Below are 288,358 nucleotides of genomic sequence, written 5' to 3'. Positions count from 1 at the left end.
TTGAGCACGAGCTACCTGTTCTCTTTGCTTGACCCTGTAATAAACCTTTTTCTGTTCCAAAATCTGACATTTCAGTTTGTTTAGTCTTACAGTGTGTTGGGCACATGGACTTGGTATCAACAAAAAGAATCAGTCAATCTAAGGGAGAAATGGAAAATTTTAGTTGTACCACACTGAAGATTGTAACCCAGGAACAGCCTCTCAGGAAGCTCTGAGAACTGCTTGCCCATTGGAGGTCAAAGCACAGTTATATACATTTTTGAGCCAGAGGGCTGTACATTACATGGCATATTACTCACAGTGTACACAATCCAAGTCTACATGTACAAAGCAAGTAGAACTGGGTTATGGGTCTCTGTGGGCCCTTACAAGATTAAGAAGGAGGGTTATCTCCTAAGGAGGTCTTGCCAGTGCAGACGCACCATGTGGGGCCAACTGGTGTCCTTCAAAGTCCAGCATCCCCACTCCTGGGCTGTCAGATGTCTGCCTGTGATCCCTCAACAGATAAAGTACACTCTTGACTGGGCATGTCTACCCTAACAAACAAATAGCCCTACATAATGCCTAATCTCACAATAGTTCAGGCTGGCTTGTTTCAGCCCACCTTACCAGAGTCATAAACCCCATCACCCTTCACAGACTCTAAACCTCTTACTTCACCTACAACCAATCAGACTTGTGCAGAAGCCAATCAGGCACCTTGTGACCGACCTTATAAAAGACCCCAACTACTGGCCTTCAGTGCTCGCACAGGCACCTGTTGTCTGTGACAGCGGACCCTAATGCACTCCTTTCTGTTCCCATATTTCATCTCTAGTAAATCCTTTTATAGCCAATGACACCAGTGTCCTCCAACACACAACACACACTAAAGGGGAGGGAGGAGGCTTGAATGGACAGAGGAAAATTTTATGTTTAAATTTTTCTTGTTTTTCCATAACATACAAATTTTATTTCATCATTGGGTTGGACAACATGGGGAGAAAGGCCCACCAGAGTGATGTTATGGGTGAACTATGGTGACTGCAGGGGAGAGACACACATAGTAGGGTGGGACATTTATCTATTCCTATTAGAACTATTCACCAAGGACATCCTATCTGCGAGACACTGTGCTGGAAGCTTTGGGTATAATCATGAGCACAGTAAGCATAATCCACTGTGAGGGAATTTGCAGCATAACTGAAGGAGTACAGAGCAAACTAACAAACTGACTTCCCCATGCAAAATCTGCTGATTCATTCTTTGCTGAGGATAACTTTAACCCTGAGGCTGTGCTACAGGAAGGAGATAATAGGCTGATAATCTCTGAAGAATGGACAGACCCTCTGGAGTTCCTCCTGAAGATTCACTGAGGTTAAGAGGAATGTAGCCTGTTGTAAAATGCCCTGATTGTTGTCACCTTTTCTATAAAACCTCAAGACCTCAACCCCAAGATGGGCTCACAGTCCTAAAGGCGTGAGCCTGCTGTGACTCCTTCTGCCTGGCAAAGCAATAAAGCTGTTCTTTCCTGTCCTCCCAAAACTCTGCCTCCGACTCTCATTTTGGCTCTTGGGGTACAGAGACCAGATCTTTGGCAACACAACGAGAGGCAGAAAAGAAGGAAAATGAGTGGGGCAGAGTTGGAGAGGAGCGGCTGGGGGAGAGAAGACTGCTCTGAGGCTCTAGGAGGGCTAACTGATTCAGATTTGGCAGGGGGTGGGGGCAGGGGAGTGAAAGAACACAGATCTGGAGGAAGTGACATCTGGGCTATGCCTTAAGGGAAGAGTGAGAGGTAAGGTGATTTGGAGTGTATTGTATGTGTAATGAGTGCCATTAAAGGATGTGCTAAAAGATCCAATTTGCATTTAAACAGATCACTCTTCCTGGCTGCTTTGTGCAAAATGGATTGAAGAAGGGGAGGGGTACACGCATGAACCCACTGAAGGAAGCATTGCCCTGGAAGGTGGTGGCAATAGTGAGTAGGAAGAAAACTGGACAGATTCTAGATGTATTTTGAGGAAGAAATGACGGGATTGGCTAATGGATTGGACCAAGGAGGAAGAAACAAGATGAAGCAAAATGTCCCTTTGGCTTGAGCATCTGGGCAGAGGGTGGTTCCATTTTCTGAACTGTGGAAGACTGGGAGGCAGACGATTTCAAGGGGTGGGGAATGCTTTGAATAAGCCAACTTTTGGATGCACACTAGACATTGAAGTAGAAGGAACGGTGGAGGCAAAAGCTGGACTGAAATCATTTGAAGAGAAAATGGGGATGAAGAAGTGAAAGCAGTAAGTGTAGAACCTGTTTGGGGGTATTTTGCAGTGAAAAGCAAAAGACAAATAAGGAGAAATCTGGAGGGAAATGATGGGAAAAGGAAGCTGGTCGTTTTACACAGGCTGCACTGGAGCGTGTCTACTGTGCTGAGGGGAATAAGCCAGAAAAAAGGGAGAGCCTGACAGTACTGCAGGGAGAGGAAATCACCAGAGGAATGAAGTCCTGGAGAAAGAGGGATGGTAACTGAGCCACAAGAGGAAGGTCGTAAGAGGAAGAGGCAACATAGGAAGGCAGGGAACGTGAGAATTATGTGAGGTTTTCTACTTGGTAGAAGGAAGAAGAGAGAGTTCTGTTTTATCCATGAAGAATGAGGCAATGTCATCAGCTGGAGTGAGGGCGTAAGAAAGTGTGGGCAGAGAAGGTAAGATGTCAAAAAAGAGGTTTCAGATACCTGGACAGCAAACTCACTGGGGAAACGTAGTGGGATTGTTGGGTAGAGTTAGATGCTCATTTAGGGTGTTAAAAATGATTAAAAAGACAATTTAGATGATGCAAACCAACTATTTAACACTTCATGATTTGTACAGCTTCCTTTGGAGAACTGCAAAGTAGGATGGAAGGCAGGAAGTTTGTACAGAATAAAGAACAAGGAAGAGACAAACAAGTGTCTGATTGACTGGGGCCATGTAGTCAGCTCTGTAGTGAGAGTTGGCTTCGTGTCTGGACATTGCTGACTGAACATACTGTGTTTCTGACCAGGGGGAGCATTTCCAGGGATATGAAAGTTATCTAAGTTTTGGTTTGCTGATGTAACATGCCAGGCAGAAGCTGCTCCATCTTGGGCCTAGAAAGTCTTTCACCAGGGGTTTGTAATCATGATTTAGATGCAGCCAGTCACTGCATAAGTCCTCTGCATCATTTTCTTAGCAATGATTAGCAACTGTGGTTCTAACATGTATTTAAGCATATTGGGGGTTTTGACAGGTGAATGTGATGGAAAGAGAGAGGGGCAAGCTTGTGTAGGGTTATTGCTGGGAGTGATGGACCATGAAATCTAATTTGGGAATCAGGGACATGGAAACAGAAGAGGAAGGATGAATAGTAAACAGTGGTCACTTAAATATGTTAAGGCGGGGGAGTGTATAGCTCAATATGCACAAGGTCCTGGGTTCAATCCCCAGTACCTCCATTAAAAAATAAATAAATAAACCTAATTCCCTCCCCTGCACAAAAAACAAAAACAAAAATATGTTAAGGAGGTCAAAGTATTATTACAGTGTATGGGATGGGACAGAGAGCTGGAAAGATAAGAGGTGTTATTTAAAAAGTAGCATATTCAAGTGTGATTTCAGAGGGGTGCCATTACTGTGATGACAAGGACTAGACTATGACCTTGGGTGAGGGTCTCTGAGGTGGGTTAAAGGAAACACTTACTGGAGTTGGGGGTGCTATGGCCAGAAAGGCCAGGATGTGTCATCCTTGTGAATGTCAAGTGTCATTGAGAATGGTGACAACTGTAGGGATGGAGAAGACAGCAAGCAAGAATCTCCAAAGAGAGGCACCTGGGAAGGGGGTCATGTGATGACAGCCAAACGGGGGAAGACCATGTGGTAAACAGGAAGGCAGGAGAACTGAAGGATCTGGGTTTGGAAGGCTTGGGTGTGGAAACGAGGACCATTTTACGCTTTACTTCCAGCCCTGCGATAAAAGGAGCATGAAGTTGGCCAGAAGAGCTGTCCTCAGGGAACAGCCAGGTCTCCATTAGACCACAGGTTCGAGGTACAATCAAGAAGTCAGAGGCAGAAGGGAGTTTGCTGAGCATGGATCAAGAATTCTGCAAGGCACGGGGAGGGCTGGAGAGAACAGGAGAGGGTGAGGGTGTGGGTATGATCAGCACCATTTGAGGGAGGGAGTCTGGAAAATGGACCAAGAACAAGACCAGGGAATGAGGGACAAAAGTGGGGGCAGATAGTCTCGTGACTGCAGATGGAATTTGGGCCCCTGGGAACTGTGAATCCTGAGCTGAAGGGAAAGGACTGTTTCTTCTGAGGTCTCCAAACTAAATGTCCCCCTCCCTCATTGCTCTGAAATTGATGTTGGCTCTCTTTTGAGAGAAGAGGTAAAAGGGGAGAAATACAGAAGAGAAGAGAAAAAATATTTCTTTAGGTCATTTGCAAAACAGTTTTTCCCCAGCTAAATTATTACTGTTTTTCTTGACAATTTGCAAAGGATGGAAATTTTAAGAAGCAAGTAGCAATCCCTTATAATTTCCCCATTAGAGAATTCTTGCCTGCCTCCCCCAGCACGCATACATTTTAATCTTCATTGAGACAATACAGATATTGAGACTCACAGAGGAAAGGAGGAAAGTTGAGAAAGCTCACTTTCTAGAGACCCGATTGTCTCAAAAAAAAAGAGATGATATTAGCAGCAGAGAGTGAAGAGAGTAGGAGGGCTTGGGAGTGTTAAGGAGAGTGGTTAATGTCCACAGTGGCTGCAATGGTGAGATTGACAGGAAATCAACAAGGATGGATACTTGCTGACCAACACTGAGCCCATAGGTAACTGAATTCCACCAGATCCCCCTTGGAGTCTCAAAGTGGGCATTCTGCCAACTTCCACAATTCATTTGCACACAAATCAGGAAAAACGTCATTGAGAGCATCACTTAGTCTAGAAAATTCCTAGCAATATTTGAAAGATCACATTAGCCAAACTGAGTTTCAAGTTCTCCCCTGTAATTGCTGACAAATGTCACTGGTTGATACTATAGGATGAGTCTCTGTTTCCCCCTAATCACTGATTTAAGAAATCAAAGAAAGAAAAGAAGAAATTGAAAGAAATCAAAAGCCTTTAATTCAGATCTTAACACATATCAAAAAAAAAAGAGAAAGTGACTTTTGAAGGAATGGGGTGGTCAGATAGCGCATGGTGAGGTGAGAGGAAGCCTGACTCCCTGTGAGAAGCAAAGACACCCTGCGTTCACCCTGAATTAGGTAACGTAATCGAGGCTGATGTAAAAGTTTTTGTTTTTTCTGAGAGTGCATTCTTTCAAATACACTCTGAAATAATTCTAAAAGAACTCCTTAGAATTCTTTTCCTAAACAAATTGCTACATTTTAAGAAACTGATATGCTGTTAAGGAAAAAAAGGTTTACCTTTTGTACTTGTCTGTAACACAGTTCCCAATAATTCTGCTACTGCTAACAGTCTTTGTTTCCAAGGTCATGATTCTTGCTATTGCTCTCTCTTGACAGCACCAAGGCCTGAGGTGGCGGCAGGTGCACACAACTGCTGACCCAAAGAGCAGAGAGGTGGACAGCGCCAGGCCAGGAGGGCTACGGGGCTGAGTGGGCAGGCAAGGGGACAGGCAGGCAGCAGAAGACTAGGACAGGAGGACCCACACCAGGGGATCTGAGGTCCCTACCAGACGGGGAAGTTGGGGAGAATTACTGGGCAGGGACAGGACTGGGCAGCTGCAGATGGAGACGAGAGACACTCGCCACATCAGTGTAGCTTTATCCTTGGAAAACACTTCCTGCCTGCTCTGCTGCTAGGTCTTTCCCAAGCCCTGGTGGCTCTGAGGTAAATAAGCAACACAGACATGTGACTGAGGTGAGGGACTTGTACCTCAGGCGCAGTCTGAAAAGAAATGCGTATCAAATTCTCAGGAATCTTCTTTCCTAAGGTTTTGAATTTGAGATAAAAATTCTCCCGGGTTTGTTCTTACAGAATGGTTAAGGGAGCCCAGTGAATAGTTTTTCTTCTTCTTCTTCTTCTTTTTTTTTTTTTTTTAAAACCAGGCAATTGTGTTCCTATCCATTATAAAGAGGACCCTCAAAGGACATCTTCTGCCCATGGAGTCATGTCCTTCAAAACCAAAGCTGTCCTCTTATCTTTCCTTCATTGTATAAAAAGATAGGGATAAAGGAGGAAAATACAGTCAAACCAGCACCCATGATTTTATTTTCTTTTCCCTCCTTCTGATTCTTTGTTGCCCGTCCTTTTTCAGTCCAACTCTAGAGTTTCTGTAAATTTCTCCTCTCCTTCAGTGCTCCTGTCTATTTATAGCTGACAGCTAAGTCTGAGAATAGTAACATCTACCTTTTTAGAACAGTGCCCCACATAGAGTAAGTACTCAATAAATAACCCATTGAATTAATTTGTACATGATTGTTATTAGCTGAATAACACTATTACATGCCAAGCTCTGCATTTAACATTGGTTATTATATTGTATATTCAAAATAATTTTAAATTGGTATTTTTCTCCTCACTTTACAGAAAAGGAAACTGAGTCACAGAAAGAGTATGCTGCCTCTTTAGCATACTAGTAAGTATGTACTGGACCAGATCATACTCTCTATCACTGGGGTTTTAAGTCCAGTCTGATGAGTGTTGTGACCTAAGAAGGGGCTGAAAAAAGGAAAGCAGGCATCTAGAATCTAGGAGCTTTTAATGATATTTTGTAAGAATTATTTTTAATAATTTTTATTATTAAATACTTCAAATGAATAAAAATAAAGAGAGTGGCATAATGAACATCCACTTGTCATCACCCACCTTCAAAAACTGTCAGTCTTGTTTCATGTCAGCTTGCAGCCGCCACCAATGCCGTAAATCACTTGAAGCAATTCCCAGACATTATATCACTTGATCTGTAACTATTGTATACACCTGTAAGAGATCTGACTCTATTAAAAAGAATTTTCAGTGTTTTTATTTCAGCTAAAAAATAAAATATAAAATACAATAAAAATGAAGCTATTCTGATTCTTTAAGTACTTTTCAAAAATATCAAGTATTATACTATAAAGTGGAATGAAATGGGAGAAAGCTATTCTGTAATGCATATAGATATTCCTGAAACAAAGAAAATCTAGGCTCCTCCTTTCATAGGGGATAGAATGCCAAAGGTAGGGTGAGGTGTTACGGATAAAGGGAGAAGTTTAGTATTAGGATAGACACTTGCAATTCAAGTATTGAGATTTTGTCCTTTTGTGCTTGAATAGCAAGCTGGGGAAAATGAGCCTTACTATGCATCTTATCAGCACCGGATTTGGGATCTGCCATCTTTCAGTGCTACTGGTTTCCAAGGATGCTACCCACGTTCTCCACAAATTGCTACCTATTGAAGCAATATTTATGTTTGCTCTATATGTCCAGAGAACCATTGGCCCACATCTCTGCTATTTTTAATTAGCTGTATATTCCATGGCACATAAGCAATCTGAAAATGGTAGGCTTTTCTGAACTACATCTTTCTTTTAAATTTGTGTATTTACATGGAGAGGTTCATTTTTAGAGGGTTGTTTATAAAAATTGGAAGTGATTTTTGAATATCTTCAGTTTCCCAAAAGGACATTGGATTCTCCATTTGACAAGACACCATCATTGTTTAACATTGTACACTTACTTGTGTACTTAAGTGTCTCTCAAAATAAATAGAACTAATGTCCAAAAAAAAAAAAAAAAAAAAAAAAAAAGCCCAACCACCTACTATGAGTCAGGTACTGTGTTAGGCTTGAACATAAAACATAGTCTCAATCCTCTTAGAAGAGACACATTAAACACGTACTCCTCCTAAATAAGAAACTGCAAAGGAAAAAAAGAGCAGGATGCTATAAGAAATAATAGTGGAAGAGCCCCATTTGAATTGGAAAAGGAAGGTGACAGAAGTGCATAGTGAGAAAGTAACATGTGCTGTGACCTGAAGTGTGAGCAGAGGCAGTGAGATGACATGTTTGAGGAAGAGAAAACAGTATGTGCAAAGCCCCTGAGGCATACAAGAACTCGAGAAATTCAAGGACTCAAGCTGAGTATAAAGGACAAAATGAAGTGGGAGAAGATGAGGTTGGAAAGATAGACGGTTAGGGTTAGGGTTAGGATTAGGGTCAGGCAGAGCCTGGTAGGTCATACTAAAATACATGAACTTCACGTAAAAGGAGAAGCCATCAGAATGTGTTAAAGCTGGAGAGTGATTTCATTTTTTAAAGTATTTTAAAGACCACCTTCATTGCTGTATGGAAGCTTCAGGAAGGACCTTAAAGAGAGGAATAGGGGAGACCAATTCGGGGGATATCACTGTCATCCAGGCAAGAGAAAGTGTCTGAGAAGAGAGGAGAAAACCAATAGATAAAGGTATATTTTTGGGAGTAGAGTCCACAGGACCTAATGATGGGCTGTGGATCCAACTGCCAACATAGCTCTATTGAGACCATCAATATCATCCCAGCTCTTGGGTTTTTCACCCATAAATCCTTTCTAAGTGTTGACGGTCTTGTCACTTGTATGGTCTAATATTATACCAATAATTATAATTTCTAACTTAATTGAGCACCCACCATGTGCCAAATAATGTGCTAAGTGCTCTAATTTGATGTTTCATTTAATCCTCTCATGAAGTAGGTATGATTTTTAGAGATTAGGAAATGAAAATTTATAGAGGTCATGTGACATGTCGAGTCACATGGCTGATAAATAACAGATCTAGAACATAATTTCTTCTCTCCAACTTCAAATGCTGTGCTCTTTTTCTGAATTCAGGTTCAGTTGTTTGCTGCTTGAAAGCCAATACTCAAGAGACAAGTGTTGGTTAGAAAGGAAAGGTTACTTTACTCAGGAGAGCAGCAACCTGGGGAGAAGGTCATCTCATGTCCAAAAACCAACTCTGAAGATTCTGCTAGACCATGAAAGTTTTTAAAGGGAGAATCATTTGAGGAGAGGGTCAGAGTCTTCATTATCCTCCAGTGCATGCAGACTTTCTTCTGATTGCTTGGTGGTGGGGTAACAGGGTGGTGTTCCAGGAATCATATGCTCAGCTTGAAGTCACCGTCCTCCACCTGGGTGGGGGCTTTAGTTCTTACAGAAGGAGTCAAAGGTATTTTGTTGTCTATATTCCTTGAAGAGGAACCAAGACCCTGCCCCAAGGCTGCACTATAGTTTCTTAACTGCTCCTCCTTTATTTTTGCATTCCCTCCCTTCCTTGATTAGCAAATGTTTGAATCTTCCCTTTGGAACTCAGGGAAGGCCAAGGAAGCTGAATGAAGCCTATTTCCAATAAACAAGAAATGGAGGACACAGAGAATTTGTATCTAGGAGGTCCCCACAAATCCGGCTCCCTTTTACTCTTACGTGGAATATGACATTGCCTCAGCATACTTGAAGCAATAAAGATAGGTAGACTGCTTCTAAAACCGCCCCAACATTCCCTGCCACCTGGTGCTCACTCCTGTATGTGACACCCTCTCCTTGTGTGTAGGATGACCCTAGCAACTTGCTTCTAACAAATAAGATATGGCAAAAGTGATGGGATGCCACTGTGACATTAGATTATGAAAGACTGTGACTTCAGTCTTAATAGCACTCTTGCTTGCTGGCACTCTTTCCTACACCTTCGCTCACTTGCTCTGATGGAGCAAGCTGCCGTGTTGTGTTGTGAGCTCCGCTATGGGAAGCGCCACAGTGCAGGGAAATGAAGGTGGCCTTCAACCACAAGCTCACATGGAGCTGAATCCCACCAACAACTACATGAGTGAGCAAGGAAGTGATCCTTCCCCATGTGAGCCTTGAGATTCCTGCAAACCAGTTGATCCCTTGATTGTAGCCTGTGAGAGACTGAGCAGAAGAACTAGTTAAGCTGTGCCCAGATTCCTGCCCTACAGAGACTATGTGATCATAAATATTGTTGTTTTAAGCTACCAAGTTTTGGAAGTAATTTGTCACACAGCAATTGATAACTAATACAAATGATAATGTCACTGTTAATAACACAAAAAACTATCATAACATCTTGCATTTGTATAACATTCCAGTATTTCTTTCCCAAAGAAAAATCAAGTTTCAAAATAGTAAAATTAGCAAAATATGTTACTGTTAGCTTCCCATAAATCATAGCAGCTGCACTTGAAATTACCACCTGCATTTTTAACAACAACAAAAAGTTGGTTTATTCACCTGGTTTTCATTACCTTAATTCCCATCTCTAAAACCATTTGAAACATGCTGTCTAGCTAGGGAGTTATTTTCTTCTTTGTACTAAGTTATTAGTAAAGAGGCACGTTTAAACCATCTGGCCTGGTTGTTCTGTTGGACTTTAAATTTGTAGCAGCCAGTGGATTTCCTACGCTGTGCAGGGGTTTTGTAATCCCTGTATCGATTCTTCTTCAAGAGAGGGACACGGATTTTAAGCTGTCAATCAGCATTTGTGCTAGTTGAGAAGAAATATAAGGGGCAAAATAAAAAAATTAACATAAGACCAGTGCTCAAATTGGGCGAGACCACAAAGAATCTTTCTAAAAATTTTTCCCAGAAGGAGCTAATTACTGTGGGAGAAAGTAATCTTCATGTTTGGCTTGAATAACCACAGCAACAACAAAAGGCAAATATTTTTTAAATGCTGGGAAAATTAATGAAGAAAAACTTTTGGATGCATTCTCACGGAGGCTTACTTTTTTTTTTTTAAGCAGTGAGTATATGTGTAAATGTATGTATCCACATATACACATTAAGAGAAAGAGAAATTTAGGACATATACTAAAAATTGATTCATTTCACAAATAGTTACTATCAGTTACATCTAGTATTTGCCAGGCAAGTTCTGAATGTAAGAGATACACTTCAGAATAAGACAAACAGTCTCTGCACTGATGAAGCCTAAATTCTCAAGGGAGAGACAGATAAGTAAAAGCTAAAGCAATAAATCAATAAATAATTATGAGAGATTGTGAAAGTGATTGAAAGTACAAAGGAGGAATTGTTAACATTGGATGTTCAGAAAAGGCTTGTCTGAGAATTGAAGGAAGGGTGGGGTCAATCATGTTGGGAGTCAGGGGAGAGCTTGCTAGACAAAGGGAACAGCAAATACAAAAACCCAGAAATAAGGAAGTGTGGAATGTTCTAGAAACCGTTAAAGGTCTGTGAGCTTGGTGGGTAGTCATGGGCAAGATCATTTAGGGCTTTGCAGGAGCTGGAAAGGAGAAGAATCTTACTCTAAGTTCAAAGGGAAGCCACTGAAGGCTTTTAGGGTCCAAGTGACACGATCTGATCTATGGTTTCAGAAGATCACTCTCATGGCTGTGTGAAGGATAGACTGTAAGTAAGCAGGACTGGATGTCAACAGCTGAGTAGAAGCTTATTGCAGGCTTCCTGGTTAGAGATGGTACTGGCTAGGAGCAGAGACGTGGCAACAGATGTGAGGAATAATGGACAGATTTTGGAGGTAAGATGAATACGGCTTGAAGGAGAGTTGGATGTGGGGACTGAGGAAAGGATGACTCAAGGAAACCTCTTGAGTTTGGTGTCTGAATCAAGGGAACATGATGTCATGCAGCCTTCTGAGAAATCCCTAGGGAGATCTGTGTGTTGAGAGACTCAGGGGATTGGTTTTGAACATGCAAAGTTGGAGATTCCTATGAGATATTCAAGCAAAGCTGTAATTTGGGAGCGAAGACATATAAGTCTGAAGTTAGATATAATAAGTACAGAACCAACCGTAGTCAGAGATTAGCCTAACTGTACCAATATATACAGCATGGAGGATTAAACTTGGTAATTTAATTCTTTGACTTGACTTTTTAAGGAGCTGAAATAAATCTCAGACCACTTTCAGTTGTTTTCCACTTTTAATTGCAGTCCAAACACAAACCAATACCATTAAAGACTTTTTTTTTTTCAGTTTCATGCTTTCTAATTTTTAGTAGTCTCATTTTCCATTATTTTCCAAATCTTTTTTGATTTCTTACTTAGGAGGAGAGTTCTATAATTTAGACAGCACTTACTGTAAAACAGACAGGGACAATGTAACATTATTTCACTCAAATTTGTAACAATCCTTTAATATTATTTTCTTTTTGCAGGTGAGGAGACTGAGGTTCAGAGTAAATTTAAGTAATTTGCCCAGTGACACGGTCAGGATTCAAAGTCAAGTTCAAGTGTTATTTTGGCACCAAAAGCCATATCTCATCTTTAGAGAGGTTGTAAAGCACAGAACGTCTTCTGTTTCTCCTTTGGTTTCTATGTTTCTTTGCACTGTTCTTACATCTCTTTTATTGTTTAACTCAATTGAAGTCAAGAAACACAGCATTCTTCACATTTGTATTGCTGTTGACTGCATTTCTGCTGAGTTTTGGACATGCTCTGTTCCTTCACCTCTACCATTTGATGGTATCTTGCAATGGCATCTGCTTAATAAACAGAAATTCTCAATATCCTTTCTTCTCAGAGTGTCATAAATAGCTGCTATTGCCTTGGTAATTTTCTGGACCTCTGCATCCAGTGAGGATTGGCTGTTACCTGAACTGTTCATTTCCTCCTGGCCATAATCCACAGGAAACTAGATTCATTAACTCTGAGGCTCACTTAGTGAAACAAGCAACTTGATTTTCTTCTCCTTTTCTCTTTGTTCTTCCATAATGTTTTCTTACTATTTTTCCCATTCTGTTGTTTCACTTTTAATTTCATTATTTTCTTTTTATGTTGTTTTTAAAAATAATCCAGTGACTCTTTCCAGTCCCAAATTTTCCCCCTGCATTTCTATTGTTTGGAATAGTACTGTTAGAACCTTAGTACTTATTTATTCATTTCTTTAAGCAAAGTAGTAGCTGTACCTCAGGACTTGACCATTCTATTTCGGAAAAAAAGTTAGTATTTCTCATTGGAAGAGATACCTATCTTAATTAGATACACACGCTGCTCAAAGGAGCTCACACATTATGTTTTTAAAACAAACTCCTCTGTAGCAATTGCTATGTGCTAGTCACTATTATGAGCTGTAAGATACCACTTAATCCTCCCAGCCACTCTGTGAGATGGATACTAGTTACAGGTGAAGAAACCATCAGAAAAGTAAACAGTTACTCAGAATAGAAAGACTATATAATACTCTCATCCGTGGAAATGGAGTCTAACCCATATCTTCTGACTGAAGTGAACATCTGGAATATTGCATGATGGGAAGAGGGAAAGCTCCAGGATATGGGGTCTCTTATTATGCAGAGATGGGGTGTGTTCTTAGGAGAAGAGAGTGGAGTTTCAGGTGGAGAGAACTGAAGAAGGGGGCACGACATATCCTGTAGCAGAAGAAGCAGGCTATGGAGGAAGATAGACTTCCCTGTGTAGGTCAAATTTCCTGATGCCCTTCCTTTTGGTACCAAAATTAAAAGTTTTATGTTAGCTAGAAATTTATTCTTTCCCTGCTAGTTTCCCAGTAGAGAAATTTGCAAATACTTGTACAGTGTGATGTACTTGTCTGGTAAGACCAAAATAACATAATGGCCTCAGGGAAGATGGTATCAGCCTATTGAGTGGACCATGGGTCAGAGTTCCATGTAATGATTAGCAGTGCTGTTGGGCAGTCCCAGTGGGAGCAATCTTAGAGAAGCTATCTATAGAAATGTAAGCCCACATATTTGTCTTTCACAACTTATATGAATTTCTTATACTTTAGAAGAATACAAGTATGATTTCATATTTAAGCTTATGTAATTGTATGTAATTTTATGACACCCTGGCAATATTTGCAAATTTTTAAAAATCACAAGCCCCAGTAGTAGCTCATGACCAATAAAGTGCCCTTATATGAACAACTTCTTGGTCAGAGTCACTGCTTTTCAGTAGCAACATGGTTGGGTTCTATTTGAACCACAATGCACACTTGAACTAAAGTCTAGTGTTTGGCAAATTATAGGTCAAGTAAGCCCACACTGTAAGCATAACCAAAGAATGAAAAACAAACTAAATTGGTAACGATGAAGCCATTAGTTCTGATAGGCATACCTCATTTTATTGTACTTTGTAGATACTGATTTTTTTTTAAAAACAAATTGAAGGTTTGTGGCAACCCTGTGTAGAGCACAACTATTGGTGTCATTTTTCCAACAGCATTTGCTCACTTCATGCCTCTGTGTCACATGTTGGTAATTCTTGAAATATTTCAAACTTTTAAATTATCATTATATTTGTTACAGTGATCTGTGATCAGTGATTTTTGATATTACTATTGTAATTGTTTTGGGGTGCCATGAACCATGTCCCTATAAGATGGTGAACTTAACTGATAAATGTTATGCGGAATCTGACTGCTCCACCAACCAGCAGATCCCCCATCTCTCTCCATCTCCTGGGGCCTCCCTATTCCTGAGATACAGCAATATTGAAATCAGGCTAAATAATAACTCCACAATAGCCTCTAAGTGACTGTTCAAGTGAAAGGAAGAGTCACACATTTCTCACTTTAAGTCCAAAGTTAGAAATGATTAAGCTTAGTGAAGAAGGCATGTTGAAAACTGAAATAGGCTGAAATTTAAGCCTCTTGCACCAAACAGTTAACCAAGCTGTGAATGCCAAGGAAAATAAATCTTAAAGGAAATTAAGAGTGCTACTCCAGTGAACACATGAATGATAAGAAAGTGAAACAGCCTTCTTGCTGATATGGAGAAAGTTTTAGTGATCTGGATAGAAGATCAAACTTGCAGCAACATTCCCTTAATCCAGAGCAAGGCCCTAACTCTCTTGAAAGCTGATAAAGGTGAGGAAGTTGCAAAAAAAAAAAAAAAAAAAAAAAAAAAGTTTGAAGCAAGTAAAGGTGATTTAGGAGGTTGAAGTACAGAATCATCTCCATAACATTTAAGTGCAAGGTGAAGCAGCAAGTGCTGATATAGAAGCTGGAGCGAGTTATCCAGAAGATCTAGCTCAGATCATTAATGAAGCTGGCTATACTGCACAACTGATGTACAATGTAGATAAAATGGCTTTACATTAGAATAAGATCCCATCTAGGACTTTCATTGCTAGGGAGGAGAAGTCTGGCTTCAAAGTTTCAAAGGAAAGGTTCACTCTTTTTATTTTTTTTAACTTTTTTTAATTGAGTTATAGTCATTTTACAATGTTGTGTCAAATTCCAATGTAGAGCACAATTTTTCAATTATACATGAACATACATATATTCATTGTCATATTTTTTTTCGCTGTGAGCTACTACAAGATCTTGTATATACTTCCCTGTGCTATATAGTATAATCTTGTTTATCTATTCTACATATGCCTATCAGTATCTACAAATTTTGAAATCCCAGTCTATCCCTTCCCACCCCCCACCCCCTTGGCAACCACAACTTTGTATTCTATAAGTGTTTCTGTTTTGTATTTATGTTTTTGTTTTTGTTTTTTTTTAGATTCCACATATGAGCGATCTCATATGGTATTTTTCTTTCTCTTTCTGGCTTACTTCACTTAGAATGACATTCTCCGGGGACATCCATGTTGCTGCAAATGGCTTCATGTTGTCAGTTTTTATGGCTGAATAGTGTTTCATTGTATAAATATACCACATCTTCTTTATCCAGTCATCTGTTGATGGACATTTAGGCTGTTTCCATGTCTTGGCTTTTGTAAATAGTGCTGCTATGAACATTGGGGTGCAGGTGTTTTTTTTAGGAAAGGCTCACTCTTGTTAGGGGCTAATGCAGCTGATGACTTTAAGTAGAAGCCAGTGTTCATTTACTATTTTAAAAATCCTAGGGCCCTTAAGAATTATGCTAAATCCACTCTGCCTATGCTCTCTAAATGGAACAAGAAAGCCTGGATGACAGTACATATGTTTACAACATGGTTTACTGAATATTTTGAGCCCACTGATGAGACCTACTGCGCAGGAATAAAAGATTCCTTTCAAAATATTACTGCTCATTGACAAGTCACCTGGTCATCCAAGAGCAGTGATGGAGATAGACAAAATTAATGTTGTCTTCATGCCGGCTGTTACAACATCCATTCTGCAGCACATAGATCAAGGAATTATTTTGACTTTCAAGTCTTATTATTTAATGTAGTAATTACTTTGATGAATCTGGACAAAGTTAATTGAAAACTTTCTGGAAAGGATTCACCTTTAAGATGGCATTAAGAACAGTCATGATTCATGGGAAGAGGTCAAAACATCAAGATTAATAGGAGTTTGGAAGAAGCTGATTCCAACCCTCATGGATGAATTTGAGGGTTTTAAGACTTTAGTGGACCAAGTAACTGAAGATGTGGTGGAAATATTAAGAGAATTAGAGTCAGAAGTGGAGTTTGAAGGTGTGACTGAATTGCCGAAAACTCATGATTAACAGATGAGGGGTAGCTGCTTATGGATGAGCAAAGAAAGCAGTTTCTTGAGTTGGAATCTACTGCTGGTAAAGATGCTGTAAAGACTGTTGAAATGACAGCAATGATTTAGAATATTATAAAAACTTAGTTGATAAAGCAGTGACAGGGTTTGAGAGGACTCTAATTTGGAAAGAAGTTCTCCTGTGGGTTAAGCTCTATCAAACAGCACTGCATGCTACAGAGAAATCATTCATGAAAGGAAGAGTCAATTGCTGAAGCCAACTTCACTGCTGTCTATTTCAAGAAATTACCACAGCCATTCCAACCTTCAGTAGCCATCACCCTGGTCAGTTAGCAGCCATCAACATCAATAGTCAAGACCCTCCACCAGCAAAAAATGACTTGCTGAGAGCTTAGATTATGGTTAGCATATTTTGGCAATGAAGTATTTTTTAACTATGGTATGTATACTGTTTTGGAATAATGCTATTGCTCACTTAATAGATTAAAGCAGAATGTAAACATAAAGTTTATATGTACTGGGAAACCAGAAAATTCATGTGACTCACTTTATTGAGATATTAACTTCATTGGGTGATCTGGAACCCAACCTGCAATATCCTTGAGGTATGCTTGTAACTAAAGAGTAAAAACAGTAGTGAATGAGAACTGTTACCAACCTAACATCACACTGTTGGTACAGTGCTAATAAAGGGTGCTTCCATAAAGTAGGAGAAATTTCAAGTATCTCCAACAAGGAAGTAGTAAATAATTTGCAAAGTTTTTTAAGAGCCAGGAGGATGCTGATTTAGAGTCCTCTGAACTCTAGAATAAGTGTAATTTAGCCTATGACTACTACATTTCAGCAATTCTTAATAACTAACTCTCTGTAACAGAAATGCTTTGGGCTGCAGGTTGCAGAAAACTCCAGCTGAGAGTGACTTAAGCATAAGAATATCATTTATGTAATAAAAACCCAATGTGTGTGGTTTGGGGATTAAATCAGCAGCTTCAAATTTTAGGGCATTTAGTTGATGTTTTGATGATTTTCTAGGTCTTGTCTGCAGGACCAGACCTCAGAATTAAGAAGCAAATGTGTGATCATGGTGATGAGAGCTTCTCACACATGCCTGTCTGATTCGGTCAGGGAGGAAAAATGTCTCCTAGAAGCCTATTCATGAGACCCCCGTTTAGGTCATGTTGACCAGAATGGGGTCTTATGGCCATGTAAGCTGCAAGGGAGACCAGGGAAATGGGTATATAGTCTCTTTCAGCTTCTAGAGAAGACATGGGACTGGCTATGCATTACTAAGTGTTGGCCTTACTTTCCATGTTTGAAATCCTTTACTTTCTCTGGATTTCCTACAACATAAAGTCTAGATTCCTTATCACGACACAGGTCTTTCATGAACAGTCCTCTGCCCACCTATCTAGCTTCACCCCCTACTTTGTTTCACAGGCAATTTGGGTTCTGGTCATCATGTACCAACTGCATTTCCTACGATGCACCTCAGCATTGTGTTTAGCTTTTCTATCCACCCTTTAAAGACAGTCTTGAAGTATTTTCCAGCTTTCCTTATGACCCCAGGAAAGAGTCACTCTCTCCTCTAAATTCCCACAGCATCCTGACTTCTGCCAGAGCACTTCATCATGGTGTTTTATGCTGCCTGTTTATTTGTCACTAACCCCTGAAGGACAGGGATTTTACTTTGCTCATCTTTGTGCAGCACCTGCTCAGTGCCAGGCGTGTAATAATAGCTCTGTCAAAACTTGTTGAAGGCATAGAAAACAAACTTATGGTTACCAGGAGGGAAAAAAGGGTGGGAAGGGATAAATTCGGAGTTTGAGATTTGCAGATACTAACTACTATACATAAAATATACAACAGTTTTCTTCTGTATAGCCCAGGGAACTATATTCAATATCTTATAGTAACCGATGAAGAAAAAGAATAGGAAAATGAATATATGTGTGTATATGCATGACTGAAACATTATGCTGTACACCAGAAATTGATGCTTTGTAACTGACTATACTTCTATTTAAAAAATTAAAAATAAACTTTTTGAAGGAATACGTGTATGGTTGGGTGAAAGAATGAATCATTGGCTATTACTCAGTCCTTGATGTCCTAGGTGTAAACGTCCCGGATGTAGGCACAATTTTCTTTCCCCGTCTTTTTCCTTCAGTAGTTTTTTCTTCTGCATGTTCTTTCCTGGATCCTCGCCTTACTTGCACAGCACGGAACTGAGGGGCTGCTGCTTCTCGTGGCGGCTGTTTATCTGCCTTCATCCCCATTCGGGCTCCCTCCTGTGCTCCACTCAGGGCTCAGCCCGACACCTCGCTGTGTTTCCTCTCCCTGTATTTACATAGGATCCCTGTGTTGCCTGCCTCCGATACCTGGGCAGTGCAATCTCCACAGCCCTCGAAAAGACCCTGTCTGCTGAAGTCAGCCAGCCCCATCACTTTGTGCCTGACTGCTTTCACCAACGGCGTTTTTCTCACTCTATTCTTTAATGGGAGAGAATGCTCATCTCACCAGAAAAATTCTGTTATAAAGGGATAGACTGGTTTTCCATCTGAAGATCTTTACCACATCCTTACTTGCCTAGCTCAGTGATGCCTGGAATGAGGGGTGGGTCAGCAGGAAGTGTTTTATTCCTTTCTGCCTGTTATTTATTTATGGTTTTGAAAATGCTCTGACTCTGGGAGGAAAGTAATGCTACTCTTCCCAGACGTTCTCACTGACTTTCAGGTGGCTTAAACACTGATCTCCCCAGACTTCTGATCTAATATATTCTACACAATATGAATCTGAGGCTGAATTTCTAGTTGCAAACAAGGTGTAAGAGGTTGAGGGGCTTTATACTCAGGGCTCAGAACTAAGGCAAGCTATAAGATCTGATGTCAATGGACAGGGGAACAGAAACAGTACAGAGGTGACCAGGGTGCAAACCTCTCAGCTACAACATGAGTTTTCATACCTTGACTTGACTTCAGTATGGTTGATTACTTAGGGGACCTTATTTATATTTATAGATTGCACTGGCTATAATTGGGCTGAGATTGGGAATTAGCATCCATCAGAACAAAACTGCTGCTCTGGCTTCAGCCAGCACTATTTAGGTGCCTAGGTGATAAGACATTGGATAATGAAGGCGATGAGAGTTTATCTTTGGATAAGCACTGTTCTGATGGAAACTCTGGTGATGACTGGAAAAGAAAAGCAATTAATCCTGTGGTGAAGTGGAAAAATATAGAGTCTGCAAAAATATGGGGGAAATTTTGATTGTCAAAACAACTGGCTTGGTGTGAGAGATTTCCTGACAGTTAGTGGCTGGAGACCAAGGATGCTAATCTCCCTGCAATGCACAGCACAGACCTACACAAAGAAGAATTGGTTTGTTTCAAATTTAAAATGACACAAGTTACATTTCCCCATCCTACTCCTGCCCCAAGGATAGACATGACAGCTGGAGAAAACGCAATGCATTGGGTTTGTAGCCATACACAAAATTCGTCAGAGAAAACCTTTATTGCTGACATTTTAAAGTCAAAGTCTATGGCCCTCTAACCCTTTTTCTCTGAAACAAAAGGTTTTCTTTCTTTTTTTTTTTTAATTAATTTTTTTGTAACCTCACGTAACAGGGGGTTTCTTAGGAAGGCAATTAACAACTTCTTTTAGCAGGACAGACGATAAAAGAGCAAACACTTTCCTGTATTTGATTGTTACACAGTCCTTTAGCCACGTGGCTTTACTGTACTTGTCAGTTATCTCCACTTTGGGAAAGTTTTCTATTTAAAAGAAAACTGTAGTGGGGGTGGGTATAGCTCTGTGCATGCTTAGCATGCATGAGGTCCTTGGTTCAATCCTCAGTAATTCCATTAAACAAAAAACTTATGGTTCTTTTAGATGTTATAAAGAAATCTGGAGGTGTTTTTACCCCAAAAGTGTTTTTTAGCCTGATAGAGATTACGTATGCAAGAAATGGTTGTTGAATTGTTCTATAATTAAAGTATACACCATATTCTAGCCAGTTTAAACCTTGTATAAAGGGACTTCAAGTCAACATTATGAAAAACACATAGAGCAAATATCCAATGCTGCTTTTGGTGCTGTCAATTTACTTACTCATTTTATAGTGGAATTTCCTTTCTCTCATCCACCACTTAGTTGCCTGTTAGGCTTATCTGAGAAATTGATTCTTTGTAGTTCTGTAATTAAATGAAGGAGTCTTGGGTTTTTGGTCTCAGTAGATTCTAACTGTGCCATGTTCAAATGTTCAAGTCACATAGTAGGCACTCAATTATCTCTTGTTGAGAGAAGAAGTGAATGAAGGTATGATCTGAGTATCAGTTTCTCCCAAGTGAAATATGGATAATAAAAATAACTACCTCATAGGGCTTTGAGAATTAAGTGAGCTCATCCAGGTAAAGAATCCAGCACAGTGTTTAGCACAGAATAAGGGCTCAATAAATGTTCACTATTATTATTCCATAGAGTTACATGAAATGCACACCTCAAGGTAACGACATAGAAGAATTTAAATAATTATGCATTCTTTTCTTTTTCTTTTATTTCCCCTATCAATTCTATTATCCATATCTTCTTTTGAAAATTGTCTACTTTTTATAGAGTGGTGTTCATTGATGCTAATAAGATCTCAATTTTTTGAAAAAAATTTGGGGGGGAGGTAATTAGGTTTATTTATTTATTGTTTTAATGGAGGCACTGGGGGTTGAACCCAGGAACTCATGCATGCTAAGTGTGCACGCTACCATTCAGCTATACCCACCTCCAGTAAGATCCCTATGTGAATTCATACTTCTGATTTCCCCCCAGCCTAATTCTGACATTTTAATGTATTAATGACAATGGAACTCCAGGTAAGAATTTATTATATTATTAGGAAAATTGAATCAAGAAAGTAGAAACTAGTGGTCTAGCACCTCTGCACCAATGGAAATACCATATCGTGTTATTCAAAAAGAAAAAAAGCTTTCCTGATTTAATAGACATTAAAAACAAGTGAGAAATTTTAAAAATTTTTTCCTGGAGTTTGTTCTGATTTTCACTGATTACTTTTTTAAAGGGAGTTAAAATATCTTAAAGAAAATTAGATCATCATATAGTTCTGTGCTATTTTATTCTCTTTAATATTCAACTACAATTTATGTAATTTAAACTCTAAATTTTAGAATTCTGTTGTATTTTCCTGGTTGATAATACAGAAAGTTATAGTGCCATCTAGTGAAAAACATGCAGAACTGCACCGTGTTACCTTTGAATAAATTCAAATGAACAGTAGGCAGAGAAAGGGCTACAGAGCTAAAGAGTACAGTAAAGTTTAATCAACACATTTCTGTTAACTTAGCTAGACTTAGTGTTAATAAAAATAGAATCTGGGTGGGTTTCCCATCCTCCCAGATTTTTCTGCAGCATGGATAACAGCCAAAAATGAAAGGTTAGCATACTGAATTAAACCACACAAGAGGAATTACTAAATCTTAGAACTTTTTTTTCACCCTGCACTTATTTATTTATTTATTTTTATTGAAATATAATCAGTTACAGTGTGTCAACTTCTGGTGTACAAGGGAGAAAGAAGAATAGAACTAAATTCTGCCTGATGCTCTGAAGTGCAGAGCTGTGTATGTGATTGAACCAAAGATGCTGCTGAACACAATTGAGAGGAGAGAGAATTGTTCCCAACACTGAATAGACACCTGCACTGTGCACTCACCAGAGCTTATAGAAGGCAACGACATCCTTTAGTTGTCAGAGAAGAAGAATCGAGGTAGCTGACAGAGGTTACTGTAACTTACAGAAAAGAGTTATCCTGTAGGAATGAAAGTGACTCCAGAATATTTACTTCACTTTGTTATGGGAAGAGCCAGGAAATATTTGGTTTTAGGCTCAGTATGAAGCACATTATAGCTGAGTTCCAGGCCCTTTGAATGATTTGATGCAACAGACAAAAGCTGCCACTTGCCTGCTGATTCTGGAGCACTGTCCTTGCCTGCTTGCATCAGAGAGCCCACATGCACGCATCTTGAAACAGCTGGACTTGGCCCTCAGGATGGTGCAGAGAGCTGGTGAAGGATTTGAACTTGAGGTTCAATAGGGGGCCAAATGGAAAGAACAGGAAAGATTGTTCTTGTTAGGACGGGCCAATAGAGAGGAAGAAAATGAAGATGAGGAGACAGAATCTGGGAAGCAGTGATGGTCAGGGGAAGGGGTGGTAATAGCACTTGAAATGGAATCTCATGGTTTGTGGTATTGTTTTCATGGCCAAAAGATAGCTTCTGAGAAATATGCAGTAGAAAACACCAAGGGCAAAGAAAAGATGAGGGAAGAATAAAAATGACAGGCTTCATATGGGAAAAAAAAAAAAAGAAATTGGATCATTCCCTTCTGATCCTGCTCCTATTACCAATATTTTGAATTCCTTCACTGATTTAAATGTCCATGGGAGTTGTCAGCTAAATAATTTCACTGCCTCTACTCCCCACTATATGTTTAAGGAAGTCGTCTTACACATGCAGTGAGGCATGAAACCGAAGGAATTTTATTCTTGAAACCTTGCTTTGAATTTTCTTGCCTTCATGGATTTAACTTAGATCCTTTAATGCTATAATAATTTGGTTTCATATTGAATGTCCTTTGGGCTTTCTTTTGTCATTTATTTTTTTTTAAGAAGTTTTCCATGAGTTCAAAATAATCCTTTTGGAGAAAAGGCAATTCAATTATAGAGATATCATAAAAGGAACCCAACATGACACAATTCTCTAGTGATATCAGATTTTCTGCTAAACCTAAATGGTTTTTATAAAACCAAGATTTGTATTTGCATTTTGAGACACTTAACTGAAAGGCTTGATCTGAACCTAAAGCATCAAATAAAAGTGAGTCGCTCATCTATATAAGGCAGAGCTGAATTAAGAGTTTAATCGACTCATCTAGAGCCATAAGTTGCCACAACACAGGTAACCAGTTTTGAAAGTACATTTGTTAGATACCAGATTCCCTTCCACTCATAGGCAGAGGAGAAAACGTCCAATTCCTTCCATATCAGGGAGGAGATTTCCCATGCCGCAGGAATGGCTAACACACATCCCCAAACTTACCACAATAATGAGTAGATTTACCTGGAACTAATTTCACTTCATACAGCACCATTCTCTGAAGACTTAACTGCTGATATAATTAATACACAAATTACTGGTTCCACCAGTTAATGGCAATGTGACTTTAATCTCTCTGTCTCAGGTCTATTCAATCCACAAAAATGGGATCATATGAGTACCTATCTCATAGGCTTTTACGAGTTTTCACAGTGCTTGGCATATTTTAAGCTCTCCATCCATGTTAGCTATTATTATGATTATATATAAAGAATCAATATATAAATGTTACATGTTTATACATGACTATATTCATAAGGATGAGATCGTAGAATCTGGCACTGTATGTCTGGAAAATTGAATTTCCTGAGGGGTAACGGATAACCATGGATGAGAAATTTGAAACCAGAATGAGGGAATTCTGCAAAGGTTTAAGTGGAACAAAGGAGTTCCATATAATCATGGTTATTACAGCATCTATTAAATCTTTACTGTTGTTTATATTCCCATCTTCCTCTCTGGCTATTCAAAATCCATCTCCCCCGGGAGCCTTTTAGAAATGCAGACTCTCAACCCACCCCTCAGCTGTCACATCTGCAGTCTTAATAAATGCCCGGGTGTTTCCTGCGCAGTCAGCATTTGAGAAACACCGCTTTCCTAGACTTTAAGTTTCTTGCATGATGCTTGGCACTTAGTCAATGCTTAAGGGAAGTTTATTGAATGAATTAAGTTGAATTCCTGGAGGCCACCATATAGAGCTTCAGGTGGAGATGAAAAAAGTTATTTTAATCCCAAACCAAAGATAAACTTCTGCAGTGACTACAGAAACTAAGAAAAATCACCTGCCTTGTCCGAGGGGTAGAAATAAGGTTCTGTAAGAGGAAAAAGAGTGTTGGAGCCAGTGTGCAGGTGGGCCCTGGGAAGGAGGCCCAGGAAATAGCCTACAGAGACCCTGTGAATACAGTTGCCATCATGAGACTCCTTCCACAGCAATGTGTGTACTGTGTTCTTAACACAAATGATTCCTTGTGGTCCACACTGAAGGAAAACATGTGTGGCAGTGACAGAGGCCTGAGTAGGGGGCGTGGGCAGGCAATCCACAGAACTTCCAGAGGAGGAGGGTTTTTTCGAGCTTTGTTTAGAGAATTGCCTCAAGGAAGGAGCTTAAATTGAAAAATGATTAAGTGGAAGAGGCCCCTACCCATTCCTCCTGGACCATGTATATGTATTTTTTGAAGTGTAGATACTGGGAATTGAACCCAGGACATCATGCATGCTAAGCATGCACTTTACCACTGAGCTCTATCCTCTCCCTTCCTCCTGACCACATTTTTAGATACATATAGAAACTGCCATTTAAACAAGTAATAGTTCATCTTACTATCTGCTTTTGGAATTGACCCTAACTCATTGGATGTGTTGACAAGGATTTTGAAGTGTTGCCTCAAAATATACATTTGAAATACTCACTTTTCAGACTTCCTTTTTGAAAATAGTATCCCCATGTTTTAACTTAGCTTTGAAAAAACAGAATCAGCTTTCATCCTCTCCCCTTACATAAAATCTACCTGTAATTCTTGTCTAACCTCTGTCTTGCATACGTTTTTCCCTTAGTGTTTCTAAAGCCACTCTTCTGATTCAGAAGTCTGGACAGTCTCCTTGCTGGAAATTTGGCACCAAGGTTGTATCTCGGGAATCAGTGGAGCTGGACTTGACTTTCTGCTTCACTCCTTGTTCTATGCATGACATTAAATTACTTAACCTCTCTGCTTCATTTTCCTCATTTGAAAAATGGTGGTAATGGTGGCATTTTCCTCATAGAATTGTCACATAGAAGTAGGATGGTGCTTGTGCGTAAACTAAATGTACCCTAGCGGTTAGGCAGGAGCACACACAGATTCTGGGGCTGGACCCCTGGGATAAATGCTCTGCTTCCTGCTAGCTCTGTGTCCTTGGGCAAATTGTCCAACTGAGTCATGTGACTCAGTTTTTCCATTTGAAGAATGGGGATAATGATATTATTTACCTCATAGAAGTTTAATGAGATTAAATGAACAAAGTGCTTGTTAGTGTCTGAGGCCTTGTAAGTACTATATACATGTTTCTTAATTTAAAAAATTCACACATGATGTGCTCAATAATTGCTTTTCTACCGTCTGTCCTTATTTTCATCACTGCATCAATTCATCCCCATTGATCCCTTATGAATCTTCCTAAAATACTCCTGTCAGCATTGCTTAGAAGGGTGAGACCACAGATAACAAAACTGACCAACAGAGGCTTCAACCATGATGCATGGCTTATGTATGTGGTTATCTGGGAGTAAGCAGTGTCGGAGTGGATTCAACAGTTCAATAATGTCATCAAAGACCCCGGCTGCTTGAATCGTTCCACTTAACCATCCTCAGTGTGTGAGAGGTCTCTTTCTTCACGAACCCAAGATTGCTGCGGACGCTCTATGCACTGTATCTGCACACCACAGAATTCACAGGGATGAGTCCAGCAAGGGGAACCAGAGGGGGAAGGAGAGGGCAAAATGATTTTCCCCTTGTGTATCTTTCTCTGCAAAAAGTTTTGTTTTCCAGAAGCACTCAGTAGATTTCCTTTATGACTCACTGCTCAGAGTTGGGTTACATTGTCCCAGCTGGTGGTCTTCATACATTCGAGCTGGGCCAACCAAAAGGAAGGATGGCTGCGGGGAGGCAATAACAGTGTCTGCCACACTTTAATCGTGTTACTTTCTTGCGCTGCTTTAAAAGCTTTCAATGGCACCTCACTGCCTGCCAGCAAAGCTCTAGCCTTCCTGGTTAGGTCTGGAGACTCCTCCCTGAGATGTAGCCTTTCCATTTTCTCCATGGGCTAGTCTCACTAACCTTTTAAAAATGTGACTATTTCCTTTTCAAAGAGGAGTGAACTGAAGTTCAGTGAGATTTAGTGACTTATCTCGAGATCATCAGATTTTAGGTGGCTGTATTTAAGTGTTAGGTGGCCTGTATTTTCAAACAGTAAGCCATGTGCCTCCTTGATGGAACGCTTTTCAAAGTCGTTAAGTCCTCATTACATTCGTGTTTAAATGAATGTAAGAATATTTGTGTAAGTTGGTCAATAAAGGTAGTCAGTCTGTGTGATACGTACCTTGCATCTGCTTCTCCTCTCCCTAAATTTAACCTTAAGAAACAAAGCTTTTTTTTTTTTTTAACATAGATTAAATTATCTGGATATCTGCCCTGACCTTTCTCCTTTTGCCTTAGCTATGTAGTCTTTTATTAATTCAACAACAACAAATACCCATATTAACTAAACCCATATTGCTCGGGTGTTTGCTGAGTGTGTGTAGAAGCTTAATGATGTTGGGTTTCAGGATTGGTATCTGCAAGTTGCTAGTTCCCTCCCTGGCTGTTGCAACTCCAGATATCACATCCTCACACAACTTGCAGAAGATTTTCCAAATTTCTTGTTGTATCTCAATGGTTAGAATTGGATTACATGCCTTCTCCTAGACCACTAGTCCCATCTTCCTTGAGATCAAGAATCTCCTGATCTCTGAGCAAAGCTGGGATTCTGCTATTAGAAAGGAGGGAAAGGAAATGATTTTCAGTCACCACCAAAAATTGTTTCCCCAAATGAAGACTACAGAGATGAGTAAAAGGGGCAGAGTTCCTGTCCTGTTGAAGCTGTCTCCTGGCAAGGGAGGCAGAGAGTGAATTTAAAAAAATAAATAAAATTATACATTGTTCTGAGTGATGAGAAGGAAATAAACAGGGATTTGTGAAGTAGATGATGTCTATTTAAAACAAAGTGTTTCTGGAAAGACCCCCACTATGGAGGTGACATTTAGACTGTGACCAAAGATGAGAATGAATCAGCCATTTGCAGAGCACAGAGGGATGTGTGTGTCTATTAATCATGTTTTGTATTTTCTGCATCTTAGGAGGTTGTAACATTCTGGGGGCCTTACAGACATAGAGAAACACTGCCCCTCCCAAGGCTAGCCAATTCTTAGAGACAGCAAAGGACTGGCTGGGAGCAAGACATTCATATGCAAACCAGCCAACCAACTTGCTTCTACACTCCCAAACACCCCTTTATCTAGTTCTCACACAACAACCCAATATTTCCCCTACCCTAAATCATCCCAGGGTCAGGTGCCAGGCAACTGGAGACGACCCTTCTAGTCCAAAGCCTGCCAGAATGATTCAAACTAATGAGTCCTCAGCTGTTTACCCTGCCTTGCCTCGTCTTTCCTGGAGAAACCTCAATAAAGTCTGTGGTCTAGGCTTTTCCCTGGTTCACATCTTCCCCTTTGCCCTGAGTGCCGTGATGTGTTTGCCCCTTTCTCTTGGGAAATGTAAGTAATAAAAATCTTCCTTCAATGACATTAACTCCACCATGTTGTCACTCAGTCACCTTCATAAATTAATACCTGTGCACAGCTCAGTGTGGAAGCCACTTGATGAACCCTGGAGAAAATGAAAAAAGCAAGTGTGGCTATTGACTAACTGGTATTATAAGACTGGAGAGGGCGAAGACTTACAGCTGTCCACCAGGATGCATTCTCCTCTTCTTTTACGGCACTAGGATGTCACTGGGTAAATGACTGCCAGCTGCACTGCCTTTCCCAGGGCCCTTTCACTTAGGTGGGGCCAGCAGAACATAAGTAGGAGTGATGGAGAATCTTTCAGAGCCAATGCCTTAGACAATGGATGTGCCTCCCTTTTCCTCTCTTTTCCTCCCTTCCCACTGTCTGTGCACCCTCCCTCCTTGTGACAGGGACTCAGGTATGGACATTCATATGAGGACAACACTCTAGGACACTTGTTTGCAAAGTGTTGTTCCAGCATCAGCATTGCTTAGAAACGTGTTAGAAGTGCACACATCCTAGCCCCAGCAGAGGCCTCCTGAATCAGTGAATCAGAAACTCTGAGGGTGGGTGCAAGCAATCTGTGTTCTGATAAGCCCTCCAAGTGATTCTGATGCACACTCAAGTTTGAAAACTGCTGTTCTGGAGAAAGACGAAGAAACACCAAGGACCTGAAGGTCCACATGGAATAAAGCTGGATTTGTGAATCCAGAGCTGAGGAGAGAGTTTTGGGTGGGAGATGACCAACTTAGGGTGATATTCAAAGCCACAGGAATGAGTGAGACAACCCAGGGAGAGAGTCAGAAAGAGAAGGAGAAGACCGAGGGTTGAAGCATTGAGAGAAAGGGAAGGGGAAAAGAGCCTGAGACTTGAGGATGGGAGAGCTAGAAGGCACGCTATGAGTGTGATGTCGTGGAAGTTAAGAGGGTAGAGTGTTTCAGAGGGGAAGCTGGGCTCCCTCTGCTCAGTGCAGAATCTCTCCCCTCCCCACTGAGGAGCGGCAGTGCCTTGTTGGAGAACTGACCCTCACTCAAGCATGGATCTGAGTTAAATGAATCCCTCTGTCCCCACTGCCAATGTTTGGTACAAGAATGAATATGAGGCCCAATTCTGGCCACAAAGACCCAAGAAGAAGTGTCCCAGTGACTTGTGTGAAAATCCTTCCTTTTCTTTGATAGAGGACAACATTGGATGCTGTCTCCCATCAGATGGAAGTAACATAGCCCTGGTTGTTACTAGTGGTCCTATCATGACCACAGAGGACCACGGCGGCATCATCTTAAGGACATAAATTTCCTCATTTGTAAAATGGGGATAATGCTAGGACCTACCTCACAGAGGGTGAAGCTGGCACTTTGGACACTCATGCAAAGAGATTAAAGGAACTAAAGCCCTGGATGACACGGCTGAGCTGAGCTGCTGAATCAACCAAAGAAAACTTTGTTTGGTGAGCTAATACATTTCCCTGTTTCGTCAGTTGAATTTAGGGTTTCTGTTGCTTGTGGCTGGAAGCAGCTTATCTGATACAGTGATATATGAAGGCTATTTCTATTTTTAATTGTCAGAGACTCACTGATTTATTACAAACTTTCAAGAAGGATTATTTGCATGAAGTATTGTTCAATGAGTGTTGTAAAGCACTTTTCTAATAAAATGGAAGGAGTAACCTAATCTTATAAAACAACAAAAAAATCAGCTTAGAAATAATGGATTAAGCATTTCACTTACCTTAGAATGAATATATATTTCCTATTAATGTATTCTTCTACAATTCAAGTCATATTTTAATATTGAAACCTCACTGGAACTAATTTTTTGAACTCTCATTTGGCATAATAGATGGAAATATTGAAAGTCTACGTCTTATCCTTCCCTCAACCTTGAGTAACTATAAGGACTGAAAATTAGGTCTATGAAAAGAATATCTTGAATTTTAAAATATGCAAAATACTATAAACAAGAAAATAGATCCACACCACAGTCAACAGTTTGACTGGTTGAAATATCGATATCTTAATTTCATTTAGAAAATTGATCTATTAAAATACAATGAAGCTTAATAGTTCAAATAAATTTTATTTGCTACTGGAACACTGAGGTTGTAGAAAGAATGTTAATCTAGACATCAGTTTTTTTGTGTTAGTCTCACCAGATGTGTAGTTTCAGGTATGTAATTAACCTCTCATTACCTTATCTAGAAGAGTGAGGAGAGGGTGATCTTGGGTAAACCATAAAGTTCCCCCACTTCTATCATTCTTTAATTTAAATTGTTATCTTAAACCTCTAAAGTAAAAATAACTAAAGTAACCTTTTTTATAAACATGTTCCATGTAATCTACACTTTTTCAAATTCCAAATTGGTCATTGTTTCGATTCATAACTTAGTCTCTTGCAAATATTTCTATTTTGAATCATTTTACTAGGAGCAGGTAGGGAGCTTCCATATGGATGAGTTTAATTAAAATACCTGTATACCATGCACTGGAAAGACATATTTTAAAGAAAGGTACAAATAAACTGTCACAATGAAAAAAGAAAATTTCCTCTTTTTGGTGGCTAGAAATAGGATTAAAATTAGGCATGATTCTTGAACCAGCAATGTATTTCATAAATCATGTGATTATTCTTATGAAAAATGCCACCATCAACATTCTCACTTACAGTGTGATACTTGCTAGCAGGACTATTTTTGTGCTGTGAAGAGTTTAGTGTTTGGTCTGTACTTCAGTGTCTTCTATGACAAACGTGCTTCATTCAACCAGTGACCAAAGTCAGTCCTTCACAGATGTGAGCAACAATGATGATTTCCCATGTATGTTCCCCAATATTAATAGACAGAGGTTGTACTTATTTCCTTTGATCTACTGTTAATTCCTCTTAGCTCTCATTTCACTCCCTTCCTCCACAAAAAAGACATGCACATTATGCATGACCACTAATTTGGGGCAATTTCTTAGTAAATTCTCTGTCTTCCCTAATTGTAAAAGGCAGCAGTACTTAACCTTTGGCTTGATAAATATGATTCAATCAAGTTAAAACGCTGTTCTTCTGGAACTTAAAAAGTAAATTACTAATATAAATGTGTGGTAATTATCACCAGAACTGTTCATTTTTAACTATTAAATTTGAACAAAGAGCAATTGCTGTTTGTTCATGCAAAACAAACAGTGCCTGCTTAAGATCTTTTTGATTAATCTATTTCTCTGCGTGCAGATCCAGGAGAAAATGCCACCTCTGGCTCAGCACACACATCTATGAAATGGAAAAAGCTTTGCTGTCCCAGTCAATTGCTAGAGTTTTCCCAAAGCAGAGGCTTAGTGGTAAACAATGCAGGATCAGCGGTGGGGGGGAGGGAAGGGAGACCAGATCTCTGGGGATAGGCCAACACATCCAAGGCATGGCAAATGCAGCCTAGTTCTAGAACCAGCAACAGGAAAAAGGGGGGTGCTCTGCTTTTGCGGGGAGAGTGGTTGAATAGGTAGGAAGTGGAGGTATTTATAGAAAAGAAACCATTATCCAACACAGTGCCAGTTAATACTAGAAATTGTATGCCAGGAGACGGAGAAGATGGCGGAGTAGAAGGACGCTCGCAGGTCACCCTCTCCCACAAATACACCAAGACCCACATCTACAGACCCACTCAGCCAACCAGAGCACCTGCGGAACTCCGACAGAACATCACCCTCTTCAAAAGATAAAGACGCCAAAAATCTGGTAGGAGAAAAGGAAAAAAGAAAGAACAAAAGGCAAAGCAGCACGGGACAGGTCCCGCGGGGAGGGAGCGGCAAATGAGGACTGGCACTCACTCACTGGGTCTCCCTTCTGCAACTGAGAGGCCAGCGGGATGGAGGGGGAGCCTCCGAGGCTTGGATCTGTACAGAGCAGCCCTTGACTGACAATTAAGTTAAACGGGCACAGAGCGTCCCCCCGACACCCAGCCTGAGATGCTGGCCAGCAGTGGCGGGCAGGGCCAGGCTGCACAAGCCGGGCCGAGGACGGGGGCGGCTGCACGGAGGCAGCCCGGGTGGAACGCAAGGGGCTGCGCGCCGTGGCTGTGGGTGCACAGGGCAGAACAACCTGGGCCCTCCGTAAAACAGCAAGGTTGATGTGCTCTCGAGGGAAGGGTGCACACCCCCATCTCTAAAAAACCGCGGAAAGTTTTTGGGGAAAGAGAGGCGGGGCTCAGGCACAGCCGCCATATCCTCCGCGCTGAGCACCCAGGCGGGGGCGGGGGCGAAACCTGCATCCGCACCGAAGGGCTTAGCAGCCTCAAAGGCCAGACTGAGACTGGCCTGCAGCCCGGGTCAGATAGGATCCTTCCATCCTGGTCCCTCAGAGAACTTGCTCCACAAAGACAAACAAGGAGCTGGGTTCTGGCTCGGAGCAGGGACAAGGCTGTCCCTTGGTCTTCCCCGAGCCCACCCGCGGAGCGCCGACCAGGGCGGAGCGCCAAGCCGCACAGAGAGCGGAACTACCGGCGGCGCAGGTAGAAGGAGAGCGCCCCCCCCCCCCCTTTCGGGCAGGAACACAGCCCCGACCGAGGTGCTGGGAGGGGGCACGACCCGCCCTCCTACCTGGCCAGTCTGCAACATCTGACTGCGGCATACGGAGGGGCAGTGACCCGCCCGCCCACAGCAGAGGAGAGCTGCACCTGACCCAGTGTTGGGGTGGGGGTGTGATCTGCTTGCTGACAGGCACTGGGAGCAGCACAGATGAGGGCGCCAACGGAGAGCCTCTGGAAACAACAAGCTGAGCTTCCAAAACAGGACGAAGACAGAAAGACTTCACATTAAAAGCACACAGACTCCAGGAGAACACCGACAACCCCCCCCCCTTTTTTTTATATCTGTTTTTACCTGTTCTATTTTCTATTACTCTCTTAATTTTTACTTCTTAATTCATTTCTATTTCTCTTGGGTTTTGATGTCCTGTTATTTAGGCACAGGTTTCAAATACATCTATTCATCTCCCCCCCCCCCATTTTTTTTTAAAGGTTTTAAAAGGACGTCTCAACCCGATTAATACTCTGCTTCAACTCGCTCTTCTATTATTCATTATACATTGTTTTCAAACCATCTTTCTCCATTCTTTTAAAATTCTCTCTCTCTCTCTCTTATTTTTTTTTCTTTTTTTCCTAAGTTCTATTCCTAAATAGGCATTAGATAGATAAAATCCTTAAGGACCAAAATAAACAACTGATACTCCATAAACCACAGTGCCAAAGAGGTATGATCAAGATGAAGAAACAGAAAAACCTTTCCCAATTAAAACAACAAGAGAAATCCCCTGAAAGAAAGATCAATGAAATAGATATCGATAGCCTACTAGATCAAGATTTCAAAAAAGGAGTGATCAAATTGCTGAAGGAATTAAAAGAGATAGTGTTTAGAGATATAAAATATGTCAAAAATGAAATTGAAGCTATAAAGAAGAGCCAAGTAGAATGGGTAAACTCATTGACAGAGATGAGGAATGATCTAATAGCTGTGCAAAGCCGACTAGATAATGCAGAGGAACGAATTAGTGATCTAGAAGACAGGGCAATAGAAAGCACCCATTCAGAAGAACTACAAGATAAGCAAATAAAAAATAATGAAAATAGCATAAGGGACCTATGGGATAATATAAAGCATCCCAATCTTCGCATAATAGGGGTCCCAGAAGGGGAAGAAAGATCAAAGGGGATTGAAAAGGTTTTTGAAGAAATCATGACTGAAAACTTCCCAAACTTAAAGAAGGAATCAGCTATCCAAGTACAGGAAGCTCAGAGGGTCCCAAACAGGAAGAAACCAAATAGACCCACACCAAGACATATCATAATCATGATGGCCAATGTCAAGGATAAAGAAATGATTCTAAAGGCAGCAAGAGAAAAGCAAAGAGTAAGTTACAAGGGAACCCCCATAAGGCTCTCAGCTGATTTCTCTACACAAACACTACAGGCCAGAAGGGAGTGGCAAGATATATTCAAAGCCCTGAATGAAAAAAAGATGCAGCCTAGGATACTTTATCCAGCAAGGCTATCCTTTAGGATAGAAGGAGAAATAAAGAGTTTCACAGATAAAAAAAAAAAGCTGCAGGAGTTTAGCAACACTAAACCCATGCTAAAAGAAATATTGAAAGGGCTATTCTAAATAGAAAAGCAGCAGGATGCTATAGAAATGAGAAACTCACAACTGGAAAGGTGATAACTCATGAATTACAGATAAAGTAAACACGAAATTATAACAGAAAACATACAAGTCACTGAGAGTGGGAGAGGGAGGCAGGGAAATATAGAATATTTTTTTCTTTCTTTTTTAAATTTTGTTAACAGTAGGATGGGTTTGAGATCATATTACTATCAGTTTAATAAAAACAGTTATAGTAATAGGTTAATAGATTTACAAAAAAGGGTAACCACAAGCCAAAAATTTACAAAGGAGTCACAAAAATTAAATAAAATCCATGATAATACAAAGGAAAATTACCAAAGCACAAAAGGAAGAAGAAAGGAACAAGGAGGATATACCAATTCAACTGCAAAGATAAGTTCAAAATGGCAATAAACACACATCTATCATTAATTACTGTAAATGTTAATGGACTAAATGCTCCAGTCAAAAGACATAGAGCGGCAGACTGGATAATAAAGCAAGAACCTTCAATATGCTGCATACAAGAGACCCACTTTAGGGAGAAGGACACATATAGATTGAGAGTGAAAGGATGGAAAAGGATATTCCATGCAAATGGAAAAGCCAAAAAAGCAGGTGTTGCAGTACTGATTTCAGACAAAATAGACTTTAAAACAAAGGCCATAAAGAAAGATAAAGAAGGACATTTTATAATGATTAAAGGAGTGATACAAGATGAGGATATTACACTTGTTAATATATATGCACCCAATATAGGAGCACCTAAGTACATACAAGAATTACTACTACACTGCATTAACATCACTAGACAGATCTTCCAGACAGAAAATAAACAAGGCAACAGAGAAATTAAATACTACAATAGAAAAACTAGATTTGGTGGATATTTTCAGAGCATTACACCCCCAAAAAATAGGATATACATTCTTTTCAAGTGCACATGGAACATTTTCCAGGATAGATCATGTACTTGGGCACAAAAGAAACCTCAACAATTTTAAGAAGATAGAAATTATCTCAAGCATCTTTACTGACCACAATGCCATGAAACTGGAAATCAACAACAGAGAAACAAAGGAGAAAAAAAGGAAAGTATGGAGATTAAACAATATGTTATTGAAAAAACAATGGATCAATGAGGAAATCAAAGCTGAAATTAAAAAATACCTTGAGACAAATGATAATGAAAGCACAACCACTCAAAACCTATGGGACACAGCAAAGGCAGTGCTAAGAGGGAAGTTTATAGCGATACAGGCCTTCCTCAAAAAAGAAGAACAATCTCAAATAAACAATTTAACCCACCACCTGAATGAATTAGAAAAAGAAGAACAAAAAGCCCCAAAAAGCATCAGAAGGAAGGAAATAATAAAGATCAGAGAGGAATTAAATACAATAGAGATTCACAAGACCATAGAAAAAATCAACCAAACCAAAAGCTGGCTTTTTGAAAAAGTAAATAAAATCGACAAACCTCTGGCCAAACTCACAAAGAAGAAAAAAGAGAGCACAAATTAGCAAAATAAGAAAGGAAAATGGAGAAATTACAACAAACAAAATAGAAATACAGAATATCATACGAGAATATTATGAAAAACTATATGGAACCAAACTGGATAACCTAGAGGAGATGGACAAGTTTCTGGAAACATACTGTCCACCAAGACTGAATCAAGAAGAATCTGAACACTTGAACAATCCGATCACTAGAAAGGAAATAGAAATAGCAATTAAAAACCTCCCTACAAATAAAAGTCCAGGACCGGATGGCTTCACCAGGGAATTCTACCAAACATACAAAGAAGAACTCATACCAGTCCTTCTCAAACTCTTCCAGATGATTAAAAAGGAGGGAATACTCCCAAACTCATTCTATGAAGCCACCATCACCCTGATACCAAAACCAGGCAAAGATACTACAAGAAAAGAGAATTATAGGCCAATATCACTGATGAACATAGACGCCAAAATCCTCACCAAAATTTTAGCAAATAGAATCCAACAACACATAAAAAAGATTATACATCATGACCAAGTGGGGTTCATCCCAGGGACACAAGGCTGGTTCAACATATGCAAATCAATCAATGTAATACATCACATCAACAAGAGAAAGGACAAAAACCACATGATCATCTCAATCGATGCAGAAAAAGCATTTGATAAAATTCAACACCCATTTATGATAAAAACTCTCGCCAAAGTGGGTATAGAGGGAACATATCTCAACATAATAAAAGCTATATATGACAAACCTACAGCCAGCATAGTACTCAATGGTGAAAAACTCAAAAGCTTCCCACTAAAATCTGGGACAAGACAAGGATGCCCACTATCACCACTCCAATTCAACATAGTCCTGGAAGTCCTAGCCACAGCAGTCAGGCAAGAGAAAGAAATAAAAGGGATCCAAATTGGAAAAGAAGAGGTAAAAGTGTCATTATATGCTGATGACATGTTACTATATATAGAAAACCCTAAAAAGTCCACACAAAAGCTACTAGAGCTGATTGAAGAATTCAGCAAGGTAGCAGGTTACAAAATTAACGTTCAAAAATCAGTTGCATTTCTTTACACTAACAATAAATCAACAGAAAAAGAAAGTAAAGAAACAATCCCCTTTAAAATAGCACCCAAAGTAATAAAATATCTGGGAATAAATCTAACCAAGGAGGTGAAAGAATTATACACAGAAAACTATAAACCATTGATGAAGGAAATTAAAGAAGACTTTAAAAAATGGAAAGATATTCCATGCTCTTGGATTGGAAGAATCAATATTGTTAAAATGGTCACACTGCCCAAGGCAATCTACAGATTGAATGCAATCCCTATCCAATTACCCAGGACATATTTCACAGAACTGGAACAAATCATAATAAAATTCATATGGAACCATCAAAGACCTAGAATTGCCAAAGCATTACTGAAGAGAAAGAAAGAGGCTGGAGGAATAACTCTCCCAGACTTCAGACAATACTATAGAGCTACAGTCATCAAGACAGCATGGTATTGGTACCAAAACAGACATATAGACCAATGGAACAGAATAGAGAGCCCAGAAATGAACCCACAAACTTTCGGTCAACTCATCTTTGACAAAGGAGGCAAGAATATACATTGGAATAAAGACAGTCTCTTCAGCAAATGGTGTTGGGAAAAGTGGACAGCAGCATGTAAAACAATGAAGCTAGAACACTCCCTTACACCATACACAAAAATCAACTCAAAATGGATTAAAGACTTAAACATAAGACAAGATACATAAACCTCCTAGAGGAAAACATAGGCAAAACATTATCTGACATACATTTCAAAAATTTTCTCCTAGAAGAAATAAAAGCAAGAATAAACAAATGGGACCTAATGAAACTTACAAGCTTCTGCACAGCAAAGGAAACCAGAAGTAAAACAAGAAGAAAACCTACAGAATGGGAGAAAATTTTTGCAAGTGAAACCGACAAAGGCTTGATCTCCAGAATATATAAGCAGCTCATACGACTCAATAAGAAAAAAATAAACAACCCAATCCAAAAATGGGCAGAAGACCTAAACAAGCAATTCTCCAAGGAAGACATACAAATGATCAAAAGGCACATGAAAAAATGCTCAATATCACTAATTATCAGAGAAATGCAAATCAAAACTACAATGAGGTATCACCTCACACCAGTCAGAATGGCTGTCATTCAAAAATCCACAAATGACAAATGCTGGAGAGGCTGTGGAGAAAGGGGAACCCTCCTACACTGCTGGTGGGAATGCAGTTTGGTGCAGCCACTATGGAAAACAGTGTGGAGATTCCTCAAAAGACTAGGAATAGACTTACCATATGACCCAGGAATCCCACTCCTGGACTTGTATCCAGAAGGAACCCTACTTCAGGATGACACCTGCACCCCAATGTTCATAGCAGCACTATTTACAATAGCCAAAACATGGAAACAGCCTAAATGTCCATCAACAGATGACTGGATAAAGAAGAGGTGGTATATTTATACAATGGAATACTACTCAGCCATAAAAACTGACAACATAATGCCATTTGCAGCAACATGGATGCTCCTGGAGAATGTCATTCTAAGTGAAGTAAGCCAGAAAGAGAAAGAAAAATACCATATGAGATTGCTCATAGGTGGAATCTAAAAAACAAAAACAAAAACAAACGAACAAAAACAAAGCGTAAATAAAGGACTGAAATAGACTCACAGACAGAGAACACAGACTTGTGGTTACCAGGGTGGTGGAGGGTGGGAAGGGTTAGACTGGGATTTCAAAATTGTAGAATAGATAAACAAGATTACACTGTATAGCACAGGGAAATATACACAAAATGTTATGATAACTCACAGAGAAAAAAATGTGACAATGAGTGTGTATATGTCCATGAATGACTGAAAAATTGTGCTGAACACTGGAATTAGACACAACATTGTAAAATGATTATAAATCAATAAAAAATGTTAAAAAAAAAAAAAAAGAAATTGCACGCCAAACAAGTATAATGAGAAGGAGGAATCTTCTTAAACCAAAACTCCTGGTGGAGGCAACTGCTGTGAGTAAGAGTGCCAGACACATGTCCCTGGGGCGGTACCCAGCACATTCTGTCACTGGGAGGATGCCGCGGGGTGAAATAGGCAGACAGATCCAGACAGCAGAGGCTGGTCAGAGGCCCCCCTCCTCCTAGAGCCCCCCCACTTGGGTAAAAATCCACAGAAAATCACAATGTATTTCGTTTGGTTGGCTTTCTTGGAGAAACTGGTCTAAAGGTAGAGAAGGATGTTCAGCACTGTGAGAGGAGTTGAGGGAAGGAGGTTGTGGGAAATCACAGGCAAGTTCCTGGCCTGTGGACAGGAACCTCTACCATCTGAGGGCGAAGGGAGCCCCAGGTGAGAACTTGGTTACATGACGGAAGGGAAACGATGACTGTCAACTATACTTGAGACACTGGCCAGATCTTTTATGTCACCAGTGTCACCAAATCAAGAGAGGGCAGGTTGCCCACCCCATGCCCTGGGAGTAGGTCTAGCAGGCGCAAGGCAGTGGGCGGATCCCAGCTGCTGGCAGGAGACACTGGCTAAGCTTCCACGGGTCCCCAGGGCTCTGACCAGTGTGGCTACGTTGAGTGTGTGAATGCATAGCTGTGTGTGGTAGGTGTTGCTCAGGACAGAAGAATCCCAGAAACCCAAGCAGAAGCAGCCAGTTAGACAGCCTAGCTACTCACAGGGTTCTCCTAGGTGGACTCATAGGCTTATGTACCAACTCTGTCTCAGGCTTGAATATTTCACACTCCATTGATTCCTTGGATGAAAAAATTGATATGCAGATTCCACACTGTTTCATTTAATTTTGAAGCAGCACAGAGGAGACTGCAGATGTGAGGAGCCATTAAGACCATCTGGAAAGGGGCTAAGACAGGGACAGGAGCTGACATCAGTATGGAAATGGACAGAGTTTGATTTCTGAATGCAGGGATGAGACTTGTAAGTGCTAACTTATTACTGAACAAGTCAAGATACTATAATGATCAATTGCTATCATGTGACACGGATGGGATAAGAACTAAGGCATCATATAGCATTGATTCATATATTAAATATCTTCACATATATTTATACTTGTATATTTCAAATTTATGTATGTATAATACATACATTTCACATAGTAAATATTTTAGTGTTAAGAAAATACCATGGGACAAGAACGCTACTGAGGACACAAAGTTGAATGACATGATCACTCCTCTCAAGAAGCTCCCCATCTGGTGGAGAAACACAAGAGTTAAAGATAATCAAAGTCTAATGTGCTTGAATCAGATGTAAACACAAAGTCTTAGAGGAGCCTGGTGGACAAACCTAACTCAGTCCGGGAGACGTGGACAGTCTCCCAGAGGAAGAAAGTCACATCAGGTGGGATGTCAATATATGGATGGACGTTTATATTGGAGATACAGATGGCTGGGTCAGGGTCCTGGATTATCCATCTTTTTTTTTTTTAAACTAGTAGTTTCAAAGTTCCACAGAGAAATGCATGCACAAAAACTGATGATCAGCTTTGGCCCTAAATCAGTTGAAATGAGATAGGACAGACCATGAGGATTATTCAAACCAAGCTGTCTAGAACAAAAGTGTTCTCAAAGTCCTTCTTTGTCCCCTTCTGTCATGTCCTTCACCCTGGCTCCTGCCTGCCTCAGGCCAGCACAGGCTGAGGCTGCAAGAGCAGGTCCTGAGCTCTCTGCACCTCCTCACAGCACACCAAGAGACCACAAGACTGCCTTACATGGATTCAGCTTTTGACACCTTTGCTCAGCCCAAGGAAGAACTCCTTTCCTTTCATGATGATCAGTAAAATGCCTTTAAAATGACCGATCTTCACAATATTTCTGTACCTTGGGGGAGAGTTTGTGGAGGAGGGGCAGGGTGGAGAGGAGCTCTGACCTCCCTGGAGAGTCTGAGAGTGCCACATAAGCTAAATTTTGAAAGATAGGTTAATCTACAAATGAGTACTTCTGGTAGAGGAAACCATATGCCAAAGACACCAGACCTGAGAGGTCCTACCAAGTCTCGGGATTGCCAAGGAACACAGCATGGTTAGACGGCAGGATGAGAGGAAGTATGATGGGGGACCGCATGACAGGGAGAATGCTAAGTAGCTGGGACATCACTCTGTAGAGATTGATGGGCCACCAGAGGACTGGCATTAGCAGTGACATAATCAGATGTTTACTGTAGAACCAACACTTGCTAATATAAAAAAGCCTACTTAAGCCTCTTCTGTATTTTACTACCATCCTGATTCTCATCCAGTCCCTGAACTTATTATAATAAGAGTCCTACAGTGGATTATTAACTAACTACATGCTTACTGCAAATTGGAGCATTTTGGAGAGTGTCCAGGAGGAATGAGTCTCCAACAGTGTGAAAGCAGTACTGTAGCATTTAGAAAAAGAAACCATTGGACACATTGGGCTGAAATTTGGGGTTAGGACCACCAAGCAAACAAGGAGGCATGAACCCCATTTTAACCTACCCAGGCAGTATACTGAGGTGGAGAAGCAGTTCACTCAAAGGAAGAGAAGCAGGGTAAATCTGCTTGGTTCAGGGCCTTGAATAAGGAGTCAGTAAGAATGGATAATTTTTGAGAGTTTAGAACAAAGTTATACATAATGACTCTCACCCTTGACCTAAAGAGAGCTTGTGTCAAGATTTTGATTATCTATTGCTACACAAAAAATCACCCCAGAACTTAGTGATTAAAACAATATTTATTACCTCAAAGTTTATATGTGTTGGAAACTTGGATGTGGCTGAGTTGGGTCCTCTGTTTCAAGGTCTCTCACAGGTATCAGCTGGGCTGCAGAAATCTGAGGGCTCAACTAGGGGATATCCACCTCCGTACTCACTCAAGTGATGTTGACAGGATTTAGTTTCTTATGGATTGTTGGCTAGAGGCAGCCCTCAGTTCCTTGCAATGTGGGCCTCTCCGTAGGGAAATTGACAACATGGTGTCTGGTATCTCTCAGAGTGAGCAAGTGAGAGAGTAAATAAGAGAGAGCAAGCAAATCAGAAATTAGAGTCTTTTTATAATCTAGTTTTGGAAGTGACATTATACCACTTGTACTGTGTTCTGTTTGCTAGCATCAGGTCACTACATCCAGGCTACTCTCAAGTGTCCAGCCCACTCTCTCACATACACACATCTGCGAAGAGTTTGGGATCACTGGGAGTCATTTTAGAAGCTGTTTGGCACAGGCAGAAAAACACAGAAAGAATAAGCCCCATTAAAAATCTTTCAGTCTGGGGCAACATCAAGGTAGACTCTGAGGTTGTTGAAAATGGGGAGCCTGAGAGACTGGGTAGGAGAATCTTTCCCTTCAGGCATTGGAAACAATGAGAGGAAGAGAGCAGCTCCCAGAAAGGAGCAAAAAGAAACACTGCCAAGATTTCTCAGGAAATTCGTGAGACATCTGTTGGGCAAAGAATTACAAGATTAGAATCCCATTTTAATGTTAATGACTAATTCATCAGAATTTTTCTGCACCTTGAAAATCCTGGAGTTGAAAAGTCACAGGATGCAGGCTCTCTCCACAAAGCTGATATCTTATACCTGGCTTCTGATAGTCCCCGACTCCCATCCTCCTGTTTAGTAATCCCCAAATTTCTCTGTCTGTAACATATATTCACGTCATAAAAGGACTGACTGTTACATGCTCTCTACTGGACCAATCCAGGAGGGTGTAATATCATGATTGGCCTACTTTGAGACTCATGCTTACCTGTATAACTAAAAGCTAAGGGCATTTTTTGTTTGTTTGTTTGTTTGTCTGTTTGTTTTTGAGGGGGGAAGGGGGTAAGAAATAGTGTCTTTATTTGGAAAGTCAGGAGACTGAGAAGATGGTGGAATGGTGGACTAGTGTCTCAAAGAAACATCCCTAAAGGTTCATGTTGGATTTTTTTTTAACACTTTACTGTGGTATGATTCCTATACAGTAAACTACACATATTTAAAATGTACAATTTTATGAATTTTGATAGGTGTATATACCAATGAAACCACTACCACAACCAAGATAGCTAACATTTCCATCACTCCCCAAGAGGTACGGTTTTCAAATTCTTTAAGGGTATCTTTTGTGGTCATTAATACTATTCACCAAATATTTCCACTTTTGTTCCAAGCACATGGTAGGATTGTACTTTCCTGTCTCCTTGGGGTAACTTATGGCCATGTGACTTTATTTGACCAATGAAAGTAAGCAGAAGTGATGGATGTAACTTGAAAAAATTCAGCCTTGTTGAAATACAATAACCCATGAAATCCATCCTCTTCAATTGTACAATCCAGTGGTTTTCAGTATATTCAGAGTTGTGCACCTATCATCTCTCTCTAACTCTAGGAAGTTTTTATCACTCCAAAATGAAACCTCATATCCTTTAGCAGTTACTCCCCATTTTCATCCCTCACCGTCTCCTAATCTACTTTCTGTCTCTACAGATTTTCCTATTCTGAATGTTTCATACAGTGTGTGGCATTTTGTGATGAGCTTCTTTCCTTTAGCACAATGTGTTCAAGGTTCATCCAAGTTGTAGCATGAATCAGTATTTCATTCCTTTTTATGGCCGAGTAATATTTCATTGTGTAGATTTACTACATTTCATTTATCCATTCTTCCACTGATAGACATTTTGGTTGTCTCCACCTTTAGTCTATTATAAGTAACACTGCTACAAACATTTGTTTACAGGTTTTTGTTTCTTTCATTTCTTTTGCATATATACTTAGGAGTGAGATTGCTAAGTCATGTGGTAACTATCTTTTTGAGGAACTGCTTCACTGTTTTATAAAGCAGCTGAACTATTTTACATTTCCCACCAGCAATGTATAAGGGCTTCAATATCTCTACCATGACTTCCTGTTTTCTGTCTTTAAAGTGCAACTATCCTTGTGGGTACTTTGTTGTGATTTTTGCATTTCTTTTTTTTAAATTTTATTTTATTTAGTTGATTTTTGCATTTCTATAATGACTAATGATGTTGAGTATCTTTTCATGTGCTTATTCGTCATTTGTACATCTTCTATGGAAAATGTCTATTCAAATCTTTTGCCCATTTTTAACCGGATTGTCTCTTTATCATTGGGTTGTAAGAGTTCTTTATATATATTTTGGTACAGGTCCCTTGTCAGATATGGTTTGCAAATATGTTCTCCTATCCCTTGGATTGTTTTTTCACTTTCTTGATAGAGTTCTCTGAAGCTCAAAAATTTTCATTTTAATGAAAGCCCAATTTATCTATTTTTTCTTTTGTTGTTTGTGTCATATGTAAGAAAACATTTTTGTTTATGTCATATATAAGAAGTCTGAAGTCATGAAGATTTAGTTCTATTTTAAGAGTTTAATTTAGCTTTTACATTTAACTTTACATTTTGCATTTACATTTTATTTCATATTTTACAGTTAGCTTTTATATTTAGGTCTATAATCCATTTTGAATTTTTTTTATATGGTGTGAGGTAGCGGGTCAACTTCATTCTTTTTTATGTGGATGTCTCATGGTTCCAGCACCGTCTGTTAGAAGGACTATATTTCCCCCATTGAATTTTCTCTGCATCCTTGTCAAAAATCAATTGACCACACATGTAAAGATTTAATTCTGGGTTCTCAATTCTATTTTATTGATGTTTAGCCTTCTGCCAATTCATGTGTGTCACTTCTGTGGGCAAGTTTTAAGAGCTAGTGCACAATTTGCCACATTTTTTCCCTCTGCTTCTTCATTGGCAATCTTCCAGATAGGGGCTAGGATCTTAGCTTGGGTTCCAGAGTGAGGATGATGTGGAGAAAAGCTCTGAACCAGAGCACTCCAGACACAGTGTGAGTGAGGATCCAACTTTTGTTTGAATTTACTAATATTCTATGGTCATTTGCTAGCCTGATCTGAAAAATTCAACACAGAGTGAGGGTGGAGTCCCCCCCAAAACCAGAAGAAAGGACATGAGAAGGCATGTTGGGCAAGCAAAACTCTAGTTATAATTTTAAACTCCAAGGGCTGTGAGCTTGCAGTAAGAGTGTTTTATATTTTTGATGTAGCCCGGGGAAATCTTAGTTACATTACCAATGTCAATACATATCACTGATTACTTTGTCCTGGGTACGGGTTGCTGGGAATTCAGTGTGTAAAATGGCATCTCTACCCTCAGGATCTTACTTTCTAACTGGGGAGATAGAATGTACGTATGGAAAATAGAGAACCACACAAGCTACCATGTAATAAGTGATGGTAGAAAGGTCTAAAGAAGAAAGAGGGTGATCTACAGTGGTTAAGGAGGGTTTCACTTTGCCGTGATTTAAGTTGTGCCTGCAGGGAGAAGAAGGATTTGGACAATCAAAGAGGTGAGCAGAGGGGTTGGCAAAGTAACACCAAGTGGCTTGGGAGACAATGAGTAAACAGATTAGTTTACCTGCAACAGGAAGATGTTTTGAGAAGTAGCTGTAGAAAGAATTTGGGGCAAAACTGAAGAATCTGTGGATGATGAATCTAAGCTTTATTCTGTGGGTAGTGGGAAGACATGGAAAACTATTTTGGAGGAGAAATGATGCTTTTGTGAAATTAATCTTATGGTGCTGACTTTAGAAGCAGTAAAGGCAGGTCTATTCCATCACCTCTGAAATGACTGCAAAAAGTAGCTCTTCCATGTATCTAATTTACTGTAGTTCATCAGTACAGCCCTGCAGAGACTTGGAAGTGCCAATACTTCACTGTTGTTCTCTAAGCTAGAAGCAGTTCAGGCTACTATAATACAATACCATAAATTGGTTAGCTAATAAACAGTTCCAGAGGCTGGGCTCGGAAGATTCAGTGTCTGGCGAGAGTTCAGATCCTGGCTTACGGATGATGCCTTGTCACTGTGCCCTCACATGGCAGAGGAGAGAGAAGGCTCTCTGGAGTCTCGCTTATAAGGGCACTAATCCCATTCATCTGGGCTCCATCCTCATGACCTAATCACTTCCCAAAGGACCCAACTCCAAACACCATCACACTGGGGACTAGGACTCAACATATGAATTTTGTAGGGACACAAACATTCAGTCTGTAGCAATTACTGATATTGGAATTTTCTGTATTGAATAGTACAGTGCCAGTGTCTGAATGATAATGTATATTGAAGTGATCAAAAAACACACTGAATGTGGGCTTTAAATTTTTGGACCCATCAGGGCCTTGCAACAGATTCCAGAGACAAATAGTAGACTCTAACAGTGAAGGAAATCAAAGACTCAACCATCTGAATGTGGCATTTGTGAGCCATTTTGAGTGAGAGTTGGCAAATATTTTTCCAACTGTCAATTCTAAGAAACATGCAAACAGATTCTGTGTAAGTGAATACAGCAGTGAACCCGTGTCTCTGTTAAACCACAGATAAATGAAATAAGCTGATTTTAAATTTCTAAGGGGAACTTAAAACACCTGCTAAGTTGTAGAATTTAATTTGCGAGATGAATACTTGGCAATGTGACACTTCTTTCATAGCTTCATTTGCTGTTTTAATAAAAATGTTCACAATGCTTTGGTTCCATCTGTTAGAGAGAGTGAAAACAGCTAACTGCTATTCAAACAACCAAAAAATGTAGCTTCCTAGAAAACTATATCTAATGCCACCAAAATGTAAAGAGGTATTTATAAATTTTAAACTTCTGCCTCACTTTTAAAAAATGTTGTCGTAATTGCACTGCATCTTGGACTCAACATATAAATAATTTATGCAAAAATTTAAAATTTAAATGATTCCCCCACACTCCAAATGCAAACAAATGCTTTCAAAGTTATTGTGACCATGAATCTTACGGCAGCAGGCTACAGATTTTCATTATAACAATTTGTAAGCAAATATTTGGTTATTTTTATAAGCCACAAATCTGGCTGAAGGAGAAAATGATATGTAATAAATAAAAACCACACATACCACAAAGTATGTTTGTTGCTGCGTTTCCAGATTGGAGATAATAAGGTACAGTGCAGCAGCCTCCCTACTTTGTTGATTATATTCCCATAGATTTTTCCCTGGAACAGATCAAAGCTTTGTAACTTTCAATGAGAGTAATTTCTCCATCACAAACCCCAGTGCTTAATGCCGTGCTGGCATGTGGCAGGCACAAACCACATGTTTGTTGAGTCAAAGAGCAGTCAATGTTACATCAAAAAAAGGCATTGAGAGGAGAGACATAGAGATGAGAACAACACATAGAAAACAGAAAGCAAGAAGAGGAGCTCCAATCCTCTGTCCCATGGAATTACCTTGGACATTCATGTCAGTTTGCCTTACCTTGAAATGCTAGGTAAGACTGAACTGCTGTGCAGGGAGGAGAACTAAGGCTGAGAATGACACCTTAGGGGAATCCATAGGAAGTCTTGTTATACCTGCAGAAAGGTGGGGTTATGAGAGTCTCATCTGGTGATTTAATCTTGTATTTGATTCAAGAGGTTATGTTCTTATCTCAGTTCAGTACAAATTGAAAGTTAGTCTCTTTGAATATTAGTTTTAGATATTTGGGTTTAAGCCTAGGCACTATAAAGGTGAAGAAACTGAGATCCAAGAAGTTGTATAGCCAGCTAATTACCCATTGAACAAGAAATAGATAACTTTTAATGTAAATTAAGGAAGTATTTCCTTTTAGGTCATTCCAAATTCTCTCTACTTAAGGAACTATTCTATCTAAATAAGGAGTAAGTTTCAAATAAGAAGGAAATGAACAATAAATAAATTTTATCCAGTCATTTCACAACAATAACAAAACATATATCTTATTGCCAATTTTAAGATGGGCTAAAAGCACCTAAAAGAAAGATACCTATGCTAAGTACAAAGAGAGGTATTAGTTTCCATATATTTGGTAGTGAAGTGTAGAATTGGAGATCAAGTTCTAATCACTTACTACTTGGGAAAGTTTTACAATCTGTTTGATCTCAAATCTCCTCATTAGAAAAATGGGTATAATAATTATCCTATCTAGTTTACATAGTTTTGATAGTATGAAAATAAAAATAAGAGCACTTGTCAAAATGCTTTGCTAACTGCATGGTGTTAAAGTATGGTATTCTTGGCAGTTGTGGTGGTTTTAATAGCAATGTTCTGAACCCTTCTATAGGAAACAACTGCAAATAGCCAGTACAGGGAAATCTTACTCAGTAAAAACCATTGATCAGACAAAGAAACTGACACAGCATTAATAAAAAGATACTGTATAAAAAAAGTATAAGTGAGTAGCAATATCAGGGCAGAATGCTTTCCAAAAATGATGCCATGGAATAGTTGATATTTGGTATTAAGCACTTCATAATGAATATTTTTTAAATGGTAAAATAAATAATGTTTTCTGTGAAAAGAAACCACAAAGAAGTGAGCTTGGACAAGATGGTGAGTATGAAGACCCTGAGCTCACCACCTCCCATGAGCACATCCAAATTACAACTATTCACAGAACAACTATTGATGAGAAAGACTGGAATCCAGCAGAAAAGATCTACAACTAAAAATGTAGGAACCACAATGAGACAGGTAGGAAGGGTGGAACCACGGTATAGTCAAGACCTATATTCCCAGGTGGGCAATCCACAAACAAGAGGATAATTACAACAGCAGAGAGTCTCCCAAAGGAGCAATGGGTCTGAGCCCTACATTGGGGTCCTCAGCCTGAGGGGTCCTGCACCAGGAAGATGAACCCCCAGAAAGTTTGGCTTTGAAGGCCAGCAGGGCATAATTTTAGGAGGGTCATAGGGTGTGGAAAATAGAGACTCCATTCTTAAAGGGTGCACAAAAAATCTCAAATAGGCTGGGAGTCAAGGTAGAAGCAGTATTATGAAAGAAGCCAGATCCAGACCCAGCTGCTGATTCTTACAAAGCCTCCAAGAGAGGCAGGAGGCAACTGGAGCTCAGCCTGGGGATGTAGACACTGGTGTCAGCCATTTCAGGAGCTTGTTCAACCATGTGGGCATGCATGATGACAGGAGCCATTTTGGGATCCTCCTTCTAGCTTTTTATCCCTGGGACCTCACTCTGCCCACCCAGCTTGTTGGCATCAGTACTGGAATGCCTCAGGCCAAGCAACTAGTGAGGCAGGGACACAGTGCTGCCCACCAGCCTTAAGACCTCCTAAGCCCACAGGTGCCCCAGGAGATGGTGCTGTCCACCAGAGGGTCCAGGACCTGGTTCCACATCTGACAACAGGGATAGACCTGTAGGATATTATGCTTAGTGAGATAATTCAGCCAGAGAAGGACAAATACTGTATGTTAGCACTTATATGTGGAATCTAAAAAATAAAATAAAGGAATTAGTATGACAAAATAGAAACAGACTTACAGATATAAAGAACAAAATAGTGGTTATCATTGGGGATAGGAAAGGGAGAGGGGCAAGATGAGAGAAGGAGGAATTAAGAGGTACAGACTTCTATGTATAAAATAAATAAGCTACAAGGATATATTGCACAGCACAGGGAATATAGCCAATATTTTATAATGACTTTAAATGGAGTATATCTATAAAAGTTTTGAATCACTACATTGTACAATTAAAACTAATATAATATTGTGAATCAACAACACTTCAATTAAAAAGACAGAAAAAAAGCACTATATATTAGTATTATGAAGTAACAAAAAATGCAAGATGGGGTGGCAGAACTCAAAAAAATAAAAAGGTAACACCATTATAGTAATAAAGATAAACTGTAAGAGAACAAAAGATAATAGACACTGTGGAAAATTCATAGGGATATAAGGGATAGATGGAATCGAAATTGGAAAAGTTCAAAATTTTAAAGAATTGAAAAGAATCACAAAACAACAGAGAAATCAGGAAAGAAGATCCAAATATGCGTAGAGTCCTAAAGAAGACCAGATCTGTGGAAAATAATACAAAAAATTCCCAAGGTTAAAAAAAAATTGGATCAGTTTTTTGAAAGGCTATACACTGGTTCATGGAAAATTGACCTAAAATAGTTGATACCAAGACATATTCTACTAAAATTACTAAGCTAACAATTTTATATTCACTCAAATTGTCCCACAAGCTCTTGGAAAACATTTTGAACACATAAGAACTCAGGCAATAAGAATGTCCATGGACCCTTACTGAGGATAAATTTCATCAATTAAGAATGACTTGGGAGAGATGGATCAGCCAATATGGTGGAGTAGAAGGAAGCTCATAGCTCACCCTCTCCCACAAATATACCAAGACTCACATCCGCGGACACACGCAGCCAACCAGAGCACCAGTGGAATTTTGAAAGAACATCATTTTCTTCAAAAGACAAAGAAGCCATGAATCTGGTAGGAGAAAAGGAAAAAAGAAAGAAGAAAAAGGAAAAGAGTGCCAGTCCCACGGAGGGGAGCGAAAAAGGAGGAATAGCACTCATTCACTGGGTCTCCCCCTCTCCAATGGAGAGGTCAGCAGGACAGAGGGGGAACCTCTGAGGCTTGGATCTGTACAGAATAGCCCTTGATCGACAGAACTAAGATAAACGGGCACAGTGTATCTCCACAACCCCCATCCCTAGAGGCAAAGTGGCAGGTGGGGGATGGGACAGGCTGCCTGAGCCGGGTGGAGGACTGGGGCAGGCTGTACAGAGGCAACCTCAGGGGACTGCAGGGTGCTGCATACTGTAGCTGGGAGGGAATACAGAACAGAACAACCTGGGTTCTCCATAAAATATGGGGAAAAAAAAAGCAACATGGCTGTGTGTCCTGAGGGAAGGGTGCCATAGCCCCTATCTCCGAAAACACACCAAACCAGTTCTTGGGAGAAGAGATGCAGGGCTCAACCACAGCCACCATATCCTACAGTGCTTAGCACCCAGGCAGGGGTGGGGTCAAAACCTGAATCAGTACCTAGGGGCTTAGCAGCCTTATAGGTGAGATGGAGACTTGTTTAAAGCCTGAGGCAGATAGGTTCCTTCTGCCCTGGTGCCTCTGAGAACACTTGCCTCCAAAACAAACAAACAAGGAGCTGAGTTCTGGCACAGAGCGGAGTGAGTGTGTCTTCCTCGAGCCCACTTATGGAGCTCAGACCCAAGGAGGAGCTGGAAGCTGCACAGAGCAGGGGAGTGACCAGTGCTGGGAAAGGGTATGACCCACCCACCTACTGTGCAGGAGCACAGCACTTGATCGCAGGGTTGGGAGGGGGCACGATCTGCTTGCCAACTGGCATTGGGAGCTGCATAGAGCAGGGGTGCAAACAGAAGGCCCCTGGAAGCAGTGAGCTGAGTTCACGCAGCAGGTCAAGGACAGGAGCAGCAAGAACCACAAAACAAAAAGGAGGCCCCATTCAGTAACAAGGGTGGGCTCTGACGATCAGGTCAACAGCCACACCCATAACCAAAGTGGAATAAGACTTGACAACCACCCATACTTAAGAAAGACCTCTTGACAAAAATCATTAAGAGTGCACAGTTTCCACAGGAACACATTCACTTTTTTCTTTCCTTCTTTTTATCTCTGTTCTATTTTCTTTTACTTTTTTAATTTTTTACTTTTTGAACAATTGTATATGTCTCTATTTTTAATCCCTTTAAAATTTATCTTTTAAAATATTTTTATTATTATTTTAAAAAAATTTGCCTTAATTTCTCTTGGTTTTGTTCTCTTGTTATTGATTATATTCACTTTTCAAATATTTCTTCTTTTTTCCTCTTTTAAGGTTTTTAAATATGTCTCAATTTGATTTTTATTTTGCTCCAACTTGTTCTTCTGTTATTGAATATACTCTGTTTTCAAACCTTTTTGTTCTCTTCTTTTAAAATTCTCTTTTTTAAAGTTTTATTTCTGCATATGATTTAGATAGATAAATAAATAAACTCCTTAAGGACGACAGTAGATAACTGATACTCCATAAGCCACAGTGCCAAAGAGATATAAGAAAGATGAAGAGGAACCACTCCCAATTAAAAGAATAAGATATATCCCCTGAAAGAACAACCAATGAAATAGACATTGATATCTTACTAGATCAAGATTTCAAAAAAGGAGTGATCAAAGTACTGAAGGAACTAAGAGATTGTGTTTAGAGATATACACTATGTCAAAAATGAAATTGAAGCTATAAAGAAAAGCCAAGTAGAATTGGTAAACTCATTTGCTGAGATGAGAGCTGATCTAAAAAGTCTGTACAAAGCAGGCTAGACAATGCAGAGGAACGAATAAGTGACCTAGAGGACAGGACAACAGAATCCACCCAATCAGAACAGCTGAGAGAAAAACAAATAAAAACCAATGAAAACAATATAATGGACCTATGGGATAATATAAAGCATACCAATTTACATATAATAGGGATTCCAGACCCACTTTAGGGAGAAGGACACATATAGATTGAGAGTGAAAGGATGGAAAAGGATATTCCATGCAAATTGAAAAGCCAAAAAAGCAGGTGTAGCAGTACTGATTTCAGACAAAATAGATTTTAAAACAAAGGCCATTAAAAACAGGTAAAGAAGGACATTTTATAATGATTAAAGGAGTAATACAAGATGAGGCTATTACACTCTTTAATATATATGCACCCAATATAGGAGCACCTAAGTACAGAAATCAAATACTAACAGAGATAAAGCGGGATATTGATGGGAATACAATCATTGTTGGAGACTTTAACACTGCATTAACATCACTGGACAGATCTTCCAGACAGAAAATAAATAGGGCAACAGAGAAATTAAATGATACAATAGAAAAATTAGACTTGGTGGATGTTCTCAGAACATTACACCCCTGAAAAATAGCATATACATTCTTTTCAAGTGCATATGGAATATTTTCTAGGATTGATCATGTACTTGGGCACAAAAGAAGCCTCAACAATTATAAGAAGATAGAAATTATCTCAATCATCTTTTCTGACCACAATGCCAGGAAACTAGAAATCAACTAAAGAAAAACAAAGGAGAAAGAAATGACAGCATGGAGATTAAACAATATGCTACTAAAAAAACAATGGGTCAAAGATGAAATCAAAGTTGGAATTCAAAAATACTTTGAGACAAATGAAAATGAAAGAACAACCACTGAAAATTTATGGGATGCAGCAAAGGCAGTGCTAAGAGGGAAGTTTATAGTGTTCTTCCTTAAAAAAAAAAAAACAATCTCAAATAAACAATCTAACCTACCAGCTAAAAGGATTAGAAAAAGCAGAGCAATAAACCACTAAAGTCAGCAGAAGGAAGGAAATAATAAAGATCAGGGAGGAAATATAAGAAGTAGAGATTAAAAAACAAAAGAAAAAAATCAATCTAACCAAGAGCTGTTTTTTTTTTTTTGAAAGAGTAAGTGAAATTGACAAACCTCGGGCAAGCTCACAAAGAAGAGAAAAGACAGAGCACCAATAAGCAAAATAAGAAAGGAAAATGGAGAAATTACAACAAATAACACAGAAATACAGAATATCACATGAGAATATTATGAACAACTATATGGAACCAAAATGGATAACCTGGAGGAGATGGACAAGTTTCTGGAAACATACAGTCCACCAAGATTGAATCAAGAAGAAACTGACCACTTGAACTAACTGATCACTAGAAATGAAATTGAATAAGCAATAAAAAAACCTCCCTACAAATAAAAGTCCAGGACCGGACACTTCAACAGGGAATTCTACCAAACATACAAAGAAGAACTCATACCAATCCTTAAACCCTTCCAGAAGATTGAAAAGGAGGGAATACTCCCAAATTCATTCTATGAAGCCACCATCACCCTGATACCAAAACCAGGAAAAGACACAACCAAAAAAGAGAATTATAGGCCAATATCACTGATGAACATAGATGCAAAAATCCTTACCAAAATATTAGCAAGTAGAATCCAACAGCACATAAAAAAGATCATACACCATGATCTAGTGGGGTTCACCCCAGAGACACAAAGGTGGTTCAACATATGCAAATCAATCAATGTAATACATCACATCAACCAGAGAAAGGACAAAGACCACATGATCATCTCAATAGAAGCAGCAAAAGCATTTGATCAAATTCAACACTCATTTATGATAAAAACTCTCACCAAAGTGGGTGTAGAGGGAAGATATTTCAACATAATGAAAGCTATGTATGACAAACCTACAGCCAGCATAGTACTCAATGGTGAAAAACTCAAAAGCTTCCCACTAAAATCTGGGACAAGACAAGGATGTCCACTCTCACCACTCCTTTTCCACATAGTCTTGGAAGTCCTAGCCACAGCAATCAGGCAAGAGAGAGAAATAAAAGGGAACTGAATTGGAAAAGAAGAGGTAAAATTGTCCCTATATGTAGATGACATGATACTATATATATATATATAGTATATATATATATATATATATATATATATAGAAAATCCCAAAAGTTCCACACAAAAATTACTAGAACTAATAAAAGTATTCAGCAAGTTAGCAGGTTACAAGATTAATGTACCAAAAAATCAGTTACATTTATTTACACGAATGATGAATCAACAGAAAAAGAAAGTAAAGAAACAATCCCCTTTAAAATAGCACCAAATGTAATAAAATACCTAGGAATAAATCTAACCAAGGAGGTCAAAGACTTATACATGGAGAACTGTAAACCATTGATGAAGGAAATTAAAGAAGACTTAAAAAAATGGAAAGATATCCCATGCTCCTGAATTGGAAGAATCAATACTGTTAAAATGGTCATACTGCCCAAGGAAATCTACAGATTTAATGCAATCCCTATCCAATTACCCAGGACATATTTCACAGAACTAGAACAAATCATATTACAATTTATAAGGAATCACACAAGACCTAGAATTGCCAAAGCATTACTGAAGAAAAAGAAAGAGGCTGGAGGAATAACCCTCCCAGTCTTCAGAGAATACTGCAGAGCTACAGTAATCAAAACAGCTTGGTATTGGTACAAAGACTGACATATGGACCAATGGAACAGAATAGAGAGCCCAGAAATGAACCCACAAATTTTGAATCAATTCATCTTTGACAAAGGAGGCAAGAACATACAATAGAATAAAGACAGTCTCTTCAGCAAATGGTGTTGGGAAAACTGGACAGCAGCATGTAAATCAATGAAGCTAGAACACTCCCTTACACCATACACAAAAATAAACTCAAAATGGACCAAAGGCTTAAAAATAAGACAAGATACAATAAACCTCCTAGAAGAAAACATAGGCAAAACATTATCTCACATACATCTCAGCAATGTTCTCCTAGGGCAGTCTACCTAAGCAATAGAAATAAAAGCAAGAGTAAACAAATAGGACCTAATGAAACTTACAAGCTTCTGCACAGCAAAGGAAACCATAAGTAAAACAAAATGACAACTTACGTAATGGGAAAAAATTTTTGCAAAAGATGAAACTGACAAAGGCTTGATCTCCAGAATATATAAGCAGCTCATATGACATAATAAGAAAAAAACAAAGAACCCAATCCAAAAATGGGCAAAAGATCTAAACAAGAAATTCTCCAAGGAAGACATACAAATGATCAATAGGCACATGAAAAAATACTCAATACCACTAATTATCAGAGAAATGCAAATCAAAACTACAATGAGGTATCATCTAACATCAGTCAGAATGGCCGTCATTCAAAAGTCCACAAATGATAAATGCTGGAGAGTCTGTGGAAAAGAGGGAACACTCCTACACTGCTGGTGTGAATGCAGTTTGGTGCAGCCACTATGGAAAACAGTATGGAGATTCCTCAAAAGACTAGGAATAGACCTAACATATGACCCAGGAATCCCACTCCTGGGCATATATCCAGAAGGAACCCTACTTCAAAAAGGCACCTGCACTCCAACGTTCATAGCAGCACTATTTACAATAGCCAAGACATGGAAACAGCCTAAATGTCCATCAACACATGACTGGATAAAGAAGAGGTGGTATATTTCTACAATGGAATACTATTCAGCCATAAAACCAACGACATAAAGCCATTTGCAGCAACATGGATGCTCCTGGAGAATGTCATTCTAAGTGAAGTAAGCCAGAAAGAGAAATAAAAATACCATATGAGATTGCTCATATGTGGAATCTAAAAAGAAAAGAAAAAAGAGACAAATGAACATAAATACAAAAGAGAAACAGATTCATAGACATAGAATGCAAACTTGTGGTTGCTGGGGTGAGGTGGGTGCGAAGGGACAGACTGGGAGTTCGAAATTTGTAGGTACTCACAGGTATATGTAGAATAGGTAAACAAGATTATACTGTATAAAACAGGGAAATATATACAAGACCCTGTGGTAGCTCTCAGTGAAAAAGAATGCAACAATGAATATATGTATGTTCATATATAACTGAAAAATTGTGCTCTACACTGGAAATTGACACAACATTGTAAACTGACTATAACTCAATAATAATAAAAAAGAATGACTTGGGAAACACCAGGATAAGAATTTGCAGTAAGAATTAAATATATTTAACTATGGAACTAAGACTGAAACAAATAAGGAGACTAGCATAACAGAAAGTAAACCTTGTAGGTCCTCACAATTTAGAAATTAAGTAGCTAAACAAATTGGGAGAGTCAGGGTGAGAAAGAGGAAGATATCCCCATCCATAATATCTCTAAGTCAAAGGATACTATTTCAAGTTGACCGTCAAATACGGGAAGTAGAAGAAAATTTAACATTAAGAGATATAATTTTATTGACTTACAGTAGGGGAAAAAGGGACAAAGGGACAAAGGGAAATGAGGTGATGAAAAAATATTCTAATATTATCATTGATCCTCATGGGGAACTACCAGTGTCTTTCTGAAAAAGGGAAATAGAGAAATAAAAAATAAGTCTTAAATATCAAAAAAATAAAACCAAAACTTACATACACACCAAAGTGAACAAATTACATTGAAAAGATTTGAGAACAACTGTCATCAGATAACATGACATAGAACAATATAATTGAAAGCAAATCTATTATATGAATATATGTATGAGTTTAATTCAAATATTAAAAGAAAAAATATTTTCAGATAAGAGATGAAAGCAAAACTTAACTTTCTTCTGTATGCAAAGTACTCATATAAAACTTACAAAAGAGTTGAAATTAAAGTAGGTCTTGAGATGTCAATATTAAATAAAATGAAATTCACGATAAAAGGCATTATATAGCAAATATCCTTTTCAATGCCATAGAGGACAACTGACAATAAAAATATACAAGCTATGAAAAATCTATGCACCAATCAAAATAGCAGTAAGATTCAAAAGGCACAAATGATAGAAATTACAAAAAGAAATGGACAAAAATACACTAATATAGGAAATTAAGCTCATAAAAGACCTGAACAACATTATTTTAAAAATTCCAATTCATACATGTTGAACTGTTTATGAAAATGTAAACTACACCTTGTTTTCAAATGCCTATGGAACAGTTGTGAATATTGTTTATAATTAATCCATAGAGTATTTCTCAATGTATTTGATCACAATAAAATAAAACTAGAAATAAATAAAAAAAGTAAGAGTCCTTTCATCTGATAATTAAAAAATGTTTAAATAACCTGAGTCATGCATCAAATAAGAGCTATAAACTGAAGCTGCATAATTTCTAAACTGCAGTGATAATGATTATGAAAACTACATACCAGTGCTCAAAAAAATCTCTAAATATCTTTTTTTGACAAGTGTAATTTTAAAGTTTATTTCATATTATAGTGTAATATTATATTGGTTGGGGGAGGGCAGTGTGAAAGAATACACAATTTGTTTTCTTTTTTTTTTGACTGCACATATACATTATATTTCATGTAAATACACATATACAATATATTTCACATTTTTTTAGTTTACATATGTGTACCAATCATTGTTTCTAAGAACAGATTAGAGAAAAAGCTCTAAATATTTACATTACTTTAAAAAGAAGAAATGAAAATAAATGCATTGAGCTATTAACTTTAAAAAGTTTGAAAAGGAAAAACAAAATAAACTTAAGAAAAAATAGAAGTATTAGTAAAGATAAAAGCAGAATTAATGAATTTAAAAAATACAAAATTAAAATGATAAACAAATCCAAAACCTGTCTTTGAGGAAAATAGCAGAGTACATAAATGAACTAACTTAAGGAAAAATACAAAGTGTAACTACATAGATTGATAAATGATAGTAGCAAAGTAACCACAGAAAGGAGGACATTCAAGAATTCTGAGATTACTCTGCTTAACTTTATGCAAACAAATTGAAAAATCTGGATGAAATGAATAAATTACCATAAAAGAATGAATATATAAACAGACCAATTTTCAAAAAGAAATAGCAGTTGTCAAAGCGTGATCTTCTAAAAACATTACCAGACCCAGACAATTTTACAGGAATTTCATAAAACCTTAAAAAGAGAAGATAACTCTAATGCTATTGGAACTGTTCCAAGAATGGAAGAAGTTAAAACCCCAAACCTATACTTTTCATGAATAAAACATTTAAATGCAAAGAAAAGACATGTATAGAACACTTGAATTAGTGGAACAATATATCATATGCTTGATTAAGATTCAAATTTGTTTCCTCTAAGTTAATTTGCTAATTTAATGTGGTCCCAATAAAAACATAACAAATTAATTTTTTTCCTAGACAAGTTGTTCCTGCATTTTACATAGAAAATTAAAAGGCAAAAATAAATCACTAAAATTCTAAAAAAAAAAAGAAAAACTAGTGAGGCAGAACTAGCCCTACCAGATGTTAAAATATTACAGGGCCTTCAGACCCAATTAATCAGAATCAAAATTCCTGAAATAGAGCCAAATACATACTAAAATGCATACTGTAAACTAGTTTATGATTAATGTGGCATCTGAAACCTGTTGAAAAAAAGAATTATTCAATCAGTGTTGTTGAAAAAGAATGGAGTGTTTCTGGAAAAAAAAGTGAGATACTTCACTTAATATCAAGCAGAATTAGGCAGAATTCTAAGATGACCCCCAAGATTCTTGCCCTTCAGTGTACACTCCCTGCTTAATCTCCTACACTTGACTATGGACAAGACCATGAGTATGATGGGTGTCACTGCTGTGATTAGATTAGATGGACAATAGATTTTGTAGATGTGATTAAAGTCTCTAATCAAATTTGAAATTAACCAAAAGGAGATTGTCCTTAGTGGGTCTGACCTAATCAGTCAAGCCCTTTAATAGAGGGTTTGTCAAATCAGAGTCTTCTGCTGGCCTTGAAAGGAGCAAACCTCCCTGTTGTTAGAGATTCTGTAAGGAGGCCACACAGCAGGGAACTTCAGGGGCCTCAGAGTTGAGAGTGACCTTTGACTGACACCCAGGAAGAAAGATAGTCCACAGTCCTACAACTACAAGGAAATGAATTCTACTAACAGCCAAGTAAGCTTGGAAGGGAATCCTAAACTCCAGAAGGAATCATAGCCCAGCTGACACCTAATTTCAGCCTTGAAAGACCCTGAGTAAGGGACCAACTAAGCCTGGCCTCCTGACCCATGGAAACTGAAATAATAAATGTATGTTGTATCAAGCCACTGAGTTGTGGTAGTTTACTACACAGCAAGAGACAACAAATACACACCTAAAATCCTAAATTCCAGGAGGATGAGAGAATTAAATGCAGAAGAACTGAAACTATTAAGCAGGGCAGGATATGAGCATATGTGGATGCCAGTAATCTAATCAATAACATTTTAAGGAGGCTGTTTTTAAGTTATTTTCTATGAGGATGTTGAATTTTCTAGCCTAGAGTTGTCAGAAACGAAAGTCCCTGACAAATTAGAAATTAACAATGAGAATATCCCAGGGGGCAAATTGTATGTGATATAGCCAAAGCTATATTTTAAATAAATAATGCTTACAACTAAAAAGTTGGGGAAAAAAAACAAACGAAAAAAATGCAAAAAGAAATCAAGAAGAATTAAATAATAAATTAATAAGAAAAATAAAACAGGAACAATAAAATAGACAAAACAGAAATAGAATTGATATGAAAAATCTTTAAAAGGCCACTAAGATAAACATCATTCAGGTCTGACTGATGAAAAAAGAGAGAAAAGAGAAATATACATCATCAGTAAAGAAGGGCAATGGCCCCATATTCAGAGAACAATCTTTATTTATTTATTTATTTTTCTACTTCAACCATCTTTATTGAGGTATAATTGACATAAAATGATAGCACTTGTTGACAATGCACAATTTGATAAGCATATTTGAATGTACACATCTATGAAGTCATCACCGCAGTCAAGACAATGAACATATTAACTGCCATCCCAGTTTCCTCTCGACCCCCAGGCAACCACTGATTTGCTCTCTGTCATTAGAGATCAGTTTGCCTTTTCTAAAATTTTAAATAAACGTAGTCATGTATTATGTGTGCTTTTGAGGGGAGATGTTCTGGCTTTTTCCACTCAGTATATTTATTTTGAGATGCATCCATGTTGAGTGCATCAGTAGCTCATTTCTTTTGATTGCCAAGTGGTATCTCATTGTATTAACAGATCACAATTTATTTACTTATTGATAGACAGTTGAATTGTTTCCAGGTTTTGGTTTTTACAGATAAAGCTGTTATGAACATTCATGTGCAAGTTGTTGAGTGGACCTAGTTTTTCATTTTTCTTGGGTTAACATTTAGGAGTGAAGTGGCTGGGCCACACAGTAGGTGTATATTTAACTTTTAGTGAAACTGCCCAACTGTTTTCTAAAGCAGTTCTATCAGTTATATTCCCACCAGCAATGGATCAGAAAATTCCAGTTGCTCAGCATCCATGTCAACAACATGATTTGATCGTTTGTTCATTTAAATTTTAGACATTCTACTAACTGTGTAGTGGTATCTCATTGTGGTTGAGAACAATCTTTAAATAGTGATAGAATCCTAGATGCAACTAATGAAATAGACAACACAATGAGAAAAGAGATCCCATTCAAAATAACAGCAAAATACATATAAATTACCTAGGAATAAGATGAGTAAGAAAGGAAAAAAAGAAAGCATGGCTTTTTAAAATAGACATGAAAAATGAGAGATTTTCCACACCCCTGAATGGGAAGACTATATTATAAAAGTGGCTATTCTACAATATAATTTATAAATTCAGTACAATTTCAACCATAACTCCATTTGAAGTTGAAAGGCTAGATTAAGAAATACCGAAGTTTTGGGGAAACAATGGTCATGAGGAGTTACCCTACCAGATATTAAGTAGATAAAAATAAGAATATTAATACTAATACTAATATTAACAAGAAGAGTGATGAAGTGTACCATGTTCCATGAATCATGTTGAGTATTTCACAATATTCCCATTTTATTTCTGCCACGACTCTTTGAGGTAGATATTACTATTATTCCATTTTTGCAGATGAAGGAATTGAGCTTTAGAAACATCAGACAATATGTAAAAATGAGGACCAGCCTGGTTTTAATCCAAGCTGTCTGAACTCAAGGCCATCCTTTTCACCACCACACATACTGCCTCAAGTTTTGCCATCATTGCTGGCAAAAGGATGGACTTATGAATAACTGGTGTTGGGACAACTGGTTTATCATTTGGAAAAGAAAAAAGTTGAATCTTTACCTCCCAACTGAGAGTGAAACAAGTTCCATGGGAATTTAAATGCAACAATTTACAAAAAGTATACCAGAGAACAATAAATCAATATTCATACAATCTTTGGGAAGGACAAATATTTCTAAGTATGACACTAAGGACAGTAACATAAAACTTACACTTCTATACAGTAATAAACAAATGAAAAACAGTGAAACTCATTAACAAATTTAAAATATCAATAACAAAATAGGAAAAAAATTGCCATTTGACTGATAAAAGATAATATCTTAATATATAAAGAGCCTTTCAAATCAACAAGTAAACAATAAAGACCTCAGTGTTGTAAACTTGGATGCTTCTTAGAAATAGTTCAGTTATGATGGGGGCAGGGTTAATGACTTGATGGAAATACAGAGTAGTTGTGAAATACATAGAGTTATGGGTTGGCAGGAGATTTAAGCCTAGAGAAGCTCCAGGGAGCACAGTTACCTCTTGAATTCATCATTAAATAGACTTTTACCAAGTCTGTACTCTGTACTGGGTGCTACAGGTACAGTGGTGAGCAAGACATGGAGCACAGGGTCACTAAATTAAGGAGAGAGAGAGACAGACAAGGAGACAGACAGAGAGAGGGAGAGAGAAAAGCTATGCCAAAAATTAAAACTGGATGGGTTGACTGGTCATGGAAAATTCCTCTGAGGAGGTAAAATTTAAACTGAATCTGAATGACAAGCAGTCAGATGATGCTGTGGCAAGAAATGATTGTACATAGAAAGCAGAAAAGGAGAGACCAGTTGGGAAGGTATTGCAGTGGCCTTGATAAGAGATGCTGGTGTCTTGGACTAGGGTGGTAATAATGGAGACAGAAGGGAGTGGACTTGGAGTATGTTTTGGAGGTAGATTGACAAGTCTTACTGATTTGGAAGCTGAGGGAATAAGAGGCATTAGGGATAATGCTTATATTTTCGATGCTATCAACTAGGTCTGGGTTAATGGTGGTATTTCTTCAGGTGGAAGGAACTGAAAGGGAAGCAGATAGTTTAGGTTGGGGGATGGGTACAATGTGAGAATCACAAATTATGCTCCATCGTGGTAGGTCTGAGATTCCAAAGACATCTAAAAGGAGTATCAAATAGGCAAAAATGAGAGGATAGACTTGAACACAGAGATTTGGGTTCTGTTATCATATAGGTGGTATTTAACTCAAGGGTCTAGGTAAGAACCTCTACGGCAAGAGTGTAGATAGGGAAAAAAAGGTGCCAGGGAAGTAATTAGAGTACTCAAATTCAGAGCAGACAAGAAGCCTTAGAATAAGTGGCCAGTGTAGGAGGGACAAATCTAGAGCGTGGTATCCTAGAAGCGAAGAGAAAATTTACAATGAGGACAAAATTGTTAACTGGTAGACAGGTGTTCAACTGCTTTGAAGCTTCTGGGAGGTCAAGTAAGAGAAGAGGAAAGTGACAATTAGCTCTGACAGCATGAAGTTATTGGAGCTTTTGGGGAGGGCAATTTCAGGGCAGTGGAGGAAGTAGAAGCTGAAGTCGACTTCCTCTCAATTTCATCATCACTGAAGAAGGAAATCTCAGATCCTGGGGAAATTTTGACGGGTTCATCTTGAGTCACTTGTCCATCTTCTGGCATAAGGTGGCATAAATAGCCAAACTTAGGCTGCGTGCTCTTGCCTGGATCCACCACTATGCCAGGGAAATCAATTCACAGGGCAGAAGAAACGTACCATTGATTGCTTTATGTTTTTATTAGTGTTTTTAAATTAAAAAATTATTTTTAGATAGTTGTAGATTCATATACAGGTGTCAGAAATAATATACGGGGATTCCAGGTATCCTTTACCCAGTTTCCTCAATGGTAACGTCTTGCAAAACAATAGTATATCACAACCAGGATATTAACATGTTAACATTGACCAATCCATCAATTTATTCAGATTTCCCATTTCATTGGTACTAGTGTGGTATGTGTGTATGTTTGTGTGTTTCTATACATCGTTGAGATATTAATACAAGGTTAGCCTTGGCTGTTTTTTTCTCACATAATTTTATTCTCATCTGATCTTCCTAGCCTAGAGCAATCTTTATATTTTTAAAGAAATGCTCTATCCCTTTCTGTAATAGAGGCTTTGACATTGCATTATTTCAGACATTGCCATCAACCATGAAGAATTTTTTTTTTCTTCCAGAAATCTGGTCTTTTTAATTCATATCACATATTTTCTTGAGCTTCCAGTGAGTTATTTTTAAATTATCTGTAGAGAGCCTGTGGCTTATTTCCTTTAAATTAATCCATATTTTACCCTAATAAATGTCCTTATTTTTTAATTATATTTGTAAAATGAAGTAAAGGTGCTATTGTTTTCTGGGGTTTCCCCTGAGTTGAATCATATTATGATAACTCATATAATAGTGGTACATTTTTAGATTTTCTATAGCTAGAATTTCCTATTTTTACCTCCATATCTAATATAATTTTTTTCTGGGTTCTAGCATTAACTATTCTAAAAATCAGAGTATTGAGTAACTTATCTTACAAAAATACTTATCCTCAAAATCTCATCCACACTAAAGTATTGTCAACCTAAGTGTTTTATAGCACTCCATTGTTTTTTCTCTTTCTACTCAGCTTTTGAGATGAAAATGAAAACAAAATTATCACCTTTAATTCCGATTCAATGCAATATAGTCATATTACTTGGAATTTTAATCTGTCCATTTTGTTTTTAGAATCTATTGTTACCAGTAGGACAATATTATTTCTACCATCTCATACAAAGAGATAGGAACCCGAGGTCTCCTCATTCTTCAAAAAGCAGCTTACTGCCACACAGAGTCACAGGGATGTCAAGATCCCATAACATATGGTCAACACCTGGCAGAGGCTACAAATCAGTGGCCCATAAACCACATCCAGCTTGCAGCTATTTTTTGCTTGACCTGCCTGGTAAAAAGTTTCAATTAATTGATGAAAATTGACAAAACTTTAAAAATCAGGAGATTTCACATAAAGAACCAGACTTCCAATTTCTCTGGAAAAATTAGGATGCCTGGCAGCCATCCGCTGGAGTAGAGGGGCAGCTGTGGACTTCCAACAGGGCAGGCTCTCTAGTTTCCACAGCTCCACCTCTTAAAGCTGGTCCCCCAACCTTGAAGGTGGGGCAGCACTGATCATTCGTGTATCTTGGCACTCATGCTGTTTGTCTTCCCTAGGTCTGGCATGCCTGGCTCAGTTGTGTTACCTGCCTGATGCCCACAGTCACTGTAATATGCAAGCCTGATGCCTGAACTTTGGTCAAAACCCCTGTCTGACCATCTGCTTGGTGCAGTAGTTGGACATGAGATTTCCTTCAGATTACACCGGAAGCAGGTTGCAGTCCTACACCTTGGTCTTTTTGTTTGGCTTAAGCAACTGACTCTAGCCACCTGAAATTTCCCCTGGGAGGCGTGACACAGAAAATGAGAGCCCTGTCTTTAAGGACTGGAGAGGAGCTTGCCTGTTTCCTATCCCTGGCCCCACCCTGCCATTCACTAGACCTTCCAAAGTGAAGGCATCCTCAATAAAGATTCCGCTGGTTAACAGCCCTCTGTTTGCTCTCAGATATCCCAGTACTCATAAAGGACTACACTGTTTAAATTGAGGGTTGGGGAGGATTCCCACAGGAAATACCCTCAGACTCTTCCTTGACTTGTTACAGTGAGGGGAAGAGAATGAAGAAAGCCAGCCCAGTGGCTTAGGAAGGGAGGATGATGGTCTCATTTGAATTCCATTGACTATATCTTTGCAATTTCCACTAAATTGTCCTCTCCTGATATCAAGACCTAAATTGTGTGTACTTGGGGCTCCGTTTTGCCCTTGACACTTTTCAGTGGTTGGCGTGAATGCGGTTAGGGAGGAGCTCTGGTTTCCCATAGAAGTTAGTAACACTTGGGGCTATTAAAATTTCCATGTGTCAATTACTGTGCTTTACTTCACATTGCTTGTGTATGCATGGCTTTAAAACCTTAGGGTTCTGGCCCATTAAGTACTGCAAACTTTGATTTTTGAACTGTCCTTAGGGTTTTGAGAACCATTTGTTAGTCTCACTGTTTTGAACCCACCAGGGAAAATATCCAACCTGTTACAGAAGGATCGTTAACTGAAGCATCCACTATAAGAAGGGAAGTACATAATGTTATAAATGAAGTCACTGCCATGAAATAATACAGATGTATTCTTTTCCGTGAATTCTGTGCAAACACCCAGTCAAGCTGAGACTTCCCTGATTATGTACAGGGAATGTATTTCAGAAAATCACCAGCTGGGTTTTTCAGTGGTTTAAAAACTGCTGTGCTATAGCATTCCGGAATCAAATAAGTAAATACCACCTACTAACCAGTCAAGTTTTTTGATGCAACATCCCTTTACTTCAAACCTTATAATGAAATTGATTTTCAGTGCTTTTTCATTTCAACTTGCAAGCCCCATGAATAACTATTCTAAAATAATTTCAATTTAGGGATGTTCAGGAACTGGTGAGAAATTGATAGTGACTTTTTTATGCTCAGTCAAAAGATATTGAATAAAAATGTAAAGGAAGAACTTGCTGTGTTTAGATGAGAAGGACCATATGATAAGGAGGCAAAGAGCCAGAACATGATTTTCCATTATAACCAGAGTAATTTAAAATTTTCTTTAATTTTTAGTGGAGTTGAACCCTCAAAGAAATGCTATTTCATTGCTTGGAGACTCAGCAAAGGCTGCCAATCAGATTCTAATGTGTGTGTTCCTGAAACGTCATTTATTGATTACGACTATCTGAGGAAATAGTCATTTTGATGAGAGATTTTTAAGAAGTTCAGCAAATCGTCCAGATATATGGAAACTCCTGGATAACAGAATTTTTTACTTTGCTTTCAAATAGATACAATGGTATTAATAATTATTTTGAAGGTGTGTGTGAATCCAGGTGTTGTGTGTCTTAAAGCTTATACAATTTGGGGAAGGGATTTCTTTAAGAAAAAGCCTACAAAGTGGTGAATATAAAATTTGATAATAAAGTGAATATTTATTTAGAAAGATAGCAGAAATTGCAACAAATAAATTTCAAAAGCTGAAAATACCACAAAAAATCACAAAATCCAGAAAATTAACAAAATTCTTTTAATTGAGACATCTCTATAATACTTTTTTCCCCTAGACTTTTAGCTGCATACTCATTGTCTCTTCATATGACAGTAGCTTCAGAATATAGTTTTTTATCCAGAGAATAGAAAGAATAAGTCAACCTTTCCTCTAGCATAGTTAACTTAAACTTGTTTATTCATTCTTATTAAAAGTTTAGAAGTTTCAGCTTTTCACAACTCCTTGTTGATAAAGCCCATATACAATGTTAATATTGTTGCTAAATTTGGGAAAACATCTATCAAGTTTCTTTCATCCATGAGCTATTGGGTTTCAGGACACTTCAGGATCTCTTAGGCAGTGACTGATCTGATAGCACTCATTAACCAATTTGTCATTGATGTACTTACATCATGATGCTGGGTGAGTCTGCACAGTGGGATGAAGGAGGATTCCTGGAAGTCATTCCCACACTGGGACAGTTAGCAAAAACAGCTCTCCAGGGAAGTGCCTATAGACTACATAAATACATGTCACCAATCCTAAACTAAATGTACTCCCAACTCAGTTCCCCTTAGGCAAATCTCCAAAGTGCCTGTAGAGTAGAATTCCAGTGCAGAATAGAAAGAGAGAGTGGTTTTAACTGATTCTGATTAAACTGTTCTTCTTTGGAAAATTTTACAAAATAGGTGTGATAAATCCACTTCTATCTCAAGGAGAGGGGATCTGAAGCCAGGGGACTAGATGTAGCATTTTACTTAATTTTATCTATTCTCTGAGAAATACACTCTGAGCTCTGGAGAAGTATTGGTCTAGCCCTATCACAGCAGATTAAGAACAAATGTTCCCTGGATTTCTATACCACATTCAGTGCCTTTCTGAGACTACCAACTGAGTCCTGAGAGTTCAAGAAACAACCTGGGAATTTATCTGACCCTCACATAGTAGAAAGAACAAAGCATTCCTTATGAATATGAGAACTAGAAGATGAAATGTTAAAGAAACACCTTGTTTAAGAAAAAGAAAATGTAACATCTTTGTTCAATGAACGATCAAATACATTCTTTTATATTATAGATCATTAACTGTAAGAAATAGATACATAAATTTATGTATAGATTAAAATTTACCTGTACCAGCTGATGCTCAGTTAACTTATGCAAGTAAAACTTTTTCATAATTGAAATTCCATGTTCTTTCAAGACACATTTAGTTTAACTAATGTTGTAAAAAAGAAGTTGCTAGGATTGTTGCAATAATTTGGCAAAGCGGAATTTTCCAAAACAATTTCGATTTGAAGGACACCAAAAGGTCAACTTGCTTCAAAACATCTCTATATGCCATGGCAAAAAGGGATCTTTTACTAGAGCATGTTCTTCTCCTATTACAATAAGATAAATTCTTAAATTATTTAAGCTATTTATTATCTTGATTTCTGTAGAGACAAGAAATCTGACAGATCTGAGGGTCAACAAAATTGAATGCAACATGGCAGAGACAAGTTCTTGGTGGCAACAGAATTTTGATCATAGACGACAGGGCTGGGGCGATGTCACAGAAACTGGCTGCTGTGGAAATCTCAATTTTTCAATTTAATTTGGTAAACATAAATATGGAAGTGTTTTTTATGCATTAATTTTCTGGAGTTTTTGCAAAGGTAGCAGATAGGGAATAAAGTAATCAGGATTCTGTCTTTCCTAAATGTGATTTGATTTTTTTTAATGGTAGTATTCCATTTAATTAAAGAGGTTGATTGTGGCTAGGGAAATCTAAGGAAGCCTAAGTATTAAAAGATAAAACTTCTATAATTTAGTGTGAGTTTTTCTCTTTAATTTGAAATAAGCTAAGAGAAATATGTATTTGAAATGGCTTTAAGAGGTAGAAAATTCAATCCAAACTGGTTAAATAACTTATTGGTCCATATAACTTAATTTCTTCAAGTTTGGCTTGATCTAGGGGCTAAAATAAATCAATATACCTCTTTCAACCATGCCATCTATTGTGGGGTATGATTTTAAAGCTCTGAATGGTAGCTTCTGGATCTCTAGGCTTTTATCTTCCAAGATTCAAGTCCAGGGGAAAAGAGAAAATATCTCTTGCTAGTAACTCAGCAAAAGTCCTAGATATCATTCTTACTGGACTGACCGGAATCACATTCCCATTCTAGATCAAATTATTCTCTAGAGGAAAGCAGAGGTCTGATGGGAAGGGCCTGATCACACACTTTTCCCTGGAACAAAAGATAAAATTGCATGGAGGAGAATGGGAGAGAAATGGGCACCCAAAAGAAATCCAAATCCAACACTGTTAGCAAAAGAGGGAGAATGACTGCTAAATGGAGAAAATCAACTGGAATCTGTCCTTAGATAACTCAGCTGCAATACGTATCTTTTTCCACATATATAAACTTCCAAACATGCCTTAGCTTGGCACATAACGACACACACTTCCTTGCGCACTCTTGCCCTTCTCAAAGGGAGACAACTGAGAGTTTGGTCCAGTTACTGCATTGCATTCTCAATTTAAGATGCCTGGATGATGCGTGTTTTCAGGTAGGTTTGGATATGATTCTCATGGTCTCAGAACTTGAGGATGAAATTAAAACCTAATCACTTCCAATTAACTCAAAATGCAATTGTAGATTAAAATAGGCTAACTGCAATTTAGAATTCACATAGAGAAGGGGATGGCATAGGAAACAACTGAGGGTGGTCACTGATTCGATAGTATATATCATATCCTGCAGATGAGGAATAATATGGAATTTGCCTGGGAAGTAAAGGAAAAATCCTTGGCCATTTACAACCTGGCTGCCTCTGGTCCTCTCTCTGGACAGATGTCCCTAGTCTAGTATCCGCCATAGATAATGAGTGTTAAGGACAAGCCCCTTCTGGTGAATACATATCTATAATGGCCCACATCCTGTTGGTGCAAAGAAGGCAGGGGTGTGAGAGCCAATTGTACGTATTTCTTGTGAACTCTGTATTCAGTGACATACATTGGCAGGTTGAAATGGCCATGAAGGGGGGTAATTATATCACAGAAATCTGCAAATACTGTGATTCAAGGTCCCCCTCCCTGCCGCCAGTGTTATCATGTATCAGGACATCATTGAGAGAAAGTCTAAGGATTACTTAGGACTAAGGGCTTGAGCAATCAGCAACTGTTGTTTACTCAATTTCAGACTTCTCTAGCAATGCATTCTAAGAATTTAGTTGACTCGAGTCTGCAGTTCCATGGGTTAATCACCAAATCTGTTTATCTTGTTCAATTAGAGTCTTTCAAAGGAGAATCTGGGCAGGGATTTGTACTTCTTTGCAACCACGTTCAGTTTCTTCTTTGTTTGCCCAGATCTCAGTGTCAGGACCTTTATCTTGTCCTTTGTCTCACAGCACAGTGAACATATGGTCTGCAAGTGAATAGGCAATAACCAAGCAGCTTTTCTCCCTCAAGCTGCAAGCCCACTGAATATTTGCAGTTAGAATTATTATTTCCTTTTGCAAGAAGAGAATTCATAACAAGAGATGCCAGATAGGAACCTGAACATCAGACCTTTTTAAGTGCCAATTTCATCTCCTGCTACGTTTTCCACCTCCTGCTTTGTTTGCATTTCTCTAGTTTGGTGCCGAGAATTTTGTTTTAATAATATCGCAAGCCTTCAGATCACTAGACCCTCAGGCATTTTAGATTATAGGACACTGGCAAAGGCTGCCTCTCTGAGCATAGATACATTTTTTAAAAAGTCTTTCAAATGGTTCAATTTCTATGAAGTATTTTTTGTCTTTCTTGAAGGAGAAAAGTCAAGAGCCGAGTATCCTGAAAGCCGTGTGAAGAATGTGCATCAGGGAGGAATTGGTGCTCAACTGTGTTCAGTGTCAAGGCTGATAAATCAGTGTGCTGAATGTCAATGCTGATAGGTCAGAAAGAGTGAGGAAAGAAGATTGAGCACTGGATTTGGCAATATGGAGGTCTGTGATAACCTTGACAAGAGCAATTTTAATGGACTAATGGGGGCAAAATGGAGTGGCTTTAAGTGAGAATGAGATGAGAGGAACTGGAGAAAGTAAGTCTCTGTCAGGGTGTTGCTGTGAAGGAAAAGCTTTGATGATTATTTCTACCCCTGTGAAGTTTCGGACTGCATGTCCCTGAATGTATTTTCTTCAGTGAGAAACGCATGGGACTGTTGCATTCCTGTAACAACTCTAGTGAGTCCTAACTTATTACCCACTGATGACTCCTGTAGATATTACAAGGATGGATTTTTTTTTTTTAATCTACTTTTTTTCAGTTAGTCAACAGTATAACAAGGTTCTTAGCTAGGGTTATTGGTTAAGAATTTGTGATAGCTAATGTACTTATTGACTTGAATTTCTCAGGGTCCCTGAGTTCTCCATTTAACTCATTTACCATCAAAATTACCAAGAGACAGTTGCCTAGCTTCCTACATATATAATATTTACCCACACACATCTATATGTATGAAATCTTTTCATTACTAAAATGAAGATTCAAAGATTACTTACCAAATGCTGCAACCAGAACAAAAATATACTTAATAGTTTGAAGTGTAATTAACAAAAATGATATCAGTTCAAAGCACTACTAATATGTTTACATTTTTATTCATTACATTTAATTCTGCTTACTAATACTTACTATAAAATCTCATTTTACTTTGTTAAAGTCAGAATAGTCATTTTTAAGCTGTCACCTGCTGGAAGGTCTAAATTTGAGAATGAATTAATTTACTTAGGCTTTTCTAAGAGACTTGAATTTTAAAAGCCTTACACTTCATATATAAATAAGGATCAAACCCCTCCACTATCTACAGATAAAGCACACATCTCGAAGTAATACCATACTGGTTATTTGCTTGACATTTCTGAAAAGAGCTTAAGTACAAGAAGAAGTGAAGAGCAGTGACAATGGAGGGAAATGCTGAGCAGAATTATTATTCAGCTTAGTTCTTACCTCCTGCCTCCTCCGTGCTGGTTTTAAGTAGTAGGATCTGTCCTTGATGTTACTTTGCATTTTCTCTTGGAGGGACGGAAAGTGTCTTCAGATCTTACACAACAAAGAGGCTGGCATGGATGGGAGAGACAAGGTTCATTTTTGGCCCATCTTGTAACACTCTCCAGTTCCCCTGAAAAAGACTTTTGATTTCTCTGCTCTACACAGACATTTCCACTTCATTCAGCCATTCTCCCGTATTCAGGATTATGGCTTGAGCAGTTGACAGCACACTGTCATTACTGTCCAGGGCCAAGAATAATGTTAACTTCCATCCCATCAGTTATCCAGATTAAATTCATCCTAGGATGAGTTTGATACTGAAAAATGCAAAATGTTTCAAGCTCCTGGCCCTTCAGATTCCAGGTGGAGTTCACTTGCTCTTTTGCACTGAACAGGTCACAAACTTGATTGTGGCCTTTGCTGTGTGATCATGTTTCACATGTGCCTGCAGATGCATATTTTGGAATATTGACTTTCACCTTTTTTAGTATAGCCTAAGCCTAATGCCAATGCTATTATATAAGAAAACACAATAGAAAACTGTTCCTTCATGATTCCGACTTCTTTACAACTAGTCACTATTTCTAAAGATATTAAACTGTTGATGTATTTTAAATATTTCCCATATAATATTTTCTATAATAGTAAAAATATATTAATTTTCATATTTAAATTTTAACAAATTAATTTAAATGTAGCCCCATATTAGTAGAGAAGGATTGTGGGGAGTGAATTTGGTATAAGTTGATAACTATGATGATGATGATGATCGTCATTTTGTGGTTTTGAGGGTGTTTGGAGGAGGTGAAGGTATTGAGTCAAATGAGGTCTCTATGAATCCTTTTCATTATTGCCTATGATGTGTTGGAGATTTGCGGGGTAACATTCATAACTGTGTAAAGTTCTTTTAATCCCGAAAGGACAAATGGTACTTGTACACTAATTTTGGTCTATTTATCAGTCTGATGTAACCTAGAGTAAACATTTCAAGTCAGTCGGATGACAGCAGACATTTATTACATTCAATAACCAATGTTTATTGAGTACTCTGTGTAACAGGTGTAAAATGTGTATTTTATCTCATTTAATCTTCCAAGCAATCCTGTTAGCATGGGCAATTAGGAGATAATGAGGGTCTGAAGCTAAGGAGCTCTTCCCGTATCACACTGCTAAGAAAAGGTGGAGCTGGAATTCAAACCTGGATGTCTACCTTCCAAGTCCATACTGTCGCCCACCAAACTCTGTGACCAGGCTGGGTAGGAAAAGTTGGAACAGGGTCCCCGCCTTTAAGCACCTCACAACATGAATGGAGAAATTGGTGGATATATAAATGAATGATACCAGTGTGGTACAGTGAGAACTGTAGAAAATGGATATACAAAATGGCATGTGAGCATAGAGGCGGGAGGCAGCAGTTGTGTATGGGTAAATCAGGTGAGGGTCCACAGAAGTGAAATCTGAGGCACAAAGGAAAAGATGGGTATTCAGGGATAAGAGCACAGTAAGTAAAGGGCAACTTTAAGAGGAAAAGATGTTAGCACATTATGGAAATCATGCAAAGTCTGGTATTGGGGTAGAGGTGCTTGTGGCAGGAGCATTGGAATTAAATACAGCAATGCTCTGAATTTACTCTATTGAATAACTGAATGTTAAAATAGTCTGTAAGGATCAGGGAGCATAAGTTAAAGGTTAAGTGACTAAGACAGGACTTATGACTTGCTCAGTTTTAAGCTCGGTCTGTTTCTCTAGTTACTTTAATTACTTTGTCAGCATCCTTCAGAGCACATCCTTTCTGTAGATTTTTTGTTTCAGGTCAACAACTTTGTGTGCATTTCAGCTAATGCCTCATTATTATGCTAACTGTATTTTCTTTGTTGAAACTCTATATTACAGTATGTTACTATATATGGCAGGGTATGATTTGGCCTTACCGAACCTTGGGCCATTACCAGTAGCTTCAGATTGAACAGGGTTATTTTGAGGTCATACACTGACGCTACAAAGGATTGAATTATTTATGACTTTAATATTCACAGTGTTTCTAGTGCAAGATCCAATATACCACTGAATATTATCTGTCAACAAAACACTGCATCTGTTCCATTTGTTGATGACCGATAAAACAAAGCAGTTTCATTGCTGCTTTGAACTCCATATGGGTTGAATTTCTGCCCTAAATATTACAATAATAATAATGATAATATTTGTAATAAATATTTAAAATACTTATAATAAATAATAATAATAGTGTCTGATACTAATTAGCACCAATAATTATGAATGCATAAAATTAAATAATATATATCAATATCCATGTTTAGATATATAATTTTACTCTATTGCTATACTTACTATTTTTATTTTTGCATAATAGAGATTAAGGGAAATAGGTAACTTCCTCAGACACTAGCTATAAGCCCAGCTACATTTCTGTAAAACAATCAATGTTTGTTGTAAAACATTTTTTAAAAATTATAAATAAGAATATTTCTATCTCATTTGATGACTTTTCCCCTTATATGTCTTAGCTTCAGCAAAACTGAAGAAAAACAGACATTAGTTATTATGAAAAAAGTGACAGAAGAAATGTTTTCTAATAATAACTAAAATTCCTCTTTTTAAATGGCACCCCCAAAATAAATATATTGACAATTTTATAGAATTAAACCTTAGAGAGGGAAGGCAGTTTTGAGTTCAATTTTAATCATTTTAAAAACATTTTTTTCAAAACTACGAACATCAAAACATTTCTCTCTGAGTATCAACTCTGGAATGGGTTTTCATTACCTCACAGTAGTTTTTCTTTTGTACAAATCAGGCAGCACAGGGCATTTCTGGGAAGAGCACTAGGAAATGGAACATTTTAAAGTGTTATTTTTCCCAAGGTCCAATGTTATATCTGGGAGTTGCGTTATTGACAAAAACTTAAATCACAGATATGTCCAATAAAATAGTATAAAAGCAAATATTGAGACAGAGGGCAGGCTAAAGGAAATGATGGAAATCAGGGGCTGAGCACAGTGCCTGGCACAGAGTAGGCGGTCCACATGTGTTAGTGTCTCATATCTGTACTTTGGCTGCATCACAGATTACTCCAAAATTTAATGGCTTAAAATAATAATAATCACTTATTCTTTGTTATAGTTCCTGTGCGTCAGGAAGCAGAAACCAGACATGGCACCACAGGCTCAGCTGTGCTCTGCTCCAGGATGTCTGAGGCTCAGCTGGAAGAGCCAAAGGCTTAAGGCTGAATCACGTGAATGCTCATTCATGCATATGTCTGGTGATTGCTGGGGATTACCGGTTGAAGGTCTAAGTAAGGCTGTTGGCCAGAACACCTACACATGGCCTCTCTGTGTGGCCTGAGCTTCTTCACAATGTGGTGGTTGGGTTGGGGTGTAAGGGCACGTAAGATAGATAGGGAGAGACTGAGAGGGAGACTACACTGAATTTATTTTGCTTTTTATGGTTTAGTCTCAGAAATCAAGGAGCCTTACTTTTGCCACATTGGAATGGTCGAGGAAGTTACAGTGATCCAAAAGGGGGAAATATCAACTCCACCTGTCAGTGGAGGCATGTGAATGTCACACTTTAAGAAGAACATATGGGATGGGTATATACTGGTGCAGACATCTTTGAAAAAATAATTTTACAACCTATCAATAATTTGAAATAATATAATTACACTTGAAATCATAGAAGCTAGGAGGCTCTAGAGGACTTTATAATCCAGTTATTCAAAATCAAACCCTCTAAAGGAAAGACAGAATCCCAGAGAAGTAAATGATCTGAGTGAGGCCATTCAACTGGTTATTCAAGTGTTAGGAGTTAAACCCATGATTGCTGAATCTAAGTTCTATAATAGTTTACCATATAAATATCCCATAAAACATGTCTAGGTTTCTCTATTGACTAGCAAATGGGCTTAATGTATTTAAAACTATCCATCTGTACAAAAAAATACAATTCTTATATATAAGAAATCCGGATTATTGAAACTAATATTGGAGAAGGATGTTTCCCAGCTTGGACTGGTTATTGCAGAGGTAGGGGAGGGGAAATTCAAGTAATGCTTGAGTCCTGTAGTTATGTTGTAAAGAGTGACAGTAAAATTGAAATGGAGCAGGACCTTGTGGGAACCTCCTGGGTACAAATCCTTTCTGTGTCCCTCATTTCTTGTTTGTAGGAAATAGGCTTCATTCAGCCTCCTAAATCTTCCCTGAGTTCTGAAAGGCAGATTCAAACAGTAGATACTCAGAATACTGAGGGAATGCAGAAACAAGGAGGGGCAGGCAAGAAACAATAGTGCAGCAAGAAAGCAGGGTTTTGGTTCTTCCTCAAGGAATATATACAACAATACCTTTGAGTTCTTCTGCAGGAACTAAGGCCCCCACCCAGGTGGAGGATGGTAACTTCAGGCTGAGCACAAGATTCCTGGAACACTGCCCTGTTCCCTCACCACCAACCAATCAGAAGAAAGTCTGCATACAGTGTAAGATAACAAAGTCTCGGATTCCTTTCTCAAATAATTCTCCCTTTAAAAACTTTCATGGTACAGCAGAATCATTGGAGTTGGTTTTTGGACACGAGTCCTCCTTCTCCCCAGGTTGCTGGCCTCCTGAATAAAGCAATTTTTCCTTTCCAACCAACACTTGCTTCTTAAGTATTGGCTTTCAAGCAGTGAGCAGCCAAACCTGAGTTCAGTAACAATATTGATGTAGAAATGCTAATGTAGTCTAATTTGACCCCACTGAAAGATAAGATCCTTAAAATTTGGATCACTCTAATAAAATATCTGTAATTAATACTTAATTATAATGTTAATTTTATTTGACTTCTTAGAATTTTGAAGGATATTTGGAGGAATAATTTGGATAATTTATGTCTAAAAAAAAAGTGAACCATTCTTCTCTTCCCTTCATTCGGAGTCAAGCAGAAGCTTTATGGGGAGGTTTGTTTGTTTATTTTTTGGTGGAGGTGCTGGGGATTGAACCCAGGACCTCCCATATGGTAGGCATGCACTTTACCACTAGAGCTATACCATCCCTCAGAAACATTTTAAATTATTCCATTTATTATCCCTTTCAAAAACATTCACTGAAGCATCTACCTAAAAATATCATTATAGGTTTCTTTGTTGTTGAAATTCAGACATTGAACACCTTTTCAATCTGGTTGCCCTGTTTATTGTTTTATTCTTCACTATTTCCAGAACCTAACCTCTCTTTCCTCACTTCCAGGTTTTCTCATGTCATCCCAAATCCAAGGTAAATTTGGGAGTTTACAAAAATCACAAAAATGCAGTTGGAGTAGCGTGTGTAAGTGGGGTGGGGTTGAGCAGGTAGTAGAAGATGGGTAATGTGTTATCACAAATTTAGGTTCAAATCCCAGCTCTGCCATTGACCAAATATGTAAATTTGGGCCTTAGTTTTCTCATCTGCAAAATGGGGATTTTACACACACACACACACACTCTAGCCCTAATAGCTTTGTTGTAAAGATTAAATGAGATAATACATAAAAAGGTGCATAAGCACATTGTAAAAACTCCCATTACCTAAGCCATAGGGAATTATGAACGAAGTTTTTTTTTTTTTAAAGCACTAACTGGATGGTACCTGTCTGCCCAACACCCCCCTTAACCCCAGCTCACATGACCCTCTTCTGCATAAGCCAACCTGTGTCTAAAGGTCTTTCTGAAGAAGTGGAGCACAGACGTTAATTGGATAATTTTAAAAGAGCAGAGAGGTAACAAAGCTTTGAAAAGTAATAACCAACTTCTTATTTATAACTGAGACATTTTAGGCTAAAGGTTAATGTGAATTAGCTTTATTTCCCCTTTATTCCACTTCCAAATCCTTTATAGAAAAATTATCAGAGGTAACTCTCGGCTGGTAATTCAAAGCTCTCACTTTTTTCAGCCCTGGAGAGCCAATGAAGAGATTTGGACTGTGAGAGCAAAGTTTCACAGCCCAACTCAACTTTTTTGGCCCACTAACATTCTGCTGAAGTGCCATATTCCAGTTAGCACTTCTATAGCTAGTGAGCAAGGATTAGGGGGAAAAAAGTAAAAGAAAAGTAAAAAGAAAAAAAAAGACTACCACATGAACAGGATAATCACATGGAAGGCATTGCTTGGATCACTGCTAGAGAAAGAGTGACAGGAATGGAGGGAGGAAAGGAAGTAACTGATCCCTGGTGTCAAAGATTAATGATTTCACAGTGGAGGGTAGGGGGAAGGATGTTTAACACAATGCAGTTTTTCCTGATTTTAGTCATTTGCAAGCCACCCTCACAATTCTGCCATATCCACATACTTTCAGTATCATTGCTTAATATCTTTGAATAGAGCCACTTTAAAAAAAGACCTTACATGTATTTAGACAGGAAACTTTATCCACTACTGTAAATGGAAAACCAAAATAAATAGAAAGTAACTATAAAAAATAAATACGATGAAAACTAAACAAAGTTATTAATTTACAGTTAGATATTATTGTCTACAGAATATTTGGACTTTAAGGTCTGCTCTTTTTTGTTAAAACGGAGGTTGACAAGGAGCGTTTTTAGAAACATTTGCTCCAAACTGATACCTCCTCTCAAAGGCCATGAGACAAAAGTGAAAGAGAATTGGAAAGGGGAATAAGTTCCCACTCTGATTCAATAAATATTTATTAAGTTAATGTTACTTAATATCATGTCCTCTAACATGATAGGAGTGTTTATGACAGAAATAACAGAAATTTCATGATAGAAATCTAGAGATGTTCTCCATCTCCTCTTGTCCCATATTTGGGGAATGGTGTGTTGGTTAACAGGATGGTCTGAGTACTGGACAGACATAGTTTTAAATCCCAGCTTTGTCATTTAGTAGCACAGCTATCATGGAAAGTTAATTCTACTATTATGATACTGTGTCCTCATTTGTATTTACGAAAATATTTGGCACATTCAATAAATGTTGTTATAATGATAATAAAGCTAATCATAATGTAGACATGTACAGGAATGTGCTAAGGAAGGGGACTAATATTTTTATTGTTTTATTAAGGCATTGCCTATAGATTGGTTGTTAAACACATTCTGACTTTAGTTTATTTAAGAGTCCATCCATATTATTTGTCTTTCAAGAGTCATAGTCCTTCTAGCAATCTGACTATAGCTTCTCAATTCCTTTGCTGGTTCCTCTTTCTCCTACTGTTTACTGTGGTTTTCCCTTAGGTTCAATCTTTGAGCCTCTTCTCAGCTTTTACATTATTCCTCAGAAGACTGTTCATTTAAAAGCTTTAACAATCTCTTGTAAGAGGATGACTCCAAAAATCAGTATCTCTAAATCTGTCTTTCACCTGTTTACAGCTGAAATTACTAATTGATATTTGGCATATTTCGTCACTTTAGATTTGACATGACTAAAGTCAGCACATCCATTTCATCCTCTTCTCCTTGCCAAGGATCCCACCACTTCCCAACTTCTTATGAGTGTGAGGGCTAAATGCATGTGCTTTGGAGTCAGAATACTCTGAAATCTTGGCTCTACCATTTATTAATTTAACTGAAGATTACTTATTACCAAGATCCCACGAAATATGTATGTATGTATATAAATTGATCAAAACTTCCCAATACTTCAAGAAAAGTTAATGCTGGAAGAAATAGCCTATAAAGACATGTAACTAAAATACTTTTCAGCATCGAATTTCATTACTGAACTGACCATTCTAAATGTCTAACATCAGACACCAAAAGTTTACGAAGACTTTTTAGGACAATTTTCACTTCTCTTTAAAAACATATCATCCTGTGCACTGTATCAGATCATATTGTGAACATAAAACACATATGGTCTCTATCCTAAATAGTTTAAAAAGTAAGTTAAATGGCTCTAAGGAATATGGCAAAATTTAGTACTTGAAGTGCATTAAATGAAATAACTAAAATATGTGCAGCCTAATTTTGTGATGTGAAAGCAAAACAGGCTAATTCCTCTTGGACATACTTATGAAAGTTGTTCATGTTCTAGAGTTGTTGGAAAGTGACTGCCAATGATTTTTTATTTAAATAAGAGTGATTATTAGAAAATTGAATGTTATCCAGAAGATACGTTAAAATTGTGATGATTTATTTTATAAGTGGGTACACCTAACATTCCTTTAACTTGAAGCTTCTTTGGGTAATTTAAAATAAAATACATGACAAAATATTGATTTATATACAGTTAGAAGGAATACAACTGTGGTAGATACCTTTTGGAGAGTCTGCTTGGGTAAATATTCCCTTGACTGCCCACTTCTCTCAAATGGTGGTCCTCTAACAGGCTCTGTGTAAAATGTGACCCCATCCTCTGACCATGTTGACTGAAGTCATGGTGGGCAACTTACTCATGCCAGTCCATGTCATGCCAGAGTGCCTTCCCTGAAATTTCCCTTTGGGGTCAAGAGTGAGAGTTAGTTTCTGTGGGGCCTGGAACTATAACATGTCAACTCAGGAGTTAAGGACGTATACTGTCATGTGATTTAGGAAGTAAAGAAAAAGAAAGAAGATGTACAAGGAGCAGCAGAGATGTAGACACAGAACTTTGCCTGATAGTCCAGTGGCTTTCAGCCATTGCTTTCAGTCCTTCTTAAACTCCACTACTGCTCTGCTCTTGAGTTCTACAGAATCCCTTGTATCTGTATACATACATTCTACTTTCCCTTAGGTGTTATTGAAACCAGGAGGTCCTAAGACAATTTCTACTGCATCTTCTGCACTTTCAGTGGTATATCAAAACTACATTGGTGGGGAGGGTAGAGCTCAAGTGGTAGAGCACATGCTTATCATGTACGAGGTCCTGGGTTCAAACCCCAGTACCTCCTCTAAAAATAAATAAATAAACAAACCTAATTATCTCCCCCCACCAAAAATAATAAAATAAATAAAATTTTAAAAACTACATTAACATAGATATGGAAATGTTTAGAGACCATAAGATATTTGAAGTACTTAGTGATTTATATATAGGAAATGATTAAGTAAAAAGAATATATAGAAAACTTAGGGCGAGTAAAGTATTAAACTAGAAAAATAATATTACAAATATATAAATATAATTCATGAGACCCATAACAAATCACAAAGAGAAATAACATAAAGAGAAATATAAAATATATATCATAAGAAATGATGCAATATATTAGACCATAAAATCCTTAACAAGGGTAGAAGAATCTTCAAATTGATACAGTTATCAACCATATTGCATATACATGTGAAAATCAAAGACTTCATAGTGTGAAAGATGCCATACATATTCACTCTGTCATATTCTTACCAGTTCTTAATAAGTTTTTATAAGAGTGATACTACAATGCTAATCTTGGAAAATACACATGTATTTAAAGAAGGACATAAAAAATCATCCTCCTATGACTACCCAGAGAGCGACACTAGTAACATTTATGCTTATGTCCTCTCAATCTTCTTCTTCATTTATAACTCATTTTGTTGTCTTTGTTCAACAATGCTCATATTATTGTATTATTTTATAATAATTGACAAAAACCACAGTGATCACGTATAACATTAAAAGCTTTTGGGGGGGAGGGGCATAGTAATTAGGTTTATTTATTTATTTATTTAATGGCAGTACTAGGGATTGAACCCAGCTATAACTTCCCCTTCTAACATTTTAATTTACTAGATAAAACTCATACTTTTGTCTGCTAGACAATTAGGATGAAAACTCTGAGGACAGAGATTCCATTGGTCTTAATCATTGCTTTCTCTCCATGACTAGTCCCTAAGTAAATGCATTTTTTTAAAGACTATTTGCATAAATAGACAACCAACAGTCACGTTCAAGGACACATAAAATACATAGCACAAAATCAAGTTAGTTACAAATTAGTCATTTTAAAAAAACATGGATTCATAGTATCATACAGAAGAATCTCAGGTTTGGTTGGATGTCGTCATAGCACCACAGCTGCAACTAATTAACTGTTTAAGTCGTTTAATGTCTTTATCTCCAGATAGACTATATGACTCTAGGGCAGGGCTCGTGACTGCTGACCTCACCTGCAGTGCCAGGCACAATGGTTGGCTCACAGTGTAGGCTCAGTAAATCCTTGTTGAATGGCTTATTCCTCTAGCCTCATGAGTCCTAAACCTTGTTTTTATTTGTTGAAGCCTTTATTCAAATTAAAAGTTCTGCTTTGAGTAGGCTTGGGGACCTAGATTCCAGCTTGCTGTCCCTTCTCCTTGCCACCTACTGTGAGTCTTCAGAGACCCAGTGGAGCCACCAGGGCTCCTTAGAAAATCCTTTGTGAACCACAGAATCAGTCTAACTGCTTGAATTCCTTTCTATAACATTTGCATCAATTAATCATCTAACAGAGGCTAGAATCATCTAATGCTGGGGAACTCACTCTGTTCTGAGACTGCCTGTTTCCCTGTTAGACTATCTCTAGGTTATGATTCTGTACTAAATTAAGCTGGTATCTTCTTTTTAGTCCTTAGGACTATTTTCTGGGATAGACAGGATCAAGTCTAAATTTTCTCCCACATTTTAAATTTCTAAGTTCACTATTACAGCCCTTTCCATTGTCCTCCTTTCTCTTTTCTTTTCTTTTTTTTCTTTTCATACTGATTATATGTTCATTATATTAACAACATAGAACAATAAACTGTAGAAAATAAAAGTATATTATTATTATAAAGTATCATGTAATACAACAGTGTTAAAACTTGCTTGAGATATTTAAAATGTAACCAAAAATATAAATCATATAAAAACATCCATATTCTTTAAAAATTTTTTTAAAAATTTAAAAACTTAATTAGCAAATTTATTTTGTTTTTTATTTAAAGGGGGGAGGTAATTAGGTTTATTTATTTATATTTTAATGGAGGTACTGGGGATTGAACCCAGGACCTTGTGCATGTGACCCAGGACCTTGAGCATGCTAAGCATGCAATCGACCACTGAGCTATACCGTCCTCCTTAAAACAACCATAGTCTTACTACTTAAGCAACAGTAACTAATATATTGTCATAATTGCTCCCATTCCTTCTAAAGAAATAAACTTTATCAACAAAGCAAAATTCCTCTATGAAAATACCCTCTCTTCCCCACTTCAGTCAGTGTTCTGAGTTTGTTGTGCAGTCCTCAAATCTGTTTTCATACTTCCACATCCATATGTAGGCATCAGTACATCCAGGCATAAATATATCTGTGCTGTCTAGCATGTAGCCACCAGCCAGTGTGGTTATTTAAGTAAGTTAAAATACATTAAAAAAAAATCAGTTTTTCTACTTTACTCACCATATTCCAAGTGCTTAGTAGCTACATGTGACTAGTGACTACTATATTGGACAGTGCAGATATAGAACATTTCCATCATTGCAGAGAACTCTGTTATAGTATATACATATATTTTAGTATGTGCTTTTAAAATTCCATATAATGCAGTACTCTCTGTATGTTTATCAAGCTGCTTTTTGTTGTTGTTAAACTTGGTATCATGTTGTTGAGATCCACCCATGCTGATATGTAGAAAGGTCTAGTGTATTCCTTTAAACTGACATAGATCATTCTATTTTTTGATAGAAAAAAATATATATATATACCACTTAAAAAAAACCCATTTCCCCCACATTGGACATTGAAGTTGTTTTCATTCTTCTGTTTTAAATAATGCATCAATGAACATTCTTCACTGGAATATATATCTAAAAATGAAAACGCTCAGTCATAAGGTATGCATCTTTTAGTTTTGCTAGATATTGCCAAAATACTCTCCCAAGTGTGTCGACTTCATTTCTATGAACAGTGCAGTAAAGAATTTCCCCATATCCTTGCCAACACTGATTATTATCCACTAATTTTTGCCATTGAGTTAGGTGAAAATGAAATTTAACTGATATCCTATTGTTTTAATTTTAATTTTTGTGTTTATTGATGTGGTTAAAGTTTTCCCATATTTATTGAACACATAGATTTTATTTTTGTGTATTGGCTATTCATATACCTTGCCAACTTCTCTATAGGAATTGTGCCTTTTTCTTAATGATTTATAGTAATTCAACACATTAAAACTTACTTTAATTCTTTTATTCCACAGATATATCTGACTAGTATATCTTAGTACATAGTGATTTTTCTTTCTTTCTTTCTTTCTTCTTTTCTTTCTTTCTTTTCTTTCTTTTTCTTTCTTTCTTTCTTTCTTTCTTTCTTTCTTTCTTTCTTTCTTTCTTTCTTTCATTTCTCTTTCTTCCTTCCTTCCTTCCTTCCTTCCTTCCTTCCTTCCTTTCTTTCTTTTCTTTCTTTCTTTCTTTCTTTCTTTCTTTCTTTCTTTCTTTCTTTCTTTCTTTCTTTCTTTCTTTCTTTCTTTCTTTCTTTCTTTCTTTCTTTCTTTCTTTCTTTCTTTCTTTCTTTCCTTTCTTTCCTTTCTTTCTTTTCTTCCTTCCTTCCTTCCTTCCTTCCTTCCTTCCTTCCTTCCTTCCTTCCTTCCATCTTTCCTCCCTTCCTTCCTTCCTTTCTTTCTTCTTGGTAATGTCTACATGGTACCCATTATAACTTATTTAAATATTCCCCTATTGATAGACACTTTATCTTCAGGATTTTACTACTACAAATAATATTGGCACCATTTGACTACCACAGCCATTAATTCTGCTCATTGAACATTTCTGGCTCCACTCCTGGCTCCTATGTTATCATATCTCTAGTCTTGGCAGAGCACTTAATTTCCAGTGTGAGGTCCTGCAGAGTCTTCTTTCCTTCTACCGCTGCAATCAGCAATGTTCCAGGTAGTTAGAGCTCTGTCAGGGTGCTAGGGTGAGAATGAGCTCTGTGATCAAGGCCTGTCTCTCCACCCTCCAGGCATCCACATTGGACATAAAACATGAAAGAAAAATAAATATGTTTTGATTTCAAGTCACAAATTTTTTGTGTTTGTTTATTGTCATGGCATAACCTAGTCTCTCCTGATGACTATCAATTTCTTGAACTTAGTAGTTAACAAACTTTTAAAAATTTTTTTTTAAGAAAATGTGATTCATTTGACATGATTTAGAATCATAGAATTCTGGGAGTCAAACAATTTTTAGAGGTCAGCTATTTCATTTCCTCTTCCTACTAAGTCATTTCCTAAATTATGAATTCTAGAATCATGACTAATGGGTTAACAGCAAATTCCCTGGTCTATAGTTTGTGGAACTCTTTTTAGTTACCTTTTCATCAGTTGAACAGTTTCATCAGTTTGGACTGTTTCCATTTACTGGCTATCATGAATAATGCTGCTATGAACATCCACGTACAAGTTTTTGTGTGGATATATGTTTCCATTTCTCTTGGGTATATATTCCTAGGAGTAGAATTTATGAGTCATATGAAAAATCTATGTTTAACTTTTTGAGGAACTGCCAACTGTTTTCCAAACTGTTGCATGATTCCCACTGGCAATATATGAAGGTTTCAATTTCTCCACATCTTCATCAACACTTGTTATTTTCCATCTTTTTAACCACAGCCATTCTAGTGGGTGTGAAATATCCACGTGTTTTGGATTTGTATTTTCCTAATGGCTAATGATGTTGAGCAGCTTTTCATTTACTTATTGGCCATTTGTATATCTTTGGAGAAATATCAGTTAAAATGCTTTGCTCATTTTTAACTGAGTTTTCTTTTATTATTCAGTTGTAAGAGTTCTTTATATGTTCTTGATACAAACCCCTATTTTCTCTCATTCTGTAAATTGTCTTCTCATTGTCTTGATGATCTCCTTTGAATCACAAATATTTCCTTTTCTGATTGTGCTTTGGATGTCATTTTTATTGCCTAACCCACGGTCATGAAGATTTGCATCTACATTTTCTTTTATGAACATTTAAAAATTTTTAGGCCTTGCATTTATATCTATAATCAAGTTCAAGTTATTTTTTGTATATGATGTGAAAAAGGGATCCAACTTTATACTTTTGCATGTGGTTACCCTACTATTGTCCCAACACAACTTTTTTCTTTGTTCCTCTTTCCTCCTTCTTAAAACAAAATATTTTTGCTTATTTCCACACTTTTAGCACATTTCCTGATAAGCTCAGCAATTCTTTGTGTGCCTGGCATTGGCACATATGAGTCATTCTCAGGTTATACCAGTATTCTCTGGGATGTACGTGGTTTAAGGTCAGAAAATTTAATGTACCTCAGAAGGGTCAGGTATTCTTATAATCTCACTTATTATTGTAATTTCTATTCCTACTGATCCACAGTCTTCTCTCATTTTCAGTCTGAGAATCTTTCCCTTCATTGAAATGATAGGGGCAAAACATTGTTGAATGGATTCTCAATCTCTCTTAATTTATACCATTGACTCCAAATAAATTTAACTCTCCTTTTCTGTCCTCTTGTATCTAGCAAAGTTCTTCTGTCATCCTTAGGCTCACCCCTAACTTTTCAGCTCATTTTAGCCTTTATATTTTCTGCAAATCAATTATTTATCTTATTAACAATGGAAATCTTTTTTCTTTTTGGTCTGGTCAGCTGCTACCATTTCCCATGGCACTAACTTATCTATATATAATGTAATTCCAATTTAAAATTTTTGATGTGAAAGAAATTAGTATAAGCCATATTTTTTCCTTCTTTTTATATTGAAAAGCTTCAACTCTAGATAAAAAATTTAAATTTATATAATGAGCACCCAAACCTCCAATTAGATTCACCTATTTTAAACATTTTGCCATATTTACTTTCTCTCCTTTTTTCACATATATGTATATATAGGTAGATATGTGTATATTCATAGAAAATAAATTGTAGATACCACAACTCTTCAGCCATAAATGTCTGACATAAAATTTCTAAGATTAAGGACAATATTATTATATCTTAGAAAATTATAATTCCATTATACTATCCAATATCTAGCTCATATTTAAATTTGTACATTTGGCCACAAAAATCTCTCTTCCTTTTCCTTTCTGTTACTCTTTTTAAAATCCAGGATTGCATGCTGTTGTCATGTCTCTTGACTCTCTTTAATCTGAAGGGATTCTCCTTAAAAAAAAAAAATTACATTGGCTCATTTGAACAGTACGCCAGATTTCTTATAGAAGATGCCACATTCTGGATTTATCTGCTTGTTTCCTATGAGTCACTTGTTCCAGTATCTCCTACATATCTCAGTCTTGGCACTATTAACATCTTGGATCATGTGGCTATCTTGTGTATTACATGATTTTTAATAGTATCCCCATCCCTATCACGTTGTAACAACCAAAATATCTTCATACATGTCAAATGTGCCCAGTGGTTGGGGTGGAGGGTAGGGTAGGGATCTACCCCTGATTGGGAACTACTGTCTAGAAGCTTGATTAAATTCAGGTTAAGTAACTTTGGCGAGAATATTTCTTAGATGATTTGTATTTCTAACTGCATTACATCAGGAAGCACACAATAACAGATTTTCCCATTAGTGATTCTAGCTTTGATCATTTATTTAAGGCAGTGATTCTTTTAGGGCAAAGGTGTGTTTTTCCCTTCTGTAGTAAGTATATTATGGTTTGATACTTCGAGACCTTGTGAAGATCCTGTACTCCTAGAATCTGTCACTCAGTGGCTTTCAACATCCTGATGGACTTTGCCTGAATCAACTGTGATTAATTTGGAAATGGTGATTTTCTAATTCTATTATTTGTTCTACATTTATTCTCTGGTATTCCTTTGAGAGAAAAGTTTTCATCCTCCCTCCTTTTATTTATTTTTACTGGCACTCTGAATTTGTTTTCTTTATTCAATTTTTAAATTACTATTGTTAATTATTCTTTTTGATGCTCATATTATCCCAAATTCCTCCAGTGGGAATCTTCAAGCCATTCTTTGAAGCATTTCTTAAAGTGAGGGGATTTGGTGTTTTGGGGAACACTTTATTAAGTTTATTGTAAGCACCATGCCATGGCAAATTCTTCTTTTATACACTGCAAATGAGACCAAATGTATGAAGGCTTCACATTTAACCAGTGAAGAAGTCTGATGATTAGGACAGCATATTATTTTCATAGTTAACAAGTTACATTGATTACAAAATGTAAGTGGTAACACAAGATTCTAGTAAACAACCAATAAAAAATTTAAACAATTTGATTCTGAGTAATCTATTTACCTTCAGAAGGCAAATCTTTTCCTGACTTATGGAAATACACTTGTAGCATTTGTATGGCCTAAATATTGTATATTACTGCAAAATGTATGGACAAGGATGTAGTTATTTCTGGTTCTAAAAGTGCCTGGACACAAGGTTAATTAAAATCAGTATCTAAGCAACGTGCTTGGACATACATTTCAACAGCATCACAGCTAAGCAAAGCATCATGATTTTAAAATTATGACATTTGGGAAGCCCTAACGGAATGCCCCAGTTAAAATGAGAAAACATTTGTATTAAGGAATTTTAGCTCCACCCAGGGTAATTATCCCCTTCCTTCTGTAACTGTCAATTTCCTCCCCAGCCCAGGAGCGGCTCTGCCCAATTCCACAGTCTCGGCTCCAAGTCCCCGTTTGTGATGATGAAACAGATGAGGCAGTCGCGGTGACGGGGTTTAAAGTTTTAACAGTCTCTCCGCTGGAGTCGGCAGCTGGCACCAGAGCCACTCAGAAGCGTCCTTCTCCGCCGGCAGCCACAGAAATGAAAAACCATAGAGGGTGGAGCAAACTTTCAGGGAGTGTCTCCTCAGCCCACCGCCCCTTCATCTGGCTCCTCCGATTGGCTGGTGTAGGTGTTGACCGCCCAATCGCATTGGAGCGTCCCTCGCGCCGCTCGGCGATGCCGCCGCCGCGCATGCCCATTCGGGACCTGTCTCTACGCCTCAGTCCTCCAGACAGCCAGAAGGGCGCCTGCAGGCGGCCAGTGGGTGCTAGGCCTCGTAGTGCCCGTGGCAGCGTCAGAGGGCCGCGCCGGGACCTGGACGGGCCCAGTGGGAGAGCGACAGGAGAAACAAGCACCGACACAACTGCCCGATTTTCCCATGGCCCTTAAGCGCAGCTTTTCTCGGGTTGACTCATTTACTTGCATTGTGGCGTGGGACCTGGACAGTCAGATTTGGCAGTGGGGAGTCGAGGAAACCTGGTTATGCATTTTTTTCCCCTTTGCATCCGGGCAGATCGAAACGGGGAGTGAGTGGAGCGAGTCTTTCTAAGAAAGTAAACTTCCCTCCTTTGTAGAGTGGGCTGGGAACACCCTTCCTCTGAGTTTCCCAGTAGGAAAGAGGGCCTTAGCGCCGAGCTGGAAGCGCTTTCCCGCCGCCTCCCGTCCGCATCGGCTCTAGCTCTGTGCTGCCCTCTCTGAGGTGACCGCCTGTCGGCGCTGGAAACGCGGACTTACTTTATGCTCTACAAAGAACCGCCCCACTAGTTTCCGAGGTGTGCAACTCGGAGAAGTGACCCCAAACAAAACGTAACCGGCCTTGGGCGGAGAGGGCGACTCGGGGTCCTTGCCGACGGTCTGGCCCAGACCTGCAGGCCCCGGCCGACCCCGGCGGATCGCCGCCTCCGGCGCGCCGCAGCCTCGCAGCCCCACGCCAGGCCGGCCCCTGCGGCCGCTCGGAAAACGCGGCGAGCGGAACCTGCACGCGGAAGCGCCGGGCGCACTGAGCATGCCCAGTTGTAGAGCCGACCAGAGGAGTTTTTTTCTTTTCTTTTCTTTCTTTTTTCTTTTTCTTTTTTTGGGGGTCTCAAGTAGCAGGCCTCCCCCCACCCCCACCCGAGCCCCCCACCACCCCCGGCCTAAGCAGCTACCATGGCCGAGGTCTCCAGAGCGGCGTTGTCCCAGGCGGGTTGGTAAGTGGCGAGTCCCGCCGGCCGCGGGCGCGGGCCGGGGCCCGGAGGAGGGTTGGGGGTTGGGGGCGGTGGGGTGCGTGTCGGGGTAGGCGGAGGCCGCCGCCCGCCCCCGGCCTCTCCCTGGGCTCTCCGGGCCGGCTCCGCCCCCGGCGCCACGCGGAGCCGAGCGAGTCCCCCAGCTCCCCTCCCGGCGGCGGCGGCGCGGCCTGGGCCGTGGGTGCGGGCGGCGGGCTGAGGAGAGGCCGGGGGCCGCGGGCCGGGCAGCGGCCCAGGCCCGAGCCGCGCCGCCCCGGGGAATTAGTAGCGCGGTCGCGCCGCCCCTGGGAGGTACTGCTGCGGCGGGACGAGGGGACGCGAGGGCGAGAGAACCAGGTGCAGCGGAGAGGGACGAGCGCGGCCGGAGCCCGCGGGCCCGCGGGAAGTCGAGGGCAGAGCGGAGCGGAGCTCAGCCCGTGCTGCCGCTGGGCCGCCTCTCCCTTCTCCTTATTCCAAAGTGCAGCACGGAGCAGGGGGAAGCTGCCCTCCAGCTGCCCTCCGCGGCACACACACAACTTCTGAAGCTCAGAATGACCGCACTGTCAACTCCTGTGGGTGCTCCGGAGAACTTTTCTCGAAAGGATAGCCGTGTTCTGATTTTTAAAGACGTTTCGTGTCATGATTTTAGGATCTGAAAACAATAAAAAAAATTATGCAGCATTAAGCTGTTTCTGGAACTTCGGCCATTTGGATTGAAAACATCCAGTTTAATTCAGTAACGCTTTTCCAGGCCTGCATAGGCACAGGCTGGGCTGAGAAGTGGGAAGAAGGTTGAAGATTTGCCTCTGCTCTCTGAAAGTTCACTATCTTAGTGAAAAGAGGAGAGAGGGAGGCCTTAAAACAACAAATACACAAACAGGGGAGACAGTGGCAAATTGTACAAAGGAGCAGGCAAATGTGGAATTGAAGAGGAAGGAGAGTTAGTTTCCTAGAGAAGTGGGTTTTCAAAGATGATGAGGAAAAGACAGTTTCTAAATACAGAGCCCCTGGACATGAGGCACAGAAGTAGGAAAGGGCTTATTGGTTTGCAGCGCTGACATTAGATCCCTGTGGTTCCTGGATGTGGAACGGTGTCCAGTGAGAATTAAGACCTTAAAAGTTTGGGGCCAGATTATGGACTGCAAGTATCTAAAGGATGGATTGGACTTTGTGAATACAGTTTTTGATTAAAGTGCTGTTATAGCACCTGTGCGTTGAAGACTGCTTCTGGCTCTACAGGCACCCCATTTTACAGGCAAAGAGATAGAGGCATAGAACTGTTAAAGTAACTTAAAAAATGACACAGCTGGAAAGTGATGGAGCTGAATGGTGAGCCAGAGGTCTGGTTCCACATCTAGTGCTTTTAAATGTTATTTTTCTTAACAGTTTTTTTGCATAGAACACAACATGACAAATTAGAGTTAAAAGCTCACCTTTTTCAGTTTTTTTGAACATTTTTTATTGATTTATAATCATTTTACAATGTTGTGTCGAATTCCAGTGTTCAGCACAATTTTTCAGTCATACATGGACATATACACACTCATTGTCACATTTTTTTCTCTGTGAGCTACCATAACGTTTTGTATATATTTGCCTGTCACCTTTTTCAGTTTTATTTTTGTTCTTTTAACTGGAATTTCTACATACAGTTTCTTTACCTCACAGGGTTGTCTTGAATAATCTTGGATCACTCTTCTATTTGAGTTTTTCCCCATTCTTCTTTAGGTTGAGCCTTAGTTCTTCAAACTAGTTGTATGAGTTCATTTACAAGCTTATTCATTTACTGCTTTCCAACATGATTCCCCTGACTCCTACCCCCCATTAGAAAGGCTAATCTTGTTATTTTGGTTCCAGACTCATACTAAATTGTTCTTCCTTGGACTCTAAAATCCTTAAGGGTGGGAAACTGCATCTTTTGTTTTTCTGTACCACCAGGGAGCTCACTACATTGTAGGTTCTTATTAAAGTCTGATATGGTTGACCTTGGATGCAAATACCCCTGCCAATAAGAATTCCCTAAACAGGGTCTCTCCCCAAGTTCCTTCTGTCTTTGTTACTTTTTTATAAATTCCCCTCAATGTTATATTGTAACATTTGCCACTTTGTGTTGCAAATTACACATTTACATGTTTCTTTCATGAGACTGTTGCTTTTGTACAGCAGGGACTCCCAAAGGTAGGAGTAGTCTGTGGGGCTCATAACACTGTCTTTCTAGAAATTTGGGAATTTCACGAAATTCCTGATGGGTCTTGAACAGGCTAGATTGGTGCTGAAGAAGACAAGATGTCTTAGTCTTACAGGTGGCTTATTAGACTTATCTTTAAGTAGAGATTTTTTTTATATTAACATGCAGAGAAGAGCACTGGAAGGAGAATTTCTCAACATAGAACAGCTTTGACCAACTCATTCTAATTCTGACATCCTGAGTTTCCTCTGACTTTTGGGATTCTCTGTTGTTACCAACAAAATCATTGTTCTTAGTAACTTGGTCTATTCATTTAATTACTTGTAGGACTTCAAAAGAAATAGATGTTAAAACACCTAAACAATTATTATATATTCAGTCAGCTTCACCTAGTAGGTTAGGGAAATATTTAGTGCTGAAATGTGATCTTCACGGGGTTCAGGTAATTTATATTGATTGATCTATTATTACAGTTTATGTTTTTCTTTGAGCATTTTTTTCTTTTATGTCTTTAATCTTTATTAGAACTCCCACAAAAATCAGTATTTTAAAATATAACTCCTAACAGTAGCCACTCTGATAGCCTTTACAGTAATTTTTTTTCCTTAGTGGTCAGTAGCACAGAAAGTGTTAGGTTTTCTTGATTTGAACTTAAAAGTTTCAGATTCTTCTGCAGTATGGGAAATACAGTAACTGTGTTTAAATATTACATGAAATGGTATATTGGTCCTTTGTAATGCTTCCTTATATACATGGAATAGCAACTGAGCAAAGATACTTGACTCTACATTTGTCTGGATAACAGATTTATGTAACTCTTTGCTTTTTGTTTTTTTCTCTTTGGAGAAAATTTCCTCAAGGGGGAATTGTATATTTCTACTAACCTTTTGGATTTTTTTAAAAAAAGAAATACCAGCTTTTCAAAAATTTTTTTTTAAAATAAAAAGCATGTTATGGGAACATAATCATCTGTTTATTTTTGAAAAGGCATTTTCCATAGAATTAGTGAATGTATAGCTTAACTCCCTCAGTGTGCAGATAAGGAAACTTAAACACTGGTATCAACAATTTGCTCAGAGTTGTAAGTGGCAGAACCAAGAATAGAGCCCCAGTGTCTGGAATGAAGATCCAGTACTTATTTCCACAAGCCCTGGTGATAACTTCTAATTTAAATTGTTGGTCAAGTATAACACATTTTACAGTTTGAAATTGGATTAAAGCACTTTGCGATACGTAAATTTACTCTCTTCTTCGGGAAAGATAAGGTGCTTATTCTGAAGAGTGATGATATTGGAATCAAAGAAACTTTTACCATTTCACCTAATTGCTGATCAGGCTTTTCTGAAAACCTGGTTAATTCTGTTTTTTGAAGTCGAAGATTATCAGAAGAAGTAAGGCACTATGTTGTTTATTTTTGCCTTATATAGCAGTTCTGAGTTGATGATACTGTAAGGTAGTATTAGAAATAGTGTATTTACATTTTACTCTGAAAGAACATATTTTCTTAGAAGCCCTAGGTTTATAATATCCAAGATTAGCCTGGTTGTGCTTTGAGGATTTTGTTTGTTTATTTGTTTTGTGGGTAGAGCAGAGATGGAGGGGAAAGAGAGGATGAACACAAGGGTCCCCTTCTTATCTTGTCCCGCCTGAATTTCACCTTCCCTTTTGGGTTTATCTCTCTTTGATACTGATATGTTTGGTCCAAGTGTGTACCAAACTCCATTCCCTTTGTTTCACCTTTGAACAACTAAGAAAGGCTACAGGTGTAGAAATCTTTATCAACACAGTACTAGAGAAGAGTATTTATTGGAAAAATAGAGAAAAAAAGAAGCACAATGGCAGTATTAATTATTATTAATTAAGTATATATAATTAAGAATATATATGTATATATGTAATTAAGTATTGCTAATGAATGGCTCTGTTGTCTTGAGCAACCTGCCCTGTCATTCCACATGTTGCCTTCAGAGCTGCTCCAGAGAGGTGGAGCAACGTCAGGACCTTTTACTGGAATTTTTAATTCTTAACTCTTGACCTGTCCACAGATGGAGAGCTTCTTTTCACATTCCATTACCTAAAAACTTCCTCCCAAACACATTAATGATCAAGACGAAGAAAGTCAGATTCCTGTTCTGTAGCCTGTCCCTGTGCTTTTCTTGTTTGTTTTCTGAGAGGCACACCTTTCCCCCAGGAGACTGCTGGTGAATGAGCTCAGCCTTTAAGTGAGGAACAGCTTTTGTAACATCATAAATATAACTACACTTTCATATAATATACTGTTGATAGTAGTTGTGCATAAGAGTTTATACAAAGGGTATCAGAGGTTTTGCTCCCTCATGTTATTCCAGCATAACTCTTAGGCATAGGTGTACTTGTAAAGAATTTTGGTAGTTCTTTATAAGGTTGTGTGTTAAGTGCAGGATTTTTTTATTTTCTAGAATTATAAAATACTTTATCATTACACTTTGATATACATGTATTCTTGGCACTCTCTTGGAGAGAATTAGAACCGTTAAAACACTTCTTAGATGAAACAGAGTAATAGATCATGCTGAAGAACTCTAGAGGAAACCAGTTACTTTATATTTGGTTTTCAGGATAGCTTACTGGAGACATTTTTCCATTTTGAAATATTTCCTGTTTCTTTAATGAGCATTTATAACTATCTCTTTGGTTTATACTATGCAATTATAATGTTCAAACGTAATAAGTGTCATCGACCTGTCTCAAAGCATGTTACATGTTACCTGGTTGCTTCTGTTGATATTGTAAACTGCCAAAAACGACTGGATACTCTGTTAAATTAAGCAAGTTTTCAGGTTTGAAGCTGCTGTTTGCAGTGATTTTTTTTTTTCTTTTTTTGGTGGATAACCTATAAATCTAGTTTCAACTGCTTGTAGACTTGGCTAAGCAGTAAAGCATAAAGGGGGTATAAAAAACTTGCTACCTCAGCAAGTTGAAGATAATTTTCTCCCCTCACACAGCAGCATTTGCTAAATCAAGTAAAAATTGCACAGTAACATTTCAAGAGCCATAAAAATGTAACTGTATCTTTTTTTTTTTGGCTTTTGCTTTCTCCTTTTGACAAAAGGGAAATATTGGCATTTTGACATAATGTTACGGTTAAGCCTCATCTATCTAGAAATTCTGGCTTTTTGTAAGGTGTAGGATCTGGAAGTAGCTGTAGAACAAACATTTTACCTCTGGATAATTTTTAGGAGAAGCAGACGGCACGCCCAGCAATGGAAAATTTTTCGTGTAAAAGTTGAGAAACATTTGTGAAGTCATAGAATGACAAAGAAAAGCAGAGAAGAGAGGGCAAGAAACGGGTGGTGATAAAGTAATAACAAGGTGTCAAAGCTAATGGTAACAGAGAAGCACATTAGTGATGTAGAGAAAGGAAAGACCCAGGTTGTGCTCTGGGGCTGGACAGAGCTCACGCATGCTTTAGTACTGTAACCCCTGCAGGCGTCACACCCCTGCTTGATGGGTGTGTCTGTGTGCACACATGAATGCTTCTCACACATTTTACAGTTTTACAACCTTTAACATAGAGACAAATAGCTACCCTCATCTCAGTGTAGTGCTACTGAAGGTGTATCTTTATAACAGTAAATCTGTCTTTGCAATAATGAGAGAAATATATGACCTTATAATGTGTATACTGAAATACATATTCTAAGTATTTATGCCTCTTATCTACAAGGTACATTGTTTGTTGTTGGGATGATGTATAAGACAGGCAGAATTTAAACCTATTATATACTGGTGTTTTGCTTCCAGAGTGTTGTTGAGAGCAGTTACCCAGACTTGGGAAGCCTGGAAGGCTTTCCAGAACTAATGATGTATAAGCAGGCTATGTTGTTTATGCCATCTTAATATTGTGTTTAGTCTTTGTCTAGGAACACAAACAGTCATTCAACAAGTAATAATTGAACTTCTTGTAGCAGACACTTTCTTTTAGTATGATCAGATAGTGAAAGAGAAAGCCATTTATTACATATTCTAACATATTGCATTTGTAAAATATACTAGAAAGGAAAAAGGACGTGGCTCTGTAAGAGTTTATAAAAGTGAAATTTGGTGTCTTCATGGTCAAGAATGCTTCCTTGAGATTTGGAGGATAAGTGGGAATTAGATTAAATTAGGGGAAAGCAGCATATGCAGAGATCATATGGCAGTAGGGAGCATGGTGAGTACAGAGGACTGAAGTACTAGTATTAGCGCAGGGCAAGACGGAGAGGTGGTGTAGTGAGATGGGGCTGGGGGATACCCAGGGACTAGATCATGTAACGTGGGCCTTGCAGGTCATGGGAAGTTTTATTTTAGGCAACAGAAATCAGTTGAAAAGTTTTATTAGAGGATGGTTAAAGTAGGAACATCTTAATTAAATTTTGAGGTGTCCTTGCATTGAAGAAAATGGATTGGAGCTAGGCAGGAGTAAATGGATGGAATGTTGATGATAATTGAGATGGAGAGCAATAGATTGATTTGAGAGATATTTAGGCGGTGAAACAGAATTTTTTGATGGATTGGATATGGGAGTGAGAAAGAAGGAAGTGTCAGGGTTGACTTCTTGGTTTCTGGCTTATATACTCGAATTGATTACAGTACAGTTATTTAGGGACTATCGGGAGTGGACTACATTTCTGATGGGTGGATCTTGAATCAAAGTTGGACATTATTTGAGTGTGAGGTGCCTCTGAGTCATCTAAAATAAGATGCCAATTGGGTGTTAGGAAATACTAATCTTGCACTCAGAAGACAGAGTTAAAGATACAAATTTGTGGTCATTTGAGTGTAGTTGATTGAAGCAGTGTGTGGATGAGATCATCTAAGGCTGCACTGTCCAGTATAATAGACATTAGCTATAAGTGGCTACTGAACACTTGAAATAGGTCTAGTCTAAATTCAGATGTGCTGTAAATGTAAAATACACAGAGTTTGGAAGACTTAGTACAAAAAATAAATGTAAATATCTCATTAATTGTTATATTGTTTATATATTGAAGTAATATTTTTAATATATTGTATTAAAATACATAATTAAGTGAATTTCACCTGTTCCTCTTTACTTTTTAAAATGTGATTACTAGAAAATTTAAAATTACATTAAGTGGCTTGCATTATATGTCTGTTAGACAGCAGTGATCTATGATCTAAACACTAGCTTTGAATAGGAAGAGGCTAGATTCAAGCACTGAGGAATTTCAACATTTTTATTAGCTTCCAAGGAGCTGCCAGAGAGGGGGAGAAAGCATTGGAATGTGTTATGAAGTCACTGACCTTTGTGTCAGAGAGTGTTTTGTCTATATTCTCTCCTAGGAGGTTTATAATGTCTTGTCTTATACTTAAGTCTTTTTTTTTAATTTAATTTTTTATTTTCTTTTATTTTTGGGGGAGAGGTAATTAAATTTGTTTATTTATTTAAATGAATATACTGGGGATTGAACCCAGGACCTCATGCATGCTAAGCATGCACTCTACCACTGAGCTATATATACCCTTTTCCTCACTGACCTTTCTAAGAAGAGAAAAAGGACATATATCTAAGAGTTCTATGGCAAGATTATTTGATTAGGTCAGTGTTAATTTATTGACTTGCTGGTATTAGAGACTGAGAGCAGTTTTAAAAATATTCCTTATAAATTTAGGTATCTGGAGGTCTTTTTAAAAAAAATTCTCCCCAAAACTCCTCTAAATATAAAATGCAAATAAAACTCATTTGCAGCTTTTCAGAAGACAATCTGTTGTGGATATTAAGTGAAGATGTTAAGAAAAACATTCTTATTTTGCTAAGTTTGTGGGCAGGACATTAAGTTTGAAAAATACCTACTATGAAACATTAAACATAAATATTGATGAAAAAATTGCTAAGTAAATTAAGCCAACATTTTATAATGAATTTTGAATTTATTCCGTTTAAGTATTGTTTTGAGAGAGAAATAGTGACGTGTGTAAGTTTAAGTGTCCGGAGAGTTAATAGATAATCATGATAGAGTTAATGAAATAATTCTTCCTGTTGCTCTAAATATATTCTGATTCTATATTTAAAGAAATAAATGAATATTTGGCTTTTCTTATTAGTTAAAATAGTTTGATTGATGCCTATTATTTTGTAAGCTCCTGTAAGGCAAGGAGCTTACAAGTCTTTTCATATTACTTTAGTATTCCTAGCATTTAGCAGAGTGTGAGGTATACAGTAGACACTTAAATGCTTGTAGAGTGAATGTTAGTGTCATTTAATTAGTCTTGGTATCTTTCATTATACTGTTTTTGTGTTGTCCAGGAATACGAAACTTCTTCAAGCTTCTTATGGAGTAGAAAATTGTTATTTCTGAAATGAATGTTGTGAAATGAAAAAAAAAAGTTTTATAAAAATGTAATCTCTACAGAAATGCCTATACACAAACATTTCTCTATTGATAACATTTCTAACTGAATATAAAAACATATACTTACAGGTATGTATTTGTGTTCAGTTAGATGTAGATTTTGAAATATGTTGATAAAATTTCTTTGCTTGGGACAACCAACTGTTTTGTAGGGGCTTTGAAATGTTCTCTTTCAAAGCAATGTTAATAGAAACTGTTTTCAGAAGCTTATACACCTATGTTTGTCCTAGATCCTAATTATTTCTTTATACATTTGATATTTATGAAATGTGGTACTAATTTTTACTTGTCTTTTTGATATTTTAGAATTACTTGTTAGCCAGGGAACCCTGATTAGAAATGTGTTAGGATGATAGATTGTAATTCATTCCGGGGCCTTTGATGAGGCAAGAAAGTGGGCGTTAAGGCACTTTGTAGTCTAGTAAACTGGCATAGGGTTCCAGTCCACGTGAAGACACTGCCAAGCACACATTGCCCTTTTGTTGTTTAAATTATGAACACCAAAATGGATCTTGTTTATGTTACTAGTGAGGACACAAAGCGTGTGAAATAGGCTCCTTCTCAGTATCCTTTTTCAGTTCACCATACTCGGAATGGCAGACACTCACTAGTGGCCTTTTCCGCCTGAGCTGAGGGCCTAAGTTGGTATGTAGGGGCTTCTAATCCTAGAGTTTCACCATGATCTTTTGTCCAGGCTGCCTGCTGATTCCTTAGTCTGCTTCACTCTAAATTATGAGTAATAGTGAGATTTCCCCAGGATTGTGTGTATTTGACTTTTTTCCTCAGTTAGCACTTATGCTCCATCTGAGTTTTCTTTGCTTGCTATATTTTGAGGTTTTATGGGATCAGGATGTACTTCTTCCTTATTTCGGTGCTGCTGATAAATTTTTTGACTGCTTTTTCTGGTTGTGCTTATTTTCTTTGTTTTTGCTATTTTTTCTCTTGTTCATTTAATTAGTTACGCATTCATCAGAAGTTCTTAAAAGCATATATTACTTAGGTGTTTCTTTGATAATTAAAATTGATAAATAATAAAAGTGTTTTGTATACCTAATTAATTGCTATACCAATACAATGAAATTTCAGTGCTCTTTTGTGTGTCTGTGTTTACATCCTTGTTTTTGCAGAGTGATTGCTCAAAATAACATGTAACTTTGTTGGTGTATATATCTAGCTGTTCTTTGCTACCCAAAGACAGCTACCATTGTACTCATTAAAATTTCTGCCAGTTACAAAGATTTCCTTTGCAGTGATAGTTCACAATTAGAGATATCTTCATATAATTAGATGTAGTTTATTAACAAATAGAGAGTTTAACAAATTGAGATTTTGATTTGACATCATGAAATAGATAATCTAGTGTAGTGGTGTAGACTTTAATGGGTACAGGGTAATGAGAAAGGAATTAATATTTGAGTGATACATGACAGAAATCATCTTGTTCATGCTGAAGTCTGATTCTCTGGAAAGAGCAATAGGGCCTTGAAGTTTTTGCCAGTTTATGCTTATGTAAATAAGCATTTACTCTGATATTATTTTAATTAAAATGGAAAAATTGGCCAAAGATACATCCTTGTAGTATTTAAAAAACTGCTCTGTATTAGTCAGATTGAAGGCTAGGCTGGTATGAGAGAGACGCCACATCACAGAGGGCTAAAGAAGGTAAGCTCATTTTCCTCTGTCACAAAACAACCCTGAGTGGTGGGGATTTCTGCTTTGTGCTGTCATTTAGGGACCCAGGTTCCCTCTATCTTACTGCTGCTTTGTCCACTCACCCCTGCTACTTAAAGTGAGGGCCTCACACCAGCGGCATTGGCATTACCTGGTAGTTGATTTGTAACGTAGAATCTCGGTCTCCATTACAAATTTAGTAAATCAGCGCCTGCATTTTAACAGAATTCTCCCAGTGATTCTTCTGCGCATTAAAGTTTGAGAAGCACTGCTCCAGGGCACTGTCATTGTCTTCCTGGCCATGGCAGCTCTACCATGTCTGGGTTTTAGCTGACAGGAAAAGGAGTGACAGCAGGGAGCCTTAGAGTCCGTTCTCTTGGGGGAATGGTGGCACACACTGTGTCCTTGGCTTCCAGGAGCTTAGGCTCACATCTGCCCGAAAGGGAGTCTCAGAAACGTGTTCAGTGATTCTCAGATTATCTGCTAGTTTTTAAAATACCTGTTTTTTCACAGATCAGTGCTTTTGTAAACTAAACAATCTGTCAGCAGTGTCAGATTGCTCTAAAAGTTTCTAAATGCTTACCTCAGTTTCTGTGCTTATCCCATCCTGGAGCACTAACAAAGAGTTTGAGAATTGGCACTGCACTGGTGTATGGACACGTGGGCCATGTGTTCTACCTGGACACATTTTGAATTTTTCACTCAGTGATACTGTTCAAATTATGGTAAAGTTGCATGAATTGGTATGAATGAATGAGGCACTATTTTTTGGCCTTTCATACTTTTTGATTTAATTTACTCATCTTCTACTTCAAAAATTGTGTTATTTTTAATGATAATCATGTTTGTAAAGGACTTTTCAGCTTGCAAGTCCTTCTTTCCCTAATTAGATGTCATTCCATAATAATTAGTAGTATATATATATTATTGTTGCTTCAAAAGGTGGTTGTGCGCCTTCTTGGTTTAATCATGTTGCTCATACTTCATATGGCACATTAAAGGATGTTCTTGTTTGAGATACCTTTCTAATGTATTTTGTAACTTTATATACTTTTAGTTATGAACTAATAGTTTACAGCCAGTGTTAAGAGACTTATCTGTGCCTTTATCATATTGGTTGACATAGCTTGACGTGATTTCAGTTATTCCTCCCTCAACATGTTTTTGTGGAAAATAAAATTGAATTGGACTGTTGGTGGTCTTTTAAAATGTTTTACCTTATCACAATAACTTTCATGTGTAAATTGAATTGTTTATAGTTATTGGTAGTGCTTTAATGCTTTAGGCAAAAGTATATATTAAAAACATGTTATAGATTTGTATGTATTGAAGACACATATTGTTAAATTGGAAAATAGCCTAATGTTTGATTTAATGTTTTTGTTGTATTCAGTATGCTTGTTGCTCTTTTGGTCTGCCTAGTATTGCCTTGCAGCACCAATTTTTGTTTTTTTTCTCCTAAGTACCCAATGTATATGAACTTTTCGGTTAGCCAAAAGTCCGTGTTGTGAAGGTGAGGTGTTAGCTAGGAACAGGTTTGCAAGCTTGAATCGATTTGTGTTTGAAACTGAGATTAATAAATTACTTGGTTTTGAACAGTTAAAAATTTGTTAGAATTATTAGTTAATTAGAATTAAATAATTAGAATTATATCACAAATCTGGATTATCATGAGGGATTATGAGAAAAAAATAGTTACAGAAAAACCACTATGTACCCTTGATCTTCAGTTAAATTTATACCTGCTTCTTGAGAAGCAGTGTGGTCGGTGGTTAAAAGCATGGGCTCTTAAGTCCAGCTCTCTTGAGCCAGGGTCTGTCTTGGTTCTGCCACGGAGTAGCTATAACCTTGATCATAGTAATTAACTGCTTGTTGCCTCAGTTTTCTCACTTGTTAAATGGTGCCAATTATAACACCTACCCCATAGTATAATTCTGAGTGTCAGTGAGTTAATACATGCAAAGTACTTAGAACATGGCTTGTCGTATGCTGAGTGCCCAGTAAGTACTTGCGGTTCTTCCTGTTATATGTTAACCCTGGACTTGTTGTTGCCAGTGAAAATTCATGTGATTAGCACATATATGGATTTCTGATGTTGTGTCACTTCTGGAAAAAGTTGTTGTCTTTTAGAATATGTTGCATAGTCTCTAAAAGGGTTCCTTTGATAAAGACAAAAGTCTTTATATCTTATGGATTTTAAATCTCATAATAAAGTGTATCTTACCATTTGGTAATCTTATAAATCTTAGTGTTTCAAGTTAAAGATAAAATGGTACAGATAGATAGAATATTCATTTCACATAATATTAATTATTGCACTTGTAAAGGAAGAGTAGACGTTTGACAGAGGAAACTATCAATATTCAGTCTCTTATTATGGATATCAATTTAGTAAGTCTTAGGAGCTGAAAGCAGGTAATTTCACATCTTGTTGAAGTGTTGCATTGTTGTTAAGTGTTTGCCTTTTAGTTTTGTAAATAAGAATTTTACTTGAGGAGTAATGGGATCTCCTCCTCAGAAATTTGGAGCCAGTTATGTAATATGTAAATTTATGAGGCAATATAATTTTTTAAAGATTAAATACATTTTTGAGAGAAGTATAGTCTGAGTCCAATTTTTGAAGAAAGAAAGATTATAAAGCTTTTTTTACCCTAATTAAGGGATTGGCAAACTAGGGCCTGTGGGCCAAATTTGGCCCGCTGCTTGTTTCTGTAAACTTTTATTGGAACTCAACAATCAAACCACGCTTTTGTGCCAGAGCTAATAAGTAGTTGTGATAGAGATCCTAAGACCTGAAAAACCTACATTCTGCCATCTGAACGTTCATTAGGGCTGATTTCTGCCCTAAGTAATTAGTAAAATAGATTTATTAGTATGCCACTGCTTAGAAAACACTGAAGTTTGAAAAAGTAGTACATGTTACTTGTCCAGTATTTGTCAAAAATAACTATTCAAAACAACTACAGTTCTTATTTTTATCCTCACTTGTAATGACTGGTGTGACTCACAGATTAATAAATCCTAACTATTTTATAGGAATGTGCCAGTACTTGAAGCGGGGCTTTCTATCAAATACAGAATTGTCAGGTGTTTTTGAAATGGTCTAATGATTTTAACAGAACTTTCCCATTATGTCCTAGGACAGATAGAAATCCTTCATTGGTTTCAATTGAGAACTTCTATCACATCTGGACAACTTTTGAATTTTATAGAAAACCTAGACCACAGATAATTTTTAATCAAATCAGTACTGCTTAAGGGAAGAAAACAGAATGGATGTGAGGTTGAAAAACCTCTTGAAACATATCAATCCTGAGTAAATATAGAAGTTTGCCTTTAAATAACAGAATATATTTGATAGTCATTCATATTTAAATTAGCCCAATTTATCTGTAACAGTCTGATTATTTTAGATTTACATTAATTGAATTTATGGAAAAAATAACTTCATGCCTTGATTTGACAAAATCGATGAAGTTTTGTGACGTTGTTTAAGGGACTAGATGTGAAAGGGTCCAATAAAATACAGTTTTTCAGTATCTGTTGCCATCCTCATTCATATTTTTTCATTTTGGAAATGTGTCCTCAGATTTGTAGAATCCAGTCTCACCACATAGAGGTTCATACTCAGTGGGATCCAGTGCACAGTTTCCATTTTTGACATTACTCTGATTATAAAAATCACATTACTGTTTCATTAACTTTCACATTTCAGCTAACTACTTCAGCGTACTGGAGCTATAACTAATACAGTGATTACAAGCAAGTGTGCCATTTAACAAACGTAACCAATAATAGGCAAATGCCATTGCTGAGGAAACCAGGCCTTGCATTTTAGCAAAATTAAAGAGACCAATGCAATCTTTATAGCTTATCCACAAACTTAAATAATATAATAATTTTGAAGAATACATTAACTTTTCTGCAAAAATCATGATTAATTTTACATACCAAATTGTGAGATGAGATGTATGCAAATAAATTGCTTCCTTTTCTCAAATGGCCAGACTTCAAATGGATGACCTAATGGATCTCCTGGGAACCACACTGGTCGAGAGATCCACTGAAAGTTTTAAATCAGGGCCATGAAAGATCAGTTTTGCTGGATTTAAAAAGATCACTCTGGCTTTTATTTCAAGGATGGGTTAGGAGAGCAATACTCAGGCAGGAACAGTTTAAAGAAAAATATTCTTTAGAGGTAAATGTCATCGGTGATGTTTTTCTTAATTCCCTTAAGAGTTGAAGAAATGGAGAACTCTGGCTGTCAGTGTTCCTGACTTGTCTCCTCACCCCCACTGTGCCCCAGTTTAAAAGTAAAATCAGTTAATACTATTTATTAGTATTAGTGCTGGTTGTTGTTTCTTGGTGTCCTTTATTTAAGAGTTCATAAGTTTGTTGGATGCCTCAGAAATTGTGCTTTGTAAGTCGATAAATTTAAGATTTAACATGGTGTGATTGATACCATAGCAAAAATGACCTGCTTTATTTCAACTGATCCCTTCAATAAATAAGGTATCTCTCTAAGTGTAAAGATTTTTTAAAGGAAGATAAAGTCCTCATAACATGGTTTTTAGATTCTAGATTTCAGAAGAGTAGTAGTGACATTGTTTTAATTAACTGATCAACCACTAAGTCCATTCTTGTTATAGTGCTATTTCTAAGTCAATATGTGAGTGAGGCTATACTTAAAAACATTCATTTAATAAATAGTTATTAAGCAAGGCATTTTTTTCTAAGATCTGAATTCCCTTTTTAAGAAATTATTTTGTAAATGCCTTTTCTGATATTTTTCTTTGGTTTGAAAGTTGCTGTTTTAATAATGAGCACATGTATGATTGTGTTCATATTAGATTTCTCTGCTCCAGTCTTCATATTACTTTCCACCTCTTTACCTATACCTACTGTTTTCTGCTGTAGTCTGGCTTGTGCTTCTTCCACACTATTGAAATGCTTTTGCTGAAGTTACCAGTGACCTCCCAGTGAGGTACAGTTTAGGCCTCTCCTTACTCACCTTTGCTGCCTCAATGGTATTGGCCAACCTACTTCTTGAAATTCACTATTCCTTGTATCCCCTAAGACTGCAGAATTCTTGTTGTCTTCATCTCTTTCTGATTATTTATTTGCTGTCTTTTTATAGTATTTTTGTTCCACCCTTCTCTGCCTTTTCTTACCTTTCCTGTTGATACTACCAAAATTATGTCTTTGTTCCACTTTCTTATTCTTCTTATTTTAACTGATCAATCTCATTTAATTTTATATTTAAACTAATTTTTATAATGCTGATGATTCCTAAATCTGCCTAGGCTTGTATTTGAAAACGCAGCCTTGTTTATGAAACACTTGCTGCACAATTTGAACTAGTGTCACAGAGGCACCTCAAACTCCCCATACCCCTAGCTGTGCCCTCTTTCCCAGTTCTTCTATTTATACTTTGTTTTACTCTGTGGCACACCCATCTTTCCAATCATATTAGTCATTTTTGACTCTTACCATTCTCTTATATTTAAATTAGGTATTGATCCCATTAGTTTTACCTTCTAAATGTTTTTCCACTTCCGGCCCATTCTTGGGAGCATGTTAGTAGCCTCCTCTCTGGTATTCTTGTTTCCTCTCTTAAATCCATCTTTTCTATGCTCGTTGGAATGAGTTATCTAACATGGTTGTCTAACCTGAGCTCTTGCTACCCACAGGATGAAGAGTGTTCACACAGCTGTGTATGGCTTCTTGTTTCTCTCTGGCCTCCTTTCTTGCTCCTCTCTTCCTATAATGTTTGCTAACAACATCAACCTGCTTGTGGCTGTCTCGTGTACATGGTATGTTGTATCCTGCCATTGTACCGTTTCTCATAATGCTTTTCTCCATTTAAGTTCATTCTTGCCTATCATTTAAGCCATCACCTGTTACTGGAATCTTTTCTGATGGGAAGTCCTTCCTCTGAGCTCCTGTAACATTCTAGCTCTAGCTCAATATGTTATAATTATTTATTTGTCTGTCTCGTTAAGTCAGCTAAATATCACTGGAACTGAACTTATTTGAGGTCAGTGACCATGTTCTTTTCATCTTTAAATTCCCAGGACTAGCACAATGTCTGTCACAGAGTAGGGACTCAACAAATGTTTACTGAATAAATAAAATTATTGGACTTTTCTTTTTAAATTGCAGTATAATTAACATACATTAAAATGTACAGCTTTTAAGTGTTTAGTGCAGTAGGTTTTGATAGCTGTATGTACTTGTGCAACCACCATCCCAAACAAGAGACAAAACATTTCCATCACCCCAAAGAGCTTTCTCATGCTCTTTTCCTTCCATTGGCTTGTTGCCCCTGATCATTTTTTTGACATCTGTCATCCTGAATTAATTTTTCCTGTAATTGGACATCATAAAAATGGAATTTTTGTTTGATAACTTAACATGTTTTTGAGATTCATTCATGTTCTTGCCTTTACCAGTAGTTTATTATTTTTTATTGTTGAGTAGTACTACATATCTGAATATAGCATAATTTTTTAGTCATTTTCCTGTTGATGGAGACTTTGGGTTGTTTCTAGTTTCTGGTTATTAGGAATAAGACTGTGACCCATTCTTGTACAAGTGTTCTTTTGTGGGCATATGTTTTCATTTCTCTTGGATAAAATTTCTAAGAGTGGAATTAGTGGGCCATAGGGCAGATTTATGTTTACCTTTGCAAGAAATAGCTAAACTTTTATTTCCAAAGTGGCTGTGACATTTTACACTCTAACCAACAATGTGTGAGAGACCTGGTTTCTCTTATTTCCCCACTAATAGTCAGTATTTTCAGTCCTTTTAATTTCAGTCTTTCATGCTGGTGTGAAATGGTATTGCATTGTGAGGGTTTTTTTTTTTTTTTTGTATTTAATTAAGTTTGTTTTATTAAAAAAATTATTTTTTACTGAATTATAGTTGATTTACAATGTTTCATGTGTATAGCAAAGTGATTCAGTTATACATGTATATGTATGTATTCTTTTTCAGATTCTTTTCCATTGTAGGTTATTACAAAATATCGAATATAGTTTCCTGTGCTATACAGTAGGTCCTTGTTGTTTATCTGTTTTATATATAGAAGTGTGGTTTTAATGTGCATTTTCTTGATGACTAAAGATGTTGAGCACTCCTTCATGTGCTTATTGGCCATTTGTATATATTCTTTTTTGAAGTCTCTATTTGAGTCTTTGCCTATCTTATAAAAAATTAGATTGTTAGATTTTTAATGTTGATTTTTAGGAGTTGTTTATGTGTTCTAGGTACAGATCTTTTGACAGATACACATGCTGTGAATATTTTTTCCATTTATGTTTTTTCAGTTTATTTTACTAATGGTATTTGTTGATATTAGAATTACTTATTTTGGTGAAGATCAGTTTTAACAGTTTTTTCTTTTGTGATTATTGCATTTTATGTCCTGTCCAAGAATTGTTACCTACTTCAAGTTTGTAAAAATACTGTTATGTTTGCTTCCAGAAGCTTTAGGGCTATATTTAGGTATATGACCAAATTAATTTTGGTATGTGAAGCGGGAAAGAGGCTGAGTTTTATTTATTTATTTTTTATACAGATACTCAGTTTTTTCAGTAACATTTGTTAAAAAGATTTTCCTTCCCTGTTGGATTGACTTGGCATTTTGGTTGAAGATCTGTGGACCATATTCTGTGCATCTAAATGATTCTATTCTATCTGACTCTTCTCATACCAGTATCACCCTGTCTTAATTACTGAAGCTTTATAGTAGTCCCGATAGCAACAAGTGTCAGCTCTCATTTTTCCTTCCAGTATAATTTGCCTGTTCTTGATCCTTTGCATTTCCAGATGAATTTTAGAATCAGCTTATCCATTTATTGAACAAAGCATACTGGAACATCTGATAGTTATAAGATGATGGTAGTGTAGTAAACAACCTCCAAAATCTCCCCTTCAAACTATACTTATGAAAACTCTGTGTAAAAGCATACTCTCAACATTATGTGAAGACAGAGAATGCTGAAATTATCAAATAGCTGATGAGGATTAAAAAAAAAGTTAACAAATGCCAGCACCATGGTTCTACACACTCCCACCTCAAACTTGTCCCACTGTGGGGCTTGATGATTCAGGGCTATAGAAAAAACAGAGGAGAGATGTAAGTGGCTTGAGGATAAAAACAGAAAGATGAAATCTACCCTGAAACTGAAAATACTGAAATAACTTGACATTTCAGGAAGTTATTTCAAATTATGTGCATCTTAGAGGGACAGGTCCAAATAAAGGGCCTTAGTGGGAGATTTAAAGAGATAGTTGTTGTACAATGGGCCAGGCGTGCAACTTAAAGAGACAGATGGTTATAAAGGAACAGGTATGTGATTTAAAGGGATAGACTCCATTTAAAAGATTTAAAAGACTAATTCAAAGAGTAAGCATTATTTAAAGGCATAATCTTCCAAATACATAAATTCTGGGAGAGAAAAAAAACAAAAGGTAGGAAGTGGTTTCCTTTAGCAACTGGATAGTAAAGAGGGGGAAAAAAGAAAAGTTAGAATCTTACAAGATGGTAGAATCACAAATTGGAGGATTCACAAAAACTACTTTCGCCACATACACACTCCCCCCTTAAGGAAACAAACCAACCAAGCACCCCATTAAAGTATCTGGCTTTGATAGAAAAGGGTAACATTGGGCTAGAAATACTGTAAAAATAGGTCAACAACACAAAAATGAAAAAAAATAGTTTCTGAATCAGGAAATAAGTTTGTACACAAATTAATCAAGGAAAATTCTCCTCAAACAATGATGAAGTATTAAAAAAAAACTATAAATTGATACTCCAAACAGAATTAAATTTATTCTAGCAAGCATTTGAGAATATGAAAAATCACTTGAATCAGAAATTCAAAAACTGAAAACAGAAATGGACAGTAAAGAGGGAGAAATTATGAAAATGAATTGATGGAGTTCAGAAAAGAAAGAGAAAAAAATGTCAAAATTACCTCAGAAATGAAGAATATATTACAAGACACCCATCATGAAAATTTAATAAAATCAATAAAAGCAGGAAAATAACCATCAGAATTTAAATGACATAAGGAAGTAATAAATGTCAGAGAAAAAGTAGTAGAAATGGAAGACTTAGTCAAGGAAGGAATAATATTTGTTTTATTGGAATCTCTGAAGAGCTTTTCAAAACAATAGAAAAGATCTCATATCTAAAACTACAAGAAAACATTCCATATAGAAAAGACCTGAATCCACACACTGAAAGTATACCTAGTACCTTGAAAAATTAATCCACAGTTGTAAGGTTACTATAGCTTATACAATTGATCCTTGAACAACATTGGTTGTTGTTTACTTATACATGGGTCCACTTATATACAGATTGTTTTTCAATAAATATTACAGTGATACTACACCATCTGCAGATGCAGAACTGCAAATATAGAGGGCTGACTATGAGTTAAATGTGGATTTTCAATTGCACGGAGAGTTGGCACCCCTAACCCCCACATTGTTCAAAGTCAGCTGTATAATTCTTTTGTCTTTCTAAGTTATTAGGGTTTTTGCATGAAGCCTTAAGGATTTAATTACTATCTTTGAAGTATAATAATTTTACTAAGATATATCTTAGAGTTAATTGCTGTGGATTAGTTTCCCATTAATTAACTAATGGAAAACATGCTAAAAAAACAAAATACACAGTTTATAGAATATGATGATAAAATTGAGGCCAAACATAACAATCATAATGATCAAAATGAATGAGCTTTACTCAAAGATTAAAGAAAAAAATTAGTTCATGTAACAAAACCCAACTATATGGTATTTATAAGACACATACTTAATGTGATTCATAATAGCTGAAAAATAAAAGGATGGGCAAAAGTATACCAGACAAATGGAAACAATATGAGAGCAAGGACAGTGATTTTGATATCAGATACAGTAGAATTCAAGTCCAAGAACATTAAATGTGATAGAGAAGGTTTATGCTAAAACCCACACCTTATAATTAGGATGTTACATTTATGAATATTTATGCATATCAACTACCTTTAGGAAACAGAGCCCACAGGAGATGCAGAGACGTATGGAAACATACCAATAATAGGAGACTTTAATATACCTCTTTCATGACTAGATAGATGAAGTGGACCAAAAAAAAAAATGAGCAAGAAGATCTAAACAACAGAGTCAATAAGGTTGATCTTATTGGGTACATACTGAATGCTATATCTTGAAAGTAGAAAATATGACACATTGAAAAAATTGATTACATATTAGGTCACAAAGAAAACAGTAACTTCCATAAAGTAGAAGTATTACAAACAACACTGATTACAATGCAATAAAACTAGGTTTTACTAACAAGAGCAAAAACAGCCTCTTCCACCTGTAAATTAAAAAATTGTTTAAACAACTGCTGCATGAAAGGGGAAATAGAGCAGAAAGTCCAGAATTAGACCCCCAAACAATGGAAATTTAGTAATATGACAAAGGTAATGTATCAGTCTGGTTTCAATAAAGAGAGAGAAACCAATACAGTAACTCAAGTTAAACAGAAAATTTATTATAAGATTCATGAACTCTAACAGGAGACTGGCATAAGGAGGACTTATTTAGTGAGAGGCAAAGAGAATTTCATAGGATAACAGATAAAAGGAGCAGCTTCTGCTCCCAGGGAGGAAGAACTTCCCATGTCCTCAGGTTTGAGATTCATTCCTCATTGAAGAGGGTACTGAATGGGAGAGAAGTCACTGTGGTCCTGCACTGACGGAACTTGCTGGAAATCATTCCTTTGGAACTTTTTGGAAATCTACCTTCTAAAGTGTCAGGGAAAGCTGTTCATTGGAAAAAGTTTTACTGGAGTCCCTCCGCTATGCAACCACCTGAGGGACGGTCGGTGCTGGGTAATGTTACTGGCCACTGTTCCCTGATGGAGCCTCTTGAGCGAGTGCACTGGAACCTGGAAGCAAAATTCTTTCATCTGGTAGTCCCCAGTGCCCTCTACTGGCAAAGTTTAATACAGTGCCAGTTGGCAAAGAAAAAATATTAAAAGGGCTCAGATTTACTTCCACGGTTTCCGGCATCAAAAAGTAAACTTGGAGCTGAAAGACAGTAAACGGATAACTGGCACAGGCAACATCTCAAAGCACTGCGAAGAAGATGTGCTTCTAAAAGTAACAGTACTGGGACAACTTGGTAGCCATTTGGAGAAAGGTAAAATTACATTCGTGTCTTAAACCATCCACACATAAACTCTAAATGGATTACTATCTACTTGAAATCATACACATAGTAGAAGAAAACATGGGTGACTTCTTCAACCTTAGTGTAGGGAAAGGCTTTCTAACTCTGACTCAAATCTGAAGGGAAAAAATATATATATTAATAAATTTGCTGCATAAAAATAAAAAATTTTGCATGATGAAAAATACCATAAACTAAACAAAACACTGATAAACTGGAAGATACAATATATAAAACAGACACAGAGCCACAATTTTTAATATTTGAAGAACTCTTCAAAATTAAGCAAAAACAGACCAATAGTCTGATAGAAAAATGGTGAAAAGACATGCAAAAAAAGAAAAAAAAAAGGCCCTCAAACACATGAAAAATTGTTCACACGTAATTAGAGAAATGGAAATTAAAATGACATTGAGATACCCGTTTTCACCTGTAACAGTAGCAAAAAAAATTTAAAAAACATAAGACAACACTTTCTGTTGGCAATGTTGTGATAGAATAGACACTCTCATAAGTGTGAATGCAAATTACTACTCTGGCCCTCCTGCCCCCCTCCTCACTTTGCATTGAAGATCTGGAATGGCTTGGAATGCTTTCTTCTCTTTCTCTGAAAGTCTTGCCTTTGGTAGCTGAATGGCATGAGCATTTCAGGGGACTTCTCTCAATTCTTTTGCCTTTTAGTAGTTGAAAGCCTGGAGTGTTTTAATTAATTATTTAACATAATTAATGGTATGGCTGATTTTGGTCTTTCATATAATGATTACTTTGGCTGATTTTAATCACTCAATTTCATTTTTAATTTTCTATTTATCTTATCCCAGTTCTTCGTGCCTCCTATTCTACCTTCTTTTTGTTGTAGCATGTATTCTTTAGTATACTATTTTGTCCTCTGTGTTGATTTTCATCTATACCTCTCAGTGTCATTTTTTAAAAAATAGCTGCTCTTTGAGATATTACAACATGAATTTTTAAGTTAATCTTAGTCTACCTTCAAATAATTGTACCTCATGACCAATGTAAAAATTTTACAACAGTGTAATTTTTATTAGCCCTGTGTGCCTGTTGTCTTGTTCTATCCCTGTGTGTGTGTATATCCTTCACAGTATTTTTATTTTTTGACGTTAAACAATCTGTAGTCTCAAAGAAATTTGCATATGTATGTAAATGTAGTTTAAAAAGATTTTCTATTTTTACCTACATGTTTACCATTTCAGACGGGTTTAATTCTTTCCTGTGGTTTTATCTTGTATCATTTTGTTTAAGACCTAATAACTTCTTTTAGCATTTCTTGTATTGTGTGTCTGTTAGTGGGAAATTCTCTCAGCCTTTATCTAGGGATCTCTTCATTTCACTTTCCCTTTTGAAAGATATTTTCTCTGGATATAGATTTGTAGGCTGACTGTTTCCTCTGTTAGTGCTTTAAAAATATAGTTTTATTTTCTCCAGAATGAATTGTTTCTGATGAGAAGTGAGTAGAATTTCTTTTATTTTTTCTCAGTATGTAGTGTGTCTTTATTCTCTCATTGCTATTAAGATTTATTCTTTATTATTATCCACCCCATCCCCCACTGCCCCTGAAATTTAACTGTGATGTGCCTTGCTGTAGTTTTCTTTGTGTTTGTTCACTGTGGGGTTTGTTGAACTTTTGCATCTTTTGGTTTGTTATCTTTCATCAACTTTGGAAATTATACAGGTGTTATCTTTTAATATGTTTCTTCTGCCTCATTGTCACTTATATTTCTTTCTAGGACCCTACTGACACTCCATGTTAAACTCTGTAATCTTGGATTTTCTATTATATTAACTTTCTACCTTTTTTCTTTTTTTTAATTAGCTACTTCCTTTTTTACTATATTCAAGTTCACTAATCCTTTCCTTTGTGTCACATCTGCTGTAAAACCTATCTAGAAATTCTTTATTTCTAATCTTATATTTTTAATTTTTATTATTTCTTTTTTTTATAGTTTACATATCCTCTGAAATTCCTCATCTCTTCCTGCTTACTGTTCAGTTTTTTCCATGTGATCTTTCTATTTATATTATAATGCCTGCCAGTTTTGACATTTGATTCATCTGTGGTCCGTTTCTATTGCCTACTTTATCTCTTGATTGTTATATATATTTTTGCTTTGTGATATACTATATAATTTTTGATTACATGCTAGACTTTTTGTGTAAAAGAACTGTAGAAAATGAAATAAATAATACACGTTTCCATGCCCTTCTTCTAGATTGGGGGGTGGGTGTGGTGGGGAAGCCTGAGGTAATGAAATTGGTGATTACTGTCGGTTTTTTTTAAATTCAGTTTTAGTTTGAGTCAGGTCATCACTGGTTTCAGGTGCTTTGAGGATGGGATCACAATTTTCTTTTCAACAGGACCTGGTAACTGAGCACTGTTAGCTTCCAGAGATTTGCTCTTGCTTCACAGCTAAGCTACCAGCTATAAAAATGTGGGGAATCTATTTTTCTCTGCTTTGTTGCCCAACTCTCAGATTCATGATTCATGTTCTACTTTCTATGCCTCCTGTAAGCCCTGTTGCCCGTGTCCTCTGTTAAAGCCTGGAGAGCCTTATAGTCGTTTCTTTCAGCTCTTGTCTCACTCCTTGTAGTTGAAAGCTTGGAGCGCCTAGAGATGCAGGAATGAGGAAGGTTGGGGAAGATGCGAAGTTCTTTCTCTGTCCTGCTTATAGTCTTTTGCATCTGAAAGCCTGAAGTGTTCAGAGGGTACTTCTCAGTTGCCCTGATCTGGATTCAGCCTTCTGTAGCTAAAAGCCTAGAGTGCCTCTGATGAACTTCTCTCTCTCTCTCTCTTCTTTCTCCCCTCCACACCCTACCTGGACCCTAACTTTTGGCATACAATGCTTGAACACTTGGTGAAGACCTGGGTGGGAGTTGGCTATTAATTACAGACTTGCTTGTGGCTGTAAATCCTTGGGATTTTAACCTGTGAAGCCAGACTGTATGTGGCTGTAAAATGTTTGTTGAAAGTCTGGCTGATTTCTCTTTACTCCAAGTGTGGTAAATTCCTCTCTTTAGAAGAGATAGAACAATTGTGGGTCTCTTTTCTCCTATGAAGGACTTGCCACTTTCTAGAGTTTAGTTCATATAAATCTCTCTGTGGCCTCTGCTCTCAAATGGGTTTAAAAACCTGTGATTTTGTAGTTTATCCAGATTGTTGTGTTTGGTTCAGAGTGATAGATAGTCTTATGCTGCTTTGTGGAACACAGTGTTTTTCTATATTTCTAATTTTTTAGAACTTTCTCTCTTAATAGTAAAAAAAACATGGAATTAATAACTGATGGATCATCCACTTAATTTTTAAAATTGTTCTTACAGTTCCTTAAATATTACAAGTTTTGTACACTTGAAGCAGAATATTGATTTGGTCTCCTCTTAATTTGAAATAACAAAAGCTGGCTCATTGCCCTGGAATATCACTGAGCAAAGTAAAATTCATTTGAATGTATCTCTTGATAATCATGACATGGAGGTTCTGAATAGGAAACAGTATGGTCATGTAGTCTTTATTTTACCCATAGGGAAAGATCATTATGTTCTAGCTGTTCATAATAGTGAGATTGACCTCATTATGACCACTGTCAGTTATATCATTTGCAGATATTTTCTCTCATTCAGTAGGTCTTTTTGTTTTGTAGGTGGTTTCCTTTGCTGTGCAAAAGCTTTTAAGTTTAATTAGGTCCCATTTGTTTATTTTTGCTTTTATTTCCTTTGGTAGACAGATCCAAAAAAATATTGCTGCAGTTTCTCTATGTCAAAGACTGTTCTGCTTATGCTTTCCTCTAGGAGTTTTATAGTATCTGGTCTTACATTTAGATCTTTAATCCATTTTGAGTTCATTTTTGTATACGGTGTTAAAAAATGTTCTAATTTCATTCTTTTACATGTAGCTGTCCAGTTTTCCCAGCACTACTTTTTGAAGAGACTGTCTTTTCTCCATTGTATATTCTTGCATTGTTTGTTGTAGATTAATTGGCCATGAGTGCGTAGGTTTATTTCTGGGCTCTATCCTGTTCCATTGATCTATGTGTCTGTTTTTGTGCCAGGATCATACTGTTTTGATTACTGTGGCTTTGTAGTGTAGTCTGAAGTCAGGGAGCATGATTCCTCCAGGTCTGTTCTTCTTTCTCAAGATTATTTTGGCTATTTGGTGCCTTTTCTGTTTACATACAAACTTTAAAATTATTTGTTCTAGTTCTGTGAAAAATGCCATTGGTATTTTGGTAGGGTTTGCATTGAATCCTCTCTTTGTTTTATTTCCTGAGAGATTTCTTTGGCTTTTTCCAAACTTACTACTGGATTTTTGATCTTGGTAAATATTTTTAATGTATAGGATAATATCCTGTTCTTTTATAGATGCTATAATAATTTTCATGATTGTCTACTTCTATTTGCTCTCATTCTTGACTCTGTCTGAGGGAAGTAATCATAGATCCTCTTCCTTTCTGAATTATTTCTATTTCCTCTAGTGCCATTTTTTCCCCTGTTAGTTATTCTTGGTCTCTGTTTCATGTTATGGGCTTTCCCCAATTATCTATGGTATTTGATTATTAGTTAACATTTTACAATGAACCAGGAGAAAAACTGTATCACTGGGAGGGGCTTTTAGACTGACAGGCTTTGCTCTGACTAAGTGGATTACTTAATAACTCACTTTAGGATCTGTAATGCTAGAATGGGGTGGGCTTATTTGTTCTGTGGTACCTGGTACTCATACTTGCTACCTTATCTCTTCCTAGAGAGACCATTCAGTTTCTTAAAACAACAACAAAACAGTATGTGCGTGTTTCTTTCCTTTTTTTTGGTTTTTGTTTCTGTTTTATGTGGGCAAACATTTGGTTGCCAGAGTTTGAGTGTCTGCTTTTGAGTGATGGAGGGCAAGAAAATGTTGACCATTTTCCTCCTCCACCTTGTTTCCCCTTCTCTCATGCCTCTCCTCTCCTCACTCCTCTTTTGTTTCACATATAAACCCATCCTCTACCCATATTCTACTCTACTAAATAATTGACATTTAAAAATTTCAACAAGTTTCATGCCAGTGATGGTTAAAGGCCCAAATTGAAATGTCATGAGACAGGGAGACTGTCAAGTGAGTGAAACACAACAAAGGTGTCTAGCTTCCACCCTGAATAAAGAAATTAATAATGGGATACCTTACAGAGTTCTGTAGTAGGGCGGGCCTCAGCATTTTGGAATTCATCTGGGAAAAGGCAAACTGAATGACAGCTACATAGAGATGGTATAATTTGATGCCAGACTTTCTCAGGCTTGATTTTGTGTATTTATTTTTCAAGGTTCATTTATTAAATTCTTCTGTGAGCCAGGCACTGGAGTAAGAACTTGCCACATGTTATGACATTTATTCTTCAACCTTAACCCATTGTAGAAGGTACTGTTACCTTTATTTTACAGATAATAAATAGAGGGAGGCTCAGAGAAATCACCTAGTTCATTTAAAATTTATTTCATTACATATACTCTTTCACAAGATGTGTTCAAATTATCAGGTTTTTAAAAAACTACTTCTAATGAGGCAAGCGTGTTGCTAAGTATACCTTATCTTGAGGAACTCTAAAGTGGAGAGGACTAGTCTTCTATACAAGTTACAAAACATACTGACAAAATGTGATAGAGCAATGACTGAGAAAAATGTTCAGTTGATGTCTGATTCTGATTAAGAAAGGTCAAGAGAGGAGGAGACTTACGAACTGCATCTTGAGGAATGACTAGAAACTTGTTGGACATGGGGTGAGGAAAGTGTTTAATTCAGGTAAAGGGAAAGGGGAAAATAAAGTAATAAAGTGTAAAGGTGAATGACATGGTTTTGAAGTAGGTGGTAACTTAGTGTAGTCCAGAGTAACTTGTTTGTGTGAGGGCAAGGTGTTCACATGTCTGGGCATGAGGCTGGAATGGATGACGGGGGGCTAACTTTTGTGTAGTCACCTTCTTATGTGCCTCGTAGGTGCCTTGACTGGTTCTCCTTCCTTTGCTTGTCATCCCTTATTCACACATTGCATAGGTATTGCAGATGGTAGTACATGCCAGAAGTTTCTGTTCTAGAGCCTCGCCTCTTCTCACTTACATACTTGCTCTGGGCTGCATAGTATTTTATTGCCGTAATCTCTGTTTCCATGCTGATAACTCTCCATTGTTTATCTCCAGCTGAGACTACTCTCCTGAACATCAGCCACCTGCAGGACATTTTCACTTGGCTGACTCGCAGACAAATCAAATCAAACCTGCCCCAAACTGAACTCATCATCCTTCTCCCAAAACTGCTTCTCACCAATCATTCTCACCATCCATTCTCACTGCCTCTCATTTCCCCTGAATCACCAAGGACTACAGATTTTTGTCTCTAAATGCCTCTTGCCTTTGCTAATCTATACCCTCCTTGTCACTGCCCTATTCCAGTCCATCATCATCTTTGATTTGGATTGATGCAGTAGCTTTCCAATTGGTGTCAGCCTCCAGTGTTGCTTCCCCCCAGGCCAGTTTCTGTTGTGTGCAGCCAAAAACATTCCACGTGGTAGTTAAAAAAAGAAAGAGATCTGAGGAAAGGATTATTTTTCAAACGAAAAGTTTCTCTCAGTATTATCCTGAATCTTAAAATTCAAGTGTTATAGTAGCATGATGAAGTGCTTTCAAGGAAATAGTTGAAGAAACAGAGGAAAAGGATCAGCAGGTCTGGAAGGTGAACCTGTAGCTGTTAGAAGCTACATAAGATGTATTATGACTTCAGAAATCTTTAATCAGACCATATGGGACATTAAAGATGATCTCTTCCAGCTCTCTTATTTTACATATGACTAACCTGAAGCACAGTAGTGTGGATTCCTTATCTCAGGTCACTGTAAGTTAGTGCAGAATCCAGGTTTCAGAGTCTTAAAACTCTGGGTTCAAGTGTCATTACCAAGAGTATAGATTGGAGCCAGACTCCTAGGGTCAGCATGCCAGCTCTGTCATTTGTAAGCTGTGTGTACATGAGCAACTTAAGTAAGTTCTCTGTGCCTGAGGTTCCTCATCTGTAAAATTAATAATAACAGTACCTACCTCATAAAGTTGTTAGGATTAACTAAGTTAATACGCATTTAGACCAGTGTAATGTACTAAGTAATGTACACTTTGACCAGTCTGAGCACAGAGTAAGCAGTGTCAGCTGCTGTTGTTATCACTCCAAGGCATCGTGAGTTTAATTATGTATATGGCCTAATTTATATATTATGTTACTTAATACTTTCATTTTGAAATACAGAGAAATAGCCATGTGCTTACAATACAGTTTAAAGGGATTACTGTAGGTGTTGATATTAGTGAAGGATGTGGCCCAAATCCTCCGTGAATACCACTGCAGAATGCTGTGAAAAGCTGCACTGAGACGTGGATACCTGGTGGCTGGCTAAGCTCTTTGACTCATTTCCACAAAGCAGCCATCCATCAGATGTGCTTCAAATTTGTGTTTTAGCAAAATTACACATTACTATTTTGAATCTTTTAGAATTACAAATAGTGTTAAATCCTCAAATACTAATATGCCAATACAAAACATGTTCTGAGGATGCTAAATGGGAAGTGAGGTTCCCTTATCTAGTTAACTATGCATTAAAAAAAATAGAAAGAAAACAGGTTGTTTATTTCAGGACTCCTCAGAGCATTTAATATGTTATATTAGCCTATCTTGTGGTTTTCTTAAAGATCAATAAAATTTGTAGCCAAACTTAATTTGATTTTGAGAATAGTTATTTTAGCAAATGGTTAACCACTGGATTTTGTAGAATAATAATCAACTGCCTTAAAGTTGTATTAATATGCCTCCATTATAAGTAAGATCTTCCTTGAATAAGGCAGAGAGTGTAAGAAATTACGTATTTGTCAAATAAGGAAGCTGTCGGTTGAGAAAGGTGTAACATTCACAGCTGATACCTTTCTTAGTTATTGCGGACTTTATGATGCAATACACCAGTTTAACATTGCAGTTACAGATATATTTCTGATGCTACAATTTGGACATAGAATATACTTTTGACTACTACGATTTGTTTAGCTATCTCACAGCCCTGAGCTTTTTTCAGTCATACAAGGTTTATCGTTCTTAGAAATGACTGATAGTTTTGTTGCCAATGAGAAGGAAAACTGAGAATTACTTATTTGGTGTCCTAGTTGCAGGGTTGTGTTCTTTTTAATCTCAACCCATTATACTACTTCCTTCTTAGAGCCTACTCTGATCTTTCCATGAAGACTTAACTGCCCAGTTCATCTTATTCATACAGGTTACCTTAGAACATTTTTGCTTCTTTTTATTATAGCTTCTTGTTTTCATGTGTACCAGTTCACTGTACTGTAGACTTCTTGAAGGTGAGTCTGATCTTTTAATTTGAATTGCTTATGGTGCCAAGTAAGTCCCAATAAAAATTTGCTGAAGGAAGAAAAGAATTCGTGAGACTGAATTAGCTTTAAGGAGACCAAAAAAAAAAAAAAAAAAAAAAAATCCTTTGTTAAAGTTTTTGGCCATGTAAAAGACCAAATTCTTGTGACCTAATTGACATATGAGCACCATTATACACACTAGAAATATATTTGCATCTATATCTATTGTCAATGAAATATCAGATTTTTTAAACAGATAAAATAACAAAGTTCGAGTCTTTATTTAAAATTACCTGCACTTACATGATGAATATACTACAAAAATATGGGTTTCAGATTTTTCTGAATTATAAAAGTTTAAAAAGTGGATTCACAAAGTAGTTTTGTCCACATACAGTTTATGTGAATGCATGCTTTTAGAATAATACTTTCCCAAACAACCTGACCTCTTGCCAGTCTGACTTTTATTCATTTTAGGATTGTTACTACCATTTCTTAAAATAGAAATACACATATTTAGTTATTTATATTATTTAATTAAATATCATCATTGTACAACTTTAAAGTAAGAAAAATGTTTTCATTGGAAAATGGTGATAACTTTGTGCTTATGAATGTTGAGAGTTAGTCCTGAGACCCCCTCTGCCCCAAGCTGAACAGCCAGCTGTGCAGGAACCCAGTCCCTACTGGGCCAGCATCAACCCTGACTGCACCAGCTGTCCCAGGACCCAGCCCCACCCAACAGCAGGCCATCACCAGCCCCAGGCCCCCTGAATCCTACAGCCAACTGTACCAGAACTTGGTTTGGCCATCCAGTATTCTGGCACCAGCCACAAGACTACTTGGGCCCTACTGCCAGCTGTGCTGGGACCTTGTCTTGCCTACCAGCAGGTGGGCAGCATCTGCAAGAGGCAAGGCCAAGCAGTCAATCAGGCTTGTGGTCAGCCCCACCTATTAGTACATCCACAGTAATTGGCCCCATGCTACAGAAGAGCCCACACAAGTCATGCAGGGGAAACCCCTAGAACATACAACTCTGATGACCAGAGGGGAGTGTGTGGCTGAGCCCCATAAGATGTCTTCTACATAAGGCCACTTCTCCAAGATTAGGAAATGTAACTGACCTACAGAATTCATAGAAATAAAAACAGAGAATTAGGCAGAATGAGATGACAGAGGAAAATGTTCCAAGTGAAGGAACATGATAAAACCCCAGAAGAAGAACTAAGCCAAGGGAAGCTAAACAATCTACCTGATAAAGAGTTCAAGGTAATGATTATAAATATGTGCAGGAGAACAATGGATAACACAGTGAAAAGTTTAACAGAGTTAGAAAATTTAAAGAACCAGAGCTGAAGAGTACAATAACTGAGATAAACAAACAAACAAAAAATCACACTAAGAAGAATAGAGTAGATTAAGTAAGAGAGAAGAACAGATCAGTAAACTGGAAGACGGAGTAGTGGAAATCATTCAAACTGAGCAGAAAAACGGTAAAAAGAATTAAAACAGAAACAAAACTGAGGATAGTTTAAGAGAATTCTTGGTCAACATCAACATCTAATAACATTATAGGGACCCTGGAAGGAGAAAAGTGAGAGAAAGGGGCAGAGAACTTATTTCAGTAAATAATAGCTGAAAACTTCCGTAACCTGAGAAAAGAAACAGTATTCAGGTCCAGGAAGCACAAAATGTCAAACAGGATCAACTCAAAGAGGACTACAAGACACATTGTAATTAAAGTGGCAAAAGTTAAGAATAAAGAGAGACTCCTAAATGCAGCAAGGGAAAAGCAACTACTTACGTTAAAGGGAACTCCCATAAAGCTATCAACTGATTTTTCAGTGGAAACTTTACAGACCAGAAGGGTGTAGCATGATATATTTAGAATAATGAAAGGGAAAAACCTACAACCAAGAATAATGTACCTGGCAGAGCTATCATTCAGATCTGGAGGAACAATAAAGAGTTTTATAGATAAGTAACAGCTAAAAGAGTTCAACACCATTAACCAGGCATTAACAGAAAATGTTAAAGGATCTTTATTAGTGAAAAGAAAAGATCACACTAGAAATATGAAAATTATGAAAGGAAAAAAATCTCATTGGTAAAGGCAAATATGCAATAAAGGTAGTATATCAACCACTCATAAAGTTAGTAGGAAGGTTAAAAGACAAAAGTAGGAAAACCATCTATATCCACAATAAGTAGTTAAGGGGTACATGAAACTAAAAAATTTAAAATATGATGTCATAACATTAAACATGGTGAGGGGAATAAAAATGCAGGGTTGTTAGAATGAGTTTGAACTTAAGAGATCATCAGCTTAAAATAATCATGTATATATACATAGTTTGTTATAGAAAACCCTTATGGTAACCACAAACCAAAAATTTATAATAAATACATGTGAAAAAGGGAGGGAATCCCAAACTTAATCCTAAAGATAGTCATCAAATCACAAGGGAAGACAGCAAATGAAGAAGAAAACAACAGCAACAACAACAACAAAAAAACCCAAATAATTAACAAAATGGCAATAAGATATACTTACCAATAATTACTTTAAATGTAAATGGACTAAATACTCCAATCAAAAGACATAGAGTGGGTGAATGGATTTTAAAAAAAACCACAAAAACTAAAAAATGAGACCCATATATATGCTGCCAACAAGAGACTCATTTAAGATGTAAAGACACACTGAAAGTATGGGTATGGACAAAGGTATTTCATGGAAATGGAAATGAAAACAAAGCTGTGGTAGCAATACTCACATTAGTCAAAATAGATTTTAAAACAAAGACTGACAAGAGACAAAAAGGACATTACATAAGGATAAATGGATCAGTCCAACAAGAACATAGCACAGTTACAAATTGTGTAACCAATATAGATGCACCTAAATTGATAAAGCAAATATTAGCAAAATAAAGGGAGAAATTGACAGTAACAATAATAGTAGGGGACTTTTAACACCGCCACTTACATCAATGGACAGATCATCCAGACAAAATTAATAAAGAAACATTGGCCTTAAATAACACAGTAGACCAGGTGGGATATCTATATCTCTATATATAGATATAGATATAGATATAGATATAGATATAGATATATAGATATAGAAACAGAGGTATATATCTATATCTATGTTAGTATATTATCTATCTACCGACCTACCTACCTACCTATATATAAATCATTCGACCCAAAAGCAGCAGAATAAACATTACTTTCAGTGCACATGGAACATTCTCCAGGATATATCACATGTTAAGCCACAAAACAAGCCTCAATAAATTTTAAGAATTATATGAAGCGTTTTTTCCAACCAGTGGTATGAGACTATAAATCAACTGCAAGAAAAAAAGCCTGCAAAAAACACAAACATATGGAAGATAAACAGTATGCTACTAAACAACCACTGGGTCACTGAAGAAATCAAAGGGGAAATTAAAAATTGCCTCGAGACAAATGAAATGGAAACACAACAATTCAAAATCTATGGGACACCCCAAAAGCAGTTCTAAGAAGGAATTTTATAATGATACAAGACTACCTCAGGAAACAGGAAAAAAAATCTAATCTCAAACAAACTTACATCTAAAGGAACTAGAAAAAGAACAACAAACAAGACCCAAAGTTAGTAGAAGGAAAGAAATCCTAAAGATCAGAACAGAAATAAATGAAATCAAGACTGAAAAACAATAGAAAAGATCAAGGAAACTAAGAGCTGGTTTTGAAAAGATAAACAAAATTGATAAACCTTTAGCAAGACTCATCAAGTTAAAAAGGAGAGGGCCCAAGTAAACAAAATCAGAAATGAAAAAGAAGTTATAGCTGATACCACAGGAATACAATGGATCAAAAGAAATTACTATGAACAGTGATAACAACAATAAAATGGACAGTCTAGAAGCACTGGGTAAATTTCTAGAAGTGTCTTATCTTCCAGGACTGAATCAGGAAGAATAAAGAGACCTGTAGTGAAATTGAATTAATAATCAGAAAACTCTACCAACAAACAGAAGCCCATGACCAGTTGCCTTCACAGATGAAGTCTACCAAACATTTAAAGAAGAATTAACACCTACCCTTCTCAAACTATTGCATAAAATTGTAGAGGAAGGAACACTTTTGAACTCATTCTATGAGGCCACCATTACCTTGATTCCATAACCACTGAGAGATACCACACACACACACACACACACACAAATTACAGGCCTATATCACTGATGAACATAGATGTAAAAATCTTCAAGAAAATATTAAATCGAATTCAACAACACAGTAAAAGGCTTATATACCATGATTGAGTGGGATTTATCACAGGAATGCAAAGATGGTTCAGTTATCTGCAAATCAAGTAATATATCCAATAGTAACAAATTGAACAATAAAAATTACATGATCATTTACATAGGTGCATAAAAAAACCTTTTGACAAAATTCAACTTCTGTTAATTTTAAAAACTCTCAACAAAGTGGGTACAGAGGGAACATACCTCAACATAATAAAAGCCATATGTGACAAGCCACAGCTAACATCACACTCAACAGTGAAAAGCTGAAAGCATTTTTTTTTTCTAAGATCAGGAAATGATCTTAGAAAAGACAAAAAGACAAGGATGCTAACCCTCACCACTTTTATTCAACATAGTATTGGAAATTCTCGCCACAGCAATCAGACAAGAAAAGGAAATAAAAAGAGTCTATATTGAAAAGGAAGAAATAAAATTATCATAGTTTGCAGATGACATGATACTGTCTTGCAAATTGTAAAGATGCCACCAAAAATCTATTAGAACTTATCAATGAACTTAGTAAAGCTCCAGTTTACAAAATTAATATACAGAAATCTGTTGTGTTTATACACCAACAACAAACTACCAGAGAAATTAAAAAAAAATCACATTTACAATTGCATCAAAAAGAATGAAACGTAGTAAATCTAACCAAGAAAATAAAGATCTGTACTTAGAAAATTATAAGACATTGATGAAAGAAATTGAAGAAGACACAAATGGAAAGATGTACTGTGCTCATGGATTGAATAATTAATATTCTTAAAATGATCATATTCTCCAGAGCAGTTCAGATTCAGTGCATTCCCTATCAAAATACCAATGACATTTTTTATAGAAGTAGAGCAAATAATTCTAAAATATGTATGGAAATGGAAAAGACCTCAAATAGCCAAAACAATCTTAAAAATGAAGAACAAAGCTGGAGATATCACACTCCCTGAATTCAAATTATGCTTCAAAGCTACAGTCATCAAAACAGTGTGGTACTGGAACAAAACAAGACATACAGATCAATGGAACAGAATAGAGAAGCCCAGAAATGAACTCACACTTACATAGTCAATTGATTTTTTACAAAGGAGGCAAGAATATAAACTGGAGAAAAGACAGCCTCTTCAATAAATGGTTTTGGGAATACTGAACTGCCATATACAGAAGAATCAAACTGGACTAGTTTCTCATATGACATGCAAAAATATACTCAAATAGATTAAAGACTTACACATAAGGCCTGAAACCATAAAACTCCTAGAAGAAAACATAGGCATGCTCTTTGATGTTGGTCTTAGCAAATTTTTTTCAGACTAGTCTCCTCAGGCAAGAGAAGCAAAAGCAGAGATAAATAGATGGGACTGCATCAAACTAAATAGCTTTTGCACAGTGAAGGAAGCTGTCAACAAAACGCAAAGCTAGCCTACAAATGGAAGAATGTATTTGCAAACATCATATACAAAACATACAAAGAATTCATACAACTCAACATCAAAAAAACATCCTGAATAAAATATAAGCAGAGGATCTGAATAGACATTTTTTCCAAGGAAGACATCCAGATGGCCAACAGACACATGAAAATATGCTCAACATCACTAATTATCAGGAAATTGCAAATCAAAATTGTGATGAAATATCACCTCACATCTGTCAGAATGACTGTTATCAAAAAGACAACAATTAAGTGTTGCTGAGAATATGGAGAAAAGGATACTCTTATACTCTCATGCACTGTTGTTGGGAATGTAAGTTGGTATAACTACTATGGAAAAAAATATGGAGATTCCTCAAAAAATTAAAAATAGAATTACCATACAATCCAGCAATTCCACTTCTAGGTATTTTTCTGAAGAATAAAAAACACTAATTTGAAAAGATATGTACACTCTTACGTTCATTCCAGCATTATTTACAGTATCTGGGATATGGAAGGATTATAAATGTTCATCAGTAGATGAGTGGATAAAGATGTGATTTACAGAATCAATAGAATATTACTCAACCATAAAAGAGAATGAAGCCTTGTCATTTGTGACAATATGGGTGGACTTCGTTGGTATTATGATAACTGAAATCAGTCAGACAGAGAAAGACAAATACCTAGAAAATTAAACAGACAATACAAGAAAGAAACAGACTCATAGATACAGAGAAGAAACTGGTGGTTGCTGGAGGAGGGGCATGTGAGGGTTTGGGCAAAAAAAGTGAAATGGATTGATAAGTACAGACTTCCAGTTAGAAAATAAATGAGTGATGGGGATGAAATACATAGCTTGGGGAATATAGTCAAAAATATTGTGGTAACTGGTGAAAGATGGTAACTTGACTTATCTTGATTATTTTGTAGCATATAGAAATACTGGACCAGTGTGTTGTGCTCATGGAACTAACATAGTGTTGTAGGTGAAATATACTTCAGTGAAAAAGAAATATAAAGAACTCATACAACTCAATTAAGAAAAAAAAAAAAAAACCTTAGTGAAAACTGGGCAGGGAGCTGAATAGATATCTTTTCCAAAGACATATGGATGGCTAACAGACACATGGAAAGGTGCTCAACATTACTAATCCAGTTTTTCCACTTCTGGGTTATCCAAAGACTACAAAAACAGTAATTTGAAAAGATATTGTACCCCTTGGTTCATCATGGCATCATTCACCATATCCAAGACATGGAAACAGCCTAAGTGCCCATCAATGGATGAATGAGTAGACAAGATGTGGTATGTATATACAATGACATACTACTCAGCCATGCAAAAGAATGAAATCTTGCCATTTCTGACAATATGGGTGGACCTTGAGGGTGCTACGGTAAGTGAAATAAATCAGATGGAGAAAGGTAAATAGTGTATAGATTTAATTCCTATGTGGAATATAAAATAGACAAACACTTCCCCTCCCCAAATAAATGAACAAACCAAACCCCCAAAAAAACAAACATGTAGATGTAGAGGACAGATTCGTAGTTACCAGAGAGGAAGGAACAGGTGGGATCAACTTACAGTGGCAGATGGAAGCTAAATTTTTGGCAGTGGGCATGCTGTAGGGTATACAGAAGTAGGAATATAATGTATGCATGAAACATGTAATGTTATAAATCAGTGTTACTGCAGTTTTTTAAAATTGAGATTTTATTATTCTATAACAGTTTCTAATTTAAGTATGCCAGATATTAAACAATGTTTTATTGCTCTTTTAAAATTAAAAGTCATATCAAGGCTTCTTTATGATTAGATTAATGAAGATATAACTATTACATGCGTCATGTGTTGTTTCTGGGTAGTCCACACACATGGATACATGAGAATGAATAAACTGATATATAAATATAAAATCATGAGTATATCCTGAAAGTTCTATTTCTAGATGCCATTTTATATAAGGGACTTGAGCATCTGTGGGTTTTGGTTTCTGCAGATGTCCTAGAATCAATCCCCCTCAGATACTGAGGGACAGTGACTACTGAAGAGAATAAAGTAGGGAAATCTATCTTTTGAAATATAAGTTGGCCATGATTGATTCTTAAATGAAAAGATTTGCAGAAACTTTTATATATATGAGTCTGTTTTTATCAAATAAGTGTTTCCTTCTGAATTCCACCACAATTTATGTGTTTGTGTACTACAGGGATATACCTAACACTGTTAGAAGCCTGGAATCAAGGTGTGTGCTGAGGGTCTGGGGGAGAATCAATTAACTTGCCTATTCTAGCTTTCTGGTGGTTGCTGTCATTCCTTGGCTTGACCTCATCACTCCAGTTTGTGCGTCCAAATGTGTCTCTTTCCTTAGTGTGTCTGTCTCAAAACTCCCTCTGCCTTTCTCTTATATGAACACATGTCATTGGATTTAGGGTCCACATGGATAATCATTTCAAGATCTTTAACTTAATTATGTGTGACTTAATTATAAGACCATTTTTTCCAAATAGAGTAACATTCACTGGTCCCAGAGATTGACATGAACATATCTTTTGGGATACCACCATTCAGCCAAGAGATATGGGAATACATTTAAATTGTCTTCCAAGCTGAAAAAATTAAACTTTTAAATTTATTTTCAGCATTTCAGTTTCAAAAATTTAAGCAGCACCAAGCTTTTTATATTTAAGATGCATTAAAAAATGAAAATTAGAAATATTAATTGATATTTATTAACTAAGATATATACATATGTGGCTGTTTCACTTGGCAAAAAGTTCATTTATATTTGCTTACTTAACTTAGCATATTTAAGTGATTGCTGCTTTTGGTTTTAGGCCTCTTCCATTTTCATTTCATTTTAATTTTTGGAGAATTATGCTGTTAAGTGGTAAGATATATGGCTACATATACTGGATACAAATAGGTATTTGCCATAATTGCCTATGATAATTGAAGTAGTAGATTTTCATTTTCAAAGTTTTGGATAAATGGTATTAGTTTAAATAAATTATGAGTAAATTATAAAATGTCTAATTTTAAAATAGATACTACAATTGTAATTTCTTGTGCTATAGAATTTTAAACTTATTACTTACTGACTGTATATTGACATTGTTTTAAATTTTAACATAAATGACAGATTGGGCAAAAGTGATGGCAGTGCATTTTGCATTGAAAATTCTGTTTGAGGCAGAAATAGTTGCACAATCTCATGGAATAACATTGTTAAAAACTGTATAGTCATCCATATATGCAAAATTGGAAGATTTCAATAAATAATAAAAATCTTTTCATCTTGCTAGCACCTTCCTTCTGTTCTCAGTGAGCTCCATATGAGTAGCATGTTGGAAATAATGTAATGTAGGCTTTCTAATAAAGAAATATGCACACCTTTGACTATTAGTTGTAGCCTTTGAGGAAATTCCCTTTATTGATTGACAAATACCATTCTTTTCCTGTCTTCTAATGACCTAGAAGACTTTATAAAAAATTTGAACTATACGTAATTTACAATATTGTGTTAGTTTCAGAAGAAGACATTTTTAAGGATCATTATGTTTTGAAAATATTTTCCATAATAAACACAAAATGTACAGTGTTTAAGAAGAAAGAAAACTAGTATTTATTTAGCATCTACTTTGTACCATGCATATGCTAGGTGTTTCATTTATTCCTAGATCAACTCTATAGATCAGTATTTCCATAGAACAACCAAATAGACCTTTTTTTTTTTTCTTTCTTTTATTTTAATAGGGGAGGAAAGTGAAGCATAGAAAGATTGAATACATTGCTTTGGATCCCACGTGTATTAAAGAGAGAGGCTGAGACTTACATCTAGTTCTGTCTCACTAAAAAGTACAGATGAGATGACAGTCTTTCTAAGCTATTCATAAAATGCCTTCTTATTTTTGTTATCATATAGCTTACATTTTAAAATAACATTTCTCATGTGAACTTAACTAAGTATGAGGTCTCCTGGGGTTAATCCTGGGAGGCTTTTGGCATGGCAAATAGTCATGCTGCTGTATTGCAGTAGTCCATGCACAAGGCATCAGTCCTGACTGAAGTGAGTCTTTCTAGCTGATGTATGGTTTTATAGCTATCACCTTTGTGCTGAAGAAAAGATGACAGAAATATCAGATAACTCAATATTTAAAGTATGAGTTTTTAAAAATAACTTCAGCTCTCTTTCAGAATTCAAGTATGAAAATGTTGAATTAGAGGAAGGACATAAATTGTAACCTCCAATGAAAGTAAAAATATCCAGGTGTTCATTTTATACTTTAAAAGTTATGTGAAGGCTTGGTTTACAAAAATGAGTAATAACATTCTTGCACTGCCACTATTCTTTGTAGTATATCAGTTATAGAATTTCAGAACAATTACTTATAAATTTTTACTTTCATAGCTGTTATAATAGTTATTTAATACCAAATAAGCATTCCAGGGCTAATGTCTTCATCAGTTGGTTTATGTATGGGAAAAGTATCTTAAATATCTGAAAATGGATAATAAAAAATAGAAGCTTGTAATTTATTGTCATCTGTCTTCTTATAGTTATTAAAATTGTCATGCTTATTTATTTTGATGTCAGAGAAAAGCAACTGTTGAATTAATGTTGAAAATACTCATTTAAACTATTCCACAGCAAAAAAAAAAGCATTAATCTCTAATAATTTATGCATACTTTTAATAAGTCTTTATTTCCAAAGGATGAACATAGGAGAGAATAGGAGAGAAAATTATCTTCTGATATACTTCGATTTTTTTTTCATACGAGGAGATAGCTCTTGAATGCCTCCTAAATGAGTTTTTTTTTTAAATCCTGAGTGATCTTTATAGCAAACACAAATTCTAGAATTATAAGTTTATTTTATTTTTGATGCATCTGGTCTCTACCAAAAAAAGAAAAAAATGCTAGAAACCTTTATTTTAAAGCCAGTTTAAGTATATCTTTGGAGTCTTAGCTTCCAATAATAGGATGATAACATTGTACTTGTGAAGCAATGTTGTCATCTAGTGGTGTTTTCAAGTAGTACACCTCAGAATTAGCTCTAATACATCTTCAGTTTAAAGGAAATGCCTAACAAGCCTAGCTTTCAATTTTTCAGAATTTAAACACTTTAAAATACTTTATATTATATATGCTTTATAAGGGATTATCCCTCTACCTTTTTCTGATTTCCATATTTTTATGTCTAATATTGGGCCCCAAATTTCTGTCTGGCCACTGAAATGTTGAAGTTTGAGTAGTACGGTGGTTAATCATGACGTATATATCAAGGCACATCACATCATACCTATAGAAGTTATTTGTTTAGGAAAAAAGATCCTTCTAGAGTGCTAACTAGATGTTTTTAAACTTATTGCATATTCATCCTTTCAGTTTTTGTGCAGGTTAATTTTATGAAGCATTTGCACTAAAATGTTAAGGTTTTAGTGATGATTTCTTTGATTTTGGTGTTTTTATTTTTGTGATGTAAAAATTTGAATAGTTAGTGTAGAAGAAATTAAGATAGATTTTCTGGTGTATGGAAAAAATTTAATATCATAGGTTAGGTACATGGTGGAAGTAATATATGTTTGTGCATGCAAAGAAATCCTAAAAACTAAAAACTGGAAAAGTGATGCATTTTTAGAGATAGTTTATATTTGAATAAAATAAATCTTGTATTGAAAATAGTTTGCTATATGGATTAAGATCAACACTAATTGCTTGTTACTTAGAGGTACTTTAAATAATACATATTTTTGTCTGATCCACTTATAAATAAATCATAGAGAAAATTAAATTTTAAGCTAGTGTTGATTCAAGTCCTTATTGTACTTGTTGGGATAAGGATTATGGTATTCATTTTGGCCTAAGGTGGCCAGTTTACCTAAAGAAGGAAAGAAAATGGTAGTAATAGAAGTGGTACTTGTTTTTTTTAGGAAAATGAAATAAAAGACTTCTTTTTTTTATTTTCCGCCATTTGCTGTCATAGGACTCCCTCATTTGAATTACTTCTAGTAGAAATCTGATCCTCCCGCTTGCTATGCTTAAAAAAGATTTAGGTATGGAATCCCACAGATTCATTCAGCTTACTGTAGTGCACCAGTTTATATTCTGGTTGGTGACTCTGCCTCCCCCTCCCCCAATGTGTTTATAAATCATGTTGAGTATATTGATTTTGTCTGTACTAGTTACTTGAAGCAGATTTTGTGCCCACATTCTTATTAGCCTGTTACCTTAACTAATCTTATTGCTCAGTGTGGTTAAATACTTATTTTCCCAAATTACATTCATACATAGGAATTTATAAGCAGTTTTCTTTTGCCCTAGAGGAGACGATTAGCTCTGACTGGGTATAGCCTATAAGAATAATAGTGAAAACCAACTTTTCGGCAGGCATGTTACAGTTCACTTACACTGTGGGGATGGAAACAGGAAAGGCAGAATGAGTAGAGAGATCTTTATTTGGATAGTCTTCAAAAATTATTTTTTAATATCTTGGGAATTTGCACCTGGTTGCCAACTTCCATATTTGCTAAGATGAAAGATGCCTTTTAATTAAGTGATTTTAGAAATTTTCTGTTACATTTTATTTATTTTGATGTCAGCTTGAGTAATTGAGAGTTAGTTATCATTATTTTCTTTGTAGCTAAGCAGGGATTCATTTATCAAATTCCTATGTTGGTATTGGATAACATATGTGGGCTAGTAATCTTTATGTGGTAGCAAATAATCACATGTAGATCAGGGACCTGAAAAACCACGAGGCCATCTGATTTGAGTTTTATTTGGAGACACTTAAGACCACCATGTACCAGTCATTGTCCAGATATGTCCTTTATTTTTTAATTGAGTCCCTGTCCATTTAGGAAGAATGTTTTCACTCTTGGTTTTCTCATTGGCATTTTAAAGACTTTTCATGTGTCATCAGCCTAATTGGTATGTACAGGAATAGGTTCAGTCTTAGGTTATCTAAGGAATTCAGGTTTCAGTTTAGACTAGAATGGACATTCATTGCATGGACAGGTGGAGGTAGGTGGAGGGGATGAATAGTGCAGTTTTTTAGTACTTCTGGCCAGTTAGAGCATTTCTGCCCCTAAAAAATATATATGGTCAGAAAATCTGAGGTAAGGATGAGTTCGGCATATGTGCAGTTTGTGAAATAATTAGGCCAAAGTAAATGATTTGACGCTTTTTAGTTTGATGTAGACAACTCTGGTAAGAACATTATTTATGTACATAGTTATGTTTGTTGCTCTCCAAGAGTCATATAAAGTGACCTAAAAGACATAGTTGTTTTCCTCTTTTGCTTGGAAAGGATGTCAGCCACGGATATTATATCATTTGAGAGACACTTATGGCACAAGCCAGCATGTCAAAGACAACTTGAAAATGTATAGGAGCAAACAAGCCAGTATCTGAAATAAACTAATAGATTAGTAAGTACAAAATGGGTGTGTCACATGCAGACTGACGCCTGTTTCGTTTGGCTTGTACATTGCTTTACGAAAAACTAAAAGCTAAAAACGAGAGGATCTGACAATAGCTACTGTACCTGTTCTCGTGTAGTCAGTCACAGGAGCTGCCCCCTTTAGATGGGCACGTACTGTTCAGTTTGTCTCGGCCCTCCTCGTTGTACATCAGAGCATCACATTCAGTAATTGTTAGACTCAAGGCTTTTACTTTCGGAGGAATGGATCAAAGGAAAATTGGCACTTTTTTCTCTTACAGGTAGGGATCCACGTACTGGTAATGGCAGTCAACTGTTTGGATCTAGCAAGTGATAATTGAAACAGTAGTACTTGTTTTAGCACAGTTTTCTGTTACTTGAGATTCTTGAACTGTGGTTTGGGCATGTCTGTTTTATATGCCCCAGGAACTTGAGAACAGGAGGTGAAGACGATTCTGTTAGTGAGACCCTTCTTATTAAATATGTATTCATTATGTGTGATAGGAAACCACCTCTCCCCCAGATTGGTGGATAATAATTAATTTTAAAGCTTTTATTTCTGAGGTAAGAGTTGCTCAGGATTACAAATTCAATGACTCTGAGAAGACAGAATTTTAATATCTTCTATTTATGAAAAGAGGAAATATTTCCTAAAATCTTTTTAAAAAATGAGTATTTATTAAATTGTGATTTTAAAATGGCATTATTTGAAGGTAAAGTTAGGGAGAAATGTAAGTCTATTCTGTGAGTGTCATGCAGAAATGTACCCCTTTAGTGACTTGCTTGTCAATAGAATGTATTCAGATGTATTTTTAGTTCAGAATAGTAATGGTTTTATAATGTTACTGTTTTAAAATCTCCACTAGAGGAGAAAAAAAAAATGTGTGCTTTTGGGGCTGTTTTAGTAAATAAGACCTTTCTGGGGTTGGTTTTTTCCTTTAGGGTCAGTGCCCTTGGAGTTACATGCTCAAAGATGGCACATGGGAACTGATGATAATTCTCTTCCCTTGAGGTCCATCGTGCGGATGTGCACAGGGATCAGATCTGGCATGCCGCTCCAATTTTCAGTTCCTTTCTTTCCCATTGATCACATTAAGGCTGGTAAATTTAATGTTGTTTTGTTCTTTCAGTTACTGTATTACCGTGGTGCATCCTGAAGCCAATTTGGGCATTATACCTTACTTTTATCACTTGTTTTATTCATTGATGATATTAGAGCCTTAAATGTTTACAAAAACAAAAGGATTAATTTGTCATTCCCAAGTAGTGGTTAATTTAGATTCAGTTCTGTGAAAATGGTCCAGTATTGACGGAAGAATCACCAAGATGCTACTGGGGAGGCCTCCTGTTTCTTAACAATTACAGGGTAAAGCTGTGAGGCTCAAGTCCTTTTATTTTTTTTAAATATGAAGGGTGAGGAAGGGAGACTTGTAAAACTTGAAATTGATACTGAGCCACATTTTATAATTTCTTATATTTGGGAGGCCTTTTACAGGCATTGTTTGGAAGAAATCACATGGTATTTGATTTATACGTGGATAAAGTCAAATTGGCACCCCTTACATCTTCTGCCTTTAGAATTTTTGTTAGGTTAGATGTACCCTTTTTATATTTTGTATTTATTTATTGTTGTAACAATTTTTGAATTTGTTAGTATAGTTCCCTGATCTTTTACTTTAAAATGAGACCTATTCTTGTTGGATATATTTTGGAGCTCACTGATTGAATTTGTCAGGTTGTGCTTTTTTGTGTGTTTTGGTAAAAGTGTCTAGTTGATTAAGAAATTGACTTGTATAGATGTTGGCTGTTGTTTATGAGAAGAAAATAATATTCCTGATATTAGCATTAGTTGTTGATAAATAAAAATAGTATGTTGTAAAGAAAAGACTGCAGAACTGGGAATCAGGAGGCATTTTTGTTTTACCTTTGCATAGCTTAAGTTTGCAGGTTGGAGCAAATTTGGGTTAACATCTTTGGGCACTCTTTTCTTTTGCAAAATTGAAGGGTAAACTTTGATTATTTTTAAAGTTCATTTTCAGTTCATCTGACATCCTATAATCTTTTAATTTTAAAGAGTTACCTTTCTAGAAAACAAAGTATTTTATTAGTTGTTGCATATTATTTCCCTACTGTGTAGGAATTTTGAAAGTTTTGTTTTTGTAGTTAGTCAGCGTTTAACTGCTTCTGCGTACTGTTGCTTCCTAAAATTGGCCTCAACCTATTCTGACCTCCCATTCCTTCCCCATTTTCCAATTAGAATATTCCAGGTTATTACCTCTAAAAAGTCTTTTTGCTCATACTATTCCCTTTCTATGTACTCATTTCCATTCCCCAGCCACTTTGAGCCCCCATAATATACTGTTTATAGTTATTTTGGCCTTGTGTGATAGCTGTTTACTTATTGTGTTATTCTTTATGTGAGACTGTAAACTCCTTGAAGGAAGATATTTATTTTTCATCATTTTACTAATCTTATTACTGATTTCACATAATGCTTTTCACATAAATAGGGGGTTAATTAATTAGTATTTGTAGACTGAATTTGTAAGATAATTAATGCCAGATACAGTCAGTGGCTATGAATGGTGAAAAGTTTTCAGGGTAATAAGTAAATTAACGTAGTCATTTTGAATTAAAGCAGTGTTTTAACCATCTGTGCTGACGGCAGACATTTGTATTCCACGGTCACTATGGAGTGTTTATTCCGCCTCCCATCCATTCATTCTTACTGGCATGGATGAATTGGTAGAGATGACATTTTCCCCCCTTTGGGTTCAATAATCTTTTTACTCTTGAATTAATTATTGTCTGCTACAGATGTACGGTTGGTTTGGACTCAATAAAACAGCAAAAGGCAATAAGACAATGAGTAAAAAAACTGAAAAGAGGCAGGAAAATTAAATGATATAAGGAAAAAGTTGCCTGTCTTTGTACCACTTGGGGCCAATAGTATTTACTGAAGGATTCTTTGGAACATTATCTTAGCGAGAGGGGGCTTGAGAAGATAATGTGAGAAACTAGCCCAGAGGAAAGTTTTGTTGGACTAAATTTAAAACTATGTTGTTTTCAGCTCTATCTTTCAGCACATCTCATTTTCTAAGTAAAAGTTTACTGTATTACCAAATAATTAAGTTGGATATTGTATTTGTATAATAGTAAAGTGTAGCTCATTCATTCCTTAAGAAGTATATTGATGTTTAAATAGCTTTTCTCAGAAAGCATATGGCTACTTTTTTTTTTTTAACACAATATCCCTTTAAAGATGTGAAAGAGGAAAAATATGCATTGTCCATCCAGCTCTCTCAGAGATAGTAAATAAACAGGGAGTATCCAGGACTCTTTCCCTTGTATTTGTAGTAGAAGCATTTTATAGTAGAGAACAAAACTGTGTGTAGACTGAAGATAATTTTGGTTAACTTTGATTTTAGAAAATATTAAGCCCTTTATTTTATTTTAACAGGTATCTTTCAGATGAAGGCATTGAAGCTTGCACAAGTTCTCCTGACAAAGTCAATATAAATGACATCATCCTGATTGCTCTCAATGTAGGTTTTATTTATTAACTTATAAACATGTTTAACCTGGAAGCTATATTCATTAAAAACATCTAATAGAGTAAACTGGATTTTATGATGAGTAAAGTGGAGAACATCTTTCATTTTTATTGTCCATTTTAAGTTGCAGTGATATTTATTGAATTTGGTAATCTCACAGCAGCCAATTATTAGAAATATGTATTTCTTTAACATCTATTATACAGAATCCAGTGAAAAAGGAAAAAATTGCAATTAAAAACTTTTTTTCACCTAGTGATCAATAGAATTTCATTACATTTACAATAGCTGTATAATAGCAGTAAAAACTGATCATATTTATTAAAACAAATTGCCATTTAATTTACATAGAAACTCTAGCTAGCTTATAGCTTCTTGACAGTTGTATTTGTTATTTCAAAGTAACTTTTCCTGTTGATAAATGTAGTATATATTGTAGAATACAAATACTTCAGAAAATACAGAAAAGTAAAACAAGAAAACCAAAGTTACTTACAATTACTGTTAATGTTTTAGTGTATGTTGCTTTCCAAGCTCTTTCCCTCTTCTCATCTGTATAGCTGTATCTTTTCCATAATTGAGATTGGCTTTTGGATTTTTATGAAGAATTATGAAAATTGTTTGATGTATAGATGTAAGTAAATGAATATTCTTTTTTCAATCTTGCAGTTACCCCAGTGAGAGTTCTTTTCATATCACCTTTACAATCACAATGTATAATTAATCAAATTTATATATTATGATACATAATCAGTGAAATTCATAAGAGAGTTACTGTGTGACAAATCTATTATATCACATCAAAATAGGTATAGCATAAAGCAGAAATAGTGGCTTCTGATAACATGTAAAATATAAGTATATAACTATATAGCTTTCTTTTCAAATTACTTAAATTTATATAATTAAACTTGGGTTTAAACAGATAAAATTTATATTTTGAAATGTCATTTTTTAAGCTGTTTTGAAATTTTATTCAATAAGACTAACAAGTTCATTTTTTTTTGCTTCTCAGCTAAGTATTTAGGTTTTTAATAAACAAAAGACTATAAAAATTTTAAAGTAAGCACTAGTTAGAAATTATACATGTTATTTATGACTACAAATAGGAATATTTGCTAGATATTTTAACTTTCTTTGACTTGCACCCAAATTAGTGAATTTTATTTTTAAGAAAGTGTTACAAAGAGCCCTAGTTTATTTCTTTGTCAATTAAAAAAAAAAGTCCTAAAGGTGATAGGAAAGAGGCTTTGTGACAATCTTCTGTTCTTTATTTTTCTTATTTATATACCTTATATACCCCTTATTTCTCTTATTTATATACCTAGGTAAATAGCATTGAGCTATCTATAATTGGATATGGAACTAAATACAATAAATCAAGATGAAGTATTTGTCTTATGCACATAAGAGGTACATGATGATCATTGTCTTAGTGAATTAATTTATCTTTATAATTTTCTCTAAAATACATGGTTGACTACTCCAATTCAAAGCTATCATGCCCATATAATAGGATAAAAAAATACTTTAAATCAGGATGCAGTCTACACCAGACAAATAATCTCCTTTTCAAGTTTATAACCTTTAAATAAAATCAGGCATTTATAGTATTTCTGTTGAATTTTTTTTAACTTTTGAGTGATTATGGGATATTAATCACTAATTGAGAAAGACTTGCATTAATGATTCTTATATATAACTTGCTACATATTGGGAGAATAATCCAGGTACAAGCTTTCGTATACTCTCTTCCTCCTGTGGGGAAACACACTGAATTTGTTCCTTTATCTAGCAGTGAACAAAGCGATAGTGTGTATACAGTTTTTCTGCCTAGAGAAGTCTATTATTTTTTATTTATTAGCTTTTATTGGGTTGCCTAGGAAGGTACTCTCTGCCTAGCATGAAACAGAATTCTAGACTCCTCCCTCAAAAATCAGGTGTTTATCATAAGGCACAATGTTAATACAAATAATTTAAGCAGTGAATTACATTATCAGTTAGGAAATGGTTCAAGTCCCAAGTATCCAGATGCCAGCTTAGGAACAACATTGTAAGTAGGTCCTTCTAAAGACAGAAGTCTCAGAGCTGCTGTGTAACTCTCTTCTGCATAAATTTTTTTGTTGAAAGGAGGGTTCTTAATTTTTTACTCTGTAGAATGAGAAGTAAGAATATTAAGAGGTAACATTGAAACCCAGCATGTGGTTTGGTGTTCAAATTCTTGAATTATTTCAGAAAAAAATTAAATGATTGCCCAGTCTTAAATTACTAAATACTATGTAATAGTAAAAAATATAAAAAGATAATTAAAAAGTTTCTTTTAAGATTCTATATACTATAAAATGATTTACCAAATAGATATGCTGCTGAACTTGCTTGAAGAAAGAGTCAGGAATTTTTTTTGTGTGTGCATACATGTGTTACAGATTAAATACTTCTGCATAATTTCTTATTAACTATAAATGTTTTTTTGGACCTAGTTATTCTAGTGATCCTGATATAATGGCATGTGAATAATAAATTTTGCCACTGCAGAACTGAAAAATTGACTTTGAATTTAGAATGTTTAAAGATTTGGTAGGTCATTTTCATCTTGCTGAAAGAACAATGAAATAACATTCCTTATATGTGTGTATGGCAGTTTAAAAGCTATGCAAACTTGCAATATTTTGTCTCTTTTTAGCCTGACAACAATTTTGGAAGATAAACTTGGTGATATATTTCCCATTTTACAGAGGAATAAATTAACTGGATTTAGAGAATTTCTAACAGTATTCCAGGTCATATTAGTTAACTACAGAATGCAGTAAATCAGTTTAGGATTTTAGTCTTGTGCTCATTCTGCTTTATATTAATGCCTCATTTTAGTTTAAGTTATATTTTACAATTTATTGATGAAAAACCAAAAATGAAGGACCATGATATATCATAAAATTTGTTACACTGTTACACGTACAGACACTGTTTCTCATGTGTATTTAAATATTTTAGCCTTTGAGTGACTTCAAAATAATGTCTATGTTTTTATGAACTGTTAGTTGTATTATTGACTTGTTATACATGTTCAGGTGATAACAAAATATGCATGTTTTATATTCACTAAAATAAACATGATAGCAAACATTCATTAAATGCTTACTCATTATGCTGAATGCTTTACATGTGTTAACATTTAATCTTCAAAACAATCCTAATATAGGAAAGACTAGTATAAGAAAGTATTGTTCCCCCTATATGTTGCTTGGTATTTTCAAAGTGAAAAGGCATACAACTTGAGGTGTGGTTTATGCTTCTTTCGCTCTGTTATTGGGTGGAGGCTGCAAAACCGGTAAACTTAAAACATTGTTACACAAGTATTTGGCTTTGGGGCTTAGCTTGCCTGGCAGTTGCATTCAGTGAGTTTTAGTTTATGAGTGATCCTTGTATTATGTTGAGAAATAAATTGTGAATAGTGGTAATAAAAGACAGGAAAGGGTCTGTGAGAGTTGTATAACATGTATGCTTGTTTCTTAAGCTGACCATACATGGATATTTCAAATAAAAGGATATTCTGTTACTGTAGGTATTTGGAGAAGACTATCCTACTTTTCTATATGTAATCTCTTTATGTTACGGTAATTTTAATCATCTAGTGTTTTTCCCTTAAGTCTAACATGAATTTCTCCCTTAAAATTTTTTGTGATTAAATGCATTGTTTTCTTTTGCGCTTCAGGCAGTGAAGAATTTGTTTACTGTATTTAAGGAATAACAAATACAGTTATTAATCTGATCTCACTATCTCAAGAGTTAAGATAATTTCTTAGCTTAAATAATTAGGTCTTTTTCATGAGGATTAGTTTTCCTCTGAACAGGTTTCTTACCATTCCTTCAGTTTTTACTTCCTCTTAAAGAGGACAAAACCCTTAAACATTCTTTTTTATGTAGACTGTGTAGCTGAAGTTTTGTTTTTATGTCGGAAATGTTTATCTTAGTCTTTATTTTCCTTTGGTTTCCCGAGTAATGTGTACTTCTGCGTTTTCATGCAGTTAATCATTTGTTCACCTTCTATTCCTGTAGTTTGTTTAATAAGCAAATGAAGTAAGTTTTTACTACAGGACACTCTTACTGTGACTTCTTGCTGTTGTAGTGGTGCTGTTCTCTGGGATATTTGTGTATTATGCAGCTTTGTTATGTTATAGATGTCACAGCCTGTAATGTGTTTTCATGTCTCTGCTATCAAGATTATGTAGGATTTTGTTGTCAAAAATATACTCTGTGTGTTCAAAGTAGTCATTTGGTTTTGGATTGTGGCATTAATTTTTTAGTAATACTGTAGTTTACATAAAATCAAATTTTAATTTTAATAAGGAAGACTTAATAAGTTAAAAAGTTACCTAAAGAAATATGACCAGGTGTAAATAAGGCCTTATATATTACTGTTCAGTTTACTGGCATACTTTAAACAGCATATGTATGGGATTCTGTTAATTTCAAAAGATTGATTTTATATATATATATCTCATAATCAGTTGAAAGATTTATTTAAATTTTGTTCCACAGACCTTAAATAGTTTTATCTTTTATTTGTGAATGAGATTAGATTTACATTCACTTTTTTCTATAATTTTGTTTTAATAATAATATTTTTATTTTAGACAGACTTGAGAACAATTGGCAAGAAATTCCTCCCCAGTGACATCAATGGTGGAAAGGTAGAAAAGGTAAAGAAAAATGTTAACTTCCTAAATTATGCTGAGTACAATAAATATGAACATCTAAATTACTGGAATTATTTTTTGTCAAGACTATAACTTCAAAATATTTTGCAGGTGAACAAGTCACAGAGTTATCATATTGACTTCCTATACACATGGAAAATAATTAAAACAAATCTTTTGGTGACTTTTCAACATTTAAAAAAACTTTGGTTCAGGAAATATGTCTATGACACGCTTACTTTACAAGTGAGACTTAACAGATATTATCAGAGCTCAGGACATGGACTTTTTTGTACCTTTTTACTTTAGTTACCTGTTACCATATTTATTTAATGAAGTTATTAATAGAAAAGTATAAGATTGTGACAGAATGTTAGGAGCAATTTGGCAAAGCCACGTATTTGGTCATTGCTGTCATTTTGCATTAACACACGTATATATTCACGTTATGGATTTTTTTCAGTGATTTTTTTAAAATACATGGATATAATTTTTAGATATCAACTAGTTAGTCTTTTACCTCTTATTCATTTATATTCTATTTCTTCTTTTTATTTGAAAATACATGTAAATTTTGTCAACCAAGAATTTTATATGTGCTTCACGTTTTGAACTATTAAGGAACACTGTTACTATAATTTATTTATTTTTTTAATATATTTTTTATTGAAGTATAGTCAGCTTATAATGTGCATTATTATAATTTAAAGAAATACTTTCAATATGAATGTTTCATTTTTGAATAAGTATTCTTATTTTAGCACTCATATTTAAGACAGTTACTGTACCTCAGATATGTTAAATTTTATATAATTTTAAGAGGTCTATAATGTAACAACATATTTTTCATGTTTTCTAAATGTTGGTCCACTAATGCAATAGATGGTAATCATTTATCTGGAAATAAAAAAAGTTTATAATCTCCTCTAGTTTTTGAAGCAGATACTTAGAGGAGAGAGTTCTACAAACTCTTAAGCAACTCAGTTTAGTGTTTAACAACACTGTGTGTCAGCAAACTTGAATTGTATTTTAACTTAAATTTCTTGTGCTGCAACTGAAGTCCATAACGTTTTCTTTATCTTCCTTCAGAGAAATGGAGAGCATCTGGTTACCTTCCCTTGTGAATAATTCTTCATATGCTTGAAACCTTGTAAATGTCACTGACACAGGTTTCTTTTTGCCAAAGCCATCTATCTTGGTTCCTCTGTTTTTTGTCTCAAGCGTTCCATTCATCTTCATTGTTCTTCTCAGAGCCCTCTTCAGTTTCTTACATTTCTGTTTCTGGTTGTGGTAGTGGTTCTCAGGCTTCAGCATACATCAGAATCCCCCAGAGGCTTGGCTAGAACACTGACTGGCAGCCTCCCACCTCCCCTACTCCCATGTTTCTGACTCCATTGAACTGGGGTAGACCCGGAGAATTTATCTTACAAACAAGTTTCTGTGGGATGTTGATTCTGCTGGTTAGGAAACATACTTAGAAAACTTCTAGATGATAGAACTCCAAATTAGGCAGCAGTCTTGGACAGGTCTGATGAATATAACAGTTCTTTACAGAAGTAACTACCATCAAAACAGTGCCTGCCCGTTCTTACACTAGATTATATAAGAAAAGTAGCTTTCTGGGTGGAGGGTGTGGGGCGCAGGTGTAGCTCACTAGAGCATGTTCTGGATTATTGATTTTCCATTTTTTTCTCTACATGTCTTTAGGGATTCTCAGAACCCACCTCTGCTATACGCTCATGGGGAAGGCTACTGATGAGACTTTTCTCTGCTTCCTCTACCTTCTCAGCATTTTTTGCTTCAAAAAGTTTTTTAAGTTGTCTCTTTAGAATTTCCTTTGAATGTAGCTAACAACAATAAAATATAACTTAAAATATTTGAATATAGAATTTTCTGTGCCAAATTTTATCCTTTACAATATTCTTAATGTTGATGTAGCTTTAGTTTATACACAAAGTGAGAAGATGCAAAATAAGCCCTTTTCACATGAAATAGAAATTAAATTGGATCTTCCCTTTCTGCTTTTCCCCTTTGATTATATTTTTCCTTTCATTACCTGCTGCTTTTTTTTTTCTTAATTTGTATTCTTTTTTATTGAAGTATATAGTCAGTTTACAATGTTGTGTCAATTTCTGGTGTACAGCATAAATTCATTACCTGCTTCTGACACCAAATATAATTCTCTTAATATTTTTGAAAATAACTGTAATAGAAATTTTAGAAGCCAACCCACAAAAATTACTCATTTTATTTGCTTTTAGTTAAAACTTCATACGTTAGATAAAAATATAACTACTTTTAGGCCAAAGTAAATGTTTAAGGAATGTATTTTTGACAAGAATTACCTAAGCTGCTTTGTAAAATAAGACTAATACAATAAAAGTTACTTTATTTGTGTCTTTATTGGAGTACTTCATTACGCCGCACTTCAGCATGTTAATGGTAATGGAATCATTATAAAGACATGCTCCAGTTTCTAAATTATGTATCTTATAGTTCTTGTTTAAAATAAATTTTAAATTTAAAAAATTAAATTTATTTTAATCTGTGTATAAGATAAGCAGGGTAATCTGCTTTGATTTGAGTAAGTAATCTGCCTGTTCCTTGAACATGCTAGATTTTAGTATAAAATATTATTTTCTTATTTTCTTTTTATAGTCAAAAACGAATGAATGAAATAACTGGATTTTACCTAGTGATCTTCCAGATAGATCATACTAGACATGAATTTTCCAAAAACTAATTTAGACAGAGTATGTAAAATGTGAGCTGGACTAGCTGTCCCAGGAAGAAGAGGAGTGGTTTTGATGTGCTTCAGATGTGGTGTGGCCTTGGAGACTGGAACACGAGGGCTGGTAGCATATTGCACACATTCAGATTTTAGAATTATTGGGCTGGATTTAAATCCTGATTCTCCCGCTTGTTATAAGTTTTTGTGACTTCTGGCAAGTTGTTTAATCTTGCCAGATTTAAATTAAATTATATATGTGACATACTGAATGTAGTGCAATGTGTATGTCAGGTATTGAGGATTATGAGCCATCTAGGGTGGTGTTTTTGTCCTGGAGATCTAAGAATGCATGAATATTTACTATGTCAGTTGGGTATTTTGCTACTGAAGGATCTCCAAGGGAATTCAGTAAATGAAGGAAGGCAAATGGATACTTTATAACTGACTGGGTTTTGGCCCCAAACCCTAAGGCAGAACTTTATTAGTATAAGAGAATCAAAGTAGGCCAAAGTCCTGCTCTGACTATTTACACTAAGTTCCAAGCCTGCCTGTGATATTGCTACTCCTCAGAGGAAGAAAGCCAAAGGAAAAAGTGACATTTGGAGAGCATTTGTGCCAGTATTTAAGAGGCAAATACTTAAGCAGCAAGAGAAGAGAGCAGGCTTTCAGGGAGCTACTTCCATTAGTCTTGTGTGGTCCCTTTAAAAGGGCCCTGGTCCCGTGTCTTTTAACTCCATTGGAAGCTTATTCTTTAGGGGCCAGGCTCGAAATAGAATGGCAACAAATACAAGTAACTTTATTATTAATTAATATAACAGTTTTGTTCACATTCTTTTCTCTTTCCTCCCATTCTCTTAACATTATTTTGCATTTCCCATATTTTCTCCATAAGGTTGCCCGTAACCCTGATGCAAAGGTTGCAGACAAATTTGAAATTGGTGAGAGTGGGAAGATGACAATTTTCTCCAGGCTTATCTAAGCCTAAGCTGGAATTCCCCGTAGGCAGTTTATGTTTGATTTTCAGGCCATAAAGATTGTTAGCAATATGTGCTGGGGTAGCCATATGCTGCAACTTCTGAGTTTTTTAGGGCGGACTTTGTATTTCTAGATTTTACAAGGTCCTGGAACATGGTGGCTTATGAGCTAAAAATCATGGAAAAAAGTCTTGACAAAAAGAGAATAAAACTATACTTCCTATAACTGTTTAATATTTTTCACATTCTTATCCAAGTTTAATATTTTGCTGTAGTTATTTTCATAGCTTTTGCCTCTGAAACAAGGTGTAGAAGTTAATTGTAAAATATAGATTAATGTAAAAATGCCCTGTTATCAGTCCAGCTATATAAGAATTTTATGCATTAATGTGGAGCTGTAACAGGAGACTTTTCAGATCTGTGTTTACTTTTCCATCTAAGTTGTAGGACTAAAAGGTTGTATATGCCTTTTTAAATGTAAAACACTGATTAAAGACCTAAGTTTTCCAAATAGAAGTGACTTCTCAAAGCCTTAGCAATACTGACATCAACCACAAGATGGCTTCATTGCTTTAAAATTCAAAGTGAATGCCCTGTCACCCTCAGTATAGAACTTGGATATTTTTAAAAAGAAAAGTGATTTTAAAAAGTTTTAAGTTTTAATTTAAATAAATTGTATCGTGTTTCATATATGTTAACCTATTCTATGCTAAGTAATACGATTTATCTGTGTTCCTTTTAGTGAATTATTAAAATTAAACATGCACTTTTAATTTTAGAAAAATGGATTACTGAGACGCTGATCTTACCATGCTTTATTTATAAGTGCTTATTGGTAATTATTAATAGGACTTCTGTGGAGTTTAAAAACAAACTGCACATAACAGTATATGTGTGACAGTATATGTTAGACGGATACTCTTCTGATACTTGGAAAACAAACTTCACTTTTTAAAAAAATTCTCTCACAGAACAAAAAGCTAGAGAGGTGAAGGATAGATGTATGGAAATAGGCAAATGACACACTGGAAGAAGTGTTGATTTTGACTGGAGTCCCACAATGTTTTCCTTGTAATTCATTGGCCTGATTGAATTATGTGCTGTGCTGTTACTTTGATGTAAACATTGATGCTTTTTACAGGGAATCTCAAGTTTGGGAAAACGTATTCAAGATTATGTTATCTGTTTGTCAATTACCAGGCATTTATAATACCCTGTTTTTTAATTTTCTAAGGGGTAGAAATGTTTAGATCTTCTTCTAGTATAATACCACCATATTTCTGATTCAGAAAGTTTTTCTTTTATCATTTATTTATTTATTTTTCCATTTAAACTCTCTTGATGTGTATGAATATCACTTGAAAAATTTGAGATCAGGATTAGGAACTCCTTCTCAAAACTATTTCTTAAAAATATTCCTGATGCTTTTGACTGCTTCCCTCTTGACCTTCCTTTATTGGTACAAGTTCCTAACTTAGGAGAACCCTGGTTTTCAGTAAACACGTCTTCACTTCCTCTTTCTCTTTATGGAGAACCTACTTTGTGCCAGGTCCCATGTTAAATAATTTATATGTTTTCTTCAGAGCAGCACTGAAAAATAGAAATTATTACAACCCTCTAGTTTACTTTAGAGTTAAGGGAACTGTAGTTTTTCTAAAATCAGTCTTTTGTTGCCACGGCATCTTAGTAATTGTCATGTGAATGGAATATCCTTCCCTCAGCTGCCAGGCAAACTGTCATTTATTGTTCAAATTCCAGCTTGAATGCCACTTCTCTTCTAATTAGCTTGATCTTTTCTGAACAGAATTAATTCCCATTGCCCTTTATACTTACATCTGTTTTTAGTATGTAACACATTTTATCACAGTTTTAGAGTGTGTAGTAAAAAGAAAACAGATTTTGGTGTGAGGCAGATCAGAGTTTGAATTCTAATTCTGCCCCTAACTGGCTGAGAAACCTCTGTCAAAGTACTTTACCCTCTGCTCTCAATTTTCTCATTTAAGACACATAAATGATCCGAATATACTTTTTCGTTCTAGAGGCAATTTAAATACCTTAAGTAAAAATCCTGCCACATTTTCTGGTGTATCTAGAATTGCTAAATAAATTATAGTAAAAACACAAGGAAATTTCTTTATCAAACAGTTTTTGAGTGTTTATTTGTGCTAAGTGCAGAGGATGCAGACATCAACAGGACAGCCCCTGCCTTCTTGGAGCGTGTAGCCTAATGAGAGATCAAGAATCCAACAGTGTCAGTATAGTACCACAAATACTATATTGGAAGTACATACAAGGAAGGGGCAGCCATCTCAGCTTGGGGAGCTTGGTAGGGTGAGGTGGAGAGGTTGCTTTTCTTGCTAGACTGTTAGTTTTTAGAGTTGTGGTTCTCAGTAAGGGACAGGCAGATGCCCTTTGGGGGCATGTATAAAATCCTAGGGTGGGAGGGTGTATGTGGAATGTGTATAAAGATTATGTATCTATGTCCATGCATACATAACACGCATTCACACACACACCATATTTAGTGCTGTTTCTATTTGGAAAATAAAACTACCAAAAAAAGATATTTTATTGTACAAACTATAGAAAATAGAGCTTGACAAAATCTTCTTGACTGATAATGGTACATGGAAAATAAATGTAGTTAGCATTTATGATTCCTGGAACCTGAATTGTCTTCCTGTGTTTGAGGGAATTGTCTATCTTCCCATCTGGGTGGTGGTGAAGAAAATGCCAGGTACTTTTTCTTTCGCCTCCTTTGCAGCTGTGCTGTGCACATGTACCTCAGCTCTGCTAGTCAGGTATAGCTGCACAAGGAGATGCGTTAGTTACACAGAAAAGTGGAAACTGTGGCGAATCCTCTCTGGTAATAGTAGAAGCGACAGCAAGGTTGAGTTTCCAGGGTAATCGCTACAGCAGTCCGGGGAAAGAGTCCAGGGCTAGTGAGATCGGTGGTACAAGGTCTAGGGCTAGATGCTTGTCAAGTGCTGGATCATGACCGGTGATAGTCAGCATCTCTTCCCTATTTAGAGTTCAGTAGTTGAAATCAATCATGGAAATTGGCAGTGCTACAAATTAGGGCTTCTTTTCTCACCTTCCTATTCCCAAACTATTTTATCAACACACTGTTGCCATCAAACCAGTTCTGTGGTTTGATTTTCACTTTTTCTTGCTGTGAAGACTACAAAGCTAGTTCTCTAATTCTTTTGGCACTTCTGTAGATTATCCAGTGTTTTAATTTTAAAATATTATCTAAGTTATTTGAAAGCAATTTTAATGTAATATTTTGATATATACAAACATATATCTTTTGAAGCTTAATAATGAAGTGAGCACTGTGAAGGCCCAGCCTGACGTGAGAACTGGAACCTTACAATACCATTGTACCTACCTACCTGCCCTAGCTCTTCCTCCTCCAGACACCAAGAAATGATTGCTGTGAATTTTGAGTTTAGCTTTCCTTGACTTTTAAAAGAAATATTTTAGTTACGTAGGTAATTATTTCTATACAATATGTTTTGTTTTTAAGCTTTAAAAAATGGTAACATTGCCTGCTGTAACTTGCTTTTATCATTCAGTGTGCTAGCTCATGTTGCATATACCTAATATTCATTTATTTTTTCTTTTGTGTAATATTAAGCTGTATAAACATTTTTTATTTATTACTTTCTTACCATAATTTACTTATTCATTCTCTTGTTGATGGACATGCAGGTGTGTTTCTCTTTCTTCTTTTTTCTTTAAGTAGTAGATGCACTACTACTGTTTCTTGGAGCAAACCCGTGCGTTTTTCTTGATGCATGTGTGTAAGAGTTTGTCTAGGGAACGTAACCAGGAATTGAATTACTGTGTACTAGAGTAGGCCAATGTTCAACTTTACAAGATAATGCCAAATTATCTTCCAAAGTGGTTGTTCCAGTTTGTATTACCTTCAGGAGCAGATAGGAAATCCCGTTGATCCATGTCTTTTGTGGCACTTGGTAAAATAAAATTTTTCTAATCTTTTGGTTGTAAAATATGTTATTTTTTCCTCAGGCTGTTCTGTCCCTGACCAGCCCCCTCCCCAATATGAATTTTAGAATCAAATGATCAAATTTCTTAAAATAGGTCAAGTCAGTTTGATTGAAATTGCTTTGAATCTGCCTCTCAGCTTAAAGACAATTGAATCTTTACGATACCTAATTACTAGTGAAATACTGGTAAGCTGCCTCTCTGAAGAGAGTGAGAAAAGCCCTCATATTATAGTATTTGCCACTGCTCATAGTATAACAATTCCTGCAGTGGCTGATTTTAAGCTGTACTGTGAAATCACCGAACTGGAGTTGGGAGAAATGCTGGTAACAGGCACTTGTGAACTGGTCTGAGCTGGCTCCAGCACACCCTTGGATGTATCTCTTCATTTATTTAGTTTTTCCATAAAGTTTTGTAATTTATTGATAGTATATAGGTTGTGTATCTTTTGCAAGCTTTATACCTGGAACTTTCTATTTTTGTTGTTGTAAATGGTGTTTTTAAAAACACTTTTTTTCTGTTATGGGTACATAGAAAAGTAACTGATAATTGTATGTTGATCTTAAATTTGCTACCTTGTACTTACCATTCTTAATAATATATCTGTGTATTTTATGTTTTCTCTATAAATAAGAGTTTTGTCGACACTTTACATGAATAGAATCGTACAGTATATACTTTGTTGTGTATGTATCCGGCTTCTTTCACTTAGTGTAAGGTTTTTGAGGTGAATTCATCACGTAGCATGTGTCAGTAGTTTGTTACTGTACATTGCTGAGTAGCATTCCATTGTGTAGGTTTACTCCTTTTTCTTTCCATTCTCCAGTTGATGGACATTTAGATTGGTATTCATAGGTCTCTTTTATTGTTTTTCATTGCTTCTGAAAGTATGTTTATTATTATTATTATTACTCGTTGAATTGTTTATTTGCATCTTTACTCTCTGCTTCCTGGTCAGTCTTGCTCAGTATCAGTTTCATTAGTCTTTGCTAAGAACCAATGCTAGACTTTGTTAACTCTCTTTATTGTATTTTTAGTTTGCTGTTTTGTTAATTTATCTTTATTCTCTTCTAACCTTATTTGAAGTCATTCTGTTGTTCTTTGCCCAACTTGTTAGTTCGCCTCATTTATTTTCCTTTCTTTTCTACTATAAGCATCTTGAGGCGGTTTTTCTCCTGCCACTGCTTTAACCATATCCCAAAGGTTTTATACACGGTATTTTCATTATCATTCAGTCCTAAATATTTTTCTGTTTATATTAAGATTTCTTTTTTACCTGTTTTAATTATAGAACATTACCCTTTTTTTCTTTTTGTTATAGATTTCTAATTCAGTTATATTGTGATCAGAGAATTTGGACTGAAAGATAGCTGTATTTGAAATTTTGTAGAGGCTTGCATTATGGGTTGATATATATTTATCACTGTTGCATATTTGCTTAAGAAGAGTATTTATTCCCTAATTAATGGGTTCTTATATAAATTCTTTAGATTAGGCTTATTTATAGTCTGTGTTTGATAATTCCAAATTCTCAACACCTTAGAACCTTAAATTAAAAAAATTTTAAAAATGATTTTCAGGCTTTGTGGCTTTTTTCCTTGTGAATGTCATGATATTTTCTTGTGGTTTTATATTTCTTGATATTCCTGCATGGGAATCCTGGGCACCTGAATCGGGAAAGCTGATAGAAGGGATATATGGAGCTAATGGGGTACTGCCGACTTGCAGTGAGTTAAGATTCTGGCTGAAGTAAATTTAACTACTTTTCCACTAAGCTGTCTCTGAGTTGCAGTGTTGTTACTGTCCGAAGCCAACAGATCTCTGGAGGAAAATGTCCTCCAAATTGAGGCTTACCATAGATACCTACATAGGTGACATGGGGAAAGTTATGAAATTTCTAACATTATGTAAACAGTTCCCTTTTGCTCCAGTTTTTTTGAATCTGATACCATCTTTAGGATGGTACAGGGTGTGACAAAAGATACTTTTTTTTTTTAATCTCTTCCTGCTTCACTCCTACGTTATTAATATCAAATTTTGTTAAAATTATATTGAGTTCTTTTGACAGAGCAAAGAAGTAGGGAAGAAAGAGGGCATCATAAAAACTTACACTTCAGGCTTTCAAAGCAGTTACGGGCAGAACCACTATTTCTTATTCCAAGGCAACTTACTAGAATCATTACCCAGTTGCTTGGATCGTAAGGTAGGGTGTGAATAGTTTCTTTCTGCGTATACGGCCCTGTTTCTAGGATTGATGGAAAATGTGATGCTTATGTTGGTAGGTATATATTGAGAAATTTATTTCTCAAGGAAATTGATAAGATTATAAAAAGAAATGACCAGCAGATTTTTCATAGTATCATAGAATGTCTTAAAGTATAGACAGATTCTTGATTCCTCAAAAATTGTCAATTTTAAACTGTTTACCTAGGTGTGATCACCTGGATGTGATAGATGAGTGGTTCTATGTCATCCAAGCTTTGGCGAGTCTGATTTTAAACAAGAATGTTATTTAATATGATCGATAAATTAACAAAGTTATACTGTCATTTAAATCTGATATTCCACATTGGTTGGTATGACTAGTTAGTTCAGGTGACAGAGTTGTCCATCTACCTAAGGAGAGGAAGGAATGAAGCCTGGATAAATTTTTATTTTGGCCTCAGAGAATATTTCTGGCAGATACTTGATACTGTGTGTTAGAATTAGAGATCTTTCTTCTTCTTTTTTTTTTTTTTAACATTTCTTATTGATTTATAATCATTTTACAATGATGTGTCAAATTCTAGTGTATAGCACAATTTTTCAGTTATACATGAACATATATATATTCATTGTCACATTTTTTTCTCTGTGAGCTACCATAAGATCTTGTATATATTTCACTGTGCTATACAGTGTAATCTTGTTTATCTATTCTACAATTTTGAAATCCCAGTCTATCCCTTCCCACTCCCTGTCCCCTTGGGAACCACAAGTTTGTATTTTATGTCTATGAGTCTACTTCTGTTTTGTATTTATGCTTTGTTTGTTTGTTTGTTTTTAGATTCCACATATGAGCGATCTCATATGGTATTTTTCTTTCTCTTTGTGGCTTACTTCACTTAGAATGACATTCTCCAGGAGCATCCATGTTGCTGCAAATGGTGTTATGTTGTCGGTTTTTATGGCTGAATAGTATTCCATTGTATAAATATACCACCTCTTCTTTATCCAGTCATCTGTTGATGGACATTTAGGCTGTTTCCATGTCTTGGCTATTGTAAATAGTGCTGCTATGAACATTGGGGTGCAGGTGTTATTTTGAAATAGGGTTCCTTCTGCATATATGCCCAGGAGCGGATTTAAATTTTTTATGGTAATTTCTTTTACTTGCTCCTGTAAAAGAAAAAATCAGACATTAAAGAAATCTGGGGCAAAGATTAATCTTTATTTTTTAATTATTTTCGTTTAAAATTGGTATCTTTTTTTTACTTTAGGGTTGCCCTTGACACGAGTTGAACAAAGAATTTGAAGTTAATATTCATCCAATTTTGTGCATGCTTTTAGATGATTTTAGATTCAGGGTTAAAGTTAGGATTTAGAATCTTAGAATCTTAGCATTTTATTCTGTTGTGTTTATTTGGATCTAGTAATTCCCTATTTTTGACTACAGAGTATAATAAACTGAATAATAAAAAAATCATTATGTCTGCTATTTTGCTTACTGTATTGTGGAACTAGTCTTAAGGCCTGCTGAGTCAAATTGAGAATTGACTAAAGACTGTGTATAATTTGGGAGTTTCTAAGGAGGCTCTAAGAAGTAGTACCTCCTTTTCTACTTCGGTTTGGAATCAGCTGAGAAGTAAAAATGTGGCAGATGTGGGCCAAAATATCAACCTTATTATTGATAAAAATTAATTTGGAAGATGTGTTGGTGGGAGAGCCTAGTGAATACAGTAATTGAACCACAAACCCAGCAGACTTGTACACTCACTTATGGCAGTGCCTGTTCAGTGAGGAGGCTGAGTAGGTACCTCCTCCTTCAGGGTCCCTATGTAGATCCCAAGAAAAACAAGGGTGAGGATGAGCCCAAAATATGCAGTATATTCTTCCCAGTCAGGTGAGTCATTTCATAAATGGGTGTGTTAGTTTCCTGAGGCTTCTGTAACAAATTACCACAAACTTGGTGGCATAAAACAAAAGAAATTTATTCTTTCACAGTTCTGTGGGCCAGAAGTCTAAAATCATGTGTCAGCAGGATTGGTTCCCTTTGACGTCTCTGAAGGAGAGTCTGTTTCATGCCCCTCTCATAGCTCCCAGGAGCTATGGGCAGTCTTTGATGTTCCTTGGCTTGTAGATGTGGAACTCCAGTTTCTGCCTCCATCTTTCCCTGGCCTTTTTACCCAGTGTCTTTGTGTTTATTTCCCCTTCTCTTCTAAGACACTCATCATTGCATTTGTCCTAATCCAGGATCATCTTATCTTTACGTAGCTGACCTTAACTAGGTATACCAAGTCTCTTTCCCCAAATAGGGTTATGTTTACAGGTTCCAGGTGGACATATCTTTTGGAGGGACCATTATTTAATCCACTAAAAGGGATGGAGAGGCCAGGAGTTGGAGTAATTAAATAAGTAAAGATGCTGCCTGCTGCGAAACGTCAAGAGTTGGGAGCAGGTGTTCCTCCCTAGCATTCCTCAGCTTTTTGTTCTCATGGTCAACCAGATGTAGGAGGTTAGCAAAAATGGCCCTGTTCCTACCCTCTGATTGCGTTCTTGGCATTAACTTCAATCTGTGTTTCTTTGGCAGAATCTTTTAAAGTCAACTGTCCGTTTTGTGAGCATTAATGGTTAAAACTAGGTAGTATAGTCTGTATATTCATTTAACTGCACACAGATGAAAGTCAGTTTGTCACAACACATCGAAAGCAAACAGACCAGTGAAGCTGCCATGTCAACACGCTCAAGGTGTAGAACTCCCCAAATTCCGTAAAGATGCCTCGTGACTTGTATGTTTTACGGACTGAGTGAGGGTACCCTTGTCGCTCTATTATGAAATACTAGGAATGTCTAATTTCTTTCTTACTGAGAATTAAATAGAAACAATTATTTCCTTCCCACACTTCAGTGAGTGTGTGTTCCCTGCTGTGCATGAGTCTCATTTTGGAACACAGGCCAGGTCTAGATCATCATTCATTGTCTAGTAGAACTTTGTGCAGTGATGGAGACAGTCTGTATCTGTGTTGTGCAGATAGAGAACACTCACAGTGTGACTACTGTGACTGAAGAATTGAATTTTTAATTTTCACTCAATTTAATTAATCTAAATGTAAATTTAAATGATTACATGTAGTTTGTGGAATGTATTGGGCAGCATAGGCTAAATATTTGTCAATGTCTAGGCTAAAACTATTAGAAGTAGTAAAATAAAGAGAATAATGAACACTGTAATAACCATAACATGCCTGTGGTTTAATTTAAATATCTTAATTTTAATGACATTAGCAAAAGTAAAAGTAAAAGTTCATCCTAGATTAGCAGCTTCTTTCTATTTGTTAAAGATTTTGGACTTCTTTCAACTTGGAATTTTTTTTATAACTAAAAATTGGATGAAATTTTAGTCTCTTTTCTCTAATTATATTCTCTAGGCCTAAATTTATAACAAAATTATCCTTGTGGGCAAAATACTGATAATAGAAATTCGTCGACTTGGAAATCATTTCACATTTCTGTTTGCTGAAAATATAAATTAACTAATGTACACAGAAAGGTTTTACTTAAAAGGCTATTTATAACAAAAAAGTAGCTTTTCTTCTTTGTAAGTATGATACTACTTAAAGGTATAATATTTTATAATGTAAAAAGTGTCACTTTATGTTAAAATTTATTTTTCAAACAGGTAAGCAGATTTTGCTCATTCCCTAGTTATGCCATAAACATTTTATTATACAAAAACTTTTAACTTAATAGCTAGTTAGTCCATCAATTTTATTTTTGCCTTTGATTGAAATATGGCTAGAGAGAACATTCGTCTACTTACTGCCCAGGCATACAATATAGCATTAGATTTAAACTTACTTAAAAAGGAAATGTGAAAATAAGTCAAATAAAGCTCACACTTCTTGGATTTTACATAGTTTAAATTTTGGAGTGTACTTTTTATTCCAGAAGAGGGTATACTTTAAACTTGAAGTTTTTGAACAGAAAGCATTCCTTTCAATTGTTGCTGTAAAGTTGATGTCCCTTAAAAAATGACCAAATTCTTTAATTCCAGAATGTCCCTTAATGTACATGGGTAGAAAAGGGGGATGTAAGTGAACAATTTGGAGCACTTAAGACTAAAAATATCTTTTAATATATATACCTTTAATCTAGAAAAATGACTTTTTCCCTAAAGTTTTCTTTTCATGTTACTTTCTGAAAATGAATTCAAAATTATGTATTAAAGTCTTCAAGAGACCCTTTTGAAGTTTTATCTTTACAAAAAAAAAACCCACACTGATGTATATAACAATTTAAAATTTGAACTTAATTGAAGTTATCATTATAAATCATAAAGCATAACCATTAAGGAAAATAGAAACTATAAGTGAAAACAAAACTGTGGCTAGAAAGTGATATTTAATTCTTTGTGTTTTGACAGCTTGAAGGTCCATGTGTTTTGCAAATTCAGAAAATTCGCAATGTTGCTGCACCAAAGGATAATGAAGAATCTCAGGCTGCACCAAGAATGCTGCGTTTGCAGATGACTGATGGTCATATAACTTGCACAGCAATAGAATTTAGTCACATGTCAAAAATAAGGTAATTGGCACTTTATTTTGTGTATTTGTTACAGAGTGTTTAAAGGTACTATTCATAATGGATATTTTTTTAAGAACTTTGTAAAGAAGGATGAACTCTTAAGTGCATGTTACAGTTTTTCAGGAGAAATTAAAGAGTTTGTATTTGTATTTTATCTGTATTAGAAAAATAATTTTAAAATGGAGTTAGTTACTTCTTTTTTCAATGTTAGTAATAAAAACAAATTTAAGGTGTTCTTACTGAAAAGTAATCTTTTCAATTTTATCCGTAAATTTTAGGTTGTTAAAAAGTTGCCAGCACAAACAGAATTTCTTTAAATATATTACAGTTTCTTCCTTGACAGTTAGTTGTGTCTATCACACTGTTTAGTGATCTAGAAAGTTTATAGGCAAATGAGTTTTCTTGAGGGAAATGATCAAAGCTAGAGAGGTTTGTGTGCCACCAGACTTTCTAAGAGGAAGAAGAATTTCATAAGGAAAATTTTTCTAAATGTTTCTTTTGGCTATTTTTACAAGAGCTTTTAGAGTCATGCCTGTTGCAATGGAGAAAAGCAGTGAGAAGGAAGGGAAACTGCCTCCTTTATTCTCAGCATCCCCATTAGATCAGTTTGGACATTTGCAACCACCCCCCTTTTTTTCTTAGTCATTTTATATGCTTATGTTTGCTGCTCAGTGTCCTTTGAGCTTTTTCATGTAACGTAAGCACTTAGACTACACTTCTCTTCTGAGCAAGCATTTAGCATCCACTGTGTTCCAGCCTCTGGTGCTGGAGGGACAAAGGTAAAAAGAATTTAGATTTTGCACCCAACTAGCTTATATGGCAATGAGGTAGGCACACAGCATACAGATTATAATAGAAAAAAATCAACAGAAATGAATCAGAGTTCAGAAAATTGCCTCTACCTAGGGAATTCAGTATTGTGACTTAAAATATGAGTAGGTGTTGGAGAGAGATGAGAGGGAAAATAGCACATGCAAAGACTGGTGCCCTGACAACAGATGGGTGAAAAGTTCTACTTGGAGGAGCTTAAGTGATTTGGGATGGTAGTATATGGGAAGAAGTGTGGTAGGCTGAGGCCTTGTGTGCCATGTTCAATGATTTCTCTTCTTTTTTCTTTCCTTCAACTAGTGTCTGCCTCTGGTGAGGGAGGCTCCTTCCTTAGAAGATAAAATATATGTTCTTCTAAAAGGTTGACTTTCATACAAAGAGGGGTATATTGACTTAGTGATTCTGTTGTCTTCTTTTTGAAGAGTAGAAGGATTCCTACTTTTGTGGAGAAACACAGCCTTTCCTCATTTGGCAAATTCAGTCAGACCCCCTCCAAGGGAGTTCACAGATGACTCAGAAGGAAGACTTGCCATATAATGGCTCATTCTCTCATTTTACTGCTGTATATTCTTCTGAGGTAAATGAAGACACAAGATCAACCCCGAGATGAGGGCCCCTTATGCTGTCCACCGTTTTTTTTGTGTGTGAATTTGTTACACTTTGACAGTTGTTGAAAAAAATTATTGCCACTTTCTCATTCACTCATCATTGAAGTAATATGTCTACTTTTGGTGCTGTAAAAACAACAGCTTACAAAACTGTTGTCACTTGTGAACAATTTGGGAGACTATTTTCCGAATAAGTTTGGTTAGTGGTTATCTTAGAAGGCAGGTAGAAGAACTCACTAGAGAGGATAAACCAGGAACTGGTATAGAATGTATTTTCTCCAGTTGGCACTGCATTTCTCTGGGGTGCTTCTTTCAACCCATCTATCCTACCTCCTGCCCTATTTCTCACTGTATTTTTGTTTTTGTTCTTTTTTTTTTTTTAATTTCAATGAAGAGAGAGAATGTAGGTACTTTAGGGTGCCAATAAAAATAGTAATTAAATCAAAATATGCTCTCTGAGTAAGAGTTATGGCCCTGAAGATGATATCATAAAAATTATATTAAAATTTTAGCACCTATTTATTCTTTTGTGGGAATAGAACTATAATTTGATGAATGGAACTCTTTATCAATTATCCTAATGAAATTGTATGTCCAACTTCAAATAATTAGACATCTTTTTCCTCTTAACCTATTAGAGAGAGAGTTTGGAAAAGGTACAGTCATTTTGCGTAAAAAGTAGCTCATCTGCTTTCAGATTATTTTTAATTTCAAAGTTATATTATCACAATTTAAATGCCTCTAATTTGTTTCCTATTTTTTAAGGTCTTATGTAAGTTTCTTAGACTGCTAATTGGTGTTTGTACATTATCGTTACATTTTCCAATTTTACCAATATATTAGAAATTATTGGATAATTTCTAATGGTTTTAAAGAATACACATAGATCTTATATAAATGATATAATTCATTAATAACTTCTTAAGAGATAAAGAGTATATATAGCAGCCTGGTATCCTTGGAGCTTTTTTTTTTTTAATCCCTAAATGATGATTATAGAGTTACAAAAAAAATCTGAATCTGCTGATTGCCTGAAATTGGGAAAAACTTTACTTAGCGTAACTATATTTAGTTGTTGCCGATCTTGAAGTTTGATAGATACTATGCTAAGTTTACTACTACATTCATCACCACACACAGCTCTACTTTAGAGTTAGGTTAGGCAAGGCTGTCCATGACTGTTTGTTCTGTAAGATACATGTGATGACTAAGAATGATTAAGCTTGGGGGTCTTCAGAATAATTTTAACAGATGATGTCTTACTCTGATGGGGTCCTTGAAGCCTTAAAAACATATTCTATTTCTTCTTGTTAGTAACTATTTTATCAACCATCTTTCTTCCAAATAGACAGGAGATACACATACCAATGCTTTCATTGATTTGTTGTTGCACTTATTAGCACACAGTGAATTTCATGAGCTTTTAAAAATGTGACAGTGTGACAATGTGAAGCCTTTCAGCATTATTTTCTAATTTATCCTAAGTGTTTAAGTGTCTGAGTGTTTAATAAGTGTTTAAGGACTGTCTTTATTTTTATTTGGAGTATCTTACCACTTGCTGCAAGTGTGAAGAGGTGGGATGGGACTCCATATATGTGCTTTTATTTTAGAATAAACTGTGTGATGAAATGAATTTCTTCCGTTGTTTCCTTTACCAAAAGATTGGCAGGAGGATAAACATCTTTTCTCTGTTTTTCGTAGAAGGGATCATGGTGTAATAATATTTGCCCCAAAGCTGATAATATTAACCTATTATGGAGAAATCCTTTTGAAGTTAGTATGCTTTAGAGTGAAAAACTAACTCTCATTTGATCTTCAGCTGGATCGTTAACAAAAAAAGAGCCTTATTTTGTGTGGGTGATGGTAGTTCATATAGATGTTAACTGTCTAGGATTGTTACTGGTTTGATACCTTTTCTGTATTTAATTTTGTAACATAGATATACCTTTGAAATGCACAAAGTTCAGAGGGGAAAAAAGGCAAATCTCATTTTTATACAGCATGGCGTAATTGAGAAAGTACTTTCATATCTTTTATTCTAATTATCTTTACCACAAATTTGTGAGGTGTGACTTCTATTGTCTACATTTTTTTACATGTGGGAAAAAATTAAGGTAGAAAATGACAGTCTTGTACTTGGTCTTCTGACTTCCTCTCTGATACCTATTTATACTGTATAGCCAGTCACCTGAAAAATAGGTTTCATGTTAGTGCATTTTGAAGAATTTTACTGGGTCATAGTAAGAGACTGAATTCCTGTTAGGGGGAGGACCTTCAGCCTATTTTAATTCTTTTTTTTTTTTTTTTGCTTTTGCTTTAGCCTAAATACACCACCTGGAACTAAAGTGAAGCTTTCAGGTGTTGTGGACATAAAAAATGGATTCCTGCTCTTGAATGATTCTAATACCACAGTTCTTGGCGGTGAAGTGGAACACCTTATTGAGAAATGGGAATTACAGAGAGTAAGTGTAAACTAAGAAGGATGGTTTGAACTTTTAAAACACTACTCTTTTTTTATGTATTCTCTATTTTAAGGAGATCTTCCTATAATGAATAGTAAAATTAGTCCTATAAAGGCCAGAGTTGAATAGAATGGAATACAGTGATCTTTACGGAAACTATCTACCTTTATTTAAGCATATTGTTCTAAAACATGTCATTTTTCAATATTTGTTACATTTTATTACATAGTTTAAAAGTCATTCTTCAGTGACAATTTTTCAAAACTGCCAAGATACCAGTTATATGTAATATATCTGTATATAATTCTTTCTGCAGAAAACAAGTTTCCATGCATATATATGAATAATGTGTATATATTTGTCTCATCTACATACACACACAGATACACATGAAAGCAAATTAGAATTTCACTATAACAAAAGGGTTCTTGTTGCATTTGTCTTCATAGTCTTGTTAGTTGATGTTTTCACCATTTGTGTTAATAGTATCTTCATCCTCCTTGTCATCTGGGTTATGTAGAAATTGTTCTTCTACTTTGCTTCTCACCACCAGCTCTTTTGATCCGCTGCAGTCAGATCTCTTATTAGTCCCTTGCTCTCTGGTTCCATTGCTGTTACTATAGTTTGTAGGTCTTTTTGTCTCTTGCCTGGACTATTTGCAGTAACCTTATAACTGGTTTCACCGCATACCCTTTCTCCACCTTCTAATTTATTTTATTGTACTTCTGCCAGATTATCTTCAGCATAACTCAGACTATGCTACACCCTGCTTTTATTTCAAATACCTTAATCTGGGATTCAAGGTTGTTTATAATCTAGCCCTAGTTCCAGTTTACCTTTTTAACTTTCTTAATTTTTTCACATAGATTTTGTTCTAGCCATATGGAGCTACTTACTCTGTTTTTGATTCTCTATGCTTTCCTCAGTTGTACTGTTGAAAAAGAAAAAAATACTTTTGCACTCTTAAGCCATTCATTTTATTTTCTCTCTTCTAATCCCTGCATGGCCATATTGTCCCCATGCTTTTTAGACTCAAATCAAATGCATGCTTTTTCCCAGGGTGAAATAACTGCCCCTTTATTGAATTATTAGAACACTTTATTCATATTAAGAAATATTACTTTTTACCTAGCACTAAAATTATATTTATTATCTCCTTTAATAGATTGTAAGCTTTTTGAGGTCAGAATTCCTGTTTGTGTCATCTTTATTCAGTTCTACAAATATTGTTGAACAGTGTGTCGGTCTTGTGCTAGGCTTTTGCATCTGTGTATCAGTGTTGTAAGAGAGTGTTATTATGTCCATATGGATCAGAAAATAGGCTTTAAGAACTATTAAACATATATTTATTATTAGACAGCTAATATGTGATGGATCTGAGCCATCCTGTTATCTCCAGAGTGGTGGCCCTGAGTCTTACATGTAATAAACATCATAACAAATAATTATGAAATGAATGAACTACAAGCACATATGTTCTTGTGCCACTCTCAGATCTTGTCTGTTGTCTAAAGTGAGCCAAAGGACCTAGCAAAATTTCAAGGTTTTGGTATTTTAAGATATAAGGTATTTTTCTTGTAAATAGGTAAGGAAACTTAGGCACATTTTTTATTCCTTAGTACTCATTCCTTACGATACTAATGTGCTACATTTTGGGCTGCTGTATTATGCAGTATAAGATAATATTCCATAATTGCATTGTTTGATTGAAAATATTACACAGGCAATAATTCAGAAGTGTTTTGATAGTTTTACATAAATAGCCAAGTTTATAAACTTTGAATTTCTTAGAGAAATCCCTCCCATTTCATTTGATCTTTTCCTTTCACAGGTTGACATATTATATTTTTATTATCATTAGAAATTTTTGAAAGTGTGGTGAGACATTCTTAAGTCAGACCAACACATTATTACATAACTTTCCCAACCCAGCCAATACTGCCTCATTAATTATGAAGTCAGTCAAACGTCCCTAGGAACTTCTTACCTCCAGTGCATGTGCGTGTGGGTGCACACACACAGACACACAGTGGTAGTATTGTCCTTGTAATGTTTTATTATATATCTTTGAACTTTTTTTCTTGAAAACCACACTAGTATTTCTTGTTAGGGGGCAATAAAAATTTACATGAAAAAGAGTTTAAAACATCTTAATATGATTATAGTTCTCTTTGGTTTTATAGTTTTTTGATTTTGGTAATCATAGCGATGTAAAAATCTTGGAGAGTTCATATTACTTGAGCATCTGGCAGATGCTACATGTAGAAACCAAATGTACCCAGAGAAATCATAAACTATAGAGTAAATTTTGGGAGTAATGGGGTCCTAAACATTCTTACAAAATAAATAGTGAGGGAGGGACAGTATTTAAAGCATGTGTAGGTGTTATAGTTGTAGCAATTTGGTTACAAACAGGTGAAGAAAAGAAAAACTCAAACCTCAAAGTCCTATAAAGACAGGTTTTGGAGAGTTCTGTACCAGAACTTTCTCTTAGGGATTACAGTCCTGCACTACTGTTTATCCTATGTCTTAAAACAGTTGTTTCTTACATGTTGTCCAGGTTCCTAGTTGTAGAGGGAGATTAAGTCTGAGTTTTGTACATTCATCAAGATTGGAAGTAAAAATCCTGTAATGTGTTATTAATTATATAATATATATTGGGAGGTGGTATTAGTGGCAGCTTATGTTAGATTTTTAAGGAGGTCATAGCATAAACTGAAATTGTTTATTGCTGTTTGAATAGTATTTTTCTTATGTCTAAATTAAAACCAAGGAAAGGACCCCTGGATAATTTTATGCATTTTCTGTTTTTTTGTTGTTGTTGTTTTGTTTTGTTTTAAATAGACTTTATTCTTTTAGAGCAGTTTCAGGTTCACAACAGACTTGATCAGAAAATACAGAGTTTGCACATAGCCCTCCCCACCCACACATATATACTCCCCTACCCTCAACATCCCTCATCGGTGTGGCATATTGGTACAGTTGGTGAAACAGCATGGGCACGTTATCAACCAAAGTCCATAATTTACATTAGGGTTCACTCTTGATGTTGTGCATTCTATGGGCTTTGACAAATGCATAATGACATGTAGCCACCACTATAGTATCATACAGAATAATTTCATTGCCCTAAAAATCCCCTGTGCTCCATCTATTCATTCCTCCCGCCCTCCCTCTCCTCAAACCCTTGAAAAACACTATCTTTTTATTGTTTCTGTAGCTGTGCCTTTTCCAGAATGTTATTTGGTTGGAATCATACAGTTTGTAGCCTTTTTAGACTGGCTTCTTTCATTTAGTAATATGTATTTTAAGTTTCTTCTATGTCTTTCATGGCTTGATAGATTTTTTTTTTTACTGCATATATATTTTTAAATTCACATATATGTACTGTTTTATTGTTTCTAAGAATGTTTAGAGCTTTTGCTTTTTAAACTTACATAGTTATCAAAGGAATAAAGCCAACCACAAAATAAGAATTAACTGAAAAAAGATACATACACCCTGCTATTAACAGCAACTTTATTTATAATTGCCAAGATACGGAAGCATCCTAAGTGCACATCAATAGTTGAATAGATAGTGGAGATGATATATATGTATATAATGGAATACAACTCACCCATAAAAAGAAGGCTATTTTGCTATTTGCAGCCCTTCATTCACTTTTTTTTTCCGCTTCGAAAACCAGAATTTTGTAACTGGCAGAGACATTTCCATTACATCAAAAACAACAAAATACCTAGAAATAAACTTAACCAAGGAGGTTACCTATATTCTGAGAACCAAAATGACAAAAAGAAATGGAAAGATTTCTTGTGCTCTTGGATTGGAAGAATCAACACCATCAAAATGGCCACACTACCCAAAGAAATCCACAGATCCAATGCAACCCCCATCAAAATACTTGTGACATTCCTCACAGAACTAGCACAAACAATTACAAAATTTATAAGTAACCACAAAAGACTCTGAACACCAAAGGAATCTTTTGTAGGTCTCTCTCTCTTTTTTTTTTTTTTTTTTTTTTTTTTTTGCTCTTTCTTCTTTTTGTTCTCTTTTTCTTACGGTTTGATGACTAGAGAAGGTCCTTTAACATTTGTTGTAAATAAAGCTGGTTTGGTGGTGCTGAAATCTTTTAGCTTTTGTTTATCTGTGAAGCTTTTGATCTCTCCATCAAGTCTGAATGACAGCCTTGCTGGATAGAGTATTCTTGGCTGTAATTTTCCCCCTTGCATCGCATTAAATATATCGTGCCACTCCCTCTGGCCTGTAGAGTTTCTGCTGAAAAATCAGCTGATAACCTTATGGGAGTTCCCTGTATGTTATTCGTTGCTTTTCTCTTGCTAATTGTAATATTTTCTCCTTATCCTTAATTGTTGTCAATTTGATTACTATGTGTCTTGGCGTGTTCCTCTTTGGGTTGATTCTGTGTGGTACTCTCTGTGCTTCCAGGACTTGGGTGACTGTTTCCTTTCCCAAGTTGGGGAAGTTTTCAGTTACTATCTCTCCAAAAATTTTCTCAGGTCCTTTCTCTCTTTATTCTCTTTCTGGGACCCCTATAATGCGAATATTAGAGCGCTTTATGTTGTCCCAGAGTTCTCTTAAACTATCGTTCCTTTTTATTCTTTTTTCTTTTTTTTGTTCTGAAGTAGTGATTTCCACTAATCTGTCTCCTAGCTCACTGATCCGTTCTTCTGTCTCATTTAGTCTCTTCTTTGTTCCTTTTAGTGTATTGTTCATTTCAGTGATTTTATTCTTCATCTCTGTTTGGGTATTCTTTATATTTTCCAAGTCTTTTCTAAAAACTTCATTCTGTGCATCTATATTTCTCTTGAGTTCTCTGAATATCTTGGCCATCATTACTTTAAAATCTTCCTCAGATAAATTACCTGTCTCCTAATCACTTATTTCTTCTTCTGGAATTTCATCTTGTGCCTTGGCCTGGGAGATATTCCTTTGCCATCTCATATTGTCTATCTTTCTATGTGTTTGTTGATTCCTTCCACAGACTTTAGGATTATTGTTTCCTTATTTCTTTTATCTCCCCTGGTGGATAAGGCTGGATTAGAGGCTTATGCAGGTTTCCTGGCAGGAGGAGCCGGTGCCTGCCCACTGCTGGGTGAAGCTTGGTCCTGGACCTCTGGTGGGTAGGGCTGTGTATTTGGAGGCCTTTGTGGCTTAGGAAGTCTGATGATGGGTGGGGCTGTGTCCCACCCTGTATGTTGTTTGGTCTGAAGCTTCTCTACAGGCTGTTGGGTGGGGTTAGGTCTTGGTGCTAATGATCCAGTCAAGGAAAGCTCATGTAGATGAACACTCCCAGAATGTCCACCACCAGCTTTTACGTCCCCTGGGTGAGCCTCAGCCATCCCCCACATCCCCAGGAGAACCTCCAAATCCAGCAGGCAGGTCTGGCCCAGTTTCCTATGAAATCACTGCCTCTGCCCTTGGACCTGGTGCACGTGAGCTTCTGTGTACACTTCTCAAGCAAATGGAGTCTCTGTTTTCCCCAGTCCCATGAGGCTCCCAGAGCCAAGCCCTGCTGGCCTTCAAAACCAGATGTCCTGGGGGCTCCTCCTCCTCCCAATGCCAGGACCCAAGCTGGGAAGCCTGACACGGGGCTTAGAGCTCTCACTTTTGTGGGAGGGCCTCTGTGACTTAACAAATCTTCAGCTTGTGGGTTGCCCACCTGGGGGATATGGGGCCCAAATATATCATGAGCACGTCCCTCCTACCATCCTACTGCTCTTTATGTTTCCAGTTGCAGAAGGTCTTTTTTGCTAGGTTCCAGTCTTTTTTTGATGGTTGTTCAGCATTCAGTTGTGGTTTTGTTGTAGTTGTGAGGAGAGGCGAGCTTGTAGTCCTACCACTCCATCTTGACCGGAATCCCCTGCATTTGCTGTTTTTTGAAAGTAGGTTAACATCTTACATACAGCTTATAAAGAAATGTGACATTCATATACAGTTTAAATTGTTCTTTGATTAATAAACTGAATATTATTGTTGTCTTTAGTCTTAGTGTTTTTTGTGTAACTTACATAAAATACATAGTGTTCACATTCTTTTCCATTATGGTTTATTACAGGATATTGAATATAGTTCCCTGTGCTATACCAAAGGACTTTGTTGTTTATCTATTTTATATATATATATATATATATATATATATATATATATATATATATATATATATATATATATATATTATGGTTCTGCTAATTCCAAACTACTAATTTATCTCTTCCTTACCTCCTTTCCCCTTTGGTAACTGTAAGTTAGTTTTCTATGTCTGTGAGTCTGTTTCTGTCTTGCAAATACGTTCATTTGTGTCATATTTTAGATTTCATGTGTAAGTGACATCATATGTTATTTGTCTTTCTCTTTCTGACTTACTTTACTTAGTATGATAACCTCTGTGTTCATCCATGTTGCTGTAAATGACATTAGTTCATTTTTTGTGGCTGAATAGTATTCCATTGTGTACATATACCCCATCTTCTTTATCCGTTCATCTGTTGATGAACATTTAGGTTGTTTCTATATCTTGGCTATTGTAAATAGTGCTGCTGTGAACGCTGGTGCATGTATCTTTTTGAATTATAGTTTTCTCCAGATATATGCCTAGTCATGGGATTGCTGGATCATATGCAACTCTATTTTTAATTTTTTGAGGAACCTCCATGCTGTTTTCCATAGTGGCTGCACCTGTTTACATTCCCACCAACAATGTAGGGGGATTCCCTTTTCTCCACACCCTCTCCGGCATTTGTTATTTGTAGATCTTTTAATGATGGCCATTCTGACTGGTGTGAGGTGATACCTCCTTGTAGTTTTGATTTGCATTTCTCTAATAATTAGCGATGTTGAACATCTTTTCATTTGCCTGTTGGCCATTTATAAGTCTTCTTTGGAGAAATGTTTGTTTAAGTCTTCTGTCCATTTTTTGATTGGGTTGTCTGTTCTTTTGTTATTGAGCTGTATGGACTGTTTCTGTATTTTGGGAAGTAAGCCCTTGTTGGTAGCATTATTTGCAGATATTTTTTCCCAGTCTGTAGGTTGTCTTTTCATTGTTTATGGTTTCCTTTTCTGTGCAAAAGCTTATAAGTTTGTTTGGGCTCCATTTGTTTATTTTTGCTTTTATTTCTCTTGCTTTGGGAGATTGACCTAAGAAAACATGGGTACAGTTTATGTCAGAGAATATTTTGCCTATGTTCTCTTCTTTTCATGTCTTATATTTAAGTCTTTAATTCATTTTGAGTTATTTTTGTGTGTGGTATGAGGGTGTGTTCTAACTTTATTGGTATACATGTGGCTTTCCAGTTTTCCCAACACCACTTGTTAAAGAGTCTGTCTTTTTTCCATTGTATATTTTTGCCTCTGTTGTCAAAGATTAATTGACTGTAGGTGTGTGGGTTTATTTCTGGGCTCTCTGTTCTGTTCAGTTGATCCATATATCTGTTTTTGTGCCAACACCATGCTGTTTTGATTATTGTAGCTTTGTAGTATTGTCTGAAATCTGGGAGGGCTATGCCTCCAGCTTTGTTCCTTTTCCTCAGGATTGCTATGGCAATTCTGAGATTTTTGTGGTTCCATATAAGTTTTAGGATTATATGTTCTAGTTCTGTGAAAAATGTCCTGGGTAGTTTGATAGGGACCACATTAAATCTGTGGATTGCTTCAGGTAGTATGGTCATTCTAACAATATTAATTCTTCCAATCCAACAGCATGAGATATCTTTACATTTCTTTGAATTATCTTCAGTTTCCTTAATCAGTATTTTATAGTTCTCTGAGTATAATAAGTTTTTTACCTCCTTGGTCAGGTTTATTTCTAAGTATTTTATTTATTTTTTGATTTTTTTTTTAACTTTCCCTTCCTGATATTTTGTTGTTAGTGTAAAGAAATGCAACAGATTCTTTATGTTAAATATATATAGTATTCTTTACATAATGCAGGAACTCTAGAGTATGTTTTAAGTACATATAGTGGTTTTTCAAAACTTATTTTTCACCATTTTACATCATATTTAAACATAACACTTTCTGTAATGATAATCATTAAAAATGCACAAAAATCTTTAAAATTGAGAAGACGTGCTTAACAGACATATGTTTACACATCAAAGATAAAACAAATAGGAGGAGTGAAAGGAGTCCTGACGATTCCTTATGGCATTTTTGAAGGACTTTGTAATGTGAGAAATTGCTTCTGCTGGGAAACTATTTTTTAATTTCCATGGTATTTTATTATCTCTCTAATCCTAAATATAATAGAGAAAAAGGAAAACAAAGTAGTGTTTGGAAGCTTATTTTTATTAATGAGCAATCAGTTGGTTGAGTACTTCTTCAAAGTATGTTAATTTGCAAAACAAGACTTTTATTAAGGAAATTTTACTGTAATTGAAAGTAACCTCCATATTACAAGCTATAACAGTCTGATTCCTGTGAACTGTTTCTAGTCACAACATTTCTGACACCAAGTGTGGGGTCTTCCACATCAGGCAGTTCTCCAATACTCTGTGGACACCAACTGGGTATCCTAAAATTTAATTCGGTTCTGACACTAACTACCTGCAGTTAGTACAGACCCCACAGGATAAGAATTCAGTCCCACAAGACTACCCCTCACTGCAGGTGCCAGTTGCAAGTAATTGTTTCCAGAGTTACCCACACTTCTGTCCAACTTAGCTACAGATTAGGGGTTCTCGTGATCTCCTGCTTAGGTTTGATAATTTGTTATATGGCTCAGAGAACTTAGGGAAACACTGTACTTGCTACTACTGGTTTATTATAAAGGATATTATAAAAGATTCAAATGATTGGCCAGATGAAGAGGTAAATAGAGCAGGATCTGGAAGGGTCCTGAACACAGGAGCTTCTGTCCCTGTGGAGTTTGATGTGCACCACCCTCCTGGCACATGGATGTGCTCACCAGCCCAGAAGCTCCCTGAACCCCAGTGTTTGTGGGGTTTTTATGGAGGCCCGTTACATCTGCATTCTGATTAAATCATTGACCATTGGTGACTAACTCAGTCTCTAGCCTTCTAATTGCATTGTTGGTTCTTCTGACAGCTGGCCCCCAACTTGGAGCTCTCTAGGCCCACTAGTAGTCACCTCATTAATGTAAACTGAGGATGGTCAGAAGAGCTGAGTGTGAAGAACCGAATGTTCTCCTCACCCCTCTGACTCAGGAAATTTCAGGTGTTTTAGGATCTCTGTTCCAGGAACTGGGGGCAAATACCAAATATGTATTTCTTATTAAAGAGCAATATCACAGATATGTTGTTTGCTAATAGATTTTTTTGTCTAAGAATTTCATATTGAAGATAATATCCAGATAACATTTTTCTGTGGGGATTATAGTGTAAATTATTTGAAGTAAAATTCTTGCGATCAAAGTTTGTTATCTTTGTTGAGAAGGATTTTTACTGTGTTTTCTTCTTATGGGAGCAGCTTGGCCAGTACTCTGAAAACTGTATGTGAATGTGGGTTTTGGTAAGGGAAAGTTAGGGGAGAGCCTTTGCCTAACTATGGAAGTTAGGAATAAAATATTTTATATAGTTTGAAATAATAATAGATGGTTTTTTAAAAATTTCTTGTAAGAATCTACTAAAATGAGTGGATTCCTGGTACATTGTAAATGTTGTTAAATATGTTTGTAATGTATAATTTTTGTTTTATGACTCACTTTTCTCATAGAGCTTGTCAAAACACAATAGAAGCAATATTGGAACCGAAGGTGGGCCACCTCCTTTTGTGCCTTTTGGACAGGTAATGACTTTTGTTTTGGCAGGTGAATTTTATTCAGCAAAAAGTGTTTTTGATTTGTATTCAAGCTGTGTTTAGTTTTGTACTGAATTATTCACTCAGAGGTCATAGGAGTTATACGGAAATATATTAAGTACAGGAATTTGATAATGGTGGGTTTTGTTTTTTCTTTACTGTAATTAAAGTTTTGGTGTAGATTCTTTTCTTAAAAGCTATTAGCGCAAAGATTGAAACAAGAGACATACGCGAAGTGCAACTTAAAACTAATTAAGGTAAGATGGTGGTAGGGGTAGGCTGTTTTTTTTGTTTTTTTTTTTTTTTTTGAAAGAGAAAAAAGTTCAAAAGTAAGAAGACAAAAAATATGCTATAGTATCTGTTTGTCCATTAAAAACAAAAGAGAAAGAACATAAAAGTGTCAACAGAAGGAGTGACAGGAGACAAAAATTGTGAGGACTCAAGGCAGGGAAGAGCATCACTGCTTCAGGAGAGCCTCTGTCCTGACCGTCCCTGCTGGGATTCTGTTCTGCCTCCATCTAGATACCCATCTCAGTGTGGGGCTTAACTTTATTTCCAGTTGGTATTTTCTGTTTTCAACTACAGCAGCCATGATCCTTCTCTTACATAAGCTAAGAGTTTTCTGTTTCCTAACTTTCAACCCCCTTTGCTGCAAAATGTAACCTTGAGGTAGCTCCTCAACTGGCCAATATCTTGTGTTTCCTGGTTATGCTAAGCATCACATTATGTTGAGAACAGTCTCTCCCAGCTTGTCTCTGCTTTAGGCCTGAAGAGTCTGAGAATAATCCCTGTGGCTGCTTGCTCTTTGCCACATGATGCCAGTAAAATCTAGCTCTTGGTAAAAAGCCTTGCATTTGTGCTAAATTTTCCTTTGAGTTCTGGCTCAGGGTGAAGATGAGTTGGGGACACAATAGGTAGGAAACAGAGACCTATATAAAAATATTTTGATATGAAAAACAGATATCTAGTTGATCAGATAATAAATGGGGAGGATCCAAAAAACCTTTTCTGTAGGGTCTACTCAAAATTGAATAAGTCAGTCTTGCATCATGGCTGTTTAGGAAGTATTTAAAACATACAACTTTTTTATTGTGCTTTGGAACGTATTTTATTGTGCTTGGGACAGTGAAGATAAAGGGAGGCATGATTTATGTTGATGATATTCTCCTTTCTATCAATTAAAAAATCCAGAATAGAAAACAGTGTAAACATTCTAATAATTTATATTTGAAAATAATAAATGCTTTGTTTATAAGAATTTACTTTCCCCTTAAATGTTTTGGTGATAATATTTCTTTCATAAATTGCTTGTAGAGACTTATGATTTAAGTATTTTCAAGGATTTGGATAGTTTTATAGCTTTTTTTTTGTATTAGGAGGTATATAAAAAGCCATAGCTTCAAGAATATTATTTGTTTATGAAGTCCATTCTGAAAAACCCTTTTCAGCATATGTTAGCCTTGTACATGGGTTAGAGGAGAAAATACTGGCTGTGTGTTAGTGTCAGCTATTCTATATTTATATTGCTGAAAATCTGTATTTGTATAAAATATTTATTTGAGAGCATGTTTTTCTTCCTCTTTAAAATTACTGAGTTGAAAAAGGTTCATTTAATAAGATTTTTGCTGCTAGGATTAGAAGAGAACAGAATTCAGGGCTTATTTTTAGGCAATGATGGCTTTCTTAGTTTGTTTTAAGGGACTAAAAATAAAAAATTTTGCAGCCTGATTGAGGGGAAAGGGTTATGTTTTTAGCTTTTGGTTTATAAGTTCAGAGACATCTTTCTGTGTGTTAAAATAGCTGTATTACTTAACCCTCATGGGTATTGTGGCATAATGTGGAAATCAAGCTCTTAATAAAAATCTAAATTTACAGTTGTGCAATAGTCCAGGCTGTTTGAAGTTTAAAATTATTTTAAATCATTATCCTAAAATGAAACTTAGATCTCTTGGTTTGATTTATGTTTTAAATATGTGTCGTGTTGTAGGCTACATTTATTGTAGCTTTCATTTATCAGTTACAGTTATTTAAACATTATTTCGATTAGTTCTCTACCATTATTTTTAAATCCATGGGAAAGAATTGTATTTTTATGGACTCTCAGCTGTTGTGATACAAGCATTTCTTTTGAAGACATGTTGCTTTCTTATGAAAACCTTGAGTCTCTTTGGAACTACTGAAACAGTTTATTTTTATTTATTATTAACAGAAGTGTGTGTCTCATGTCCAAGTGGATAGCAGAGAACTTGATCGAAGAAAGACATTGCAAGTTACAATGCCTGTCAAACCTACAAATGATAATGATGAATTTGAAAAGCAAAGGACTGCTGCTATTGCAGAAGTTGCAAAGAGCAAAGAAGTAAGAAGCTAAATCATTATGGATTTCTCTTATTCCTTGCCATTATGTTCTATTTAGATTACCATAATCATTATTGTCTTCTTACATAAAGTAACTGAACAAACTTTTGACATTCTCCTTCCATATTTCATCAGTAAAAATATGCTCTAGTACCTTTGTTAGTTTTCATTTTTAAATCTATTGTATAGTAAAAAATACTTTTGGATTATATATGTATTTTTACATCCCCCCCTTATCATTTACTATTAATAGCCCACAGGTTTTCTTTTCATTATTTTTAATTTCTTGCTTATTTGAAATAGGTGTTTTCCCTAGTTATTTGTTGATTTTTAGATTTTGATAAGAAATTTTAATTCATGAATTAGTTGCTTAGGTAGACTTTTCTTAACCAGTGATATTGAAATAGGTTTCTTTATTCAAAACCAGTAATAAATCTTAGCTAACAGATTTAAATTCAGATTTTAAATAGGCGACTTCTTGAATTTTGGTGGTTCTTCCTTCAATGTGTCTGACTATCATCAGTCTAATGTTGGGAACATTAGAGCACAAATTCTGGAATCAGGCAGCCTGGAAGCATGTCCTGCTGACACCCCTGGATAGGTTATTTAAATTTTGTACCCTATTTTCTTTATCTATGAGAAGAGGATAACAGGGATACCTACTTCATAGGGTTACTGTGAGAATTAAAACAGATAATCTTTAAAATATTTAGAATACTACGTGGCACAGATCATGGAATTGCTGCCGAACTCAGGTTCGGCTCCTCTTCACTCAAGAATCCAATACTGAGAGACAAGGGTTGTGTTAAAGGAAGGAGAGCTTTATCGAGGAAGCCGGCAGTCCTGGGGAGAGGGTAGACTCGTGTTCCAAAAAACCAACTCCCAACTCCCCGGGTTTTGCTTGGAGATTATACAGGGAAAAGAGCAAAGGGCTGCGAACTCATGGGAAGGGGGCAGTCTTCTATTTTCAGAGATGATTATCTTAATCACACAATTTCAAGTAGCCATCAAGTCTTACTCATGGTTGGGACATTATCTAAGTTATAAATCTTTGGTTAGCTATTCCTGGAGAGTAAGGAACAACTGATTTTCAATCTTGATATGCACCATCAGCAGCAAGTTAAGCTAAGTTAAAGGTGAGCTAGGGTAGAAATTAGACCTGGTAAGCATAAGATCACAGCTATGTTAAACTGAAAAATAGAGTTGGGATAATGCTGAGGACCGAGAGTCCCTAGTTACAGTCTCACTGCCTTAGCTACAGTATTCCTTTACTAAAAGCCCTCAATAAATGTGGCAATCGCTATTTCTCAGTATTTTCTCTATTCTAAGGCACATTTAAAAAGTCATTTTTAACATTTCTGAAATTAATGCATTTTACACAGTTTACATAAAATGTATTTCTTCTTTACCAAAAAGCTATTAAAGTTGTGGATTTTCAGAAGACGATATTGGGAGTGCATCAATTTCTTAATGATTGTAGGAAAGTTGTTCTTTGGATTTACATTTTTCTCAGACAAACTTTCTTTACAGAAGTTTGTTTGATGTGGTTACTGCTATCTCTTTACTGGAATATAGTTAACATACAGTAATATGCTTCATTTTTTAAAGCCATAATTGATCACATTGTATTTTCCCATAAATAGTTGATAAATATAGGATCAAAGTTTTCTGAAGCAGAATTTAAACTTCTCAATTTACATATGAAAGAGTTTATAGAGGCTCAAAACTATAAAGGAACCTGCTTGAGGTTACACAGTGACAAGTCTAGGACCAATATATGTGTATTACAGTAGAAATCATGTCTATATCTGTGTTTATGTGTCTGTATATATAGATGAGTATACACACATATTTATATTTAATCTGAATGAACAGCAAAATCATATAACAGTGTAATTGTTCTGAAAGGATGTTTAAGTTCATCTGTTTAAGTACTTATCCGGATTTGGCAGAATCTACTGCAAATGACCAAGTGATTTTTTTTATTCCTTTTTTCCTTTAAGTTCTTCATTCAGCAAATATTTTTTGAGAACCTCGTATAAGCCAGGAAGTATTTTAAATGCTTAGGTTAAAACAATGAAGAAATAAATAGACAAGATTTTTGCCCATATCAAGCTTATATTTTAGTAAACAGTTTTGTTTTGTATTAATTTAGTAAGGGTGACAGACTATTGGCATAATATATATGTAGATTATATGGTAGATTAGAAGTTGGTAAGTGCCATGGGAAAAAATAAAAAGTAGAGTAGGATGGGGAGTTGAAAGTGCCAGTTGGTGAGGGGAGTTGGGGGTTGCAATTTAAAATAGGATGGTCAGAAATGTAGAATTCTTTAAAATTCTTGTGTAGTTTACATTCTAGTAAGGACAGTAAATAATATACTAAATAAGTAAATTGCAGATTTCAGTCTTAAATATAGTAATTTGATTAGGCTTCAAGATGGTGAGATTTGAGCCAAAACACCAAGGCAGTAAGAGAATTAGTGTTTTGGCGTCTGAGAGGAGTGTTCTAGGGAGAAGGAAAAGCTGCCGCAAGGGCTCTGAGCAGGAGTATGTTGAAGGGGGATCAGTGGAAGCAGAGAAGGCAAAGGAATAAGTTCTAGAATACAAAGTCAAGGGCGATAGTGGAGGTCAGCTTATGTCGGGTCATGTTAGCCTTCTTACAGACTCAGAAAGAAATGAGAAGCCTTGGGAGGGGTTTCAGCACTTCGGTACATCAGCAGACCTGCATTTTAAGCCTAATTCTGGCTGTTGTGTTCAGAAGAGAAGACTGGAATCAGACAAGTTAGGAAATTACTGAAGTAACTGAGGGGGAGAAAAATTTTGGTAGCGATGGCAACTGTGTAGGTGGTACAAAGTGCTCAGATTCTGGTGTTTTGAAAGTACAACCATCAGGATTTCTGAAAGATTAAATATAGAGCTTAAGAGAGGAAGTGGTGTCATGAATGACTTCAAGGCTTTTGTCCTGAAAAAATGGCAGGTTAGAGTTGCTTACCTCAAATTGAAGAAGACTGGGGTGGAACAGTTCTGTTTTGTTTTGATAAGGAAGTGCCTCCAGGAGATGGGGCTGTTTCACTGGCACCAAAAGAAAAAGCACTTTTGGAGTTATGGAATTTAAATTCTGGAAATATATTTAATTTGGAACAGATTAGGCTCCAGACTTTTCAGGTGACTATGTTCTAATATATTAAGCAAAACACTAATATTGCCGTCTGTTAATGAGTGTTTACCACATGCCAGTTATTGAATTCATCACTTCATGTTGATGATGTCATTTAATCTTCACAACATCCCAGTGAGGTAGGTTTTCTCATCCCTATTTTAAGGATGAGAAACCTGAGGCTCATGAAAGGTGGCAGTTCAGTGACTTGCCTGAGGGCAGGAAACGGAAAGTGGCTGAGCAGACTTAGCCCCAGCCTTGTCTAGCCCCGAAGCTATGTTCTTACCTATGCTACGTTGTCTCCCAGTCTAATCACATTAGAGTTGTAACATATCAATATAGACCAACATTTTTCCTTATGGTTATATAAGTAATGACTCTCAAGACATTCCAAATTATTTATTTATTTTGCTGAGATTGCAGAAACCAAAAATTGAATCTATTAATGAATCTTTGGTCTTTGAAGATGTGGTTTTAATTTTGATTTGAATTAAATTTAAATATTGTAGTGTATCAGCTACCTAACAGAGGTATTTAATGTTGTCCGTTGATACTTATCTCACATCATTTTTCTGTTTTTCAGGTTCTGTTCTGTTTCTTTACATTTTCATCTGATTCAGAATAATTTCCCAATATTATATAAATGTGTAATGAGAGTTTTAATCCAGTCTTAAAATTTATATTACTTGTCTACGTTCTTAGATTATAGAATCCTATTACTGGATCATGGACGTAATGTAACTGATTCCTAGATAGGTTTGGTGCTTTGCTAAGGATAGCCTTGCCATGTAGCTGGATTTGTAATCCGGGTCTCATGGTATCAGTCAAGTATTTTATCCTACAATCATTTTGACAGCTAATAACCATAATGCTTGTATTATTTTCTTTTCCTTTACATTGTTGTCTACTTAGGTTTATTCTGATGATTTGCTTTGGATATTTAAAGATTATAATTATGTAATTTTTAAATTGCTTCACCTGGACTTGTGGAAAGAAGAGATCATGACTAGTAGATATCGTTTAAAAAGCATTAGTTAACATTTTGTTTTCTTCCTGTAAAACATAATTAAGAAACTTTTTTAACTATTTCAGTTTTGCTAGATTTACAGTTTTTAGTCATAGCTTAGTCTTTAGGGCTTTTAAAAATACTGTGTGTTTATATTTCTTTTATCTTTCTCTTATCTGAAGACCAAGACATTTGGAGGAGGTGGTGGTGGTGCTAGAAGTAATCTCAACATGAGTGCTGCTGGTAACCGAAATAGGGAAATTTTACAGAAAGAAAAGTCAACCAAATCAGAGGGAAAGCATGAAGGTGTCTATAGAGAACTGGTAAGGCTAAAGAACTAACCACAAAGTTTATGTCTTTCATAGCCTTGAAGTTTTTTTCTTTCTCACAACCACCACTGGCTTTTTGAGTGTATTATGGATAGATGTCACAACTCTAAGAAGGCTTTCATTAAGGATTCCAGTTAACTCATGAAAAATTTGAATTGTTTGAAAAATAATTTACTTAAGTAAAATTTACATTTTACTTAACTTTCTAATATCTGAATAATGTCTTTCAGAATGGATTGATAAAAATTCATCAAATTAAATGAAAACACTCAAAGAACATTATATTCTAGAAGATGATGCATCAAACACATAGAGTTATCTGCCCTTTCTTACCCTTCCCCATATCTTTTCTCAGATTTTGTCTGAAGTGATTTTATTTCTTTTCTCAAATTTTGTCCAAAGTGATTTTGTTTCTTGGTGGAAAATGTATTGAAACAATAAATGTATATTATAGACTCAACTGCAAAGTATTCCTGGATTTTTGAGGTGACTGGAAGAGTCAGAGGTACTTCTGGTATGCCACAGTGTCCACAGATATAAGGGAACTGACAGGAGTTCATTTTCCTCTGCCTTTAGAGGTTGAATGACTTTGGATGATTTTGTCTATAGAGTGTTAAGAGTAGCTAAAGTAAAGGGGGTTCATTATCTCATATAACAAGAAATTCAGAGGTAGATGGTTAAAAAGTTTGGTAAATTCAGCAGTGTAACAATATTTGAGCTCTGTTGGGCTTTCTAGTTCTTAGCTTCCTTTTCCGGGTTACAAGATTCTCCGTGCTTCAAGCCTTCATGCAAAAAGTTCAAAGGTGGAAAGGAAAGGGGGTCATTTCTCTGTGTGTGGGTTTATAACAGGGCCAGACTATTTCTTCCTTAAATACATGACCATATTATTCTTAAAAAAAAAAGGCACTTTTCAGGTTTGAGTGGATACAGTGAGCTGAAAAAGACACAGTCTCTAACTCAAGAAGCTGTTAAACACGAATGAATTGAGAACCCTTGTCTGGATATGTCTTGCCATAGAACACCAAAGGACCTGCAGTTTAGGATTGTTGTTAGGATTAAAAAACATATGAAGAGAGTGGTGTCACAAAGATGGCAGAATAGAAAGCTCCAGAATTTTCCCATCCACCAAAACAACTATGAAGCTAAACAACATTGCTGAAACAACTATTTTAGAACCCTTTGAGCCAAGTTAGACTCTTGCAGCATACAGAGTAATGACGGATGAAGAAAGAGGCTGATCACTCACTGGCTGACCGTGGAGACAATGGAACAAAGACTCCAGTGATCACATATCACAAGGAGTATAATTCTTACAAAGAAACTTTGAAAAAAGTTACTAAACAGATTTATAACTGCAGTCTTTATCAAGTAACAACAGCAGTTCCTGAGGAGGAAGGAGAATCTGATTTCCAAAATTATTGCCATTATAGTATTCAAAAATTTCAGTTCTCAATAGAAAGTTACAAAACATACCAAAGAATAATAAAGTATGACTCATTCATAGGAGAAAAAAGAAATTGGCAGAAACTATCCCTGAAGAAAGCCCAGGCGTAGGACTTACTAAACAAAGACCTTGCATCTTAGAAATGATCGGACGTCTGAAGAGAGCCATTGACAAAAAGCTAAAAAAAATCAAAACAATATATGAACAAGTAGGGAATATCTATATAGAGATAGAAATTATAAAAAAAAGAAACAACAGAATTTCTGGATGTGAAAAGAGCAATAACTAAGATAAAAAATTTCATTAGTCAGGTTAAACATCAGACTAGATTGGGCAGAAGAATCAATGAACTTTAATATAGGGCAACTGCAATTACCCAGTCTAAGATGCAGAAAGAGAAAAGAATGAAGAAAAACAGAGCCTAAGGGACCTCTGAAATATACCGTCAAATACACCAACATACACTTGATGGGAGTCCTAACAGAGGAGAAAAAGTGAAAGAAAAAGTATAGGAAGAACTAATGCCCCCAGTTCCCAAATTTGATGAAATCATGAGTATACACATTTAAGAAAGCTCAATTAACTCCAGTAGGAGAAACTGAAAGAGAAACACTCCAAGACACACTATAATCCAGTTGTTGAAGGCTGAAGACAGAGAGGAAATCTTGAAAGCAGTGAGAGAGAAGCAAGTCATCAAATACAAGGGATCCTCAATAAACAAACAGCCAATTTTTCACTAGAAACTATGGGGGTAAGAAAGCAGTGGGGTGATATACTGAAAGAAAAAAACTTAACCAATAATTCCATATTCAGAAAAACTATCATTTAAGAATGAAGGAGACTGTTAAAAGGACAATTTGAAATACTAGTGTAAGTTTGAATGTACATGAATTATTCTAATGACCAGGTCTCCAGTTCTTTTGCATGTTGCATGGTTTTCAGTTCTTTATTTTCAACAATTGAAGGAATACTTGATTGGGATGTTAGTGATAGGTCCTTAAAATTATTTTTGATAATAGATGGTATTATAGGTTGAATTTTGCCCCATCCACCACTCCTCCCTCCCCCAAGATATGTTGAAGTCATTCACCACTAGTATCTTAAAATGTGACTCTATTTGGAAATAGGATCTTCACAGAGGTATCAAGTTAAAAAGAGGTCATTAGGGTGGGCCCTAATCCAGTATGACCCAATTCAGTCTCCTTATAAAGAGGGGAAATTTAGACACAGAGACAGACATAAACAGAGGGAAGTTGACCTGAAGATACCCAGTGAGAAGGTAGCCGCACAGCTGGAGTGATGCATCTATAAGCCAAGGAATTACCAGCAAACAACAGAAGCTAAAAGAGGCGAGGAAGGTTTTCCCCTAGAACTCTCAGAAAGAGCATGGCCCTGCCAACACCTTCAATGAGAGTTTGGTTAACAAGTCAAGTTAACAAGAAAGGTAGAATAAGCTATACCAACATTGGATAGTAATTGATTATTAAAAGTGTTTTTGGTAAAGTTCTATATGTAGGAAAACATTCTTAATTAGATGTTTACTTGGGAAATAATTGTGAGAGGGAAAGGCTTTGGAAGTTTGATTATTTTTTTACATTCAGATAAGAAGGGTGAATTACGGTTTTAATGTCCAATCCTTTTTACATTTACTTCAGCGTATCTACAGCAGGGATGTAAATATCCTCTTTTGTGTCAACTCTGATCTATTGACAGTTGCTACTGTATTTAGAAAGGATTTTATGTTTGGAAGGATACAATTAGGGTTTTTCAAAAAGTGCTGTGCATTTACCAGTGTCTTTGTAGGTATCAGAGTGGCTGTCTACAACGTGCATGCCATGTGTGTGCTATCTTAAAGCCTTTTCATCCTAACTCCTAGTGTACAAGTTAGTTATGTATTCCTCAGGTGGTTATAATTCAATAGATTTCTTCACAGGATTAAGTTTATGTTACTTAAACAGTTCTTTAATTCTACTCAGTGTAGATTTTTCAAGATTTGGAGTTCTGACGTTTGAAAGTAGGTTTTTCTATTGGGGTACAGGCTATCAAAGGATCATAGGTAGTATTGCTGATAAATATAGAGCAGAATACTGAAACAATAGAGAGTAGAGAAAAACAAAGCTACTGAGATGGTACCATTTTGTTAGCTTCTTTTTATACTTTGCATTTTTGGGGAGGTGCTATATAAATTGCATTTCCTTAGGATGGAGAAGTTATCGACCATGAAAATTTTTATTAGGTAGTTTTCATTGCTTGTATTATTTTGCAAAACCTTATTCTGAAATATCATAAAATTAATTTTTTGTTTGTTTTGCATTTGTAATAGTACTTGTGAAGTCAAGAGAGTACTCAAGGCACAACCTTGCATATCACAGATAGGTCCTTGACTGTTGGTGTGAAAAACAGCAAGTGAATGATGTATCAATACCACATTTTTTCTGTAAACATCAGATGTAGTTTTTGGTTTAAAATTTTAGTTAATCTTTTACCTGATTTTAGTTAAAATCTTAGACCTTGCTTATTTATTGGCTATCAGCATAGCTCTTCTCTTTATTTCTTACAGGTTGACGAGAAGGCTCTGAAGCACATAACAGAAATGGGTTTTAGTAAAGAAGCTTCAAGGCAAGCTCTGATGGATAATGACAACAACTTGGAAGCAGCACTGAATGTCCTTCTTAACAGCAATAAACAGAAGCCTGTTACAGGTCCACCTCTGAGAGGTACAATTCATGAAGTAGTGTGCCAGGCAGTGTGACTTGCTTTTCGGGGAACTGCATGTTGTCCGCAGGGGCTGGGTTTTGTTGCTGTGATAGCTGTAACTTCACTTCCCATCGTAGTAGGTGGTGGGAGGCCAGTTTTCCAACCACAGAGACCTGTGTAGATTGCTTGTAGTCTCATTGTCTTTATCTTTACACAAGTAGTCTAATACCTCATTTCACAGGGTCATGAGTAATACAGAAGATATAATATAAAGTAACTCCCTCTGTTAATCATCTCCAGAACTATGCCACTCGTATAAGTGACTAAATAGTCTACAAACTTTTAAAAATTAACAGAAATGTGACTTTTATTTAGTATTATTTTTAAATTATTGTATTGTCAAATGTATTACGTGATTTTTTAAAAAATTCCTAATCCTATTAAAAAGTAAGTGATTAAGGAAAAGTTTTATTAAAGTGATTTATTTTCCTTAAAAGATAATTTCCACGAACAAATTCAAATTTCTAGGTAGATCATATAGAGGATGAAAAATACTAGTTACTATAATCATTTAAAAACATTTTTATTATAAAAGATGTAGAATATACAGAAAAATATGAAAAGAAATATATATAAAGTTCTACTTAAGATGTCTACTGATTATATTTTAGTGTATATTCTCTTTTTGGTTTTGCATGTATAAGGTCTATTTCTTGCTTTCCTTGTTAAGGTAAAGGAAAAGGCAGAGGGCGAATAAGATCAGAAGATGAAGAGGAACTGGGAAATGCAAGGCCGTCAGCACCAAGCACATTGTTTGATTTCCTGGAGTCTAAAATGGGGACTTTGAGTGTGGAAGGTAGGCTAACTTAAAGTAGATTTCTTTTTAAAACACCAAACTTTATTTGGATTTGTATAAAAAGAGATAAAATAAACTGACAATAAGAACATCTATTCTGGGTTTTATAAATGTATTTAATCACAAATTTCCTATTTGACAAAAGCACAGAAGGAAAATTTTAACTGTTGCATGCTGAAAATACTAAATGGCAGCTTATTTTGCACTCTACCTGTTTGATGGGCAATATCACCAAACTCTTTCCCTCAGTTTTACTAGATGACAGATTTAGCTATGAAAACAGAGTATTATGTCAGATAAATTATTATTGTATAATCTTAAATAACTTATGTTGATTGTGAAATTGGTCTTTTTTTTCCTCTACATATTACGTGTTGTATGAAAATATGTGGTAGGGTTAAAAGAGCACAGTGAGCGAATAAGCTCCCACATTGTGATATATTTTAGTATGGTGTATTTCAGTGATTAACATAATACTGAAAAAGAAATAAACATGTTAAATGTTTATTTTTTTATTTAAGCATGGAATATGATAAATGTTTTCTAAGACTGTGAAACTTTTAAATATTATTCCAAAAAGTGAGGGAAATATCCTTGTAGATTTAGTTTTCTCTTTCAGATATATTTTGAATTAAATATAAGCTCAAAGATAAAATGCCTTTATAATAAATTTGAAGTGCACAGGTTTCATGAAAATGGGGTCTTTTGTTAGATTACAAAGAAAAGATAATGCATTTTTTGAAAAACAAATGTTTGATGTAGAATGTAGATGAGATTTACTAAGTAGAGCAGTGTTTTTTTGCTTTTAAAGCATGATGAATTAATTTTCTATTGCTGTTTAACAAACTACCACAACGTCAGTGGCTTAAGACAACGCAAACATTTGATCTCATGGTTTCTGTCATTCAGGAGTCCAAGCACAGCTTAGTTGCGATCTCCGATCAAGGTCTCACATACTGAAATGAATATTTCAGCTGGGGCTGTGATCTTGCCTAAGGCTTGGTCCTCTTACAAGCTCACAACCGGCTGTGATCTTGCTTAAGGCTTGGTCCTCTTACAAGCTCACTGGTTGTGAGCAAAATTCACTTCCTTTTGGACTTAAGACTGACATCTTTGCTTTCTTGTTTGATGTTTCCTGGGGAGTTCTTTCAGCTCCTGGAGGCCCTTAGGTCCTACCACATGACCCCTCTCTAGGTGGTTCACAACTTGTTTGCTTCTGCAAGGTTAGCGGGAGAATCTCTACTGCTTCTTAAAATCTCTCTGACTTCCAGATACTTTTGTCCCAACTTCCCTTTATACTATCCCAATCAGAGCTCCTTTGATTTCCTTTTATCCTTCTGCCTCCTACATTTGCTTTTGACTCCTAGTGTGTCTCCTAAATCATAATGAGGTTGAGACCAAGAATGGTAATTCTAATGTGACCTGTGTGTCTGTCATCTTTCAGTTCTCACAGAACACATCCTATACCAACAAAATTTCATAATATTAGCATTCAACTTGGAAAAAGGTATCGAAGTTAATTAAGGTACTTGACATGAATAATACACTCAAAACCAAATATCAGTGTTAGATTTACTTCTGAGGGGACAGAAATTTATGAACACATCTGTTAATATTGGATATTGTTATAGTAGACTATTTTGTATTTACATTATTATTATTAATATGATACAGAGTCAGCTAGAATGTGAGAAAGATATAGACATTATAATAGTATTCCATGCCCTTGATTTTCACAAGGAATATAACCTGTGACCTTCATAAATCCCCAAATTCAAAAAATTAGATATTTCTAATATTTGTGTAGTCTCTTAAATTTTATCTAAATTAACATGTTCCTTTAATCATCCTGACACCAGAAATTACCCCCACCAACTTATATTAGAGTTTTCTGTCATATCTGATGACCACTATTCTTAGAGAAGCGAATTTTTATTCTAACCTAGAAGTGTGGGGAGGCCAGCTGATCAAGATGGGAGGTGGGCAGAGGCTTCTTAGAGTAGGTGGCATTTAGACAAGGAAGAGTGTTGGGAGAAGGGCAGTCCAGATGGAGGGAACTCTGCGTGTCCAGGCTTGGAGGCATCAGAGCACCAGTTCCTGTGCCTGGGAGATCATGGGAGAGATGGAGATGAAGGTCAGATGTGGAAGTGGTAGGCTGGAGCCAGGTCCAGAGGATTTTGTTCTAAGGAGTTTTTATTTTATTCAGATGACATTGCAAAGACATTAAAGGGTTCTTTACATGAAAATAATAAAGTTTGGTGCTTTCAGAAAAAAAAAAATTTCTATTGGCAAGGTGGAAAATGGGATTGAGATGGAAGTGAGGCTATAATTTTATGTGTTGTGAGAAGTTACTCTATCCCATACTATACTGTATGTGTACTATAGTATACATAAAATAACTATAAATGCAGTATTTTATGTAGTATTTATTTGTACATGGTCTGTGATAAGTGTCAGGAGTACAAAATTTAATAAAATACCTCATTCAAAAAATTCAGGGAAATAGTTGGATTACAATTTGTAGCTTTTGCCCTAAAATAATTATTGTCTTATAATTTTATTTATTTATGTTTATATCATCAGTGTCATTGTTTGGGTTGGCGACAGTCCTAAATTGATTATAAAGATGTAATCATGATTTAGTGAAGTGTGTATTTGGGGTTTTAAAATGTTTGCTTCTAAATCCGTTGAATGATCAAACCTCTCTTGCTTCTATGTTTTGTATCATTTAAGCTGTCTTGAGGGTTTTGTTTCATTTGGGTACCCCTAGAAGTCATGTTTTAGCTGAATAAGCCTAGGCCTGGATGGACTTATTATATCATATCGGATTCTATGCAAAGTGTTAGGCGTGTTGAAAAAAAGAAAAATCCTCTAAGAATGTGTTTCTGACAAATTTAATACAGGTAAGTAAAGCATTTACTTTCACGTGGCATTATATAATTTTCTCTAAAAGAACAAAAGGCACTGTCATTTCTTTATTCTGATTTTTAAAAACTTCCATAAGAGGTCCAGGCATACCATGGAGATAATGCGAGTTCGGTTCCAGACCATCACGATAAAGCAAATATCTCAATGAAGCGAGTCACACAAATGTTTTTGATTTCCCAGTGCATATAAAAGTTATGTTTACACTATACTGTAGTCTATTAAGTGTGCAATAGCATTATATCTAAAAAAATACATAATATACCTTAACTAAAAATTAGTTTATTGCTCAGAAATGCTAACCATCTTCTAACAATTCAGAGTTGCCATGAACCTTCAATTTGTAAAAAGATGCAGTATTGGCAAAGTGCAGTGAAGTGAAGTGCAATAAAATGAAGTATGCCTGTAATTGATCATCACATGCACTTTTCCTAGAGAATTTCTCTTATCATTAACTGTATTTGTTGTACCTTTTAATTAGAATCAAATATAATTCTAGTTGACATTATTATCAACATTCTGAAAAAAATGATGTTAGATTACGTCATTTTATGAGAGTAATCATTAACATGTTCTATATGATATGTAGTGATTTGAGGTCAAATTGGGAATATTCAGTTGCTCAGTTTGTGATAGGGTTCTGTTCCAAAAGGATCTTATTTATAGTTTTATATATAGGGTTTTTTTTCTTTTTGAATTTGGTTTTATAGAGTAGATATAGTTAACGGCCAGATTTTCAGGCTAACTTTCAAAAGTCAGTTTTTCCATACCTTAAGTTTACCAAAATATTACTTCATCAAAATATTATTTCAGTAATACATAACTACAGTTTAAAACAATGCCCACTGGAAATACGTATTTTAAGTTTAACTTGGGAGAGAAGGAGCAGGTCTGATTCTATCATGGAAGGTACCTGATTTGGCCAGAGATAGAGGGAGGGGATGCTTTAACACAGTAAAGTTATGTAGAAAGTTACGGTTTTAACTTTCTACATCTAAATAAGACCAGGACAGCCTTAATTTGTTCTGAATGAGGAACAAAGGGCATTGTGAGACAAGTGGACAGAGTAACTCTCTTAAATTTCATACTTCTCTATTTCTTTGTTTTTCTAGCTTATTTTGTAAATTAAGTATGTGTTACAAGCTTTTTTTATATTTCTCCATATTTTGTGTCAAAGTTTTAAAAAGTAGAGAATGTAATCCAGTTATATAAAGGGTAACACTTGAAAGAAAAGATATGAACAGAATTCAAATAGAGATATCTTTTATGAAAAGGATAAGGTTTAAAATTAAACGAATGTAGGCACAAAGAACTCATCCATCATTCGTAAATGTTGGACATGGTCATAGGTGATCCAACTTCCTCTTTGCAGGACCCAGTCTCATTTCCTACTTTTCCTCTTTTATTCCTTGACTCATAGAATTCTGTAATCTCTCAGGAAGCATGAGTATCTGATTCTCAGACCTTTTGATTTCAGAAGAGCACCTCATTGCTAGTTGCATCTGTGTCCTTTCCACTTTCAGGCTTGCCAGCTTGTTTCTTCTTTGTAGAACTTACTGAAGGCAGCAAGTTGTATCCAACCCCTTTCATCACCCTGACATTTTCACACTAAGTTCTCTAAAGCATTGGCCTCATTAGTTGAGTGGTCAGTTCTAAGACAATAGGCTATAGTTTAACTGTTCAATGAAGAGTGCCAACTTCCTATTAGGGGAGGAGGGCACTTTCACTACCTGCACCCTTCCTTTACTAAACAAGTTTTACATTTTAGGTTCTGTCACTAGTATCACTCTTTTTACCTGGCACCAATTTCTAAATTAGTTTGCTTTAAGCTATAAGCCACAGAAATCCAAATAAGGAAAAAAGTAATTTTTTGGCTAGCATAACTAGAAAGCTTTCTTTGTTTCTGAATTGTGCTTTTTTGTGTGTTGACTGACTGTCTTCACATAGTAGCAAAGACTGGCCCAGGTATCACCAAGTATAGCGTAAGGCCAACATACAAGGGGGCATAATGACATGTAAAAGTAGGCAAGTAAAGACTCATCTCAATTTTGCAAGCACATTTTTCTGGGAAGAGATGGATACCTTTTATCATATAATTATTGATTCCTCAAGCTCTGCTGAGTCCCACTGGGGATGTTGGCATTGGTGTGTGTGAAGTGGCTGGAATGAATCCAAAGAGACTTGGGTAAAAGAGTACTATAGTTGTCGGTGTCAAATCTTCATTTATAATATGAAAAAGTAATCCAAAAATATTTCTCAGAAACAAGTGGTCCTTATACCTGGAAGATCAGACAGAAAAAGACCTTCCATCTTCTAATGTCTGTATCTGCCCCCTTCTTAGTCAGGAGAGCCTCGGACATCCTAATTGATTCTATCAGGAATATCTGTCAAAGGGAAGGAGAACTTCCCATCAAAGTAGAATTCTGTTACCAAAAGAAGGGGAAAGGATTGGACAGGATTCTGGGACAGATAAACACAACTGATTCTGCACTAACTGAACTCACAGCTCTTGCATTTACTGGTTGTGTGTCTTTGGGCAAGTTATGTAATCTCTTAAACCTTAATTTCTTTTTTGGGAAATGGGGGAATAGTAGCAGCACCTAAGTTGAGAGTTGCTGAGAAGACCAAACTGGATTATGCATATAAAGTGCTAAGCACAATGTGTGGCACATAGGCCTCCATATAATGGTATCTCTGCCATCACCACCACTACCCTTGTCGACATGATCATCATTGTGGTTAGCAATAGTGGCAGTAGCATCCTCTACTCATTGTCTCTTCATCTCCATCCCCACTACCCTACTTTAGGTCCTCATCAACCCTCCACTGACTCTTTGCAGAACTTTGTCATCTCATCCTTCATAATGCAGTGAGTGATCTTTCAAAACACAAATTTGATCCCACTACCCCCTTGCTTGAAATGCTCCATTGACTCTTGTTGGCAGAATAAAATTCAGACTATATTACATGTCCTGTTTTTGTGGTGTTCCATTTCTCTATTTTCTATGGATTTTGTGAGAGGTAGCATTTGTCTTCGTTAACAATACTGTGTAATTTCAAATTCCATGTAATATTTAGATATAAATAATAGATTTAGATATTAGCAGATATAGTATTAATGGTTGATGGGTAATGCACATGAAGTTGCAACTTTTGATGGTTGTTAGGTATCTTTTTTTAAAATTTTTGTTTAATCAAGTTTTGAGCCATATGGATTTATAGCTCGGACTTTGAAGACTGAAGAATAGGGACGACAGGAAGGAAATGTGATAGAATGGTAATAGTTTAATTGGAAAGGCAGGAAACAAGGTCTAGAAGAGAGAGAATGTGTGTTAGACTAGATGTTCTTGTGAGGGATTTCCTCAAGAAAGAATTGCCCATATATTGACTCTTGTGTCTGTTTACATTTAATTGCATCAGACAACATTCCTCTTCATTTCCTCATGCAACTGATTGATTCAAATTAATGTTTGAATGCTTCCTTGGAAGTCAGGGATGAATGGTTGCTATGGAAATAGCCATAAGATGTTAGCAAAATAGAGAAAATATGTAGCTATCTATTTACTACCTATCACTTTCAGTCTATTTCTAACCACCCCTATGACTTTTCCAGGCCTTGACTTTTCCTTATAGGACTGATTCCTTTTTCCCATTCCTTTTTTTTTTTTTTTTTTTATAGTGGAAATTTGCCCCGTATGTCTAGATAGTGATTTAAGGTTAACTTGAATTAGTTGTTTTCCAGTTCTGTTTTGTGGACTTGTAACCTTAACAGTGAATAGTCTATACCAGTGCTACTTAATGTCTGATTTCGAACAAGTACAGATAAGTACTAAAATTGAGAGTATTTCAGAAACTCTTTTAGCAATTTGTCAGTGCCTCAACATTTTGTAAAAATAAGTTAATAGTTAATTGGAAATTAAAACCAGAACCAACAAATACAACAAGAATTCTGGTCCTTGGCTAGAGTTACTTTGAAATGCTCTGGTCTATATTGTTATGACATTGTCGTCCCTAGATTTGCAAGCATTCTGACAGCATAGTGCCTGACAGTTTCCTTTTGTCAAGGGAGGTAGTTTAAGGTGTTAGATAAAATGTGAGGTAGAAAGTGAAAATATGCCACAGTCATGCACATGAAATGTCCTGATTATGAATGTAAATTTAATGTTATTTGAATTTGATTATTGATTGTATATAGAAATTTATATATGGGTTTAAGGATAACTTTAGTGGAAATTTTGGAATATAGTATATAGAAATGTTGTTAAAATTAACTTGCCATATATTTGAAATGTACTTTTTAAAGATATGTTAGTTTTTTTTAAAAAAAATCAAGAAGAGACACTAAACAGGCAGTTGAATTTAGAGATCAAGTAGAGGTGGAAGAGCCAGCAGAGGAAGCTGAGAAAGCAGCTGCCAAAAAGTAAGAGGAGTATGAAGGAACCTGAGAGATAAGGATGGGAAGTATCCATGAGATTTACATAGCATCAGTTACCTGCTGGAATGTTTGACAACTGGTTCTGGGGGAAGAGGTGGGAGGCAGGGGAGGGATGCTCTGATTTTCAGCTTTCCTTGATTTCTGTGTTATAAATATTCCCACTGTGGCTACTTTCAACAGTTTCACAACCAGATTGCAGATTTTCTGAAAATTTAATGATCAGTTTTTGTGCCCTGTTCAGACTGGCTCCAATACATCACTGATTGGAGACCTTGACAAAAATAGTGTCTGTGAGGTAGTGGGGCTAGAAGAAGAGCTGAAGGATATCCAGTAGGTAAATGTTCTATGGGCATTGAAATGATTATTTTGAAGAGAATGGTAAGAAAGAACATATTTGATATAGTATGAAAAAGCTTTAGGCTTGGAGTGATGGGCAGTTTTCTGTCTGTAACATTTTTTTTAAACTTTTTTTTTTATTGAGTTATAGTCAGTTTACAATGTTGTGTCTATTTCCAGTGTAGAGCACAAGTTTTCAGTTATACATGAACATACATATATTCATTGTCGCATTCTTTTTCTCTGTGAGCTACCACAAGATCTTGTGAATATTTCCCTGTGCACGTATTTTTAAAAGGCTACATTTTATTATAGTAAAAAATAAATTTTACTATATGGAGAACATAACCATTTAACATAATCATTTAACAACTACTTGTGTTTATATGTATCTGTTAGGAATGAGATATAGTTCCTTGTCTTAAGCTTTGTAATCTAAGTCAGAATTCATACAGAATAAATTTATAGAGGAAGTAATTTTTTAGAGGAAACAAAGTATGTAAGTTTTGAGCTGACAGACGAATTTTTATAGTCAAAGAGTTTTGTGATCATTACAGAATATACATAATGTCTAAAGATGTTTTACAGAAAAGCCCCGATTTGGATAATTGAGAAGATTAGTTGAAAATTTTGATGTGAAAAAATATGTATAATCTGGTTCATATATAGACATCAAAGTATTAGAAAGTGTTATGCTTCTGTTTTAATGCGAATTCATATACTAATCAGTTAATACCATCTTTTTGTAACAAATATCTTTAATGATCTGTTTTTGTTTTGCTTTCTTTGTTGAAGAATTACTCACCAGTAATTTCAGCTATTTTACTTGAATTAATGTATACATTAGTAGGTAACCTATTGTACTGTGGTACTGTGACTTTTTAAAAATAGTATCTAGCCCATAAATGGACATTCCTTGGTTTTGCATTAATGGAAAGAGATTATTAATTTTAGGTCAGGATTCTGGCAGTCCTAGTACCTCAATTTTTATTTTTAGTCAATCAGAGATTGTGAAAGAGCTTTTGTGATTTCTGCATCTCACCAGAAATGAACAGATACAGTGATAAAATTGTAGCTCACATGTTGTTTGTTACATCCTGTTTTGTTTCTCTGGGCAGGTAGTGTGGTGTAGTGAGAAAATCATGGGCTTTTGCTTCAGTTAGTTTTGAAATAAGCTCTGGCTTCAACATTTTCTAGCTGTTAGCCTTGCTTTGTTTCTTCACTTGTAATATTGCCCTTCAGGGTGGTTGGGAGAATTGTATGAAGTAATATAGCCAAAAGATCTTTATGCATTTATCAAAATACATCAAATTGTACATCTGAAATATATGTAGTTTACTGTACAAGCATTATACCACAATGAAAGTGTTTTTTAAAAAAAAGATCTTAGAGTCAGGCGCACATAGTAAAATCTTAATTAAGCCATTTCTTCAGGTAGGTGTCTCAGAATATAATGAGGAATCATCTTGGGAAACAAAATGTACTTGTTTTTCTACTATAAAAATCGGGTACAACTACAACTGGAGAATGAATACTTTGCAAAGAAGTATTAATATTTTAAGGTACCTAATTAATTCAGCACATTCTTATGTACAAACCTAAATAATTTGTGACAGTTAATAAATTCATTCTTAAGGATACTTGCATTTCAAATCATGGGAATGTGAAACATTGTAATCAATTATCTTATAAACATGCATTCTGAAACTCCTGATCTGGTGTAATAGAAACATTTTATTACAAGTCAAACTAAACTCATGTAGCATTCTTTGATTCATTTTATCATGTGAACTTTTATCAGTTTGATCTTTTAGATGTTTTCACAGTTTTATCTATTTTGTGATGAATGTTTCTTTTTCTTTTGCTTATTTTCCTTTCCCTTTTTTTTCCTATTTAATACTAAATATTACCAATTTTTAATTTATGTTTTTGTTTCATCTTTCCCCTTCAGGTCATTTTTAAAAAAGAAAAAAAATAGTGATGCGTTTTATTCTGCTTCCTATACAGAAATGTATCTCAGGATAGTTACTGTTAGAGTGACTACAGCCCTAGCCTGTGGTGCCGATTAGTATTCCGTGGTTTGGAATCATCGTGCCTCCTCAGGAAGGGTGGCAGAGAGCATCTAGATTGTTACTGGAGGATTGAGGAGCTTTCTATTTGATTTTGGGGCTATTGCTTAATTTATTTAAAATTACCTTTTCCACAGTTTAATGACTGAGCATTTTCTGTTATTTATTTAATAGATTAGTTCAATTTCAAAATATTTACTTTAGCTCTGACTTCATTACTTAACTACCTAAGATAAAAGATATTAGGTTTAAGGAAATCCAAGAATGATCAGACCTTTAAGGGACCTTCCTTGACTTACAGTTACTTTATTTTGGAATGAAATAGATCTTTATGGAAACTGTTCTTTTAAAAGCACAATTTTGCCTTCTGCCTCATTGAGTTTATTTATTTTTAAGAGGAATTCTTATTTAAAAAATAGTTTCCTTTATAGATTTTCCTTTCCCTATATTATATCAGCGTAATAATGGAAATGAAGTATATTCATTAGTAGTAAAATTATTTGTTTTATTCTGTAGTCTAATGTATATCATCAGTTAAATGATTAGGAAATCTTTACCTTTTTTTTTTTCTTTTAGAAGAGCTGAAATCTAATTCTCCCACACCTGTCAAACCTAATTGAAGCCTCCATTCTGTATACATAGTTATTCAGACTGCCATTTGTAGTCCAGGATACTTAGTTATTCTCATGATGACTTAGTTTAATTGTACTTCCTGACCATCATAGATATTTGGTGTCCCTAACTGGAATAATTTAAGAAAAGTTGATCCCTAAACACAGGAGATCTAAAAAGCTTAATTCTCAAATATCTCAAATAAACCTCATTGCCAGCAAATAAAATACCTTCATATTTGACTTATTTTGGAAGCTGAAATTTTTTTTCAACTCACTATACAAGTGATACCTCTCTCTATTAAATAAACCTCATAACATCTGTATGTTAAGATGACTTGGGGACTACTGATAATGTATGTAAAGTGCTAATGTTGGGTACCTGATACATAACAGATAGTCAGCAAGAGGTGGCTGCTGCCTTCATCCTCTAACAATGACTGGAACAAATGCCAACACATGTGTTCTGCTGAAAAGGCTCATTTGTGTCCATTTTTCTTTTCTCTAAAGAAAAAATTAATATTGACTACTGTGGTTTAAAATAAGATAAGGTATTTGTGTTATATCTATGAAGCAGATCTTGGGAAAAGTGATTTTAAAAAAATGTCTCTGTAAGTGGTCTTGGTTAGTTTTGAGATCTTGCATATTTAAAAAATTTTTATTCTTTGTCACAGTTAATGGGTAGCTTAGCTGCATGTAGAATTATACTTAGAAAACAATTTTCCTTTAATTTCAAAAAATGTTTGAGGTATAGTTTGCCTTCTAGCTTCTAGTTGTTCTATTGAGAAGTCTCTTGTCGTTTTGAGCCTTGATCTTTATCTTGACTTGTTTTGTCTCTCAGGAACTTTTAAAGGTCTCCTCTTTATTCCTGTTGATCTAAACATTTTATCTGGTACCTCTTTTCCTCCAGTGAGTGTTGGAAATGTATGGAGATAGTTTTGGTAACCATAGTGACTAGAAGTGCTGAGGGAGAATGCTTTGGCGTTTACTACCTGGAGGTCAAAGAGGTTAATTTTCTTGCAAATACAAGAAACATTATCACCCAGAATGTCAGTAGTGCCTCTGATAAGAAGTATTGTGATTCCAGGGAAATATAAGAATGATCCTGATCTGTGTATTGATTATAGTGTATGACAAGAGAAACAAGACATGTGCACCAAAGGCCAGTCAATATATTTGGTAATAGTGTTATGCTATATGAAACAATGGAAGAAGAAAGAGAAATAGTATGGTACAAGTTGAAGTAGAATAAAAATCACCATGTGAAATATAGGCTTCAAATTATCTGTGAGTATATATTTACCATGTTACTGATTTTGGTTTCTAGTTAGACATTATCTGCACTGTTGTGCTCAATCATATTTTTGACATTTTTTCTGTATTTCCAAGTAGTACCTGCTGTTAATTAGTTTGATAGGTCAAGAAAATTATTGACTCTTTTCTTTAGTAGGACATCTAATTGTAATCCAAACACTTAGCAATTCCAGATCCAGAAAGATTTGAGAAATGTTTTTTCTGCAAAGGCTGGAACTTGACTGACAGTGATAACTATACATGTTTAAAAGGGACTGGGATTCAGAAGGGAGTTGAGCAAGGGTTGTACTTGCATGGCTTCATAGCAGCTTCTGAGTTATCAGTTTATAGTTATATTTCATTAACGTCTTGGGACATGAATTACCAGGATAACATAATATAGATAGCTATATTATAGCGATGCACATATTCAGTGGCAAAGACAAGTTACTTCTGAATTATCCACCATTTTTTCATGGTTCATGCTTTATATCACTAATGTGGCTAATTAGGCTAACTGTGCATTAGAAATACAGGACTCTAAGGCAGTAAAGAGGGATTAGGGTAATGAGGTGAGAAGATAGTGGAAGATGTTAAAATAGTTTAATAATTAAGTATTAATGTAGAGTCTCCATTTTAATATGCATATGATATGCTTCTACTTTTCAGAACCTAAATCACAGCCGCAGCAGCTTCATCAAGGGCAACACAGATTGTCAAATACTGAGCAAAATGGAGTAAAAGATAATAATCAACCCAGATACCTTCCTCGGAATGATACCAGACAGCCAAGAAATGAAAAACCTCCTCGCTTTCAAAGAGACACCCAGAATTCAAAGGCAATTTTAGAAGGCAGTGGATTACCTAGAAACCGAGGTTCTGAAAGACCAAGTACTTCTTCAGGATCTGAAGTATGGGCTGAAGAGAGAATCAAATGTGATAGACCATATTCTAGATATGAGAGAACTAAAGATACTTCATACCCTTTAAGTTCCCAGCACAATGATGCTGCATTTAAAAGAAGGGATAACTCTATGCAAAGCCGATCAGGAAAAGGTCCATCCTACGCGGAGGCAAAAGAAAATCCACTTCCTCAAGAATCCATAGATTATAATAATCAAAAACGTGGGAAAAGAGAAAACCAAACAGCAAATCCCGATCATTTTTATGACAGGAAACCACGAACAATAAATAATGAAGCTTTTAGTGCTGTAAAAATTGAAAAACATTTTAATGTAAATGCTGATTACCAGAATCCTGTCCGAACAAATAATTTCATTGGTGTTCCGAATGGAGAGACAGAAACACCACTGAAGGGAAGGAGAGTTGGACCTATTAAACCAGCAGGACCCATCACAGCTACACCCTATGATGATAAAATATTTTATAATAGTGGGCCCAAAAGAAGATCTGGGCCAATTAAACCAGAAAAAGTACTAGAATCATCCATTCCGATGGAGTATGCAAAACTGTGGAAACCTGGAGATGAATGTTTTGCACTTTATTGGGAAGACAACAAGGTATGCATGCTGTAAAGTTACTAAATACTAATATTACAGAATGTAATGTTATAGTGAGACCATAGAAAGCCATTGCCTTGGGACTGAGTTGTGTTCTATGACTGTACTTGTTTAAAGTCTTTGAATGGATGTGTAGATATATAATTTATCAAAGGAAAAACAAAATATTTAATATTTTTTATGGATGGTTGGGAGTCCTCTAAGAGTTTGTTAGGTTAGATTTGATTTTCATTTGCATGTCAGAGAACTGTTGTAAAAATGATTAAGTAAAATTGATAAGTTACTTAAATTACTGTCAACTGAACTATTAATGTTTGCTTTCTGCTTCACAAGGAAGAAAATCAGTTGAGTGGCACAGAGTTAAATTCTGCAGGTTTCGTTTAAAGAAAATATACATGATCAGTCTACTTTAAAAAAATTAACAGCAGGAAGGTTAATTATTTAGCTAATAATAAATAATTTAATAAGTATTAAACCTGTCCTTTAAACACATCAGTGCCTTATTCACGTTCTAAAATTATCACAATTTGTTATTTTTCGTTTTGGTTCCTGCATTCATAGCTTTTTCCCCTACCATGATTTTGAGTTCCATGACGGCAGGAACATGTCTGTCTAGTTTTCCTCTACTGCCCTGCTCCTCCCATAGTGTAGGAATTTCATAATTACGTGTTGACTTTGTTAATTGGTTCATTCTCAAGGGGGCACTTAACAAAACAGTGGGGTGGTTAGGGGACTGGAGATATCAGCAAGGTAATGAAAACGGAGGAAAGGGAATTATTGTATGAGAGACCTAAGTAGATGTGAGGATCAAGTCAAAAAATATTTCATATGTAGAGTAGTTTCACTTGATAAGGGTATGCCCATGTGTGTGGCTAAAAGGAGTTAAAATTAACTGAAATTCTCAAGAAACTGAAATTCAGGCTAGGGAAGGTGGTTGGACCTTTTACAAAATGCTTATAGGACTTGGGATCAGGAACCAGGCTCCACTGTGTTCAGTGAGTGATGAGGCACAAGCAGGGTGTTAGATGTCACCTGATGATAGCAGCAAGCAGGGGTCGAGGGTGGTATAACTAGATGGCATAGTCTTTTAAGGTTTTTGTATGAATGTGGGGTGACATTTGTCTAGAAGCAGCATCTCTACTGTCAAGTTTTTATTCAAGGTTAGAAGCAGGGGAGGAGACAGCACTAGCTGTGTCCTTTCTTTTTTTCAAGAAAAAAAAAAGCCTTCCCAGAAATACCAACAATCTCATTGGTTAGAACTATTTCACATGGCCATTTCCTGATGTGGAAAGCAAGTACCAGTGTTCTTCACTATCTAGACTCCTACTCTTGCAGCTGAGACCACTCACTTTCCAAAATACAGGAACTCTTTGATTTGGCTAGTGAGGGATTACTTATGCTTAGCTGTTCCTCCAACATGGTAGAGGCAAGAAAATGTGAAGTGGTCGGAAAACAATGCTAGTTTATAGAACTAACGTTGTCTATCTTAGAAGGGAGTGTCCACCTCTGTCAGATGCTTCTGTGAAAGTTAAGATGAGGATGGAAAATTTTTATTTTGCATTGGACAATGCGGAGTTGATGGTGACCTTGACCAGCAGAGGAAGTAAATGATTGGAGTTCAAGTCCAATAATGCTTGAAAGGCTTGGTGAAAGACTTGGGCTTTCCATTGATATTCCATGAGGATTGTGCCCCAGTAGTAAGTGCAAAATACAAACAAGCCATTACAAAGCGTTGAATCAACCCTTTACCTGATCAAGGATATCTATTTGTTTTCTGTCTGCCCACCAAAAAAGTTTATCCTCTTTTGGGGAAAAGTAACATTTTCTAGAACCTCAGAGGGTATTTTATCTGCAATGTCTCGCATCCTATAAAAATTTATGAGATGTAGTTAAAAATAGAGAGAGAGAAAGTATATGAATGACCAGAAACAAATAAAGCAACAGAGAATAATCACAGACCTAACAAATTCAGATATTAGACAAGTTCTTCAACAAATATTAAGTATTCAACAAACCGTAATTGAGTAGCTGCTAAGTGTTAGGTGCTTGGGATGTGTCAGATAGTTTTGGTGGTGCTATTATCCATATAACCTTCAAATACCTAATAAGATTGTTACTAAAGCTTTTTTTTTTTTAATTGAAGTATAGTCAGTTGTCAGTTTATGATATTGTGTTAGTTTCTGATGTGGAGCATAGTGATTCAGTTATACATATATGTTCCGTTTCCTATTTTTCATTATAGACTATTACAAGATATTGAATATAGTTCCCTCTGCTTTACAGTAGGACCTTCTTGTTTATCTGTTTTATGTATAGTAGTCAGTATCTGCAAATCTCAAACTCTCAATTTATCCCTCCCCCCCCTTTCCCTGCCCCAGTAACCATAAGTTTGTTTTTTCTGTGAGTCTGTTTCTGTTTTGTAAATAAGTTCATTTGAGTCTTCTTTTTTTTTCTTTTCAGATTCCACATATAAGTGATAGCATATGGTATTTTTCTTTCTCTTTCTGGCTTATGTTACTTAGTATGATAATCTCTAGGTCCATCCATATTGCTGCAAATGGCATTATTGCCTTCCTTTTTATGTCTGAGTAGTATTCCATTGTATATATATATGTGTGTGTGTGTGTGTGTGTGTGTGTATGTGTGTATATATATACCACAACTGCTTATCTGTTCATCCGTTGATAGACATTTAGGTTGTTGCCTTGTCTTAGGTATTGTAAATAGTGCTGCTATGAACATTGGGGTGCATGTATCTTTTTTAAAATAGGGTTTCCTCCAGATATATGCCCAAGAATGGGATGGCTGGATCATACGGTAAGGAATCTATTCTTAGTTTTTTAAGGAATTTCTATACTGTTTTCCATAATGACTACACCAAATTACAGTCCCACCAACAGTGTAGGAGGGTTCCCTTTTCTCCATGCCCTCTCCAGCATTTATAGTTTATGGACTTTTTAATGATGGCCATTTTGAGTGATGTGAGATGATACCTCATTGTAGTCCTGCTTTGCATTTCTCTGATAATTAGCGATATTGAACATTTTTTCATGTGCCTCTTGGCCATTTGTATATCTTCATTGAAGAAATGCTTGTTTAGGTCTTCTGCCCAGTTTTGGATTGGGTTTTTTTGTTTGTTTGTTTGTTTGTTTGTTATTGAGTTGTGTGAGCTGTTTATATATTCTGGAAGTTAAGTCCTTGTTGGTCATATCATTTGCAAATATTTTCTCCCATTCTGTAGGTTGTCGTTTTGTTTTATTTATAGTTTTGTTTGCTGTGAAAATGCTTATACATTTAATTAGGTTCCATTTGTTTATATTTGCTTTTATTTCTCTTGCCTTGGTAGACTACCCTAGGAGAACATTGCTATGATTTATATTAGAGAATGCTTTGCCTATGTTCTCTTCTAGGAGGTTTGTGCTGTCTTGTCTTATGTTTAAGTCTTTGAGCCTTTTTTGAGTTTATTTTTGTGTATGGTATGAGGGAATGTTCTAAGTTCATTGATTTACAATGTGGCTGTCCAACTTTCCCAACACCACTTGTCAAAGAGACTGTCTTTTCTCTATTGTATATTCTTGCCTTCTTTTTCGAAGATTAATTGACCATAGGTATGTGGGTTTATTTCTGGACTCTCTGTGCTGTTCTACTGATCCACATGTCTGTTTTTTTTCCAATACCATGCTGTTTTAATTACTGTAGCTTTGTAGTATTGTCTGTAGTTAAGTCTGAAGCTGAGGGTTATGCACATCTAGCTTAATTCTTTTTCTTCAGTATTGTTTTGGCAATTCTGGGTCTTTTGTGATTCCATGTGAATTTTAGGATTATTTGTTCTAGTTCTGTGAAAAATGTCCAGGGTAATTTGATAGGGATCACATTAAATCTGTAGATTACTTTGGGTAGCATGGCCATTTTAGCAATATTCTTCCGATCCAAGAGCATGGAATATCTTTCCATTTCTTTAAATTGTCTTTAACTTCCTTAGTCAGTGTTTTATAGTTCTCTGCGTATAAGTCTTTCACCTTCTTGGTCAGGTTTATTCCTAAGTTTTTAATTTAATTTAATTTAATTTTGTTTCTGATGTGATTTTTTAAAGGATTATGTTTTTTGCTTTCTTTTCCTGATATTTTCTTGTTAGCGTAAAGAATTGCCACAAATTTCTGTATATTAACCTTGTTTCCTGCAACCTTCCTGAATTTGTAATCAGCTCTAGTAGTTTTTGTGTGGAGCCTTCGGGGTTTTCTATGTATAGTATCATGTCATCCGCAGATAGTTACTGTTTTACCTTTTCTCTTCCAATTTGGATCCATTTTATTTCTTTCTCTTGTTTGATTGCTATGGCTAGGACTTCCAATACTATATTGAATAGAAGTGGTAAGAGTGGGTATCCTTGTTTTGTTCCAGATTTTAATGGGAAGGCTTTCAACTTTTCACTGTTGACTGTTATGTTGGCTGTAGGTTTATCATAAATAGCTTTTATTATGTTGAAGTTTCCCTCTATGCCCACTTTGTTAAGAGTTTTTATCATAAGTCAGTGCTAAATTTTATTCAGTACTTCTTCTGCATCTGTTGGATGACTATGTGATTTTTGTCCTTTCTTTTGTTGATGTGGTGTGTCATGTTGATTGATTTGCATATGTTGCACCATCCTTGTGTCCCTGGGATAAATCCAACTTGATCGTAGTGTATGATCTTTTTTATGTGATGTTGGATTTGATTTGCTAATATATTGTCGTGAATTTTTGCATCTATAATCATCAGATATTGGCCTATAATTTTCTTCTCTGATGGTGTCTTTGTCTGGTTTTGCTATCAGGGTAAAAGTAGCTTTATTGAATGAGTTTTTGAGCATTCCCTCCTCTTCAGTCTTTTGGAAGAATTTGTGAAGGATCAGTATGAGTTCTTTGTATGTTTGGTAGAATTCCCCTATGAAGCCATCTGGTTCTGGACTTCTATGGGCAGGGATTTTATTACTGAGTCTCTTTTACTTCCAGTGATTGGTCTTTTCAAATTATCTATTTCTTTATTCAGATTTGGTGGACTGTATGTTTCTATAAGCCCTTGTCCATTTCTTCTAGGCAGTACAATTTGTTGGCATGTAATTATTAATAGTATTCTCTTTTTTTTTTAATTTCTCATATTTCTATGGTATTATAATTTCTCTTCTTTCATGTCTTATTTTGTTCACTTGTGTCTTCTCTCTTTTCTTCTTGGTGAGCCTGGCCAGAGGTTTGTTGATTTTATTTACTATTTCAAAAAAACAGCTCTTGGTTTAATTGATTTTTTTCTATTGTTTTCTTAATTCTCTATTTTATTTATTTCCTCCCTGATCTTTATTATTTCTTTCCTTCTGCTGACTTTAGTTTTCATTTGTTCTTTTTCTAATTCTTTTAGATGATAAGTTAGGTTGTTTATTTGAGATTGTTCTTGTTTTTTGAGGAAGGCCTGTATTGCTATGGAGTTCCTTCTTAGGACTGCTTTTGCTGCATCCCAAACAAACAAAAATCTACATTTTCTTGTTCCCCTCTCCTACATTTTATGATTTTGATGTCCTCTTTTACATCGTCATGTTTATTCTTTTTCTGTTTATTGTAGTTACCACATTTCCAATTGTGATTTTCTTTTTTTCTAAAGATTCTTGTTTCTTTTCTATTTAGAGCAGGCCTTTCAATTTTTTTTTTTTAGGATAGGTTTAGTATTTCTGTATTCTTTTAGTTTTTGCTTATCTGAGAAATTCTTAATCTCTCCTTCTATTCTAAATGAAAATTTTGCTGGGTATATTTTCCTAGGTTGCAGGATTTTCTCTTTCAGAACTTTGAATATATCTTGTCACTCCCTTCTGGTCAGCAACATTTCAGTAGAGAAATCAGCTGATAGCCTTGTGAAGGTTCTTTTGTAGCTAACTCTTTCCTTTTCTCTTGCTGCCTCTAGAATCTTCTCTTTATCTTTAACTTTAGCCATCTTAATTTTACTATGTCTAGGTATAGAACTGTTTGGGTTTATCTTGTTCAGGACCCTCTGTGCTTCCTGTACTTGGATATCTGTTTCATTCTTTAGGTTTGGGAGGTTTTCAGCCATAACTTCTTCAAATATGTTTTCAGTACCCTTTTCTCTCTCTTCTCCTTCAGGGACCCCTATTATGCATAGGTTGGCATGCCATAGGTACCTTATATTGCTTTCTTTTTTTTTTATTTTATTTTGTTTTGTTTTATTTTATTTTATTTTATTATTTTTTTTTTACTGCTGTTCTGATTGGGTGATTTCCATTATTTAATCTTCCAGATTCATTATTGTGCATTATTTATTATTTAGTCTGCTATTTCTTGCCTTTAGCTCGGCTTTCATCTTGGCAGTTGAGTTTTCTGATTTTAATTGGCCACTTTTTATAGTTTCTAGTTCCTTTTTATAGTCATCTGCATTTCTGTCAGTAGCCTCTCTTAATTCCTTCAGTGCTTTTATCATCTCCTTTTTGAACTCAAGTTCTGGTAGACTGTAGAGGTCTATTTCATTGTTTGTTCTTTCAGGGTATTTCTCTTGTTCTTTTAATTAAAAGTTGTTCCTCAGCTTCTTCATTTTACTTATATTTCTCTAACCCTGTGAATTTAGGAGTAACAGTTTTCTGCTTTGTTCTTGAAGGGCTACTTTTTTGTGGAAACATTCCTGTATAGTCTATGTGTGTCTAATATTTTTGTTGCAAGGGTTGTTTTTATTATGGATGACTGCCATGTCTTTCCTGCATGTATTGGCTGTTATCCCCTTGGTGGGGTGTGTGACTGGTTTTGTGGTGACCAGAGCCTACCCTGAATGTTGAGCAGGGCTTCCTCTTTGTTCTGTGATTGTCTTAGCCTTGTCAGGGGCTGGGTCTGCTCCCCTGTTGTTGGAGTAGAAATCCCAGATCCATTTCTGAGCTGTGGTTCATGGTGGGTAGGAATAGAGTGCTTCTGCTGGGAGAGCAGCCGCTGAGTATCCCTCCTCAGGAGCTGTCCACCAGGAAGTGCCCTCCGTGGTGTTATGTGTCACCCATTGTGTGAGCTCACAAAGCACATTTTGTTGGTGCTGCCTTTGGCCCCACCCCAACCACAGGAATGCCGGCAACCTGCCCTAGTGTCCCTTATGTGCTGTCTTCACAAGGGTACCAGGGCAGCTCCATTGATGTCAGGCACTAGGACCCACTGTAGTCACTTGTGGTCACACTTGGAGCCACAGTTGTCTGTAGGGTCAAACCAGACCCCAGCCCTGCGTCTGCATGAATACCCCAACTGTTAATACCAGACTTACCCTTTGAAGCGTTGCTTTTACTTGTAATTGTCTCATAATATTGATAGTACTGAATTCATCTATTGCCTCTGCTGGATATATTCAAAGTAATATCATATAGTTTCTGAAAGATAGTACCTAATAATTCCCAAACTGTTTTGAGCTTTTAGAGTGTAGAATAATTGGATGATCTTCTAAGGTGACTACTTTGATTTTACTTGGATGCTGTACTTTCAGCCTAGAGTGAGGGACTGTGGACCCTGTATAGATCAACCATTAAGCACACAAGATAAATAATACTCACTCTGAAAAAGATGGCATTAGTTATCTACTGAAACCAGCTAATTTAAGAGAGTGCTTTTAAGTGTTTTATCAAGAATAGGCAACTTTCCAATGTTCTAGCCAGAGACCAGGGTAAAGATTTAAGAAAAGCATTGGCTATAACTGTTTTAAGAAATCATAATCTTAATATCATCTTAATGATGTTTTGGAGGTAAATTATCAATATCATTTAAAACATTCCTCATGATATGTATGTAGCCTTCTCTCAAGTTTTTTCCATAGAGGGATCCGAGCATTTGGGACAATGCTCCTTCTTCCTGCTGACTGCTATGACTGGTTCAGCTCTTTCTGCCCTCTCAACTAGGATAGTGTAACAACATCCACATTAGTCTCTTTTTCTTAAGTCTTATTCCTTTTAAACTTGTCATTGAAACTGCCACCACTGTGATCTTGGTTTTAGAGCATGTCATTCTTCCTAGTTAAAACCTTTCACCTGCAGCCTCTAGCATGCGTATAGAGCCGCTGTCTGCTAGCCCTTAACTTCTTGTCCTATTGGTTGACCTTTCTTGTCGCATCATGCCACAATTAATTTAAAAGAGTCATTTCTTACACTCATCTTCATGTTTTATGCTTTATGCTCTGTAACTTTCCTTGAAACAACTCAGTTCTTAACTTGGCAAAATGCTCTTCATCCTTGAAGACTGTATCCATTATCATCTGCCCCAAGAAGCTTTTCCTGAACTCCTCAGCCTTATTAAGTGCTATGTCACTACACCTTTATTGCAGTACGTTACACATTGTATAGAAGTCAGTTTTTTTACAGAGGTTGTCTTTATTAAACTGTAAGTTTCTGAAAGGATGTCAGCTTATTTGTTTTCCTAGGATATATTGTAACTGTTTGTCATTGTTGAACTTACCTGAACTGACATAATTATCTGAGAAGCTTACAATTGAAACGTAGGTCCAATGTACAGAACACAGAAATGTAAGGCTAAAAAATAAAGGAAGAAGGGAGAGAGGTGGAATGTATATTAAGAACTCTAAGATATGGAAAATTCTAGCATGGTATTTCTAGCTAGCATCCAGACCATGGATTAACTTAGTAACTTTTGTAGTATGAAGTATATTAGTTAATCAGTGAAAACAGATTCTTTCCTGGTATACCCAAGGTAACCACTATTTTAGGAGGATGTAGAGAGTAAGAATTTTTATTACCTTTAGCATTTTCTGATTTTGGTGAGCCTGTTTATGTTGCTGAACTCAGGTTCAGCTGCTGTTTGCTCAAAAGCCAATACTTGAGAGACAAGTTTTGCGTAAAAGGCAAGATAACTTTGTTGAGGAATCTGGCCATCCTGGGGAGAAGTTAGACTCATGTCCCCCAAACCAACTCCTCATTGCTGGTCAGGGAGCAATAGCTTTTAAAGGGGAGTTTCAGGGATGTACAGGCAGTGGGGGGCGGGGGATGGTTCATTCAGAATAGCACAGTCATCTGTGATAGTCATCATGAAATTGGTCATGTGGTGGTCTGATCAGTGTCATCTTGATTTTTTTTTTAAACTTATTTTTTTTTTTCAGGGAGGAGGTAATTAAGTTTATTTATTTGATCTTTTCAGTGGAGGTACTGGGGAATGAAACCAGGACCTCAGGCATGCTAGGCATGTGCTCTGCCACTTAAGCTATACCCTCCCCCTTGATTGTCTTAAGTACAATTAATCTTCAGCTCCAAACCTTCAACTTCAGGGTGAGTTTGCTCCTATTTTCTTGAGGCCAGCTCTTGGAGTTGTGTAAGAAGGGGCAGCTTATGTCATGGCTACAGTCTGGTCATCATTTGGTTCACTTCTTCTGCCTGGTGGGGGTTTCAGTATCTGCAAAACATCTCAAGGATATGGCTCAGAATGTTATCTATAGCACTTGAGAAGAAACTAAAGGTCCTTGACTTTACTTAATGGCTAAACTGTTATTTTGTCTTGCTTGACTATTTTCCTTTGTTTTTGCATTTTCTCATTTCTCTGATTAAATTTATTCTTTGGCTAAAGTTTTTCTATAGATAAGAGGCAGTGGAGGACATGGGTGGTGGGGGTGGCTGTCCTGGGACGGTCACGTAGGATCCTGTTCCCTTACCTTAAGGGATACTGTTAGAGTAGATAGTGTTACGGTAAAGCATCCAACTGCCCTAGTTTGAAGGAAATATTCCTTAATAGTAAATAGTTTTTTGTTTCCATTTCGTGTTCACTAAGCAACATTCAGACCTATAATTTGAGTCCTGAATCGGTTGACCTATAGTGGAAGGAGTACTCCAATCAGCTGACCTACTCCCAGTTACTGTAACAGATAAATTTTTAAATTGTAGTTATTATATAAATTGTTTCTGGAGTTTGTTAATGTGCATTAGTTCTAGGAGCCGAGTAACACTGGGTAAACTGATGAAATAAAAGTGTCTGGTCTTACAATGTTTCAAATCCTGTAAATCCTGGATATAATAACGTACTTACTTCTGACTTGACAGCCTTACTTCACCACAGCTGCCTGTATGACTACAGTAATGAGCCTTTTTCTTTGAGGTTTATTTTTGCCATATATTTCTGTTTTTCGCATAAATTGCTCCATACTTCTATATTCTGGTTAGTACATAAAAATTGTCTTACTAATGTTAGTCAAAGGGCTTCAATAGCTAACAACAAAACATAATACTAATTCTTTTTACATCCATTACCATGTGAATATTCTTTACTAACCCTCTTAGTTCTGTCTTGAAATCTTATTATAGCCTTAAAGGGCTCAGAATATGTCAGAAATCATATAAGTAAGAGGGTTTCTCTCTTTTTCTTAGCCAATTTATGATTATCCAAAGGTAAGTTTTCTTTCTTAAAAATATTATTCTTTTAAAATTATTTTCTTTAAAATATTGTATATTTCAAAGTTGCTAAGAAAGCAAAATTTTAAAAGTCCTCATGATAAGAAAAAAATTTTGTGACTGTGGTGATGGACACTAACTGCACTTATTGTGATCATTTCATGATACATACGCATAACAAATCATTGTGTTGTACATCTAAAATTAATAAAGTGATATGTGTCAATCATTTCACAATAAAAATTTAAAAATGAGCCTTCAAAAATATTAACATAGTAACATTTTAAGTATTTACATTTCCATCAAATAGTACGCTTTGTAGACAAATGTTGATCATCATATTTAAAACTCTGTTCTGTCTCCTTAGTTTTACCGAGCAGAAGTTGAAGCTCTTCATTCTTCGGGTATGACAGCAGTTGTTAAATTCGTTGATTATGGAAACTATGAAGAGGTGCTACTGAGCAACATCAGGCCCCTTCAGACAGAGGCGTGGGTACGTGACTCACATTCTGTGCAGATGCTTAGGCTGTTTTGAAGGAAATGTGTAGCTCTAAAAGATTAGTCACAGTAATACAAAATTTGCCAGTAGAAATGTATTTTGAATTTGCTTAAAACTGGCTACTCCTAAAGTAAGATTTTAATTTAATAATTACACTGAACTACAATAAAAATGAATACATTAGAGTTTCTTTTCTTGTATAATGCTTTGTTACATTATGCTTTGGAAATAGGTGCCCTTATTTATATGTTTGCCAAAAATATGTATGTGTTTTTATGCATATTTTCTTTCCCAGTTTGTTACTTTAAATTTGACTAAATTTTGTCCAGCAGTTGTCAAATTTAAATCTCTGTTGAATATGTGTATATTTATTATTTTAGTTACATGTAAAATTAAGAAAAACACTTTAAATTATATATGAACTCATACTGCATTTACCACACATATATTTATATGTATGTGCAGATTAAGTTTAAATATCTTTGTTTAAGAATTATTTGATTAATTTTTTGCCAAATGTTACGTCAAAGCTGTGATGATTTTGTTAATGTGATTTGGGACATATTGGCCTCATGAAGTCCATTTTATGCAGGACTTATGTGACTTTACATAGATAGATTCTCAGCTTCATTTAAGCAAAAACAGGACAAGTCATATTAGAATTCATTTCATAAAATTTTCTTTCATTTCTTTCTCCTATTTGTGGATAGCTGTTACTAAACTTACCACTAGAAGCCTAGTTTGTTGCTATTTCCCTAAAGTATAAAGGATACTAGGACACCATATAATCTTGACAGTGGCCGTCATCAGAGAAGCATACATTGGTTTCTCATGAGCTGCTTTTAGTTTAGTTTAGTTTTGGTCTTTCTACATTTTTCTGTCATGACCTCAGTGTACCACCCACTGAAAAAAAGATAAATAAAACAACAAGAAACCTAGTAGCAGTAATCATGTTTGGGGCCATGGTCCTTTATTCTTTACCTTTTTATTCTAGAAAAATGATCATTTTCTAGATAAGTTATTGTTTCATCTTTCACAGTATAACATTACTAATGGTCTAAATGTTTACCTAGAAGATCCTTTCCTTCACTCTCACTCTCTAAAGTTCAGCTGCTTTTTCCCTAAAAGACTGAAATAACACCAATATCTAATTTATGTCTTTTCTTAGAGAAACTTGATATATCTGTATCTTTTGCCTTTTTGATTCCCATATGATGACTATTTTTATTCTGTTTTTTCCATAATACTCACACCTTAATCTAGTTTTGATGCTAAAAGTATTTATTGAGACTATATTCCTAGAAGTTGAGCCCTGGTTTGCTAATCATCATGTGATCCCAGTGTTTTTGCCATTATGGTCAGAGAGTCAAAATAACATTTTTACACTTAGGGTTTTTAAAAAAATTTTTAAGAGATTTAATAAGAGATTAATTTTATTCTTTTCTTCCTGAAGGAAAATTTTAAGTTTCCTTCCTTACTTTCTTCTCTACTTCCTTTTTCTGTTCCAGAGTGGGTGTAACTGATGAGCACGTTTCTCATTCCTCACTGTAGCTCTTCCATTCAGAGGTGTTTGGTACTGAAGCGATCATTTTCTTTCTATTGTCAGTGACTTTTCCTTTTTCCCCCTTAATAGTCCTCATTGCTTTATTATTGATTTTAAGTCTTTGTAAACTTAGTTGGACAATAAATTTATCACGTACCACAGCCCATGTAGTGATTCTGAACCACGGCAGTCCTTTCATATTCTCCCTACCTATTTGTGAGTTCTCATCTAGGCTTCATTGTGCTGTTCTTTTTTTTTTTAACTTATTTACTTTTTCTGTAGTCAACTTAAAAACCTTTTGTAAGATACTTGAAATATTTTGCTAGCAGGAAGAAGCAGGAGAGTGTTACTAAATCTTTTGGAGATTTTGGGATTTCTTTTCACCTATTTGCAAATAATCAAAGGATTGTTGATGTTTTATGATTTTATATAAATTAATATAAAAATATTTTTGGATTATGAACACTGTTATTGAGGATAAAAGATCATCCTATCTTCTTTATCTGCATAACTAATTGACTTAGTTGTAGAAGCAGTTCCTTCTTGATATATAGAAGCCACTGGCTTAACGTATCTTCACCCTTCTCCATTTTTAAAAACTATGTATGTGTAGAAAGCCTCTGAAGGAAAACAGTCATGTGACTCTCAGTACATTTAGGGTAGAACTAGTGTAGAGTTCTCTTAGCCTCTGAGAGTACTGATGTTGGGGGTCTGTGAGCACTTTTTCTTTTTGTAACTGGGGAATTGTAACAAGTTTTAAGTTAATTAAAGTAAAACATTTGCTATACTAATAAGGTAACTCTAACTGATAAATCATACTAGAAAAATTAAAGGGCTGCAAAGGTATAGTGAGGTTGTTAGAAGCCTGAGCACAATTATTCACTCACACTATGGATTGTGTATTTTTAATTTTTTAAACTCTTGGGCTACATATGTACATTACTATTTTAATTGTGAAATGATATTTTATACTTTATTAAGGTTTATGTTTGTTATTGGCACAAGATTTTGGAAAACCGCTTGTTTTCCTAAATGTAGCAATGATCACAAATAGAATTTTTTTTTTAATAATTTGCAGGAAAAATAACCAAAAAGCCTGCATATGAACCAAAAGCCTTTACAGAAATCAATTTCCTGTATTATCTCTTACAGGTGTAAGGATAAATTATTAAATAAAAAGCATGAAAATATTGAGGGACCCAATGAGTAAGTTAATAGTGTCTAGTAAGGAAAATTAAAATAAAAATCAAGTTAGTAGTTTAAATCTAAGTGTTAATATTTTTCTCACAAAGTTTAAGAATTACTTGCCTAAATCTGTCTGTAGACAAATTTCTATTTTCCCCTTCTCTCTGGATAAACCTTTTTACTTCCAGAACATACTACTCAGTGATGATCTTTTAGATGATGAAATTTTATGTTCTTATTAAGACTAAATACTTTATTTTCTCCAAAATTATCTACAAACTTTTTGTTATGTCATCTTTGATTTTTTTTTTGTTCTAGTTAGATTTAACCTGGTTCTTTTAACTATGGTAAAATATTCTGTCTTGATTTTAGTGTCTTTATTAGAGTGAACTCTAATTATCACACATAATGTGAGATTCACAGCTCATTCTTAACTGAATAAATGCTCCAGTTTTCTCCTTTGTATATTGCAGGATTTTCCTTATTTTACCAAAGTAGATGAAGCACTATGGAATCTCATATTATTTGTAAAACTATGTAGGGAGAAAACCATAATATGATTTTATGTTTCTGACCACTATGTGAGAGAACATTAGGGGCAAAGGAAACCTGCTCTTTGTGTTCCCTGCAGGCCGTTTCCATATTGGTTCCTTTTAACTCTAAAACAGTACCCAAAACCAGTAAAAAGATGCCACAGGCAATTTGGAATTACTGTAAAATACCCTGGCACTGCTGCTCTGACAAATCTTTTGTGTTTTTAGAGTGCTGTTCTTCTGAATTACTTTTCTAAACCTGGAAAGATAGCGTCAGTCCTGATTTTCCAATAATATTTATGACTTGTATTCTACTGAGACTTTTATATCCCAAGAAATGTTTTAGAACATGCTGGCTTCTAAGCTTTCTTTTTAAAATTTCATAGTATTTTCTTTTTAGTATCAGGAAGTTATCTTTGTTCAACTGTTGTTCCAACTAGAAAAACTGGGATTATGTAGGTAATGATTAGTTCTAAGACCTTAGCATACGCAGCATATTGGGCGGTAATTGTGGAAAGAGACTGATGGATTACTATTGCCTTTCAGATGATTGTTTTATCTTAAATGCTTTTCTGTAGCATAACCATTTATTCAGCAGATATTCATTGCACATCTGTTAGCTGCTAGGCAATGTTCTAGGTGAGAGGTATATATAGGTATGCAAAGTACACAAAAGTCCTGCCCACTGCACAAAGTTAGAAGAAAGACATAGTTATGTGAAACAAACTTAAGTATCTCATGAGTCTGCATTCTTAACTCTTGAAGCTTTAAAATAAGATATAAGTGGAAAAATGTCTTGTTTACTGAAGTTTTAATTTAAATATTTAGGCCTGTATTTCACCTTATTTGAAGATAAAATTATTGTGGAAGAAGAAAGTGTGATTTAATGAATTTTATCTATTTAAAGTTTCTTACCTATTTTATCTACTTAAAAAATAGAAACTTTTTAGGTGGATTTGGGCTTCTTTTTAAAATAATTATAACATATATTTTTCAGTTTTAGCATACTTTAAAAAAAGAACTATCAATGTCAAGTTTTACTTTTGAAGTAACTTTGTGCAAAATTTAGTTTATAATGACATCCTGGGAAGAACTTTTGAAAGTTACCTTTTTAAATTCAAATAATGTTCATAAAAAGCCATAAGTTACTTTACTACTAATAAATGTATTAAAGAGAATCATAACCACCCCAAAAAAACAACCCCTAGCCTATTTAATAAGGAAGGAGACTGAGATTTGTAGTATGTAAATTAATGAGTTTAAATGAATCTTAAATGTATTAGAACAAGGTCATGTTAGTAATTTTAATGACATAGTGATAAAGTTAGGCTATATCTCGTTTGTATTTGATAGGAAAAGATCATAATAGATATTAAAAAGAGGATGATTGTTAGAGAAACCATTAACTTCAAAGGGAAATTAGTTATGTAACAGTGAGGTTCTGCCAATTAGTATCTAGTAAAATGTACAGGCACTATTTGATCATAGTCCAGAAGGTTTTTCACTTTTTGCTGATAAATTCTTAAATAAGTTAATGAGTATAATTTATCATACTTAAATTTCTGCACTGAAAGGGTAATCTGGGTGAGGTCAGTGCAATATTGAAATGCATTTTCTCCCACTTACACGCATTTGGGACGCTTTCCTTTGGGGACAATCATAGAGGCTGTGCTCATTTCCTTTGCAGTGTAAACAGGGGGTAAATGAGAAGGAAACTACAGCTGGTTTAGCCCCATTTAAGGACATAAATTTCAAGTCATGGGAGATGGAATTAGGGGGATTCCATGCAATATCTTTAAGCTTTGTTTTAATAAAGTTTGGTTATATTGAGGTGGTTTATTTATTTCTTAATCCATCACCCAGTTTTTCACAATCCCACAGGAGGTTATGGATTATACAAAAGGACTTTACTGGAGGTATGAAAGCTGCTGACATAGAGGGAGAAATGATTCATTCATAAATGCATGCCATATACATAGATATACCAACTTAAATACTGTTGGCATCTATCCCCAAATCCCAAATTCAGTTTGTGATAGCTAAACCTAAGAGATTATTATGAAAATCTTGAGATCTAGTTTTGACCTGGCTTCATTATTCAATAGAGACATTCTATTTCACCATTTAAATTAATACCAAGAGAATAGTATGCTATTTTAAGAACCTTAAGTATAGAAGTTTTGCTTGAATTTTGCTATCTGATGATTTAATGTATTATAATCTATTCAGAAGAACTGTATATAAAAACATCTTTGAAAGGTTTCTGGGTAATCTGAGTTTTCCTTTACTGAGCAATGAAAGTACATCATATTATTATTTCACGTTCCTTTCACTGAAGGTAAAAGAACTCCCGAAGTGAAGTCACATGGTAGGGTGTTCCCTAAGGTGCGCTGTCTTTCTGATTTGTTTCTAACTTTAATTACAGTTCATAAAACAGTTTAAGCCTTATATTATGTAAATATTAAGTATTAACTTGACATAACTGTTTGAAAAACTACAATGTTCCTTTTGTAAACGTGAATAATACCAGTAGGTATTATGTTAGTCTTTTATCCTCTAAGTCTCCTCTTTATTAGTAGCAACTTAAAGTATGGACTCCTGAATTATGGTGCTGGTTAATTAAGAAGTAAATTCAAGGTGCTTTAGATTTATGCTGAATATTGTATAATTTTGATTTTTTCTTCAAAGTAGTCTTAAGGAGGCATCATGGGTGTGACCTACAGCTGAAGGGGGTTGGGATTGTCAGGTGAACTTATTTTTCCCTGTGACATTTTTGATTCAGTAGACCCGAGGTTTGTTCTCTTTGAAGTGTGAATTTTATTTTTTCATTTACTTCACTTATTGGGACTTTTGAAACTAATTCAAACTGCACTGAATTTTACCATTCCTTTGCATATATATGCAGAAGACTTGCAAATATACTCATTGCACAGGAAATAAAGTAGTAAAATAAACGAACCTGAGGAATATTTTTGTTTTGTTTTATTTCTTGTTTCCAAAGATGTTAATCTGATGTTGGGCATGTGTCTTGACTAGGCATTCATGTCAGTATATTTTAAAGAATTTTATAAAACTGAAGAGTCATCCTTCTTGAATTAAAAAAAAAAATCAGTGCACACAGTTCTGTTTTAGTTTCTAGTGAACTTCTGAGCCTTTTCCATCTGTACCTATAACAGCAGAAAAATATGTGCTGCCACCATAGACTTCATTCCCTTTCAGATGGAGCTCTTGCAATGCATCTTTCCACTTCTGAGGTCGGTGGTTGTGAACCTTGATGGTGATGGGCCAACAGGGGGCTTACGGTACATACTTGATTCACACCAAAGTGACTTGTCATGTCCACTTTCTTTTTCACTCTTACATGACCATTTGTGTGTCTCTACTTAATACTGTTTTTCTGTATTCTTGCTTTTGTTACTTTATTAGTCATCTCTTTTTGTTCTATTTCTTAAACATCATTGTATCCTTTTGACTTTGTCTTTTAAACTTTATGTTCTTTTTACCTTTAGTGGGTGGTATCTCTTGATGCATATGGACCACCCTTCCTACTGATCCTGATTTCCTGAACTTTACTGGACCTATGCTATTTATTCCAGAATCATGTGCAGTAGGCTTCACTATCACAACTCTAGGAAAAGAGTGGAGTTAATCTGTCTCCTTGTGAGAAGCACTCTGGTGTTAGTGCCATTAAATTTGGGAACTACTGGCAAGAGTTTTATACCTTAGCTTGAAATAACTCCCTTAGTGGCTTGTCATTGACTGTGAGCTCCATTCGGAAGGGAAAGGAAGTATTGCAACAGTGAGTACATCTTATTTGCCTTAAAATATATATGTAGTTTATTAAGAATAAACGTAAGCAGCTCCGATCATCATAAGAAATAAAAAGTCACTTTTTTTGTGTGCATACTTTTTCATGCCTGGTCTGTCTAGCTCAGGGTTTTCTAAAGTGTGTTCTGAGGATGTTAGTTCTGCTTTCTGGTTAAATAAATTTGAATTTATTTATGATTACAGAGCCTTTTTGAGCCCGTTATCAGGTTAATATGTATTTTAAATCTCCAAGAGACAGACATATATAGTGTATATTGTTTCACAAACTTACATGCTTATGGAAGTTTTTTTTTTTCCTGTATAAAACCTGTTATAGAAAGTCTACAGGAGGTACTTTGAAAAATATCATAGCTCTTTTCTTATTTTCTTTCTAGTTTTCAAATTTCCCATTTTTAAAATAGGGTGAAGATTTATCTTCAGAATACATTATTTTGGATGCTCAACTTCTTAGTAATATAATATTGTATTTCTATGTTACAAATAGAGACTGAGGCAGTTTCTCCTTAAATATGTTCCAAGATTCTTTACCTTTCATGAAAAGAGGACAAAATATATTCCTGAAATTTTATGTCTCTTCTAAGTACTTATGCCATTAGTAATAGTGTTTCATTAGATAGAAATAAAATTGAGATCTTCTTTTACATGTAATTATACACAACTCACTGGTCTTTTAATTTTATTTTAACTCTAATTCTGGAAACTTTAATTTATTGTTAACTTTTGAAACTGTCATTTACGAAGACTCCCATTATAGCTTTTGTAATATTGCTGGGGTTTTTTCTGTAATTCTTGCCTAATAATCCACATGACATTCATATGTTCCAACAGTAAGTCATTTTCATCATTTGTTTGGGTATTGTATTTATTATTCTCTAATAATCTAGTATAAAGCAAAATCTGAAATCCCTTTTTTTTTAATAAGCTGACATTGGCTACTGAATCAAAAGAAAGTATCAAAGCAAGTTAATTCCACCGAGTATATGGGCATTCTTAAATGACTAAGAGGACTCCTGAAAGACTAAAAATTCTGTTTTGTTTCAACATTTGTATTGTTCCTTTACTAATTGTTCTGAAGCCTTTCAATAATATTGTTTGAACTATTAAAAGCTTGTTAAAAGCCTTGAAGAAAACAAACTCTTAAACTTAACTGCTCTTGCTCTTCTGTTCTTGTTTTCCTGGTAACAGTTACTAAGATGAGTTGATAATCTTGGATCCTACTCCAGAGCTCACTTGAGGTCTGGAGGGGAAATTTTCTTATTTTAAGAAACATGTCCTTTCCAGACACTTATAATTATAAACAAGGATAGAATGTATGGTTGGATAATAACTAATGAAATTGCAAAGGAACTCTATAAATAAGCAGTAGATATATACTGTAAGTACCATCTCTTTTAGGGCTTGAGGAGATCTGATTTTAAGTGAGCACATGAACTAACTTGGTAGCTGAAACAGTGGAAGGAGATCAGTAATTGTTTGTTGAATGATTAATGTAGTTCTGGTGGTCACCTTTATTACTGAAGAGTCCTCCAGACAAGAAGCCTGAGTGTAACAGTTTAATATGATAGTTTTTCCACAGATATTCTTTGAGTGCTTTTTATAACAAAGCTACTTTAGAAAATAGATTGGCCTATGTACCTAAGGGATTAAAAGAATATAAGAGAAGATAAATTCCCTTCCTTCCAGAAGCCACTGAATAAATATTAATATAATCTCTATCAGACTGAGATGGTTCCCGTCTGGGAACCATCGTTGGCATGGTTCTTGATGACAATTTTATTATGCATGTTAAATGAGTGGGATAGTGTGAAGGAAATAAGAGGGGAAGGCCACAATTGACTTTTTAAAACTAGCATTAACTTTAACAACTTTTTATTGGAATTTTTATTTTACCTGAAGTGTGCTCATTTTTTTTCCCCAGATCATGTGAGTGGGAAATTAGGGTCAACCCACCCATTCATGCTTAACCAAGAGCTTATTATACGAAGTAAGATATTAGAAGTCAGTTAAATTCTGTTTCAGTATGCTTCAAGTTTTTAAATTGATGGACTTGTTTTTAATGTTGGTAGCTATTTTGGGTACTGTTTAATGAATGATTTAGGAGAATATAATGAGCATTTCACCTTAAGAAGTCTTGAGTAAGTAAATAAGGCTTAAAATAATGTGGAGAAAAGTATTCTAGTGTATTTTTTTCCTCATAAGGTGATCAGGTAATACAAATCTTATTAAGAATTCCTGAATTTGAGCATCAATACCCAAATGAATGTTATTCTTAATTAGATTTTTAAAATATGGAATTGAAATCTTAAAGCAGAGAGAAAAGGGAACCAGATCAAGAACCTGAGAGCTACGAGTACTGAAATTTTTTAATCTATTTTAGGTAATCTCTTTTTTTTCCCTCTTCTTTCTCTTGGTTGTCTTTCTCTTCCTTTCTTCTTCCTCCTATCCAAGGCTCCTCCTCCTTGTCATCTTCCTTTTTTATTTTGTTTTATGTCTTAGTGTTTGCCTTTTTATTCATCTTACAGATTTCAAGTGGCTTTTAACTATTAGACTGGAAATGTTCCATCCCAGACATGACTGATGCACAGATGAAATCTGGTTAAATGGACCATCTTTTAAAGTTCAGAAAGCCTCTGAAAGCTTGGGCACAAATAAAGATAGCCCTGCTTGATCTTTTATGTGCCCTGATTAGTGTTAATGCTTACTTAGCACCTGGCCTTACTGACAGTACTTCTCATAAATGGAAAGACCGTTAGAGACTGAGATGTATTGGAGCTGTTTACAAAATGATCTGGCAATGATAAAACATTGGTCACATGCCCAGTCCACTTAAATTGTACCCTTGTGTCCCTAGGCCATAAGCAAAGCAAAGAAAAAATTCTCATTGACTGTGTCTAAAACTTACTAGAAATGTGAATAGTCAAGAAGAGAAGTTAAAATATGTAATTCCCTAAGAAAAATTAAGGAACTATGTAAAAAACTAGAGACTGGAACCTCTAAGTTTGTTAGAGAAAATTAATTATAAAAGGCTATAATAAAACCATTTTAGATATAATTTAGAAACTAATACAAGATTTATATTTCAAGAAGATGATACACACATTTTCCTATTGATTTGTTGAAAATGCTTAAACTTGGCTATGAAAAGACTGAATATTCTATTCATTCTAATGATTATAATTGCTTTAATGAAAACAGTGACTGGGGGAATATGATTAAGATAGAAAAAAAGTGGCCATAGAATAGATTAAACTTAGATTTGATATCTTGGTTTGTAAGTATTTTTCAAAATAATTTTTATAAGGATATAATTTAAAAGGTTTGACTGAAACTACTAAACCAAAAATTTTTAAACAAACTGCTTTAAGTAATTTCAATTATAAAAACAAGTTTTGCTTTCTGAAATGAGAATCACTATGCTTGGAAATTCCAATAAATTTGATATAAATGGCAAACTGCAGCCAAAACTGTTTATTGCCTATTGCCATTCTTGTGCCCGAGGCTGAGAAACATTTTCAGATTCTGTGTGCTTTATCCTGAAAAAATTTGGTGAAAAGGGGTCACTGAGAGAGTTAAATGTCTGCTCTGCTTGGCCTTTGAAAGAAGGGGAGAGGGCAAGGCTGGTCTTGGGCAAATTACTTCCGCCTCCCTTTTTGCCCCTGCTTCAGCTCCAGGGGAGCTGGATATGCACAGGAGGAGTCAGAAGACCTGGGTCGAGTCCTGGCTCTGCCACTTACTACCTGTGTGACTTTGGGTAAGTTATTTAATGTCTCTGGGTCTTAGTTTCAGTGCAGAGTTGTTATGAAGATTAACTAATATGATCAACAGATACGTGTTTTATAAACTCTCAAAGTCTGTAGAAACTTAAAATTTTATTATCATAACCAGCCTTCTTCTTCCCAGTTCTTCTGTAATCTAGTATCCTTGGCTTTGCATTTTTAAAGCAGCCCGAAGTGACAACTCCTTTTGCTTCTCCCTGTGTCCTCCCTGTATTGGAACTCTTATTCCTGTTCTCTGCATGCTTCAGACTTAAGCATTCTAAGAATATAAAGCCAGACTGGTCAAATTAGTTTTCTCTCTAGAGTGTGGATTACTGTTACATTTCCCAACCTCACCTTCTACTTTAATCATCTCAGAATTATGCACTTAGAAACGTCAATGAATCTCTAACGCGTGGAAATTGGGACAGTGTTGGCAGAGGGAAGTCCCTTAAATCCTGTTGCCCAGATCACTTCTTTATTAGTTAGTAAGGTTCGTTGGGAAAATGGGAATATGATTGTGCCTCTTGTCCTTTCTTTTTCTCTGTGGGAAAGAAGATGGAAATAGTTCAAAGTCTTCAGAAACCTCACTGAAAATCTAGATCCTTAACTTAAGGACTAATCATAGAGAAAAGAGACAAGGGGTTTAGTGGGCATTTCTTTGGTCAGCTCTTTGAGTTATGTCTGACGTGGCCTCATCTTTGATTCTCAGTAAAGTAAGTTCTAGCCAACCCTCATCCAAACTAAATTTATGACACCTACTATCTTTCTGGGCGCTCAGTTAATAGAGGCTGCTTGGAACCAAGGAAGAAAGAAAATTTGCCTTCTGGATCACTTCTGGTTTCAGATTGAGGGATCTTTATGAGGGCATAAGAAGAGCTTATAGCTCTGCTTGATCCAACCCTCCCCCATAATCTAAATTTGGCTGTGTGTAAATAATAGTATAATAGCCACTTACGTGAACTGCTTGCCATTAATGCCTAATCACCATGGAGCACGATAACAGTTACTCGTGTCATGATTAGATTAACTTTTTAAAAATTTTTATTTATTTTATTTTACTTTTATAGCTTTGAACCCATGACTTATGCTCAATATGGTTTCTTGCTGAAGTAGCAGTGTCATCTTTCATAACTAAAAATTAGAAATATATCACTCTGTTAGGAATCAAATGCAAACTGAAACAGTTAAGTACAGTGTTAAATGTGTGAGTTAATGGGAAAAATTAAATGATAATGTTCATGCTGACAAAGATGCGGTGACATGAGCACTCACTCTCATACATTGCTGATGGCCATGTAAATTGGTGTGATTGTTCTGACTTTCCAAGCCTTAAAAGTGTTCATGCTCTTTAAACTAGTAATCCCACAATTGTTCATCTCTGCTCGGGAAGGAACAAAGGAATAAGTGAATTTCTGAAGGATGATCATTGCAGCATTACAATAATGGGAAAAAAACCAGAAACTACCTAAGTGCCTAACAATAAGAATGGTAGAATAAATCATCATCCATCAGCTGGGTGAATTATTTTACAGTTTTAATAAAAGATCATCATGAAGGCTGCAATATCATGGGAAATATTTATAAAGAGTGAAGAAAAGCAATTTATAGATTTGAGTATACACTCAAGGAAATGGTAGTTTTAGTGTAGTAGAATTATGTACAATCTGTATGTTTATGTACTTTTTTTTATTTTATAAACTTTCTGTAATTTTGTATTACATTTTTTATTTGAGAAAGTAACAAGAAAAATGAAATTAGCAAGAAGTTGATTGTGACTAGGGAATTTTAGTCTTAAAGAAAAATCCCTAAAATTTGCACAAAGGGTCTGAAAATATGGGAGTTTAAAAAAGTAAGATAAATAAAAACATAACTTCTTAATTTCTGATTTTTTCTTTTTGCCGTGAGGGTAACAACAACATGATTATAGATTTTCATGAAAAAATACCATTATCCTTGAACTTGTTCTTGTCTATAATTAGTAAATGAAATACTCCTCCAACCAAACCAATAGTCTTACCTATACAAAGTCTTACCATCTACTTTATCTATACAACTTACTTCCCAGTTCCTTGCAAAATTCTCTCAATTGTACTGTCCCTAGAACATTTACACACCTTCAAAACTCAGTCTCTGTCAGGTACTTACAGATGCACAGCAAAATACATTTCTCTTATGAAATGTTTATTTACTCTGTACTGGCATACCTCATTTTATTGCATTTTACTTTATTACACTTTGCAGATACTGTGTTTTTCACAAATTGGAGGTTTGTGACAACCCTGTGTCAAACAAGTCTACTTGCATCATTTTTCCAACAGCATTTGCTCAGTTCCTGTCTCTGTGTCACATTTTGGCAATCCTTACAACATTACAAACTTTCTCATTATTATTATATTTGTTATGGTGATCTATGATCAGTGATCTTTGATGTAACTATTGCAAAAAGAATTCAACTGGCTGAAGGCTCAGATGATGGTTAGCATTTTTTAGCAACAAAGTCGTTTTTATTTAAGATGTACACATTGTTTTTTTAGATATAATGCTATTGTACACTTAAAGCCTGCAGTATAATGTAAATATAACTTTTGATATGCACAGGGAAACCAAAAATTAGTGTGACTTGCTTTATTGTGATATTAGCTTTATTGCAGGGGTTTGCAACCAAACCTGCAATATCTCACAGGTGTGCCTGTACTTACTTACCATTCATAATTTCAGGAAAATTTTAGTATATAATTATGTAGTTTGACTCATTGTCCCTGTTTCAGTTTTTGATACATTATTAAAATATTAAGTGTAAAGTGAAATTTTTATATTCTAGGTTTTCCTATTAACTTATAATTTCAAAGATGTATTAATCTATTTCAAAAAACTTTTGAGCACTTATTATGTGACTTTCTCTTTCCACCCAGAATAGTGCCCTGCACAACACATTTCCTTAAAATGATGATGTGCTAGGCAATGTGATAATGGGACAGTGAGACTGCATCAATGAGCAGTCTCCACACTGAAGGAGTCGGACTAGCAGAGGAGCCCAGCAAGGAAAGCACCTTCTGTTTATCATGAACAGAAAGCATAGATGGAGAGCACTTAACTCAGTCAGGAACTGACTCATAGAAGAGACATCTGATTATAAAACAGTAATGTGCCATCGCACAAAATCTCTATCCCCTTTGCCCTGCCTTACTTTCTGCGTGTCCTGCCCCTGCCTCCAATCCCTAAGTGAAAGCATGTGAGAACCGGGACTTTGTCTCAGCTAATACTTCAGCATTCAGAACAGTATGTGAAATGAAACATAAGGGGCTTTCAAGAAATACTTGTTAAATCTGAATGAATGAAGTTTAATGTGAGTCTTGAAAGTCCTGAAGGGCTTTAGGACTTCGCTTGAGAAAAGGAAGAAAGTGTGAGAAAATCTAAGGAGGGCCTGGTAGGGTGAGGTATTTTGGCAGCAGGATAGCTTGGGTATAGCAGATGTCAGTAAGTGAGGCTGGCTGCAAAGGCAGGTGGGGTCAAAGGATGAAGGGTCAGGTGGGTTGTAGTAAGGAGCTGGAATATTTTATTTCAGAATAGGAACCAGTGGAGGATTTTAGGCAGGGGAGTGTCATCATGTGATTCTGCACTAAGAGAGTATTTCTTGCAGTATAGAAAATGGGATTCCGTGAAAGCTGAGAGCGTGGAGACCAGTTATTACAATAATTAAGGCAAGAGATGGGGACTTTGGAATCATCAGAGTCTAGGCAAAAAGTAAAGAATATGGGTGAGATTGCCTAGAGAAAGCATGTAAAAAGAGAAAAGACAAGGACAGGTGTCAACTTCTGGGGACTTTTCACAGTTGAGAGGTGGGAAGGGACATTGAGAAGTTGTAGCCTGCGAGGACAAGGTGTTGGGCAGTGGGGGAGGGGTGCTTAATCTACCATATAAATTGCTGGAGAGATCAAGGAATAAGCACTGAAAAGCGTGTGTTGGATTTGGCAATCAACCGGTGACTGATGAATGTAGAAAGAACTTTCAATGGAATGGTCAATGTGTAAGGCAACTTGTAGTTTCTTGATAGTAAGTGGGAAATGAGCAAATGAAGTATAGACTACTATTAAGATCTTGGTTGTGAAGGTAAAGAGAATAGAAGATGAGAAGAAAAAGTAAAGGAGCTCAGGGTAAAAATCTAAGAAAGTTTACATCAAAGGCAGAGTGAAGTAGAGAGAAAAGGAGAGGTTGTGAGAATAGATGAAAGGATTAAAAAAAATCCAGACCATGGTGAGAAAGTGGGATACAATCACATGTGATGTAGGGTATATTGAGGAGTACTAGAGAGTAGAAGGAAGTAATTATAGGTGTGGATGAGGGTATGTTTGATTTCAGGGAATGAAGGTGAATAATTCTTCACTAATGAACTCTTCTCTGTCAAGTCAAAGCAGGTCATCTGTGGAAAGTAATGAGGTCAAGAATAGAGGAATTTTTTTTAACATTTTTTATTGATTTATAATCATTTTACAATGTGTCAAATTCCAGTGTACAGCACAATGTTTCAATTATACATGAACATAATATATATATTCATTGTCACATTCCTTTCTCTGTGAGCTACCATAAGATCTTGTATGTATTTCCCTGTACTATACAGTATAATCTTGTTTATCTAAAGAATAGAGGAATTTTGAGTAGAGATGTAAAGATCTAGAAACTGCCAAGGGGAATGGGAGAGGGAGCCAACCAAGAATGTATTTATTCTCAGCAGTTTTCAACCCTTAGTAGAATTTATGTGCAGAGTATTCTGTGACAGTTCACACTCAGTATCTAGTCTTTTAGTAGCTGCAAGAAAAGTTTGTAAAGTAGATACACGAATGAGAAGAACTTTATATGTTTATTAATCAGAAACTAACTGTTAACCACTCAGCCAATTTTCAGTAGAGGTTCTCATTAGGGACATGATATTTGAAAGCCTCCACAGTCAGAATGACTATATTATTGCCCTAGGACCTCAGCAAAATTCAGTATTGGAAAATGCCCTGGAAGGTGATTTTAGGCTCTTGATAGTACTAAGGATGTTAACAAAGTCTCAGGCCTTCTTGAGCTCATCTTAATGCCAGGTAATGGATGCATTAAATAAAACCGTTAATTAGGCATTTGAGCATTCTGAGACATATTGACTCTGTGTTTGGATGTGCACATGTGCAAGCATGTGAGGGATATCATTGTTTTAAAAGTTGTGATAGTCACTAAATTCTTCATTTAGAGTGGCTTATCTCAGTAAGGAGAGAAGAAAATAAGGTAGAAGATTTTAAAACTGCTGTTTAATCTCTTAAGACTTTATCTATTAACTTTTCTATTAACTGACCCATTCACAAAGAAGAGTTTTTCCTAACATGGGGCACAGTTTTAAATAAAAAATTTTTTAAATGTTCATTATAATTTTTTCAGGGCAACTATAAAACAGTTGTCTACCACTAGCTATGAAATTATAAAACAAAATCCAAGTATGGAACCACTTAAGAACATACGCTGTTCACAATCATAGAGTTAATTTATAAGCTACTGTGGAAAATTCGTGTTCTGCAGTTGAAGGGGATGACCCATTATGGATACTAAATGACTTTCTAATTGCTGCCATACCAAAATGTTGATAAAGTTTTTGAAAAAAGAGCCTAAAAAACTATTTTCAACTTTTCCTAAGAGAGCTTAGGAAAGTAGTCTGTCTCAAAGTTTATGCCACTGAATGTGATAACACTCATTAAATAGGGAAACAATACTATGAGATTTATCAAATTATGAAATGGATGAACATCCCTTTTTAAAATGTATTATAGTTATAAGTTCTTAGGTTAATTTAGGAACTTGCCAATTACACATACAAAAAAATTATTTGTATTCATCTAAGCCTCTGAGGATAAATATCTTGGAACATGTAATAGTTAATGTGAAGACTCTGGTGAGAAAATATTTATGTTGGTGAATTTTACTGTTTTATTATACTTACCTTCTCATTAGTAATATTCTCAAGGGAGTTAATGCCCCAGTCTGTGGATACCAAGGGCAGATATTAACTTGGATGACTTTTATAAAGATAATTACCATGAGCCCTCTGTATCCACAGGGTTCCACCAATCATGGGTCAAAAATATTTGGGGAAAAAAAAGCTGTAGAAAGTTCCAAAAAGCAAAACTTAACTTCAGTGCATACAGGAGAATATTTACTTAGCATTTATATGCATTAGTTATTGTGAGTAATCTAGAGATGATTTAAAGTATATGGGAGGGTGTGCTTGGTTATATGCAAATACTGTACCATTCTATATAAGGGACTTGAGCACTCACAGGTTTTGATATGGAGGGGCAGTCCTGGAACCAGTCCCCTGTGGGTATCAAAGGGCAAATGTACTGTATTTGGTAAGGTACTATTGCCTCTGGGTTCCTTTCTCCTGTGGAAGAAAAATGAACATGTTGCTAATTGACCAGATTCTCAGCCTCACTCCTGCACTACATTGGTTATTAACAAATAATTGTAAAATCACTTTGTAAATGTAAAGTGCCACATAAAGGCTTGTTTAGCCTTATGTGTTCTCATCCTCTGTAACTCACTAGGATAATGCAGTCCAGTTGCTTGATTCAAACCAAAAAAGGAGGAAAACTGTGTTGTATGTGGCATTATAAAGAGCTTTACACTTGTGAAGTAGTAATAATACCTCACTTCATGGAACAGTTAACTTTGCACATAACATTACTCTAAGCTCTTTACCTAACATTAATTCACTTAAAGTACAGTAGCTGCTTACTAGTGTAGCCATTTCAGGGGAGCTCATTCTCACATTGTCATTCAGGGTAGATGGTGCCCAAGTGGATAGCATTGTGGATAATGTGTGTTTTACAGTAAGAACTATAGCGCCTAAATGATATCACATCTGTTTTGTTTTATTAATTTCATGATGTATTTAAAATGTAAATGGGATGGAAAGCACCTGATTTTGATCTACGTATATAAGCCTTGTTAAGAGTTTAGCGTGATCAGTAATTCTCTCCTTCAGCCTCTGCATCCACTGAGATGTGTGGAAAGAGCATGGATTTTAGAGTCCAACATAACCTGGGCAAGATACATAATCTTTTGGTTGTTGTAAGGAATACAGTAGCTGCTCAGTAAGCATTTTGTTCCGTATTGAAGGATTGAAATGCCTGGCACATAATTACTGTTGGTTTCATTTCTTTAGTTTTCCTTCAACTTTGGAAGTGCCTCAAAGTGATGTTTGTTGACCCTTGACCTCAGCAGCAATTACTGCTTGGAACTTCCAGATCAGGAGTTGGGTATCCATCCCAAATTGTCCTCTTGGAAGGAAACCCAACTGCTTCTTTGTACCATCTTTTTCTTCAAATTAGTTCTTTTTCCTTTTATATTTCCTGTTAAAATTTATTTTGTTTGAATGTTACTAATATAATGAAATTCTGTATTAGGACTCTTACCTTTATATTAGCCCTAATATAAAAATCCACAAATCTTTTAAAGCAAACTGTTTTTTCTCATAAAGGGAAAGAACTGTGATCTTTTAAGGTAATAGTACTGCCTGCAAAGTAATAAAAATTTCTATCATTTTGCTTATGAAAAACCATTTTCCTTCACACTTTTAAAATCCTATGGTTTGTAACAGCCTTCGTAAATTGGCGACTTCTATCCCAGCTCTGACACAAAGCTTTTCAGCCTGTCCTGTTGTCAGTGTACCTGCTGCTTGACATTGACAGGATTCTTGTCAAAACCGGGGTTTTGCATAAATTAGTATTTAACCCTAGACAGGCTTTTCCTCCTCATTTCAGTTCGGCTTTTAAAAGACTGTTGTGTTCTTATCCATAGATAACGAAGTGAAGTCTGACTATGTGTCATACATCTTTTACTCTGAAGGGGTACCATGAACTTTCCTAGTCTTATTGATTTTTCATTAAGCCTTAATTAGTAATCCTCAGTTTTACCAATTCTTGTACAGTGTAGACATCATCACTGATAGCCTGCTATCCCTTCCTTTTCATCCACGAGATCTATTTGACTTACTTTTTATTTTAATAAGCAGCTTACATTGTACATGGGGGAGAAAGTGAGAGGAAGGGGACGGGGTTTTAAGTTGCACAAAGGGGTACACTTTAAATAATCTTACGGATAAACTTAGAATTTTCAAAGAGTTGTTTTACCTTAATACTTTCCAGAAGGTACATATTAAGTATTTGAGAAAAATCTTTTGACTCCGTGACGCAGAGACTTCAGACCTTCCTGACTTGTTCTTGCTGTCATTGTTCCAGCTGTGGCTGAAGGAAAAGGAGAAAGAGCTCCATTCTTGAACAAGAATATTTACATATTCAGTGGGAACAAACATTTATTATGCTTTTCCTCTGGGTACGATGATGAGCAGATTACTCTCCAAAGAGTATATTTTCAGTTCCCCCAGCCTCTTTTGAACACTTCAAATGTTTCAGGTGTGGAATTAATTACATGTGACTAAAAACACAGTTCCTGAATTACAGTAAGCCTAGAAATAGTATTATTACTGCAAAATGTTTAATGACTTTAATTAAATCAGGTGATATATACTGTCTAATTACTCTTTACCTAAGTTGATGGAAATAAGTTTGTCTCCATTATTCTTGTAGAAAATCTTTGTGATACCTTTTTTCTTTCTTCAACCATCTAACCATCAAAAATGATTGAGAAGACAAGCTAAGCTTGGAAAGAAAATGACTTTCTTTTAAAAAAGCTAACTCCTTATATACTGAACATTTTGAAGTCTCAACATGAGGGGAAAAATTCATAAATTTGAGCATTTCAAGAGTAATTTATACTTATGTAACAGCAGGATGATGTGTTATATCTTTACCAACTTACTGAAATAAATTAGAATAAATGAGACTGACAATGGGAGTTCTTTCTGTGCAAAACCTGGTTATAATTGGAACACATACACCAGGTACCATGTTTAAGTCCTGACCTGCATTAACCTACTTAATATCTACAAGAACCCTATGAAATGATTATTAGTATCCCCATTTTGCACACATGAAAAACTGCACAAGTTCAGAGCCATTAAGCAACTTGCATAAAATCACTGGGCTAGTAAGCTGCAGAGCTGATATTTAGGTTTGACTTGCTGACAGTGTAGCACATAATTCTCCACTTTATCTGTAAGTGGAGATAAATAATACCAACTTTCCTGAAGGTTTTGTGGAGTTTAATGAAATAATGTATATAAAAATTTCATCATAGCAGTAAGTTTGTACTCAGTATGTGGCATACTGTTTTGATACAGTATCTTTCAACCATTTAGTTCATTCAGTCTTAGTTCTCACAAATTTAAAGAATTTTAAACAGGGTAGCAAAGATGTATGTGTGTAGAGGTATCAGCTAATAATTCTGGGGCTAGAAAATATTTTACATAGGGTAGAAAAGAACAATCTATTCCTTTAACCTACAATTCTGTTGCTAAAAGAGCTGAATCTTATACTGAGAATCTCTTTTTATCTTCTAAATTTCACTGGAATCTAGTTTCAAGATTGAATTACATTTTAACCACCCATCTATGTTTTAGGTGGTAGTCCTCCAATTTCCACTATGCAAAAAAAAAAAAAAAAAAAAAAGGCTAACAAATTACCAACATAACTTTTCAGAAAAATTGACTTAATATTATATAGTTATTCAGAACACACCAATGATAAGACTGTAGCAAAATAATATCTTTCACTAGTGCATGGACTTCAATTACAGTTATATTTAAAACTTTATATTTAGATTGGGGAAAATAATTCTCTTCAGATATAGAATTAAAAAGACCTGGGAGTAAGTTGTAGAGATTTTGCTTGATGACAGGTACAATATGAACAAGCAGTAATTGAGCAGCTGCTAAAATCTTTAAAGCAAGGTCAGATTCACTAATAGATTTATATGGAGTTTGCTCATCATGTGAAATAATAGTATTATGTTCCAAGTAGACTATACTTGCAATGTTATTCTGAATACTAGCTTATATAGAATAATAAATATTAAAATATATAAAGGAAAAGATGACCAAGATGATGGGAGATTCTGGAAATAATGGTATTTGACAAATGATACCAGGAACTGAGTCTTTTGATTTTAGAAAATAGAAGACTAAGGGAAGGTATAATACTTGTTTTAAAATAATTTAAAATCTTTCATATGGTGCAGGAAATAGGCTTAACTAGAAAGCCTAGGTAGTTTGCACTTCCTAGAGAAGGATACAGAGGGGCAGGGTTGCCTGAGTTCCCTTCACCAAATTTGAAGGAGACAGGACATCACACCATCTGCCTGTGATGTGGAGGATGAACTTTGTACCTTGAAGTTCAGATCATTGATTCCTGGGGTACCTCGCATTTCTAAAACTATAGCTTTATTAACTAGCCTGATAATTGCTAAGGACTTGCAAACATCTGTAATCTTTATGTTTTACTAAAGAGAAACAATTTTGGTTCACTGTGCAGACATTGTTGATATAGGTTGTTGGGTGTGAATGGGATTTAAATGTGAAAATGATGTTTGTTACATTGGGCCACTCTATCTACTGTAAGATTCAAAATTTTCATTCTTTTCTTGTCCATCTTATGTTCCTAAGGAGTGAAAACATCAACAAATTATTTTATTTTTGCATTATTAGGTCTTGCAGTTTTTTTCTTACAGTTATATAAAGCATGTCAAGTCATCTCCCTTCCCTACTCCAAGACTCAGTACTTTTTAATGACAAAGATCTGGCCTGTATTTTATCAATTTGACATGGAGTTTTTCTAATTCTGTTTCTTAAATCTGTATTGCAGATCACTGAAGCATACCAAAACTGCTTGTCTCAAATGGCCAGTTACATAAAATGTACTTGGCTGTTTTAGGATAAAAAGCAATCTGGCATCATGATGTAGTAATTATTACTTTCAGAGAAAGAATTAGTCAGCCCACCTTAAAGTGTGTTATATTAGCTACCAGTTTAAGATGTAAAAATATAAATTAGGAGAGAGTGAAATGTTCACTTCTGATTAGTGTGCATAAGTTTTAACCATAAAATATTCTAAAACATACTTGCTTAACTAGCATATTTTGGGAAAGCTGTTGCTTTTGTGAAGATGATTGGTAAGCATTGATCTGAAAATTTATCAACAGGCAGAGATAGCATTTTTCATTATTAATCATCATTGCTATACTTCCATTTTTAAAATTGTGTTTCTAACTGGTTTCTTTTTATGTCATTTGCTAAAATTTTAAGGGTATGGTATAAAGGCAAGATGTTCTAAGAGGTTAATTATGTTAATTTATTTTTAGCTTTTCCTTAAATATTCAGATTTTATGAAAATAGTGTCTATAACTTTTGATTGATCTTTTTCAGTAATATGTCCTTGCTGATTTTCTCCTCCTCTGTTCTGTTTGCCCTCTTTTTCTATACTTGAAAACAACCTCCTCCTAAAAGAAACAAAAACAGTGGTAACAATGAAATGATTTATAATGTGAAATGATAAGTTTTTGTGTATAGATTTTTTTTAAATTAATGAAGAAATAAAAAGAAAGCAGGTGGCAAGAATCTTTCTCCTTACATTGACTCTTTGATTTTCTTCAACGGCTTTTCCACTTTCCTTATCTGACCAAACCATACTTCCTGATTTTTAGCAAAAGCTATGAGTCTAGCTAGTTTAATTGAAGTAGACATGTATATATTATTGTCAAAGAATTACTTAATTCAGAATAATAGACAAAATCAATGGCTTATTTGCTTAACTCTTTATAGGTATTATCTCATATAATTTTCTTTGTAAACCTGTGAGTTCATTACTGTTGTCTCTGTGAGGAAACAGATGTAGAGAAGTTGAGTAACACATCTAGAAAATGGTGGAATCTAAACTCAAGACTCCAGTCTGACTGAAGAGACTGAGGTCTTAAATACCAATGCCATAATGAAGTATCTCTCCAGAAAATCTTTGAGTAGGTTGACATCATTTGGCAAAGAAATATACCCCCTACCCTGACTTCTGGACAAGCTTTTGGAATCTATTTAACCTTTGGCTTTAAAAGAGGAAATGACTGAGAGAGGTACACATTTTTGCAAGTCATATATTCATTCTTTGAACTTCACTATGGCATTTCAACAAAGATGCTGACCATTGAGTGACGTTTATGCTAGCCTCAGGGCAGAACCATCTATTTATTTAAAATTAATCTTAAGCTGGCTATTAGAAAAAAAAATTAAGAAAACTGTCTGAAGCAAGAAATGTAAGTATACATTATGTGATGTCATGGAAAGAACTTTGGAGTTCTTTGGAGTGGATAGTCCAGGGGTCTTACTGAAGCATGGCAAATTATATAACTTTGGGTGAGTTACTCCAAGCCTTCATTTATTCATCTACAGAATAATGAGATTAAGTAGTTCAAATCATCAGTCCTGTTACAAGAATTAAATGAGATAAAATGCAAAATGCCAGGCACATAATGGAATAATCATTCATCCCCTTTTTTCTATTCCAAGTTTTAAATAAAGTTAGGTGTGTTTTTGAATGGAAGAGTCTCTATACTTTTATTATTTGAAATTTGATGAGTGACATGTTTTGTGGCCTTTTTTTTTTTTTTGTATTATATTCTCCTAGTTGAAATATGGATGCAGCCTTTTGATGTTGAGTTGAATTTTCTTGAGTGCCTAAGCTGCCAAAAATAGTTTGTTTACTTTGTATTAAAGGGTAGAAGATCTGAAGGGTAGAGGAAGGACAGTGATGAATAGTACTGTATATACTTTAACTGTCATTTAAACATCCAGCTTTCTTCTGTGTTAAAGTTTAGTTGTCTTATTTAGGTAGTGCTGTAGTTGGCAGAGTACAGAATAAAACTCTTGAGCTAGGTGTTAAGATGATTTCCTAATATCTAATAGAATCATTAATAATTTCAATTATATAACTTTAGAGAATATACTTTTTTCTAAAAAGAGAATATCAGAACCACAGTAAGATGTCTCAGAGTTCTCTTGAAATTCTACATGACTCAAGAATAAAAACATTATATTTTGTCAGCCATGCATTTTGGACCAGTTGTGTAGTCATTAGATTTTGAATCAGATTGTTTTCTTGTCTTGAGTCAGTGGTTTTTTTTCCTGCCACAAAATATTTGGTTTAAATACATGATTACTGGACATAGTACATTGAAGAAATGATCTTAGAGCTGCTCTGAGGGGAGGAAAATTATAATACCACATTATACTTTATTCTAAAACGGTCTCTTATTTCACTCAGTTTTGAAAACACTGGATTATTTCCATTTCCTCTTCCCAGCTCTGACATTTACTTGTATCTGTGTTTCTTGCCCTCATTACTCAGAAGCAGAGTGTGAAAGACTGAATCAGAAGACCATGTGCTAGCGCAGGTTGTGGTACTAATTACTTGAGCAAAAATAGCTTCTTAGGTATTTGGAACTGTTCTTTACAGAAACCTTCTCTTTTGTAGTGTGGCTCCAGGTTACCACAGAACCAATTTATTTTGTGGTAGAACTATAAATATTGAATTGGAACTTTTTTTTTAAACAAGGACAATTGGTACACTAAGGTTCAGTGATCAAAATACATGACTCCTGTAGGCACAACTGTTATCCACAATCTTTAATTACTGTGTTATTCTTCAATTTTCAGTTACTCTAATATAAAAGAATATTCATATAATTGATCTAAAATAGATTACTTAAAATATTTTAAGTTATACTTTTGGAATCCATTATATGGTTTTTTTGTTTTTAAATGAGGGCGGAGGTACTTTATTTCATTACTTGGACTAAAAAGTAAAATTAAAGGTCAAGGTTTTCCAGTGGAAACCAAAGGTAAAGGAAATGTTATGAATATCCAAGGTATAATCAGAATTAAGCACAACCTAGAGCCAATTCAGAAAGTTCAATAATCTTCAAAGTGGTTTTCATACATTAATTAATCATCATGGCATCTGAAGGATGAAAGAAATTTAATTCTCATTCTCGTTACTGATAACCACAGGAATAATCTGAATGGATCAAGATGCGCCATTTTAATAAGGCAGGTCGACAAATATTTCATCAAATATTTAATCTACCACATCAGCACTATGTGTGGCACAAAATGTCCCACTGACATGGCCTATTTCACAGCCTATGTTTTTTTAGACTTTAATTTTTAGAGCAGTTTTAGATTCACAGCAAAACTGAGAGGAAGTTACAGGATTTTCCATATACTCTTCGACCCCACACTGCACAGCCTCTCCCACTTATCAACATCCCCCACCAGAGCAGTACGTTTGTTACAAATGATAGACCTCTACTGACACATCATTATTCCCCAGAGTCCATAGTTTACATTAGGGTTCACTCACTGTGTACGGTGTATGGGTTTGGACAACAGTATATTGATATATACCTACCACAGTAATATACAGAATAATGTCACTGCCCTGAAAACCTTTTGTGCTCTGCATATTCATCCCTCCATCCCCCCAACCCTTGGCAACCAATGATCCTTTTATTATTTCCATAATTTTCCCTTTATTACATGATGTTTTGGAAAAGCAGATTTGTCTTTAAAATTATTGTCTGCTTAGATTTTATATTAAAATTAGTTTCTGTTTCTATAAACTGTGTATACACAAGCTGTGTACACAAGCTAACCACGTAGGCGAGGGTGGTCTGGAAGTTCATAGGGTGAGTGGTTCATGTGGGAGTCACTCTAGTGGATATGTACTCAGTAGTGTTTCATTGTTCAAAATATTCAAACTGCAAGGATTACTGTTGAGGATACACACACTGGCTTAAGTTTTTGTGACTACTGGGCATATTGTTGGAAGGAACTGACTAGAAATAAATTTTTATTAAATTATACACAAAATAGCTATTAGAGGTAACAATATTTGTACGTCTTTCTAAGTTTTTTGTGAAGAGAATTGCCATTCCTGTTCCTCACTCCCACCAGTCATCAATAATCAGCCTCCTCACAAAGTCACGGCCCTGGGAAAATGCCAAAGGAACGGCAATCTAAGATAAGGCAGTTCAGTAAGTTAATATGAACATGTAGCTGAAGCAGAGGAAAACGTGGTATTGTCAGCAAATAGACCCCCCCGCACCTCCCAAATAAGTTCCATAAAGGCAGCTTTTAGGTATTAGAGGCAGAGACAGAAGAAGAAATATTCAAAAAGTTGAAAGGGTGGCAAACCCAATGTCCTGAATTTCGGAATTGTCCTCCAGGCTCAGCAGCGGAAAGTTTCCTACTGCTTCAGTTGCCTGGCCCAGGGCTGCTCGACTGTTGATGTGAGGACTGGCGGCTCTTTGCTGTGTGGCACCCCCTGCAGTGCAGGGTATTTAGCAGCATCCTTGGCCTCTACCTTTGAGACGTAGTACAACTCCCCCCACCCTGCTCCTTCAGTTTGTTAATAACCAGCACTGTCTCCAGACCCACTAGCTGTCAGTAGCGCCCTTCAGATACAGCTACTGAAAACGTCTCCAGACATTGACTGATCACTCCCTGCCCTGGTGCTTAGTCAGTCTGACTGGAGGAGATCACTCCCTACTGAGAACTGGGCTTTAAGGATCCACCGCCTTCTTTAGAGCACTGGTTCATATGCTTAAATGCCCTTCGCCTTTATTTCTGGAACAGAGAACCTGACCTCTATTTAAATGTGTTTCACACCTCCTACTGAAGTTTGTTCTAGATTCCAAGTGACTGATTTACAGTGAGCTGTTGTAACAGCTCATTTATAAATGAGAGAATATGTATTTGTATTCTCACTCGAGATGTAGTGTGTGTTAAAGAAAGACTAAAAATGATATGCAGGAAAGATGTTGTTGTGACCCATCAAACGTGTTTTAGAGGTGAAGTTGTGTATCTCCTTTCTGCACTGGTGCAGTGACTTTTTTTTTCCCTTTCAAAGTATCACTTCATTCATGCTTGGTGTCACAATGATTATTGCATTATGTATCTTCCCATTAAAAGGAGTAATAAACTAGTAAATATTGGCATGAAAAGAGGGCACATTTTGGATATTAGCTATTTAGTATTTTAAAACCAGGTTTTATCTGGTAGCATATCTCAACTGAGCAAAAACCTGAATCCCAATAAAATGGTTCTAAATCTCAAAAGCTTAGGTGAAGATGACATTGGTCAGTTTCATTTTTATGAAAGTTATCACCAGTCTTTTAAAAAGCCTTGTCTGAGAGTCAGAAGCAAAATGGCCCTGGTCTAGACTCTTCCAGTGAGCTCTGTGACTTGGTAAAATCACCTGTCTGGGTTTAGAGATTACTCACCTGTCAAATCTAGGGGGACAGACTAGATGGCCGTCTAGGACTATGCCAGCTTAAAATAGTGTGAGATTTTTTAAAATAATGTTCATGAACTATGAAATTAGTTGTTTTTCAGTTTTAAAGCTGTTAGAGAGTAGTGAAACTAAAGGAAGAAGATAGGCAGGAAGAAGAACAAGGTATACATTTCATTCAAAGGTGACGCCAAGTGAACTGATGTATTAAATTGATCAGTGTGTTATGTGGAAAGAGGTACTCGTTCAGTGCTAAAAGTTACTAGCTCTGGACTGTGAAGTGGTTTTGTGGGTAACCAGGTTTGCCCTAGACTATTCTGGGAGGAATATTTAAAAGTTAAAAAAACAAGATTGTGTCTCTGACAACAACTGAACCAAGCTGTCAGGATCATTTTTAGTTTTTGCTTCCACTTTGTATAAAACGATTGTGAAGACGTCAAATAATGTGAAAGAAATCTCATGGTTGGTCATCTCTATGAAACCGTTTAACTGGCTCTGGCTAGCATAGGTTGTGAATCTTTTAAACAATAGAGATAGTTTTTCAAATAGCAATGTCGTATTTATTATGTAAATCCAGCTCATTCAGCCAATGTAGTGTCCTACCTTTAACAGTGTATTTTTTTGATAAAAAATATGGATTTTTAGATGTCCTCTAACCAATTCTGCATCTGGGTGTGGAGAATAATAACATTTCATTCTAATTCCTGAAATAATTACTTCATCTTCTCTAGTCGCAAGTACATTTTCATCCTCAGTTAATATGTCGAACTTCAAGTGTTGTCATATGTCATAAAAATAAATAGTTTCTCTTCAAATTTAGCTATAATATTTGACAATAATCATTCAGAACAGTGACCATATTAATAAAAAATAACTTTCTCCTTTCCTGAACACTTTAATTTTCCCTCCTGCATTTTAATTGCTTTACTAAATTATATACATGATATCTGATGCTTCTGACCATTTTGAGCTTGATTATTAATGAAAGGGGCATAGAGAAAGGAGAGCTAATTTGGAAGTTTGTCTCTAAAATACAGTCATTCAATTGTGCCAGATATAGTGTCAGATTTCTCCATTCTTTTTTAGGTGATAATGGCCCCCTTAAGGGTGATCATTAGGTTTATTTCCTTTACATGCAGACTGAGACTTAAAGATTTAAGCAGCAGAGTCTGAATCAAAACTCAGGTTTATCTTAGAAGTATTGGCAAAGTCACAAAGCTTTCTTGGACTTTGGCATCCTTTACATAAAGTGGAAAAATAATGGTTCTCAAGAATACTGTGGAGAATACCTATTAATGAGAAATATGTTCATTCCAAATATTAAGTATCATTTCTAAGTAAGAGGATTTGATCAGTTATCTTAGCCCCTTTCTGCTTCCTCTGTCAAGTAAAGTGGCAATAGTTTGATCTGTAAAACTTGAAGAATAGAACCCAGTCTTTCATATAATTTCGTATGTTATTAATGAGGTTAAAGGAAAGCAATCTTTTGGGATGGAAGATTCAGTGATAAAGTAAGGAGGAGGAGGAAGAAATAGGATCAATTTCCCAAGTCATGCAAATTATTGTGCTCTGATAATTCAGCTGGAATTTAAACTCTGCTTTTGAAATAGGTACTGTTTCTTTCATAAACAACAGTGAGAGCCAATTTTTTTCTCTCTCTAAAGGGAACATACTTCATAGCTGCATTAATTTAAAACCACTAAAATAACAGGGTGGCAGCACTCAGTAAGAAACCAGTGTGGCTTTTGGCTACATTTCTGTTGCTTCTAAGTCCTTTTTAAATATTATAATTAACTATACTCTTTCTGCTGTTTAATCTGCTTATCCTAATTTTATCCATGCTATTCTTTGAGCTAGTGGTTCTACTCCCTTAGTAAGAAAGAAAATGAGAAGAAGACAGTTTAAGTCTTACTGTAGTGATTGCTGTGTCTTGCATGAAGGTTTCTTTATATGTAAATGGTATTTCCCTCTTCATTCCAATCCATTATTTTTTCCTGTCTCTAGATGTAAGGTTCTTAACGATGTTGGAGATTTCATCAGATGAGGACAGACAGCTGGTGAATGTTCTCTGGCTCCTCAGGCCTTTTCCATATCTTACCAAAACCTCTTTCCATGATTAATACCTGGAAATATTTAGAAGCCCAAATATTCAATTAAAATTTTTATTATAATCCTTGCTTTTCCGTGTTTTCACCACATTGTGTCAAGTCATTTGATGAGATAACCATGCTATTATGTGGAAATAGTTTCCTTTTCTGGAATTAAATTTGATTCTGATGTTACTACCATAAATTTCATTCTTCTATTAACAAGAACCGAAAGAGTTTTAACAATACCCCTGCCTTTTTTTCCTGCCCCTTGCCGCCCTCTATTAGAAAAGTTGACAGATGTGAATCCCAGGGCAGCTTAAGAGGGTATATCAAAATGGGGACCATAAAAGCGTTTAACATAGGACACTTGGAGCTGTTTTGAATGTGTTAAATCACTACTCTTTGCAAACAGGAAGAAGAAGGCACCTATGACCAAACTCTTGAGTTCCGGCGAGGAGGTGATGGCCAGCCAAGACGGTCCACGCGGCCAACCCAGCAGTTCTACCAACCTCCTCGGGCTCGGAACTGATAGCAGGAGGTAAAGCTGACATTGTGAGGAGCTTTCCATGTAAAGAAAGATGCTATTCATGTTAAGTGCATAAGTCTGATTATTACTGTTTCACAGCCATATACAGGCACACCTCATTCCATTGTGCTTCACTTCATTACACTTCACAGACATTGTGTTTTTTACAAATTGAAGGTTTTCAAGCAACTCTGTGTCAAGAAAGTCTGTCGGTGCCATTCTTTCTAACAGCCTTTGCTCACTTCCTGTCTCTGTGTCACATTTTGGCAATCATCACAATATTTCACACTTTCACATTATTATTATATTTATTATGATGATCTGTGATCAGTGATCTTTGATATCAGTGATTATGACTCGCTGAAGGCTCACATGATGGTTAGCATTTTTTAGCAATAAAACATTTTTAATTAAGGTATGTACGGTGTTTTTTAGACATAGTACTATTGCACACACAGTTGACAACAGTATAGTATAAATGCAACTTTTGTATGCACTGGGAAACCAAAGACTTGGTGTGACTCGCCTTTTTTGTGGTGGTCTGGAACCGAATCTTCCAATATCTCGGAGGTTTGCCTGTAATAGAAGAAAACTGATGTTTTAAAACTACTTTCAATTATTAAGTATTTAAGATAATAGCACAGTTACAAACTCCTTTTCCTCCAAACCTTTCCCCCAGAATGCTATTCCTTATCCCCTATCTTCTGTATACCCACTCGTTTCTATTGGAGGTGATGACAATCAGTGAAATCACTGTAGGTTTGAAAGCAGGAAGTAGATGAAAGAAAATAAAGGACTAAATAACTATCAACCTGGATAATTGAATTTATGTTTTATTGTTTAATTAATTTCAGTCCTTTTTAAGAAAAAGTAACTGTTTCATATATATCTTAAGGAATTGGATGAAGACAACATGATTGCTTATTGAGATGTAATTTTGGGGCTCTACGCTATCGATCGGGAAACTTTCATCTTAGAGTTTCAGAGAGAAAGTTGCTATCTGAAAATCAACTTCAATAAGAAGGAAGAGAAATGTAACAAAGAAGTCAGGAAATTGTGGGACCAATCTAAGGCATCTCATTTTGGTGAACAAAGACCTTACTTCTTAATGTTTTTGGAAAGAAATACTTTTGCCATTGTTGGTAACATTTCTAGTTTTCCCTTATGCCAGGTCTTTTGAAGTTTTTTTAAATAATTAGAGTTTTCCCTTTACTGCTTTTATATATCACATAAAAACTATTTTAGACTTTCTATCTTTTTTTCTCAGTCTTTTCTTCTCAGTAGCAAAACCACTGAGAATTTTAAAGAAATTGTTCCTAGTTCCTCATTTCAACTATTCATTCTGCTAAGCCTGGTTATCCACATTGTATTTGTCCCCTAACAAGTGACTCTCTCAATTCCTCAAACCAGCCAAGGGTGTTTAGCACTTGAAATGCAGGTAGCCTGAATGGAGACGTGCTATAAATAAAAAATGCATACCAGATTTCAAAGACTTAGTTTGAGGAAAAAGCTCAATAATTTTTACTGATTATGTATTAAAATGATAATATTTGTAGTAGATTGAGTGAGATAAAATGTTATTAAAATTAATTTCACCTGTTTATTTTTAATTTTTGATGTGGCTACTAGGAAATTTTAAATTACATATGTCTCACATTATATTTCTGCTGGACAGCACTGTCCCAGAGTCTCATATCTCTTAGCTTCCCCAAAGCTCTTTCCTTGGTTAAAAGTGAGTCTGTCATCCTAAGTGAAGAAATGTTTTCTATTTTTCTAGCCCTTTGCACCTTATATAGTGGTCTGCCTGGAGCAGAAGTCACTGCTCTTTGACTTCTGATTTACCTGAGCAAGCCAGTATAGCACTTTACCCCTCTTATCATTGGTTTCTCTTTGCACTTAATACAAATAAATAAACAGATGTTACCTATTGTCCACAGTATCACAGAAGAGCTACTCAGCTTAGGGCATTTTTCAGTAGCATGCAAGAACAGACCAAAGCAGAATCAAAGTATACGTAAGGACTTCAGCAAATTTACACTGTGCAGTTGAACATCCACTTTTAAATTAAGCTCAGTGTGCTTATAATTAACTCTCTCTTAAGGGAAATGAAAACTGAGAAAAGCTTTCCAGGATCTTCTGAATTGTTTAAAACAGATTTTAAAGTAAGGCTGAAGGATCTCAATTTCTGATCACTCTAGGACAGTGGATGTGGGACTCTAGGTTCTTCAAAGGTGCCGTGGGGCTGCTAAAGGCAGATGGATCTGGTAGGACTAGAGGTAGACAGAAGATGATAAGAGTGAGGAAGGGTGCAGCCAAATGGGTGGAACTCTCAGTCCTCTGGGCCCTTCCTTAATGTCTTTCATATGTTTTACACGTTAGAGTTCCAGTGAACATTTCCTTAGAAAACGGTACATGCTTAAAAGCAAATTATAAACCATGGCACCTGGGATAATTGTAGCTTATTCATATAAAAAAGTACAATGCAAACTGATCCTAATCAACTTAAACATTACAATCTTAGTGTTTTTCTATATTCCCTGATTAAAACTTCCATCTTTCTCAGATGCTTGCTTTGGATTGTACTGTTGGCATGGGAAATCCTCACATTAATAAGAAAATTAATTTTGGCATCACTAAAAAATCTCACTGCAAAATTTACCCTAAAAATTGATTAAGAAAGACAAATGTAATCTTGGTTGAAAAAAATTATTTGTTTTTGCAGTTAGTTCAAAGTTATGAAAGATTATGAAGTGAAATTAAATATACTGTTTTCGAATGGGAGGTTCAGCAATAATAAGAACTACACTTTGTGCTTTTGTCACACAGCTGAATATATTATTTTCTTCTTGGGAGAAAAGAGATTTTCTTTTTATTTCCTCATTTCTGGTTTCCATTACCTTAAACATTTAAAAAGAAGACACGCGTCATTAGCAACACACTCTAACCAGCTGAGCTAACTGGCCAGTCGTTAAAAAGAAGGCTTATGTTATAGCCAGCCATTTGACCTCCAGCAAATACAAGCATGAATTCTAATACTGAAATTCTTCTAAGGTTTTGTTATCTAAAATTATTCAAGATAGGAAGAAACACTTAAGGCACTTTCTTTTATCACTTAAACCCCATAATTTCATAGTCATAGTCTTTTATGCTTTGGGTACTTTGCTAGGTGATGAATGACACATAATAGCTGCTTAAGTGTCTTTTAAATCAATGTATTTTGATAAAGTTGTTGGTGTGTAATGACACATTCTTTGACTGTCCTAAAAAGTTTTTTTAGAAGCCTCCTACATGCCCTCCCTGACTCATATACTTCCCCAGAGCTGGAAAGGGAATTGAGTTTTGCTTGAGCCTGGCACTAAGGACAGTATCAGGGATTAGCAGAAGCAGGAGACACCTGGGAGTTAGGGCTCAGGGACAGGAGGAGGTCTCAGGGGGCAGTGTGGGAAATAGGCCCAGGTCTAAAAAACAGTGGTGGCAGGTCAGACCCAAGCCCAGAGAGAGGGGAGAGAGGGCCCAAAGCCCCTAGTTCCTGGACTCATTGTAACTGTTACAGCCAACTTAGAAATAAGAGCAGATGTGGATAGAGAAAGTACACATAGTTCTTTAATCAGTGAAACTGACCAAGACTATGTGCATTTGGAGAGGCTTCTGACATGATTGGAGTCCGACAAATTAGATACCAGTTAGTAGGGGCAGGACTTAAGAGATGAATTTTAAGTTTCATTTTCATAGTAAGGTTGAGTCCTCTGAAGATAAAACTTGAGAAGGCTTGCAGAGTCCACAGCAAACAGCTTTCATTGGCTGGAATTATGTGAACCAAACAATGGGCATTAAAAATATTTCTTGGTGGTGGTAGAAGACACATTAAGAGTTTGATGTGTTCAGGGCTATCATGAACTTCTGAATAAAAATGATGTGATCAGAATTAAGCTTAAGAAACATTGCTGTTGGATGTAGGATGGATTAGAGTACCAGGAGGGAAAGAATCTAAGCAGCTGTTGTGCTAGTCCAGTCGAAGAGTGGTTCGAGCTTCACGTCCTGCTGTGACAAGAGAGAAGGGGCAGACCTGTGTGGACAGAACTTGTAAGGCGCATCAGCAGGAAGCTCCCTAGTGCCATGGAGGTTCAGGCTCAGTATGTTGAGTGTTCTAACCAGTGGTGACACTTTTAATTTCACTTCCAGTTTCTTATTTGTTTGATGGAAGAATAGTCTTCACAGTTCCACATATTAACCAGAAACCTTAAACCAGTAGCTAAGCATAGACTACTATAGAACTACCATGACTTTGTTTATCTTCTAAAGTCCAGGTTTTAACACCGTTTTTAGATGGTAACTATATTTTTAAATGTCTTTTTTTTTTTTTTGGACAATCTGGACCAGCATCTTTTTGCAAAAATTTTCAAATCAGTCAGGGAGGTGATGGCTATAAAGATAGACGTTGCAGGGCCCCAGGACGCCAGCAGGATGGGCGTCATGTGACATTAATAGTGCCCAAAGCTCTTTATTTTCTAAGCAGGAGACAATTTACTTTGGAAGACGTATGAGCTGTTTGAACACAACTGTGGGAACTCCAGCTGTCCCTACTCAGTCATTCTTTTATGCATGAAACTGAAACAGGACTGGAGCAAACAAGCTCCTCTCACCACCTCTGCCAGCCTTTTCTGTTGTCTCCATCCAGAGCGGTTCAGCTAGAGTGATATCTGATAAAGGTGGGGAGCAGGCAGGGGGAGGTGCCAGACTCGAGTAAATTACCTGTGAGACGTGCAGAGGGGACGTGGAGGTGGGTAGGGTGGGGTAGATGTGGTTCCTTGGCAGACTGCATCTTTTTTGGACATCTTCTGTTAAAACTCTACTCAGTTTATCCAGATTCCTGAAGTTGACATGCTAGCAGTAGACAGACTAACAGTGACAGAAATGTACTTCAGGAATTTCTGGAAGAAAAATTATTTTGAAAGATTTTTTTGTTTATATACTGATTTATTGAAATTATGTGTATAAATTAGCACTGTCCAATTTGCTCTATTTGTGACCTATCGGTATTTACACAGACACTTCACATTTACAGGTAAGTTTCAGCAGAGTGTATCTTGAGTATAAAAAAGTCAGTTTGAGGGTCCAATTTCACTGTCTTCCTCTCTTTTTTAAATAGAGTCTGTGTGAAGAAAGGAGCTGTTGACTGAAACATCCTGGTCAAAACCTGTTGATAGATCTCCTACTTTCCCTTCAGAATAAGATGCAGCCATGGTGGATATTATTTGGAGAACTAAAAGGCAGATTTAGGGGGAAAAAATTCAACCCATACAAAGAATGGGGAAAAATACGAAGTTAAATAAAGCAAATACCTTTTACAAGTGAGTTTTTTTCTTCTGCCATCAATAAAACCAGTGCGCTATTAAATACACTGTTTTGCTGTATGTTTTCTCTGCTGAATGTTGTTTTTGTCGTTCATCTGGTACTAACCCCACACTAATTGCCTTCTATAGGGTGGCAGTGACAGCATTCTGAAGCCTCCACTGTAATTACAGAGTAAACTGACTTAACATAGCTTGCCACATTTCTTGCAAAACAACCTGAAGCCAAATAGCAGTTCTTTGTATGATAATACCATTAATTATGATAGCAAAAATATTCAAAACTTGGAAATACTGCTTTTAGCACCCTATTAATGTAATTTGGTTGAAAAACAGGCATTCCCTTGGGGGAGGGGGAGGGTATAGCTCAGTGGTAGAATGTACAAGGTCCTCGGTTCAACCCCCAGTACCTCCATTAGAAACAGACCTAATCACCTCACTCACTGTGCCCCCCACCACCACACACACACAGAAAAACAGGCATTTCCTTTCTTATAAAATGTGCAGTGGATCTTTTAAGATGCATCTGGTTGCAAGTAACAGAAAACTCAGCTCAAACTGGCCTCAGCACTAAAGTACTGGCTTCCTTCACTACCAGGAGCACAGTAGGTTTCAGTTGGTTTCAGAGTTGTCATGAAGGATCCTAATTCCTTGCATCTCTGATTCCTACCTTCTCTGGCATAAGCTTCATTGTGCAGTGGGCTGCCCCGGGTGATCCCAAGATGGGTACAACTTCCTGAGCTGTTAAATCCAGGTATGGAGCTGGGGTCCCTTCCAGAAGTGTGCTCAGAAGAGAGCAGCTTTCACTCTTGGGCCGTGTTACCTGTACTGTGCTGCTTTTCAATCCGTGAACCAGACACTTCAGCAAGGGTCTGTGGATTAGTGCAGGACTGATCCAAGTGCCCCACCCTTACCAGCGGGGCACTGTGCTTTCCTGGAAGTGTATTTGATTTGAGGCAGAGGATAAGACGTTGGAGAAGCCACCAGAATGTGCATTACAGAGAACCAGTACATCTGAACCACAAACTCTTCATCTAATAGGACAAAGATAACAGTCTCAAAGTCTCAGTCCTATAAAGTCAAAAGTCAACAGTTAAAAAAAGAATGAGGAGGAAGGAGGGATTGAGGAGGCAGGGAGGGAGGAAGGGCAAAACAGAATTCTCTGGTCAAAACATGCGGCAAAATTTCGTGCTTTGCTTTGAAGGAGAGGTTCTTAGGCATTTTCTCAGGGCCCAGTAAGTCTAAGTTCTGCTTACTTATTAGCCCACAGTTGGCTGTTTCCACAGTATCTTAACAAGTGAAAGAGTACAGGTGGGGAAGACATGGCTAACAGCGTAGGGTTTTTGTTGGTTTTTGGTTGTTTTTTTGTGTGTGTGTTTTATTTATTTTTATTTTTTTAACATTTTTTTATTGATTTATAATCATTTTACAATGTTGTGTCAAATCCCAGTGTTCAGCACAATTTTTCAGTCATACATGGACATATACACACTCATTGTCACATTTTTTTCTCTGTTTGTTTTTGGTTTTTTGCATTGCTGTGCATCATACAACAACAAGTGGGGTGGCCTGGACATTGGCTTTTTAAAAAGATCTCCAAGTAATTCTAAAGTGTATCCTGGGTTGAAAACCAGAGGAGGGCCTATGGTAGTTTTGATGAATTGGCAGCTGATGAGTCCATGAGGGAAGAGGCAAAAGAATGTAAACAGGTCTGAGAGTAGCTTAAAGTTCTGGTTCTCTGCACCTTCTTATTTGATAGATGGGGACAGCAGTACACACACTGTGAGCCTCGAATAGACTCAGTGGATGGCACTAGTGCTGGCTAGTGGTTATCATGATAACTTAGTCCCTAAGAACAGTTCTGTGTGGTCATACGTGATCTATATGATTTGACCTGAAGGTAAGTTTAGTTTGGATAGCAAGTGAGGTCAGCCTATCTGCGCTGCTGGTTGCTGGTGGCTGCTGGGGCGTTGAAGGTGGGAGTCCCGTTTCTGACACAGCAAGGTGTACTTGGCTAAGTATATCAAAAGCTGAGCTCTGCTGTGACTTTCCGTTATTAAGGGCAGCTGCAGCCCTGCATGTGTGGATGGAGTAAGTCATAATAAAATCATTGTTAGTATTTGCTGAGGGCTTCCTAAGTGTCGGCTCGGTGGTAAGCGTTTTCCTGATTTTCTTTGTCATCGTCACAACTCTAGATCTCCCCTCTTATCCCCTCTTATTCTTTAGTTTCATTTTGGTTTGCATTATGGTTACATTCTGTCATGTTAATTAGATTCGAGTTACAGTTTGTTGTGGCCATGACGTATGATGTTTATTTTTGCTCTTCCTCCTGGTTCTACAGAGATCTACCTGTTTCCCCCTTGTGACCTCTCCCTTTATCTCCTTCACACCTTCCTCCCCTTTCCTCTCATCCTCGTTTCAAACCTTACTTTTTCTTTGACTTTACGTATGTATAGTCTTGGCTCAAATTCTTTTTTCTCCCTTCAAAAAAAAAAAAAAGTTTTAAATAGCATTCAAAAATTATTCAGTAATTATTTACTGAGTCCTAACTGTTCCAGGCACTATGCCGTAAACAAGACCAACGTGATCTCAAGTCTCACAAAGCTCAAGATTTAGCTCCTTTTATCAGTTTGTTTTAATATCTGCATACTATCTTTTCACATTCCTTTTAGTTCTTTACTATGAACTTTATTTCTTAAGTGTATTTTGTTGACTTTTATTTTTGCTAAATTACTAAAAATTATTTTTTTAGTTTTGATACTTTACCTCTGTTCTACTTTTCAAAATGTTTTCAATTTTAAAATATTTTTTCACTTCTGGGCCCCACATATTTGTTTTCTGAAGAAAGCCCTCAAGTCATCTCCAAACTTTTGCCACTTCTTCAAAGCAGAACTGACCTGAACCATTTTTTCCCACCCACACCTCTTTCACTTATTAAGATACTGTAGAAACAACTGTGGCCTAAAAAATGGAGAAAACTGGGAATTTACAGGCTCTAAGAGAATTTCTAAGGCCCACTCCTTCAAAGCAAAGTACTAAATTTTGGCAGTTATTTTGGCCAAAGTATTCCCTTATCCCCCTCCCTCCTTCCTCCCTCCTTTCCTCTTTCTTTCCTTCTGTCCCCTTCCTTCCTTCCTTCCTTCCTTCCTTCCTTCCTTCCTTCCTTCCTTCCTTCCTTCCTTCCTTCCTTTCCTTCCTTTCTTTTCTTCCTTTCTTCCTCTATTTCTTTCTTTCTCTTTCTTTCTTTCTTTTTCTTTCTTTCTTTCTTTCTTTTTCTTTCTTTCTTTCCTTCTTTCTTCCTTTTCTTTTTTCTTTTTCTCTCTCTCCCTTCCTTCTTTCTTTTCTTTTCTTTTCTTTTCTTTTTGTCGATTTCTAGCTTCATAGGACTAAGACTATGAGGAGACTGTCTCTGTCATATGAAGTAAAGAGTTTGTAGTTTAGTGGACCTTCCAGATTTAGGCCATAATGACCACACCACCCTATATAGTTACATCTTTCATGGGCCTTTCTTTTTGACTTAATTAATGTACCATGGGTAACCCCACTATCTTCAAGGAGTGATACAAAAAGAACAAAGAAGGAAAATTTGACTGATGGTGGTCAGAGTGGTGCTTTGGACTTGCCAGCACTGACCCTTGACTGGTTCATGCAGGGAAAGAGATTCTTGGCCCATGTGTGAGCAGGTTAGTATGTCAGTGCATGGCTTGGAGAACTTTAAGTAGGCCCACACTGGAGTTCCCCACTTGAAGTGGATAGATATTTTATGCTATTTTCCAAAAGTAAAAAGTGTATGAGAATGTTTTTCACTCTTCTCTATTTCCCATTCCATCCTTCCAAAGCAACTGAAGGGGTGGTGTTATAATTTACTAAGATGGGAAATACTGTAAGAAACCAGGTTTTGTGTTAGGGGGCAGGAATTTTACTATTGTCCAAGCTTTATCACCTAGACAACTAAACAGATAATTTGATATGTGGAAGGCATATTTATTTATGTTTTTTTTCAAAATATCAAAAAATTATTTAGGTGAAATGCTGTAGATAGAAATATTCAGTAAGACAGCATAATATGTTGGCATGAAGAAAAGCCATAGACATCAACAATGATTTTATAGAAATAGGAAAGAGAACAGGGCTAGGGTTAAAATTGTTTTACCTACAGAAGGAAAATTTTGATTTTGATCTTATAGTTTACATACAATGGGAAGGAGAAAGTACAGTCAAGAGGAATGAGTGTTCAGCCTGAGGAATAGATCTGACTTACGGCTGGCACAGGGATTGAAGCACACTCAGGACACTCTGTTGTTCAGTGCCAGTGAACACCTGGCAGACAGCAAGTGGGTGGCAGTGCAGGAGAGATGATGGGTGGGCAGAAGGTCACACAGCACCTGCAGAGTCCAACACTAGGAGAAATGCAGGGCTCAGGATGCAGGCTTGAGCCATGCATACTCAATCCTCTAGCTCAATCCTTTTCCCAGGTTTGACAACCAGTGCGGGGGGAGGGCCTGGTACATTACTCAAAAGAAAATAGGGTCACCAATAAAGATTTCAAGGTAATGATCATCAGGATGCTGAAAGAACGAGGGAGAAGAATGGATGTACACTGTGAGTTAGAAAAAATAAAGAGGAACTAGAGCTGAAGACAGAATCGCTGAAATAAAAAAATACATTGGGAGAAATCAACAGTAGATTAGACGGTACAGAGGAATGGTTCCGTGAACTGGAAGACAGCATAGTGGCAATCAAGCTGAACAGAAAAAAGAATTTTTAAAAATGAGGAAAGTTTAACAGGCTTCTAGGACAACATCAAGTGCACTAACATTCACATTATATGGAATGGGAAGACTTGTCATGGAATGAAGGAATTAATATTGTTGAAATGACCATACTACCCAAGGCAATCTACAGATGCCTTCAAAACGGTGTGATCCAATTACAGATTCAGTGTAATCCCTACCAAAATACCAATGACATTTCTCACAGAACTAGAACAAATAATTCTAAAATTTGTGTGAAAACACAAAAGATCCCAATAACCAAAACAATCTTAAGAAACAAGAACACTCACAGACATAGTAAACAATCTTATGGTTACCAGGGGAAGGGGTGGGAAGGGATAAATTTGGGAATTTGAGATTTACAAATGTTAGTCACTATATATAAAAATAGATTTTAAAAAAGTTTCTTCTGTGTAGCACAGGGAACTATGTTCAATATCTTGTAATAACCTTTAATGAAAAAAATATGAAAACGAAAATATGTATGTATATGCATGACTGGGACATTGTGCTGTCTACCAGAAATTGACACATTGTAATTGACTGTACTTCACTTAAAAAAAAAAAGGTAAGAAAAGAAACAAGAACAAAGCTAGAGGTATCACATTCCCTGATTTCAAACTGTACTACAAGGCTATTCTAGTCAAAAGAGTATGATACTGGCATATAACAGGCACATAGATCAATGGAACAGAATGAAGAGCCCAGAAATGAACCCACATTTATCTATGACAAAAGAGGCAAGAAAACACATTGTGTAAAAGCCTCTTCAATACATGGTGTTGGGAAAACTGGACAGCTACGTGCAGAAGAATTGAACTGGACTTTCTCACATTGTATACAAAAATAAACTCAAAATGGATTAAAGACTTAAATGTAAGACTGAAGCCATAAAACTTCTAGAAGAAATCAGGCAGTACACTCTTTGACATTGCTCTTAGCGGTATTTTTTTGGATATGTCTCCTCAGGCAAGGGAAACAAAAGCAAAAATAAACAAATGGGACTACATCAAACTAAAAAGGTTTTGTACAGTGAAGGAAACTATCAACAAGATGAAGACCTCCTACTGAATGGAAGAAGGTATTTGCAAATTATATATATAGATAAGGGGTTAATATCTGAAATACACCAAAAATGTGTATAACTCAACATCGAATAAACAACCCAATTTAAAAATGGGTGGAGGACTTTAATAGACATTTTTCCAAAAACGATGTACAAATGGCCAACAGGCACATGAAAAGATGTTCAACATCACTAATCATCAGGGAAATGCAAATCAAAATCACCTCACACCTGTCAGCATGGCTGTTGTCAAAAAGACAAACTTTCAGTTACAAAATAAATGAGTCGTGGGTAAGAAATGTACAATGTGGGGAATATAGTCAGTAATTATGTAATATCTTTGTATGGTGACATGGTAACTAGACTGGTGCAAATTTTGAAGTATACAGAAATATCAAATTACTATGTTGTGTACTAGGAACTAACATGATGTTTTAGGTCAATTATACTTCAAGAACATACAAACTCATAGAAAAAGAGATCAGAGGTGGTCACCAGAAGTGGGGAGGGTGGGATTGGAGGAATTGGATGAAGGTGGTCAAAAGATACAAACCTACAGTTATAAGATAAATGTGTACTAGGGATGTAATGTACAATATGATAAATATAATTAACACTGCTATATGTTATATATGAAAGTTGCTAAGAGAATAAATCCTAAGAGTTTTCATCAGAAGGAAAAAATTTTTTTTCTATTTCTTCAATTTTGTATCTATATGAGGTGACTGATGTTCACTAAACCTACTGTGGTCATCACTTCATGATGCACCTAATTCAAATCATTGTGCTATACACCTTAAGCTTATACACAGTGCTGTAGGTAAATTATATCTCAATAAAACTGGGATAAAAAAGAAAATAGGGTTACAATCGACTGCTTCAGTAAGAGAGGCCTCTGAAATGACCTCTTGTGTTCTCAAAGCAAATCTAACTAATGTGTGTTTCCTAATCTGAGGAATGACAAGGTTGAGAAAGGGACACATTTGGGGAACACTTATTTTTCTCTCATTTGGCTTCTCTCCTTTGATAACACAGGTGTAAAACACACCAGTAGCACGGTGACTGCTCTGAAAGTTTTGGGATCCTTCTGGGCTAGAGAAATACCAAGAAAAACTGGGTTGTTACTTTAGAGAACACAAGGCTTAAAGAGGTGCTCTCTATCTATTTATCTGTCTACCCACCTATTTATTTATTTATATTAGAAGTTCTGCCCACAAGAGAGTGAAACTGTCTCCCTTGACAAAATCCAGTGGGTGCCAGGAATACAGCAATTAAAAGGGAAATGGGAAGTTGAAATAGGAGAACAAATAAAGGAAAGATCTCTTAGGGAAATACCTAAAAAGGGAAAGAGGCTCTTTCAGCCCCCATTCTCTGAGAGAGGAGGCCATGTGCATAATGGAGAACTCCCGTCCCCACCCAGAACCTAGAAATCCTGTTATTAGAACCCCTTACATTACAAGATTTCTCCGGAGTGATCTGAGGGTGGTCTCTGGGCAGAAGCATGGGTTTTTCTGGCATGTGGTGATGCCTTTCTCTTTTCCTTGCTAATTTTTCCACCTACTTTCTTTCCAGATAATACAAAATCAATTTTATGGCCATGATGAGACTGACCAAGTAGGTTAAAAATCTCAAGACGTTGCTTGCTGGTATTGCCAGGTGCATGTGTTATAATCCAGGGTAGTAGATATTATGACTTCAGAGAATTATGGTGGCATTATACTGAGCTTCACATTGGAGTGACCTTAACTGGGGTAGTATAATGACTCAGTTCAGAGATTGCTGAGATCAACCTCAATGAAACTTTTATAAAAGGCTTTCAGAGACTAGTGCCCATCTTATAGGGTCTAAGTATTTTTTTTTTAAATAATAAATTCAGAACAGCTATATAAAAGGAAAAATAGCCTCATGAAAAGGCAGGCAAAACTTTTGTGATACCTACTTTTATCCATAATTATCACCAGCTGTTAAATACTTTGGCGTTTACAGGAAAAGAACAAAATTAGAAGAGTGTGGTGACATGTTCTGACTTCAGGTGGCACACTCTTGCCCCTTCATCACTAAAGACAGGCAATTTTGTTAATGTTCAAGAGTTCACAGGATTTCTGCTTGTGTCAGGATAGAGCAACAGGAGACGGTTTTACCTTCCTGCCTGAAACACTTAAAGAACTGGACCAAATATATGAGACGCTGGAACTCAAGGCATTTTCCTTGGACACGGGCAACAAGGTTCAGTGACTCTTGAGAGATGGGAAGCTACAAGGGGAGCCTTACAAGGTCAGCTTATTGCCTGGAGGAAGTTTTGAGGCCATGGTGTAAGGAAGGGGAACCCAGTTTCTGCCTGTCAGTCTCTGTGAGTGGAGAGATGGAGGGGGAGTTTAGGGAACACGGGGTTGGTAGATTTTGGAGGGCAGAATACCCAGAGGAGTGGCTCATTGAACTAAATTTAATACCTAAAACTATAAAAGATCTGAGAGGAAACAAAGGAAATCTTTATGACCTTCTATTTAGACAGAGTTCTTAGATATAACATCAAAAATGTGATCCATAAAAGAACAAATAGATATATAGTATTTAATCAAAAGAAGAATGTATGCTTCTCAAAGATACTCTTAAGAGAATGAAAAGATGACCTACAGATTTGGAAAAATGATATTTGCAAATCACATATTTGATACAGGACTTTTATACAGAATATATAAAGAATTCTCAAAACTCAATAAGAAACAATACAATTGAAAAATGGGCAAAAGATTCAAACAGAGAGTTGACCAAAGAAAATATACAGATGGAAAGTTAGCACTTGAAAAGATGCTCAAAATCATTAGTCATTAAGGAAATGCAAATTAATATCATAATAACTACAACACACCTATTAATATGACCAAAATTGAAAAGATCCACCACACCAAGGGTTGGCAAAGGTTTTGACGAACTGCTGGTGAGAATGTAAAATGATACAAACTGCTTGGAAAACAGTTTGGCAGATTCTTAAAAAGTTAAATGTATATCCATTGTATGACCCAGGTATTGTTAACTAACCCTTACACCAATAAACTTCAGGGTGTTGACTCATGTAGTCATGTTTCTCATTTAAAGAAGACACCACCTCCTGCCTGGACTTCACAACCATTTAGAAACCTGAAACTAAAATTAACCAGACAAAGGCCAGGATAATAAAGCAGACATCTGTTGTGGACAGCTTTCCCAAGATATGGGATCAAGCCTACATAATCTTCCTTTTTATGTGCTTTTTCCACATATCAATGATTTTGACTGAAATAGTTTTCTTCTCCTATGGACATAATTATATCCTAACTTAAAAAAATAAATCCAGTTGTTGGATTTGTGTACAACTTTCCTTATCTAGCATTTCTTGGCTATCTTGTGGATACCTCCACTACAAGGCTATAAGAAATTTCATTTTAGAAGAAAGAAACACCAGTAGTACTCTAGAAACCACAGATATCACTAATTTGGAGCCCACATGAATGGTCCAACAACCAAATCTTAAATGACTCTGAACATAAATATTTGTTTTCTCTTAATGCTGCCAAGTCCCAATCTCAGGAAAGAACTAGACCAGAACCAAAGAATGTCACCTCTTATCTTTTGGGGGCAGTATTCCCTAATTATGGGATGGATTTATATAGTTAAGACTGGGCTATGGACATCTAAGTCCCAAAGCCCCTTTATGTTGTGGACTGCTTAACCATATGAAGATAAACCTACGTAATAATAATCTGCCACTTTGGATGGGCACCACATGATCCTTGTACTGCAACTATCACTTTAAAAGCTAGTGATCAGTTTGGAACTGACTGGGGTAGATGATCTGATATTTATTGGGTAGCTCCAAATGGAACCTAATGGCTTTGTGGAACTAATTGCTGGCCTTGGCTCCCTCCTGGGTGGATAGGATGTTGTAGCTTAGGATTTCCTTGGTCTTAAGGGCATATTCATACAACCCTCACCTTGGTCCCTGCAAATTACCCCTTGTTGAAAGCAAGATGGATTAAGTCAGTCTTTCACTGATATGATCATTTGACAGCTATTTTTGTTCCCTCACTGGGACTTGAAGCTGCCAGTACTCATACAGCAGCTTTAACCAAAATTTTCCAATGAGCCCTAAATGACAGCTAACAAGCTGTAGCATTTTTAAATTTGGAAGTATCTTTAATGAGACAAGCCGTCTTACAAAATCAGATGGCTCTTGACATTATAACCACTCAAGGTGGGCACCTGTGCTATAATATAAACTGATTATTGTCTTTTCATACTAGATGAATCATCTAATGTCACCTGCTTAACAAGTCATAGGAAAAAGCAAATCAATGCTATGAATGGCCCAATATCTAGCCTTGGAGAAATACCAAAAGGAGGGTTTGGTTCAGGTGAAAGATAGTTAAAGTCTTTGCTATGACATTACAATTGATTCTTGCAATATGACTACCGTTTGTACATTCTACCAGTTATCAATGCTCTGTATCTTTCGCTGCTGTTATGCTATTATGACACTCTCCACAGGAATTATGATAGCTCAATGTCTGGAGATGTTTAACCACTTCTATAAGATTTCTCCTAATGAAGATCCACTATTTTGAACACAGCCCAAGATTCACTTCCTAGAATGCTTCTTGTTGCTCAAGTGTGGCTATAAACTCTCTGAAGGCATACTTCTCACACAATCACCTCTTTCCCTCCTTTGTGGAACATGACTCCCTGGGAATGAGCCTTCCCAGCACTGAAGGAGTCCATGCCGATGCCAAATAACCAAATGATTGATCATCAACACTTTCCAAAGAAAGACCTCAATAAAAAGGGGGACATGTGAAAAGAAAATCAAATTGGAGTTGGTATTGTTAAGAGAGATCTCTAAATTGGAGCTGGGAGACTACTGAGGAAGTGGGACTTTTGTATATATCAGCCTGGATGGAATCTGAACTTTTGATCACTTATCATCTTGACACAGGCATCCAGAACATCTGCCCAAAGTTCCAGGAGCTGATGATACTTATTGGACCCTCATTCTAAATGACTCATGACAGCCTGTCTCTGAAGGGCAAATCTTTCCTTTTTGTGCCAGAGCCAATCATAATCCTTGCAAGGCAACTTTAATAGCACGGATCTGCCTTTATAAGCCCCTGACTCTTTCTCTTCCCTGGAACACTCTCAGTTTTACCCAAATCTGTGTCTCTGGAATTGTGATTCCTGATGTTGCCAGTAGATGTAACCAGTGTCCAGGTTCTTGTCCCGTTCCAGAAAGAATTTAGAGACAAGATGCAGAGGTTAAGAAGGTAAAGTGAGGATGTACTAGGGACAGATAGTACACTCTCAAGGGGAGAGCAGGCAGGCTCAGGTGAGCAGCTACGTGAGTTTCTTTGGCAAGTTGGTTACATAGAGTATAAAAATGAATGGGTGGAATATTCACTGGGGAGGGAAGAGTTTTTGGGGTCTTATTCCCTGATTTAATCCCAACTCCACCTTCCCAAATGGAGGAGGGATTTTTGTCCTTATTTAGTCTGGATCATAAGTGTCATGTCATTGGTGTATGATGGGTGCTTCTAATCTGCAAGGCTAATTTTATTGGAATGAGGACATAATGAGCAAAAGGTTACATTTGAACACTGGAGATTCCTGTCTTTTTCCACCTTTCTTTGTAGGCCTCCAGGCCACTCATCACCCCAAAAGTTGTGGCCACTTATCAGCCCAGAGATTTCTGCTTTTCTTTCTCTGCCCAGGGGCCCCTAGTGCTTACATGGTGTGTTTTCCTGCATTTGGCCTGTGGCCCTCCTTTCTGCCCAATTCCTGCCCTTTGGCTTGCATCTCCCTTTTTCTGCACATATCTAGCTATTGGCCTGCTTTAACACTAAGGCCCCAAATAAAGCTCTTTGTTCTTTGTGGCCTTGATGCTGATTGTTGTTTGACATCATATGACATCAGAAGTGGGATCCAAAGTGACTCACCTGTACTTCCAGTGCTGCCTTGGATACCGATTATTGTTTGCACTATCGCTAGTCTTCTCAGGGTTTTATTAGGACCCTTCAAGATCTTGTTACATTTACCACAAATCCAGAGATGCTGCTGCTGTTAGTGGTGCCATGTGGGTGGTTGTTATCCTCCCTTCCTTTGGTCTTTGCTCATTTGTGGGCTGTTTTGCCCTGTACAGAACTAAGTCTGTCTAAGGTCTCAAGCCATCCAGTCCTTTCAGGCTATTCTTTATATTGCTTTGTCCACATAGTCCCTAAACATGGAAATAAAACAAATAAACAACAACAAAAAACTATACCTATTTTAGCATACCATTAAAGAGAAAGACCATAGGCCCCAAATAGTGTCACTTATGCTAAAGTGTATGATACCAAACCTAGATTTAATACCTAAGCTAACTACAGTTTCAGCCTTCACCAGAAATGAAATCTTAATCAACCAGTTTGAAATTATCTGATGAGCACCAATGAGGTGATCTTTCTCATGGGCCTTCCACCCCTCAGAGGAAAAAGAAGCCATCTGCATGACAAAACCCTTGCCATTCCCTTCCCCTACAAAAGAAGATGTCCTGGCCTAAAAATAATCCTTTCTTTTCTTTTGCCAATAGCTCTGTTACTGGAGAGCAGGTTCTTATCTCATGGCAGAAAAAATTCAGAGACAGATGCCAAGGTTAAGAAAGTAAAGTGAGGATTTATTAAGTGATAGGACGCTCTCAAGGGGTGAGCAGGCAGACTCAGGCAAGTAGCTGTGCTGAGTTTGGCAAGTTGGTTACATGGGGTGTAAAATAAATGGGCGGAATATTCATTGGGGCAGGAGGGGTTTTGGGTCATATTTCCTGATTTCCATCCCAGCTCCACCCTCCTGAGAGGAGGAGGGATTTTTGTCCTTATTCAGTCTGGATTGGAAGTACAATGGTGTCAGTGCGTGATGGGTATGTCTTATCTGCAAAGCCAATTTTATTGTAATGAGGGCATAATGACAAAAGGTTACATTTGAATGCTTGAGATTCCTGTCTTTCCCCACCTTTGTTTGTCTGCAGCCAGGACACTTGTCAACCCAAAATATATGGTTTCTTATCAGTCCTGAGGTTCCTGCTTTTCTTTTTCTGCCGAAGGACCCCTGTTGTTCACAAGGTGTATGATTTCCTGCCACTTGGCTCGTGCCCCCCTTTCTCTGCTCATATCTAGCTCTCTGCCTGCTCTCACAGTGGTAGTTAAGAAGTTTGCCTTTCTTCTCCTCCTCCCCACTCTGTTCATTCTCTGCCTGTTTGTACATATTTTTATTGAATGCTTGTTGGATTTGGGTGGAGATGTTGCACAACCAAAAATATACAGCTCTCCTTTTTATGATTTTCTTTAGTTTAAAGAGGATGAAAGATGACCATGAACACTTGGGAGGAAGAGAAAGAAGTGGCAGAGAAGACCATGAAACCTAGACCCCCTAAAACCTAGTTCCTCTGCAGAGGTTATGATTAACCTCTCTATCCAAAACGTTATTCCTTTTTTTTGGTCCTGTACCTGTCCTCCTCAAGATTGAGGTGTATCAAAGAAAAGGGAGGATTGAAACCAAGCAGGACCCTGAGACGACCTTGTGAGGCCCTTCCTCATAGCAAAGTACCTCCATGTTCCCATTTCTTATTTGTAGGAAAAAGGCTCCAGCCTCCTAGACCTTCTCTGTGTTCCAAAGGGCAGATTCAAGCAGTTACTAATTAGGGGAGTGAGGGAATGCAGAAAAAAAGCAAGGGTAGTCAAGAAACAATACTGCTGCAATCCAGCAGGGTCCTGGAGGTTGGCAACTTCAGGCTGAGCACAAGCACTTGGACCTCAGACTGGTTGGAACCAGAAGGTAAATGATTGAGATTCCTGGAGCAACACCCTGTTACCTCACCACCAACTAATTAGAAGATAGCCACACATCCTGCAGCCTTCCCCACAAATGTTGCCTGGAAATACTGTTCCCCCAAACAGTTGGTGTTAGAGCAGGCAGACAGCTAGATAAGAGCAGAGAAAGGGGGACACAGGCCAAATGGCAGGAATTGGGCAGAAAGGAGGGGCACAGGCCAAATGCAGGAAACCACACATCATGTAAGCAGCAGAGGTCCCTGGGCAGAGAAAGAAAAGCAGGAACCTTGGGGCTGATAAGGGAATCACACTTTTTGGGGTGATGAGTGGCCTGGAGACTGACAAAGAAAGGTGAGAAAAGGCAGGAATTTCCAATGTCTGAATGTAGCCTTTCGTTCATTATGCCCTCATTTCAATAAAATTAGCCTTACAGATCAGAAGTACCCATCATGCACTGATGCCATGACACTTCAGATCCAGACTAAATAAGGACAAGAATCCCTCCTTCCTTTGGGAAGGTGGAGTTGGGATGATAATCAGGGGCTATGACCCCAAACCCTTCCCTCCCCAGTGAATATTCCACCCATTCACTTTTACACCCTATGTAATTAACTTGTCAAAGAAACTCAGGGCAGCCGCTCACCTGAGCCTGCCCGCTCTCCCCTTGAGACTGTACTATCCATCCTTTAATAAATCCTTGCTTTACTGTTTTTAACCTCTAAGTCTTGTCTCTGAATTCTTTCTGGGACGGGGCAAGAACCTGGAACACCGGTTGCAACTGCTGGCAACAGTTTCTCACCTTTAGAGAACATCAGAATCCCCCAAGGGCCTGTTTAAATGCAACTGCCAGCTCCACCCCTGGGATTCTGACACTGTAGGTCTCTGCTCAGGTCCTGGGAATTTGCATTCTAATTGGTCTCAGGTGATTTTAACTCTCCAGGAAGCAGCCACTATCAGAAATTCAGTTCCCGACTAGCAGACTCTCCTGCAGAGCTTTAAAAATGCAGATCAAGGTGTCAGAATCTGAAGACCTGCAGAATCAAAAAACATTGGTAGCGCGTGTAAGGACAAACATTGAAAATAAGAGGCTTAATTCTCCCTGTTGGAAACAGGAGGATATTCCTCTTCCTCGTTTTTCTCAGACTTGTTACTTTAGGAAACTTCAAATAGTTTGTTCCCTCTTTGAAATGTATATAAAGCCTTTTGAAAACTAAATGGGCCTTTTGGCAGCTTGATGAACCATGAATGCTTTTCTTCTGGACCTGGGAGCCATCTCTTTGAAATGTAAACATGGAGAAAGATAGCGCCGCAATCGCCCAGTTTCTGTGAGATGGTCGGAGCCTTGTTGCAAATTGCAAAACTACCTCTGGTCATAAAGGTATGAGAAGTTGGTTTCTTCACTAGATACAGCTGATGAGCTAACACAGATAGTCATCCCACTTACCATGTGATTCAAGGGTGAACTACGGGTGATCAGTGGTATCATCAAGTCCCCTTACTGGAGGAATTATTTTTTCTCTGAGAACATATCTGTAATGGGTTCTATCTGTATGACTATATTAAGGGAGGGGAGGTGATCTTCCTGTCTCTGCAGACTGCCTGTGATGTATATCGCAGTCTGCTTTTGTTTGTTTCTTTCTTTAAACTTAGTATTTTTTTTTTCCACATTCTGGTTCTGATACAGGAAAAATGCAGGGCACAAAAGGATGGCCTTGTCCCAGGTCCCAGGCAAGTTCCTAAGATGTGCCCTATCAAGTGACAGTCCTCACTTTCATGCAGGAAAGAGTTCAAGAGTGATCCATAGTAAAGGTAGATTTATTCAGAGATACATATTCCTTAGACAAAGTAGAGGTGATCTCAGAACCCAGAGAGACCACGAGGCATGGGCGTGGATGTTTAAAGTAAAAGTAGTCATACACCCCATAGACAGAGTGTGGACATGTCAAAAGGCAAGAGAAAAGGCAAGAGAGAGAGAGCATTCTCCAGTATGTGGGGATTGTTAGTTTTTTATTTTTTTGGCTCTGTAACTTCATATGCTAACAAGTGGGAGGATTATTCCAACTACATTGGGGAAAGAAGCTGGGGTTGCCAGGAACTGGGCCTACCCACTTTTGACCTTTTATGGTAGCCTTGGAACTGTCATGACACTCGTGGGAGTACCATTTGGCATGCTATTGTATCTTAGTGTGTATTGAAGCTCAAGGTCTACTGAGAGTTGAATCTTCCACCATCTTTGTACTAATTGTTGTGTTATTCTTTTAATGGTTGTGCCCTGTCCCCTTCCTTCCTGTCTCAGTTTAACATTTACTCACAAATACAACTGTTTTCTGTCTCTCCAACCTTTGTGGAGAGGTTTTCTGTGTTGGAGATTTTATTTTAATGCTATTTCCCTGGCAGGTGCAAATATTTCTTATCACAGGTCCTAGGTAAGTAACCAGGTAGAACCCACAGCTCTGGGGAAACTTTGTTCCACTGCCTGCAGGGCCATGGGGTCAGTCTGTGAGGGTTCTGCTTGGACCACCAGGTCATGTCTTCTTGTTACCCCAAAAGGGGAGGAAAAAAGACCCCAGTTTTTGTCTTACCTGAAAGAGAATTCAGGGAGATGGAAGCATTGTGTAGCAAAAGACTTTAAAGGTTTTATTTAGCAATGGGAAAGTACACCTCCAAGAATGGAAGGTGGGCTGATCCAAGAACAGACAGCAATGGTCTTTGTTTGCTCCTTCTCTCTTACACCCTCACACAGAGGTGGTCTCTTGATTGATTGACAACTCTGGTCCCTGGAGTGCTTAGTCATGTTTGATCCCTTTGTGCATGTCCTTACCCATGATGCACACAGAAAAACCCATGGTGGGGAGCCTAAACCACAATGCTAATTATATTACAATGAGCATTGGGTCATGCCCAGTTAGGTCCTTGTCATTACTGCACAGTTGCAGCTGTTGGGTTCTAACCAGTTTCTTGCTGGCTCTTATTTAGAGGAATTAAAGCCCCTTTATGCTGGAGGTGGACATGCCATCATCTTCCGGACCATCCTTCCTCTCCTCCACCTTATCTGCTTGGTGCCCCAACTTATCTAACTACCTAACACTCTGATCTGCTTGTGCTAATCCAGGTGCCAGGGCACCAGTTAGCAAACTTATAGTCATCTCTGGACTCTTACACACTGATTTTCCTGACAGCTGCCTCCCAGCATTGATGGTATCAACTGAAATAAATGTGCAGCCTAAAAGTTATGAGTTATGTTTTATTTGGTGGGAGGACTCGAGCCGGGATGACAGCCTCTCAGATCTCTCTGAGGGACTGCTCCAAAGAGCTAGGGGAGGAGCTAGGATATATAGGAGCTTTACAACAAAGACCAGGTAGTTGGAACAATAAAAGATTGCTTGTTATCTAAAGAAAGATAGGCATCTCAAGTTAAAGAATTTAGTGCTTTTCTATGTATGGGAGGAAGCAAACATTTGGGCTCACTGAATTCATTCCTTTGACAAGCACCTAGCCATCTAGGGCCAATATCCTGTCCTTTCTTATTCTGAGTCCGCTCAGAGGGCACCTGCAGAGGCTGGGCTGCAGGCCTGTCCTCATTAGGGGGTGGAGGCAGCTGCTGATGACTTGGGTCCAGCATTCTTTGTTTACTGACATGGTTGCAGTATTTTCATTCACATTGCAGTATTTTGGTTCACAGTGCTCCCCCTTGGTCCTAAATTCGACCAATATTTTGGGAGACATCTCATGACCAATTTTGTCCCACAGTGCTAGGAAGGCTCATTCCTAGTTCAGGTGAAGAATCTGTTGACATGCCACTCAAGGTGTTAGGGTTTTTTTTATCAGGCCCTGTTGATACTAAAAGTTCTCTGGATCACCTGTCTTACTAGTCTATTATGATCCAGGAAATGTTTATCCTTCATTGCTCATTCCCATACCTAGAATCACACTATTACAATTATTTTATGCAGAGTTATAAATTTTATGTATTTCTTTAAGATGTTTAGCCATCATCAATCTTATTGGAGGCCTAGTTACACACTGGGAAATGTAAGAGACAACAATTTTATAAAAAGAAAGGATATCAGTAATACAGCTAGTAATGTTAATAAAGTCAAGAGTAAAGATTTAATAGTCAAGAAGTTACATTTTTGGGTTAAAATTTTGCTTGTGTTTCTGATTGAGCTTGAGTGATCTTTTAAGAAAGTTTATATTTATGGTCAGGCTCAGAGCAGGTATTATTAATTGGCCAGGTGAGGGCTCCCACCTTGTAATGTCAATAGTGGCCTAAACAGAACTGTAATTCCTTTTTAGAATAAATTTTCTGAGGGCTATCTAGTTAGAGCCTTGGAGTAGGGAAACCCACCAAGGTAACACTAAAGTACTAGATGTAGGTAATTTACCATAAACCTAACAATTGGATTAGTTCATAATCAAAAGTATGAGCAATTATCAAAGTAACTTGTATACAGGCCTGGTCCGGTGTCTTGGATCAGCTGTCTACCTCAGATGTCATCTTTTTCTCATCGTGGCCTGGTAGCTTTTTCTCCATTTGAGCATTGTTTTAAGGTGAGTAGTACTCTTTAGGCCAGTCCACTGCAAGGGCTCTTTTGGACTGGAAATTAATCCAAAAGTCAATTTCCTTTAGCTTTCACTGGGCATGGTCTAGTTAAGAGTACCTGATAAAGGGTCCTTCCATTCAGGTTGGAGACAGTTCTTTAAATCATGTCTGTTCCAGTATGTATAATCCCCTGGTTGCAGGTCATGGGGCATTGGATCTTTACCCAAGGATAGATTACTGAGCTTCAGAAACAAACTTAGAGTGTCCTTTTAATAACTCAATTAAACTTTGCAGCAATGTAACATAACAGCAAGGAATGATCTGGGAAGTGTCTTAGTAAATATAGACCTCAATTAACACAACTAGAATTTAATATCCACTAAAATATAATCTTTTTCTCTCTAAAGTTGCCCTTAATTTTATCAAATATAGCCAAATCAAGATTAATTTGTTTACAAGTTAAGTCTGATTATTTGGTCATATAGGCTCTTTTAAATTGGCTGTGTTGGAACTTTTAATAAGGAGTCTCAGGCTAGAATTTTAATAAGGTTTCCCAAGGCCAGGAAAGCCATGTCAAGGGCTTGTCATAGATTTTTGCCTTACAGATTTAGGTAAATTCTTTTCTCTTTAAGGTCCTTAAAATATCTTGAGATTCCTATATTTGTTAGGAGATGATCTTCCTAATTTATCTGATAGAGCCACTGGGGACCTAAGAGTTTCCAGTCTCTGGAGGGATCAGATAGAAAAGATAACTTCCAAGTCTGCTTACATAGGTATAATTCATCAAATTGCTGTGAATCATAACTAGCTAAAGGAGAAGAGTTTCTTTATGTCTGGGAAACAGATTTAAAGCCAGTAGTATTTCAGACAAAATCAAAAATTGTAACCATATTCATCAGTTTACTCAGTCCCATGTAACTAATCCTTTTGTTAACAGTTTTATGAAATCAGAGTTTTTATCAGACCTTTAAAATTTCTTACCTAGTTTAGTTCAGTGCTATAGTTTGAAATTTATTAGAAACCAGTAAATCTCCTTTAAGAGAAAGCATTTTGCAAAATCATCAGAATAAAACAATAACTGTCTATAAATGACAAAAGATTTAAAAACATGGTTAAACACCATTACACTGTAATTGATAAAGAAACCTGGTCACAACAACCAGAATTATGTCTGGTAACATTTCAGATATACCAGAATTTTAGGGAGTCCATATAAATTCTAGAATATCTTTATTAATAATATTTCCTCATACAATATAACCTAGGAAGATTTATTATTCATTTGACAATACTTCCCATGTTATTTAACATACCAAATGAAACTTACTACTTTAAAATCTCTCTTTGGGATGTTTCAGGGGCCCTCTGTAGCATCGTAAAGTTAACTGGAGATCAAAAGAACTTTAATCAGAAATTGATATTTGTGAAGCTTGTTAAAAGGTTTCAAAACACTTGGTCAAATAAAAGTATAGATCACTGTAAAGTAGTACTAATTCATTAAGAAGAAAATATTTCAAAGGTAAAGGCAGAACAGATCACTTGAGTATAAGTAGCTTTACAATCTGTTACTGAAGGCAGATTAACATTTTAAGAAAACTTTGTCCTCATAACAGAGAGAAAACCAAATCTAGTCTTGTACCGGGTTACTTCTAAGATTCACTTACTTTGACCAAATTTATTCTAAACTTAGCCAATCCCAACCATGTACAAAACTCTTTCCTCAGAGTTCCTCTGCCACAAACCTTCCACAATTTTTATACTTATATTATTTTATCCTTTATTTATTTATTTTTTTTCCATTTATAAGTAACCAGCTTCAGGACAAAGTCACTATTTTCCATTAACAAAATATAATTCCATTTCTTATATCTTCCTTTACACATTCATCTTACTTTCCTAGGATACTGAGATGTTTTCCTTAATAGTAGAGAATATTTCAAGGTGGCACCAACCATTTGTTAATATTTCTAAATACCTTTATTTTCTCTGTAAGAGGAAGTCAAATGTTAAGAAATTAATATTTCAATCTTATTTTATCTGAAAATAGCATAGCTATTTAATAAACTCCCATCATTTAACTTATTACAACTCTAGAATTTAAAGATACCAAATATTTAGAGATTATCTTAAGCATATATTTAAAAAAATTTAAAGAATTTACCCAAAAGCTCTCATCTTATTTGCATTTAATTTACTTAGAATTTTATCACACCACATTACTATTATTTATTTATTTATTTATTGACAAATCTGGAAGAGATATAACAGGATCTTATTTGACTTTCATTAAACCTAGGTTCAGTAAAGGTATTATACTTAATATTGATGACTCTAAATATATCTATATTAATTAGAACAAACTTAAACTAAACTTAATACCAAGCATTAACTTAATGTTGAATATTTTCCAGTTCACGTGAACCTGAAAGTCAATTTGGTCAGTTTTTATCTTAGAAATATTTAATTTGTAAGCTCTTATTTTTAAGTCAATTAAGCAGAGCTCTTTGACTTTGATTTTTTTTAGCAGTAGAAATATCTCATATCTATAATGTGTACACAGACTTATAACCAGACAAAAGCTAGAGGTCTCATAGCTTCTCTTTAAAACTTACTTATGAGTTAGGTATTACAATATAAATTTACTGCTTATAAATAACAGTTGGAGTAAGCTGAATTTGCTTGCTCAAATCACTAAGGCTTACTATTTGTGAAAAAGACATTTAAGATTTCTTGACAAAGTCTGAAGGACCTGTCAGAGTTCTGAGTTCTAAAATGCCAAAAATTTCTTTGGCCCTGAGTTTTATCTCATTGAGCTAATTAGGCTCAGTCCTAGGTCACTGTTTGCTGTATTTAAATTTCTGATCTGCAAGACAAAGACAGTTGCTTCCAGTTCTCCAAAGAACTGGTCTGTCACCTAGAACCAATTATATCTCCTTAATTTGGTTTTTTGTATCAGTGAGAAGAGCTCTAAACAAATAATTCCATGTTTAAAACTTTAAGGTTTACTTTATCATGTCTTCAAAAGCCTGCATAAGGCATTTAGTAAGGTCTCTTTTCCTTGAGTTTTAAGTTAAACCCAGGTTAAATCTATTATTATTATTTTTTATTAGCCCCTGAATATTAGTTTTTAGTTTTACTTTATATTGGATGGCTCAGGTAACTCTATTGGTTTCCTTTAGCTTGTTTAATTAATATTTTCTGAGGGACACATATGTGCCCAGCATTATAATACCAAGAAGGGAAGCATTTTTCCATGGAAACATGTCTATCCCACAACATAATTAAACAAGAGGTTTATATAAAGCCCATTTAAATATACCAATTTTACAAATTTTATCTCAATTTTATTAACTCTTATACCTTTAATTTTAATATTCATTAGGTCTAATCAATATTTCTTATTTTTAGAAAGAGTGCCAGAAGCCTTTTTCTTTTATTTCTTGTCCACTTTATCTAATTTTATATAAAAGTCTCTGGGATCCCCAGGTTTGAGCCAAAGGACTTAGGCCCTTGTAAATTTTTAATTTGATTAATTGGTCTGTTGCCCCAATCATTGATCAAGTATCTCAGTCTATATATATGTTTTTCCAGCCCTATAAATATATACATTTTGAATTGGGGTAAATAAAGCAACTTGTTTGAACTTTAATGTTCAGGACCAGCAGGTGATCTCTTTGGCCTTTTTTTTTTTTTTTTTTTTTTTAACTTTATGTACTGTAGTATCAAAACCTTGTATCTTAATCCAAAAATGTCCATTTGATTTATCCATTCAAAATAACCGTATAAAAATATTTATCCATTTGGGATAAGTCCCTTATTTTTTTCTTGTTAAGAAAAAATCTTTTGACATTTTTTTACATTCCTTTTTCCAGTTACTCAACCTAATTAACATTAATTATTCTGATGTTTTTATTAGCATCTCTAAAACCATTAAGGGGAAGGGAAAACACAGATGTAGCTTTCCAAACAGGGTTTTTTTTTTTTTTTAACTAAGTTCTTAGGTTAACCATTAGATATATTTTTCCACCTTTAAACTTGATTGATTTTTAATAGGTACCAATAAAACAGCTGTTTATAATGAGAGCTCTCTTAACTTTCACCAATTTAGAAGTTTTTCCAAATTAAAGGATCCATCATATGGCCATCAATTAATATATATATGGTGAATTTAAACCAATAAGATGAAGAGGCTTTTCCACATGAGAGTGGGGGTGTTGCCTAAATAAAATTCAAAATTTTCCTCCCCAAAAGGTAAAGGCCTTTGTGGTCCAGGCTGATGAAACAAAGGTTAAGATGGCAAAATGCCTGAGAATTGGTACAATCAAAGGATTGTTGAGATTCCCAATTTATTTGTTTGGCCGCCATATGTACACAATACTTGTACCTTTTGATGGCAGAGTCCAAGTTTTCCTTTAAAAAAAAAAAAAAAAGGAAACACATATATACATGCACACACATAAAACACCCAGAGAAAGATGAAACATTTACATTTCAAGGACACAGGAAGAGAAATCCAAGTTCCCTCTAAAGGGGCTTTTGTACTTATAAGGTCAGAATTCCAAAGAAATGTTTTTATCAGGCCTGGCTAGTTACTTTCAGAGTGAGATTTTTTTTAAATTCCCAATTAAAGTTGTAAGTTTTGTACGTACATAAACCTGGCTAGGGTGTTAGCTGGAGGCTGGCAATCTGTCATTTCTTTTTCTTTCTTTTTTTTGAAAGTTCTATTCCCCATTCTAAGGTCGGGTTGTCAGAATAAAATCGCTAGTAGGTTTTCCCACAGGGACACCTGCAGGGCATGAGGTCTTTGCCTCTACCACTCCTGCAAGTTGCTCAGTCACCTGAGAAAGCTGTTGTCAGTCAGGAGGAGAGTCCCATTTTTGGAGTTGAAAGGTTCCTCATAAGATTTTTACTTTTATCCTGACAAATTCAATGGAGGTAGCCAAATTGAGGAAAGCATTAGACCAGCCTCTTACTTAACCACTTAGTCCAGACCCCAGAATCTTTCAACCAGCCCCACCTGGGACGTCTCTACTGGGTGGGTATTTCCCCCCAGTATCTTTCAACTGGAGGGCTAGGTACCTGGATACACCGCCAAATAAAACTTAGGATCATCAACCAACATGGGAGATTTGAGAACCAGGAGAGACTCACCCAAATTCATCTGGACTCCCTGAGGAGGTGGATGGGTACAAAGGGCCACTGCTGTTACCAGGGCTCTGGTTCCTCATAGAGTTCAGGCGAAGGAGAGAAGTCTGCTCTGGATCCCTTCTCAGTCGCCAAAACTGTCGACTGAAATAAATGTGCAGCCTAAAAGTTAAGAGTTGTGTTTTATTTGGCGGGAGGACTCGAGCCGGGATGACAGCCTCTCAGATCTCTCTGAGGGACTGCTCCAAAGAGCTAGGGGAGGAGCTAGGATATATAGGAGCTTTACAACAAAGACCAGGTAGGTGGAACAATGAAAGATTGCTTGTTATCTAAAGAAAGACAGGCATCTCAAATTAAAGAATTTAGTGTTTTTCTATGTATGGGAGGAAGCAAACATTTGGGCTCACTGAATTCATTCCTTTGACAAGCACTTAGCCATCTAGGGCCAATATCCTGTCCTTTCTTATTCTGAGTCCCCTCAGAGTGCACCATTGTGAGTGGCTGAGAGGCTGGGCTGCAGGCCTGTCCTCATTAGGGGGTGGTGGCAGCTGCTTGGTTTCAGCATTCTTTGTTTACTGATATGGTTGTAATGTTTTCATTCACATTTTGGTTCACAATGGTGAGTAATCCTTCTCAGCCTCCAGGTTCTCTGGCTCAGTAGGTGGCTTCCTCATCGCTGGGGGAGCTGCTTTGTGGTGACTCTGCAATTCAGACTGTGAAGGAAAGCCTTCTTGAAGAATGCTTCTGGGCGACCTCCTCTCTGGAAGAACAAGTCTTTTCTCTGCGATATTTCTCTCTGTTTTTTTCCCCCTCTTCAGAGCTTGCCTTTGCCTTTTTTCACTGATTATGTTTTAAAATCTTCTCTCAGTGGGTATTAAAAACTAGAAAAAGCCTCACCATGTTTTAAATTCCTCTTTCCTCTTTTGCACTTCCCTCCCCTGCCTGCTCCTCACTCAGCTTCCATCCTGAGCTTAGCACTTCTCTGGGAATCCGGATGGAGCAGGATGTTGGCAGGTGGGGGGCATCCATATGGTCTGATTTGAAGAGTGCCGAGCTTGCCCACCTCCAAAGCTCTAAATTCAGTGTTCTGGAATGGGAGCACTCTAAGTCACTTGCCTTTTAGCACAAAGAGGATCGTCAGATGAATTAGCACTTTAAGGGCTATAGAGAAAGGGGAAAAAGCAGGGTTCAGATCTAGGTTAGCTATTTGCCCATTGTGATAACTCATTTTCTTTTTTAAGCTTATTTTTTCATCTCCAAAATGGAGAAAAGTTACTCATTTCTCTTCTTGTAAGTTCTAAATTGGTGCTTTTAAAGTAACTAATTGCAGAGGCTCAGACCGGACAACATGCATTAGGTCCTCCCCTTGTGAGAAGTGGGTCTTGGGCGGGTGCTGTATGCTGGGCTGGGGGGCTGTGAAAGAGCAAAGTCCCTACTGAGGGAACCCCTGTGTCAGCAAATGGAAAAAATCCTCCTCAAATGGGGGGATATTGTGGAAAGAAAATAAAAATGGAGTCGGTATTGCTAAATGAGCTCTCTAAAATGGGGCTGGGAAGCCACTGAGGAAGTGTGGCTCCCACACACCTCAGGCTGGATGGAGTCTGACCTTGTGGCCGCTTATTGTCCTAATGAAAGTATACAGAACATCTGCCAGAAACTCAAGATACTTATCAGACCCTCAAATAACTCGTGATAGCCTATCTACTTATTGGACCTCTACCCCAAAATAACATGTGATTCCTTAAGGACAACTATTTTGTGACTTGCACCAGAGTCACAGTTCTCACCAGGCAACTTTTAACAACCTGTGGACAAAGAGTGTCACCTGCCAGTTCAGTTAACAAAGGATACTATGGCCATGAAGCTATCAGCCACTGCAGATACCCCCAAAAGTGTACCCCGAGGGGACTTAGGATGGAGAAAAACAGGATACTGGCCCTAGTTAGTTAAGATGCATATCAAAGGAATGATTTCACTGAGCCCAGACTGTCCCATCTTCCCACACATAGAAAGGCACTAAAACCATTCACTTGAAATGTCTGTTTTTTGGTGACTAGCAGCAATCTTTTGATGTTTGACTTCATGTTTCCCCACCACTCCCCCAGCAAAAACTCCTCTTTATCCTGGCTCCTTCTTTACTTCTTTGGGACACTTCCCTAGAGATGTCTGAGAGGCCATTTCCAGGCTATAATCTCAGTAATGCCCTGAATGAAACATAATTCTCCACTTTTAGGTTTTTTTTTTTTTTTTTTTTTTTTTTTTTTTAATTTGACTGCTTTGGTGACCAATGAAGGGACCCAGAGCAGGCTTCTCTCCTTTACCTTAACTCTATCAGAATTTGGAGCCTTAGTACCAGCAAAGGCCTCTTGGGCCCATCCACCTCCTCAGAGAGTCCAGATGAATTTGGGTGTCTCTCCTGATGCTCGGATGTCCTGTGATTGGCCGATGATCCTAAGTGTTATTCAGTGGTGTTAAACTCCTCTCTGGAGAATTAGGTTATCCTTGAAATTTAGCTTCAAGAATAGGTACCTGCGTTACCCTCAGTTGAAAGACACTCGGAAGAATTTTGCTTAGCTTAGACACTGAGCAGGTTATCCTCAGTGGAAAGACTGGGAAGACTTCACTCAGTTGAAAGACACTGAATAGGGCTGGGCTGGGTAATGAGATGGGAGACTGGCCTGTCATTTTCTTTGAATTGGCTGCTTTAATGGTTTATTGGGATAAAAGTAATCTCATGAGAACTTTCAGCTGCAAAGGAGGATATCACCTCCCAGTTGGCAAAGTCTTTCATAGGCAATTGAGAAACTTTCAGGAGTGGTAGGGTCAAGTCCTCATACTGTGTAGCAGTCCCAAGAAAAGGAATAACAAATTACCAGCCTCCAACAAAGACCACAGCCAGGTTTGTGTACATGCAGAAATTAAGTAAATTAAGTATTTACTTAATTAAGAATAAAAGGAAATCTCTTCCTAAAAATTGCCAAGATAGGGCTCTTTTATTGTGCACACAGTTAAGTTAGAAAAAAAGCCAGCTTCATAAAAAATCTTTTCAGAATTCTGATCTTAGAGAAGCAAAGCTCTTCTAGAGGGAGCTTGTATTTCTCTCCCTGTGTCTTTGAGATGTAACTCTTCTACCTGATCCTAGGCATTTTTTTTTCCTGTGTTTTGAGAACTTGGTCTTTGCCATCCAGAAGGTACACATATGATACACATTTGATAGTCAGTCAAATATACTGGAACTCTGAGCAGTTTTGTTTGTTTGTTTGTTTGTTTGTTTTTTTTGGTTCTGGCTGTGCCAACTCTCAGGGGACTTTGTTACCTCATTTCATTGCATTTGCCTGCAACAAAGGTCTTTTACTTTCTTAGACTGTTTTGGGGAGCAGACTTTCTAGATCTTGAGAAGGCTGCATCATTTGCACTCTTTTGTGGGGACATCTCTTGCATTTTATTGATCTGAGTTATTATTTAGATACAGCTCATCAATGGCCAGACGATGAATCTTTTAAATAAATAAATAAATTAATTAAGAACTTTTAAATTGGCAAATTTTTAGAAAGCTCTCATTATAAATAGCTGTTTTATTGGTACATATGGTGGAAAAAATCAAATTAGAAGATGGATAAAACATACACGTTTATATATATTTAATGGGTAACTTGAGAACTCCCTTAGTTTAAAAACAAACAAACAAACAAAAAACAATTTGAGAAGCCTTTTTGTGGTCTCCTCTTCCCCTCAATAGGTCTTACAGATGCTCATAAAAACATTAGGATAATTAATTGGGTTAATTAACAGGGAAATAAGAAAAAAGCTGAAGAGAAAGTCTAGAGACTTCTTCCCAACAAGATGGAAATTTTAAAGGGACTTATTCCAAAAGGATAAAAATCTTTAGATGATTATTAAGAAATAGGATAAATAAAATGTATGTTAGTAAGATTGAAACAAAAGGTTTTGATATAATATTATCTAAGATTGGATGGGCCAAAGGGATAACCTACTGATTCCCAACATTAAAGAGTCCCAAACAAGTCCACTCTATGAGTTAAAATTATATATATATATATTCTTAAAAGGCTGGAAGAAAGTTACACTGAGATATCTGAACAACAGTTGTTTGGGGCAACAGTTAGGCCAATTAATCAAGTTAAAAAGTTAACAAAAGGACCTGAGTCCTTTGGTTTATCCTTTCACTAGAGATTCCAATGATTTTATACAAAAATAAATAAATAAATACATAAATAAATAAGTAAAATAAATAAATAAATAAATAAATAAATAAATAAATAAAATGGCTGGAGGATAAAAAGGAAAACTTCCAGGACTATTTGTAAGACTTGTTGATAGGGTTCTAATGGAAACTAAAGTCAAAGGTATTAAAATCGACAGAATTGAAAGTTTATAAAAATTACCAAATGTAAATGGGCTTTATATTTAAAAAAAATTCTTTTGCCTAATTATATTGTGGAATAGGCATATGTCTCACTGTGGAATGATTCTCCTGATTGGTATTATAAGGCAGGGGATATAAATCTGCCCCTCAGGCAATATAAATTAAATATATTAAAAGAAACTGGCAGGGTTACCTGAGCCTACATAATATGAAATAAAAACTGGGAGCTAATTTCCAGGGGTTAATAGAAACAATAACAGATTTTTTAATTTTTTTGTTCTGGGTGTAATTTGTGCCCTCAGAAAGAGATCTTGTAGAGACTTTTGAAGGCATGATAATTGAATCTTAAAATTCTAGAACACAGAACTCTTGATTTTCAGTTTAGTTGGAAATCTTCTCAGTGATATAAAAAAGCAAATTAATGAAAATATAGTTGGACAAGTCAATCTTTTAATATCATTTCAGTGGCAGATCAATTCTTAGGGAATTAAAAGCAACTGTCTTTGTCTTGCAAATATCTACAAATCAGAAATGTATATCCAGCCCAAAATGACCTGAGACTGAGTCTAGTTGGCTCAATCATGTAAAACCTGAAACCAAAGGAGAAAAAAAAAAAAAAAAAAAAAAAAAAAAGAAAAAACATGGACTTTTAAAACTCAAACCACTGGAAATGCTCCCTCATCCAAAGTCTAATTCACAGCTTCCTTAAGGAATTATCAAGAAAAAATACAAATCTTAAAAGTTTTTTCCACAAATAGTAAAGCCTTAGTCATCTGAGTAAGTAAATTTAACCTATTCTGTTATTTATAAACTAATACGTTTTTATTGTAACACCTGATTCATAACCAAATGCTAAAGCTGAGATCTCTAGTTTTGTCTGTTTATATGCTTATGTGTATGCTATACATGTGAGATGTCTCTTCTTCCAGAAAATATTATCAAAATTAAATATATAAAAGAGCTCTATTTAACTGATTTCAAAGTAAGCACTTATAATTTAAATATTTCTAAACATAAAGAAAACTGGCCAAAATGAATTTCAAAGTGACATGATCTAGGCAATATTCAATATTAAATTAATATTTGGTATTAAAGCTAATTTAAACTTGCTAGGTTAATCAATACAGACATGTCTTATATGTTTATTGTACCTAGGTTTACTGAAGGTCAGTAAGTTCATGTTATATCTGTTACAGTTTGTCAGCAGGAAAAAAATTAACTTGATATTTTCATAAGTCATAAAATAAAAGTAAAGAAGATATGTTTTCAGGTGAACTCTTTAGGAGATATGTTTTCAGGTTTTGGGTATGTCTATCTAAAACAATTTCTCCAGATTTTTGGTAACTTGAAACTTTATAATTTTGCTAAGTTAAGTTGAATGATGGGAATTCATTGAGAAGCCAGGTCATTTCAAATAAGATAAAATTACATTAATTGCTAAACAGGTGTAAATTTACCTACTTTTGTCTCCTTATAAGAGGGAAGCTAAAGAAGTTCGGGTTTCTTAACACTTGTACCACAGTGAGGAAAGAAATGATACTATAAAAATTTACATATATAGAGGTTATGAAATGTTCCTAAGTTTGCCAGTCAGGAAATGATGGAATGACAAACAGTTCACAATTGCTTGATGCTTGTCAGTTTTCACTAAGGATTAAAGTGTTTGAGGGTTAAAATTGTAATATGTAATTAAAGTTACTGAAAATAATAAGGGAGATATTTCAGTATGCAAGGAAAGTAGGATGTATACTTTCAGGAAGACAAGGTATGAGGAATGGAAATACATTTTGTTAAGGGTGGGGAGAGAGTAATTTTGAGAGCTGGATGGAAAAGTAAGGGACAAACTACTATAAATACAGAAAGCTGTGGAAGGTTTGTAGAAAGAGAGCCCTGAAAAAGGAGTTTTGTGCATGGTTGGTCTGGAATTGGGTTGAATTTAATTAGGCAAGTGAATTTTGTTGTTGAGGGTGAGCTGGTGCAGGATTGGAGTTTGTTTTTTCTCTCTGTTAAGAGAACAAAGTTTTCTTGGAATGTTGAGCTACATTTGATAACAGATTGTGAGTTTCCGTGCCTTCTCAATGATCTGCATTTGTCTTAAAAATTCTTTTATTGTCACTTCGGTTAAGTGAATTAAGTATTGCTTCAGAGTGACCTATGATCCTATTTGACCAGGTATTTTAAAAAACCTTTCCAAATTTCAAATTCTAGTTAAGATTCTTTTGACTTCCAGCCAACTTTGGGATGCTTCAAAGTGTTAGAGCAGGTAGATAGCTAGATATGAGCAGAGAAAGGAGGGACACAAGCCCAAAACAGGAAACCATACATCATGTAAGCACCAGGAGTCCCTGGGCAGAGAAAGAAAATCAGGAACCTTTGGGTTGCTAAGTGGTCATACCTTTTGGGGTGATGAGTGGCCTGGAGGCTGACAAAGAAAGGTGAGAAAAGGCAGGAATTTCCAGTGTCTGAATGTAACCTTTTGCTTATTATGACCTCATTTTAATAAAACTGGCCTTGCAGATTAGAAATACCCATCATTCACCAATGCCATGACACTTATGTCCCAGACTATATAAGGACAAAAATCCCTCCTCCATTTGGGAAGGTGGAGTTGGAATGATAATCAGGGAACATGACCCCAAAACCCCTTCCCTCCCCAGTGAATATTCCACCCATTTTCACACCATATATAACCAACTTGCCAAAGAAACACAGGGCAGCCACTCACCTGAGCCTGCCTGCTCTCCCCTTGAGAGTGTACTCTCCACCCTTTAATAAATTATTACTTTACTTTTATAACCACAATGTCTTGTCTCTGAATTCTTTCTGGAATAGGACAAGAACCTGGAATACCAGTTGTATCCACCAGCAACAAAAGGGCCCCTGAAATACCTCTAATTGAGATAAATTCGGGTTTACTTGGTTTGTTAAATTACAAGGGAAACACTGCCAAATAAGTGGTGATAGAACCTTTTTAGGTTATATTGTTTGGATAAATGCCATTAATATAGATTTTCCAAAATTTACATGGAATTCCTATAAATCTGGTATGTCTTGGTGTAATGTTGTCAGTCACAACTCTAGTTACTATCTTAAAATATTATATGTCATAGAAATAACCAACTCTGTCAATCGCATTGTAATCAGATCTTTAACTATACCATTTTACATATTTTGTCATTTAAATACTTGGGTGTGTTTATAAAATGAAGATCTTCAAGAAGATTCATAACAAGGACTTTTTGACAAATATGAGTTTCTGATGACTTTTAGAGCATATCATTGGTAAGAAATTACAAGGTTCTAATGGAAAACCTGATGACTTCAGTCAGATCAACAGGAATTAATTACATGGGATTGAATGAACTGATAAATATGATTTATAATTTTATGATTTTTTTTCTGAAAAATACTAATGTTTAATCTTTATTTTCCAGTAAATCTATCCTCTTCTGCTAACTTACGACCCTATAACAAGTTGATAAAGTATAGCTTTGTAAATGAAGGGGAAACACCTCTCCTTTTCTCTACCTCATTCTTCCAGAATTTGACTCCTCTGGCTCCCTGGGGACTTGATGGCTTATTGCAGCCAGATTACAACTAGTTATACTAACCATTGTTTCAATTTATTCTCTCTTGTTGTTTTCAAATTATTTCTTGTTGTTTTCAAATTATTTCTGCTTTGTGCCTCTCTCTGATGTCCTATAACATTATTAATTTTATTGAATTACTTATATCCTGTCTATTTTATATGATTATTGTCTCTTGCATTACCCAGTGTGTAACCAGGCCTCTGGTTAATTAATGATTAGCATAATTTTAAAAATTAATAATGGCTAAACATCTTGAGGTAATCACTCACAAATATAACTCTACATAGAATCATTGTGAATAATTGTAATAGTGCAACTTTAGATATGGGAAGAAGACACATGAAATAATAAACTGGTAAGACAAGCAATCCAGAGAATGTTAAATTATCAACCAGGCCTAATTAAAAAATCAGAACATTGGTCTATTACCAGACTTTTTGCCTGTATCTATGAATGAGACTTCTTTCTACCATGGGACAAAATTGGTCATGAAATACCCCCCAAATATTGGTCAAATTTATGACCAAGAGGGGGCAATGTGGACAAAGAACGTCACTAGCCATTTCAGTTAACAAAGGATATTATGGCCATAGAGCCATCAGCAACTGCAGCTGACCCTCAGTGGTGCACTGAGGGGATTCAGGATGGAAAGAAACAGGATACTGGCCTTAAATAGTTAAGATGCATATCAAAGGAATGATTTCAATAAACTCATACTCTTGCAACTTCCCATACACAAAAAAGCATTAAAATGGTTAACTTGAGGTGTCTGTTTTTGTGATTAGCAATAATCTTTTGATGTTCAACTACATTTTTTTTTTTTTTTTGTATTTTTCCAGCAAAAACTCCTGTATGTCCTGGCTCCTCCTTTACCTCTTTGGAACAGTCCCTCAGAACTATCTGAGAGGCTGAAATCTAGGCTTAAGTCCTCAGTAGATCTGCCAAATAAAACATAATTCTAAAGTTTTAGGTTGTGCATTTTTTTTCAGTTGACAAACTTCATGGCTTTTTGTCCTTAAAAGCCCCTGACTTCCATGGAATACTCTTTCAGTTTCACTTGAATCTGTGTCTTCTGAATTGCAATTCTTAAGACCCCAAATAAACTCTTTTTTTTGCTTGCAGCCTCCTGCATTGTTTTTCTTGGTTGACAGTATAGAGAAAGTGTTATGGAAGAAACACTTCTACAGCTTCATAATTTTACCACTCCTAAGTCACAAATACTGTATCAGCTCTAATTGGCTTATTTTCTATAGGATGCCACATGTGTTGAATTAAGAATAAAAAAATGGATAATGGGTTGAATGTTTACTTTGCTCTAAGATGCAGTTTGAGATGAAGACATTTTTGACAAAGTCCAGTGTTTAATGATGAATATGAAATAAGGGTTTTCAAGAAAATCCCAGCCTAACACCCCTTATCTGTAATTTTGAAATTAAAAAGTCTCTGAAAATTTTGTTGATAAATTTATCACAAACTTCTTTAGCAGCAAAACCTCACCATGAAATGACATGAAGCGTCACATAGAACTTATTTAAACAGCTTAGTGTCAACATTCATATTTCATGGCAAAATATTAATATTTGATTATGAGTGCTCCTCCTGTAAAAAATTGAGACCTCAATTAAATAGACTTGGGAGACCAGAAGGGGGAGCTCTCATGCTTTGCAACAATAGAGCCCAACAGGAAGAGAAACTCTTGTTCTTTCCTGGTAAGGACTCAGCCAGTGAAAAGCAGTGGATAATTTGTTTACCATAGCCCTCCCAACTTCCATTTTCTCTATAAAAGCACCCTTCTTCCCTTGCTGGTATTTGCAGATTACAAATTACAATTCTTTGTTGATCCTGAGTAAACCCATTTTTGTTGGAGAAATATCCTATTGTTTCAGGTCAACACTTCTTATACCATTTGAGGGTGCCATGTAATATAGCACTCTATTGCTTTCCTAAAATCCAAAAAATTCTGAATTCAAAACACATCTGGCTCATTATGTTTCAGATGAACTATTCTGGACACATATTGATTCATGATTATTCTTGAATGAAGAAAAAAGTAGTATAATTTGTAACAGAATGTTGGCATATGTGCGTTTGAATGTGTCATTTTACAAATTAATGTAAATATTTTTTCCTCCAATTTTGCAAAACATTGGGAGCCATTTTTTTTCACATGTTCTGTTGTCATATGAAATACAGATATATTATGCATCAAATAGATCTTTTTTTCAGGATTCATGATTCCACTACCCCACTCGCTGTACTCAGGTATTAAAGAAAGAGGTCTTTGTCCCAGGATCTTTTGCTTTACCTCCATTCCTATTCCAATGAACTATCTGGGACAACCTAGAAGAAAACTCAATATACTTGTAGGACTCAGCAGTAGTGTGGATCTTGGTGGTAGACACTCCATAGCACAGCAGAACTGATTAGAGTGGAACTTTGTAGAATATATCTTAGTGGCACAGTGCAGCTTTGGAGATGGCAGTTGGGAGTTTGAATCTCATGTTCACCACTCCCTGGTGAGAAATTCATCACAGGTGAGCCTCAGTTCACAGAGTGTAATGATCATACCCTCCTGAGAGGGTGGTTGGGAGGCATAGCTGAAATAGATATATATCAGACATAGATGCTCTTGCAAGAACCCAGACTATTAATCCAGAGTCCAACATTTTTTTTATGTTGAGATATAACTGACATCACATTATATTAGTTTCAAGTGTACAACATAACAATTTCATATTTGTATATATTGAAAAATAATTACAACATTAAGTCTAGTTAACATCCATCACCATTTTTTTTCTCGTGATGAAAACTTTTAAAATTTTTCTTACCACTTTCAAATATACAACACAGATTATTAACTATAAACACCACATTGGCTATTACATCTCTGTGACTTATTGATTTTATAATTGGAAGTTTGTACCTTTCCACCACCTTCATCCATTTCATCCAACTTCACCCCCACCTGTGGCAACCACCAATCTGTTATCTGTATTGATAAGCTTGATTTCTCAGTTTTTGGATTCCACATATAAGAGAGATCATGCAATCAGTGTCTGGCATTCTTAGTTTTTAACTGGACCTTGTCCCATGTCCAATATCAATGGTTTTCTGTATGTTTTCTATCCCATACTCAGGGATCACAGGGCCACTATCCTCCCTCAAGCCTCAAGTCTGTCATACTTCATGATCCAAGGAATCATATGTTGCCATTTACTTCCAGTCCTTTGCTGTCTGAATGATCAATTTATTTTTTATTGTCAATTTCAATTCCTCACTCTGCATCTTCACCCACCAAGTGGTCCTTATCTTCTCCATGGTGAGGAGCAAAGGAAGATCTAATAAAATTTACTGAACAAATTTCAGGAGAAAAATCTTGATACTGCTTTATGAGCCAAAATTAAAACTCTAAAAGTGTATTGTATGTTCTAAAGTACAATTTAATGACTAGCAGGGCAGAAGTTGCCAGGTTTTTTTGCGCACTAAACAGCAATTTATTGTCTTTTGAGACTTCATTTAACTAGCACTTTTTAACAATATATGAAAAATTTGGTTTTTATTATTAAACTCAGATGAAATTTCACTAAAAATTATGACATTTTAAATGTATTATTTTAAAGTGGCTAAAGGCAATTACATTTCTTTTAAACTCTAATTGTGTTTTAAGGAATACAGAGGCAAAAAAAAAAAACCCACTTACCTTATTTCTTTTAGTTCTGATCTATTTTTTAAAAATATCTAAGTCTCTGGCTTAATTCATTTATTCAGTCATTTAAACATTCACTGAATGCATACAATATGTCTGGCACTGTGATAGGTGCTGGGAATCCAAAGGTAAATAATTCAAAATCCCTGCTGGGTATAATCACTGCCATGCTTACTGTAAAATCAATTAAAGAAATTCAAAAATTCTAAAGGAAATCTTGCAGATATTACACTTGTGCAAATATAGACCCAAATTTTATTCTATAGCTGAATGTTTAAATCTTAGTTTTCCCACTAACATTGTTGTATCAGTAAGAATGAGAGGTGTTAATGAATCCATCCATTCAGCTATCCATTTATCCATCATTTTATTCATTCATTTATTCATCCATTCAGCCACTAATTAAGACTTAACATTACTTACCTTTGAGACTCTGCTAGATGATAAAATAATTAACATTATGAGACTCTCCTTATAAAGTTTAAGAAAGAAGATCAGGTATGATGCAACTGAGAAACAATAGATTTCTTTGAACTTGATAGTAGCATTTGGAAAGATAGAGATCATCTTTAAAGGAGAGATAAAGGCAGACAGAAAACAAACAAACAAAAAACAAAACAAACAAACAAACAAACAAACAAAAGACATAGGTTTTGAAACCAAAAGACTTGAGTTAAATTCTGGTGCTACTCTTTACTAGCTCTGTAACCCAGGGCAACCTGCTTAAATCCTCTGAACTTTAATTACTTTGCCAATAAAATGGGAGATATTATAGTATTACCTCACTAGATTGTTCTGACGATTAATTGAGTTAAAGTAAGCAAATCATAATACTTTGCCTATAGTAGGTCTTAATAAATTCCAGTTCTACCTCACTTACCCGATTTCTTTTAGTTCTGATCTATTTTTTAAAAATATCTAACTCTCTGGCTTAATTCATTTATTCAGTCATTTAAACATTCATTGAATGCATGCAATATGTCTGGCACTGTGATAGGTGCTGGGAATCCAAATGTAAATAATTCAAAATCCCTACTGGGTATAATCACTTACTATGGGAGAAAGACCAATAAATAAATCAATACAGTAGAGGATAACACAAGAGTAGAACAGTGCAGGGACCCAGAAGAGAACAGCTGCCCTTGTGTAGCAGGTGGGGAATCAGGGTGGGTATAGATTTGTGGCTATCCTGGCAAGTGGTATTACATAAAAACAAAGACTTTTTTCAACTAAGTAGTCCAAGCAATTCTTTAAAGAATTCTCCTGTTTATTAGACACCAAGGAAAAGTGGTAAGGAAGTCCCAGTGATTGCCAGCAGGGGGAGGCAGAATTGCAAAATCCAAGTGCCTGGGACTGATCTGTGTTCCAACCTTTATTAACTGTGTGCCCTTAGGCAGGCGATTTAGCGTCTCTGAGCATCTGTTTCCTCATTCGAGGATACTAATTACATCTAGTTCATTGACTCCTAAAATATATATATATATGAAAAACACTGAACTCTGGTTGGCACAGGTTGAGTATTCAATATTAGCTGTTAGTATTACTTGTCTAAGAATTCTTGCAAACATTCAAATATGTAGTTTTCTTTTTAAAAGAACGTACTCCATTTATAATGGCAAAAATAAAACAGTCTCTTCAATCCGGTTACCCACGAGTTCCCCTGGTTACCCACTGCTACTCTGGGAAGCTGTAATCAGTGGCAGCATCAAGAAGACCCAGGGGGACAGCTCTACTATTTCCTCTCCTAACTTCCCTGGTGCAGAAACAGTTACCCTGCTATGAAGTGGGAAACTGGTTATGTTCAGCGAGGTCCTAGGAGCAGAAGCATCTATGAAAGTGCCTCTTTGAAGGACATATTTGCGTGTGTGTGTGTTTAAATATCTATATCTATCTATATCTATATGTATGTATCTGTCTGTCTGTCTATCTATCTATCTATCTATCTATCTATCTATCTATCTATCTATCTATCTAATTGAAGTACAGTCAGTTACAATGTGTCAATTTCTGGTGTACAGCATAATGTCCCAGTCATGCATATTTAGTTATGACCGTTCTGAACACGATTTCCCACCAGTCTCTACAATATAAGCTCTTTTGAGCTTAAATTTATTTACTTTTCATCGTTCCCTACCACCTGGCATGATGCCTGATACATACAAGATGTTCCCAAATGATGGTTAAATGTGAAAGTAAAGTTACATATGCCAAACGCAACTTGTACGGAAGCCATGTTCGGGAATAATTTTCTTAATTTTTAAAAATCACTTTTCAAGTTGAAGTATTTAAACGCTAACTTTTCATTTTCTGGTGCCAGCTGGGTGCTTGTTTTCCTTGTCTTTGTTTTCATATCCCCAGTAACCTGGACATGGACACAGAGACACACAAATTTGTTCTTTGTTATTTTAACAGCACCTGGTGCTGGCGGTGAGGTTTGGCTTTGGTTTTCCCTGTCACAAAGTCGGCTTAGGGACTGCTGTGTGTCTCTGTGCTCAGAGGCCATGGGGACAAATGCCGAAGCCTTAACTCACGGGCGTAATCGTCTGCTTCCTCCCCTGGGGAGTACACATAATTCACGGATTTAGAGAGGCCTGCCACACCTCTCAACTGTTAGGCTGTAATTCATCCTTGGCGCCAAAGGATTCCAAATGTAAAGGTCAAACTACTCGGAAACTGTCCTGGCATCTAACGAAATGATTCTGTGTCCTTAGGCCCTGCAGGTGAGGCTGAGCAACCGGCGTAAAATTTCACCTCCGCTTCCCCAAACCGTGGTGGAACAGTCTATTACTCATTCTCACAGGCCATCAAATGCAAATTGGGCTCACCCAGCTCTCAAAGGAGAGGGAAGACTCACTCAGTGTAATGATTGCATCTTACCTCCACCCCCGACCCCAAGCCCTCCAGGAGCAGGACCACGTTGGTCTCCGACTGCACAGGATTTTCTTGGCAGCAACAGCAAAGGCTTCGGGGCGCTTTCCATTTGTCACTTGCCAAGAGACTGCAGCCGGTGTGCAGTCCAAGTGCCTGGCTTGAAAGCGTTCCAGCGCAGTGTTCTGTGGGTTTGAGGTTTGCCCTTACTCGTTCTCATCGTGTGTGGGAAGTTCCCCCGGGAAATGAGGCGGCGGCTTGGCACCAGACTTATCAAAGATCTTCCGCTGTGGGTCTGAGGCCAGCTCTACCAGCATGTGGAAAGTGGCCAGGCTCTCTGAAGATGCTTACAACTTGCCAATTATTTTCAAATGCACTTCGGTGTATGTTACCTCCTTCCAATTAACAAGTCTGGATGTGGGGAATTATTTTTCTTTCATTCTTTTTTCTTTCTTTTTTTGGGCCACTGAATCCTGAGTCCCAATTTTGCATTTTCTGATTATAGTCCCTTTGTAAAATTTGTAACATAACCTTTCAGATCTGGTAGCATAACTTGTTAAAAATCTCCTTACGAGTAGATACTTGTTAATGGACTCCAATCCCTATTTCCCTCTCTGTTTGGGGTTTTATTTCTACTTAGCATCTAGTCTACATCTTTTAGTAACATTAGAAATTTAATTCTGTACATATTTGAAACCTGAGCCCATTAAGTCTATAGATCCCTTGAAAATGCTCTTTCAGGTGTGCAGTCACAGCTAAATGTGCAAAAATGTCACCACTTAGTTTTTAAAGCTTAACTTAAAACAGGCTGAGGGAGTAGCTTTTTGGGTAGAGCAAAATGGCTCCCTCGACATTAGAAGAAATAAAGAAAATGCATGAAATGAGTGGAAATGAAATTAAGATAATTATATTCAGAAGAAAGGTATTGGGGGAAAGAGAGACATTAAAAGGAAGGAAATGACTTCACAGTGACAACATGGGGCAGCTGCTTCTTGTCAAGGAGGATGGAGGCTCTGCTCTTGTGTCTACTGGTCCTGTCTATCTTGAGGCAGTCACCCTCTCTTCTGTGTGGCCATACAAAATCACCCACTCCTTCTGGGTCTATTTACTTTCATGTGTTTAATTTTATGCTTCCATTATTGTCATGGTTTATTAAGGTCTTTCTCACCAGACTACAGGCTCCTCAGGGGCAGGAATCATGACAAGTGTCTAGGACAGTAAGGGTTAGTTGTTGGCAAGGTAATAGTGTCGGATGGACATGATCCCCCTTTCAGGGAGGATATCTATCCGGGCTGCCACAGTGTTGTCAGCTAAGAAGCTTCAGCTTTCTGCCCATCTGGACATTGCCTCATCTGCAGAGAGCCACCTTGCCTGAGGTCATGCTGCCCACTAGAGGTGGCCCATCTCCAGTGACTGGGGCCGCCATCTTGGCCTGGCTTGGGGTAACACTGAAGGGCTGCCATAGCTCTGGATTGTCTCTGTGAGCTTGGCCAAGCTCTCAGGGGTTCCACTTTTCTGTCTGCTCCCCTCACTTCCACAGCTGTTTGTCCCAAGGGCACTCACCAATGCAAGCTCTGGACACTAAATCTTATCTCAGAGTCTGTGTCCTGAAGAAATCTATCTGCAATAATTTTTAGCTGTGTGTCAGCCGAGGGAGGCTGATGTGCGGTTCTAGGAGGTGAGCGTCCCAAATGAAAAAAATGCACGAGGAGTTGCCATACCCCTGGACAGACTTCAGCCGGAGACACCATGGGGTTAACAATACTTTATTGCCACAGGGAGGTGCACACCTATGATGCACCTGTCCTGCTTTTATCTGTTTTCTGTCAGCACATGCGTGGTCTGAGTTTCCTTGTTCATTAGGCTTACAGAATATCTCTAGCACATGCGTACTTCTATTTTCTTTGTTCTAAGTCTTATGTAATTGATGCATGCATGGAGCAATTATTTACTGCAAACTATAAACATGCTCTAATCATGGCCTTGGGTCCCATGGCTGTAACTCATCTCAATGCTCCAATTGTGGCCTTGGGTCCCACGGCCTTAACTCATCTCAAGACCAGCTCACACTGAGTATAAAAAATAATGAGGAAGTGCAGGTAGAGAATTTAGGGGTAGTATTTTAATATCTTAAACTATGTAGAGTTCTAGAGAAGTATAAACAAATATAAAAACCAAGAATACAGTGCAGTCTGGTGGAAAGAATAATCATTGGGGAATCCCCAGACTTGGTGCTCAGACTGGCTCTATTAAGAGAGACCTTGAGATGGTCACAGCACACCCTGGGTCTCTCTCCTCTTCTTCAAAGGGAAGGAGTTGGAATAGAGTATCCCCAAAGTTCCTTCCACTCTGCTTTTCTATCAGGCTCTAGAAACAGTTAGCAACAACCTGGCTGTGAGCAAAAGGTTTCCAAAGATGACTTCAAAATTGTACATCCAGGAGACAAACCCGGTGGAAAAGAAAATGTACCCTCAGAGTCAAAGGTGGGAATATAACATCCTTCTGAGACTGTCATTCTGACAGCTCAGAGATGTGTGTGAAGAAGAGATTTCTTTGATGGCTGCTTGTCTAGAGATAACAGATGCCTTTCAAGAAGAATGAGGTGAGAAGACAGAGAAGACAGAGAAGACATGGGCCCGGCACACAGTGGAAATTAGGATAGAAACGTCAGGGGAGTGTAAGTCAAATATTAAAAAACATAATAATCAACATTTAAAATGAAGGGATTGACAAAAAGGAACATTCTGTAGTCACAAAAATAAAACTTCCTGCAAATCAAGAAGTTTGGTCCTAAAGGAAAGTTAGAATCTTAGTTTCATTTTGGTTTCAGGATCCCCTGGTTTATAGGTTACCTTTAGTTAAAACAAGAGTCATTCAACAAATAATTAAACTCCTGCTTTTATCAGTTAGGCTTCTTTGATGCACTTCATAAAGGAAAAAAATAATAAAGCCAAGAATTTATGGTCATGATAGAAGATGGCTAACAGAGCAGAAGGCAAAGCTGGACCAAGCAGGCTCTAAGACAAGAACCAGGGAAGCTCCAAGGGTCTAACAACAGGAGCTAGACTTAGAGAGGCTTTCCTGGCATCCATGCTTCCAAACTTTCCACCCCGTGAAAATTTAACTTTCTAGGAGAAGTGACTAACTTGAGTCACTTCTTACACCTTTGTTGGAAGGACGGGACCCCTTGACTGACAGTCCTATTATTGCATGCACCGGGAGGAGCCATTCCCCAAAGGAAAATCCAGGTTCTGTAGCCAAAAGAAGGGACAAAGGATGGATGCTTGGCCAGTAATAATTTCCGATGTCCTTCCCCCAGGTATTTCTCTGGTGATGGCATATTTTGGTAAGAGGGCATGGACATGGGCCCTGCTTGCAGAGAGCATATAGTCTAATAAGAAACTATAATAGAGTATGACAGACACTGTTAGTTGACTACTTACAGCCATTCCCAGCATAGTTTGTGTGTCTGTGTGTGCACTCTACTTACAGTTTGGCACTTTCCCAAACTCCCTTGCAAATGGGATGGCCAGGTGACTTAGTTTTGACCAGTATGTGTAAGCAGAGTTCTGCAAAAGTTCAGGAAAAAAACCTGTTGCCTTCTCTGATAAAATGGACAGATGCATCTGGCACTGTCCTTTTCTCATTGCTTAAGACATGATGTCTGGTGCTACAGCAGCCATTTTGTGTCCGTGGGGATGAAACAACATCAATTAAAATAGTGGAGGAGAAGAAATGAGCAAGCCTAGGGCCTTAATAACATCATTAAGGGCCTTCCTTATTATTAGTAATCCACTTTTTTTTTTTTCTTGCTACTTGCAGCTGAATGCATTTCTAACTGATATACCTTATTTAAACTATGGATTCTGGGATGGAATTTCTGAGGAAGTGAATGGGATATAGGTAAGTGTGATCTAAGTGGCAGGTGGGAATTGGAGGGAAAGAAGAATGTTCCTGGGAGTCTAGAAGTAACTATATCTGTGCCCACTTCCTACATGATACATATGGCCTGGACCAGGCTAACTTTTCTCAGCGCTATTTCATTCCACAGAATCCACCTTCATGTCCTTCCCTCTAAACTGAGAGGAAAGGTAGTCTATTTTTTATTCAGGGAGGATCCCTCCACCGTGGTCTGATGCAATTCTCTCCCAGCGATTCCAGGAATTTATGGATTATACTTCCTGTTTTACAATACCACCCCCTCTACCAGGGTCAATCCCCATAGCCTGCCCATATTCTCACACTTTTCTCATTTTTTTTTTACATTTTTTTATTGAGTTATAGTCATTTTACAATGTTGTGTAAAATTCCAGTGTAGAGCACAATTTTTCAGTTATACATGAACATACATATATTCATTGTCACATTTTTTTTTTGCTGTGAGCTACCACAAGATCTTGTATATATTTCCCTGTGCTATACAGTATAATCTTGTTGATCTATTCTGAATATGCCTGTCAATATCTACAAATTTTGAAATCCCAGTCTGTTCCTTCCCATTCCCTGCCCCCTTGGCAACCACAAGTTTGTATTCTATGTCTATGAGTCTATTTCTGTTTTGTATTTATGTGTATTTTTTTTTTTTTTTTTTTAGATTCCACATATAAGCGATCTCATGTGGTATTTTTCATTCTCTTTCTGGCTTACTTCACGTAGAATGAGATTCTCCAGGAACATCCATGTTGCTGCAAATGACATTATGCTGTCGTTTTTTATGGCTGAATAGTATTCCATTGTATAAATATACCACATCAGCTTTATCCAGTCATCTGTTGATGGATATTTAGGCTGTTTTCATGTCTTGGCTGTTGTAAATGGTGCTGCTATGAACATTGGGGTGCAGGTGTCTTTTTTTTTAACTTTTTTAAATGAGTTATAGTCATTTTACAATGTTGTGTCAAATTCCAGTGTAGAGCACAATTTTTCAGTTATACATGAACATATATTCATTGTCACTTTTTTTTTTTTTTTGCTGTGAGCTACCACAAGATCTTATATATATTTCCCTGTGCTATACTGTATAATCTTGTTTATCTATTCTACATATGCCTGTCAGTATCTACAAATTTTGAAATCCCAGTCTGTCCCTTCCCACCCCCTGCCCCCTGGGCAACCACAAGTTTGTATTCTATGTCTATGAGTCTGTTTCTGTTTTGTATTTATATTCATTTTTTTTTAAGATTCCACATACCTCATATGTTTTTTTAAAGAGTCTTTTCTAGGTACTGCATTGCTTTTCTTTTTCTTTTGAGAAGTTTACTCTATCTTGTATTTATCTCCTCATTTTCCTCTAAGTCTGTGCCTTACTGCTGTTAGACAGCTACACTTTACCACTGCATGGAACTGTTCTGGGAAAGGTCACTATGTTGCTGGAAGGTAATTTCTAAGAGGGCAGGGATCATCTCTACTTTTTTCACCACTGTGTATCCTGTCCCCACAGTGATGCCAGGTACATAATACTTGCTAAGAAATGAATAAATGTCTTTCTAATCATCAAAGCAAATGAACTCTGCTCTTATGTGACTTCTCAATAGCTATGTCATTTTTGACTACTTCCATCTTGAAACTAGCTCATCTCTTAGTTTTTGTAACTTAATTATTCCTCCTTCTCTTCAAAATTTTTATTATGGAAATTTCTAATAAACTGATATAAAAGTAAGAAAAATAAAATGAAGGCCCAGAACCCATCACCCAGCTTCAACTCATAGCAAATCTTGTTTCATCTGAGCCTTCACTTACTCCATCTGATGTTAATTTGAAGTGATTCCAGGCATCATGTCATTTCACCCACCAATATTTCAGTTTGTACTGCCAAAAGAAGAGAAATATTTTAAAATGCAGAACTGCAGTAACATCACTATACATACAAATTAACAATAATTCCTTAGTATCATCAGCTTCTTTCCTGATTTTATTTCTTCATTTTATCTTTTGATCCTTTTTTTTTTTTGGATGGAAGGATTTTTTTTTAATATATTTGTATTGAAGTATATAGTCAGTTTACAACATTGTGTCAGTTTCTGGTGTATAGCACTATGCTTCAGTCATACATGAACATACATGTATTCATTTTCATATTCTTTTTCACCATAAGTTACTACAAGATATTGAATATAGTTTCCTGTGGTATACAATATAAACTTGTTGTTTATCTATTTCATATATAGTAGTTAGTATCTGCAAATCTCGAACTCCCAATTTATCCCTTCCCACCCCTTTCTCCTGCTGGTAACCGTAAGTTTGTTTTCTATGTCTGTGAGTCTGTTTCTGTTTTGTAAATAAGTTCATTTGTCTTTTTTTTTTTTTTTTAGATTCCACATATAAGTGATATTATGTGGTATTTTTTTCTCTTTATGGCTTACTTCACTTAAAATGACAGTCTCCAGGTCCATGCATGTTGCTGCAAATGGCATAACTTTATTCTTTTTTATGGCTGAGTAGTATTCCATTGCATAAATCTATCACGACTTCTTTATCCAGTCATCTGTCAATGGACATTTAGGCTGTTTCCATGTCTTGGTTATTGTAAATAGTGCTGCTGGGATGGTTGGATATTTTTCTGCTTCTGTTTCTTTTACCTGGACTTTATCTTACTAGTAAATTGGGCACTCGGAGCTGGACCTGATCAAGTTCTTCTGCACTCTTTTCAAAGGCAACCAGTTTTCAGGTGTCCCGCACCTCTGCCATAATAAGGGAAGCTCTTGGGGCCACGCTCTGTCTACAGTTTGTCCTTCTCTGCCATGCCTGGGCAGGCAAGTTAAATTTAGGGTAAACTGTTGGGAAGCTCATCTGCTTTGGTCAATAATCAAGCTGATACTTTCATCTTCAGCTCTCTGATGCCTGTGCTTTCCTGCCAGTCTGCTCTGAGCTCAGAAAAATGATGTTAAGCCCCATCAACATAATGTTAATATTATCTAGGAACATCATGGTAAATACCAGAAGAGTTGAAAGTGATTGCATCTGGGGAGACGAGAAGGCATAGGAGGTGGGGGGGCATGCAGAACAAAGGACTTCTTTTTGATTTAAGCCTGTTAACAATTTGTGACTCTTTAAGATATATACATATAATGTGTTGATAAATAAAAAATTCAGTGAATACATAGCATATCAAATCATATAAAAACTCAAAATCCCTTCCACATACCTGGCCCCCCTTCCTCTTAGGGAGCGCCACCATCTGCCAGAAATCTGGGAGTCTTCCTTCTTCTCTTCTTGCTCTTCCCTCCCAGATCTAAGTGGTGACCATGTCTTTCATAATGTGTCCTGTGCCATCACCACCTCCCCTATGTCCCCACTGTACTGTCTCTCAGCTGGATGATCGCAGCAGATGCTCCCTAACCCTCCTGTTATGGGCTGAATTGCATCCCTCTGAAATTCCTATGCTGAAGTTCTAACCCACAGTACTGAGAATGTGACTGTAGTTGGAGTTAAGGCCTTGAAAAAGTAAGGTAAAATGAGGTCCTGTTTATCAGCTGTAATCCCATGAACGACTGAGTCCTTATAAGAAGAGATTAGGACAGAGAAAGACACAGGGGGAAGATGATATGAAGACAAAGGGAAGACCACAAAGAAAGGTCTCAAAAGAAAGAACCCTGCCAATGGCTGGATCTCAGACCTCCAGCCTCCAGAACTGGGAGGAAAGAAGCTTCTGTTGTCGAAGCCACCCAGTTTGTGGCACTTGGCTGTGGCAGTCGCAACAAACTAGCATGCCATCCCTCTGCTTTCCTGGGCCTGATCAGATTAATTTTCCAAAATAATGTTAGAGGAAGCTTCAAATAATGCACATCTAATTAATTTATTCCCCTGCTTAAAATCCTTAAGTGACTCCCTCTCACTGCTGGTTAAAATCTGGCTCCTTCATTATGCTGTACACCAGAAATTGACACATTGAAACTGACTATACTTCAATTAAAAAAAAAACAACTTAGCTCCTTAGCCTGCAATGGAAAGTTCCCCTTTATCCTCTCTTGGCTGACCTTCTTTATGCTGAAGCCCCAGCCTCAGGGAAGTTCTTGTACTTCTGAAGGTGCCATCCTATGCTTTACTATCTTTGCAGGTGACTCTTCCTTTCCCAGAACACATTCCGCCTTCTCACTCCCCTTCTCGCTATCTTCAAGTCTCAGATCAAGCTCCATTTCCTCTGGGGAACCTTCCGTAGCCCCTCCCTCCAGACAGAATTGACTTCTTTCCCCTATGTCCACTCTGGACCCTATATAGAATTCTATCCTAGATTTGCAGCATTTTTATTGCCATTATCTTATCTCATTCATCTAATCTTTAAAAGCAGATACTGTGTCATAACTTTGCATACTCAGAACCTCCCATAATACCTGACTAGGTGCTCAAAAAATGTTGACCGACTAACTGATCAAATAAATGAATCTGTAAAACTGAAATAATTATGTTAGTATAGCATAAATACCTCAGGAAGCAATTCTCCTATAATGTATGTAGAAATTTTGAACAGTATAATCACAACAGAGTAACTATTTTTGAGTGCAAAGATGAATTGAAATTGCAATTTATTACTTAATCATGAGTTTGAATGCACAGTGATAATGAGTCATTTCTAACCCTTAAAATTGGGCTGGTTCTTCTTAAAACACAGAATCATGAAAATATATTTTTGGAAAAGAATCAGATACTAGAGATGATTGGATCCAACCATTCTATTTTATCAACAAATGAAACAGCCTGCCCCCCATCATGCAGCCAGGTGTGTTAGCCACAGCCAGGACTCAGGATTCTCTGTCTGATGCACTTATACTGCCTCTGATGGAAACAGAAACACTGCAGTTAGATTGGTTTGAGGAAAAGTGAATGTAAATGTAATTCCACAAAGAAAAAAAAGCCACCCAATTTACATTTATAAAAGTAATAGAAAGACACAGACTCTTAAATGGTTTCTAAATAAAATATTGTGAATGGACTTCATCCAATATTGATATATCGTTTGGCAGTGGGGCATTTTCAAGTATTTATTTGTTATTGTGAAAAATTGCACTTGAATAATGTATAACAAGATGTATATTCAAATTGCCTTTGAATAATGTATAAGAAGAAAGGTTTTCTTTAATCATTTAGTGCCTTCCTTTCAAGGAACTACAAGCACCTTGAGCCCTTTAGGTTAGGTGTGGCTTGTTGGGTACACGCTTTTTCACTTAACCTTCACATTTTGGATACCATAATAATGGTTTGACCTTATAAGAGTAGCACTAAATAACGTGAGTGACACCACCTTGACAAAGTAACACATGTCCATTGTCTGCCTATCCATCAGCACAATTTAGAAGCATCATCTTGGAAGTGAAGAAGGGTGAACTTGAAGTGGAATCTATTGGTGGAATCCAGACATTTCTGAACCTTGGAGGAGTCTGTGGGGCCAAAAGCCCACAAGGCTCTGTATGCAGGCTTATTGTGGCACCCCAGTGACAGTGCATGGCCACAAATGAGAATGGTGAGCATTGCTTCCAGAACACAGCATCCAGCTCAGTGACAGCTTCAGGACGCTTTGTCCTTGGCACTGACAAGCATTGGTTATGGTGGTTGTGGGGTGGTAACATGGGTGGGTGGGACATACCCTCAAGAATTGTTATGACAAGCAGTCATCAGCAGGCCAAAGATCTGAGATGGCTATTTGTTAACTGAGACACTCTTGAAGTCCACCTCCCCCAATACTGGGAAAGATGTTCAAGGGGTGCAAAAGGTCCTATACTGGTACAGTGGGATAGAAATCATTCAATCATTAACAAATCTGTGCTGGGCATTCTTCTTGAATTTGAGATACTGCAGTTAACAAAGCAAAGATTTCTATTCTTGTGGAATTTACATGAAGTTGCAGCAGGGGTGGGGGAGTGGAGATGATAAATGCTATGGACTGAATTTTGTCCCCCTAGAATTTATACATTGAAGACCTAACCCCCAGTGTGTTGGTATTTGGTGATGGGGCCTTTGGGAGGTAATTAGGTTGCATGAGGTCATGAGAGTGGGGCTATCAAGCTAGTATTAGTGCCCTATAAGAAGAGACACCAAGACACCAGAGAGCTTGCTTGTTCTCTCACTGTGAGGACACAGTGAGAAGGCACCTGTCTGCAAGCCAGGAGGAGGGCCCTCACTTGGCATTCCTAGTCTCTAGAACAGTAAGAAATAAATCCTGTTGTTGAGGTCATCCAGTCTATAGTATATTTTGTTATGAGATCCCATGCTGATTTATACAATAAATAATACATATATTATCCAGTATGTTAGGAAGCAATATGTGCAATAAAATTTTTTTAAAGAGCAGAATAAGTGAGATTATGAGTGTAGATGTGGGGAAAGTATGTGGTCAGACCAGGAATCATTAAGGTGATAATTGAAACAATGAATTGAAGGAGTGAGGGAATGAGTCGAGCAGGTACCTGAGAGAGATGTGTTCCAGGCAGCAGGTATAGCTAGAAAGATAGTCCTATGGTGGAAATGTGGTTGGCATATGCCAGCAACCCCAAGGAGGCCAGAATGCTGGGTGGGGAATAAGAAAGGAGAGCAGAAGGACATGAGGTGAGGAAAATGATCTGGGGCCAGATCATAAGGGCCTTGTAGTCCTCTGAGTGAATGGAGAGATGCTGTGGAATTTGAATAGGGGGTGACATGATCACATTTAAGTTTAAGAGGATCTCTGGGGCTGCTCTGTTGAGAATGGTGTTGAATCTGGGAGGCCTGCTAAGACAATATTGCAGTAATGTAGATGAAAGCTTGGACCAGATGGCAGCAGAGGAAGTGGTAAGAAGTGGTTAGACTCTGAATATATTTTGTAAGTAAAGCTAAGATAATTTTTTTTGTGTGAGAGAGGGGGAGGTGACAAGGATGGCTGACTTGAGCAACCAGAAGGATGGCGTTGCCATCAAATGAGTTAAGAAGATGGGGGTGGTACAGACTTGGGGGGATCAGGTTGTTAGGTAGTCAAATAAGTGGGGGCACTGGGCAGAAATGGTGGAGGAGAGGGAGGAT

General features: G+C 36.4%; 1 protein-coding gene across 2 annotated transcripts; it reads left to right on the top strand.

The window, feature by feature from the left end:
• Positions 1–88,824: 88,824 nt before the first annotated feature.
• Positions 88,825–239,503, top strand: TDRD3 (tudor domain containing 3). Of its 2 annotated transcripts, XM_064493108.1 has the most exons (15): positions 88,825–88,957; positions 135,486–135,570; positions 140,214–140,279; positions 154,615–154,775; positions 158,532–158,673; positions 168,370–168,441; positions 170,663–170,812; positions 175,157–175,297; positions 179,308–179,464; positions 180,175–180,300; positions 192,639–193,489; positions 204,247–204,372; positions 215,133–215,218; positions 233,993–234,118; positions 239,256–239,503. In XM_064493108.1, exons 1-15 carry the CDS (start codon positions 88,917–88,919, stop codon positions 239,284–239,286), a joined length of 2,361 nt encoding a protein of 786 aa, XP_064349178.1. In that variant the 5' UTR covers positions 88,825–88,916; the 3' UTR covers positions 239,287–239,503. The 2 variants fall into 2 exon arrangements, with proteins under 2 accessions (XP_064349178.1, XP_064349179.1); XM_064493109.1 differs by lacking the exon at positions 215,133–215,218.
• The last annotated feature ends 48,855 nt before the right edge of the window (positions 239,504–288,358 follow it).

Source organism: Camelus dromedarius, chromosome 13 (genome assembly GCF_036321535.1).
Source record: "Camelus dromedarius isolate mCamDro1 chromosome 13, mCamDro1.pat, whole genome shotgun sequence".
NCBI lineage: Eukaryota > Metazoa > Chordata > Mammalia > Artiodactyla > Camelidae > Camelus > Camelus dromedarius.
Note: the sequence above shows the minus strand (reverse complement) of the source record. Positions and strands in the feature narration are given on the sequence as shown.

What these genes read in the sequence shown, in the direction of transcription:
- TDRD3 (XM_064493108.1), top strand. Translation starts at nt 88,917, where the DNA reads ATGGCCGAGGTCTCCAGAGCGGCGTTGTCCCAGGCGGGTTG. An exon ending in TACTACCTGTGTGACTTTGG is followed by an intron (nt 215,219 to 233,992) that starts GTAAGTTATTTA and finishes CTTTGCAAACAG; the next exon opens with GAAGAAGAAGGCACCTATGA. An exon ending in CTCGGAACTGATAGCAGGAG is followed by an intron (nt 234,119 to 239,255) that starts GTAAAGCTGACA and finishes TTTTTTAAATAG; the next exon opens with AGTCTGTGTGAAGAAAGGAG.